The sequence below is a fragment of the Zootoca vivipara genome, chromosome 6, assembly GCF_965207765.1.
Source record: "Zootoca vivipara chromosome 6, rZooViv2.hap1.1, whole genome shotgun sequence".
In the NCBI taxonomy this organism is placed as follows: Eukaryota; Metazoa; Chordata; class Lepidosauria; order Squamata; family Lacertidae; genus Zootoca; species Zootoca vivipara.
Genome location: NC_142589.1, coordinates 47,608,353 through 47,852,942, shown reverse-complemented (window position 1 = coordinate 47,852,942; position 244,590 = coordinate 47,608,353). Strand labels below are relative to the sequence as shown.

At 44.1% G+C, this 244,590-nt stretch overlaps 3 protein-coding genes across 3 annotated transcripts; all 3 read right to left on the bottom strand.

Annotated features, from left to right (window-relative positions):
• Positions 1-2,945: 2,945 nt before the first annotated feature.
• Positions 2,946-155,745, bottom strand: NECAB2 (N-terminal EF-hand calcium binding protein 2). The gene is made up of 13 exons (XM_035119359.3): positions 155,390-155,745; positions 141,211-141,235; positions 107,990-108,098; positions 88,226-88,251; positions 82,864-82,961; positions 42,225-42,361; positions 24,508-24,626; positions 23,969-24,048; positions 17,030-17,086; positions 10,960-11,072; positions 10,376-10,453; positions 7,190-7,281; positions 2,946-6,358 (listed from the first exon to the last, which is right to left on the bottom strand). The coding sequence occupies exons 1-13, from the start codon at positions 155,612-155,614 to the stop codon at positions 6,330-6,332; spliced, it is 1,188 nt and encodes a 395-aa protein (XP_034975250.2). The 5' UTR covers positions 155,615-155,745; the 3' UTR covers positions 2,946-6,329.
• A 34,508-nt stretch (positions 155,746-190,253) lies between these two features.
• On the bottom strand, positions 190,254-206,300 carry OSGIN1 (oxidative stress induced growth inhibitor 1). Its single transcript, XM_035120217.3, has 6 exons — positions 206,194-206,300; positions 201,679-201,790; positions 195,978-196,114; positions 194,743-194,934; positions 193,606-193,697; positions 190,254-192,414 (listed from the first exon to the last, which is right to left on the bottom strand). Exons 2-6 carry the CDS (start codon positions 201,734-201,736, stop codon positions 191,415-191,417), a joined length of 1,479 nt encoding a protein of 492 aa, XP_034976108.1. The 5' UTR covers positions 201,737-201,790; positions 206,194-206,300; the 3' UTR covers positions 190,254-191,414.
• Positions 206,301-241,093: 34,793 nt separating this feature from the next.
• CDC50B (cell division cycle 50 P4-ATPase accessory subunit B) lies at positions 241,094-243,743 on the bottom strand. Its single transcript, XM_060275948.2, has one exon. The coding sequence runs from the start codon at positions 243,159-243,161 to the stop codon at positions 242,079-242,081; it is 1,083 nt and encodes a 360-aa protein (XP_060131931.1). The 5' UTR covers positions 243,162-243,743; the 3' UTR covers positions 241,094-242,078.
• Positions 243,744-244,590: the final 847 nt, after the last annotated feature.

Here is a 244,590-nt window from a genome sequence, read left to right as displayed (position 1 = left end):
TTTTGCATGCTTGGAACGCAACCTATGGCACAACAATGAAAGTCTATCCACTTTTGGCTCTCATGTGGTCCCTGGAAAGTTGTCCAGGACGGATTTGACCCTCAGGTCAAAGATGTTTTATCATAGAATCATAGCAGGAATCTTAACACTTGGTCTCCCATCCAAATTGAAACCATACTGGACCATGCATAGCTTTGCAAATGTGCTAGCAGTTTTATTGCTGCTCATCCTTGTATCATAACCAATGTACAGTGGTATCCCTACTTACGAATTTAATGCGTTCCAAACGCACATTCGTAAGTCGAAAATAATTGTAAGTCGAATCCCATAGGAATGCATTGGGAGAAAAAACTCGTAAGTAGAAAAAAAATCCTATCTAAACCGCATCCAAGATGGCGGGCGGAGCTCCGTCCGTAAGTAGAAACATTCGTAAGTAGAGTTATTTGTAAGTAGAGGTACCACTGTAATAGGTTGTGGTTTGTTCTGGGTTGCAGTGTGTGTGTGTGGTGCCCACAGGTTTGTAAATGTGCCCCAAAAGCTTGTGTCCTTGGTATGCTTTTAATATACCGTGTTTCTCATATTATAAGTCATGTCTTATATTAAATTTTTCCTGAAAAAAACACAGCATGCCTTATTTTCAAGGGATGTCTTATTTTTTAATTAAGTACCGGTACCGGTACCTGTACAGTCCACAGACCTGCTCCCACCGGGTCTTCGTGCGCGGCAGGCAGAGGCTGCAGCCGGGTCCTGGGGCTGCGCGCGCGGCAGGCAAAGGCTGCAGCCGGGTCCTGGGGCTGCGCGCTCAGAAGGCAGAAGCTGCAGCCAGGTCCTGGGGCTGCGCGCGCGGCAGGCAAAGGCTGCAGCTGGGTCCTGGGGCTGCGCGCGCGGCAGGCAGAGGCTGCAGCCGGGTCCTGGGGCTGTGCGCACTGCGCGCTGAGGCTGCAGCCGGGTCCCGGGTGTCCGCGCGCAAAGGCTGCAGCCGGGTCCTGGGGCTGCACGCTGAGGCTACAGCCAGGTCCCGGGTGTCCGCGCGCGGAGCGCAAAGGCTACAGCCGGGTCATGGAGCTGCACGCGCTGCGCGCTGAGGCTGCAGCCAGGTCTCGGGGGTTAACGCGGCAGCAGCAACCCTTCTTTGCCTCAGACCTTCTTCCACCACCCGGTACGGCTTATTTTCGAGGTATGCCTTATATTTTTCCACCTCAGGAAAATCCTGCCATGCCTTATTTTGTAGGGATGCCTTAAAATATGAGAAACACGGTACAGTAATACCATAGTGTGTGTGTGTGTGCGTGCACACACACAAAAACACTTCTGCAAAAATCTTGTATCTAATTAGGTTTCCTGCCATTTGAATTGGGAAAGAAATTTATCTATTAGGATAGAATCCAAAAGTTGTGTGGATGTGTGAAACGGGGATTGTATTTGTTTATTTTTCAGTAACTGTCAGGAGCATTGTTTTCACTTGATGTGCATGCTTAAAATATATTGCCAATGTATGGGTGCTAGAATGCCAGGCTGTTGAGCTGCGCCATTTTATACACTGCTGCAAGAGACCCCAGAATGTGTTTAGGAGTCCTTCGTTGCTGAGCCAAGGAAGATGACATGGGTGGGGTCAGTGCAGTATAGCGGCAGCTGTGGGAGCTGGTTTTGTACCTGATCCTTCGAGTGGCTCCACCGCCTTAGTTGGTCCAGGCTCTGTCACCCTGCCCCAAACCTGGTACCAGAAGTTTTGAAGTAAAAAATTGGCCATTTTGTGTAAACCTGTATAGAAGAGGCTCTCCTGCCCCTTTTAGGCTTTGGTGTCTTGTCTTGCCAAACACTGGTCAACGAAGGCCTGAAATTGAGGAGGAGGATGAATCCCAAACATTGCGCCATTGGAGCAAAGGCTGGCTTTGCATCTCAAATGTGAATCTAAAAAATCACCCCCGAAGCTTGGGGCACTTAATATATTTCCCTCTCACTATGCTACACACTTTCAGATGGGTAGGGCATTAAAAGTCACCATGGTTTCCTTCTCCATGTACGTGGCTGGGTTGCTTGGAGGGCAGCAGGGTCCAGGGCCAGCCAAGGCATATTGGAGCCCAAAGTTGTTGTTCCTTCTGCAGTACAGACCCCATCCATACAGAATTCCTCTCCCTTGTTGGCTCATTTGCTTCCCCCCCTGCAAACCATGGCAACTGTTGCCATGCTATACGTATATACTGAAAAACATTAGAAGAGACTAACTGGATTGGATAGAGGACAATATTGGCTAGCAAACTGTTCCCACAATGGCTTACCATTGGAATCTCCTTTCTTGTAACTTGAATCAATTGTTTTGGGTCCTACCCTCTGGAGCAGGAGAACAAGCTTGCTCCATCTTTTATGTGACAGCCTTTTCGATATTTGTTCCTCATAAGGATCCGTTGCCCTCCTCTTGTCAATATCCTCCTTAGATTATGGTTGCCCAGAGCTGGACACAGTATTCCAGGTGTGGTCTAACCAAGGCAGAATAGAGCGAGACTATTACTTCCCTTGATCTGGACACTATACTTTTGTTGATGCAGCCTAGAATAGCATTAGCTTTGTTGTTTTTTTGCTGCTGCATCACACTGTTGACTCATGTTAAGCTTGTGGTCTATGAAGACTTCTAGATGCTTTCCAACATATTGCTGGCAACTCAGCTGTTCCCATTTTATATTTGTGCAGCTGGTTCTTCCTACCTCACCATAGTGGGGAAGACTGACCTGCCCAGGTGCGGACTGTTGATGAAAACTGCAGAGGTTCCCCCTTTTCCATCTTAGGGTTCTTTATCTCTAAGCTGGTCTTGGATTAGTTGGCCTTTCAAACAGAGGACTGCCCTCTGTTGAGTAGGATAGATGGGCTCCCCGGTCTGAATTGACGTATGGTCTTAAGGGCAGGTGAAAACAGAGGAAAGTGGCAACAATGAGAGTTCTACTCAGAATGCAATTTTGTATCTCTTAAATTTTTATTTAGTTATCTGCACTTAAGTCATATACAATAGCGCATAATAGATATGTATATAATATTAAAATTGCTTATATGTTGGCTAATACTGACATCCTGCAGTGTGCTACACTTTAGAGCTATATAATAATCTTATTTCTAAAACGGTACATGTAAACTATCAAAGGTTATAGTCAAAAGTGAAGATAAGTAAGCTTGCTTCCTGAAGATTTTATTATTATTTAAATTTTGCCTGCTTCAATCCCGCTTAGAAATGGTTCTTTAAAAAAGAAAAAGTAGTGTGTTTAAGTTAGTGAAGTAACTCGGTGCTGCTACTTACAGCTAAAAATAAAAGTAAATCTAAGTACATTGAGGCTTTTTTATTATTCATGCACTGGCATAAGTGAAGGCAACAGAGGGAAAACCAAAAGGATGGGGATAGGGAAAAATCTGAAATGAAAGGGAACTTTATGGGTGTTTCCATACTATGCATTTCAATCATTTCCTTGCACCCTGGATATGATAGCTTGTCTAGGGTGGGCCTTATGCCAAGAACATCTGGCAGAAAAAACTATGGTTCCCAAAATTCTGTGGAAAGCCACGATGGCTATTAGTGCTATAAAACAGGTGCTACTTATGCTATATAGAGACCAGCCTTCCCCAATCTGGTACCCTCCAGGTGTTCTGAACTACAGCTCCATCAGCCCAGCTGGATCTTCTGAGAAAATGCCAGAACATTTTCCCTTTGCCATCCAGAAACCCTGTCGGTAAGGACATTTGTGTGCAAGGCAGTTTTTTCTGAGGTTGTTATTTCTCTTATCAAAGAATCTGTAGGTTTCAGTTTCTCTTGTTTGTCTCTTCTCTTTTCCAGAAGTGCTATTGCTCTCATATTTGAACTATTTTAGTGTTTGGGTTAGTGATACAGTGGTGCCTCGCTAGACGAATGCCCTGTTAGACGAATTTTCCGTTATACGAATAGGTTTTGCGATCAGAGGTTGCCTCGCAAGACGACGAGGTTTTCTATGGCCACCACTTCGTCTTGCGAAGCGTGGCCATAAAAACCTCCGCTCACAAAACCTAGCGAAAGGGGCATTTGTCTAGCGAAAGGGAAACCAGCTGTAGCAAAGGAAGATCAGCTGAGACGCACCTTCTTCCTGGGCTGCAGCTGGTTCCCTTTTGTGTTCCGCTGGTCTCTGCCGGTGAGGGGCAACCGGCAGAGACCAGCAGAACACAAAGGGCTGTAGTGTGGAAACAAGGGGGGTAGAAGTGGAGGAACGGATCTGTTCCCCCCACTTCTCCCCCCTGCCGCCACACCACGGACACCCGAGAGCATAGGGCGGGGCTTTGGAGAAGCGCTGCGCCTCTCTGAAGCCCTGTCCGATGTCAGCTTTGTGCCAGGCTGTGGCGGGAGAAGCAGAGGAACTGCTTCTCACGACGACGCCCGGCACAAAGCCGGCTTCCCTCGGCAGCCTCCGCTACTCCCCACCTCCGTCTTGCCCGACAGAGCCGGCATTTGTCGGAGCTGCGGGGGGCTTTTCACCGCCTGCTTTCCCCTTGGCTTGGGGAACGCAGGCGGCAAAACACCCCGCTTTCTCTCTCTTGCCTAGGTGGCGGCGCTGAAGGGGCCGACCTGGACCGGCCAGAGGGCGAGCACCGCACGCTTTCTCTTCTCGCCTCGCACGCTGCGCTCGTCCTCGGGCCGACCCGGGATTGGCTGTATTAGCGCCGCCACTGCCGAGGCGAGGAGGAGAAAGTGTGTGGCACTCACCCTTGGGCTGGCCCAGATCGGCCCCCTCAGTGCCGTGTGCTTCCTGCCACTGCTCCGCGTGCTGCTGTGTCGTGGGGGTGTGTGCTTCCCAATTCTTAGCTGAGAAACGGGAAGCACCCCCCCAATGATACAGCAGTGGCGGAGCAGCTGGAAGTCCCAGAGCCAGCTGGCAGTACCCAGAGAATAAGTTTCAATGCATTCCTATGGGAAACCGGGACTCACTAGACGAATTTTTCGTAGGTCGAATTGAGTCCTGGAACAAATTAAATTCATCTAGCGAGGCACCACTAAGTATTTGTGTGGAGAACTGAAGCTCAGTGGTAGAGTGTTTGGCATGCAGAAGGAACCCCATTCCTTCTACATAATTCTGGGGAATAATCTTGCCTAAAACCACAGAAAGCTGCTGCCAGCCAGTGTAAGCAATGCCGAGCTAGGTTGATTCAGCATTGACTCAGTCTGAGGCAGCTTCCCATGGTAAAAAACCCAAACCTCTCAATTTTTCATGGAAGAAAAGGTACAGTGGTACCTCTACTTACGAACGGAGCTCTGTCCGCCATCTTGGATGCGATTTAGATAGGGTTGCTTCTTCGACTTACAATTTTTTTTCTCCCAATACATTCCTATGGGATTTGACTTACAATTTTTTCCGGCTTACGAATGTGCATTCGGAACGCATTAAATTCGTAAGTAGAGGTACCACTGTATTTCAATTCTTTGTGCAAAGGCCAGACAAATGTGATTGTCACTCGTTTGCTGCCTATGTGTTAGTGGGGAACAATCTGGTGTGTTGGATCTGTGGTACTGGGAGGCAGAGAGAATCCCTTTGCAGAAATGCATTCTGCACCAGTTTCTACCAACAAGATGACTACTGTAAATGTTAAATGGCCATTTTTCTCACCTCTGGTTGATTTCTGCCTCCCCACATGTCAAGTGCAGAACTAGCAGCAAGGAGCCTGTGGGGCAATTCCTTCAGGAGTTGCTGAACTCTCCCCACACCCCCTTCCCCCCCCCATTTGGCTTCAATATTGAAAATATGCCTGGCATGAGGGGGAAACTACCAGGCGGTCAGGGTCACAGAAAGTAAACAGAGGGAAGCGGTGGGCATCCTCTTCCCTTTTGGCAATCCCCCCCCCCAAAAAAATACTCTCTGCTTTTCTAGAGGGGCTTCCTTCTGTTCAATTTACTGGATGGAGCATTAGTTTGAAAACACAGCCCATGCATGAGTGGCATACAGCATGCCCACCCAGGAGAAACTTTCAATTTATCAACATACTTTAACAGCAGTTTTATACTACTGATAGCAGTAACTTGCAGAGTGGTGGTGGCTGCAACAAATGGCAGAGAGCTTTGATCTCAGAAGAGGAAATGTGTGCCTGGCAGGGTCAGAAGTTAGGCTTTTGGTTTTGGCTTGTTTTGTTTTTCCTTCACTTCAGATAGCAAGCAAGTAAATAACAGTTCCAGTTAGAAATGTTCTTGGGAGGGCGTGGGGGGGAGGGGGAGAAAGACAACACCTGTTAACAAAGTCGTTAGAAAAGACAGGAGTTTTGTTCTCTGCAAAACAGCGGAAACTTCCAAGAGTGCCTGGTGAAGAGGGAACAATGCCAGCCTTCCCTGATCAGTCTTGGTTGAGGGTGCACCAAGCAGCTGCAAAGGGGGAAAAAAGGTTTTGTTTTGTCTTGTCACAAATATAAAAGAAAAGGACCCAACCCTAACCTCTACTTGTGTTAATGGGATTTTCTTTTTTATGTCCTTCCTTATCTGACTTCCGGCGCTTCGCAGGGGCAACACAGCTTGTCCCTCCTTTTCAACATTGCAATGTGCCACCAGCCAAGCACTACAATCTGGTGCTACATTGCAGTGTTGAAAACCTGAGCAAGTGGTTGGCTTGGGGTGGCGATTGTGGCAGTTAATGCAAGGCAATAACTCTGCTCAGGTCTTCATCTGCTGTGTTGTATCAGCACACGTGGCAAGCTGCTCAGTGGTAGAGCCTTTGCTTTGCATACAAAAGGTCCCAGGTTCAAAGTCAATGTAGACAATTCTGAGCTTGGGGAAATCTTTCTAGGTTCTTTCTAGGCCACTTTCGAGGTTTCCTACACCAGAGGGGTGGAGGAAGACTGGAGAGAGAGGCTTGCTAGCTCTGTTCTTGCCTCCGTTTCGGAGAGAAGAGACCTGGAGGTTGACCATCTGCAGTGGGGAGCTTGCTGTCCTCATGTAGGTTCCCCATGTGATGTGCAACCCTGGGTCCCCATGTGAATAGAGCAGGCTTCCCTCTCATGGGGGAGAAGCAGATCGAGTGTGCTCATTCCTTCTGCCTCCCTTCATATGTTGACTTAACGTGAAACATAAGAGTAGCTGAATCAGGCTAGCATCACATTCTGCTCTGAGTTACAGAAACAGAACTGCTCACCAGAGAATCTGTTATCTATCTCCCAGTTCATTCTCCTCCCTCCTATATATCACATTCTGGATCTGTACCTGGCACCGACACACTGGAGACTGCTTCCGGTTGGGTGAGCGTATCCACTTTCACATGCTGGAAGCTTTTGCAAGCAGGACTCTGGAGATGCCTGCAGGAGAGAGAGAGAGAAGGTGGCCTTGTTTGTTTTTTAGAGACAATCTCACTTTTACCTGAGCAATGAGCTGATGAAATAAGGGCTGAGCTTGTGAAAGAGGAGCCCTACACCCCACTAACCCACTAGCCCAAGTTGGCTGAGGATTTGGTTTGAGCATAAATGTTTCCCCACAGAGAAGTATTTAATGTGTGTAACTTATACAAGTTACAGAACTGAGTTTCTTGGGGGATAAAAATCAGTGGCTTTAGCACAAAAAATTCCCAACCACTCAGTGGTAATTTATATCTGTCATGTTTGGCTAGCTAGAATGGGAATTTCTTTAATACTTTTGCCAAGGGAAGAACATTTATCCTTTGAAGTGCCTTGGGAGGTTTTGAAACAGGCGTGTTAACACACTTTTCTTGTCTCCACCGCCTTCCTATTTTGCTGTGGGGTGAGCAAGACTCTCCCTCTGGCTTAAGTGCTGTTGTTTTTTTGTGGGTTTTTTTTTGTAGTCCAACAGGAGCTGTGGAAAAAAGCACTATTTGCCACTGTAGTTGATCTGTACAGTGCAGCTCATTAACCAGTGGAGGCAACTCTAGTAGAGGGAAAAGGGGCACTACTGCCTGGCTGCTTACATACTACTACCAGTCCAGGGAGTGTCAATGCCCACCATTTCCCTCTTCTGACAGGAAAGAGGAGAATGGAATAAAACTGGAATTAGTTGGCTCTGCCTGTTTCTGGCTCCATCTACTGTGTCTGGGACTGGTAGGACACAAAACTGGGAGCCTAATGGGCACAGCCATCGCTGCTGCTAACCAGCAATGATGGCAGGTGAAATGCAAAACCCAGCATGCGGCAGCTGCGAAAAAGGGGAATTTTGCATGTTAGGAATCATTAGGAAAGGGACTAGATATCAAACTTGTTAATATCACCATGCACTTATCTAAATTTATCGTGTGACTGCATATGGAACACACTACAATTTAAGTTGTTCTACCTCAAAAAGGATATTGTAGAGCTGGAAAAAGGGTAGAAAGTAAAAGTAACCAAAATGCTCAAGAAGCTGAAGCAACTCTTCTATATGGAGATGTTATAACAACTGGGGCCTTTTAGGTTTTTTTGGGGGGGAAGACAAGTAATGGGGGAGGGAAGATTATGTATGGAGTGAAGTCATATGCAGAGGAGTTTTTCTTCCCTTTCCTAATAGAATCATAGAGTTGGAAGAGACCACAAGGGCCATCCAGTCCAACCCCCTGCCAAGCAGGAAACACCATCAAAGCATTCTTGACATATGCCTGTCAAGCCTCTGCTTAAAGACCTCCAAAGAAGGATGGGTCAATGCCAAATGGGTCATGCAGCTAAACTGAATGTTGGAAGATTCAAGATCCACAGAAGGACAGGGCTTGGTTAAACTATGGAACTTGCTGCAACTACTGTAGATGTTGTGTTTGCCACCAATTTGTGGCTTTTTAAAAGAAGTTTAGACAAATTCATGGAGAATAAAGTTATCAATGGCTACTAACCACAACCCAAAAATTCAGAGAATAACTGTTGTGGGGAATCACAGTTGAGAAGAGTGCTGTGGTACTCCAGGTCTGCTTCCCACAGGCCACTGTGAGAATAGGATGCTGGGCTGGTCCAGCAGACTCTTCTGCACCAAACCTTTGCCTTACAGGTTGGCAAACTAGTCCCTCATGCATGCTTCAGGAAGGCTGCTTGCTGTTGCAGAATTTTATTTTGAAAAAGTTTGTTCTTTTTTATTTTAAAAACAAACAGCAGCATGCAAACATTTTAAACTGTGCAATCCTACACACATCTACTCAGAAGGTAAGTCCCACTGAGATCAAATCGGACTTACACCTACATGAGGTTAAGATTGCAAAAGTGCTGAGGGGATTTAGGCATCAGCCATTCAATCCATCCTTTCCAGGTGTACCACCACTGCTGCAATTTATGTACTTGCAGAGCCAGTTTTTTTTAAAAAAAAATAGGGAGTATGCATCAGAGTTGCAGAAACGCACAAGTCCACAAGGCAGTCAAAGTACCTTTGCTGCTCTCAAAATTCTGTGACTGTACTGTGCCCCAAGAGGGGGCTCCCTTTATAGCTTTGCTCATCTCCTTCCTTCCCCTGACACACACTCTGATCAGCTGCCTTTGGTGCCACAGAGCTTTGCCCGGCTGCTGACCAGTGATGAGCACATTCAGGGCCTTGTGCTCAGGTGGGAGGCTATGATGAACTGCAGGGCACAAGGCCAGGGGGTGAGGGGAGCAGTGGTGCCCATCCCAACAGATGGCCAAGGAGTTTCATGTTCAGAAGGCTCTGCAGGGAACTGAAGAGAGTCATCATGCAGGTGAGACTTTTGGCACAGATCTAAGGCAGATGTGTGTGTGTTTTTAAAAAGTGAAAGCCAAGAGAGCCCGCAGTGGACCCCTGCAGCTCCCCTCCTGCCTTTTGCATTTTGAATGACAGCTGTACTAGATACAAATGCACTAAGCGCTCCTTCAAGCTGTCAAGCTTTGCTTCCCCCATTTTGCTGCTGTTATGCTGGCTGCCTTAAAAACTAAATCATTGTACTGGTTTATGCTGTAGTCTTTTTCCTCACTGATTTTTAAACACATAGAAACAATTTTTAAAGTGCAAAACTGTCCCCAGGGTTTGGGGGAGAGGCCCCTTAGGGACACTGTGTATCACGAGACCCTTTTTGTTTCTGGAATTCAGCCCAAAGGAAGATTTCATTTAATGCAGAAAAGTTCCTTCCCAAATTGGCCCCAGCACCTAAAAACGTTACATCCTCCAAGGATGGATACACACATGTACAAAGTTAAACTTTTGTGAGTAAATACACACACAATCTCCAACTGTGGAGGCAGAGCATGAGCTGTCACAGCCCTCCCCCCCCCATGAATTTGTCTAATCCTCTTTTTAAACCACCCAGTGGCCATGACTGAGTTTCATAGTTGAAATATGTGCAGCAAAAAAAAGTAACAGCTATTGGCTGTTATATGGTGAGCTGCTGCTGCTCATGAATAATTTGCTGCATTGGTCAGTTTCCTTGTAGTTGCATTCCAAATGGCTGCTAAGAGTCCACCTGCTGTCTTGCCTTACCTCTTCCAGTCATCCTCTGACTCCCAGAACTCGTAGACGATGAAAGTGACCCCATCAGGAAGCCTGACTGCAGTTACACTGCAAAAAGAGAGAGAGAGAAATGTGGGCAGCAGTTGAAAAAAGCTTTGTGGTTAAGGGATACAGCATGAATGGCCTTATATTCTTTGCAGCATTTTGGATGGTCCCCATAAAATTATTTCTTGCTGGTGGATATTGGAATTCTTCTTACAATTATTTCCCCTCTTAGTGCTCCCACTTGTCATGAAAACAGAAACTATTCAGCAATTATCTCTGTGGTTGATGAACCACAGCAGTTCTCGTGAACTGTCTGCCTCTTACAAGAATGTGAAATTAAGAAAAGAATGTGACAGCCACTCTTTAATTGGATCTATTTATAAAATTTTATGGGAGCGCATTGGCCCATGATCACAACCAGCATTGGGCTCCACTCACAATCCCATCCCAGTAGGATATCCGTAAGAAATGACATGGAAAAGGAGGTTGTGGGAACCAGAGTCGATCACGCCCCACCCTTTGCCCCATCATATCCAACATTCCTGCAGGAGCACAGAAGTGGTACTTACTGAAAGCAGTCCCGTTCTCCTGCCACAGTCTTCAAGTACTGCTTAAGGGAGCCACAGAACTCCCCCAGATGCTTCTGGGAAACTGTCATCTCAGTTCGTACCAAAAGAAGATACTAGAGTGAGAGGAGAGAAAGAAAACCAAAGTGAAGTGAATCTTCACGTAGTTGAACCTTGACTTTGATAGATAAACTTTGCTTTGGAAAGCTGGTGCAGTAGTGAATAAGGGACTAACAGTGCAATCCTAACCATGCTTACACAGGAGTAAGTCTCACTGAATTCAGTGGTATTTTCTTTCCAGGTAAGTGGGGTTAGGATTGCAGCCTTGGCCACAATTACAAATCAGGTTCATCTCTCTCTCTCCCACCCCCCTGCTCTGAGCTCACTAGAAAGTTTCAAGGAACCGGCTTTCTGTCCGACTTGCCTTTACAGGGTTGTTGTAGTTGTTACAACTAGATAATGTTTGATTGCCTGAAAGTGATATACAAATGCTGCACACCAGCATTCATTTGGTACATAAGGTTGTATTCTAAGTAGAACAGACCCATTTGAATAAATAGTTCTACATTAGTCATATCCATTCATTTCAATGGGTTCACTCTGGGTCTAACTAGCATTGCATACAACCCACAGTGCTCACTTCGTGGTTGCTACAGGAAGTGTTCTGTCTGTTTCTAGCTACCTCTGTCTCCACAGCCAGCTAGCAAGACCCCAGGTAAATAGGGTGGGGGACCTACTCTTCTACGATGCATGCCTGGGACATGGAGAATAATCAAAGCTGACAAACGAGTCCATCTCATGCAGCTATGTGCAGAGTAGTGTCACTGTGACTACATCCTGCAATACAAATGAGTTGCTGGCAAGGAAATAAAAAGGCAGTGATTTCCTTTCTGACCTAGATTCACAATTAGCAATGCTTCCATGCCACTACAGTTCAGTTTCTGCGAAACACATCTCACTGTCTGTTAATTTAACATAAGATACATAATCGTTTACATAACTTACATTCGCTTTAATGTAAAGGGAATGTGAAAATGTCATCAATTATATGAGTTGTTTGCAGGCTTAAAACACAACAATGATGTAAATGAATACTGATTATACTTGCTCAACAGATTTCTTTTCCTGACCACAAAAAAATGTGCAAACTGGAGGGATTTCTGCTTCTTTTTCTATTTTTGTTGGAATTCCTCAACATCCCTATTTGTAGGTTAACATATTTACCATCCCTCAATCCCCAAGTCCACCCTGTCACTCCTTCTGCCCCCTCCCTCTGGAAGAAAGAGCCTGGACCCAAGAAAGTGCCATCTACTATCAAGAAGACTTGACATACTGGGTACCTACCTTGGAAGAAAACCAGTGACATAAATATGAAAGGAAGGAGAGAGAAGATAGATATATTCTAGGTTCTCATTGTCTTGTGTAATTTTATTATGCATATTTGCTTTAAAATTGCTGACTTTATATTTTAATGCATTTTGTAACTTGTTTGTTTTATTGATATGTTATATTGATTTATGTAAAATGCTTATATCTTTCTTTCTCCTCAAGTTATACTCTGTCCTTGTTCAGTTTACCAAGTAAAGTATTATCACTTTCTTTAATCTCTGGACTCTATCTGTGTTACTCAAGTTAATAGCAACAACAACCTTGTGGTGTAGGTTAGCCCAAGAGAGAATGTTTGGTCCAAGCACGCTTCATACCAGTGTGGGGAATTTGAACTCTAGTGGCTCAGGCAATGGTCACACGAATACCATACCAGCTCCGAAATTCCAAATGTTCAAAAACCATGCAATATAAGAAAGAGGATTCCTTCCTCCCCCCTTGATAACAACTGCCTCCAAATATCAAGCAGTGATGAAGTGAAGCAAATGAGAAGTCATTCTTCAAATACCATCATTTTGTATTAGAGAGCTACACCCCACCCCCATTTGCAAAGATGAAGGTAGATGGATTTTGAATCTGCCCTTACGAAGTCAAAATACTCCCCCACCCCGCCATGAGATACCATACGAAGGCACTCTTGTCAAATGCAGGCAAGCTATTTTCAGGCCCTATTTTCATACTCGAGTTGCTTTCTTAATCACAAGTGGCTGGATTTGATTAGAAAAGCAATCACCCCGGTTAACCTTGCTCACAACTGGAACCAAACAGCAAAGCTTTGAAACCACGTCGCTTGTTAATACGGAGGAAATACGGGGCCCTTGATAGGGCTCGCAGGGTGAAGGAGAGTAAAATGTGGCCCAAGACATTTTGCTGTCTGAGGCAAAAGACAAAATGGCACCCATTCCACATACAGAAGCGAAACAGATTGGCAGCTGACTCTTGCAATACGACACACAGATCTGGCCACATGGCTCCCTGTCCACTACCTGCCGCAGGTGGCTGCCTTGCTCTACCTTATGGTGGGCCTGGGGAGATAGAAGGCAATAAAAGGAGGCCTGTTTTCTTTTTGCCCTCCCGCCTTCTTCCCCCACACTGCAAATTCCTCACCAAAGGGAGGATTGGAACTGAGCTACACATCAACTCAGGTTTAGGGAAGAAAAAATGCCTTAATTTAGGAAAAAAAAAAAACCCAAACCCTAAATTTCTATTATCTTTTCCCCTGTTTATTTCTTAGGATTGTTGTTACATTAATATTGAAAATTAATAAAAAATTATAATTAAGAAAGCATACGTTAGACAAATTAATGGAGGGTAAGCCTATCAACAGCCACTAGCCACAGTGGCTATGTTCTACCTCTGCAGTCAGAGGCAGTATGCCTTTGAATACCAGTTGCTGGGAATTTGTAGACTTGGAAGGGATCCCCTAGGGTCATCTAGTCCAACCCCCTGCAGTGCAGGAATCCAGATGGGCAGAGTGTTGCTGTGCTCAGGTCCTGCTTGCAGGTTGTCCAGGGGCACCCAGTTAGTCACTGCGAGAACAGGATGCTGGACTAGATGGGCCATTGGCCGGATCCAGCAGGGCTCTTCTTACATTCTTAGTTTGATCCAAGTGCCAGAAAACTAGAGCAGAGTTAAATCTCCTGCTCAGTGATGCCTAGCATCATTATGAATCTGCTTCTAGCCCATACTCATGCAGATTTTGTTCTAGAGGTGTACGAGTATTAAGATGTCTGCTTGTATATGCAGAGGTGACAGATTTCGAGACTGTCTATACTTTGTGGGAGGGATTTCTGCACATACAGGAAGTTTAGGTTTGCACACGTAAAGTGGGTTAAAGGTCTCAGTTGCTCTAGTGCGCCAAATCCACTTTTGCAAGTAGCAGGCATTTTGCAATTTGGAATGTGATGGTGGAATGGATTCAAAGCGTAGGATGAACAAATGGCTAATAGGCAGACATATAAACACCCTGTAAGCAAATCAGGATGAATGCCTCATGTCATGTAACTGTCCCGCAAACAGAATGAATGCTCAATGAAGACTGGATATAATCTAACCACTGCATAAGGTTTGTGCAAGCAAATCAGGATGCTTGATTAATAGATTGTCTGGAGGGAATCAGGGACAGGGACTTGCTTAAATCTTTGGCACAATACTTTCAACGGCAGCACATTCTCCAGGCAACAGCTCAGTTCACACAACAACAAAAACAGGATCTCAGAGCTAATCTTTTCAAACACATCTGGGACCTGTCACAAGGAATCAGCAGGGAGTCCCTGGCAGGTAGAGGTTGCATTTTCAAGGCATTTTATGCATTCAGCGTGCGATCAAGGCTTAGCCAAGTGTGACAAACATGTCTCTTATTTGTACTGCTCTGCTCTGCAGAGTCAACCAGTAAAGTATTCCCCTTCAGCAGCTTGGAGGAGAGTCAAAGCAAAACATGAATGCCTATAGACTACAGTGGTACCTCTACTTACGAATAACTCTACTTACGAATGTTTCTACTTACGAACGGAGATCCGTCCGCCATCTTGGATGCTGTTTAGAAGGTAGATTTTTTCTACTTACGAATTTTTAGATAGGGTTGCTTCAACTTACGAATTTTCCCCCCGAATGCATTCCTATGGGATTCAACTTACAATTTTTTTCGACTTACGAATGTGCATTCGGAACACATTAAATTCGTAAGTAGAGGTACTACTGTACTTTGAAGATCACCTTCCCCCATCTGTGTCTACTCAACTACTTTGATATGCAGAACTGGCACTTTTACAAGTGTCAGTCAATATTTGTTCTGCACAGGAAAGAATCAATTTTTCTTTTTTCTTTTTTTTTTTTTAAAAAAATATTTTTATTAATTTTCCAATTAAAACCAATTATATCACATTCAATATTTCAAATTATACACATATATATATCAATCAAACCGAATGTTATGCCAAATCATCTAAAGAATTTTTTATTTGGGTTCCCATGCTTCAAGAAATTGGGAATTCCTCGCAACTGTCCACTGCCGTCTTTTTTCTAAAGTTCAAATCGTCCTCCAAGTTCATAATAATCCAGATCTTCCCCTTACAGTCACATAGATGTTTTCCACTTTCATCCGTTTGTTTCCCAGCTGCTGAGATAAATATCAAACAAAGTTTCACAGATGTTCTTTCTCCTGTGTGAGTTAATCAGTCCAGCCTCCCCATAAATCTTCTTAATGGAGCTCCCTGTTGCGTCGAAGCAGCTCGAAGCAGCGCCATCTTAAAAAGCTCAAATCACTTTCGTTTTCTCTCATAGCCATGAAGATTTACAATCATTATAGAATTTACAGCTTTTCCAGGCAGGAGACCCAAACATCAAACCATAAACTCTTGGTAAATTAATGGATCTCCTTGCCCTATAGCTGAACTTAGCTTCAGGTCGCTGCTCCAATTTAAAGTGCGTCACAGCTCATAAATCCTCCGAACGCGTCCAGAACTCCTTCCGTCCGACTGGGGGGGGGGCTTTTCTCATCGGCAACTCCACATCTTTAAAAAATATGCTCAGTAACAACAGTTATAAAGTTCAACTCACACAGTCTTTTGCTTCTCTTTCACTCCAAACAAGCCAGGACATCGCGTCCGGGAAGGTACGAGGCAACAATATGAAGAAAAAAAATAAAAACTCACTTCCCTTATCACTCCGTCCCCATCAATCCTTCTTCCAGATGCAGTACAGTCTTTGACTCCTCTCCCTCAGCAGCATAAATTTCTCAGCAGTAAACAGCGCTTCTTCCCCTCCTTCTGAAGTATGTCCATAGATTTAAGCCTAATTATCTTCTTTAACCATGGAAATCCCCGCCATGCAGATTAGCGTCCGGGAGTCCTGGCCCTCGTAAGTGCTCAGCCCAAGCTCCCCCCACTCCAAAAACAGTCGGAGTGGGTCTGGGGGCATCGCGGGCCAGCGGCCCCTCTCCGTAACCCCCGGAGAGGGTAGGGGGTTGCCATTTACTCCCCTAGCAACCGCCAAATTCCTTACGAAGGTCAGAGAGATGGAAAACAGGTCCGCCATTCCTGCAGGCGGAAACCGGAACCCCCTGGGAAAGAATCAATTTTTCAGTGTGGCAGCACCTATCCTGTGGAACTCCCTGCCCATTGACATTGGACCTTTGCTGTCTTGTTTTCAGTGTATGCTAGAAACGTTTTTGTTTAGACAAGATGACATGTATTTTAACATGCAATTTTATTTTTAATGTGTGTGTTTTAACTGCTCATTTCATCTGTTTTTAGTTAGGTGCACTTTTTTTAACCATTGACTTTTATCAGCAATTTTATTGTCTATTTTATTTAACAGCTTAGAGGTTTCTACAATTAAGTGGTATACAAATTCTGTTAAAGAAAACAAGTCTCTCCTCCAGTTTTAAGAAAGTTGGGACCTGCTTCCTTTCTCAAGGGGTTGCAAAAACAGCGAATGGACCTTATGGCTGAGATGGCGTTTCATGTTGATATAAGAGGGGACAGCATGTGCTGGACAACCTAGGATTCCACAGGAGGTGAATGCTCATTAGTCCTTCCTCCTGGCTTGCATAAAGAAGAAATGACCTTTCGAGTCATATTTGCAGCAGATGGAGGTCTAGGGTGAACGTCCCTCCCATTCTGATGATTTGTATATGTAAATGTATTTTATTTCCTGAAGAGAGGCAGAAACTTTTTTGAGTACTCACTGTGCAAGCTGTGTTTTCACTGTCCGACAGTCGCTGATGCAGGTCAAACCAAAGAGTCTGTAGTGGGGAAAACAATTTATAGAAAGGTTAGAAGCTGCAGTAGTCAAAAACCCCACCAGAAACAAGAAAAATCAGCAAAAGTCCCCATTAGCAGCTGTGTGGCATAGGAGTTCACGTGGAACAGAGCTTATTTCATATACACACTAGCTAACCAGAATTCACCAAAAGACATTGCAGTTAAGTATTGTTCTGTATAACACCCATTGCAAGAGCCAGCATGGTAAAAAGGTAAAGGTAAAGGGACCCCTGACCATTAGGTCCAGTCGTGACCGACTCCGGGGTTGCGCGCTCATCTTGCATTATTGGCCGAGGGAGCCAGCGTACAGCTTCCAGGTCATGTGGCCAGCATGACAAAGCCGCTTCTGGCAAACCAGAGCAGCACATGGAAACGCCGTTTACCTTCCCGCTGTAGCGGTTCCTATTTATCTACTTGCATTTTGATGTGCTTTCGAACTGCTAGGTTGGCAGGAGCTGGGATCAAGCAACAGGAGCTCACCCCGTCACAGGGATTAGAACCGCCGACCTTCTGATCAGCAAGCCCTAGGCTCAGTGGTTTAACCACAGCACCACCTGGGATGGGCTAATCTATCTATTTTGTTTTTCTAGGTGCTTAACCTTTCCTCTATTAGATTCAGTTCTCCACATTTCCGAAACAATTTGATTAAAAAAAAACACAAAACAAAAATCCCTATGGCAATTGGTCACGATTGTGCTAATTTTGCTTAATAAACACATTTTTTGTATGCAGTTTTGACTAAAATACAAATTTTCTGTATTTCTCCAATATAATGCATGTACATTATAGTTCTTTTAACCAATATATGCCTTTTCAGAATATTTTCACCCAATTATGTGCATTTTCATACACGAGGTTTGCTTGGAAAACTGCACCACAAAATTCAGAGATCTGAGCTTTGAAGGATAAGTGTGTTTCAGATCACAAGTCAATTTGAAAAGTGTGAATTACAGAGTTTCTCATTAAAAGGCAAACAAAGTCAAATTTCTCCCCCAAGCCCTAGGTAGAACAGATCATATTTCACACACAAAGTATCTAATCAGAATTCACCAATACATTGCGACTGAAGTTTATTTATTTGATACCCATTGCAGCAATCAGTGTCATCTAGGACCGAGGCTCTGTGCTTTTTCCTCCATTCCCCACGCAGTCTGAAAGGGCACAGATCACTCCACCAGTGTAGGACTTTACCACTTCATTTTGCTGTATTTATAGGCTAAGCCTCAGCTGACACGCAGAGAGGGAAAGTTCTGCCTCCTCTTTAATCTCTGCGATTCACACAAACATGCAAATTTCACCACTTAGCGAACATTTCACTCTGATTTGATTCCATGTGTGTATGCCGCTTTCCCGAAAACAAAGCTGAGCTCAAAGCAAGAACAAAGCATTAGAAAACAACATCTGCATCAATTAACAGTATGCTCACCAAAATACGTGGGAACATATCAAACAAAAACCAAACTATGCACCTGTGGCCTTCCAGAGGTTGTTGGATTCCAACTCCCATCAGTCTCAGCCAGCATGGCCAGAGGGCAGGGGCAATAAACAATTTCACAAGTAAAAAAACCTTAGGGCACAATTAAACTGACCAAACTCCAGAAGTTCCACCCAATCTTTTGATGCAACACAAGGCAAGCCTGCTGGAACAGGTCAGTGGCCCAGCCAGTCCACCATACTGCTCCAACCAGATGCTTGAGGGAAACCTGCAAGCTGGAGTTGAGCTCAACAGCACTCTGCCCACCTGCGATTCCTAGCAACTGGTACTCATAGGCATAAAGCCTCTGACATTGGAGACCGAACATAGCCCTTGGGACCAGCAGCCGCTGATAGCATAATCTTCCACGAATTTGTCTAACCCTCTTTTCAAACCATCAAATTGAGGAATGAGTAGTACCATAGTTTAAGGATGTCTATCTGGCTGGGTTTCCCCAGCCACTCTGGGCGGCTCCCAACAGAACATTAAAAACACGATAAAAGATCAAACATTAAAAATTCCCCTAAACAGGGCTGCTTTCAGATGTCTTCTAAAAGTCGGATAGTTGTTTATTCTCTTGACATCTGATGGCAGGGCGTTCCACAGGGTGGGTGCCACCACTGAGGAGGCCCTCTGCCTGGTTCCCTGTAACCTCACTTCTCGCAGGGAGGGAACTGCTAGAAGGCCCTTGGAGCTGGACCTCAGTGTCTGGGCAGAACGATAGGGGTGGATCCAGTGTTATGGCAGAGGGAGAAAAAATTCCCTATCCACCTTCTCCAGCCTACGTATAATTCTATAAACTTCTATCGTGTTGCTTCTTACTTGCCTTTTCTGTAAAGTAAAACATCCCAGATACTACAACCTCTTCTCTCAGAGGAGTTGCTTCATCTCCTTGGTTGTTGCCCTTTTCTGAACCTTTTCCAACTTTACAATATCCTTTTTGGGGAGAGGCAACCAAAATTATACCACAATGCTTAAAACAAACAAACAATCCCATATTCCTGGTTTTTTTTGGGGGGGGGACCCAAAATCTCTGCTTTCTCTCTCATACATGGGCCCCAAATGTGTCATGCTACTGCATAACCTGAGTCCATTTCTTAATTAGTGGCTCCTGTAAGGGTTCGTATTTCTCCTGTGGTGTTGAGATAGATTAAATGCCTTCATTTGCTGTGTGATGTGCATCAGAGGAAGGGAAATTCTCCCTCCTCCCCATGAATTGTTAATGTGAGAAGGAAGAAGGCTGGCATCTTTTCCGATCCAAATTCCCTAAGCTATAGGAAATGCTGCAGGAAGGGTTAGCCATGGACAGGGCCAGTCTCCCTCTGAGCAGGGAGGGCTGCAGATGAGTGGAGGGAGATTGGGGGTGGGGGAACATTGAAATTCAGTTTGGTTTGGATTTTAATGTGATCCATACTTTCTGATACAATATTTCAACTGAAACTCTGTAATCCGCTGAAATTTACATTTCTCCAGATTCTGCACTGTAGCTCAGTTCTGTCTGCTCTGACGGCCAGCAGCTCTCTGGGGTTCCAGGCTGACTACTGCTATGCCTATTGAACAATGTGAACAATTCAAGGAGATCTGAGAACATCTGTCACCAAGTATTGTCTATCTTCACTTTAGCAAGGATCATGTATGCAAAAAAAGAAAAAGAAAAGGAAGCCAGGAAAGATCGAGGAACAAATGGCAAATGCTAACAATTAGACTGGATAATGGGAGACAGAAGGAACTGTGACTGATTACATGTTAAGTTAAGGAAGAATTCAATTTTACTATTTTTCACTGATTTGCTCTATAGGCAACAGGAAGATTTTTGTCCTTAACTTTTTCCTACAATGTAGTTAGATAATTGTTTTGTATTGCTTATTAATTAAATTTATAAACATTTTTTGCAATTTTATTCTTTTCTTTTTTCTTTTTTTAAAAAAACACACTTCCATACAGGACTAGGTGGAGAACCATATTCACCTCTTCTATCACCTCTTCTGAACTGGTAGCTGCAGTTCCACCCTGTCACTACTCACAATGGTGGCACTAAAGTACAGTCACAAAGAGACAAGGTTCTCCTTGCTCTGCCAAGCCCCAGGGTCCTCCTACTTCAGCCCTTAGTCGGTAACTTCTGGCACCTTACAGGAGCAGAACAGTCAGCAAGTGTCTAGGGCTGAAGCTCCCTTAAACCCCTTGTGTGGCTACGTTGGGGTGGCTTTCTGGATAACCAGCTAGGCCAGGGATCTCCAAACTCCCACAAAGTGCAAATATTGCCTGCTTGCTACAGAGAATCCTTTGGAAGAGTCATATACTGGAGACCTCACAGTTATTCTTTTGTGTTGTCATAACAACCCAGGGAGAGGGGCACCTCTATAAAATAATGATCATCTTGGCCACATTTTTAGAAGCTGGTTGTCAAGGTAACTGTGTGTGTGTGTGTGTGTGTGTGTGTGTGTGTGTGAGAGAGAGAGAGAGAGAGAGAGAGAGAGAGAGAGAGAGAGAGAGAGAGAGAGAGAGAGAGAGAATACCAGTCCATATTTGTGAGCTTTAGAATGTGTGTACATTTCTATGAATTATTTTTGGAACAAAATCCAACAAATTCTTGCTCCTGTCGGGAGCAAGAAAATCCAGGTACCAGCATTAGAATACATAAGGTGGACTTAGAACAGCAGGGAAGACCTCTAGCCTGCTGCCTTCATTACACCCAAAAGGTCACGCCCACCTGCCCACCTATACAGGATGTGATGCATGATATCAGGGGTGCAGCAGGAGAGGATGGGGCTCAGCAGAAAAGATGCTTGTGGGCACTGCAAATCAGCTGCTCTGTGGTGTCTATAAAGTCCCTTTCAAAGTGCAGGGCACTTCTGGAGACATCTTCAAAAACCCCAATTAAGAGCACTATTTTGCACAGTGCTTTCATCCAACAATCAACTGATGGGGTAGGTGGGAGATGAATCTCAGCCAAAAGTGAGCTTGCAGGCACTGCTGATCAACAGCAGCTGCAAAGCACTGTTCACAAAACCCAGCCATACTATTACTTCCCTTGATCTAGATGCTATACTCCTATTGATGCAGCCCAGAATTGCATTGGCTTTTCTAGCTGCTGCATCACACTGCTGACTCATGTCAAGTTTGTGGTCTACCAAGACTCCTAGATCCTTTTCACACGTACTGCTCAAAGCTACTTAAAACTGTAAAAGCATACAGAGCACAGAAACCAGAATACAAAACATAAAAATAACATCAAAAAGGTGATTGACAAAAAATGCTCAATCTTGTCCCACCCCACAAAAAGATGAAAACCATTGATTATATTATTAAATAAAATGCTCATCGTGCAATACAAATAGGATGGATCTTACTGTACTCTACTAAAACATTGTATAACCAAATGTCAGGAGTACACTGTCCTTTTTATTCTGAGCAGAATATAGGCCCTTCATTATATCCTTCCACTTTCCATGATCTTCTGCACTCTCTCTCTCTCTCTCTTTCTCATTTTCACAGCTTTTAGTTCTAGCTTGCTGTTTTGTATCACATTTGGGTCTTCCTGTTCACCTCTCACTTTAAGAATTCAAGGGTGATACGCTATGCATTATTTACTCTGAGGTTTCCTCTCTGCTCCATTTCCATTCCATGAGTTCCTACTCAGTACTTAGCTTGTCAACAAGCAGGGCGGTCAAGTGTCCTATTTTTCAGAGATGGGTTGCTAGAGGAGCTTTCTCTTTGAAAGCCAGTCTGGCCCAAACCTGTTTTAAAGAAAAAAAAATCTAAGGAAGTGGGGGGGGGGGATTTCTTGAAGTTCTCCATCAACAGTTAGTCCCTGGGCAGCAGACTGAGAGCATGGGCACAATTCATCCCACTATGGTGAGATAAACTGAATTTCTATATCTTACAGTGACCACTGGTACAACAGGGGTGCAGGTGCAGGGCAGAATTACTAGAAGGGAAGGCAAGCAAGACAACTGTGTGCTTACTCTTCATCCAGTCCATCTTCCAACCTTTATTACCTAGGGTCCAAACCTAAAGTCCTCTCAGTTTTTTGGGTGCTATTGCAGACGTGGCTTGTGTCACTAAAACCTGGTTGGGGAAAGCAGGAGGGACTTGCCTCTCCCAAGTGTGTCTTCCAGGTTTCGTGGTTCCACCTAGGGTGATGACTTTTTTACAACCTCATTTCCCTGTATCATAATTTGATGAGCTTTCATTAAAGATTAGATAAAATCTTTCAAAGAGATTTGATTAAAAAACCCCTCATGCACAAAATGATTTTTATTTATCAGTTTTTTGACCATTTTTGAAGTCACTGTAAGCAGATATAAAATTGAACCCAAGCTTTAGAGTCACATATATATACAACATTATATAGGGTCATCAAACACACAAGGAAGCTTTTTTTAGCTGCAGTAACAGTATAGACGCCGCTAGAGGACGATGTTTTGCTACCTCTCCTGTAGGTTCTTTTCCCAGCATGTCCGGCAGGGTCTGCTGGCTGAGTTTTGAGGTCCCAAAAAGGGGCTTTTACCTTGCGCAGGTGTGACATTTGTATACCCTATGTTGCTAACAACACTCCCCATTGTGGAATGTGGTGTTGTGTCCAAATTTGATACGAAATATATATAGAATTGTTAATACAATTTTATGAAATGGTAAAACGGCATACAAAAAAATTAAAAACGGTTTGTGCATGACCCTTTTTTAATATTTCAATGGAATATACCTCATTTTAGTCATTAATAGGCAAAAGTTCATCCATTTGTCCTACAGGAAATAATTTTTGTGGAAAAAAATGAAAAAGTCATCGCCCTACCACACCAGCTGTGAGTTGAGGTTAGAGAGACTGGCAGATTTGATCTTTAGGGCTTACATCAGCTGTTGGATGAGTTAAGACATGGGTAGGCAAATTAAGGCCTGGGGGCCGGATTGAGCCCAATCACCTTCTAAATCCGGCCTGTGGACAGTCTGGGAATCAGCGTGTTTCTACATGAGTAGTATGTGTGCTTTTATTTAAAATGCACCTCTGGGTTATTTGTGGGGCATAGGAATTCGTTCATTTTCCCCCCCCAATATATAATCTGGACCCCCACAAGGTCTGAGGGACAGTGGACCGGCCCCCTGCTGAAAAAGTTTGCTGACCCCTGAGTTACGACACCTGTACCTGGTGTTGGGAACCTGGTGGATTCTGTTGGCCCACCCCACTGTCTAGCAGCCAGCCTGCCAGAGCTCTTGGAGGTGATATCAGCTGCAGTGTTGGATCAAAAGGCTGATCAATCTGGTGTGCTTTAATGTCAGAGTGCTATTGTTACAAGTGTCTAATGAAACTGATGGAATCACAGTGTTGTTTTCATCATGATGACACTGTCAAAATAGATTATTTTTTTAAAAAATATAAGGTCCTCCTTACCTTGTTTTCCAGCCTCCCAATCAACTCTGCTAACCTGTTGATCTGAGCTTCCAAGCCTTCCTCCTTGGTGTCTGAAGAGGCTGCAGAAAGAAAAGTAGTTATGGGGCAAGAAAAGGACATCGGGCAAGAGATTGCAGACATTCTGGACCAGGCTGCAAAAGAAAACAGTAGCATTTGCCAGGAGGGACAACCACACAAAAAGGTTTCACAGCATTTGGCAGTCTTCCTTAGCTGAATAGCTGACCTCGTATATCTCCCTTGGCATATACAAAATTGCCTTATTCTAAGGTCAGAGCCATGTTTGACAGGTAGGCAGGAGTGTCCAAGGAATAATCAGGAACACATTCTAGGGCCCCTCTGGAGTCTTCCTTCACAGCTGCAGTTTGAATTCAGATTGTGGTTGCAAAGAGTATCCCAAATTATTAATTTTATAGAAAAAAAAAGCACTGCTTATCTCCCATTGATTAATTTCCATTGATGCTCATGCAACCCACCAACCTACTCAAGGCTGGCTTCCCAGCATCTGGAGCAACACTTACCAGTCTGGAAGCTTTTCCTGCGTTCTTTGGTTACCATTCTGTTGTTGGGGGGATAATTAGGCACAGGGTTGTCGTACCAGGTGTCCATGACACCGTGGCCAGATTTACTGTGGAACTGTCTGCAATTGGAGGAGAGAAACGGATTAACACAAAAGAACACATATTTCTCCCCCATTTAGATAATAAATAGCTTTTCATGTTGTGAACTGCCCTGAGATCTATGGGTATAGGGCGGTAAACAAGTTTTAATGATGATGATGTAATGAAATGCAGCACTAGCACAGCAACTGGGCCACCAATACTTTCCATTTCTCATTTGTACCCCTAATCTTAAATTGAGTTCTCCACATTTCCACATCAGTTTGCAAATTTTATTTTTTAAACTCCTCATGAAAATTCACAAACATTTGAGTACAAGTTTCTCTTAATAGACACATTTTTGTAAACAACTTAACCTAATATATACATTTTTTACAAAGCATTTCCCATGACCTAATACATATCTGTATGTTATTTCAGCCAATGCACACTTTCCACCAGTATATCCATTTTGTACATACAGTCGTACCTCGGGTTACGACCACCTCGGTTTGCGAACAGTTCGGGTTACGAACTGCGCAAACCCGGAAGTGTTTTCACTGCGCACGTGCGATCGCGCGATTTGCCCATGCGCAAAGCGCGAAAATCGCGCTTTGCGCATGCGCAAAATGGCGGCGCCCATCGCGCTCGGTTTGCGAACTATTCGGGTTACGAACTGCGATCCGGAACGGATCGCGTTCGTAACCCGAGGTATTACTGTATTACTTGTCTGGAGAACTGTGCTACACCTCACCATTGAGAGAAGATTGCATCCCCATCTATGGAATGCCCTCCTCTTCCAGACTTTGTTACCTTATTCCTTTATTTATTGCATCAATATACCACCTTCCCCCCCCAAGGAGCTCAAAGTGGTGTATGTGTTTCATATTTTATCCTCACAACCACCCTGCGAGGCAGGTTAGGCTAAGAGAAAGTGACTGGCTCAAAGTCTCCCTGTGAGCTTCATGGTTGAGTGGGGATTCAAATCTAACCCAGGCACCCCCAGACTGCGGCCCTCCAGATGTTTTGGCCTACAACTCCAATGATCCCTAGCTAACAGGACCAGTGGTTGGGGAAGATGGGAATTGTAGTCCAAAACATCTGGAGGGCTGAAGTTTGGGGATGCCTGCTCTAACCATTACGCCACACTGGCTGTTGACTGTTTTGGGCCAGGTTAAGACTGATTTGCTCAGGCCATTTAAGTTTTGCAAGTTGATTAGTGTTTCATTTACTGTTATTTTTAGTTACTTTATTAAATTGATGGTGCATTTTATAGTACCGTATATTGTTATTTTAGGTTTAGCTTTTGGGATGGCTTTTTTTGTGCTTTACAACTTTCCCAAGGCATTTGTTTTTGAGAGAGGATGGGTTGTAAATAGTCTGAATAAACAGCCTGCATCAAGAGGTTAGGGCCAGATGATCAAATGCCTACCTGGGTAATTTAGCACAGAGTAGCCAAAATGGTGCCCTCCAACTCCCATCAACACCCAGCTAGCATGCCCAATGGTCAGGGATGATGAGATTCAGATTGAGAGGGTACCATATTGGCTTCTCCCAATTTAACCAATATACATGAAGAACATAGGAAGAGCACTGCTGGATTGGACTAAATTCCCATCTAATCCAGCAGCACCCTGTTCTTACATTGGCCGACTAGATTTCTGTGGGAAGCCTGCAAGCAGGACCCGAGCACAGCATCCCTCTCCACCCTTGTGACTCCTGGCAACTGATATTCAGAGGCACACTGCCCCCCACAGGGGAGACAGAACATAACCATCATGGCTATGATAGGATTTTATCAATAAGGAGGACAAGGATAAGCCTTTCTTGCTTATTCTTGTTAACTTAAGATATTGATGAGAGATGCACTTTTTCACATGGACAGGCCTAGCAGATACTGAATTATGTTTTGTTTCAAGTTTGCAGTAGCTTTGAGGCAATCTGCTAGCAGGTACATAACCTGCCGTTCAGTACTGTTAATTGCCAAGGGAACAATTTCATGTCTACTCTCATCACCGAGATAAGTTGGTACCCTTGACAACTGTGGAAGATTGGAAAGATGTAGGAAAGGTTAAAAAAAAGGTGTCTGAAAAATAAGAAATGGAAGAGTGGGTGGGGGATAGGTAAAAGTATGGTTATAATGGTACTGAGAGGATATTTCGTAACAGTGCAATCACTCCAGCTGATACGCTTGATGCTCAGAAATAACAGTGCTTTGTTTGGTATATAAAAGCAGCATGTTGGGGAGCGGGATGTGGGTCTCTTGTCAGCTACCCCCAGGGTCTCTGCAGGAAAGCCCACTCCTCCAGAAGCAATCACCTGCTCCTATCTTGTTTATTCAGAGTTTCATACAATGCAAGTGGAAAGCAAGCAGTCATTGATTATTTCATCTGGAGGCCCATGAGCAGAGAAATAAATCTTTAGCTGCTCCATCCAAGGACTAATTGCTTCTTGATTGTTTCCTCTTCTGCTGATCTGGCACCTGCTCAGTACAACTCTGCCAATGTATTAAACATATATTTACTTTCAAACAGAAGAAAGCTTGGCATCTAAAGCCAGGCCACATCACACACCCACACCTTTTTTTTTCTTTTCTTTTTTAAAGTTGTCGCTGCAATCATAACCCAACTTAACTTGGGAATAAGCCCAATTGAATTGACTTCTGAGCAGACACTTGATTTATACTTTATTTTATTTATGGGTATTTATAAACCACCAACTCATAAGAAAATATCACAGCTGTATAGAATAAAATCATTATTACAATTGCTCTCTTAGGGCTCTTCCACACTTCCACTTGTCTCACCACTTTCCCCGGGGGGGGGGGGGGAACGACTGGTTTTCCATGGATCGGTGTTTGTTCCAATTCAATGGCAGAGTGGGTTTTCCTGATGGCGCAAACTGAAAACTACTCAGACCTGCGCTTTCTAGGCTTGGGACAAAGTGGAAATGTGAACAAGCCCTTTGTCTCCTAATGCAGGACAATCTCTAGGTGCCTTACAAGCAAATGTAAAAACCTGCAACATTTAAACAACCACCAACATTTGACCTATCAATAAATAAAGCTTAAAACACCAGCTCACAATGGGGTGGAAAAAACATACCAGCAACCCAGAGCTTTATAGTTCAAAAGGTTAAAGGCAGCACCCAGCAAATGGAAATGGATAGGTAACCAATGCATATAGACCAGGCATCCCCAAACTTCGGCCCTCCAGATGTTTTGGACTACAATTCCCACCATCCCTGACCACTGGTCCTCTTAGCTAGGGATCATGGGAGTTGTAGGCCAAAACATCTGGAGGGCCGCAGTTTAGGGATGCCTGATATAGGCTCATAGGTGCCACCCTCCAGAACAGAAGAAAACAAGCTTCCATGTCACAGCTCTACAGATATTTGAAGGATGGCTATCCTATCACCTCTCACTACACACCCAAGTTTCTGAAACATTCCTCATAAGACTTGGTTTCCAGACCGTTTATCCATGCAGTTTCTGCTATAATGTACCAACAGGAATAATAATGTACCAACTGCTATAATGTACCAACAGGCTTCCACACAACCTTCCAGGGGGCCACATCCCAGTGGAGGGCAGGACCTGAAGTAAAAGTGAGTGGTAATTTTTACTTCCTTCTATAGTAGGCTTGGGGTGCAGGTGGCGCTGTGGTCTAAACCACAGAGCCTAGGGCTTGCCGATCGGAAGGTCAGCAGTTCGAATCCCCACAACAGGGTGAGCTCCTGTTGTTCGGTCCCAGCTCCTGCCCACCTAGCAGTTTGAAAGCACGTCAAAATGCAAGTAGATAAGTAGGTACTGCTCCGGCGGGAAGGTAAACGGTGTTTCCGTGCATTGCTCTGGTTCGCCAGAAGCGGCTTTGTCATGCTGGCCACATGACGTGGAAGCTGTCTGCGGACAAACGCCGGCTCCCTCGGCCTATAGAGTGAGATGAGCGCGCAACCCTAGACTCGTCTGTGACTGGACCTAATGGTCAGGGGTAACTTTACCTTTTATAGTAGGCTTGATTCTATACACCCCCACCTCCACCCTTCTCTATCCTCCACCCAGGTAAGCAGGAAGCCTTTTCAGAGTTTCAAGGACAGATTTCAGCGAGGTCAAAACACCACAGGAGAGTGCAGAGCAGGCATTGAGGTCCCTGGCCTGAGGCTCCACACCCCTGCATTATAATACATTAGGTCGGGGGGGGGGGGCTAAGGCTGCCATAAAATAGAAGTAATTGATGTGAATGCTAAACCTTCCTTTGTTCACTTAACCCGAGAGCAGCAGCTGGAGGTCAGGTGTCTATAGAATCCACTGTCCAGCCTCCATCTAGGCCATGTGCTAGAGTGAAGCAGTTTTAGGCTACTTCTCTGAATCCTTCAGCAAGGGCAATGCTATTCAGAATGAAATACAACATAGAGGCCACAAGCACAGATGTGAGTGTCTAGAAAGAATCAACACAGGTCCCAAAATGCACCATACCAGGCTGCTTTGCATCTACATTTAACATCAAACCCAATTCAAAATGAGCACTTACATCAGGTATAGCCAACGTAGTGCCCTCCAAACTCATCCTTCTTCACCACTGTCCATGCTGGTCAGGACTCATGGGAACTGGTTCCAACAGCATCATGTTGGTGACCCCTAACCTGGATCCATATGCATAGCTCCTATTTATTCCACTGGCCTGGCAAACCAATCTGATGGGTGTAAAGGACTTTTTTCTTTAGGGAAAGGGCCACAACATTTTGGAAAAGGGGGACACCTATGCCAAGTCTGCGTAGTGTAGTTTGGCTATTACATGGCTTCATCATGATCCAGCACAGCAGTCGCTCAAGCATGTACCATGGGGTTGCTTTTCTTGTTACCTGTCTCATTCACTCCCACATCTCCTCTAGATCACCTTTTAATTCAACATTCATCATGATTTGCTTGCACAAAACTTATGTGAAGGTCAAACTACACCCAGTCTTTACTGAGGAGTTGCTCTGATTAGTTTGCAGGAAAGTTGTATGACAATCTTCCATTCATCCTGAATTACTTGAGCAGTGTTTTTACACCTCCCTATTAATCATTCATTTGTCCTATGGTTTTCAGTGCATTTACCTGTCACTTTTTTAACCGCAAAAAGTCAGTGTTGTTTTTTTTAAAGAAAAGCACATTTGTTGTACCCACAAGCAGCAGAAAACTTTTGTTGTTGTTTAGTCGTTTAGTCGTTTCCGACTCTTCATGACCCCATGGACCAGAGCACGCCAGGCACTCCTGTCTTCCACTGCCTCCTGCAGTTTGGTCAGACTCATGTTGGTGGCTTCGAGAACACTGTCCAACCATCTCGTCCTCTGTTGTCCCCTTCTCCTTGTGCCCTCAATCTTTCCCAACATCAGGGTCTTTTCCAGGGAGTCTCCTCTTCTCATGAGGTGGCCAAAGTATTGGAGCCTCAGCTTCAGGACCTGTCCTTCCAGTGAGCACTCAGGGCTGATTTCCTTCAGAATGGATAGGTTTGATCTTCTTGCAGTCCATGGGACTCTCAAGAGTCTCCTCCAACACCATAATTCAAAAGCATCAATTCTTCGGCGATCAGCCTTCTTTATGGTCCAGCTCTCACTTCTGGGAAAACCATAGCTTTAACTATACGGACCTTTGTAGGCAACTTGATGTCTCTGCTTTTTAAGATGCTGTCTAGGTTTGTCATCGCTTTTCTCCCAAGAAGCAGGCATCTTTTAATTTTGTGACTGCTGTCACCATCTGCAGTGATCATGGAACCCAAGAAAGTAAAATCTCTCACTGCCTCCATTTCTTCCCCTTCTATTTGCCAGGAGGTGATGGGACCAGTGGCCATGATCTTGGTTTTTTTGATGTTGAGCTTCAGACCATATTTTGCGCTCTCCTCTTTCACCCTCATTAAAAGGTTCTTTAATTCCTCCTCACTTTCTGCCATCAAGGTTGTGTCATATCTGAGATTGTTGATATTTCTTCTGGCAATCTTAATTGCTTGGGATTCATCCAGTCCAGCCTTTCGCATATAAGTTCTGCATATAAGTTAAATAAGCAGGGAGACAATATACAGCCTTGTCGTACTCCTTTCCCAATTTTGAACCAATCAGTTATTCCATGTCCAGTTCTAACTGTAGCTTCTTGTCCCACATAGAGATTTCTCAGGAGACAGATGAGATGATCAGGCACACAGGAGTGCAGAGCACTTTAATCCACTTTAATTGGGCAAGCCTAAAATTTCCTTCTTACACTTGAACCCCCCCCCCCAAATGCTGACAGTCTGGAGGTAACCGCAGATTGTCCTCATCACCAAATACTGGAGCCTTGGGCAGTGCACTGCCTCTTCCTGAGGTCTGTGTCTTGCCCCAGAACACTGCCAAATACACACAGGCAGAAGAACATAGCTTTTTTGGATATTGCTTGTCCAAGCTTTGTAGGCAGACACCCTGCCCCATTTTTTTTGGGGGGGGGGGAGGTTAGACTTGATAATAGCACACTTGCTAAAAATGAAACTTCGGCACCAAAGTGATGGCCATACTCAGAGAGGAGAGTGTTGATGCATCATATCCACCTGCAATGCAGGGAGATCCATTCTGCTCTGTTAAGTAATTCTCATGAATATACATTGGCTGCTGAGGCTGCTGAATATACCAGAGACTGATGCAAAATAAATCAAAAGCAGCAGAAGCAGAGTGAGAACAGAAAAGGAGGAGAAGCTCCAGAAACACTCCTGACTCCAGCATCTTCAAGCTGGCGACTGAAATACATGAACATGAGCACGGCTTTTTGCTACTCAGAGCTAAGAGCTTAGTGCAGGCATCCCCAAACTTTGGCCCTCCAGATGTTTTGGACTACAATTCCCATCATCCCTGACCACTGGTCCTGTTAGCTAGGGATCATGGGAGTTGTAGGCCAAAACATCTGGAGGGCCGCAGTGGCCAGGATGGCTGTAACTACCTCCAGGGTCAGAGGCAGTAGGCATCTGAATATGAATAGCTGGGGAACAATGAGAAGACAGAGGCCTTTCATTCATCACCATCCCAGGGGCATCTGATTGGCGATTGTGAAAAAAGGGTGCTAGACTGTATTGGCCATTGGTCTGATCCAGCAGGGTTCTTCACAGGTTCTTTCTTACATTCATATCTGCCATTTCAAAAATTATCCTGATGGAACACACCCCACCCATAACAGGTACTTCTGTTTAAGTTTTCTGGTTATTAAAAAAAGTGGTGTCATCATAGCAGAACTTGGTGTTCCAACCCTGATGATAGCGGTGAAGCTAGAGTGGGAAAGTATTCTTGTTTCCTGTAGATCCTCCCCCAATCTGATCTTCAAGGCCAATCTAGTCTAGGGTTTTACAACTGAAATACAACTGCTGGAGATAGTAAATTTAACCAGAGAAGCAGCAGAGGTGAGCTGGTGCTTAACCCTTTTGCCATCGGCATTTCTCCCCCTGATTAATCCTCCTCTGCCCTCAGTGTCCACAGGAATCATTTCCCTCTGTGGCTGGGAAAGGAGAGGGAAATATATTTTAATGCTGCAATCCTCTACCCTCCAACCAGGGAGTAAACCTCATTGAACTTAATAGCGCTATGTAGATATGTAAGACACACCTGTAAGACATATTTTCAGAGCCAGGAAATCAGATCCACACCATGTATTCAAAGCACTCTGATACCACCTTAACAGTCATCTCTCTCTCTCCCCCCTCAAATCCTGGGAACTGTAGCTCAGCACCTTAAACTACTGAGACATAAATTTTTGAACTTGTGTGGCGATACCCCGATGCCTCCCCGAGAAATAAAAACACTAGACACATTGCATAAGGTTAATGGGCATAGAAGGCCACAACTTTATTGATTACGGATGTAGAGGGGTATTGGCCTAGGCATTGGATCTAACCGACTATATCCGACTCCAGCCCGCTCTGCTGGCAGTCTGTGAAAGGTTAACCACCGTTGGATGAGTCCTGCGATGCACATCAACTAGGAGCTCATCCTGGGGCCACCGCTAGGGGCGTGCCCTCTGGCCCTCACCTACCACGGCTTCGGACTTGGCAACGCCCCCGGACTCCTTAAGGGAGTACCTTTCCGCATTTTGGGGGAGGTGATGGCCGCAACCTCCCCCCCACACCTGTACCTTCACGAGATAATCCAATGCCTACCGCCAAAACCCAAGTTGTGACGAGTAGCTACGAGGTAGGCGAAAACCACAAGGCCTGAGCCAATTTGCCAAGTGGGAAAAACTCCTACCAGGCCCCAATAGGCGACCAACCGTAGTCCATAGCACTGTCACGAAGAAACCCTGCCTACGTGGGGGAGGTGGGTGGGAGAAACGCAGTTGTTGAATCCAGAAGAAGCAAGGCAGAGTCCCTGCCGCGCTCTTGTTCAAATAGGCGAGCCACGCCCCCCAGAGCGACCTAATTGGCTGTTCTAGGGGCGTGCCCGGCAGGGAGATGACCAATGGGCTGGGGGGGGGAATGCTAACCATTCCCCCCCCACGTGAAGGCCTCGTGGCGCCCACAACATCTCCTCCCCCCGAGGTGGGGAAGAGACTTTGTGTGGCGATACCCCGATGCCTCCCCGAGAAATAAAAACACTAGACACATTGCATAAGGTTAGTGGGCATAGAAGGCCACAACTTTATTGATTACGGATGTAGAGGGGTATTGGCCTAGGCATTGGATCTAACCGACTATATCCGACTCCAGCCCGCTCTGCTGGCAGTCTGTGAAAGGTTAACCACCGTTGGATGAGTCCTGCGATGCACATCAACTAGGAGCTCATCCTGGGGCCACCGCTAGGGGCGTGCCCTCTGGCCCTCACCTACCACGGCTTCGGACTTGGCAACGCCCCCGGACTCCTTAAGGGAGTACCTTTCCGCATTTTGGGGGAGGTGATGGCCGCAACCTCCCCCCCACACCTGTACCTTCACGAGATAATCCAATGCCTACCGCCAATCGAGCCCAAAGGGCTCGCCGCCAATACCCCCACAACCGCAACCAATACCTAATAGCAAAAGGAATGTCAGCAAGCCAAACACCATTTCCCTCATTTGAGAGGTGTATGCCATCAACACGGTACAGGGACGCCTTGCAAAAGGAATGTCAGCAAGCCAAACACCATTTCCCTCATTTGCGAGGTGAATGCCATCAACACGGTACAGGAACGCCTTGCAGTCATATGACTCCAGCCTGCTGCGCTGGCAGTCTGTGAAGGATTAACCACCGTTTTGTGAGTCCTTCAACTAGGACTCACCCTGGGGCCTCTCAGAATCCTATGGCTGGGCACAAGATAGTTTGTCCATTCAAAGCTGAAACCTTTCTGGTCACTTTGTCCATTTGAAGCTGAAACCTTTCTGGCCACTGCCAGAACCAAGAATTTCCTTCATTTATCAATAGCAGCAGGGGTGTGAAAGTCGCACAAAATGCGTCTCTTCAGCAGTGAAGACCAAAGATAGTTCAAGATTTGGAAAGGCAGTCCCCAGCTGACAAAGTCTTTAAAATCTTCGGTGCAAATCAACGCCTTTACAGTAAGCCAAATCATTTCCACCGGGCTGCACCTCAAGAAAACAGGGGGATTTTGTGAGGCGGCCCTGGCGGCCTTGGCCTACACAGCTGGCAGGAGTCTGTCCCAGCACTTCCATCTCCTTGTAAAGCAGGAAACTTTGACCCGTGGAGGTAGCCCCAAATTGGGACCCAGTCTCCAATCAAGGGCGCGCGCCTGGGCATGGTACTGTGATCAACCATCCAGATATTCACTGTATTATCTCCTGAGAACAAAGCAAAAGAATGTAAGTGATTTGCCGAACTCAGTTGCTTAGTCACATTGTGCAGCGGAGGTAACCCTTGTAAGCTTGGACTTCCATTGACCCAAATCTTTTATTCTCTCCAATGAGAGGCCCATGTGTACCACTGCTGTAGCAGACCGAATTCGGAAGGAATGTGCAGTACCACACAGGGACTCTTCCCTCTCCTGTCCATTTTTGATTGACGAATGTGAAGCAATAGTTATGTATCGGATAGAATTAGGTCGGATAACCAAGTGCCCTTGACAGACTGGTCGGGGGCAGGGAGCTCGCACACCCATCCTGATGGATGATGAAGGGGCCAGGCGTGGGTGTCCTTAACTGAAGGAATCGCCTGGTGTCCTTTACCGATTCTTATTCAATTTTTAAGCTATGAGAGGAATAGCGGCTGTCAGGCTAGTAAAAGACTTAACCACACATCCAGGTAACACAGTCAGGCAAGGTATTAAAGCACCTGATCTGTGGCGGGAGGGCTGACTGTGCCTGATATCCCCAGATTTGCCCCATAGGCCATAAAATCTGAAAGCCAAAGGCTTTGAACCGAAAGTCAATGAAATCAGCCATAAGAGTGGACAGAGCCAATATGTCGCTTCTCCCACAGCCCATCGAGGCTAGGCATCGCGATGCCGTTAGTAATTCCAGAAATAAATGTGCTGGTAAGTCGAGGAGAAACTTAAGGTGAAGCTGCACAATTGCGCAGAGTGGGAGTGACATCATCTTGGACCGCTTTGCAAGGGTACCGATGACAGCTCGATTATCCATCCCAAAGAAACATGGCGATCTCTGAAGTCCTCCATCCAGGGTGAACTGGAACTATAATGAAAGAAACTTCCAAAGGTTAAATAGCATGCAATAGTAACCAGGCAAGCCAAAAGGCCATAAAGTCCGACACCAATGATTTTGGACCTAAGTCCATCACATCCGCCCAGGCCCTCTTATAAGATGCCACTACTCCCTCAGCCCGTTGAGGTATGTCAACGCAATGCCATTAGTAACCCCGGGGAAAAATTCTGAGAAGTTGATGAGAAACTTAAGGCAAAGCTGCACGAATGCACAGAGCGGAGCGACATCCTCTTGGAATTCGACGCCTGCTCTGCAAGGACACCTACGACAGCTCGACTATCAATCCAAAGACAAACACAGAGTTCTCTGAAGTCCTTCCACCAAGGTGAAGAGCCACTACAATGAGAAGAAACTTGGAAAGGTTAAATTGTATGTAACCGCCAACTTCATGCACCACTGGTGTCCATGAAGGAGCCCTGACTGAATCTGATAATGTGGAAAGAATTACCAATTGTCCTGCCAGAGAGATATCCCCTTGTAAAGATCCAAGAAGTTCAGTCAGGAGTACACCCATATGAAGAGGAATGAAGTCCAGCGGTTTACCCAGCCAGAAGCGCCCCGAATGGCCGGCCTGGCTTGCGAAGTTCAAGAGCCCCCAGAGACTGAAACCACCATATGCGTGCTAGGGGAAGTGAAGAACTCTGGAAGAGGGGAGTTTTGGATCTCGAAAGATCCAACAGCATAAACCCTCATATTGTGCTAATATATGCTGGGATTCCCAACCAAAAGTGAATGAGCTCTGAACTGGAATCCTGGCCTCAAAGACCTCTAATTTTATATTTAAGTAAGGCTGTTAGTGGTACACAAACCATGCCATCCTTAGCCCAAGGCTAAGCAGCCCAGCAAAATCATTCTCAAAATAACCTACAGGGCCCAGGACAAAGCGATAGAAAGCACGGATTGTAATATATGCTTTGTTGTTGTTTTAATTATTATTATTATTAATATGTATTATTGCAATAGAAACATTAATCCAATTATATTCGATACTAACAAAAGATATTTGAGATTGTAAATATCTGCCCGGTGCTTATTGTTATTATTATTAAATATTAATTATTATTATTGGTGTACTTATTTCTTATTTAAAGCACTGTTTCATACTGCCATCAATGAGATTTGCAATGGGCAGAATGTACGCAGGCAATTAACGGGGAGGGAGTGGGTTAATCAGCAACCAAGCATAGAAACAGCCTGACATGTCCCTGTGGTTCTAATCGAATAAATAAGATTGCAAACCAATATTGCTCTTGCCAAAAAAAAAAAAAAAAAACAGTCACCAAACAATATGCCCCCAAGTATTGATAATATCTATGCTGATGACCAGCCAATGCCCCAATATTGTCTGCATCGCCTAGCAAGCAGGACCCCACAGGAAGTGGGGTTTATTCTCAATAATGTGACTCAATATTATGCACACTGACTGGATTGACAATACTTATTTATTTATTTATTTTAATTAAGAATGCTGAAGTTTGTTTGGCGTGGGCTTGGACACACCTGGACTAGACACCATTTAAAGCAGTCTACTGTGCATCCCGGACTCTCACAGGGGACAAATCTGAATTCAATAACCAAAATTTTTAAGGATGTGGAATCTTTTAAAGGTGTGGGAAAAGTAGGAATATGGTAGGGTGCCCCTAATTCCATCAGAAAATTGTTGAAGGTTATGGCGTTATGCAACCTCCAAGCTACATCTGCTTCATAGAATCTGAGTTTTTGTTGTTGTTGCCCAGAGTGGCTGGGGGAACCCGGCCAGATGGGCGGGGTATAAATAATAAATTATTATTATTATTGTTGTTGTTGTTGTTGTTTTTTGTTTTTGTTTGTTTGTTTGTTTGTTTTCCTCCCCTGGTGGTCATCTAGTCCAGCCCCCCGTATTGCAAGAGTATGCAGCTTCCAATATGGGAATTGAACCTGCAAACTTGGCGTTAACAACACTACTATCCTACCAACCTAGAAACAGTACCTCAGAGTTTGACTTGACCTTAGAGTTCGAGGGACCCTAGAGGTCATCCAGCCCATCCCCCTGTAATGCAAGAATATGCAGCCTTCCCCATATGGGGACGGAACCTGCGACCCTGGTTTTGTTTTGTGTGTTGTTGTTTTTTGTGTGTGTGTGTGTGTGTGTGTGTGTTTTGTTTCTTTTTCTCTCTTTTTTTTTTCTTTTTTATATCACTACTATCCTGCCAACCCAGAAACAATAACTCCACCTCAGGATGAGAACCAGAATCATACTCTATCGGCAAGGCGACAGCAGGAGCCCCCATTAGCTAAAATGGTGCCAATGAACTGATTGGCGGCCCCTGGGGATGCCCTATTTATTTATTTATTATATTATTACTTTCCAAAAAGGACACTATAAATCAAACCACCCTAAAGTACATTTATGCTGGGACAGTGAGTTGAATAGACTGTAGCCTTGGAAGGGTCTGTGGGTCATCCAGTCCAACCCCCTGCAATGCATGAATATGCAGCTGTCCCACATGGGGATCAGTGTGCAACCTTGCCGTTTTAAGGCACCGTGCTCCAATCAACAGAGCTATTACAAAGGGAATCTAGTACAGTATAGCGTATACTGGCCAGAAGCAGGCTTCTTCTTCTTTTAGTGTGATGCCCACAGAGATGTAGGAAATAGAAGCAAGCAAACCGCAGCATAAAAGGAAAAGCCACTACCAGTTAAATTAACTCAAAATGTAAAAGATCCTAAGCAGTCGTAATACTGGGATTTCCTTATGATGAAATTTACCCTAAAAGAAGTAAGGATACTGGGCTAAATGTGTGGTAGCATGACGAGAGGTACTGATTTTATTATTATTATTAATTTATTTACTTATTTATTATTACTGGGCTAAATGTGTGGTAACATGAAGAGAGGTCCTGATTTTATTATCATTCATTATTATTTAATTATTATTTTATTGTATTTTTATTCTGAAAGAGAATTTTGTATGCAGATGTAATAATAGCTAGCAGATGCCAAATTCAAATAATCAATCCACAGCTTAAAGAGGCTAAGGCAGCAAGTACTGTTTCTTAAACAATTGAGAATACAATACTGAAATAAAACGGGGGGGGGGGAGGACTTGCAACAGGAAGCATGTAACAAAATGTTAAAAGAACAGGTAAGCGTTTTATAGTAGCAAGCAACGTCCCACTTAAAGCCGGGCCAGATAATTCAGAGCAGCTATACTGTGTAACAAAACTGCTATGGGCCTGATAAAACTTCCCCGCAGCTAAACTATGTAACAACTGCTGCTATTGGCAAAGTAAACTGCAGAGCAGCAAACATATCAAAAGGCCAGGCGAACTGGTCAGCTAGGCGATCAGGAAACAATGTAAGCAGGCTGACTGGAAACTGCTGGGCAATTAAGCAGTACTTAAGCAGTAATTACTGGATCCGACCCAAGACTGCACGGCGATCAGGGAAACAAAGAAACTGGGATTAAGGTGATTTTGCTGATAGGTAGAAACTGCCAAGCCCTTAAGCAGCAGTTCAGCCGACTCTCTCATTTTTTATTTTATTTTCTACGTGACTTATTGGGAACCTTTGCGAAGCAAAAATCAACAAAGGGGACCCAGCAATCCTTCCCTGTCCCAGGGAATAGTCCGACACTGAGGGCAAAATTGGGAAAAAGGCTGGTAATATGGAAACATAACTATAGCAACTGCAGTAATTAAGGCCAATGGCTCAGTGAATGGAAGCAATCAAGGGGCAATTTACCCCGCAATATCTATATCAGCAGCTCACAGTTAAGGGTTTTAAAAGCAGACTCACTGTAGTTTGCGACCAGAAAAGGCAAGGAATTTTAACTTTTTGTAAACTTTGTGGCCACGTGTTCTATTAAAATGGCGATGCACACGTGCTTCATGGTCGTCTTGGCAACCCTCAGCAACTCGGCAAAGGGAAAAACATTCAGCAGTTCCCTCTAAGCCTTAAACACTGCAAATGTTAGCAAGCACAGGGAAAATAGCAACAGCGATTAGAACTAGCTATAAAAGGGGTCTAGGAGCAGCGAAAGGGTGGGGTGGGGTGGACGATTTAACCACGATAGCAACAAAGTAACCCTCGGCAACACTCCCAAAGCTACTGAAGCACGAAGCTGCTAATTAAACAAAAGGCAACTAAATAGGTTGTGCTGCTCTGGCTTCTTTTGCAAAATTAAAGCAGAGGTGAATTATGCACGTGTAGCAGCAACCCGATACAAACCAAACACGCACACATTAGTCAAGGGGATGTAGAGGGGTTCGCTTTTTGTCTTTTTTTTTTTTTAAAAGGTAGCTCGCAAGGAGGGGTTTTTCCCAGCGGCAGAGAGAAATACAAAGGGCTAAATGAAAACACAAGACAGAGATGCAAATTTCCAGGCTGTCCCCACACACACACACCCCGCAAGCATACGATACCCTACAGCAGCTGCTCCTTGCTCTCACAAGATCCGTCAGGATGCCGAAGGAAAAAGGCATCAGCGACGATCCAGATCCGATGAGGGGAAACGCAGTTGTTGAATCCAGAAGAAGCAAGGCAGAGTCCCTGCCGCGCTCTTGTTCAAATAGGCGAGCCACGCCCCCCAGAGCGACCTAATTGGCTGTGCTAGGGGCGTGCCCGGCAGGGAGATGACCAATGGGCTGGGGGGGGGAATGCTAACCATTCCCCCCCCACGTGAAGGCCTCGTGGCGCCCACAACATCTCCTCCCCCCGAGGTGGGGAAGAGACTTTGTGTAAGTTCCCTAGCACCCTGTGGAAGTTGACCTGATACCACATCAACCAAGTCTGTGTTGTGTTTTTGAAGGTGGTTCCTCTATGCATCCTTGGAAATTGGTTTAGAATTTATGTAATATTTACAAAATTTATCCGTATTTTTTTCTTTTCATTCACTCACACTCTGATTTTTAAATAGAATGTAGGGTATTCATGTATTGGAATTAACAGAGAGATGGTGAGCATTCAGGCTTGCTTTCTGCATTTCCAAATCTTCAGGATCATTTTCAATATGTTGCATCCCATCTGCAGACTTTTATTTGCTTCTTTTTCAATAAATGAAATGCACTGTGGATTAGACTGTTGTAATTAAGAACGCTCTACTCATTTCCAGGGTTTGCCACTTGAGTCATTAATTTGTTGTTGTTGTTGTTGTTGTTGTTGTTGTTGTTGTTGAGTCATTTAGTCGTGTCCGACTCTTCGTAACCCCATGGACCAGAGCACACCAGGCACTCCTGTCTAATATAGGATAGTAAGTGCCTGAGCAGGTAACCCTCATAATACAGTTTCAAAAAGGGAATACCCCACACTCCTTCCATTGTTTTTTTTAAATATACAGTACAGTATCTGAGAATCTTAGCAGTACATGGGCATTTTTCTTTTAAAATGAAAGTTTCCATTTAAAACGTTGGACAGGAATTTCAGTGGGGAGAACAGCACAAGGTAGATGAACTTCAGTAAAACCATCATTTCTATCAAGGAGATCCTATCAAATGAAGCTCTAATACTTTAGCCACCTCATGAGAAAAGAAGACTCCCTGGAAAAGACCCTGATGTTGGGAAAGATGGAGGGCACAAGGAGAAGGGGACGACAGAGGACAAGATGGTTGGACAGTATTCTCGAAGCTACCAACATTAGTCTGACCAAACTGCGGGAGGCAGTGGAAGACAGGAGTGCCTGGCGTGCTCTGGTCCATGGGGTCATAAAGCGTCGGACACGACTAAACGACTGAACAACAAATCAAATGAAGACAGAGTCAAGCAATTCCAGTGTGCTACATTTGTGCAAACATGGAAAAGACTCGTTTGGATTTTTTGGTCACTTGGACTCCTCAATATCTAAAGGCAACGTGTACTAGGGAGGCACCCACAGATTAGAGACTTTCAGTTGTTCTCATTGGTCTATCTTGTGCCATAACCAATCGGAATTCTTTGGGGAAAGCCACATGCTTTAAATCTATGGTGTGTATGCAACCTATGTCAATTCACATGTCAGGCTGGTTCACACAGAGCCACTAATTTGCATGCTCATATGCATACATGCAAAAACAACAACTAGAATTTATAGAGAAATACAATACAGAGGGAGAGTTCAATACGGGGCTGCTGTTTAGAAGATCTGGATGAAATCTTCTCCCACAAGGTCCCAACGAATGGAAAGAACTTCCTTGACAAGCTGCCTGCTGGAACTTTGTAGCTTGCTATTTATTTTCTTTAATTTAGAACACCGGGTGGTGGGTGCAGAGGTCTCTTGATATGAGCTTCAGATTTCCCCCATTTCCATGGCAACCATTTTTGGGTTCTGGTCAACAAGCTCTGTAGAGCTGTGTGACATTTTAACTCCTTGTGGCCGAATCCAGGCTGTGTTTCATGGTAACCCTTTTATTTTGGTGCTTTCCCTGCTGCTTCTAGCTTTTTGCAAAGATTCAAGTGGGCGGGGGAGAATAGAAACCACGGGATTTTCCTGTTCCTGCCCTAATTTGCAACTTCCCCCATTTTCTGAAACTTCTGTTGACAAGACAGCACAACTCTGGGAGGGAAATGCTCTGGCTTCTCCAGTGCCATCCCTCCTCCAATAGGAACAATCCCTAACAAGGAGTGGAAGAGTGAAGGCAGCAGGGTTCAAAGGACCCACCAATCATGCCTTTTCCAAGGTTCCCTTTAAAATATTTCCCAGAATCAAGTGGCTGAGGATCTGAGAGCTTCCATATTAATTTCCCACAAAACCCACAATATCCCATCAGCTTAGGGCAGTGTGGGAGCTTAAAATGGCAGCCTTTGGCTGCTTAGCGCTGGTTAGAGTGCTACTGTCTGCTGTTGCCATTGCCATCAGATGGCCTCAGTCCTGGAACTGGCCCCGGGGGTTAAGGTATTACGTTGCTAGAGACAGCATGAAGAATGTTTGTCTTAAGAGGGCACCAAAAACAATCATCTTGTGAAGATTCCAGAGCACAGCAGTAGACAGAAAACAGTCAGGCTGCTGAACAGGTTGAATTCAATATAGGAAAAAATGAAAGACCTGACCTTATCTGACTGGTTTGCTCATCAATAGCATCAACAGCACTTTCCACCGAGCTGAGTAAAGACTGAATCTGATTGGCTGTCTCCTTCAGCAGGAAACGGGTCACAAACTGGTCCACATTGGTTCCTCTTTCATACACCTGTGGGGGAGGAAGAAGATAGAACTTGCTGGAAAACTCCCAAGCTGCCTGAATGAACATCATCACCCAAAGAACATTTCCTCCATGAACTGTGGTTTTCTTTTAAGAAAGGTAAATGTGGAAATCTGAAGCCTTAGAAGGGGAAAAAATTATGTACAACTCCTATCACAGTGAAAAATAGTTCTGTCCCACATTGATATGTGTTGTATTCTGTCCAAACAATCATGTGATATTACTATGTGAAGATGAACCATCTTTATGTAACTCCCCCAGCTTTGAGGATACGTGTGTGTCCATGTGGGATGCTTTTGCTGTTTATAAAGGTAAAGGTAAAGGGACCCCTGACCATTAGGTCCAGTCGTGACCGACTCGGGTTATGGCTCTCATCTCGCATTATTGGCTGAGGAAGCCGGCATACAGCTTCCAGGTCATGTGGCCAGCATGACAAAGCCGCTTCTGGCAAACCAGAGCAGCGCACGGAAACACCGTTTGCTGTTTATACCTCCATCATATGTAGTTCTCACTTTACTACATCAAGACGACAGTCACTCTGCAATGACCTTTCCCATCTGGTATATTCCAGAAGATTTGGCTACAGCTCCCATCATTCCTGACCATTGGCAATGCTGCCTGGGGCTAATGGGAGTTGCAACCCCAAAACAGTAGGGGGCACCAGGTTGGGGAAAACTGCTCTAGAGATGGTAGTAGTGGGTCCGGCTGCCCTGCTCTGAATAAAGAGCAGCCCCTCACCTCCCTGGGAAGAAGCAGAGTTGGTAACAATGTCCAGGCCAGGAGGAAAGGGCAGCTTCTGGCACACAGTTCCTTTGAGGACAAAGCAGTGGAGAGACTTGCGATGTTTTTGTCATATCTGGCTCTTTACAAATGGACAAGTAAAGCAGATGAGGGAGGCCAGCAGAAACAGTGGCAGTTTGCATCCGTAAGTCCCCACTGAAACAAATGCACATGCCTCCAGCTCTCCAAGACTGCATCTTGCCAGGCAGCTCCAACGTTCATCCTTGCTTTGGCTTCAATAATAAGTAATCTCAGGCTGTGACTCTATATGCCAGGGGTGGGGAGACCTCTGGCCTAGGGTCCAAATGCAGCCCTGCAGGTTCCTGCCCAAAGCCAATCCTGCTGCTCCCCCCCCACAAGTGCCTTTGCCTAGCTGGGATGTGTTCTTGATGCCTCTCGCTTGTTGGGATGGAAGGAGGTGTGTGTCTCTATATACAGGTCTGATTCACACTGCACAAAGGAAAAATTTGTTGCTCCACCCAATTCTGCCTCTAGCCCCACCTACCACTGGCATGTGGCCAGAGAATTCTGAAAAAAGGTTCCCCCACCACTGCTATATACACTTGCCTAGTAGTAAGTGCTCCAGTGAACTCAATGGAACTTACTTCTGAATAGAGGGCACTGTGGAGCCTCCTTGCACCCCATGTGTTTCCCACTGCAGTGCTGTTTCTGTCCCTCCTCGGGTCAAAATCTAAAGCCACTTCAGCTCCCTCCCAGACAAGTGGGCTTAGCATTGCCCAGCACTTAGGGGCCATTAGCACTCAGTGGCCAAGCCCAGAGCAAAAGGGCCATTGGAATGGCAGAACAACGTGATGGGCCAGAGGAGGAGGTAGGCAGGTAATACAGTACAGTGGTACCTTGGTTTACAAACAGTCCTGTTTACGAACGCCTGTTTACGAACGCCAAGGACCCGGAAGTGTTTACATCCGGTTTCTGTGGCGTCGGATGCACAGACGTTATCCACACAGCGTGTGCGTGCGCAGAAGCGATCTATCAGCGCTTTGTGCATGTGCAGAAGCGTGCCTTCGGGGAGTGAATGCCTCCGTTTACGAACGCCTCTGTGGAACGGATCGCGTTTGTAAACCGAGGTTCCACTGTGTGTCATTTTGTTTAGCTATAAGCTGCAACAAAACAAAAAAAGCAGAAAGAACATTCAGATTTGAGCCACAAATGCAGCTCTGGTTGCCAACACAAATAAAGAAAAATGCAAAGTAACACTACTGAACAGCAAGAAGCATGCAAGGTGTGACAACGTTCCTCTCTCAAGAAAACTCAACAAATAGTTTCCAAAGGAATCTTTATAAAGTGGACACTGAGCGACATCATAGACAATATCCTCTGTAAGTTTCACAAAATACACAAAGACACTGTTTCAAGGTTAATTCCTTAGAACTTGAACTGCTTACTCATCCCTATTACCGTATATTCTGTTTCATCTTACTGGGATGCAGAGGAATTCAATTTTGTTTGTACTTCGACACACATTTCTTGAATCAATACGCAAACTAAAAGATGGTTGTCCTTCAAAATTTGCACTCCTTCAGATTTTGCAATGCTGTTCTCCAACTGATGCATACAAGTGTGCAAATGTTATGGGGGCAATGTGCATAACAATGCCTTAGTTCATAAACGTAACATACAAAAAATGCTTCGTGTCAGTTAAAATGTCTTGCAAAACTGTATATTAGTCAAAACTGCATACTAGAAGAAATTTGCACTAAAATGCTCATGAAGCTTCATGAAAAAAATTAAAAAGAGGGGGAAAAAATCACAGATTGATTTGGAAATGTGGATAACTGAATTTAAGGTTGAAAAACTGAGAAGCAGAGAAAACAAACTTGTCAGACCCATCTATCCTTAATCCACTACATGGCAGTTAATTGGCCCTTTCTACAAGGCAATGCCAGATTCCAGCAGGCATCTCGAGACCCCCTTCTTCTCTGGCCTCTAGGGCAGGAACCAGGTGTGCATGATCTGTGTAGCACTGAGCCTGAAAAGAAAGCCCAGCTCTTCTTCTTTTCCTGCCAAGAGATCTGTCTCCTTGCTTTCCCCGAGGAGCCGTTTCTCTGACGGATTTTTCCGTGTGCATAACTGATTATATTTACATGCTGCCCATTCTGCTTGGTGAAGCCAAGATCATCAAAGGGGGGAGACTCTTGACAAGTTCTCAAGACTTGGCTACCCACAGCAACATTGTTTGATCGATCAGTGTTGTGTCAGGCTTCTGCTTCCCTTTGAGTTTTCACTCTCTGTCAGGAAGTCACTGTCAACCTTCCGGTTCTTTGCTTCTTTGTGGTTTGCTACTTGATGTACGTGCAGTAAGAAAAGTTTCTGCACAGGTGCAAAGTAATAATACTTTTTGCCGAGATGTTAATCTTACTCGGCTACAAGTGATCGCCAAAGAAGAAGACAACGACCCATAGCAGAAAAGGGAAGGGTCTAAGGTTGCATAAAGCTGCAACTCTATTGAAACCAAGCAGTTTAGGTCTGGTGAGTGTTTGATCTGGGCAAATTAAGATGGCCAGCCACCATGGATGGCAGCCAAGGTTGGCTACAGTTCAAAAGTGACACCTCTGCCCACTGCCCATTGCTAAAATGCCACCTGGAATGTGCCAGCTGTGATATTTTTTAAAGCAAGTTGGAATCCATTTATTGAATACTGCTGAGTGGATTTGTTACATGCCCAGAGTTGGCTTTATTTATTTAATCTCATAATGAATCACATTATTTGAATTATTATAATATCTATAGTGGCCTCGTTTGTAAAATGTCATTATTTGATCACAGGGCGATTCCCAATTTTCATCATACTTGATTAGACCCACTGATTTCAATTAATCTCCTATAAATATAACTAATGCTGAGCATTACTCATAATATCTGCTCGCTTAGAGGCCGAGTCAAACATATAAACAGATCCACAAAGTAATATACATAGATAAGTTAAACTTCGTAGTTACCAAACTAGGGAAAGTGGAAACCAGGAAACAGGAGACAGGGATTAAGTCACTAAAATTGTGCTTTACATCCGTCAGTGGAAGTATCAATTGTGGCAATTAATACGTCATGGATGCTTTAGCTGAGATTCCTGCCTTGCAGGGGTTTGGGCTAAATGACCCCCAGATCCCTTCCAACTCTACAATTCTATGATTCTAAAATATACTGTAATATCCTTTTTGTTGTATTTGATTTGTTATGTGTTTGGAATGTATCAAATAATACTGAGGAGGAAAGATGATGATGATGATAAAACCAAATTCTAATTTGGGGAAATTTTGTTTTAAAATAATGTCATGCAATGAAAAAAACTTTTGAGCACATAAACATACAAGGATTGGTTTGATTTTTGATTTTTTTTAAAGCAGCAGGTAGCTTAGTGGAACTAGAAATTGCATCTGAATCAGGAGGAGACTTGAAAGCAAGTGTGTGTGGACTGTGGTAAAGGTATTGTGATGGCCAGAGGGAGGCAGCTGGATTTGCTTGCTGTGTGGATTGCTGAGAAGCGCTATCCAACTCCTGTTTATACGTATTTTTATGCAACCTCAATTACGGATTTTTTTTGGGGGGGGGAATTGGATTTTGTTAGCATTTTAATAAGCAACTACCTAATTCATACTTGCTGAACCAATCCAGGAACCAAAACATAGCTATCCTTCAAAATTCACATCCTGCGGATTTTGTAATACAGTTGCATGACCAAAAATTATGTACAAAAATGCAGAAAATATTTAGGAGGAAGTGTGCATCAAAATGCATACATTAAAAAATACAAAAATGCTTTATGTTGGAGGGAAATGCTTGTAAAAATATTTATGTAAACAAAACTGCATATAAAAAGTGTATATTGGGAGATATTAAAAGAAAACTCATGAATACTCAATTAAAATTGTGTTATCTGCAGAGCTCCAGGGCAAGCTGCCTGACCTGTTGCCAAGTCAACCGGAAGTCTTTTGGGAGATACTGCATGGCACTAAAACACTGGTGAATTTTCGTGATTTAGTTTATTATTATCATTTTTTCAGATTGCTACAGAACTGACTTTAAGACTGAAAAATCTAGACACCGAGAGAAACCAAAACTAACAGTCCTTTCCTGCTGTCTGCCTCACATGCAAACATTTGGTCCAGCTATTGTTACAAAATGAACAGAATGTTTGCAATGCACCTTCAGCTTTGATGCAGAGAGGGAGTTTGGATGAGGGAGATAAACTCTAAGAGATTCAACGAGCAGGGTTTTAGTCCGAATTAAATATTAACATCCTGCTCAGTGGATGGCTGGAGTGCGATATAGACACATTGTCCTCCCTGCCAGCTGCAGCAAATAGTTCATTATTAGCAGATATTTTTTACAACACCCCCCCCCCCCTAGGGCTTTTCAGCAAACTCCCCATTCCAGATTTAGGACAACATATGTGATGAATCTGAGCAGTTCTTCTGAAGTGGAAAATGTAGAGACCATGTTTATTGCAAATTAGCAATGCTTTCCCCTTTATGCATTGAGATACAGAAGCTGCCTTGCCTTCACACAGTGGAACAAATCCCATTGAGTCACTGTGTTTCATCCACCCACTGTCGCCCAGCCTGGTGTACATCATATTACAATATTTCACATCATTAAATGTCCATATATTTGATCAGGGCTTGGCTGGGGCTCAACCCACAGGTGACTGCAGCAAACCAATCAAAGCCGAGTGGATCAGAACCAGAGTGGGTTGGATAGCTACCGACTGACCAGGGAAACAAGACCCACCAATTGATTTTGAAGCAAAAGTGCCATAGGAAAGAATCACCTGCCTGAACCTGGGTATAAAGACCCTCTTTTAGCTCACCACAGTTCTCTAGCCTTGAAGAACAGACCCCACTCCTCTGCTTTTCCCTCCATACTCCTTTCCCTTGTGAGTCGTCTTGTTGTTTTTTGTATGCCCAATGACAGAACCCTCCGCTCCACTACAGTTTTTTTTTTTAATGACGTGAACAGCTTTGGGAAACAATGAAAAGCAAAATATATATAGCAAACTAATAAATGAATGACTGAGTAAGTAAGTGAAGAAGACCCTTGACTGCATTCCCTACTCAGCCATGCAAGAGATGAAGGGCCATCGTTCAGTGACGGAGCACAGGCTTTGCACACAAAATATCCCAGGATTAATCTGCAGTAAAGTCTGGGAAAGTAGCTCACCTAAAATCCACTGCCACTCAGGGCTCGCCCACACGACCGTTTGCCCTGTGATTTCTAGGCACAGATTTGAGAGGTTTCTCTTTTGTCCCACTGCTTTCTCTGGGAAAACTTGCTGCTTACTGCTGTATCACAAACAATGTTAATCTACAGAAAACTCAGTCAAGATTTGTTCCAATTCAGCAGTAAACTGTGGGTTTTTGCCAAGGAAAGTGGTTGGACAAAACAAAAACCTATCAAATCTGTGCCTGGAAATCATGGGACAAACAGAAGTGTTGATGAGACCTCAGTGTAGACAATATACTGTGATAATATCTGCCCTCACCCCTCCCCTCAGGTGGGCGAGGTTTGTGACACCGTGCGGGGCTTACCTGGCCGGTGCCACCCACCTGTGCGAGTTGGCCTATGACCTGCCACCCGGCCAGGTAGGACAAAGGACGCCTAGCTGGAGGGGGTGGAGTAAGGCCGAAGAAAGGAGGCAGAGCACAGTGGAGAAGCCTCTTTGTTCTTTCTTCCTTCTGGAGTCACCTACCCACCCTCCCTCACTTAACATTTTCTTTCCAAAAAATTCCTTCCTAGGTCAGCGATCATCAGGTTAACAGTGTTTTCTTTACAGCATAATATTCTGCGTTGCAGGTAAGCGGGCGCTGCTGCGGTCATAAGATGGTTGCTGTATTCAGAACCGGGAAGGAATTTCCCTGCATTGGCAGGTTTCGCCTTCCCCGCAGCAATTCGTCACAACTTTGGTGGTTTTAGGCCTTGGCAAGGTTTCCCTTTGTCTATCTTCAAGTTGGGAAGGATGCAAACAGGCTCCCTTCCATGCGGTGGCATTGTGGGGGCCCATTTAAAAGGGCTAAAATTGGGAGTCCCTAGGTCAAACTCCCGGATGGGGTTAGTGGAAGGGTATGCTGTGTAATTTTGCGCTTTACAGTCCCCTCTCACTGGCCTCATCAGCCTGCAAATCCTCAGCCAGACGGGCTGAGAGGGTTACCTGCCAAGGCCTGGGCCAAGTTTCCCACTTCTGGAATTCAATAAAGTTGTGGCCAATTTTAATCCATACTCTTGACTCTTTATTGGGGAAGCGGGTAGGCACCACAGACAGGATTTAGCGCGTGTGTACGCAATACTGTCTCTCCTTCTCCTCCTTCTTTTTCAAGCCTATTTTGTAAAAGTGTGTATATTTTCCAATACAACCCACCATAATGGCCTCTCTCCTAGGGGGTAGCATAGGAGGTAACTATTTTTTGTGGTGGCCACCATTTTGAATTTTCCCAGAACGTGCCTCAGACAGGAGAACAGGACTTTCTGGGTACAAAATGGCTGTGATTCAATTCCCTCACACCAAAACAAACAAACAAATAATGTGGATTGTGAACTAGTCTCTGTCAGTTTGGTAGAGCCCTAGATTCTGGTTTGTTTGTTTGTTTGTTTAAACCGAGAAGCTGAACGTCCCAACCATTTCACCTTGATCTGTACATGAAGGATGGTTCCACATGCTTTTAGTCTCCTGTCTCTTCCAGAATTCTTGTCCCTTAGAAGTGAATCAACCCCACAGCATCCTACACTTTCATACAAATACAGTATCAAACTGCGAATGTGCCACTACATAGATAATTGAATTTGCTCTTGCTGCACAAATGCAACTGGATTTTTATATATGTCATCTATGTCAGAATAAATTGAAAGGAAAAGCGTTCCTTAGATCTCCAAGATTCACTTAGACAGGAAAGGCTTTTCTGATGTGTTCTGGATGCCTCCTTGCAGAAGACTTGCACACTCATACAAGAAAGATGAAATAAGCAAAAGAAAATGGAGGTGACTGAAGACCTACAGATTCTCCAGCAATTAAATGGAAGCTTTTTGAATTCACACTCTGTTGTTATTAATTTGATGTCCCTCTGGATTCATCTGTGGTTTTGAATTAATCTTAGCCCGTATAACTAAGCAAACAAAAAACCCTGCCCTTCTGCTATTCTGCTACAGCTAAAGCATTTACTGTATATAACATGTTTTATTTGTCAACTTAGTTACGGTATAAAGGCTAATATCAATTCAAAGGCCCAGCAGCCCTCAGTGATCCAGAGACATCAATTCAGAGGAGCAGGTAATAAGCCACAGAGTGTGAATTGAAAAATTAATTATTATTGTAATATATTTATTTATACCCTACCTTTTTCCCTAACAGGGACTCAAGGTGGCTTACAGATACAAATGAGAACAGCTAAAGAATAAACAAAAACCGCAATTATTAAAATACAATTAAACATTGATAGAATTAAAACTACATATAGACACAGAAACCATACAAATAATTACAATAAAAACAGCACCAGCCCTTTAATTAAAAAGCAGTCAATTCCCCAAAGCCTGTTGGAACAAGAAAGTCATTACAAGTTGGTGGAACTACAACGGGGACGGAGCCTGTCTAATTTCCCTAGGGAGGGAGTTCTAAAGTCTGGGAGCAGCCACTGAAAAGACCCTCTTCTCAGTTCTGCTATAATTTTTGCTTTCCTGTTTAAGAACCTGTGGGCTAGCACTCACCTCCAACTGCCTTGAATTATTCCACTTTTCTTGCAGGAGTCTGTAGTTCTCCTGCAAGGGTATATTGCCAGCAAACCCTTAAAGAAACCCCTCCAAACCCCTCCAGAAACCACAACTGGTAGAAAATGTTATATTTGTTCAAATATAGCAACATATAGGATCTGAAAACAACCAAATAAATGTATTTAGCTGAAAGGACAGGGAAGTTCCCCAAGATGGAAGGGACAGGGTCCCTCCCCACACCGGGATGGATTTCCAGGCTCCACCTGTGAGCCCACAGCAAAGAATTGGAAGACATTCTTGCTCCCTGCTATGAGAAACTTGGCTTTGTGAACCTGCTGTGGTATTGCTGGGTTGGCATTGACCCTGGTGTTCTTGCCAAGCATAAAGGAACCCAATGTCAAGGCAACATAGTGGAATGAAGAATGCTCTTAACCCAAAATTGACTCAGGTACTTACCCCACCAGATCCTAACTCCTCTTTCCTGCCGGGATTGAAAGCCAATCAAAACAATCAAAAATGCCACTCCAAGAACAGGACTCCTAGAAATATGGAGTAGGCAAAATAAAGAGCTCCAAGGCCAATCAGGGACTCTCCCCAAAATTCCTACTCAGCTTCCAAACAGCCAACTAGCAATGCCCATAGTGAGCAGAGAAAGAAGGAGGGCACTGCAAAGAACAGGGAGAAGTATTTGGGGCGGGGCCAATTTATAAATCCTGGTCTTCCCTCCACCCTGATTGGCCTGTTGGCCCACCTGACCCTTCCCCAACTCCTCCCCCATTTTGAGTCACCTTCCCAGGGGAGTTGGGGTGTGGCAAATTTGCCCCCATTTGAGGATGCCAGTGGTATTGTTGTCAGTTCCTTTTGCAGAACTAGGAACAGCCTTTCTTGTCCCTGTAAATCTAGGAGATCTAAGGAGTGCTGTTCCTTTCCATTTAATTTAACGAATGTAGTGTGGTGCTGGAGGAGGAATCCAGTGCTGTCCAGATATTTTGGACTTCAGGTCCCATCATCCTTGACCACTGGTCGCATCGGCTGGGACTGATGGGAGTTAAGAGTTCAACAAAATATAATAATATTAAAACTACTACTAATCATGATGATGGTGGTGATGATAATAATCTGAGGCCAAAAGTTCCCCACACCTGACCTGAGCTCCTTGGAGAAAAATAAGATGTGTTCTTGTTTTTTTATTTTTTTTAAATTGCATTGATTATAATTCTGCGGCTTTCTCATGTGTAGCTAATATGATTAAAGATTAACACCCTCAACCCAGCTTCCAAAAACAGGGGGGGGGGAGGCAATTTATTTTGACTGCAGGGTCCGGGGAGCTGTCAGCAGGAAAGGGCAGGGGCTTCACACTAGTCACAGGGAACATTTATTTAAAAGTTTGACTGGGGTGGGGTGGGGGGTGAGCAGGGAGAAAGTGCAAAGATGGAGGAGAGACTTATGTTTTTATCCTTAGCTATTTTTAATAACTAAACTAAGAGATAATAACAGGACAGAGATATCACTCATTATAATTTATTTGAACACATGCACAGGCAATTTGAATAATCAAAGCTTCATACATGCAAATTGCTCTGGGTTTATGTCAGAAAAGATTAACGGAGGTCTGTTGCCATGCCAACCTGTGGAGGCTCACAGATCTCAGAAGAGGCAAGGCTGCACTTCCACCTTTCTTTTTAAAACAAAGCCAAAGAAGAAAGGGAGGGAAAGAAAGGCAAAGAGACGACTGGAAGCTTGCTGAGGAGCAAATTCCAGATACAAAATAATTCAGGCAATTAATTGCACATTCTTTTAGCACTTTTATATCTTGTTGCCGGGGGGGGGGGGGAACTAACCCAACTTTTTCTCTGTGGTGTTAGGTTGTATGTGGTGGCCTCTTTGGGTGAATGATGCCATCTTGGGAAGTCCATTTTGTACAATGTACGAATCAGGGCTTAAATGTAGTGGCACTGTAACATTTTTTGTATGTAGTTTTTCCCAATGTACACAAACTTTGCAAGCAACCTTCCCTAATTTGATTCACTTTTGTATTTTATTTTCACCAATGTAAGCATTTATATGCACGTTCTCCTCAAATACATGTGTTTTTGTACATGGGGGAAGGTAGCCGAGGAACTACTGTTGCCTCAAGTTCTTCCATGCTTCCTGCCTTTGTAAACTCTAGCTTGACTTATGTTTGGTTGCTGTAGCTTGGAATAAAGTTGTTCATCCTAACCACCAAGTGAGTCCAAGTACAGAGTCTGAGATAGGGAGTCACCGGACATCCATCCCTAGCTCCATCCCTAGTCTCAGTTGAGCATTCCTTGAATGCATGAAAACTATCTTCCTTCAAAATACATTTAGGGCAACACCTGACAACTTAGAAAATGGTTGGAGATTTTGTGACCCTCCAGATGTTGCTGGACTCCAGTTCCTATCATCCCCAGCTATTGTGGGGAATGGTCAAGAATGATGGGTAGTCTAGTAACATCTGGGAAGCCACAGGTTTCCCATCATTGACTTTTTTTAAATAAATCATTTTTATTAAATTTTCCAAATTAACAATTCAATCAAATCACATAATAATCCAAATTATACATATACATATCCAAATATTCTGCCAAATTATATTATATTTTTTTGGGGACTCCCCATGCTTCAAGGTTTGGAGGGCTCTGAAATCTACTCAACTTGGAGGGCTCTGAAATCTACTCAATTTCACTGCGTTTCATAAATTCACCAATGTTCCTCTATTTCCTTCTGTTTCCCATCATTGCCTTAGGGCATTTCAAATGTGATGCCCTGTGACAATCAAAGCAACTGAGTCTGAAATTATATTTTCCCCTGCTGCAGCAGCATGAAATGTTATTCTGATAGTTGCCTTTGGATACTTTTCTAAATTTCAAATATTTGCAATTAATAATAATCATAAATGATTAATTATGTATGCTGGGAACTAACTTGGATATCTGAAGACAGATATCTGCATCAAAAAGTTTTAAGCTTCTCATTGCAGTGACCAAACTTCCAACTTTCAGCTCTGCATAACAATATGCATTTCACAATCCTGATTGCCTTGGTCTTTGTTTTGAATTATATTTACTGACTGAAGCAGGAATCTCGCAATGTAGCTAGGAGAGGATAAACAAATCAACCCTTTTCCCTTTCTAGGAGCAAGTTACAATATGCTGCTGTCAAAGTCAATGAGATGCTTTATGCAAAGAAAGATATTTGTGAGAGAATGTTGCCCTAAATGTATTTTGAAGGAAGATAGTTTTCATGCATTCAAGGAATGCTCAACTGAGACTAGGGATGGAGCTAGAGATAAATCGCAAAGCTTAGTTTACCTACATGATTTTTTTCTAATTCCTGTTTGCTCCTTGATCTTGGCAAGAAGCAAAAATTTCCCTTGAGTTCCACTAAAAACCTAACCAATTCTTGCATATTATATGCATCATTATACATATTATGATATACAAATATTCCATGCATATACACTCCAGGTTTCCTAAAGTAACCAGCATATAAACAGATACATAAAGGGACCCCTGACCATTAGGTCCAGTCGTGACAGACTCTGGGGTTGCTGTGCTCATCTCGTGTTATTGGCCGAGGGGGCCGGCGTACAGCTTCCAGGTCATGTGGCCAGCATGACAAAGCCACTTCTGGTGACCCAGAGCAGCACACAGAAACGCCATTTACCTTCCTGCTGGAGTGGTACCTATTTATCTACTTGCACTTTGACGTGCTTTCAAACTGGTTGGCAGGAGCTGGGATCGAGGACGCAGGTGGCGCTGTGGGTTAAACCACTAAGCCTAGGGCTTGCCGATCAGAAGGTCGGCGATTCAAATCCTTGCGACGGAGTGAGCTCCCATTGCTCGGTCCCAGCTCCTGCCAACAGATACATACAACAATGCATATAACACACACTCTCTCTTTCTCTCTGTATCTATATCTATATTTCTAATATTGTTTTTAAAAAGTGTGTGTGTGTGTGTGTTTATCATTACACTGCATAAATATCTAACCGCATGGGACTTGAATCATAGAATTAAAGAATTGTAATGTTGAAAGGGACTCAGAGGGTCATGTGGTCCAACTGCCAGCAATGCAGGACTCTCAGCTAAAGCACACATTTGTCCCTACTGAAATTTATTTTGTTAGTTTTGGCCCAGTTCTCTAATCTCTTAAGTCAGCATGAATCTTGATTCTGTAATAATAATAATAATAAATAATAATAATAATTTATTTACATACCTTACCCATCTGGTTGGGTTTCCCCAGCCACTCTGGGTGGCTTCCAACAAAAGATTGAAAAGGTAAAGGGACCCCTGACTGTTAGGTCCAGTTGCGGATGACTCTGGGGTTGCGGCGCTCATCTCGCTTTACTGGTCGAGGGAGCCGGTGTACAGCTTCCGGGTCATGTGGCCAGCATGACTAAGCTGCTTCTGGCGAACCAGAGCAGAGCACGGAAACACCGTTTACCTTCCTGCTGGAGCGGTACTTATTTATCTACTTGCACTTTGACGTGCTTTCAAACTGCTAGGTTGGCAGGAGCTGGGACCGAGCAAAGGGAGCTCACCTTTCCACGGGGATTCGAACTGCCGACGTTCTGATCGGCAATCCCTAGGCTCTGTGGTTTAGACCACAGTGCCACCCGCGTCCCAACAAAAGATTAAAAATGCATTAAAACATCACTCATTAAAAACTTTCCTAAACATTAGCCACCCCTCTTATATGCATTATACTTAGAATATACTAGGGTACTTGCATATAATTTGATGGGCCTTTAAAAAAAAACACAAAACCTGACAATGCCAAGTGGCTCAGACATAAGTAGACTATCGATGCAGGAAGCGGTCTAATGTGAACAAAGAGCCACTAAAATAGCTATCTAAATCTGCTTAAAATACATTACTCTTCCATCTCTAATTAAGCCAAGAGAAATATTTCCAAGCAAGTGAACTGGTGCAGTAGATAGTGAGTGGGATTTGTAATAAGAGGAACCTGCATTCAGATCTTGCTGCTGTGCAATCAAAGGCAGAGTGAGATGACAGTAGAGTGGGACAGGGAAAGGGGGTGTCTGCAGAGAGAAAAACCAGGGTGGAGTTCTCCATCCCCTATCAGTCCTGGCCAATATGGCAAATGGTCTGAGATGATGAGAGTTGTAGACCAGCAACACGGAAGGTCACAGTTTCTCTATCCTTGTAATAGAGTCGCCTCCAAATGTTTAACTGTGGTATCTAAAAGAATATAAGGTTGGGATGAGGCCCACTTCAGTGGGAAAGTCATTCCATGATTGTGGCGCCACCATTGAAAAAAAGATTTAAATGTCATTTCAGGGTATTCCAGGGCAACGTTAAAGATGAAAAATAAATAAATGATGAATTCTTCCCTCTGTTCCCAAGGTTTACGGTCTTGACTCATTACAAATTACCACAAAGTAGTAGATGTTAAGCAGGTATTAACATACAGACAGACGTGAACTGAAATAGTGCAAGGGAACAGAGAAATGCTCACGTTAGCCCTCAATCAAATTTTAGGCATATTTATAAATTGACAGCACATCCACATCCCAGGAACTAATCTTCTTCATTAGAATGCACAAGATAAATGTTTGGAAACAAGGCCAATCTGCTAGTAAAAAACATTTGAATAAAATTCATGATTCTCTAAAATCATATCACTGTGGGAATGATAATCAGGTGCAACTTGAGATAATGAATCCTTTGCATGAATCAGCAAGCAAGAGAATACCAATATCCCTCTACTGCACAGAGGGATATCTTGAAATATACTTCAAGATCTTTTTTTTCCTCATAGAGGCTGGGTTATCTTTGGGAATGAAAGAAAAATAATATTGATCTCCACCTGATTTTTCTGTTAAATTTTTCACATTTTATTTATGGGAGCTGACCATCATGGGAAAGAATAACAAAATGTTATGCGCATCCTGCTTTCACAGTGGCCAACCAGAGTGCAACAACGCCCTCCCCACTTGTGTGATTTTCAGCAGCTAGCATTCAGAGGCATACTGCCCAAAGAGTTGAGGAAGAACATACTATTGTGGCTAACAGCCATTGATAGCTTTGTCCTCCACAAACATCTCCAATTCCATTTTTAAGCTATTCAAGTTGGTGGCTTTCTCAACATCTCATGGGATCGAGTTCCACAGTGCAACTAAGCCAGGGGTCAGCAACTTTTTTCAGCCATGGGCCGGCCCACAGTCCCTCATACCATGTGGTGGGCTGGACTATATTTTGGGGGGGGGATGAATGAATTCCTATGCCCCACAAATAACCCAGAGATGCATTTTAAATAAAAGGACACATTCTACTCATGTAAAAACACGCTGATTCCCGGACTGTCCGCAGGACGGCTTGAGAAGGCGATTGGGCAGCATCCGGCCCCCGGGCCTTAGGTTGCCTACCCCTGAACTAAGCACTGTGTGAAGAAGCCCTTTTTTAGTGCTGATTTCTTGCATTATGATTTCTTGCATTATACCCACCTTTTCCACAACACACATCATTTTATACATTTGTATCATCCTGACTGTTTCCTGACTGGGGAATCACCTTCCTCATTCTTGGTCTGAACCCACTCTCTCACAATTGTATGTTACCTGGGTTCTTCTTTTGCATTAGCAGCACCAAGATTTATAGAGCTAAATGGACACAGAGGAGGAGGAAGCTGGCAGGCAATGTCACCCCTTGGTCTCGTAAGGCAGGCAGAGCTAGAGCAAGGCTGACTGGAGTGAGTAGGGTTAGAGCCCCATTTACCTAAATGGACCAACTTCCGCTGGAGGACATGACAACATTGACATCATGAGAAGATGCCATGACAAAACATCCTTCTGCAGAGTTTCAAGGTAGTGTAAGCTGATGGGAAGCTGTAGTATACACAGAATGACTATAAACAGCAAGAACACAACACATGCACCCCAGAGAGCTACTACCAATTATTGACATTGAGATAGGACTACTGGGCAAATGAAGATGATTGAATTTCTGGAACTGGCCGAGCTGACCGGGAGACTACATGATTAGGTAGGGAGAAGAGTCGGTGGAAAAAGACTGGAAGAAGTTTAAAGTATATATAAAAAAGAATTGCAATATTGGTAGTGTTTAATTTAGATTTGGAAGTATTTAGAGGTTGTAGAAGAAAGATATGTTAATGTATTTTAAGATTTAGGTACAAGTATTAATTAAGAAATGAAATAAATGTTAAGAATGTTAAGAAGATATAAGATGATTGGAATTATGATATATAAATTACTAAAGATGATTTACAAGGAAACACAGTGAGGGGGGACACGAGGAAGTCACAAATGTTAAGATATAAGAATTATGAATTTCTTTATTCTTTTCCATTTTTTTGCATTCTGCATTTTTGTGTTTTATTTCCTTTTTTGTGTATTTTGCATTCCCCCCCCCCATTCTTATAAAATGAATAAATATTATTTGAAAAAAAGAGATAGGACTACTGGTCTGACTCTAGAGACAGATTTTTAATCACAATCTTTAAGCTTTGTTACTGCTTTGTTGTTTCATTGTGTTTTGTATTTCTGCTAAGGCGCCTCATGTGTCCTGATGGATGGGAAGGCAAGATATAATGAATTCAAGGAGAATAAACAGTAGGCTAAGTATTAAGTTTTTAAGCAGTTTCAGTTCCTGGGTCACAAAGACTGCCCTTCATCTCTAGTGTTTGAAGTGCTCTGTCCATAGTGCTGAACCTCCACTCAGTGTGAACCTCCAACAGACCTTTTTGTACATATACCGGTACCAGGCTTGCATGAAGCCCTCCAGCAAATTCAGTGTGGGTGGCAATGAGAAGGGAATGTGGGGGGGGGGGGAGAGAAGATGCTGGAGGGGAGAGAGAAAGGAGTGACAGAAATTGAGAGAGAAAGTGAAAGGGTGTAGCAGAATCAAGGAGAAAAAGGTGGCCCCATCCATTTTTTGCTCCAGTTGTGTCTATTAATAAATAAATTAATAATAATAATAATAATGATGATGATGATGTATACCACCCTATACCCACACATCTCAGGACAGTTCACAATTACAATATAAAAACACAAAATAAATAACAACAACAACAACAACAATAAAAACTGAAGTGGTGTCCAAACACATTGTCCCTGAGGGAAGTCTGCCCTCAGCAAAAAAGAAATTGCTAACTCCTCCCTTATATGATAACAGACTGACAAGGAAGCGAGAGGGCAGATGAATGAAAGAATTTCACAGGTTCTCATCTCTTGCCCCTTCAATTTTGTTGCCAAGGAATGTCTGTGGCGAAATTGCCAAGGGAAACATATGGGAGAATTATCATTTATCATCCTGGGAACCTGTGACACATGAGAGAATTTACATCGTCATCAGAGCTGGAAGGAGAGAACTGGCAATCATTCTGCAGAGTAGCACCTGGGGTGTTCATGCCAGACTCACTGTATTTCAGATAATATATTTTTATAACAAGGAACCAAGCCATTTAAAGGTACAGAACATTGGATACTTGGTAAAAAAAAAAAAGAGTTCATTTTTTTAAAAAATATTGAAATGAAATACTGAAATGAAATGAGATAAAATACATTTATGTAAGTCTGGATTAAATTATGTAAAAGCTAAATTACTAAAAGCATAAGACAGACTTAAAATTCTGGAACTCCTTGGCAGATCACAATATTCTCTCCTCAGAAGGTTTCCCCTCTCATTCACACAGAAAATGTGCTGTTTTCAGAACTCTCCACTGCACCAACACTCCTCTGAACCCATGTGAAAAATATACTGGCTCAGGAGCTGATGTCATTTCTATCCCTCCCAATGGGAATAATGGTAAGGAAACGTATTTTAAAAAAATAAAAAGTGGGGGAGGGTGGAGGCTGCAAGTTCACCTCTCTGCTTTCACTTCTCCCTTGCTGGCATAAACATGGCATGGCACCAAAGAAGGATGTTTATCCCCCCTGGGTCTCCCGGCCTTCCGCTCCCCTTCTGAATATTGCTTCCAAAGAGCAAATGTATATGAAAAGAGCCATACTTTCCATGAAATGGACACATACAAATATGCAACAGAATTGATATTATAACCATATATCATTTTTGTTACCTTCCTCAAAATATTTCATACCCACTTTCTAGAGTTAGGTTTTTTTTTATAAATCTCACCGTAAGTCTACTTTCCATCTTGTTCTGTTTTACAGTGTTCCCAATGAATCATAAATCTTGTTTTTAAATCTTGTTTCACACAAAGCTTTTGCTTCCCCACCTGTCTTTCCTAGTTATATAAATATTGGTGAGTTTCCACAAATTCCTGTTCCTCAATTCCTGTTCTCTCTCAAATGTCTTTATTTGCTCCTTTATTCAGGCTTGTTATGTATTGCTTATACATTATAGATAATGTAGCACATTTCTTAGGACTGTTGGTATTTTTAAGTCTGGACAGTACAAAAAAGTAAGTTCTATCTGCCCTCTTATATCCACACATACAAAATTGCCCATCTGTTCCTGGATATGTACTATGCACTGTGCAATCCTGTAGTGAGCATCCCTTGTGTGCTGAAGAGGTGTCTTAGAAAGTATCAGATCTCTTCTTCCAACAGCAGAGAGTTCTGTCATTGAATTTCTCTTCCCAACTTCCACAGCAACTTCTACAGCTTTTGTTCTACCAATCCTGGAGTTCTGACATCAGTAGAGCCAATAGGTCGGTTGGGAGGCATGAGGTCAAGAGACAGGCTTCAATACAAATGATTAAATGCTTCCTCAATTCCCCTGCATGCCTCCAAACCAGGAGTAAGCTACTGGAAATACATGGTGTGGGCGAACTGCCTTTGGTTTTCCATCCATCCCAGCCTTCCTCAATCTTTGAGGTGTTAAATACCATCTCTCCATTTCTGGGTCTGTTAGTTATATACAGTCAGTGGTGATATTAAATCTACCCTTTTAATAATCCAAATAAATAAATGTATATTCAAGCGTTGAATGCTGTTGTACTTTGCTTTGCAATGCTCTTTGGTCTGCATGATTGCACCCAACCCATCCTCTTTTAAAAAGTAATAATAATGAGAAGGCAAATAACATCTTTGCAGAGCAGCAGCAAGATCAATCTCTGGCAAAAGGAAATGGGCAAATGAACAAAACATATGGTGGGGGTGCGAGGAGGAGAGATTCATTAAGAGCTCACTTCTAACAAAAAAGCCAGCTTGCAGGGAAAGGCAAGCAGGGATAAATTTGAAGTTAACAAGGGTGTTCACACATTGCATACAACTACTGTAGAATATTCGGCTAGTTGAGCTGTACACTTGTACAGCTATCCATATGTAATTTTCAATTAGTGTACAATCTGTTCTGCTTTGTGCATAATAGTTGAGCTGTGCAAATCAAGAAATCCACACTCTTTCGCACAAACGCTTGTGCATGTGTAGAAACAGCTTCTATCTGTTTAGGCTTGTTCAGTGTAACGTGTGAACAAGTAAAAACTGAGACCTTGGAATTCAGGATGTCTAACTCGTTCAATAAAATTAGCAGAATGGGGATAGGCAACTGAGCTCAATGTGCCCCCAAGGCCCCCAACATTCAAAGGATTCCAAGTCCAACCCCAACTCATGCACTTCACCAACTTTCCTAATACTGTATAATGACGTTCTCTAGCGTATGCTGGAATCAGCAGTCCGATTGGAGAGACACTGGCACATAGGCATTTGTATGTAGAGGTGGCTGCATTGCATCCAGACATTTTATCCCTTTTACAAGAGCGCAGGGAGGATCGTAAAGCTGATTTATTGAAGATGCAGGGAGGAGGAAGGCTCTTTGACCTAATTAGTGAGAAATAAACTGAGCTCACGTTCTGCAGGGTAGGAAGAACAAACAAAATGAAGTGTTCAGATGTTAAGGTTACACAAATTTGCCCTCTTTGCATAACATATTCTAGTAACAGGGCAGACTGAAGAGGGTTTTTTTTTTAAATAGAAAACAAAGGGTTATACAGAGCTCTGTAAGCATGCCTATCACATACCATATTAAGGCATGGGAGCATTTAGGACACAAGAAGAGCCCTGCTGGTTCAGACCAATGGTTCAGATCCAAAGGCCCAAGACATTTTGGTGCCTGAGCAAAAGGACACTGATGGTTTCCTACGCTTCCATGTACAGAAGCCAACCAGGTTGGCAGCTATTGGCATCCAACACATCTGGGATAGTTTAGGGGATGCCAAGCAAGCTATATGGCACACACAGCTTTGTTATCAAACTCCTTGCTTGTGCTCCTTACCCTTGTGCATCTGCTGCCCAAGGTAGCTGCCTCACTGTCTAATGGTAGAGCAGCCCTGTTGGCAACTGTCTAATAGCAGCACTGGTCCTGTCAGCAACTGCCTTCCCCATTGTGGTCTCCCATTGCTCAAGCTAAGCAGGTCTAGGTCAGGTCAGTGCTTGGATGGTTGACCACCTAGGAACCTCATGCACACCACCTGGCATTCCATGGTGGAAGATGGCAGGGGATATAACTGGAATGCAATAAATAAAATAAATTCAGACGCTTCTGGCAAGCACAAGAGCAAGGCACAGAGATTGCAGTTATCACTTGTTGTTCTGACTTTCAGAGGCATAGTGCCATTGACAGAGCTGTTTTCTGTGGATTTATCTAATCTACTTTCTCTTGGACCCCAATTCCCATTAACCCTGCTGAGCGGATTTTGGAAGTTGTAGTCCAGCAAAATCTGGGAGTTGCGAGTTCTCCATCCATGCTTTGGAAGGTTCAATGTGCTTCACATCACAAACACACATGTACCCGTATATTCCGGCATATAAGACGAATGGGCGTATAAGACGACCCCCAACTTTTCCAGTTAAAATATAGAGTTTGGGATATACTCGCCGTATAAGAAATACGACCCGGTGTATAAGATGACCCCTGACTTTTGAGAAGATTTCCCTGGTGTGAGGGACAGGGGATATCGCGAAGTCCCTCCCCTCCTGAGTTCCAGCCCATCCCCGAGCGCAGGGGAAAGCAGGGAGAGTTCCGACTCAAGTAGGGAAGCAGGAAGTGGTGTCCGAGGCTCAGGCAAGGTAGCGGAGCCATCGTCCCAGGTGGGACAGGAAGGGGGAAGCAAGGGGGGCAGACCGATCCCCCCAACTCCGGAATTGCGCAGGAGGCATCGGGGGAAGAGGCTGGGTCTCCCCAAGTTGTTATGTTGGAGAAAGACGCGCCAAACGCCATTCGGAGGTTCTGACTCAAGCGGTTAAGATGTTCCTCTGTAAATAGCACTGCCTTTAGCACTGTAAATACGCAGCACCAAATAAAAGATAAAATGCAGAGCTGTGTGGAGTCGTTACTCTGAAGTAGCCCTTCAGACCCCTGTGACACCTGGGTTAAAAAGTAGTCTTATACGCAGGAATATACAATACTTTTGCTTGACTGAATCAGTTGTTGGCATTCAGCTGTCTCGAGAGACAATGGAGTGCACCTCTGGGGGTGAAGTCAAACCTCTGTGTTAGCAGCACCAAAATGACCTCCCCAGGGACAGTCTACTAGACTGTGTGTATGGAGGTCCAAATACATGCATATGCCAGAAGGCTGAAAGATGGTACCTTGTCACCTTGCAAACCCATAGCTTAAGTATGGAGGAGGACCAAGAATTCCCTGGCTCACACAGTCACTTCACTTCTCACATGGATGAACCTTAAAAGGTGCCCTCTAAAGAAATACTGCCTTAGAAAAAGAAAAGGCAATTTAGTTTTACAATATGTGTGTATGCATATATGCTGGGAATAAACATGTAGCTGTCCCCCAAAGAACTCATTATGTTTAACTGCTTCCAAAAGACGTAGCCTAGAGTTAAAAAATGTGCTTCCTCCTCAGTTGGATTTGGATCATATACTTACATTTCAGCTGGGTTTGACTATAATTTCCATGCCTAATTGTGCAGATTAACAGCACATTAATGGGGAGGGTGGTAAAAAGTGTTGATCATAAAGGAAATCTATTATGTTAAGAAATCCTTCATTTTACAAAGAATTATGCTATTGATTTCCTTTCTTATCTGCATTTTAGAAAGTCCACCAAAATAAAACAAAATGCCCTAATAAGGAAGTGAATTTAAATCAGAAGTTGCATACAAACTCAGGCTTTGTGTGCCTCTTGGAGAAACAGTTCTTAAAACTGCAATTAAGATGGGCAATATGAAATTGAAATTCTTTGGCAGACTCGGCTTTTGAAAGCTGCTATTGATGGAGGCACAGTAGGGAATGAAACAGAAAAGCAAGTCCCCTCCAGCGAAGGGTGGCAAAGAAAGTGTTTTCTGGCATCTTTCAAGAGAAATATCAAGCATATATTTTGTTCTAAGCAGATATGCTCTTTGGTTTTGAAACACCGGTTGTTGTTGTTTTCTAGAATGACTTCAAAATCTGCCCTTCTTCCATTCTGATTTCTTTAACTATGTAAATACAAACACACCTCCACAATTTTCTGTAGCTGGGTTGGGGAACTTTGTCCCACCAAAAGATGATGTTGGACACTGACTCCCATCAGCCCCAGTAAGCATGGTCAATGGCAACCACAGTGGGAAAGCCAGCAGTTGACACAGCCAGTGCTGCTATTAGACAGTTGCCAGCAGAGCTGCCCCTACCATTAGACAGTGAGGCAACTACCTCAGGCAGCAGATGCTGAAGTGTGGGAAGCACAGGCAAGGAGTTTGATGACAGAGCAAGAGTGATGGGGACTGGAGTCCAACAACAGCTTCAGGGGGTCACAGCGGCACCATTCCCTGTCCTATAGCTTTAATTTCCATCCTACATTTTAATATTTTCCCTCTTCTGCCTTACTAAATTCAATTCATTTGCAAGGAAGAGGTGGGATGAGGTTTGGAAGTTGAGAACAATAAAAAGGCAACACAGTGTGGCAAACTGTGCAGGTACCATTCCTGGAATTTTAGATAATCTCCCTCTTAAATTAGGAAAAAAGGAAGGAAGTTTTGATTTTTATCCAAAAGACAAAACCAACCACATTACAGAAATGGCAACTACATGTTTCCCTGTCTGCTTTCTCATTTAAAAAAATGTCACTCCAATTTTTGAGCAATTGCCTGTATTATATGAATCAGCCCCAATGATTTATATACTAATATACATGGTGAATCATATTCAGATATGTGTGTTTTAATAATAATCTGTCTGAATATCTGTTGCCTTATATCGTTAACTTGTTTTGCAAAGAGCAGGCCATTAAGATGACAATGATCAAAAAGTGTTTCAGCCCTCAGCCTTATTAACAGATTTGTCAGCCTGTCCTAGGGAGATTTAATGAGGTTTGCTCTGATTAATTCTGCCCTGAATAGTTATTTCCTGTTCAGTGTCTTAAAAACAAGATAAAATATTTATGCCAGAGGCAGTGTATAATAACTGTTGGTCAGTTAAGCCATTTTTAAATAGGAAATCAAGGAGGAATATATTTACATCATCTTTATAACTGATCCCAGATTTAAGATTGGAGAAAAGCTAAAGAAAGCATCACCATATCTTGTTAGTTATCCTGTTCAGGTTATTTGCCTCAGAAAACAAAACTTTGCAAGAATAAAGCTGACCAATTTCTTCCTTCCTTCCAACACTTTTATGCACACCAAATCTCTTATCTCCTTTCTTATATTTACGCGATCCTCATCTTAACATTTCCCTCACTTGCCTTTAGTGTGATAATAACCATGTAGCTGCCACAATTCACCATTTATAATATTATCATTTGAGACTGTTTAGTATAGAGAAAAAGCGTGCAAGAAGTAACATGATAGAAGTTTATAAAATTACACATGGCAAGCCGAAAGAGGGTAGAGAAGCCATTTCTATTCCCCACTAGAACATTCAGTGAAGCTGAATGTTGCAACATTCAAGACAGATAAAAGAAAGCTATTCACACAGCATATAGTTCAGCTATGGAACTCACTCCCACTGGAGGCAGGGGTAGCCACCAACTTTAAAAGAGGATTAGACAATTTCAGGGAGGATAAATCTATCAAAAGCTGCTAGCCACAATGACTTTGTTCTACTCCACAGATGGAGGCAGAGTACTGCTGAATGCCAGCTGCTGGGAATCATAGGGAGGGGAAGGGCTGTTGCCCTCAAGTCCTTATTGTGGGCTTCCCATAGGCATGTGGTTGGTCACCTGAAGAACAGGATGCTGGACTAGATGGGCCATTGGCCTGAGACAGCAAAGCTGGCGTACGTATACCCCTAAACATTTTGTGAATCTTTGTACTTTTGTCCATTTACTGTACAATGGTACCTCGACTTATGAACGACTCAACAACTGAATTTTTCGACTTATGAGTGGGGCAAATTACGCTTACGAATTTCTCGACATCCGAACGGAAACCGCTGCGGTTTTAGATAGGGTTTTTTCGACTTACGAATTTTTAGATGGGGTTGCTTCGACTTACGAATTTTTTCATTTCTAATGCATTCCTATGGGAAATCGCATTTCCAATGGCACTTTTCGACTTACGAATTTTTCGACCTACTGTATTTATTTTCCCCGATTTGAACTATAAAATGGTGATTTTCTTGAGTCAAAATGAGAGCACCCCTGTTATAAGAATTTTAAGGTCTTATATATATATAATAGATGTTCATAAATGTACAAGCAAACACATGCAAATATGTAAACCACGTCTGAAACCCACAGAAAAGTCCTAAAACCATTTTCTCTCCCCCAAAATGACCTCAAATATTTCTCTGCAAGGTCAAAAGAAATGGGAAATCTCCCCATTGTCTTTTTCACAAATCCTGCCTTAAGGGCACATTTAATATATGAGCCTGTGACCTGGATTCAGGAATTGAGTACTTATCGTAACAAAAGTGTGGCCAGGATGCCCAGGTAATCCAATCAGGTAACCTGGCAGACAGGAAGAAACAACACACCCAGATTTTCACCCCTTCTCTGATGTTTTAAGGGGGTGGTCTTGGGCCACACCCCTTCTGTGATGTATATATGATGTTTCTGGGGGTGGTCTTGGACTCCAGGGCGGGCAATTTAAAATGTCTATATAAGGGCTTGTGCGCATGGCTCAGGGTCCTCCTCCTCTCTCTTGCATGTGTGGGAGCACCCTGTTGTAACAGCTTTAATAAAGATCAGGCTTACTAGCGGCTTTGCTTCTCAATATTCTCTGGTTGGCCTCTGTTATTTTCTCCTACCGATGGAGAACCTACAAAAGGACTCTATATGGGCTCTTGGGTACCCCATAAGGGAAAAGGAGCAGTTTTTTCTCGTAACACCCCTAAACATTTTTTTATATATAGGAAAAAACACTATTTAGGTTGTTATAAGGGCACCAGATTGGGAAAGTTTGCTCCAGCACTCAGTGTTTGAACAGATGCACTCTGCAGCCTTTCCCAAAACCATGTAAAAACACTTAGTGTCTTTCCATCTTGCTAAAGTAATAAAGAATCCAGCACACTTGCTTCTCTCTTTGGACTTTTTCAAGCCCCCCCCCTTGTCTTTGCATGGGGAAATGGAAGAGACTTAACAGCCCTCCATTAAAACCTAGGGGTCTGGAGGTGCTAATGTGACCTCAGGATGCAGCTCTTAAAGGCTTTAGCTTGCATTTGCTAAGTCTTCTAGAAGTCCACATGCTGGGCAATTAAAAGTGTTTTCTGCCAAGAGTTTAAAGCTCCAGCACAGGGGAGGAAAAATACCCTGGAGACTTTTAATGAGCATTGGATTCAAAAGACAGCCCGGACCTGAAGTCAAGGAGACATTTATTTCTCTTCTTTTTGTCCCTCTAAATTCTTAAGCTCAGCATCATTTTAGGTTACATTCTGCTGAGGCACATTCAGAGGCTAACTATAAAGGTGCCAGTTGAGGGCCTGCTTGTGTTCCTAGGTCTCAGGATTTGAGCAGAAGCTTTTGGGTTTCTTTGCTCTTCTCCTGGGATGTCCATTGGGAATTCAAAATGAGGAGCATGGTTGGGGGAGAAATTTGATTCCCTGTGAATAGGATTCGGCCTTAGCCTAGCTCTCCCCCTGACTTATTGGCAGTTGCTTTTTTACATTTAATCTTCTCCTCGTCCACAGTCTAAAGTGGTACAGTCTGGTAACAGGTTCTCCCTCTCACCCCCGGGAAGCACAAGCGGAGAATGGGGCACAGTTACTACGTGCAGAAGAATCAAGCTTTCCTTTGAGTCCTTTGTTTCAGGCAGAGCACAGGTGGGAGTTTGCATGCTGGAAGGGGGGAAAAGCTCCCTACATGCAGACTTAAAAGCAACCCAGGGAGAAAGCTAAGCAGAACTGTACTCCCTGGCACAATAGTACAGATTGAAATGAAATGAAGTTCATGATGGTCCCAGACCAGATTCACATGTCGTACTAAATGAACATAAAACAAAATCGAATTAAGTTTGAATTTACAATCGAATATAACAATAAACAATACGAATATGACAGCCATTAGAAATGTGGTTTAGGTCTTAGTCTCTAAAATATTATCTAGGGTTTGCATCTGAGAACTGGATACGGAATAACTGATTGGTTCAAAATTGGGAAAGGAGTACGACAAGGCTGTATATTGCCTCCCTGCTTATTTAACTTATATGCAGAATTCATCATGCGAAAGGCTGGACTGGATGAATCCCAAGACAGAATAAAGATTGCTGGAAGAAATATCAACAACCTCAGATATGCTGATATGCTGATGACACAACCTTGATGGCAGAAAGTGAGGAGGAATTAAAGAACCTTTTAATGAGGGTGAAAAAGGAGAGCGCAAAATATTGTCTAAAGCTCAACATCAAAAAAACTTAAGATCATGGCCACTGGTCCCATCACCTCCTGGCAAATAGAAGGGGAAGAAATGGAGGCTGCGAGAGATTTTACTTTCTTGGGTTCCATGATCACTGCAGATGGTGAGAGCAGTCACGAAATTAAAAAGCCCCGAGTGCTCACTGGAAGGACAGATCCTGAAGCTGAGGCTCCAATACTTTGGCCACCTCATGAGAAGAGAAGAATCCTTGGAAAAGACCCTGATGTTGGGAAAGATGGAGGGCACAAGGAGAAGGGGACGTCAGAGGACAAGGTGGTTGGACAGTGTTCTCGGAGCTACGAACATGAGTCTGACCAAACTGCGGGAGGCAGTGGAAGACAGGAGTGCCTGGCGTGCTCTGGTCCATGGGGTCACGAAGAGTCGGACACGACTAAATGACTAAACAAAGCATGATCTCTGGATCCCTATCCTCTTTCTCTAGCACAGATTTTTTAAAAATAAATAAAAGAGATAGCATTCAGTCATTCAGTTCCTCACTTTCCTTATGAAGTGGTGCAGTAAAGGAAAATAATTATTTTATTCTGTTGCAGGGCATGGTGGCGGGAGCTGTAAAAAGGTGACACATTTACTTTTATATGTGTGCATGCAATTTTAGAAATACTTATTATAATTTAAATAGTTTATGATGCATCTCACCATATTGGGGAAGGCTGTACGGTAAGTAGGTGTCCTGTCTGTTTGCTCAGTGCACAGCTACAGTAGTTGGCTAATCTCAGAACTCTTGCAGGTCCTGCCTGGACTTAGATTGGACACCCCTTCAGATAGAGGACTATTCTCTGTAAAGTTGGACACAAATGAGCCAAACAAATGCTTAAAATCCCCCTGCTCCACTGGCGTGTGGAAGTGAATCCATTTCTCATTAAATGGGAAATTTCAAGACCTCCTCTTGCTTCCATTATTAAGAAAACCCTGCAGTTGGAGAACATTAGAGGAATTGAATTCTAAAATGCCCACAGGCCACTTTTGCTTACTCACAATCTAGTTATCAAGATTGCCTACAAAATCAACTTCTGTCATATCAAAAACAAGGCGAGTGCAGATGAATTAAATTCCCAATCCCTTACTGGCCTTTCCAATGAGGATGGCTGAGCCCAAAGTATTCTGGAGTACTTAAAAAAAAATTGAATTGGAAGGGGGAAGATTCCATTAAAACTCCCCCTTGTCTTTCCCACCAATTCTGCTACCTAAGGCAGCTGGCACATTGCTCTTATTTTTATCGGTCAGATATCAATGCAGCACCCATAAAAACCCAGTTGCAAAAAGGGGTTTTTTGTCTTTACTATAGTCAAGTTAGGGTCTTAATTTGTGTGTGTGTCAAAAAGAAAAATATTGTAGCATTTCAGCTTGGCCCAAGATACTTCGGGAGTTGCTAAAGCTATTCCAACAAGTGGACATGGGGAAACAGAATTTGCATAGTAGGTAATCAGCATCAAGCTGATGAGTAAACAATCAAATAGTTGATAAAGGAGACGTATTAACATATGAAAGAGGCTTTGTCTTTGTGCAAAAAGGTTTACACAAAAGAAAATCTAAGACACCTGGATCTAAAGAAAAGGAACTGCTACATACATTTATTAGATAAAGAAGTCCTTTTTTGCCAGAAATCTTTCTTTAGAGCAGTCTGGGAAGCTGATTATTTTGTGTGTGAGAGACAGGTTTCATTCTTTATAAAGATATTTCAATGATTATTTTTAAACGGAAGAGAAAGTTCACAATTTTAAAAAGAATGACTCATTCCTGAGTGTCAAATGCTGTTTGTGCAAGATCTCCAGACACACCCAGGACTGAAGATGTTTTGTATTTGAAATGAAGATGGATGGCTAAACTTGACCAGACTAAATCTAGAAGATGGCTCTCCACCCCCAAAATCAGTGTAGCACTGTATTGGTATCAAGTTTAATAGAAAATACCAAGTACTTGATTGTGCATTCCAGCTCAGACAGTCTTCATTCATTACTTGCATTGTAAGGCTGGATTCTTAATGAACTCAACAAGAACCTACATCCCTGACTTGCCCCAAATCACACCCCTGGAGCCTTAAAAAAAATAGCAAAGGAGGCCATCACAAAAGGTAATAGAGAAGGGGTCAGCAACCTTTTTCAGCTGTGGGCTGGTCCACCGTCCCTCATACCATGTGGTGGGCCAGACTATATTTTGGAGGGAAAAAAAATATGAACGAATTCCTATGCCCCACAAATAACCCAGAGATGCATTTAAAATAAAAGCACACATTCTACTAATGTAAAAAACACGCTGATTCCTGGACCATCCGTGGGCCGGATTGAAAAGGCAATTGGGCCGCATCCAGCCCCCGGGCCTTAGGTTGCCTACCCCTGTAATAGAGACAGGCCCCTTCTGTAATTCAAGTACAGTACTGTCTTGATAGGGGTGTGTGGTGGAGATTTTAAAAAGTGGAAGTAGAAAGGTTCCTTGTTCAGGCACTTAAATTTGATCTTTGGAAATTCCTAAACAAAATGACTTGATCCACCTCTTGGATCAGATCAGAAATCAGGAACCCACTGGATTTCGCCCTTCAAATGTTGCAGCCCATTTCTCAGCAGTTTAAACATGTCAAAATATGCATTGAACACTCACACTGAAAAGCATAATTTGAGAAAAATGTGTTTGTATGTATTCAAATGAAGGCAGGATGGATCATTCTGGTTCCAGTCATGTCAGTTTCTCAGGTATTCGTAGGTTCCTTCTTTCTGCATTAATCTGTGATTTGAAAACAAACTAAACTGTACAAAAATCCATTTTAAGTATTTAGTTATATAAATAAAAATGGTTTTCAATACATATTTAATAATGCTTTTAAATACGCATTTTACCTTAATGCATGTCTTTCTAAATATATTTTATTGAAAATATGAATGTTGGTACATTTTGTGAGCCAAGAACTGTACAGCAGAATTCAGAGAAGTGTGAAATCTGAAGGGTAATTATTTTCTGAACATCTCATTAGCTCAGGAGATGTGAAAAAGTGAGTTCACAATCAGAATTCACAGAAATCAAATTCCTTAGACATTTCTAATTTAATTAAGTGTTGAGATATATATTTTGAGGTTTTTTTTAATAGGAGTAGTATGGAAATGGGTTTAAAAAGGTAAAAAAATGGCAAAAAGGTATTTAAAAGAGGAAAAAATATTGGTTCTAGAAATTGAATGTAGTTGTTGTTTAGTTGTTTAGTCGTTTAGTCGTGTCCGACTCTTCTCCCCTTGAAGAAAGAGAAATATAGCCCAAACAGCCTCTAAAACCTGGCCAAGGCACTGATCAGAGCTGACTCTGCGTTTCCCAAGCTGCTTCAGTAGTTCTAGTGTTGTGAGAGAGGGAGAAAACCTGTTCTTTATCCACTTTCTTCATGGGACTACAACTCCCATCATCTCCTACCATTGGCCATGTTAGCTGGGCTAATGGGAGCTGTAGGAAACAACGTCTGGAGAACATAAGGTTGGGGAAGGTTTATTGAAGCTTGTACTCATTTGTGCTTAGTTCATGCTGGAGCTACAGGTAGTTCCCAGCTGCCCTTCAGAGCTCTTCAGCTGTCCTGGCCTTAAATCAAAAGACAAATGAAGCAGGACACAGGAGAACCATGACCCAATGAACTGTTGCTGTCTAAGGGACCACCACATTCTGGAACTGGCACTGCCTCTGGAGCAGCCCTTCCCCCATTGGTCCCAGCATGCTGAGCAGCTGAGTCCACGCACTGGCGGAGGAAGAGGAGTGCAGGGGGAGCGCACTGCCCATACCTGCCAAGTTCGGGACGTAAAGATCCGGGATCGGCTTCTGCCCAGCGGCCATTTTTCTGGTGCCGCTTCGCCCTTCTATGGGCACCAGAAAATGGTGGCGCCAGCGCCGGAAGTCGCTTCCGCGCATGACCAAAAACACGTAAAAGTGACTTCCGGCGCCAGCGCCGCCATTTTCTGATGCCCATAGAAGGGCAAATCGCCACCGGAAGTCGTGTCACGCAACTTCCGGTCATGCGCAGAAGCGACTTCTGGCGCCGGCGCCGCCATTTTCTGGTGCCCATAGAAGGGCAAAGCGGCACCAGAAAAATGGCCGCTGGGCAGAAGCCGATTTAAGGGACAATACCGGGATTTTTCACTAAACGGGAGACCGCCGGGAAACGGTAAGAAAAAAGGGGTTTTCCCGGCGGAAACGGGATACTTGGCAGCTATGGCACTGCCCCCCCACAGCACGATCCTGGTGGGGTGCCATCATGGCTGCCCCCCCAGCCCGTGCTGGGCACCCCCTCCCACAGGCAGTGTGCCACACCCCCAGGCTGCGTGCCATGCCCCTGTGGGCGGTGTGCCATGCCCCTGGGCCATGTGCCAACCCTGCCCCATCTGCTCTCTGTCCCCCATGAAGCTCCGCCACTGAGTCCATGCCCCTAGTCCTGGCATAGGCAACCTTGGCTCTCCAGATGTTTTGGAACTACAACTCCCATGATCCCCAATCAGCACAGGCACTAGATTTCTGTGGTCTGGTCTTTATACCGCAGAAATTATACTGCAGAAATTAGTTAAAAGATGGCACTTCACCTTGGAAAGCAAAGGTATCAATATGGAAAAAAGGAAAGCGGTTTGTCAACTGAAGGAGGGGAGGAAACGTTGCTGTATGGATTCATGCTGACCAAGATATTTATTGCCCACTCACCAGCTCACGGATGCCAACTGCGCAGTAAGGCAATGCCACAGAGGCATCCTCCTTTTCATCCAGACACCCTGCACAGTTTGGTTTTGCTCAGCCACTTCCTTTCAACAACACACACACAGAAACTAGAGTGTTTCACTGGACTGATTCATTTCCTCCTCCACAGACCTCATCTAAATCTTGAAAACTGCAGACAGCCCGTGACTCTTTCTCCCTCCCTAGAGTCAGCTTCCCCTTCTTCAGGGGATAAGGATGTTGAGGGCTCTGGTGTCTCTGAAGGCAGCTCAGGTCACCTGCTGCAATGACAAAGGATCCCACAGAGGCCATTGCCCAGCCAAAAGCACAGCTTGCCATAATCAAGGGAAAAGAAATAACTACTCAAGAGTATGCAGGTCCACCTGCATAATTACACCACATAGTTACATCCAAAGGCAAGGAATTGCTGTTCAGACTGAACCACCAAAAGAAGAGGACCAGTAGGTTCGCACAGGGCAGGCATAGGCAACCTTGGCTCTCCAGATGTTTTGGAACTACAACTCCCATGATCCCTAGCTAACAGGGCCAGTGGTCAGGGATCATGGGAGTTGTAGTTCCAAAACATCTGGAGAGCCAAGGTTGCCTATGCCTGACACAGGGTATTCCACACAAACAACTGCTTTCAAACAGAACTGTCTGCCATGTCACCACATTTTCGTACTGGGACAGTAGGCTGAAGTTTTCATTGACACAGGTGCACCTGTGAATTTGATGACTGAGTGTGCATATGATGCACTCCCTCAGAATCCACCACTACAGAACACAGCAGTCAAGATATATGCCTGTGGAAGTCCAGAACCATCAAGAAATGTTTCAAAGAATTGGAAAGCTAAAAAGAAAGCAAACACACTGATGACACTGTTCAGCCAGTGTGCCTAACACATGGGTGCATTCTCTTACACATCACCAGAAAGCCAGCTGAGGAAGAGTTAAAACATCTGTAAGAGTTTGGCTTTCTTGAGCAAGTAGAAGGGCCTACCCCTTGGGTTTCTCCAGTAGTAGCGTCCCCCAAACCCATGCACTTATATGCTTGGGATCTACTGTAACTGCAAAATGATAAAAGAAATTAAATAAGAACTTTGAGCGATTTCTTCCCCTGCCCCTGGATTTAAAAGAGACTGCATTGAATGCATTATATGATGTGCATGATTGGTCATCTGCCACACAAGTTGAGCATCAGCTCCAATGGGTGTATGAACAGGGGCGCAGAAGACAACATTGCCAAATGCTTGCTTTCATTCCAGAACTGTAGAAATATAAGAAGTGGCATTTGGGCAGGTCAGGTCTGTTAAGGTAACTGAAGTATCTGCAACCTGTCCTACTTGTTCAAAGTGAATATTTATGAATGTTTCTGGCAGGTTACCCAAAGCTCTTTGCTCCTGAAATATATATGAGCAAGGTGCAAACGGCCACAATCTATTTGGTCCGCAGAACTTGGATCCAGCTCTTAAAAGAAGCAAGGGGAATACAGCATTGTTACCAGCATTCAAATGCAAAATCTAGTTTGATCTGACATACTCTCTACTCTACTGCCTATAGCTCAGTTTGGGTTCTACAGAGCCTTGAGACACCTTCCCCAACTCCCCAAATCCTTTGATTACTTTCCATGCTCTGCTTGAAAAAGCTGCTAAAGGTTTATCCCATTGCCTAAAACATATTTTTTTCCATTCAAAAACATATTTCTCCCCTACTGTCCCACTATCACAGACCTCCTCTCTTCTCCTGAAGATGTCTTTAGTTGGAACCTAGCCCACCCAATATCTTGGCTCTGGAAAAGCCTTTGCTCCAGTTATGTGTTCTTTCTCTCTTGCATTTGCATGGCCCCTATTTACAAATGGGCAAGAGCAATTGGGTTGCCACCATGCATTGCACTGTGCTGCTCATCAGGCTTGGGGACTGGGGTCTCTGCATAGCAGGGATTCCGCTGAGTGAAGTTGCTGACGTTCATCATAGTTCACCCAGTTTGAAATATAGCTGGTGTTGGGGAACCAGGAGCCCTTCAGCTGTCGTTGGACTACAACTCCTGTCAGCATTCTGACAATAAAAATGTGGGGTGAACAACCAGAGATCAGAGTATCCCCCCCCAAAAAAAAACTCAAAGAAACTATGTTTACACTTCAGGATTTAGTAAGGCAAGAAGTTACAAAGAATTTTTTTTAAGAAAAAAGATAATTTCAGTTTGAGATGTTACCCATAAGAACAAAAGATGATCTGGGGAAGTGGAAACTATTGGCCACATACTCCTGCGATGCAGCTATTACAAGGAGGTGTGAGGCGAGCTCATCCACACAATACTGGTTGAGCTTCCTGGATGCTCAGACAATTTCTATATAGAGTGGCTTCTTTCAGATGCTAACTCTAATGTGACAGCAAAGGTAGCCAAGTTCTGTGCTAGAGCCATAAAAATCCGAGCCGACCTAGTAAGTAGTGCTCAAAAATTTCAGGACAAAGCCAAAGATGATCCATTGCTACCATTTGTTGTACCCTCCCAAGTAGTGATATCTTCTTTTATCTAATAATTTTTATAATGGTTGAAATGGTTTATATTTATTGCTTATATTTTAGATTGCATTTTGGATTGTTTTATGTATATATGTGTATGCTGGTCGAGAACCGTAACAATAAACTAAACTAAACTAAAGATGAAACATGAAGGTACAGCTGTTTTAGCCAAAACCTTTCAATTTGCATTCCATTGTTCAGCTTTTCAGTCCCTTCATGGTCTTATTTCCTTCCTGACATTGTTCAACTAAGCTCCTTAACACTTTCCAGTGCTTCTTTACGATGTTCTCTTCACAACTCTTCACCTTTTCAGATTTGTGACTTCACGCTAACTTTGACTCCTCGACTTTCTTCACTAACTTATTTCCCCACGTTCCAAGTTACATACAATATTTTCCTTCCTCCTCCTAACCTTTCAGCCAATCAGGAGGAGAATAAACCTCTGGTTGCATCACTCTTTCTCCTTAATTGGCTGAATCTTTGACCCTCCTGTGTACAACTTCCCGAGCAAAGCATCCTCTCATACATCTTACCTTCCTGTGAACCTCTAGCCTTCCTGTGCAGGAGAGCCTTTAAAGCATAAGGCAAGTATTTGACAGCCCATGTTTCATGCACAAATTCTGTTCCTTCACATGGTGTTTATGGGTCAGAATGAGACACGGTCTATTTAAAGGAAATACTTGTAGGAGAACAGGCTTAGTAAAAATCATTTCTGAAATGTGAGTGACAACTATGAATTATCCTCATCCACTACCCAGATAAGGGTGGGTATTGTATGTCAAACTAACTATAGTTTTGGACAGAAAGAACATCAGTTGCAATGGGTGATGGCTGTGAGCTCTGAAGACACCTTGGGATGTGTATACCTCTCTCTGGTTGATATGGTGGGCATCAGTGGTTTTGCTATGAGTGCTTATCCTCCACTTATGTCATACTTGTGAATGTATCATGCACAACAAAGTGCTGTAACACTCCAATCACCTCTCCTCCAACAGTCTCTGCAACTCTCTGTTCAGGGAAGTGGAGACTACAAAATAATAATATTGTGGTGGGTGGTAGGGCTGGTGTCCATTGGGGCAAAAAGAGAGACTAACTGTAGGTGAAGCTAGTGCCAATGACCAATAGAGCACCCCCCCGTGGGCTAGTTGTAACTAAGAAGGCAGGCAGGTTGGGGCTGGTTAAGGACAGACTGAGCTTGGTGGCAGGGCCGGTGCGTCCATTAAGGTGAACTAGGCAGTTGCCTAGGGTGCCAAAATGGAGGGGGCGCTGGCATGACGGGGAGCACTGCTGGCTTCACAGGACTTGCTCTGCTGCGCGGGCACTGTGCCCCGACGCCACCTACCCGCGTCCAGGGCGGATGGCAGCAGCGGCGCCGGTGCAGGCAAGGCGTGTCCGGAGCACCAAGGGCAGCAGAGTGTGGAGGACATAGCGGGAGGGGCGCTGGGAAGGGAAGGGGGTGAAGGCTGGGCCAGGCCCGCAGGGAGGAAGCAGACACCCGGGGGGGGGGCGCCAGAAGGTGATCTCGCCTAGGGTGCAAAAAACCCTAGCACCGGCCCTGCTTGGTGGCACAGTGCCCCATTTGACTTAAAGGACAAGCCTCCAATAATTATTATTTGCTTCTGTAAACTTCTACAGTAGATGTTATGGTAGATGCATAGTAGATACCAGTCCAGCACTCTAACCACTACACCACACAGTAGATACCGGTGTAGTGTTCAAAGTGCTGGACTCGGATCTAGGAAACCAGGGTTTGAATCCCCACTCAGCCATGAAGCTCACTGGGTGACCTTGGGCAAGTCGCTGCCACTCAGCCAGGGTTGTTGTGTGGATTAAATGAGGAGGAGGGAGAACCATGGATGCCACCTTGAGCTCCTTGGAGATAAAGGTGGAATAAAAATGCAACTAACAAATAAAATAAATCAATAGATGGCTGACTTGGGACAGGAGCTGGGGGACTGAAAACACCACCAGGATCAAACAGAGCAACACATGTGAAAGAAATCTGAGGACACAAATTCGGCATGGGTTTTGCAAGTGCAATCAACAAGTCCTGCAATTTTTTTAAAAAAATTGCAATTTTCCTTCTGGGGATATCTTGTTATCTATACATTTACTATACTTAACAGCAATGATAGTTAAATGTAGAAGATTCACAGCCCTTTTGCCACAATGCTGTATTCTCCAAGGGAACGCAGCATATAAAAACCTGCTCTCTGCAGGAATGGGTGTGAAAATGAGTTATTATGGAGCTTGCTCAGCAGATCTGAAGGAAAATATATCTATATAAGGGAGAGAAAAGTAATCAGCCAAGGTGAATACAACTTGAAAGGTTATTGTATTCCCCATTCTCCCAGAGTTGAGTCTCATCTTTCTGGGGAAAGTGCAATACAAGGTGGTTACATGTCCTGCTTTGCAGGGGACAGACGCTTCTCTGAAGGGCTGGCCAGCAAGGCTATGCACTGGATTTGGCCAAGGCTCAAATCCTAAGACAAATCGGGTATATTCAGAGGGATCCAGGCATTGCTCGAGTTGGCTCAGTCTAATGAAAAACAGATTGACATTCTCATCTGCTGTTGTTTGTGAGCGCCCAAACCAATTCTGCAAGGAAATGAAAAATGAGAGTATACAAACACATTGAAACAAGTGCTTGTGATAAAATCAAGTTTACCAGCCTAGCAGTTTTCCTTTTGAAGTCCATGGGCAGATGGTGAGAATTTTCAGAGGCATAATGAGGGCATTATAAAGTTAGCCACCCCACAGTTATCTGGTGGAATTTCAAGAGCAGAAATTCTTAGCTAAATCGAGAATAACAGAACACACCAGCCAACAGAAGAAACTTTCAACTCAACACAAGCTTATCAAGCAGGTCAATCATCATGAGGATAGTTTGGGCTTACAGAATTGTGAAATCTCTGCAGATCTTAGGCGCCATTTTCAAAAAGTGCTTCAGCATAGCATTTAAATAGCTGACATATGTTGTCCAGTCACAGGATCGCAAAGCCAAAGGAACGCAAAGCCTCTTGGCTCAGTTTGGTCTTGGCAAATCTAGCTATTTTGGCTCCCTCCCCAAAACCCCATAATTCTGTAATTTGACAAGTGTGTACCAAAGTCACCCTACTCCTACCTCTTACAGAAGCTGCCTGACCTCTGTGCCAAGGTCATATTACCTCACCCTGCGGGTGTGTGTGTGTGTGTGTGTGTGTCATAGAAGCTGGTTTGCAGACAATACACTATGCATGCTACTGTACTCATTCAAACTTCAAGTCCTCAAATATTCCCACATTGTCGTCTTCCATCAGTATCCCAAGGTGAGACTGCTTTGTCTGCAGCCTGATCCTCTGTCAGCTGCCTCATTTGCTGGCGGCCTGTCACATTCCACCTTCCCCAGAGGTTGGTGTGTGAAGGCCCCTGTCCACTGCTCAGCCCTCCTTGGCAAACTTCTCACCTTCCATAAGAACTGTGAGCTTGATTGGGCAGAAATAGTCTCTCTTCCAAATAAACACTGACAATTTCCACTGATATCTGTTTTCTTCAGAATTCTTCAACCTCCTTACTAAGTGCTATGCAGCACTAATGCTCTTCACTAATGCTAAAGCTATACTGCTTTAGGCGAAGTCCACTGGCTCCACAGCTCTCTTCAATTATTCAGTGGTCCACCATCTCAGCCACTGTCATAAATATAATAGGAAGCCATCGAAAGTCACCAGGTAGCTCTCTCCCTTGTTTTCAGGCCATCTTATGGCAAATCTGCTTTTGACAATCCATTAGTCCCCCAGACTTACAGGAGCTGCCCTTTCCCAAGACGTCTTGCTTTGCCGTTTTTTTTAAAGAGTTTCTTACTGAAGATGTGAGACATCAGCAGGAAAGCTTCTTTCCAGTCATGAAAGCAATTAAGAGAACTGCATGGGTTACATTAAGACCAAGTATTTCTTATTCAATTGAGCCTCAAAAAAACAAAAACAAAACCAGAAATGCCCTATTTTTTAGATCTTCCTCCTACAAATAAGAAAAGACTTGCAAAGTGAGCTTAAGCCCAATAAATTGTAGTTTGACTACAAAGTTAACTCTGATCTCTCCCAAGGCTGCTTTCAGCCACACACAACACAGGAAGGAAACAGCCGCAAAGTTTTAATGCAAACATTGTCATTAGTTGTTTCCCAAAGTACACGCAAGTTATTATAGCAGGATATATATTCTGGGACATTGTTTTGATCTAGGAATTGGGAGTAGTATAATACTAAGGGGTGTGAAATCCATTCTTTTATCATCATCTGTATATGATCAAAATCCTGACTCTGGTTTCCCCTAGCCCCACCTCCTCCCTCCTGATCTCCTTTTCCTTTTGTGTTGCATCTTTGATTGTAAGCCTGAGGGCAGGGACTGTCTTATCACTGGAAGCCACTCTGGGAACTTTTCATGGCTGAAGAACATAGCAAAAATATAAATAAATAAATAAATAAATAAATAAATAAATAAATAATCATGAAGCCCAAGTTACTTTTCTCCCCAAAGAAGTAAGTAAATAGGTCCCCAGATTTTGGGAAGAATGATTCTGAGGAAACACATGGTGCATGGTGGGAAGAGTTCAGCAGCCAGCCACCTGCCACTCCTTTGCTCTGAGCATCAGCCTCCCACAGCTGCTTTTCAATAATACAAAACCTGCCACTGGATACTTCATGAATTTCCCACATAACGTCTAGTTCAGTCCTTAGAATTTTGAACATGACTTACATTTTCCTCCTGCAGGAGTGAAGAATTATAGCTGAGAGAACATCAGTTTTCAAGGAGGGAACCAAAGTGATAAGCCATGAGCTTATTGACTCAAAAATATTTCTGTTTAACATTACTTGTCATTTATATTGTTTAACAAAATTTCTATTATCACTTGGTAAGGAAACCTCTCAGCTGTTCACAAAAAAAATAACATGTAACTTAAAAATTATGTTGATGAAACAGTTAAAACAAGTATTTAAAAACATTCAAGAGATAATTAAAATAAACTGTAGCTAAAAAACAATGGCCCTCCAGGCCTCTTTACCTGGCCCTCGAGACTCTCCTCAGGTCACCCCCCCTCTACACATGCCATGTCACCAGCCCTACTTTGCACCCTTTGCCTGGTTGGAATATGTCCTTGAACCCTCACAATGAAGAAAGAGGGTACTGTTTGGCATTGCTACCCAGGTCTGTGTTGCAGCTATGCCTCAAGGGGCTACAGACAGGTTGCAATACAATTATCAAATATTCTAGGCAGAGAGAGAGAGAGAGAGATGATTTCTGACCATTTACTCAGTATAAACGGAAACATCATCTGATGCTGTTCACCAGCTCATCCTTTGAAACACCATTTCTAGCCTTGCACTGGAAAAATGCACAGATGGCAACACAGAAGTACCATATACTGAACAATCATGACTTGGCTTCCACCACTTTCAGGCAGATTTTATTTAAACGGCACAATTTATGAGTAAATACAACAGCTGGGACAATTTTAAGCCATCAGTGGTCCGGGCCCAAGATGAAATAGAACTTCATACATGGAAGAAAACTGATTATTATTATTTTAACAATTTTCTGAACTTTCTGCTTCACCTACCACTTGGATGCGACAGCAGCAGATCTCCCTAAATCAGAAAGTAATTACAGTCCCACACTTTGTTTAGCTTGTATACTTTAGTGCCTAATTACCAGAGATAGTTTACAAGCTTCCCCCACAGAAAATAATTGCCACATGTCTCCTTAAAAGAAACAAACTACCAGCGTTCTTTTCAAGACACAAAGTATAAACACCAATTAAAATGGCTTATACAAGCACTTCACAAGTAAAACAGGCCTATAGCAAAAATGTTAATAAGACACATCCAATATGCCACATTTAGAACCTTGCACCTGCATTTGCTTTAAAAGTTTCTTTTTAAAAAAAGTATGTGGGGGATTACAACAAATAGTGTCTGGAGAGGATTTTCCTTCTAATAGATTAGTTTAGCCTATTTGGTTGGCAATTCAGGAAGCAGGGCTAGAAACACATCTGCACTCAAGGGCATATCAGAGTTTTCCTTTGAAATGAAAAGCAATTTATTTCTTCAAGAATAGGAGAGACCAGAAGGGGGAAAACATATTACACAAACTTTAATGAAAGTCACTCTACACAGAAAGCCTGTTTCTGAGGAATAAGTAGCCAAAGGAACTTAAAGCAGAACATATTCTTGGCCTTCATTTCCATCTCTCTCTGTCTCATAAGGAACTTGTTCTACCTCCACCGACAGAGGCAGCAAGCCTCTGAAACTCAGTTGCAAGGAGTCACAAGTAGGGAGACTGCTCTTGAGCTCAGATCTTGCTCAAAGGCTATCCAGGAAATCTGGTTGGCCCTGCAGGGACAGGGACAAGCTGGAGAAGGCAGCACTATTAGGCTTCTGCCATGTCCATTGGATGGTGGGAGGACATCTGAATGGTGCATGAGGCTTCATAAAATATTGACAAACTAAGCTTGAAAACAGCAGTTGCTGGGGTTTTCATCCTGCAATCTGAGGAGGATACACCTTGCTTAAGGGGCTCATCTTTGCCTTGAGGTATATTGCCAGCTGCAAACAGTCTGTCTGCATGCCACCTTATTCTCACACGGGCTTAAAGTTACCCATGCCATTCATCATGTTGGCTTCTGACTTGTTTCAGTAAAGAGTCCATTGTAGACATGGAGTTCATTTGCTTATACATTCTTAGGTTGCAATCCTAAGAAATTGAAGGCCATTTCCCCACCTTATCCAATGCCCTGCCAGATTCTTTCACTCATTTGTCTTTTTTCATTTAAAAAACCTATTTCCCTCTAGCATCTGGGCTTGTATAACCCAGCCCCCAGTTTTCATGTGCACTGGGGGACCAGAAAAGCATCAGTTCTCCACATTTCCTTCAGCAGGATCTACCCCCAAATAAAGAAGTCACACACTCCAAGAATCCAGCTTTGACCCACCCAGAACTTTAGCAGCTATAGATGCATTGTATATATATGACATAATGAACACTCACCCGTTTGGTGTAATCCATGGCCTTCAGAATGGAGAGGTTGAGGGTCTCCAGGGAAGCCAAAACATCTTCATAATCTCCCATGTGGTCGGTAAAATAATCTGGACCCCAAGGATATTGCAGGATTAAAGGAGAAGGGAGGGAAAAATAAAGGATAACATTTTAATCATACTTGCTTGCCTCAAGGTAACTGTCCAAATTGATAACTTGCTGTTTCAAAGTGTCCAAATTGATAACTTGCTGTTTCAAAGTGTACCGGCCAGGAAATATTCCAACTTCTAAAAACAGTGCACTCCATTGTGTTTAGTAGGTGAAAGGGGTTCAAATCATAGAGCTGGGCAGTGGCGACAGGCTTGTAGGAAATGCAATGCTAGTCCCAACAGGTGGTTGTCCAGCCTCTGCTTGAAGACCTATTCAAAGGGTTGTTGATAGTTGAAGGCAAGTTCTTACTGTTCTGCTACATTTATTTTTGAGGGATAATTTGCATGACCTTTTCTGTACACCAAGATAGTAGTTGAAGAGATTTGTTTTGTGGCTGGGCCAGAACACCATTAAGCTGAAATGTGCAGAAGAAAGAGGGAGACCGCAACCATTTGTCACCCCCCTAACACATTTGATCAGGATTGTTAGCAGATCTTGCCTGGATCATATCCTGCCTGTGCTACCTCTCTTTTGACAGCCCCAGATTAGTCCATGTGGACCTGACTCAAGGTCAGGCATCCCCAAACTGCGGCCCTCCAGATGTTTTGGCCTACAACTCCCATGATCCCCAGCTAACAGGACCAGTGGTCAGGGATGATGGGAATTGTAGTCCAAAACATCTGGAGGGCCGAAGTTGGGGGATGCCTTTTCAAGGTGATCTAGGGCTGCCTTGACCTAGTCCAGGCAAATCCCAGATCAGCCTGAGTCATGCTGATTTCGTTCAGGACCTGAAATTTGTCTGGACCAAATGCACAGCCCTCAAAAATATCTGTAAGTGAAATAATCCAATAAAACAATCCTATTAGTTGTAGTACAAAACAACTGGATGGCACTAGGTTTAGGAAGGCAGATCTTGATGTCATGGACTGGCTGGATGCAAAGGAGATGTGTGAGGCACCAGTTGGGGAACCCCCAAGGAGAAGAGAAAGGAGGTGTGGTGGAAGCTGAAGTGGTAACAGGGTTTAGTGAGCAGGGAGAGTCTGTGGCAGAGGCAGTTCAGAGTCAGAGCCAGAAGCAGAGGCTGGTGAGGAAGGGAGCCAAGAGGCTGATATGAGTTAGGCTGGTGAAGAAACCAGGATGTCTTCTCCTCCTGTTGTGACCAGTTCCCCACCACTCTGATCTCCTAGGACCAGAAGAGGTATGAAGAGGGAGGAGCAGAGACAAACATGGCAATGGAGTCTCAGATTGCTTAGGGAGTACACAGGGGAGGAGGAGACTTAGGCAACTGTGGGGATCTACCAGGGTGTGTTGCTGTGCTCACTAGGCCTGGCCTCCTGAGCTAACCTTGTTTCCTTGAATAAAGAGTTAATTTCACTGACACAGTGTGATTTATTGCTGACCTGCCTCTGATTCCCACTCCTGACACTTATCTATGAACCTCCACCCGCAGATCTAGATCTAAGTAAGTTTTCCGTCTTTATTTTTTTATAAAGTGCAGAAATTGGTGCTAACATAATCTCTATTAGAAAAGAAGAAGCAATTCATATTGAATTGACATTTCTTACAGAACTCTCCTATAAATAACCTCAAAAGACAGTCCATTAATTAGCCTCCCTTGGCTTAATTAAAATGCCATATATCTTTCTGAACAGCATGCAGGATGAAGGGAGCGATAGCAACTGCTGGAAGAGCAGTGAGGAGTCCTCCTTCTACTGTGATCCACAGCGGCTTGAGCCTGATTTTTTTTAAAAACCCAGCCACCTAATTTCCAGCAGCTGCAGATATTTCCTCACCATACAAGGGAGTGAAAAATAAATAAACAAATTGCTTTGGAGAGTTGGCTTTTAGAAATGGAAGGAATGGCTTTTAGAAATGAGGAATGGAAGAAGTAAAACCTTTTCTGGAGATGATAAAGCAAAACTTGTGACACAGTCCATAAAACCTGAGAAGAAGAAAAATACGACCGCGATTTTGGCAAGGGCAGGCACTGAAAAGCTGCACATGCAAAACATGATTAAATTGTAATTTTGATTAAAAAGCCTTTGCAAACACAAGAGAGAGATTTCACCTGGACCAACGGGAGATTTTAGGCACTTGCAAATAAGTGCTGAGGGTAAGCCTAACACAAGCCCAATGGCTGCTTGCTGGACACTAGAAGGTTGGCTTATTTATGCCCTGGTCTTTCAACTGAGAGATTCTCAAGATGACTTTGAAGAGGTTGTAATAGTTAGGGGGCCACCAAAGTGGGCACAGTGTTGCCCTTGAAGTCTCCCCCCAGCAACAATAAAGCCTCTCAGCACCCATCCCATTCAGGGGCCTCTTAGAGCTGAAGGAGGAAGTTGGAAGAGTGATGCTGAGAGAACATGCACAGAAGTGGGCATTCTAGACAGGGATGGGAAAATCCGTGAATTCTCTCTCATTCATTCATTCATTCATTCTCTCTCTCTTTCTCTCTCTCTCTCTCGTTTCCTCATTTCTCCAGTCTTAAGTTCAGTTCTCCACATTTCCATGTCAGCTTATCTTTTTATTTAAAAAAATCCTTATGAAAATGAATCAGCATGTTAGTGTGGATTTCACCAATCTACACATTTATATCTCTGCATAGTATATGATTTTTTGCACACATTACTCAGAGAGATAAGTGCATTGCAAAATTCGGGAGGATTGCAAACGGTGTCTGCGTTTCAGTTTGTGCATTGTTTCAGAGAGTGCAAATTAGGCAGCTTCATCTTTAAATGAGAACTGAATCTAATTCCTCTTCCATCCCTAGCTGGAAAACAACAGCTGAACAGGGGTTACGCATGTTGACATATTGGTAAGAGGAGTTTAATCCTGAGTGGGCTATGTGATCCCTAGGTCGCTGTAGGTGCAATTACAATCAAGTGCAGGTAAGCATTTGCCAGATGTTTCTGTTGTGCCTTTGGGCCAAGAGTTTATTTTTAGCAAAGTACATAAACATCTGAAGATAAAGTATGTATCCACTACCTTTCTCAACTTGATCTCAATCTTGATGTCCTAGTTAAGAGAATTGTCTAGCAACATTAATTTCCCCACTTCTGTTTCCTACCTCAGTGTAACAGTCTGAGAAGCACAATCTAATCTACTTGTGACTTGGGGGGTTGGGGCTGGACAAGCACTCTGTTTGTTGACCAAAAGCTTCCATGTGTCACAAAGACAGGCAGGCCAGCCTCAACCCTGCAATTTGAGTCTTACATGACCCCCATTCATACAATCAACCAACTTGTGAAAGGGATCTGTGAATGGAAATGACCAATGGGGTGCCCAAAGGGTTCATCAACCTGGCCCAACAAGTTCTGCTATTATATATTCTCTATGTGTTGTGCATAGAGCCCGCTCAAACCCTGGGGGAATGGCATTCCAGTCACATATACTTTTTATGAGTGTGGAACTCACCTGAACCCATTCCCCCTCTTTTCTCAGATCTTGCTGAAGAGCAAGAGGTTAAATCCCTGGCATTTCAAGGTAGAACTGGGAAGAACCTCTGTCAGAAATCATGGAGAGCCACTGCTGGTCAATGTAGACCAGGGGCAGGGAACCTTCAGCCTGTAGGCCAATCTCAGACCACAGAGGGGGTCAAAATTGGCCTGCAATGCTATTTCTCAAAAAAAACCATGCCCACCTGCCAATCAACTGATGTCACTTTGATGAGGGTCAAAGACATTCTTCATTGGCTGAGTGTCAGCAGGATTTAATCCCTGCTCATCAGCTAATGAGCAGGGGTTCAATTCTACAAAGTCATAAGGTCAGAGAGGGCTCTTATTCTTGCATTCATGCCAGGATCCAGAGAAATTCCTTCTCAAGAACAGGATAACACAATCTGGAGCAAACTATGTGAACATACAGAACTTCTGCCGTAGGCTGGGAACAGGAACACTCAGCTAAAGCACAGCACAGGGCTGTTTGAAAGCCATTTTGAAAACAGCTCTGTGTTGCTCTTTAAAGCTCTCTTTTGGAGATTTAAAGAGCAGTGCAGGGCTGCTTGCAGCAATCATGGCTTCAGAGCACAGCAGCTCCTGATGTCATAGTGATGTCACATTTGGCCTGCGAGGGGCCAGGAGATAATAGTCGGGTCTGCCTGCTAGGAAAGATCCCCCATGCCAGATTTAGGCAATACAGTGCAACCTTGGAAGCTGAACGTAATCCATTCTGGAAGGACATTTGACTTCCGAAACGTTCAAATTCTGAGGTGCAGCTTCTGATTGGCTAGCAGCTAGGCTTTTTGCATATTGGAAGCCACGTTGGACGTTCAGCTTCCAAGGAACGTTAAAAAACCAAAACACTTACTTCTGGGTTTTCACCGTTTGGGAATTGAAACGTTCAGAAACAGAGCCAAGGCACCACTGTACTGAGCTAGGTGAAGCACTGGTCTGCCTTCCTTATATGGATAAGGCAATTATATATATTTTTTATTTCTGTCTGGATGATATCTCAGACACTACAACTAGAGTTGCCTGGATAGGTAGCTCCATGGTAGAGCATCTGCTTTGCATGTAGAAAGCCCCAGGTTTAATCCCTGGCATTGTCTCGTTAGTGTGGACAATAGTGAGCTAGGTGGACGGATGGTTTGATTCAGGATAAGGCAGCTTCCTGTGTTCATTTAGGGCTGAAGTGCTGCTGCTGTGCATGTGGGGACACTCTCCTATAGCAACCCACTTTCTTTTCACTTACCATCAACTAACAAGGATAAAATGTGTGGCCTTGACTTTGCTGGAGGTACTTGGACAGGGTTTGATCAGCACTGCTGTTAGAAAATGTGCTCTGCATGCAAAGGATCCCAGGCTGGGGACAATTCAGAGCAACATGGTCTGATTCCATGTAAGGCTGCTTCCTGTGACTGATTTTAAATAAGAAGGTCTCTTTTTAGGCATGGGGTGTAACTCAGCGGTAGAGGACACACTTTGCAAGTACGAGGTTCCAAATTCAATGACTGGCCTCTCCAGGTAAGGCTGGGAAGGACGACTGCCTGAAACGTTGGAGATGCTGCCATGATATCAGTGAAATACTGAGTCAGATGGGTCACTGGTCTGGCTCACTTTCCAATTCTTATTCTTATTAAATATGTACACCACCCTATACTGTAGATCTCAGGGCCGTTGACTACATACCTAAAAATGTTCCTACTGAACACAGGCATACCAATGCTGTTATAACCAACAAAGCTGATCAGGGAATTTGCTGAGCTGCCAAAAGATAAGATACTCACCACATAGTTCCTTCGTATCCACGTTGCTTTGAAATAAAGAAAAGAAAGACAGGAAAGAATAAGAATACACAAAATTAGAAGGAGGGAAAGCGGGAGCTGCAAGAAACTGAGAAAAAGTGGAGCCAGAACAAGATCACTACCAATGTTCAAAGATGTTATATATTGCTGTTCTCAATGAAACGTACATTTCAAAAGCCACACGCCGGGACTTTCACATCAAGCATTCCTGATCCAATTGTAATTAAATACACTGAATTGCACTTTGCACATATTGTATTTTGCTTTTGTTGTTGTTAACAAATGAATGCAATGAAAGGTAATTAGTGTACAGTAAAATCTCATTTATGCAGATCATGGCAGGGACAAATAGTACTTTCAGGGTTATGTTTTAGCTGTGCATTCCTTGCCTTAACACAAATTAAATTCTGCGGACAGAATCACACAACTTGATCATATCTACATAGTTTCTCTCATTTTGCATAATATTGCTATTTTGCTAAATTTATTGGTATATTAGCTAATCACAATGTGGGCTAAATATAAGGAAGAACTTTTTGATACTAGGAGCTTTTCAACAATGGAATGGACTATCTTGGAAGGTGGCAGGCTCTCATTCGAGTTTTTTAAATGGAGGTAGGCTGGTCATAATTCAGGTTTTTTTTAGTTGTGATTCCTGCATTGCAGGTAGTTGGACTGACAATTCTATGTTTTTAAGAATTGTCTGAAATGTCTTATCCAGCTGCCTCCTTGACTCCTGAAATTTCAGCAAGCATTGTCCACATCCTTTCAAGTCTCTTTTTGCAGCCAGTGGGTGAAAACACACACTCTGGAATGCAGAGGCAGCAATTACCTTTAAATGCCTCTTAAAAGCATATATATCTACCCAAGCTTTCCTGGACTCTGCCTCTTAATTTTTAATTCTGTTTTGAACACTGCTGATTTTATCTGTGGAACACATGTTTTCTGTTTTTCTTACATTTTTGGAAATTTTATTGCTTCTTATCTGTACTTTTTAATGTAAACCACAGAGATCTTTTTATTATTATATTGAACTGTATGTTTTTTTAATGAATAAACTTTTTCTAAAAAAGAAAAGAAAGCTGAGATTCTTAGGAAGCTGGTTTGTGGTGTTTTTGTGTTTTTTTTGTGTTTTTTTTTTTTGCTGAATTTCATCTTTGTTTTTCCTGCGCCACTGCAGAATTTTGTCATATATGCACCTCTGGGTTATGGGTGCTGCTGAAACAACATTTGAGCTTTGCTCTTATGCTGGTTCTACCCTGAGCCCTGCATGGAGCTGTCCAAGGTCCTATTAAAATCTTGCCTTTGTACTGTACTGCTGTAATCATCTCTCAAAACAGCAAGCAATGAGTCACAATACAGCAGGGGTTCCCAACAAAATTTTCTCGAGGACCCCTCATCGAGCCGCTATTGTGACAAGAACCCCCATTAATTCCTAATCCTAAAATTAAAAAGTGAGAGCCAAATTAAGAGCCTTTTTATATTTTATATTTATACATTTTTTACAGTTACAACAGAGTACTCCATCAGTATACAGTTAGTTTTAATTTTCAGTTCTTAATGAGATGAGTTAAATCTGTCCTTTAGGCCATTATTTCTGAAATATTAGGTTCCAAACTTGAAACTTTCACTCTGAAATCCGACTGCATGTCGAGCCGATTCCTATATTTGTTTTTCATGAAACACATGGAAGAAAATGCTTGCTCACACCGTTATGTGGTTGCAAATGGAAGGATCTTTTTCATTGCCTTATCTCCAAGTTTCTTGTAGTCCTTGCATAGTCCAACGCTTTGTTTACAAACACTACTGTTTTGCAAAGAGGCAGCGCGCGCCAGGGAGGAGGGAGGGGAATGGAGAAGACAGGGTACCTGCGCAGTAGTGCACAAATGAAGCCGACGTGCGCAAAGCATCTTGGGGAGGTGAGCGTTAGTAGAATGCACGCGCTGCCTCTTTGCAAAACAGTAGTGTTTGTAAAGCGCCACCTAACGGCATACAGCAGAACTACTGCCTCTATCTAATTCTAGTTTTGCGCTAGACTCTGCTCATGCAGGAAGCGGCCAAAACAAAAAATCTGTTATCATACGAAATATATTTAATATATTTTTTATTCTAATAGCATCTTGCGGACCCCTCTGGCATAGCTCGCGGACCCCTGGGGGTCCCCGGACCACCTGTTGGGAACCACTGCAATACAGAAATGCCTCTCTTGCTGCACCGCTCTAGAGTTCCTTAGTTCATTCAGTCATCCTTCATCATCAATATCTTAAGGTAGCTTATAGCAACTAAACAATAAATACAACAAAACCACATAAGCATTGATGGGAATATTGAAGCCAAACTATTACACTACAACCACAGCAGTGCATCTGATGTTGAGCAACATCAAACACTCCCTAACACTTAAGGAAAAGAGATGCATCTTAAGGCTCCATTGAAAGCTCAGAAGTTTTGACTCCAATCAAAATTCCTGGGGTGCCACCACTAAGAAGACCTCACACTGCACCCCCATGGGTTTCATCTGTAAACCAGGGTCCCTCAGCAAACATTAAGGCTGTGAGTGGCAAGCTCCGGAGGGGCATGCCTTCAGGTTTCTGGTTCTAAAGTCATAACTACATGATTAACAAACACTCAAGGAGCTATAGTTTCTGGAATGGACAAATTATCCCAGAAAGGTTGTATGTCAGCTGTTTCTTCTAAACAGCATTGGTCAGAGGCTGAAAGAGGGTCTCCTTAGCTCCACTATACCTCTGTCTGACATGTGCAATGTATATCCTCTTGTCTTTAATCTGCACTTCCTCTTGCACCTCTGTCATATGCTCATATATGCAGAACAAACATTCTATGGATGTGCTAACCAGTCTATCCATCCTTCTATGGATGTGCTAACCAGAGCCTTACAGCTTTATTGCAAATGCTGCCACTGCCTTGTAAGGCAATAATAAAAAAAACCTTCTGTCCTAGAATTTTTTATTTTACTGGTTTTATTAATATGCTAGAGAACTGTTTGATTAACTCAGACTCATTCTTGATTTGACTGATGGGTCAAATTTTAAGTGGATTATGGAGAAAGAATGATAAAAAAAGCCTTTCATTGCTGGAATTCTTAAGGTTGCTTCATAAATTCAGATATAGCTTATGGTGCATTCTTTCATACTGCTGGCATGGGGTCAATTCCTAGATGCTTCCCCATGTCAAAAATCCCCAGCAAATGAAAACCTTGCTCATCAGGGAAAGAGGTAGCCTAAATTCCTTCTCTCATGTATTTTTTTCATAAAGCACAGATTTTTTTTAATGTGATGTCTCTCAAACTATGCATTTTAAAATTAATTTTGTTACATGTTTTTGAGACAAGAACCGTGTTAGAACATTCAGGGAAGTGAGGAAGCTGGCAGATAACCAAGTTCTGATTTTCACATCAGTCTGGAGGTGCTGATAATGTCAACTCATTCACAAAAATCAAATTTCTCAAGTATCTCTAAAGCTAAAGGATTATAGAAAAAGCCTTAACTTTGACTTGAATGTGCCCAGCCCAACACACTCAAAAGCATTGTGTTTAGGTTATTTTATTTTATTTTAAATAACACCCTTCACCCAAATATTTGTTTTGCTGCAAATTAGGCTCAACATCTTTGGCTTCAAAAGAAGTACTATAGGGCCTGATTTAGCAGTAGGTTTACAACAGGGAGACGGAATTTCTGGTCTTTGGACCACAGGCTGTTTTACTCAAACCACACCCATGTTTCCTGAGCCCTAGGTCACATATGATGTCAGATGTGAGAAATTTCAAGTTTTCTCTTGAAACTCAAGCTGGGCTGCAAATGAAAAACAGTCAAGCTGCATTTGTAAAAGAAGAAAGAAAGAATTGAATGTGTACATAGAGAACACTCCTAATTAGTTTACAGTATGTCACCTGATATCATGGTGATGTCAGGTGATTGACAGGTGGGTAGCTTGCCCACTTGCCATAGTGGCCAACATGGGGTGGGCGAGTTCAGGATTCAGCATGCTTGCCAGATCCTGTTCACCACTCCTAGTTTCCAAGATGCAAGTTACAAAGTTTAAAACAATGCAATTTTTTTAATCGACCAAGCCAGTATAAAAGTGGATAATAACCTTCCCAATTTTCTGTTTTCCTCTTAAACGCATGCCAGCATTCCCCAAGTACTCTGCGGGTAGATTTGCCCAACCTGGTGGCCTCCAGATTAGACTCCAACTCCCATCAGCCCCAGCCAGCATGTGCAATGGCCAGAGGTGATGGGAGCTGGAGTCTAGTAACATCTGGTGGACCACAAGTTCTTTGCCCTTGATTTAGATGGTCCACTACATCCAGGGAACAGAAGGTTCATTGAAATTGCAGTCCCTGTCTAGATATTTAGTTGGCCTGTGCATGTCCTGTTTCAAACTGAATTCAAGGTATATTTTTCTCAGAATGAGGCCAACAAACTGCTTCCCTTGGCACTGGATTTTGGATTAGCACATGTTCCTTATCAGCTAGTTGAGGAGCAAGGCTATTCCCACTTTTAAAATATAGTTTCTTCTCATTTTTAAAATATAGTTTCATCCTGATAAGGCTGCCAGGATAGTGTGTGATTGACAGCACTCTCTTGCTGAATCAATTCCAAGCCATATGTCTCATTTCCCACACACCCCTCACACACATACACAAAATTTGGCTTAAAACAGGGGTGGCTAACCTGTAGCCTTTCAGTTATAGTTCTCAAGAGCCACAACCAGCATGACTATGATCAGGAATGATGGAAGTTGCAGCACAGCAACACCTGGCAGGCCAAAAGGTCAACCATCCATGGTGTAGAAGTCATGTCTTTGAGATCTAGCTAATATTTAATAATCTCTCCTGAGCCTGTTCTGGTTCCCAAAGCCTAATTTTTTTTTGCAGGGCTACTGAGAGTTAATTTCCATGAACATATGTTACTCTCAAACTGATGCCATTGAAATGCTAAACATGCGAATGCAAAAATTCCTAAATAAAATCTAGCCTACTTTAGCTGAGAACAGTTCAGAGCACACCAGGGGCAAGTAATTGCTTAATCAGAATCCTAACCAAATTTATAAGGAGGAAGACAGTGTAGGCAGAAAACAGAACACTACTTTCTGAAGAGCAGGAGTAATTGAATGTAGATGCAAGTTAATGAGTTGGACTTTTGGTTGCAGAATTTCACCTGCAGTGAAGCAATGGACTTTTGTACTTGGTTTTTTATGATGGATGGAACCACTAATTTCTGTATGTATATTGATCATATGTGCAATAATGCCCCAGAAACACCTGGCTCAGGTATCAAAGGCCAGGGTAAAGAAGTATGTCTTTAACATTTGCTGAGAGCTGTATAGTAAGCCCTACACATCTCTGTGGGGAGAGAATTCCATGATAAGGGCTGCCACAGAGAATGTCTCCTTCTGGGCCACCACACCCTGAGTTTCTGAGGGTGGTGGAATAACCAAGAGGGCCCACACCACTAATCTTAACACCCAGGAGGGTCTGTGGAGAAGGAGGCAGTCTTTAAGATATTTGGGGCAAACTGGCAGCCATTTTCTGAGGAATACTAGGTTCTGTTTGAACCAGTGTCTATAGACTTGGGCTTTGAGCTCTCCCGAGCTCACAGAAAGACTGAGGAACCTCATATGAACAGGGACTTTAAAACTACACTAGAGCAAATACTGCACAATGAAGCACTCCTATCGAAGAAAGCTTCTTGGTTCAGAGATAGGTCTGCTGGGAGATTAATTCCCTGTGTGCAGTCATAGGCTTGTCATATGACTGTGTGTGTTTTCATTCCACAGAGTGGAAGTGATGTAGACAAGATGTTTGTCTTACTGTGTTCCTAAGTGGAACTGTTGTTCCTTTGTTCTTTCTCTTTGCTGTGTGAAGCTAGAGAGAGGGGGAGCCATGCTACAGTGCTCCGTGTGTTTATGTGTAAATAAACTAGCTTAGCCAAGATGCTGTGCTACTGAGTTCTGTTACGCTACTGCACAACCTCTGCTGATCCCTAAAGTGTGCTGGTGTCTTCTGGCACCAGTCGCTGTGATGTTCGGGCTGGAGAATGCTTATGAAGCTCCCGAACGATCACCCAGGAGGGGGAGAACATGCCAGCCGGGCATGTATCTCTGCCAGGGTCCTACTCATAAGTAGGCCTTTTCCTGACAAGGTCTGCACCCTTAAAAAAAAAGGAACATTAAACATTAAAGCTTAATATATAAGTGTATATTAGGTGTATTAAGCGTATATTAGGCTAGCACTCAGCATGACTAAAAATTCACTTTCAATTTAATCAGCATTCCTATTAGCATACCTAATTAAAGCATTTACTGAAATCATAACCGTGATTTAATGGAGAGAATTATAAAAACCTTTAGAAAAACACATTGTTAAAAACAACTGTTATATAATTCTGGAGTTCTGTAACTTCTCAGCAAGGAAAAATATATCCCGCAAGGTCACTGACTGAACCTTGATGTTTCTTCTGAAGATACATACTCTCAGGAGTGTACTTCATCTATTAAATTGTGAAATTAAAGTTCCTGTTTCTCAAAGATATCCTCCCCTGCCCCACACATTCTACTGTCAAAGTTCAAAAAATTTGGTGTCTATGGCCCCATTCACACAATACATTTTAAAGCATTATGATGCCACTTTAAACAGTCACGATACTTCCCCACAAAGAAGCACGGGAAGTGTAGTGTGTTAAGAGTGCTGAGATTCCAAACACCACCAGTCCCACCTAGCAATGGCCACAATGGTCAAGAAGTCTTAAGACAGGAGTCACATTCAGCAAAAGTTTCCCAGCATTTCAAGACTTAAGTCCTCCAAAAATATATTTTCCTAGGCCTTTTCATTCATAAAATTGAGCTGTGCTGTATTTTTGTTTTGCTGGTTTTAAAGTAGTTCTGGAGTATTTGACTCTCATTTTATGTTATTGGTTTATACTGATTTGATTTACCCCTCTCCAATAGCATTTTATATTAGTATTTGAAAACTGCTAACATTGATGGGTAATAAAGGAAGAAGCAAACCAACCAACCAACCAACAGATGATAGATTAGATAGATGATAGATAGATAGATAGATAGATATAGATAGATAGATAGATAGCAGCAGCAGCCTAGGGAACAGAATGACAGTTAAAAACAAAACAAAACAACAAAGATTTTACAAGAGGAAAGCACATCAAAGGCTCTTCTTTAATGTGTGTGAATCTCACATGGATTATGTTCCCACAGGGCTGTTCAAAATGCCAATCATCACCAGATCAGCATTAGCTGAAACTAATAAGCTTTCACTGCACCCCCCCCCCAAAAAAAACAGCAGGTTCACTGCAGCAGCTGCTGCTGTTGCAGGAGGATGGTTGCACTGTGCAAAAGAGCCCCTCCACCACTGTTGCTTTCCGTAAAGGATGTCAGAGAATTCCAGCAAAAACAGAAACGGGATGGAAATTAATCTCATGAATATGATTGATACTGTTATTGTTGCTTACAGTTTGCAAATGATGTGTAATGGATTATACCCCCAAACACACACACACACACACACACACACACACACAGTTTTTCTTTTGTATTGAAATGAATGGGGTGGAATAACTTAATGACAACGTGAGTACATAACTTACTTTATTTGCGTAATTAAATGCATAAGTTATGTAATTTCACCACAGTGCACAGTGAGATGAATAATTGGGCCAAAGACAAGGCTTGCCACAACACACACACCCCTCTTTATTGTTAACCTACTATACAGTATACAGTATTTTGGGAAGTGCTTTGACTGCTTGACTGCCAACTTGTTATCTATGAATTCAGCCGCCTCTTGAGAAATTGTCATTCCTGAGGGGAAGGTGGTGGGCACTGTCCACCATTTTGAATTAAGATGGAGAACTGACACATTCCTTTGGTGTGATGTCACCCTTTGTTTGGCACAGCTTTGCTTGTCTCTTGAGATATTGTCACCAAACTTAGTACAAGGGTTCCTGAGGTGGGGCAACAGAGTTTGTCACCAGGCACCATTTTGAATCAAGATGGCAGACTGAAATGCCATTTTGGTGTGACTTTGGATATTTTCTGAAATAGGTTTGGCCTCCTCTTGAGATGTTGTCCCCAAACTTGGCATGAGGGTTCACAAGGAGGGAGTGGTGGTCTTCATCAATGTTTGGATGACACACGCCAATTTTTATTAAAGATGGCAGACTAAAATGTGAAAAATAAAACTATGTCCCCTATTATGCCTTGATACACATGGAAAGCCATGCTTAAGCTCACTAAATAAAGTACTCCAAATTCCTCAGCAAGGCATTATCTTTATTTGGACCAATCAAATAGTAACAGACGAGTAAGCAAGCTTTTGAGTTGCTCCAATCTCTTAATCAGAAGTTGATTGGAGGATTTGAAAGCTAGCACGCTATTTTGGTTGGCCTTCATTGCCTGGCTGAGAATTTTTGAATTCCCCTTATGGGCAAACCCAGCTACCTGTGATTTTTGTGTGCATTCAATCGCAGTCAGAAATGTATGTTTAAAAAAATGTATCAACCTCCAAAACAATGAAAATTGTGTATAAAATAGTTTATGAGTAGCAAGAGAAAGCTACATATAAAATAGATGTATCTGTAGGCAAAAGTGGTAACCAATATTGTGAAACAGTTGCAACATTTGTGCTAGACACCTTAAATTGTCCTGGATTGCATCCAGTTTTGTACTTCCTGAGAACACAAATGGAGAATTTCTCACAGATGGCAGCTGCAGAGCCCCCCTTAGAGGCTCTTGGTTGATTTTTCAAAACTATGCTAATATTGTTCATCTGGTATAGCTCTTCTACAAGAACATAATCAATGGTGCTCTGCCACAAAGAGTTTGTTGCTCACATTGTTTCAAAATATAAAAAGGCAAATACGTATAAAGGGATATTTCAAAATAATAATAATAATATCATGTTCCTGCATGTTCCTGCTGTAGCAACATTTTTTTTACAAAACTTTAGCCACAGCTTTTGTCTACATATAGGTAGTTTTTTCTTTGATATTCATAGGCACGATTTTCGCGCTTTTTGGGGTCCCTGTGGTTTTTGTTTGTTCCTCTTCCTTCTTCGGGGGACCTACTCCTTTGGCTTTTTTGGGGGGGGGGAATGTAACCTATTACCATGTCACATAAAAGAACTGTGTCAGGTGTGTGTTTGCTGTCTGCTCTGTTTGTAATTTATCATTTACCTTTTTGTAAGAAAGCTCTTTTAGCAACAGAGCCACAGCTGTTAAGCAGCCTAGCAGAGGAGCTTAGTTCTTGAAAGTCATTCTAGTTTGATCTAACAGATGAGCCCTGGCAAAGGACCCAAAGCCAATTTGTTCATCCACTATGGTGATTTTTCTTCCCATTCGTGATGTGGTGGGGAGAGCCAAGCCTCTCCCCTATCTCCCACCTGCTGGGCTTATAAAGTGGCAGTTCTGCTATCACACACCACCTCCATAGGTTCCCTCTGTTATCTACTCTTGCACCAACTTTCGTTTGCTCAGGCTGTCCATGGCACACAGCACAGCATTATATCTGCTCCTTTCCTTCTCCTAAGTGTAATGCATATTGAAGTTTTATAATCTCAGTTAATAGTTGCTCGAGGGTTTCCTTAAATAGTTTCTGTGCCCTCAGGGCCATCTCAAAGCCCAAACTCTATCATTCAATACCAAGAGTAATTGCATTTTCTTCATTTGAAATGCACAACATTTCACATTATTAAACATACACGACTGGTGGGGGGGGGAGGGAGGGAAGCCTTGACCTGGGGTGGGTGGGTGGGGAGTAGCAAACCACAGATCCCAGGGCCAAAAATGGCTCTCCATGGCTCTCTTTCTGGCTCTCAGGACTCTCACCAAGCTGTTCCTCAGCCTGGCCTCACCCCTCACTGTTTTCCCCTTTGCACACACACCCTTGTATGTTTTTGCCTGGCTGGAATGTGCCCTAATAATGCTTGCTGGTTGAAGGATGTGTATTAGCATGTGTAGAAGCTAGTCTACCACTCAAAGGTAACATTTACATTTGTTGTGCCACCTGCTGGTTAAACCAAGCACTGGCAGGGTCTATAAAAGGTGCCACACACCTGACCAAGTTCTGAGGACTCAAAATATTGTAAAACAAAATTTATGTCCTCCTTCCTCGACTGAAAGCCTTCTAAGCAGTCTAAAAAGGCAAACTAAAAGATTCATTAAAAATACCAGTAAAAACAAACACCAAAAACAAATGAACATAAATTTTAAATGCCAATAAAATAAGCAATTTAAAAACATTTATACCTTACAAAATTACATGCCGAAATAGCAGTCCTGAGTAGGCTTGCTGAAACAAAAAATAGCTTTCAGCAGGTGTGGAAAATAATGCAGTGGAGGTACCTGCCTAATATCAATACACAGAGAGTTCCTAAGAGTTGGTACCTCCACCAAAATGAGCGATCAATTCTGTGCAGGTACAGAATCGCTATTATTAGGTGGCAGTTGTAAAGTACCACTTCAGTTGCCACTTCAACTGAAGCAGTTGAATGGGCACATATGGGCCAGTAAAGTTGTGCCAAACTGCTGAAGGCTTTATGTAGTACATTAGTACCTTGGTTCTTGAACGGCTTGGCTCCTGAACAAATCGGCTCCTGAATACTGCAGACCCGGAAGTAAGTGTTCCGGTGTGCCGAACGTCCGACGTGGCTTCCGCTTGAGTGCAGGAAGCTCCAGCAGCCAACTGGAAGCCATGCTTTGGTTTTTGAACCATTTTGGGAGTCGAACAGATTCCCGGAACAGATTAAGTTTGAGAACCAAGGTACCACTGTAATAGTACCACCTTGAATCTGGCCCAGTAACAAATTAGCAGCCAGGACAGATCTCTGAGCAGGGGTACAATATGCTGACAAGATCTCACTCCTGTCAGCACTTGTACTGCAGGATTCTGCACTAACTAACTGCAGTTTCTGAATCAAATGCAGGGAAAGTCCCACATATTATTTACATATTATGTAAATAATAAACCTCTGCAGTAATTCATTCTTGAAGTTACCAATGTCTGGTCTATTGCTGTCAACCTACCCCAATTGATGAATGGCTGCTGCTGATAAAAGGTGCTCCTGGCCACCAAGGCCACTTGGGTCTCCAGTGAAAAAGTTAGATCCAGAAGCACCTCAGGTAGGGAACCAGCTCCTTCAGGGATAATGCCACCTCATTCAGGGAAAACAATTGGCCAGCTTCTCAGAAATAGAAGCCACTTAGCCACACGATTCCTTGAAGTCATACTGTTTATTAAGTTTATCATCCAGATAGTTTGTGTAAGAACTGTTGGGACTTAGCCTATGTGTAGCTTCCCAGAGAAGCAATTAATGAGTTGGCCGAAGGCCAAGAAGACTGAGCAGAGGGAGTTTATCTGCCTAGTGATATGGGAGCCGTGGATACAACTCTGCTATTGGATAAGGTCACCCATATAGGCATGATGACTCATGACTTTCCGTTGGTTGGTGTGTGGTTAGTTCTTGGAGTTAGTTGGCGTTTGTTCAGAGAGAGAGTTAAGATCCGTGTCTGTATCTTGTATATAGTAACTTGTGAGTCTGCTGTAAATAATAAACCTCTGTAGTAAACAAGTTACTAGTGAGCAGCGTCTTGCTCCTGCTTCATCCTGCCAGCTTGCAACCGAATGCTTCCAGAAAGTCTGCGTATGCTCTGCAATATTCAACAGGAACAGCACTGACAAGTATTAGAGGTTAGCTGACCTTCATAGCATTCTCTGTGTGGAGAATTTCAGCCTGTTTTAGATCTACCCGAGTGTAATGAAGGCAAATGGCATCTCTCAGCTTAGGTTGGAAGTATAGATTTTCTTTTTGGTGCATCAGGAGTTCATTCCTTTGCAAGCCAATAAAAAAAATATTTAACTGCATTCAGCTTGTACGCCAACTTTTCGCTCCTTGCAGGATATATTTTTCCCAGGAGATCAATTCCACTTACAATCAAGCTGAAGGTCAAACTACACTGTGCCTTTGGAGGGTTCTGAAATGAGAAAATGGACCCAAACAGTCCAGAACTTGGGATTAACTCATTGTGGCCTTCAAGAATTTCAGATGATATTTTACAGATAATGATGGGAAGATTCCTTTGACAGCTGGAGTCATGGAATAAAGTATTGTGCTAAAGTCTCCATTTAACTGTCAGGCTGGCTAGGCAATCTTAAAGCAACCAGTGTCCTGTATTAGGGGATAATATAATAATAATAATAATAATAATAATAATAATAATAATAATAATAATTTATTACTTATACCCCACCCATCTGGCCGGCCTCCCCAGCCCTACTGGGAGGCTCCCATCAGAATATTAAAAACACGATAAAACATCCAACATTAAAAACTTCCCTAAATATGTTGTAGTTCAGTAGTAGAGCATCATGCAGGAAGTCCCAGGTTCATTCGTTATTATTTCTAGATAGGCATGGGAGAGACCCCTGCCTGAAACCCAGGAAAGCTGCTGCCAGTCAGTGTAGACAATACTGAGCTAGATGAACCAATGATCCGACTAAGTATAAGGCAGCTCCTTATGTTCTTCCAGCTTAGGTTCCCAGGAGAGGGCAGATTGATGGTGGGGCACTCAATAATAGGACAGCAGTGACATGCTGGAGAGCAGGAGCAGAGCAAGGCAAGACCAGCCAAATCCGGTAGACAGTGTTAGCTCCCAGCCAGGGTGGCAGGGCAAGGAGGCAGCTTTTCAGCACCTTGGGGAGCATACATTGACCTGACACCGGGTGCAGGCTTGCCAATGGGCAATGCTGGTTGGGACTGATAGGAATTGTTGTCTAAAACAACTGGAGGGCACCAGGTTGGAAAGGGGACTGCTTTAAACTAATGGTGCAATGAACAGTGCAATCATATACATATTTACTCAGAAGTAAGCCCCGCCGTATTCAATGGGGCTTACTCCCTTGTAAGTGAGGATTGTAGTCTTATAGACCAAATTACAGTAGATACTTCCAATGTAATTTTCATATTAATCATTCCAGAATAAATTACCCTTTTCTATGAGAATCACTGTTTGATATACAGAAGTTTGAAATGAGTTAATTTGATGCCCAATGAGGGTAATTGGTTTAGCTGATGAAAAACAGTTAGCTCAATGATTTTTTTTCCCAAGTATAGCATAAGATGCAGGAAGTGATAATTAGCTAAGCAAATTGATTATTAAAGGATTGAGGATCAGAAAGATTTGTAGTTAACTTGTTAAATCGACTTTGACCCAAGCTTTGCTTAATAAGGGTGGGGAAAATTTATTCATAGCAGCATCAAATAAAGAATGAATGTCTGAAATAATTAAAGCAGTGGTAATCAATGTGGGGCCTTCCAGGTGTAGCAAGAATCCAACTCTCATCAGCCCCAGCCATCATGACCAATGCTGGATGGAAAATATAAAAGTGTTATAAATTTTATTTTAGTAATTTTCTTTAAAATATTTCTAAACTGCTTTTCAATTACATAAAAAGAAATGCAACACTAGTTCACACCACAAGGCACAACAATATCCACAAAAAGCTTTGATAAAATCAGTAAAATCCTCAGAATGGCCTAGGACAGGCATCCCCAAACTTCGGCCCTCCAGATGTTTTGGACTACAATCCCCATCTTCCCCGACCACTGGTCCTGTTAGCTAGGGATCATGGGAGTTGTAGGCCAAAACATCTGGAGGGCCGCAGTTTTGGGGTGCCTGGCCTAGGACATCAGGAACCCACCTTCGTAATAATAAGGGTCACAGCAAGCCAAGGTAAAAAGGTAATTTTTCAGCAGCTAAGGGAAGACCCTTGTGGTATGAACACCCTTGTGTTCATTCAATGGGGAGAGCACTCAGCATGGTAGGTATCACAACAAGAAGGCCCTGTCCACACACACACACTCCCCCGATTGGACTTCTGTAGGTCATGGTATAGACAGGAGGGTCCCACCTGCAGACAGCTGTGACCTGGGAGAAAGTGGTCCCTCAGACAACCTGGTCCTGAATTATCTAAGACTTTATACATCAAAAGTCAACAACTTAAAAGTTGGCTCAGTAACTAATTGGCAGCCAGGGCAGCTCCTTCAGCACAGACATCATTTACAGGACAGAAGACAGCCTACCGAGCAATCCATCAACATTTTAGTGTGAATTTCTCCTAGTAAGCACATTTCTGTATGGAACTTTCCATAATATACACATTTTTTGCAAATGTGTTTTATTTTCACTAATATGTTTCCTTGGCTGGAGAACTGCATTGCAAATTTCTGAGAAGAATGAATGTGAAAGGAAGGCTGTGTTTCAATTGCTTCAGAAGTGCAAATTAGCTAGTTTCAGCTTTAAAGAGGAACGGAATCAGATTTCTTCCCCATCCCTGGGCAGCCCCACGGCATGTTGCAGTAATGGAGTCTTGAAGTTACCAGTTAATGGGACTTGGTGGCTAGGCTACCCATGTCCATGCTTGAATGAATATGATGGAGGCTGCTGAGCTTGTTCTCCAAGCTGTCTGCCAGAATATCTCTTTGTTACAGCCATCATGCCTCACCTATTAATTGGCGGCCAGAGGAGAACGAGGCTCTCAAAGGATTTGGCCCTTGGTCCCTAGCTGCAGGTCTCTAATGTGCTTATTTTAAATACTTTATACACTGCTTAATAATTTCTAAACAGTGTATAGTTGGGACACAAAAGGGATATAGCATTCAATCAATTAAAATCAACCATAAATTTGTGGTGGCGGCGGGGGGGGGGGCAGACTTCTCTTTAAATACCTGCTGACATTATTTTTTTAAAAGTCTTCACTATGCACTGGAAGCTCAACTGAGGGAGGGTGTGTGTGTGTGTGTGTGTCCTACAACACTGAACACACAGCTGCAGTTTGATACAAGCCATGTGTCTGAGTCATGGAGGGCCACTAAGACAGAGTGAGTCCCCTGTGGACCACATGGATAGGGCAGAGTTATAAGGTATCATGCAGTCCTCAAGCTATCATGGACTCAAGTTGTTAAGGGCCTTGTAAATTAATACCTGGCCTCTTAGAAGAACTAGGGCTTCTCCGATTAAGAATTTATATTTCATTTCTGTAGCATCACACACATTCTCATTCTTTTTTTATGTAGACCAAAAAAAAAAAAGCTAGCGCAAGGCAGGCAACACAGCTGCCCCAATTTTCTTTAAACTGATGTCTCTATTCCAAGTTGCTTCCAATTTTGTTTCTCCCGCTCTGCATTTGGAAAAAAAGGGGGGATGGTCAATATTATCTGGGTTCACCTCTGGCTAACATGCGATTCGGAAACATGTCAGATGGCTTCCTACAAATTCGATCGCTTAATAGCTTGGAGCTTCATTTGTCCGGGGCATGTGTGCACGACTCGTGTACATCAGCAGGTTTCATTTAGGATGCTGAGTAGCAATTTCTTTCCTCTCCTTCTTCCTGCAGGGGGGAGCATGTTCCACAGAACCTGAGACTCTGAAAGTGTTCCTTGAACAGCTTTATTTTTAGGTTGACGATAGCTATGGATGAATCAAGGCGGCAGAGATATCAGAATGATAAATATACCGGATGATGATACGCCGGAGGACGTTGCTACAGGCAACAAGGTGGGGAAATGTAGAACAAAGTGAAGAAATAAATAAGGGAAAATGGATCTCTACCCTTGATACTCCCCTCCCTCATATTTTGAAAGTAAACGTATTTTCATGGGTTATAAAAACGGCTAGCTGTGTTTCAGTTCTTGTATTTTTTCAGGATGCATGAAGTATGAAAAGGGGGGGGGGAGAGGCAGGGTGGTGGGGAGTACTGCATGGTACAAACACACTAGCACCAGGTTTGCTCCACTGCTGCATTTGCACCATGCACCCTTCCCTTCCGCCTCCCACTCTCTCCCAGTAAGAAACAGTGACCCACCTGCTGCACCTCAGCCAGTGAGGGTGCTTATGCATATGAGAATCTGACTGTCTTCATTAGATTGGTAGGTTCCCATTTTTTTCACTTCTGGGCTAGGTGGTTTGAGTAACCCTAACACAATATAGTCTTGGATTTGCTAGCTGAGAATTCCAGCTGTTACCTGATGTGTTTAGAGGGCACTGCCTCCTGGGCATTGGCAAGTGAAGTCCAACAAAGCAGGGCTATGCTTGAAGCAGATCGGATGACAAAAATGCCCTTTTAACGTACTTTTGTGTTACACCCAGGGTGGTGTGTGCATGTGTGTAAAAAAAAGGGGGGGAAGCAACTCCTAAAACCAACAAAATAGAAAGGTGCTGATTTTGCAAGCCTCAGTGGGGCAGAAAAGTCATTTTTGAAACAGCTTCAGATAGATGAAGCTGGTCATTGAGGAGATATCATGTTGTTTTTTCTAAGGACTGATCTTGTTAGATTGTCAAGGAGCAATTTTGTCTGGGCCACTGGTTGCTTTCAAAGTGTCACTCACAGCTTTTTATAGTGCTTCCCATATTTATTCCCCAAGAGTGGGTAGGTGACCTAGGGCTGTCTCCAGCTCTTACTCAGCAATTTGGGTGAATTGTAGTGAATTGTGGTGGTAATGGTTTTCCCTCCAAACTTGGAGCTCTCTGTATATTTGGATCTCTTCAGTTTAACCTCTAAGACCAAGTTACTGTATTTTGTAGTATACTTTACTTTATAGTATATTTTATGTATATCACGTGTTTTAATTGTCCTGTGCCTTGAGGCAATAGAATACTGTATACTGAACTGTGTGGACAAGGAGTTTTCTTCACTGTCAAATCTGGAAAGGCTGACAACTGGGAAAGGAGAAGACTCTGAAGCTTTGCTGAGCTACTCTGCTGATCCAACTGGTAGAGGTGCAATATCAAAATGCAATCACCATTGTACCATTTTTCTAGTTTCCCTAACTGAGCACTATCATTGAGGTAGAAGGCACAAATTATGCTTTGAACTGAGGGTTCACTGTTTCATTTTTTAAAAAGAGTCCCAATGATAGAATTACAAGTTCAAAAGGCAGATAGTAGCCTGCTTCTTCCATGCTTAATGCATGGCAGCACTTGAAACTGTTAAATCCTATGAGGCTGCTAGTTCAGAGAATTCAGTCAGCTATCTATTCATCACAACCATCTTACATATTATTGAAATTTTAGGCATTCCTTAAGAACAGATAAGGGACCCAGGTGGCGCTGTGGGTTAAACCACTGAGCCTAGGGCTTGCTGATCAGAAGGTTGGCGGTTCGAATCCCTGTGATGGGGTGAGCTCCCGTTGCTCAGTCCCAGCTCCTGCCAACCTAGCAGTTTGAAAGCACATCAAAGTGCAAGTAGATAAATAGGAACCGCTACAGTGGGAAGGTAAACGGCGTTTCCGTGTGCTGCTCTGGTTCGCCAGAAGTGGCTTTGTCATGCTGGCCACATGACCTGGAAGCTATACGCCGGCTCCCTCGGCCAATAATGCGAGATGAGTGCGCAACCCCAGAGTCGGACACGACTGGACCTAATGGTCAGGGGTCCCTTTACCTTTACCTTAAGAACAGATAAGAGATGTACTATCTATACCTATACCTATACCTATCTATATATATTCATATACATGCACATACATACAGCTCTATTTTTAGGATTCTCTAATGCCATTGTTCTGCCTTTGTTTTATTGAACTTGCCTGTCCCATCTCCAAAGCTTTGCTCCAGTGAGCAAAGCAGAGCAAATTCCCAAGGATTAGCAGCTTTGTTTACCCCAAATGGCATAGGATTTCTCCTCAGGTCTCAGTGGGTCTGGCCAAATACACTATTTTGCTCCTTGAGGAAATATATGCACCCTGGTTTGCAAGGTGATTCAATGCCTCTTTGCTTTTGACAGAAGGAACTTAGCAAGATGCCAACGACAACAATCATGACATGTACCTGAAAGCTTCATATATGTAGTGGTTAGAGTGTGAGACTAGGACCTGGGGCACCATGATTCAAATCCCCACTCACAAATTTTTGACTGGATGACCAATCAGGAGGGGGGGGGGAGAGAAGCATATATGCCATGTTCAGCTCCTTGAAGAACAGGGCAGGATGTAAATGCCAAAAATGAAATGAAATATAGACAATGCTCTCCAGCTCAGCACTCGTATAGAAAGAGAGTCAAAATAACAAAAAAAAAATGCCCCCTAGTTATCCTCAGGTTCTGGTGCAATGTCCCTTGGCATTACCCCTTTCCCTGTTCTTCTTACACTAGATTCAAAACCCAATTCTTCTAATTCAGGCACTCAGCTAGCATAAGCTTCCGTTTGGCTCTTTTTCACATCCTCCTCCAAGCAGTTGAACTCCAGAGGGATGTAAAATCCAGGCAGCCTTTATTGATATTCAAGGCAGAATAGAGGGTTTCGTTTATCTAGGGCAGAGTCACGCATATCACCACGACATTTACTCGTAGAAGGTAAAGGTGTGTGTGTGTGCTTGTAAGGAAGATGCAGAATTTTCGTTTTTAAAGCAGTTAAAAAACAACAACAACCTGGTCATGAAAGCCGTTTCTGTCAGCAACACAAGAGAATCTACCGTAACACCATATTACTTTCACAAAACAGTATGTACCGAGCGCAAACTCCCACATTGCAAAAATGGAGGGGTGCTTTGAACGCCGCCACAGCAACTCCGTACCCGGGCAGGAATAATTGGCTTTTCCAATAAAACAGAACTTCAGCAAGTATTCTTGCAGCTGACATTACTGATCAGAACAACAGAAATCTCTCTTGCTTCTGACAAAGCTTTTATAAAAGAAAAGGCGAATGTGTGGGAGAACTGCATGCTAAAGAGATGTCAGGACTCCTTCAGCTTCTTATTTTGGTGTACACCTCAAAAAGTTACTATTACAGCACAATCAGGAAGCAGCAACAGATATTTATGGCTTTTAGTGGGGGACTGGTGCAGCTGTAAAACTATCACTGCCCATCCATATGTCTGCATACTTTCCATCTGCTCCACCTGTATAATTGTAAAGGAAAAGATATTGCAAAAGCATCCATTTCCAGGACACTACACTAAATGTCTTCAGTACTGTCTCATCATGAGGAGTCTGAGCCTGTGACATCCTACTGCTTGTGAAACAGGGGCTCAGGAAACAATACAATATTCTAACAACTGCAAACTTCCTTTGATCGGGAGTTTTATTTCCATGAAATCTGTATACAGTGGTACCACGGGTTACGTACCTGATTCGTTCCGGGTTGCGGTTCGTAACCCGAAAAAGCGCGAAAGCACACTTCTGTGCATGTGCGAACTGTGGAGAACGCTTCTACGCAGACTGCATGCGCGCCAAAAAATACTTCCGGGTTTGTGGAGTACGCAACCCGAAAGTACGTATGTAACATGAAGCAGACGTAACCTGAGGTATGACTGTATATATTAAATTTGGATGCTACATACCATAATACACATGGGGAGTCCAGCAAGATATTCTTGCCATTGTGTGCCTCTGCCAACCAGGTGCCTCCAGATGTTTGGATTATAGCTCCCTTCAGCCCAGTGGTTGGTGAATTGGCCTCCACGGTCACTTATAGACTCACTGTTAAGACTGTGTCCATGAAAGACAATCCTTCTCAGCTACCAGTGACCACCAAAGAAGAAGAATAAGAATAGTGATTTCTCAATCCACTAATTTTGCACACAGAATTTCAGGTAGTTGCTCTCCTATTGTTCACATGGCCAATTAGCCCACGAAGAAAACCAACGTGAACAAGAGGAATCTTTAAGAGGGCTTAAAGAATTGTGTGTGTGTGTGTGTGTGTGTGAAAGAGAGACTTACTTGGTGTTGTCTGAATCAATGGTGTGGAAAAGTTTTTCAAGTTCTTCCTCATTAAGAGTTCCATCGGAGAAGAAGGCCTGGAATTCCTCCAAGGACAATTTCCCATCATCTGCAAGCAAACAGAAGGTATCACAAGCAAGTTAAACAAACAAACACACACACACACACACACACACACACACACACACACACACACACACCCTAAGGAGGAAAACACATCCAATAAGACCATAAGAAGGAGCCTACTGGATCAGGCCAATGACCTAACGCAGGGGTTCCCAAACTAAGGCCCAGGGCTGGATGCGGCCCAATCACCTTCTAAATCCGGCCCACGGACGGCCCGGGATTCAGCATTTTTTTACATGAGTAGAATGTGTTCTTTTATTTAAAATGCATTCTGGGTTATTTGTGGGGTCTGCCTGGTGTTTTTACATGAGTAGAATGTGTCCTTTTATTTAAAATGCATCTCTGGGTTATTTAGAATTTATTCATAGGAATTCATTCATTATTATTATTATTTTCAAAATATAGTCCGGCCCCCCATAAGGCCTGAGGGACAGTGGACCAGCCCCCTGCTGAAAAACATTTGCTGAACCCTGACCTAACTGGTCAAGTATCCTGTAAGTAGGCCCAAAGCACAAAAGCCCCCTCCCTTCCTGTGGTTTCCAGCAACTGGTATTCCGAAGGATCTTGCCTCCAACCATGGAGGCAGAGCATTGCCTCCACAGTCCATGGAGCATAGCCTCCACTGCTGCTAGTAGCCACTGACATTAAGTTATCTCATCGTCTTTCAAAGTCATTCAAGCTGGTAGCCATCACTGCCTCCTGATCTAACGATCTATCCATGACAACTGAGTGATCATAATCTCCTCCACCCTCCAGACCACTCCGGAAACCCATCTGGATGAAACACTAAATTAAGGGTGCAATTTTCCTAATTTGTGGGCCCCTGTAAAACTCAGCATGGATAATGCATGTCTAGGACACCCATTATAGCACTCAACAATCCACTCAACATCTTCTAAAACAAAATGAAATGCTTGCCAATTGCAATAATTCACACATTCAGCTGTGAGTCATCAAAAGACAAGATGCTGAGCAATGAGATTCTACAGATAACTGGAAATAAATAATAATAATAATAATAATAATAATAATAATAATAATAATAATATTTATTATTTATACCCCGCCCATCTGGCCAGGTTCTCCCAGCCACTCTGGGCGGCTTCCAACAAAATATTAAAATACAGAAATCCATCAAACATTAAAAGCTTCCCTAAACATGGCTGCCTTCAGATGCCTTCTAAAGGTCTGGTAATTGACCTCTGGTGGGAGGGCGTTCCACAGGGTGGGTGCCACTACCAAGAAAGCCCTCTGCCTGGTTCCCTGTAACTTGGCTTCTCGTAGCAAGGGAACCGCCAGAAGGCCCTCGGCACTGGATCTCAGTGTCCGGGCAGAATGGTGGGGGTGAAGGTGCTCCTTCAGGTATACTGGACCGAGGCCGTTTAGGGCTTTAAAGGTCAGCACCAACACTTTGAATTGTGCTCGGAAACGTACTGGGAGCCAATGTAGGTCTTTCAGGACCGGTGTTATGTGGTCTCGGCAGCCGCTCCCAGTCACCAGTCTAGCTGCCGCATTCTGGGTTAGTTGTAGTTTCTGGGTCTCCTTCAAAGGTAGCCCCACATAGAGCGCATTGCAGTAGTCCAAGCGAGAGATAACTAGAGCATGCACCACTCTGGCGAGACAGTCCACGGACAGGTAGGGTCTCAGCCTGCGTACCAGATGGAGCTGATAAACAGCTGCCCTGGACACAGAATTGACCTGTGCCTCCATGGACAGCTGTGAGTCCAAAATGACTCCCAGGCTGCGCACCTGGTCCTTCAGGGGCACAGTTACCCCATTCAGAACCAGGGAGTCCTCCACACCTGCTCGCCTCCTGTCCCCCACAAACAGTACTTCTGTCTTGTCAGGATTCAATCTCAATTTGTTAGCTGCCATCCATCCTCCAACCGCCTCCAGGCACTCACATAGGACATTTACCTCCTTCACTAGTTCTGATTTAAAAGAGAGGTAGAGCTGGGTATCATCCGCATACTGATGAACACCCAGCCCAAACCCCCTGATGATCTCTCCCAGTGGCTGCATATAGATGTTAAAAAGCATGGGGGAGAGGACAGACATCACATGTAATTTGATTTAATTTAAAAGTATTTCTAAACTGCTTAATGTTTTAAAAATCTTTAAGCAGTGTACACTATAAAAATGTCATTCATTAAAGCAAAAATGCAACCTAAAATAACAAATCAATAAAAGATCCTTTACTTTTACCCTTTTTACCTTATGGAAAACAGGGACAGTCATTAGAAGATGTCAGAAGCAAACAATGGCTGCTGCTACATATATGACACAGGGAAATGGTAGTTTTGTGCAGGTAAGATTGGATTTTCATTGAGAAATCAGCATGAAAACAAAGCATTAAATTCTCTTCTACCTCACCACAGTCCTAATCCATTCAACATGCATTTCTTTATCAATGCATTAAAGATTCCCTCCTTCCCATGCAAGTAATGGGTCTTTTAGTTTTTAAAGAAAACATCATCAATAGCTATTCTGAAAACACCAGTACAGAAATATCACCAACACTTAACACTGATCATTTAAAAGCAAGTCAGGAAATGGATGGAGAAAACCCTAAAAGCCGTTTCCCGTCTTCATCAGTTCAAGATAATTCGAAAGAAACAGAACCGATCCAACCAATGCCTGTGTTTTTAAAAGTGCATTGTGAAGGCAGGCATGTGAGTGTGTGTGTGCATGTGTGTGTCTGTTCTAGTGTTGAAGCAATGATTCTTCAACATCAACTTCGTTAGACTGGTCATGTTGTGCGGATGCCCAATTATCATCTTTCAAAGCAACTACTCTACTTAAAAATGGAAAGTGTAATGCTGGTGGTCAACAAAAGAGATTTAAACACTGTCTTACAGTAAGGCAATTTTTTAAAAAATGTAGTACCGTATAAACACCAACAATCGGGAAACACTTGCCTGCGAGCACTCCAATTGGAGAACAGCCTTTACTAAAGGTGTCATGGGCTTTGAAGATACTCGAATTCAGGACACAAGGGAGAAACGTCCTATGAGGAAGGCATGCTTGGCAAATCCACACTGTGATCAACTCCCGCCCGGAAACCAATGTCCCCACTGTGGAAGGAGATGTGGATCCAGAATTGTCTCCACAGTCACTTATGGCAGGCATATCCATAGTCCGTTTCAGGGGCCTAATCCGGCCCGCTGGTTGATTTAATCCGATCGCCATGGCAGCATATGTCCCAGTATTAAATCCTAAAAAAAGCTCAACAACCTTGGTCGGCCCTCACGCATGTTCACTTCATCAAATCCAGCCCTCTTTGAAAGAGGTTTGGGCACCCCTGACTTACCCCCTGACTAAAACTGTGTTTATGGAAGACAATCTTATTCGGCTACGAGTGATCACCAAAGATTCATAGATTGCCTAGAAATATTTATTCTTGTCAATGTATGAGAAACATCATTTATTTAATCAGATCAAAGGCATGTTTTTCACTCAGAAAATATTACCTTGTTTCATGCATGTTACTGACTTTGGAGAAAAACATTTAATAAACGTATAGACAGTTCCTTCAGAGACCTAAGCCCGCTCACCCTTTTCTTTTGTGTGGCGGCCTTGTGGGATGGAGGAGGCTTCACTGGGCCCCCAATGAGGGAATTCAAAGTGGCTGGGCCCTTCCTGATAGGCGGAGAGGGCATAAGCCCCTTCCGCCTATCAGGGACCGGATCCTGGCCTGCACCCTGCTTTGGCAAATGGGGATGCAGGCTGGGACTTGGGCTGTGCTGGGGGGTGGGGCCAATGGAGCCAGCGGTGGGCTTCCCTCAGTTCCGCCCCTCGCCCATTTAAGCAGCCAGCACCTGAGGCTCAGCCGGTTTGTTCCTGTGCTGAGTTTTCCTTGCCCAGCCACCTAACCAAGTTTCCATCTTCCACCTGAATGCTGCCTTTAACACAGTCAGCCAAAATGACTTGATAGGATTGCAGAGTGTCTCCTCAGACTGATCATTTGATGAGCAGACATGGGGTGATAATGTCCTCTCCTCAACTAATCTTCATACATCACTGTGTGTGTGTGTCCCCGGAATGTGGGTGCATTTTGAGACTGTGTGTCTCTTTTTGAACTTCCACTGTAGCTATGAAGTCCCTCAACATTTGGGCAAGTGTGAACCTGTCTCTAAGGCACTAAAAAAGAAAAGTGAGGCTAGCCTCCCCTACAATAACAACAACAACAACAACAACAATAATAAAACATCACTGAGAACAATAAAATAAAAAATTCCTTCAGTAGCACCTTAAAGACCAACTAAGTTTTTATTTTGGTATGAGCTTTCGTGTGCATGAAGAAGTGTGCATGCACACGAAAGCTCATACCAAAATAAAAACTTAGTTGGTCTTTAAGGTGCTACTGAAGGAATTTTTTTATTTTACTTCGACCCAGACCAACACGGCTACCTACATGTAACCATCACTGAGAACATTCTCTCCAAACTAAGACCAGCCCAATGTTAACTAACAACAATAACTACCTAAGCTGATCTCAATTCCTTAAAAGTTTTACCCAGAAGGTTAAATCTTATCATAAAGCATCCTTCACAGCCGACAATGAAGTTTGTACTGCATGCTAAGACTGACATTACATAAAGCTCATTTAAAACCTGTTCGTTCAAGCTATATATCTATAATAGATTTTTTAAAACGTGCACACATCACAGCATTAAGCCAGGTATTGACACAATGGAGAACCAGGACTAAGACCCGAGCAGTTTGGGAAGATAAGACCAGCCAATATCATAGAAACTTGGAAATTGCGATTAAGAGACTTAAAAAAAAAACCCTTTCCCCTCCCCAAACGACTGGCTGAACAGATGTAATACCCTGCTCATCCAGCGAGTACAAGTTAAGATAAGTGATGCTGAATATGGAAGTCTTTGTAAGCTAGCAGCCTTATCAGGAAGGGCACAGAAATGTACTCTGGAAGTAGAGTCACATGGCTGGGCTATGGGTAGGATAAGGCAGGTAATTCTGCTCAAGATATAATTTGATGTCCAAGGGTGCTCAGATGTGCTAAGGCCTGATGGCTGGATCCTATTAGGCATGCATTGATTTAAGAATCAAAGTGCACTTTAAAATGAGAAGTGTCAACCTGCTTGGATGGTGTGTAGCAGGGGTAGCCAAAAAGGTGCCCTCTGAATGTTGCTGGACTCTCACTCTCTTCATCCCGGACCATAGGCTATCCTAACTAGGACTCAGGTAGAGCTAGAAACACCCCCCCATTGCCTTCTCTCTTCTCTCAGTCAAGAGGGGGAGATGGATATGCAATGTCTCCTTCCCCCTCCCAACCGTGTGTTTAATCAGAATCTTTAAAAACCCTAATGAAGCAATAACCTCACTCAAAAATTGATTCAGGGCCAGAATCAGGGTGGGTGGTCCCCAGGCAAGCCTGGATTAGGGTTGGGGAGGCTATGCACAACCCTCATTGAGAATGATGCTCACTGAGAAGTTCACAACTACCTGGCTCATAACATACCTGGCACAAACAACCATACTGCACGATGAAGTGAGTGTCATCTCCCTAAAAGAAGCTGAAATTTCACAGCTGAACTTGTGGGGGGAGACACACCAAGTGATTTCCTGATATTTTGGAAAACAGCATTGAGTGCTGAGCCCAATCCAAGCGACAGAGGGTGATGCCTGAGCTGACAAAGCACACTCATTTGGCCCTTGCACTCAACCACTGAAGTACCTCTTGTGTCCTGGGCGAGAAGAGATCAGAAAACCGAGGCACGAACAAGTTCATCTCTATAAAGTGATTATCTTTCTCTGCTCAACACTAAACACACACATAGCTCCCCATGATCTCTCTCCAGTAGACTTCAAGATCTTGCTTACGACAAAGCCTAACTAAGCACTTCAACGGGAAATTAGAATTCTCTGCCATGGAGTGTGTTCTCACTCCCAACTCTTGAATGAAGTGAGCAGTCCAATTAAACTTTTACAGAGTTATTCACAGGGGGGGAAACTGTGTTGGGAGTCAGCTACATTAATTGTCATTGGATGTACGCTTGCCCAATTATTAGAAGTAGCTGCAAAGTGCTATCTGTAACACTTGTAAAATGAATTCCCTAGATTGGAAACATCATCAGCAAATTATCTTTAGGTCTAGTTAGTGCTTTTCAAAACCAGTCTCCTTCTCAAAAACAGCCACTCCTGCTGCACTGAGTTCAGTGGACGGCTCTCTGGGTTGCAGCTCATGTTAGTCCTATGCAGAGTACAACCACTGAAATTAAGGCACAAGCCTAACTTGGGTCTCTTAATTTGAATAGGTCTACTCTAGGTAGGGGTTGCCAGCAAGGTGGGGTGGAGGAATGGCTACCACCAGAAAGACATAGGAAGTTGCCTTATCAAACCACTGGCACATCTAGCTCAGTTATTGTCTACACTAACTCCAGCCCTACCTGGAGATGCTGGGGATTGAACCTGGGACCTTCTCCATGCAAAGTGAGTGTTCTATCACAGAGCTACAGCCCTTCAAATTTGCAGGTTAAAGGTAAAGGTAAAGGGACCCCTGACCATTAGGTCCAGTCGTGACCAACTCTGGGGTTGCGGCGCTCAGCTTGCGTTATTGGCCAAGGGAGCCGGCGTACAGCTTCAGGGCCGTCTTAAGCACCCCTGGCGCCGTGGAGCGACGGATCCCTCCGGTGCCCCCCGCCCCGTTTCCCAGCGTGGTGGGCAGGTGGGCGGGCGCAGCGCACAGCGCAGCTGCCACAAGTGCTGCTGCACGACGGGCAGGCAGGCACAGCACGGTTGCCGTGGGCGCAGCTACGCGGCGGACCGGTGGACCGGCCGGCCAGCGGGCGGCCGCAGCTCGTGGCGCCCTCCTGGCGGGCCGGCACCGTGGTGCCCTGCGACACCCAGCCTGGCCATAGGGCCGGCCCTGTACAGCTTCCAGGTCATGTGGCCAGCATGACAAAGCCGCTTCTGGCAGCACACGGAAACGCTGTTTACCTTCCCCTGTAGTGATACCTATTTATCTACTTGCACCTTGACGTGCTTTTGAAATGCTAGGTTGGCAGGTTAGTTACCTCTAAAATGACCTGGCTTTCAGGCCATTGTCTAAAACAAAATTGTGGCCACAATCAGCCCACCATTATCCGTCACTGAAGGGGATCTCCCCTAGTGCTCCCACAGGAATCTTAGGGGGCCCACCACTGTAAGAGGGGTCCCATGGAGCAGCACTTTGTGAAAGGCCCCCTCAACCCTAAAGCCAGCAGTACTCCATATAACACTCACAGTATGTGCAAAATTTCTATACTAATCTCCTCAAAGTACTGAGCCTTTTATGTGCAGAGAATCTTTTCATGGTGTAGCATTCAACTAGGCATCTCTCTCTGCCCCACAATCCCTACCGCCACTTGCAATCTGAAGCAGGACAGTTTCACCAGCTTTTCTACTGTTTGTGCAAATGGCCTCTTTGATAGCACAGATCTTTGAATGTGAGCACCCCTCTCTCCTGGAAACCAGGCCACTGGCAGTAAGGAACTGCACCACACTTAAGAGTCTGGTTGGGAGTCCTACTTCTACAGATAATTTGGGTCAAGATGAAATATGGTTTTTCTCATCCCTCCTACCCTTCACTTTGGATGCAGACAGACACTCATGAAGACATCAGAAGGCTGCAAAACTTGTAGAGAGCAAGAAAATTATGCAGGTGGGCACACAGACACCTTTCCTATCTCTCCCTCTCTCGCCCTCCACAACACACACATTATAATTCAATCTCTCTATGTCAGAATTCATGTACTTGGTGCCCTCTTTGGACTACAACTTGCATCATCCCCAAGCATCACAAGTGGGGTTGATGGAACTTGTAGTCCCAAATATCTTAAGGGCACCAGGTTGGTGAAGGCTAATGTATAGTATAGTGTACTGTAAGAGCATATTAAACCACATCACCCAGAGACACCATTTCAAAGAAGCCTTGTGAATTTTTAATGCTGGTGCGCCTTCATTTTTTGCTGAATGCACACTTTTCTTCCACACAATCTTTACTGTGTGTGTGTATGTGTGAAGATGTATGCATGCCTTTTATCTGCTTGCTGCAATTATTAAACTGGAGCAATGGCCTGAGCCTGTGCCAGAACAACGGACTATCAAAAAGGATAGTGACTGAAAAGTATGTACTAGAGCTAAACACCCACACACCCACACACCTCAGCGGATTCCAGTTTGACACAAATCCTTTTGAACAGGCACAGCTGGGTTATCATGATGCAAATGTAACAGGTAGGGCAGCTCCCTGAGAACTTAAGAACATAGGAGAAGCGGTGCTGGATTAGTCCAAAGGCCCTTCTAGTCTAGCACCCTATTTTCACAGTGGCCAACCAGATGCCTGTGGGAAATTAGCAAGCAGGACCTGAGCACCACTGCACTCTGCACACTTGTAATTTCTGACAGCTGGCATTCAGAGCCTCTGACAGTGGAGGGAGAACATGGCCACACCATGGTTAGTAGCCATTGATAGCCCTATCCTCCATGAATATGACCATGGCTGTCTCTTGCAGGAGTGAATTCTATAGTTCATGTACTGTGAAAAGAAAACCAATAAAAGAAAACAGATGCTGGGAGTTAGTGGGGCACCCTATAAACAGGGAGGGAGGTGAAGAATACAGCCCACAACAACTACTACCATTTGGACCAAATAAAACTTGGGAAAAATTGATCTGACAGAGGTCATGTCTCCCTTATCCTCCAGAATGAAGTCTGGTCAATCGCTTCCTTTCAGTGATCAAAGGGAGATTCACCTTAATACCAGGTAAGAAACACAGCTTGAATTAATGACAATGAAGACGCCCGTTAGAATTCTAAGGTGTGAAATAAAAAGGAAATGAGTAAAACTCTCACACATGCTTCTAGAGGGACTTAACACAACTTTTTAATAAAATATGAGTTTAGCGGCAATTTTACAGCAATGACGAAAAGTTGGAATTCTACCCTGCACATGTGATGCTTCACTGAAGGTTATTCACTTTAGAGAACAGAACCCCTGGTGAGAGCAACACGTTTTATTGAAACACTAACCATGTTAGTCATTAAGATAGCACGCTTTACGGTCCAAGATCCAGTTTCTTTTCCAAAAAAGAACTCCATTAACAACAGATGTCATATCTTTGAAAATTCACTCAAGAATGAAGCTGCCTAATTGATGAACAAAAATATTTTTAAGCACTCTGTAAACAATAAAGAAGGGGCGCGGGTGGCACTGTGGGTTAAACCACAGAGCCTAGGGCTTGCCAATCAGAAGGTTGGCGGTTCGAATCCCCGTGACGGGGTGAGCTCCTGTTGCTTGGTCCCTGCTCCTGCCCACCTAGCAGTTTGAAAGCATGTCAAAGTGCAAGTAGATAAATAGGTACTGCTTTGGCAGGAAGGTAAACGACATTTCTGTGCACTGCTCTGGTTCGCCAGAAGCGCATAGTCATGCTGGCCACGGACAAACGCTGGCTCCCTCGGCCAATAAAGCAACCCCAGAGTCATCTGCGACTGGACCTAATGGTCAGGGGTCCCTTTACCTTTTAAACAATAAAGGGCTCTGCTTCTTGCAAAACAACACAGCTGTAAGACGAGTGCTGCAGGCATCTGCAGTTGTTCAAAAATCCTGATGAAACTTTCTAGCTATAGGTGGGCTGAACATTTGCTGGAAAACATTTCTCGTGCAAAAGAAGAATAGTGAGTGAAAGGGATGAGAAGAATTTTCCCAACCCCTTTAAAATGTATACTCTGAATCAGCACCACTCACCCCAAGTCCACAAAACAAGAGAAAGCACCACTGACAAGGGAAAAGAAGACCAAGGAACTCCATGTGCGCCAGGAGGTATTATAGCACAGCCTTTGCCAATCTGGCACTAGTTGAGGCTGATGGAATTTGTAGTCCAAAAAATCTGGGGCGCACCAGGTTGGCAAGGTCCACTATAGTGGTTCATGTGCTTAGTTGAAACAGCTCTCAAAAATGCCTCCTAAAAGGATTATTCTAGAGCACACTAAGCCTTAAATAAACCTTTCTTCAAGCACCTGGAGTTCCTTCTCTCTCCTTTCCCTCGCTGGTTTTGCTCTATAAACAATTGACATTATAATATAACCAATCAGATTCTACTATGAGACAATATCCATGAGGGCACACAAAATCACTCTGCATTAGCTTCATTTCCATCAGTGACATCATCATGTAAATTAGAATGAGGCAGGGCAGGTTTCCTAGAGGCTGAGAGAACATGCTCTCTCCTTAAAGCCAGCTGCTGGTGAGGGGCACAGCCAGCCAGGAGGCATGGAGGGAGACTTATCTCTGATAGCAGAGGGTCTTTGATCATGATCTCAATGCAAAGGCAAGCTCATGTGAAGTGAGTTCCGTTTGACTCAAAGGAGTGTGCTTCCAATTGCACATGAATATCACACAGTGCACTTAATGTCTTCATTTTCCTAGAAACAAGTGATATCGCCGTGTAGCCCGCAAGATTTGCTTACATGATGGGACCAGAGACCACCTTATCTTCCTCCAATTTTGGATGGAGATAGAGGCTCCCGAGACAGCGCTGTCACCACTCAGGGATTGTGGGTGCCCATTTGGCCACTTGCCTCCCAGACAGGACAAGGTGCACGTCACAGCCAAGCACCAGTTGTGCTGCCAATGTGTGCTTCTCTCTGCTTGCTGCCTCACCCTTGGTGCACCGACCCCTACTATGCTGAGGCAGCTGGCGCACTGCACTCTCAGAGGTGCAAGGAGATGCAGGTGCCCAGCAGCATCCTGAGGAATTTAGTGGTACCTGCTGGAGCTTGACATGGCTGAGGGCAAGAGGACTGCTGGGCTGGCTAGAGGATCCTCAGGAGACCTTCCAACTCTGCTGTTCTATGAGTCTATGACCAGCGTGGTGTAGTGGTTAAGAGCAGTGGACTCGTAATCTGGTGAACCGGGTTCGCTTCCCCACTCCTCCACATGCACCTTGGGCTAGTCACACTTCTCTGAAGTCTCTCAGCCTCACTCACCTCATAGAGTGTTTGTTGTGGGGGAGGAAGGGAAAGGAGATTGTTAGCAGCTTTGAGACTCCTTGAGGGGAGCGAAAGGCGGGATATCAAGTCCAAACTCCCCTCCTCCTCCTCTACTTCTACTTCTTCTTCTAGTGAAAGATGTGTGTCATGTAACTTGACCCCAAAAGATGTGTGTCCTGATTTTCCTCTGTGACATACTGGAGCGTATGCACTCTCGGCCTTGCTGATGTGGTCCAAAGTACGTTTGGCACCAGCTTGGCTGCAGGAGTTGCTGGAAGGAGGCGTACAAGGTGCCATACAACTGTCTTAGGGACTACAATCCAGATTTGTGTTGGGTTTACTCCTTAGTCGTTTCATCTCCCGAAAATGTCCCGCAAGGTGGTGAAGTATACGATTCGTAAGCAGAAAGTCTCAGGTTCAACACAACATCTCCAGCTGAAAGGATCAGGTAGCAGGATGGTGGGGAAAGACTCCTATCTAAGAGCCACTGCTAGTCAGAGTCAACAGATATCTGCCTGTATCAGAGATGGGGATCATGTGGTCCTCCAGATGTTGCTAGACTAGAGCTTCTGCCAGCCCTGACTATTTACCATGCTGTCTTGAGGCTGATGGGAGCTAGAGTCCAGCCCTAAAGAACTGGAGAGCCACAGGTTCTCAACCCCAGGCTCACATATTACAGGAAACAAACACTAGACTGCTCCAATTCCACAGAGGCCATAGGCTGCAAGAACAGATAATTTATGCTACGCACCACTATCTTCAAATCTTAATAAACTATTGATTATTTACTAACAAATCATCTAAACTGGTATAACGTGGCTTCCCATTTCCCCTTTGGTCTAGGGGCTAAAGTTGATTTGGCAGGTATCATTGGGGGCCATCTCAGGAAAGGATGTAAATAATTCTGGAGTTAAAACCCCTCTGGCTCCAGATTTCTGCTCAAAGACATTATCACACTCTCAATAAATACCACTGAAAACAAATGATGAAAAATGCACAATACATAAAAAGCAGAGAAAAATCCACAACATCTGCATTTAGTGTCTAGGGACTTTGTTCAAGTTATTATATCTGACTCTCTGTCTTTCTTCCTGGCTTTTAATAGAGAATACCTTTCAAAATGGAAGGAAACTGTGTCAATTAGGCAGCAATTTACCCTGTGACAAATGATGTAGCCAGCCACTAATGAGGAACTCACAGACGGACTTTGCTGTTCAAAAAACACCCCTTTCTTTTCTTCCCTTTCCCCAAATGACCTATTAAATGCCAGGTTCCTCATCTGAACATGATAAATAGATTTTAAAAGCCAAGTGTCCCCTTTCAGTGTTAAAGCCACACAAATAGCAGATCATTGCACCCACCCCACAATCTGGTAAGCTTCCTTCTGCCATGATGTCAATTAAACCACTTTTGCATTTGTTATTCCATATCTCATGGATTTCACATTTTCTAGTAGAAAAACTTGCTCCACTGCCCAGTTCTTGGTAAAATGTACTTTGGGCCAAAACTGAGAGTTTTGATGGTACAAAATTATGTTCCATCAGCTCTATTATGCTTATCTACATGGCACATTTTCTTTTTCTTTTAAGTTTTTAGACCACATTGTCTGCCTTAGAAGAAATGGGAGTAGATGCAATGCACAATGGTTCAATAAAATCTCATAAAAAATAACAGAACAGTGTTAAAACAGTCATAGTCAAAGCCACATTGGGTAGCCAAGTATCAATAAATCCATCAGCCAACTAGTTAAAATGTTCTCCTTTATTTTCTTAGAATAGGAATGGGCAACCTTTGCTATTAGACTACAATTTCCATCGTCCCTGACTGTTAGCCATGCTGGGTAAAACAGGTTGTCAAGGCGGGAGTCGGGAGCAAATCAGCAATACTCACAAGTTGTCTGGGAAGTTAATTCTTTATTCAAAGAAACAAAACAGTCAGTCTATGACACGGTAGTCCTATAGCTTCTAAATGGCTACCAGTTCCCCTTCATTTACAATGCAGTCATTTAAATCTAGCTATCCAAACTCTGTTATAATCTTAGTGAGCGATTTTAATGCCCACATTGGCAATAGTAATGCAGTAATGTTTGAATTAAAGGAGGAGGATTGTGTGCCCCCCCCCTGGAAAAATCCACAGGTGCTCATATTGATCTTTCTGGCCGTTTAGACCTTTGAATGATGAAACATTATTTGAACTGACTTTTGAAACTTTAAATAGCACACATCCTAGATCTTTGCTATACTAAATCACGTTCAAGAATCCTCTTTGCAGCGCTGAGGCTGAATCTACACATACATTAAAAAACACTGTAAAATCCTTAAAATTAAAAAAAACCCAAACCCCCAAACGTTTAAAATATGGAATTTGCCATTAGCTCACCAGCACCATCTAGTGTCACATTTGTATAATGCACTTAAAACACACTTAAAACATATATAGCTGAGTCCCGAGACTACAAAACCCACTATGCAGTGAGTAAAATATGAATACACAAAAGCTTTTAGAATTTCAACATGAAGCCAGCAAATGCTAGTATTAGAAGTGTTGTAGAAATTGGAGTTCTTGGTGAAGTCTAGAAATAAACAGTAAATTGCAAGAAGTCGGGCCAGGAGGAAGATGAATTTCAAGTAAATCTTCAAAAGGTTTTATTTATGTAATGAAGAATTCAATTAGGAATCAATTCCAATATAATAGGCAAACATACTTGGTACACTCTGACCATTAAAACATTGCTGACGAAGAATTGTCGAAACAGGGCCTTGTCCTGGGATTGTTTCACTGGGATTTTTTCACTGGAATTTATTTTTATTTGCCTATTATATTGGAATTGATTCCTATTTGAATTCTTCATTACATAAATAAAACCTTTTGAAGATTTACTTGAAATTCATCTTCCTCCTGGCCCGAGTTCTTGCAATATTAGAAGTATGGCAGTGAAAAGGGATCTGCCAAAACCTGAAAATGCAGATTGATGTCCCATCAAAATCTTTTCTTCTGAGAGAGGAAAACTGAATTCAAAACAAAATTGCTCTGGAAGTGGCACATCACTAGTTTAATGCTGCTGTTTATGGCTATGTGCTCAACTCTGTCCCTCCCCACTAGCTTTTTACTCAGTTAAATATTTTACCCCCAATGTTATTGTTAGTTATCATGTACTTATATTTCAGTACATTTATAGCCCATTTTTCTATATGGAAGCCAGCACACAAATTACTCCTAACAAGCTGTAAAACAAAATTTACTGACCTCCTGGTAAACAGCTGTATTCTCTTGGAAATGGGGGGGGGGAGTCTATCAGTAGTAAGACCAGAGCTGGCAGTGGGAAGAACTAGAAGCAAAAGTGGGAGAGGAATCCTTCCGCGCCCCCCCCCTGCCACTAGGGATGGGGAAGAAATTTTATTCAGTTCTAATTCCTACTTTCCAAAATTTCATGTGGACCAAAACGCAAGTACCGTTCAAAGTGAATTTTGCACTTCTCTTAATTTTGCAGTGAAGCTCTCCAGCCAAGTAGTCTGTACTAAAATGCATATACTGGGGAAGATAGAATATCCAAGGGTATTATATTAGGGGAACTTGCTTTGCACAAACATGTATACTGAGTACAAAAATATATACATAAGTAGAATCTAATATACATATAAAGTTCTAATTAAAGTTTACAAAATGGATGTAGCTCAGAGCTTTTTTTCTTAATAAAAAAATGGACCAATGTTTTTGTTATAGCATATCTATGAAAGATATATCACACTGTCCCCAGGCAATTATGTGTAATCTGAAAAGATCAGAATATCAAACTGGGGGGGGGGGGACGGGACCAGATGTATACTTATTCCTGGAGAAGTGCCTAGCTGTGGGTAGTTGCAACATGTTCCCTGGCAGATGAGAGATTAAAGATGCTATAAAACGTAGCAGCACTTTAGATCTGAGCATTAAAAAACAAATGCTCTGGAAGATAGAAATGAAATTTTTTGTCAAGCAGAATAGCCATGGAAACACAGCGGTCCCCAAAATTTCACACCAGCATGCATGGGGGGAACCTACAGTCACATCTGCAAGGAAAATAGAGTTGTTATCTAGTCTGGGCTGGAATCCATTTTGTTACTATGGATGCTTCTGATGCCATTAGCCAAACTACAACTCAAGCAAGAATCCTTAGGAACTCTTCCCACGCAATACTTTCTTGTGCTGATGTGACTTCTTGGTAGAAAGTTGTGTATGCCACACTCAGAGTCAACTCCTTCCATTTTGAAATCCAAGGCATAACATTTAAACTAATTGGCAAAATCCACCGGAAAGGAAGACTGCATTTCAAGTGAGCATTATGAATTTCTGAGGTTCACATTCAGAGCTGAGAAACTATGGCCTTTGATGACACCTGTAGTATGAAATGGGCCAGCAACCCAAAACATCCTGGGAGCTTTCCAGCTGCAATTCTACTAGACCCTTTCAGATTACTCAGTCATTTAATCATTTGTGATTCTCTCTAGGGCAGTTCTTGTACAACAGTAGCAGAGAAGTAGATGAGTTCAAAGAGGCCATTTTAAATCAACCAATCAAAAACTGGACTACAGGAAGTAGCCTTATGCCGAGTCAGATTGTTTCATCTAGCTCAGAAGTGGGCCTGGCATTAGGCATGGCAAACATGTGGCCCTTCAGGGAAGGTTGGACTCCAACTCCCATCATCCTGAGCTTGAGTCTAAAAATTCTTGAGGGTCACAGGTCTCCCATCTCTGGTCTACACTGACTCACAGTGCTCTCCAGGACTTTTGACAGGGATCTTCCCCAGCCCTATCTGGAGATGCCAGGGACAGAACTTGGGACCAAATCATGTACTACCAAGAATCACAGTACCTTTCTTTTTTTAGCCAGCCACAAAGAAATAATGTGCCTGTATTGTCTTGTCTTGCCGTTTTTGTTTTTTAACCACATAAGCAGTGACCAACATCTATGTGGTGAGTTACTCATATGCATAATTATATTGCCTGGAATATATGTATTAATTGATTTGCACAAACAATGGGAAAATAGGCTTCAATACACCCCCATTTGGAAATTCTACCTATAATGAGTAATTAAGAATACTGAACTTGTACAAATACTGTAATTAGAAATCTGCATGCAAGACTGGAAGGGGGGGCGCTTATGTGGGGTGACTCTACTACTTTCTCAATGACTCATAGCTAAGCAAAGAACATGCCCTTTGGATTCTCACTTGCATGAAGCAATTACCAGATGTTGCCTTCCACGTCAAGGAAACAAGCGGCAAGAAGCAAAGCTGAAATTGGGCTGCCATGTGGTTCTAAGGTGCATTCATACCCCTGGCACTTCATTTGTATCCAAATTCAGTTGAGATGTGTCACAAGTGGTACAGGTCCTCTGTGGGACTTTAGCTATGGCAGTAAAGGGGGGGCACTATTTTGGGTCAACCATGCTTGAGAGCTGGCATGTTGGTCAATTGGCCAGTCAAATATGGTCTACCAGGTTCTTATTATTGGACTACAGAGAAATATTCCAAGAAGTCAAAAGCAACCTTATCCACCTTTTTGTTGCATCATAGGGATTATACAAGAGCAAGGGAAGGAGGTGTCCTTGTTCTCCAGCCCTTCCAGGAATAAGCATCATACACTCCTCATTTAGGAACACCACTCCCGGGCCTGAAACTAAGGTTGGACGAATCTTTTCAGTTTTTCTCAGTTCCTCATTTTTTGCAATTTTGAGTTCAATTTTGCACCAGTTTGCATTTTTCCTTTAAAAAAAGCCTCATGAAAATACATATACATTTTCATAGAGTTGTCACACAGGTGATCCCAACCAACCAGGGGCTACCTAGTGAACTGGATCACTGCACCACAGATTTCTATCCATGATAACAGAACTGAGGGTAAATGACACAGAGAGATGGTGAACCTTTTCACAAGCCCTACAAAAAAGGGCTTCAGGTTGACCATGCTGAAAACATTCCCGAAATACAGCTGCTACTTCTGATGGAGACCTTAGTGTTATTTTTATTTTCATGGGCTATTTTAGTGTTCGATCTTATTGTTTCCAGTCCCAAGCACTCTAAAAGTCAAACGATTAATAATCTCTGAAGGGCAAGCAACCTGTTTTTCTTGATTGGCCCTTGTTGCACCGGTTTAGAGAAGAACTCTATATTCTTGTATTATTTCCATCCTTGGAGCCACCAACTTTATTTCATGGGCTGGTAATAACATTCCTGTGATCTTAAATGAGAAAGCAGCTCCATAAATGTTTTATGTTGCCCTTTGCACACCGCAGTAGCCCAACGACAGCAAGGTCAGTTAGGCGATATCCAATTAAGCATGTCAGATGTGTGCAGCGGTCCTTTCCCCCCCCCCACCTGAGAAAGAGATTTCTTTAATAAGTCCTCTTTCTCTGATTGAATGGTTTTTCAAGGCCTCTGAGGAGGAGTGGGGATATGGGGGCCTCTTCCTCCTGGCCTCTGCAAATCATACCAAGGCCATTAAATTCCCCAGCCACAACAATGTCTCATTCATTTCCCTCGCACCTGATCTCTCTAATGAGAATTTGCAAAGAAATTGCACACTCTCGGCCCACAGTGAAGAAGAGCTGGCTGCTTCTGGTTAGCACTGAAGATCACACCTTAATTGGTATACTTCAAAGCAAGCCAGGAGTGTTTGAAAAACACGGCCTTCTGGATCAAAATAGCTGGGTTTCAATGCAGCTCCTGCCCCTTCTGTTTTTCCATCTAGTTCCACCATGGAGCCTCAGACATTGAATTGCCATCGTCTCTTCTTCCGTGAGGTTTCAAATGCCAGCCATAGGAAGGATCCATCAGATTTCCCCCTCCCTCTCTTTTTAATGGGGCATTTACAGGAGACAATTATGGTACGTTGAAATCCCAAGCATTAATATGACCAGGCCTGAGCAGTATTCAAATTATGTGGTTCATTTGAATTCTCTCCTAGAGGATGTTCATTAGTTTTAATATTTGTTGCAAAATTAGTGTATTTAGCCTACAGAGGGTTGGTATGCAACAGAAAGGCTCAAAATTGGGTTCAGAAAATCAAAGTCCAACCAACCAACCAAAATGGAAAAGTAGGTTATGTTCCCAGATATACTGGATCCCAATGCATCCTGATGTCATGAACTGGCAGGACACCGAGGAAGGGAAAGAGAATCCCAACGAGGGGTGTAGTCAAAACTGGTACACGAGCTGAAGATGGCGGAAGGAGAGGTTGGGGACTTAGGAGGTAGGTACTCACGGGACATCAGAGGATGTCAAAGGAGCAGCTGACAGCTCACAGGAGCCAGGGGAAGGGAACACATCACCAGAAGCAGAGGCACCCACATCTCTGCTGACACTGCAGGCTCTGAAGCATCGGGAACAGTGCACTCTAGAAAACTGAGGCAGGCAAGGGAACACAGCCCAGCTCACTAGTTGACCAGGTGGAGATCATGAAGCTCGTTAGGTCTGGGAGGAGGTTTGTGGTCACTCAGCTGGATGAGGCTCAGGGCAGGGGAGGATCACATGCCTTGTCAAGTGGAGAGACATAGCTGCTCAGCTGGAGCAAATCAAAATGCATCAATCAAGATTGGAAGGGATATCTGCTTAACTTTCTACATTGCCATGGCTTGGCTTCTTCAAGAGCTCCCCTAGATCTGGGATTCCCAACCTTGGGTCTCCAGCTGTTTTTTGGACTACAACTCCCATCTTCCCTAGCTAGCAGGACCAGTGGTCAGGGATGATGGGAGCTGTAGTCCAAAAACAGCTGGAGACCCAGGGTTGGGAAACACTGCCCTAGATTGTGATTTCAGGACTGACCCAGGCTTTCTGATCCCAGATCTTCTGCAGAGGCGGGAACCTGGCCTTACTGTTTGACTTCAGACTTCGCACATGGTATAGGACCGGGACCAGTATTTGACCTTTTGGACTGTCTGACTACGGTGCCCTTGGGACTGTGTGCACCAGTGGGACTTACTTCCAGGTATGTCGGGGTTCATGACATCTGATCATGTCATCAGGGGCACAATGGAGGCCAGATCCAACCTGCACCTCAAAGAACTTCCAACTTATTTATTCATTTGTTAAAAATATTCATAACTCGCCCATCACCATAAGATCCCAATGCAGAAGAAGACATCTTTCTCACTCTCACATAGTGGAGGCTGATCCATTAGGAAGAATGGGGCACTATTTGTCATGAGTCCCATAGAGATGTCCCAAAGATGGTGGTCAGATGAGGAGAAGAAATGAGCAGAGCTAGGAGAGTTGGAGGAGACTGATCCAGGGGAAGGTCCTAGTACATTATCTGTATCTGAACTGTGGCTCCCACAGTTGTGTGTTACACTCAAGCATGTCACACTCAAGCATGTTTTTGTGCCCCATTGAGTCTACTTATTCCTAGGTAAGGATCTCTAGGATTACAGTATAAAGGACATAACAGACAAAGGGTCATGCAGGGTGAGGGAAAGGGGTGTGACAGATTGTGAGACATAGTGCCTGGACACTGTTGAGAAGGGAAGTCCAGCATAGCCTGGCAATGCCACTCTATGGCTTGCTGCTCCTTTGAACTAGTAAAATGCATCCCTAACTTTTTAAATAGAAAGTGCATGAACACTGGCAGCGTAATCAGTGAGAAAAGCATCAAATCACATACAGCAAGATCACAGCCCCAGGAGGCATTAAGCTTTCATCTAGATATCCGTTACTACAAAAGAGGACTCTAGCAATTTCTCTTCCTTCAGGGACTGAGATGCCTACAATCATGAGGGAGTAAATGCAAAAGGTTGACAACAACTATCCTTAGGGAAGAAAGAAGCACGAAGCAACACTTTGAAATGGTCTTTCCACCCGTCTCATTCAGAAGTCTTTTTTTTTTATTGCGCATGAAGGAAAAGTGAAGGGGTGTCACAGCTGCTGCAACTGAATTAAGCTGATGCCTAAAGTGGAACTGTGAAACTAGATGCATGAACATTTCAAATGGATTTCTAAAATGTGAAGATCGGATCTGAGGCTGAAATTTTATCCTAACACTGGCACTGGAACCTTGCAATCTAAATGTGATTTCAAAATCCAAAATGTGACTGCTGTGAGCTGTGAAATAAACAGGGTATAGATTGGGTAGAGGGGAGGGCAGGGAGCCCATCAGGAGCCGCTGCTAGAGACAGTGGCAGGCAGATCCAAGTCACCCTAGGCCAATCTCTATCTCAGGCATTCCCAAACTGCGGCCCTCCAGATGTTTTGGCCTACAACTCCCATGATCCCTAGCTAACAGGACCAGTGGTCGGGGAAGATGGGAATTGTAGTCCAATCACTTCCAATCACCTCTCCACTTTCCTCCAGGGAAACCCCACTCTCTGCTGCTGAATCAAAACAAACTGAAGTCAGGTTTTCAGTTGATTGCCATTTGTTCCAATTCAGTGGTAAAGAGTGTATTTTCCAGGCAAAGGTTGCAGGGCAAATGCAAAAACTGCTTGGACTTATGCCTAGGAAGCATGGGACAAGTGGAAAACCATTCGGACTCATACTGTCTAGGCATGAGGCAAGTGTAGACGAGCCCTAGGGAAGAGGAAGCTGACACGGGTAATGCAATCCACCCTCCACCCTGGCAGGTTGTAAAAAAGCAGGTAGGTGGGAGTTGGCTGAAGACAGACTGAGGTTGGCGGGCCAATGCCTCATCACCACTACCAGCCCCCTCTGCAAATATATTTTAAACTACTTTTGGGGGGTTTCATTTTATGAGACAACTATCAAATGCTGATGCCTGATGCTCTCAGATACTGATCTATGTATATCCACAGCTACACTTCTGATACTCTCAGAAATTGTGCCTGGCTGTCAAAAATAGATGCTGAAGATAAGCTGTCAGCTGAATAATCATGGTACGTTCACTCAGTTCAGATGATGTTTGCCATCAAATTCTGTGGCGGTAAATCTGGGCGTCTGGTTAACTCGTTTCAGCTCCAGCAGGAGGTTAGATAATTGTAAGGAATCATAGACTTCTGGGATGTAGAGAGTTACAACATAGGAAAAGAAGAATGCAAGAAGAACCCTGCTGGACCAGGGCAAAGCTCTCTCTATCCACAGTGGCCGACCAGATGTTTATGGGAAGCTCATAAGCAGGACCTGTAAGCTGCCTATTTGATTCCCAGCAACTGGTATTCAGAGGATCACTGCCTTTGACACTGATGGTAGGCATTGCTGGTGGCTAGAAAGTCCAACCTAAACCCAGTCTTGAAAGACAAGATTCTCCACAAGCCTGCTCCTCGCTCCCCTTCTCCAAACTAGACAAAACCATTTTGCTTGTTTTGTGCCCCCAAGCAGAGGTTCTGTGCAAACAGGGTTGACTTAACAGTCCATGGAATGCTTTGCTTTACTTTCAAGGGGCTCAGATGTGTTTGTGCAGCAAAGCATGTTGGTATTTTCTTTCTGATCCTTATGAAACTCTGTAAAGATTTGAATGCATGCCAGAATCTGCTCCTTAAATATCAGCGGAGACCACCTCTGCCATTTTCATAGTGACTAAAAGGCAAGGAGTTGGAAGCGGATATGTTGCCTTGGCTAACAACTTGATGTCCTTTTCTCCCTTCATCATAAAAAAGTTATCCAGATTTCATGGTATAGATGAAGGATGAATCACCAGTGTTACTCTACTTGCGTGGGCAATTCTCAAGTTGTCCCCCCCCCCCCACTAAAGCAGGAATAATTGTGAAAAAAAATATTTCTTAACTGTTGATTTGCTTAGACACAGTAAGATGTAGAAAACCTTGAGAAGAAATAAAACTTGAAATGCCAAGCACCCACACTTCCGTTTGCCCTGCTGCTTTCCCAAGGGGAAAGTTATGGTTTAGTGCTGAATCAGAACAAATTGCAACTGAATCTTCTGTGGATTGCTGTTTGTTCCAATTCTGAGCAAAAGAGCAGGTTTTCTAGGGGAAAGTGGCAGGATAAAGGCAAAACCTCTCAGACCCATGCTTTCTAAGAAGAGTGGACGAGCCCGTAGTAGGGAGTAGTTATGGGTGTATTTTTAAAATTCAGATTCCAGCTAGGAATGCTTCTGAATTTCCCCTCATCCACAATTTCTCCCTGAATCTTGCTTCCAAACAACAATGTATAAGGAATTGTCTCTTGTTTCTTGTGATATTTCTGAATTTTGTACAGAGTGTTGCCATCAACGAGACCAGTGTGGTAAAATCAATTGCAGATACTGTTGGAGGGATCTGTAGTAGCTATTCTGCTTCTAACTAAAATGGGTATATATGAGACCAAGATGCAAAAGCTGGGTTACAGACATGATTGGCTAAGGTTCCTGTTTATATGGCTCTTCTGCTTCAAGGATGGCTAGGTGAGCTTGCGATCTGGCCCACAATCTTGCCCATGGATCCATATTCCAGCTTTCATTCTGAAATGTTAAGACCTTGCAAATGGGCACATATTTTAAAATGTTGCTGCTGCCAGGAAAAGTCTACTTAATGACAGATCTAATGAAAAATTAATATCCTTAAATTCTAATCATGCTATATTCTGAACGTACGTCTATAAAATTAGATATGTAATTAGACACTGGTGCCTGCTGGTTTATTTTTAAACTTGGATCATCTGAGGGTGGTTTTCTTTTCTGGTGATCAAGTGGAATGATAGACAGCAGATGAGAGCAGTAAGTAGGAAAATATAAGAAAAGGGGGAAAGTGGCTGGGACAAGGATATGCAAGAGGCAGAAGCACACAACAGCCCTTATATAGTAATATAGTAGTAGCAAAACAATTTGACTATGGTTAGTACCATAGTGTAATGTGATGCGTGCAACTTATACTGTATTATGTTGCTTCTGTTGAGAAGGCAGAAGGAAGGTGCTTGCAAAGGAGCAACCTGCATGATTGGATCATCTGATCAACAGATGTTGAGTGGAAAATTCAATCACGTCAGGTGCTGCTTCATGGGACCCGTGTTGCATGGCAAGGAGGAGAGGCTGGATAGAAATTTTAATATCCGAAGGCATCCACCAACTCCACCTTTCCCCAAGAGGACACAGCCAGCCTGGTAGGACCCTTTACACTTCTCTGAGGCCTTTCCCTCCTCCTCCTCTTCCTCCCTCCCACCTGACATATGCCTCTCCTTCCTGGGTGGGATTAGGAGCTAGTACAAAAGAACATGAGAAGAGCCTTTTGAATCAGACCAATGACCCATGTAATTCAGCATCCTGTTCTCACAGTGGCCAACCAAATGCCCGTGGGACCTCAGCACAATAGCACTCTCCCCTCTTGTGGTTCCCAGCAACTGATATTCAGAATCTTTTCTGCCGCCAGCTGTGGAGGCAGAGCATAGCCACAGTGGCGTAGGAAGTGGGGTGCGGTGGGTGCGGACCGACCCGGGTGTCATCACTGAGGGGGGTGACAGAATGGCAAAAATATGTGGTTTTGAAAAAAATAACTCCCTCACCCACCGCCACTGCAGGAGCACCTCCCCTTGAGTTATTTCCAGAAACCAGAAGCATTGCTGCTTTCAACTTTTCAGGCATAGCACAGCCTTTATGGCTAGTGGCCTTCGACAGCCCTCTCCTCCATGAATCTGCCTAATCCAGAGGCATAGCTAGGTGAGGCGGGGGGCACTGGGTGTCACGCCGCAGGGCCTGCAGCATGCCTGAGCCACGCGTCTCTCCTGAGAGGGAGGTGGTGGGCAGACTGCCTGCAAGCTCCGTGCTGCTTTTTTGAGCTTTCCAAGTCATGTGACCAGCATGACTAAACCGCTACTGATGCATGGAGTACCATGATGGAAGCCAAAGTGCACAGAAATGCCATTTACCTTCCAGTCGGAGCTGGTGTGTTTTTGAACTGCTAGGTTGGCAGAAGCTGGGACAGAGAAATGGGAGCTCACCCCATCATGCGGATTCGAACCACCGATCTTCCAATCAGCAAGCCCAAGAGGCTCAGTGGTATAGACCACAGTGCCACCCGCTCCCTTGCATAATGGCATTATGATACAGGCAGTTTTATTTTCCATTCCTAGTGATCCCTAGCTGCTGCACACTGGTACATAATGAGCCAGCCAAAGGCATTATGTTGACAAAGGAGCTGGTTTGGCAAGCTTCCTCTAATACATTCTCCTCTCACCGATACATGATCCCAAGTTTGGAAGGGGAACCAGGGTTTCATGCAGACTGACCTATCCCCCAAATTCATAACACTATGTTTGCAAGGAGGGGGGAGAGGCTATGACACACATTTTATTATCTCTTTCAAGTCTCATGATTCACAGACAGGATCATCAACGCATTTAAGTGTTCTCTTGAGAGACGGGCTACATCTTTTCGGATCCTTGGAAGTTGCCCATCTCAAAAACCTTCTCTTACAGTCCCCATCGCACTATGAATGGAACTAAAGATAAATAAATCATTATTACCCAGTTTAACTATGTGCATTTTTAATATTTTAATGTCAGAAGCAGAATTTGATTTGGGGGCATCTGTCTAATCCCTCGCAGGAAATGAGTTTATGAATTATAAACGCCACTATCATTCTATTACCTATTCAGCTGGCAGCCCATGGCAAAGGAGGCCAGATTGGCCTTGCATGACCAACTCTGATCCAGATGTTTCACTTCCAAAGGAAAAAATGATCAAGTGCTCTCTCTGTTTTGGAATATATTTTGAAGTCTCGTTCTTCTGACAGTGCACACTGGAATCATGAGGGAGGGCACCAGAGCAGTAGGTCACTGTGGTCACAATATCATTATCTTGTTTACAACAAGATCAGCAACCCTAAGAAGTTGTGGGGCTTAACTAAACCCAGGAGCTGCCTTGAGGCTGAACTTTTATACCAGTCTCTATCTGCATTGAATTTGAAATTGTCTTATGTACGTAATTGCTTTATTTTCTATTGCTTTATTGTTCAACCACTTTGAGATATTTTAGAGAAAGTGATTCATAAATGGAAATTAATTAACGCTCATTTAGCTCTGTGGGTTTTATTCCTTTGTCACTTATGCATGTGTTTTCTGATAACTCTATGTGGCCCCATTTCCACCTTAATCATCAATATTTTCAAAAATATTGCGCAAATAAAATGTATATTTTTGAATGTATTCATGTTCTCTCTCTCTCTCTCTCTCTCTCTCTCTCTCTCTCTCTCTCTCTCTCTCTCTCTCTGTATTTTGGGATGAGATTTGCATTGCAGCATTCAATGCATTGCAGTCTTCCAACATTGAACATAGTGGTGCTTTCCAAAGGAGATATGTATTGGACTGGGATGTAGCCTTCAAATAACATGCTATACTAGGAAATGTGATGTTTTAATAATATGGGAGTGGGGAACACGACCCAGCCAATGGGCTACATCCTGAGCTCCTCCATCCCCCGATGGGGCTTCAACCACCTGACATCACCATGAGCCCTATTGCATTATAGGTTAGGGTGGAGCTGCAAATCATATCCAATGACACCAGCTGGACTAGCATTTAGGCCAGGCATCCCCAAACTCAGCCCTCCAGCTGTTTTGGGACTACAACTCCCATCATCCCTAGCTAACAGGAACAGTGGTCAGGGATGATGGGAATTGTAGTCCCAAAAGAGCTGGAGAGCCGAGTTTGGGGATGGCTGATTTAGGCTGTCCTGTTTACTGTAAATGGGCTTGAAGCCCTGTCCGTATTTGAGACACTAAAACAGCTGACTAGTGGGGAAGTACAGTTTGGTTCCAGTTTTGCTCTGTGGATTTAGACTTAGCCAAGACAGGTGGGTAGAGAGCAAAGTGCGGCATTCAACTATGTCACTCATAGCAGACCCATTGAAATGAGTGAACATGGCTACAATAGATCCATTAATTTCAGTGGGCCTCCTCTGAGGGCTCATTCACCCTTCCTCTTGGCCTGCTACTTTCCCTTGGGAAAACTGCTCTTTAGTGCTCAATCAGAGCAAATGGCAATTCAGGATTTCTCTGGATTGACGTTTCCTCCTAGTTAGCACTAAAGAGTGGATTTTCCCTGGGAAAGGAGGGGGTAAATGGAAGATTGCTCAGACCTGTTCCAAGAAAGCATATGTCAAGCGGAAAACCACTAGGATCTATGCTTTCTAGGCACGGGACAAGCAGAAGTATGGACAGGCCCATTATTTTTCAGAGTAATCCCTTGCCACAATGGGGGTACCTATCTCTTGTCCCCAAGAATGCCAGTACATAATGATACAGCAAGGTTTTTGTTGTTGCTACAGCTGTAAAAGAAAGGAGGAGGTAATAAATAAATGTTGGCTAAATTGTATGTAAAGGTGAGACCACCTTTGGAAAACCCTACCCCCCCTTAAAAAAAAGCTTAGTTCAATCTTTAGGGTGCTTTGCCCCACTCCTGAAACTTGCACAATTAAGCTGGGCTGAGTACTTCATTGCAGTGTTCGGTTAAATGCAAGCTCAGTTAGTTTATTAAAGCTGAGATACAGAGATTATTTCATTTTGGGGGAAACGGTAAAGAATGGTAAAGACTGTCACTCAGTCTATTCATGGCAGATGCCATCACAAGAGGGGGTGACAGCTGGCCAGAGACAAGAAAGAATGCATTGGAGATGGTGGCATAGACAGAACCGATCTTCCAAGCAAAGAGCAAATGACAGATTGTGCAAGTCCAGAGATGAAAAGCAGGTGAGCGGATTTAATTCTCCCTCCTTAACATAACACAGCAGGAGTCAAAGTGGACACAGAATTCCATTTAGAATATAAAAGACTTTGCAAAAAAAAACACCTACCGCATAAAACCTGAGCTCTTTGGAGTTGGCTAAAGATGGGGAAGCAATTCAGTTCAGTCTGCATTTAAAGAATAACCTATTTGGCACTTTCAAAACAATACTTGAACTGAAACACAGGCATTCTTAATTTGCACCACTCAGATTTTTGCAATGCAATCACCCAGTCAAGTAATGAGTACAAAAATGCATGCAGTAAAGTAAATTGTGCATAAAAATGCATGTATTTGTGAAAATAACATACCAAATGCTTTATATTAGAAAAAAATTGCTTGCAAAAATAGCATACCAGTAGTAATGAAAGCTGCATACAAAAAAAAAGTGTATGTATTTAGATAAATTTGCAGAAGAATGCAGACAAATTTTAATGATGGCTATAAATACATAAATAAATAGGTCACCAGCAGATGCAGAAATGTGGAGAACTGAATTTAAGATTGGAAAAATGAGAAACTGAAATTTCTGGATAGATTATTCCATCTCTACCCAGAGCAGTGTCAGCAAAAGGAAGAGATGTGCACCCTGTTAATCACTGAGCAAGTAGGTAGTCTATCACTCGAACAGTGGAATGCATAAACAAACCTTCATATTGATAAAGAAGGTATGAAGTTTGAATATCACCCTCTTCTCCCACTCTGTGGTTCTCTGCCACTCTGTGTGGGCTTCTAAATATGAGCCTAAGAAACAAAGCATGTACACACAACCACAAAAAGAAAATGGAGAGGTGTGTCCCAGTCAGTTTGTGCTATGCATGCGAATTACAAGGTGTTTTATACGCCCCAGCAGAATTGATGGGGCCCCACACAGAGAGCATTTCTGGATATGTTCCTGCTTGTGTTTTACAGATAATAGCCCTATTCCCACATGGGAAACCACTTCTGAAAACAAGCAGTGTTTGACTTTCTAAGCCAGGAAATGGACTTTCTAGGCCAGGAAATGTGAGTTTTGATAACACTCAGTCACATCTTCCCATCTCTCTCCCTCCCCATCACCATCCCTCTCTTCATATTTTCTAGTGCGCAGCTCAGTTGGAAACAAAAATTTCCTAGCACCTCACTGACATACATCTACAGATTCCACAACAGGATTGAAAGTGCCAACACCTTGTCTCCCTAATATTATGACAATTCAGCTTTTCACAACAGATGTTCCGGCTGGTTAGCAATCAGCTAGAAGCTGAGGAAATATTAACAGGCTTTTTGCTTTGTTGTGTGAAATGCTCATTATCCAAACTGTCTGGCTGTGTGTCCCCATCACTGATGTTTAATAGGCAGAAATGCACACTGGGCTTAAGCAATTTGCCCAAAATGAAATGGCATCAGTAGGACAACAGAGTTCAGTTCCATGACTACTCTGCTACCAACCCACTCAATGGACCACCCTTAATGGTCAACTCAACAAATCCAATATATCCTCTCTACTACGACTCTTAAGTAATCCATGCAAGAGACATTCAGGGATGGATGCACTAAATCCATATATGCAAGCTTGACTTTGCAAACCCATTTTAATTCAAAGTGCCTAGCAGCTGCATACAGAGTCTATTAAGTAATGGCTCGCTGCATAGAACTTGCTTTTCCCTCACTCCAATTTTAACTTTATTTCACCCCCACAAGTCTGACGAGCACAACACGCAAAGGCTTTTAAGAGGCTGGCTGTGTTTTAACACTTTGCTTGTTAACATGCAGCCATAATTTGTCAGCTTGAATTATATTTTACAGGTCACTAGTTGCAACTGCATGGAAAAGACAAAGCATCAATGCATGTCAACAACACCATTGGATTAGAGCTGTGCCCTTCAAAGGTCAGGATAAGTATGTTGCAGAATAGAAAGCTAAGGGTTCCTTTAGAAAGCAATAACTCTCAGGGACTCCTCAGTGGGAAAACTGTGTGGCTCCTGCTTGCACAGCATTCTTCTTAACCCTCGGTAACTCAGAACACAGCAACTGTTCCATCATCACCTTACACAAAGACTGTCTCCATCTTTGAGGACTGTGATATACTAGTCGTTTGTGCACATGTATAAGTGGCAGACACCAATGGTTGTAGCGCAAAGAACCTGTCCACTCCAGTTGATCAACTGCCAAACCATTTGCAATTTCTTTCAAAGATTCCAGGTCAAGGATTTGTGAAAATGAATAGACAGGGCCGTCTTAAGCGCCCTTGGCGCCATGGAGCGACAGATCCCTCCAGCGCCCCCCACCCCATTTCCCAGCGCGGCGGGTGGGTGCCGCGTGCAGCGTGGCTGCCACAGGCGCTGCTGCGCGGCGGGCGGGCAGGCAGGCACAGCACGGTTGCCGTGGGCGCAGCTGTGCATCGAACCGGCGGACCGGCCGGCCAGCAGGCGGGCGCAGCTCGTGGCGCCCTCCTGGCTGGCTGGTGCCATGGTGTCCTGCGCCACCAGGGGTCTACCTAGAGCCGGCCCTGTGAATAGAGGGTGTCTGCTAGCTACAAGAATACCCACCCGCTTAGACGGCAGTTGGAGAATTACAATCTGAGCTTAGACTGCAGTGAGTGGTCACCCACCTGACAACCAACCGATTTCACAACGACATCAGGTGATGAGCCTCTTTGAAGCTGTGCTCCCAGGGTCCCTTCACAGAGGCTTGTTCCAGGATCATAAAGAAATTTGCATTGAAAGCCTGCTAAAATGGACCGGGTGTTCAGAAAGGGGTTTGCACTGAAATCCTTTCCTGCTCCTGGGACAAGGCAAGCTGGCACTGCCCATCAGTTGATCAGGCTCAGCTGATGGGCAGTGAGAGTGCACCTTGCTCCAGGAAATGAAAGACTGGAAGTTCACTACATCAATACCTGTCCTGAGGTGTAGTGATCCAGGGTCATGGGACCCATTACTATTTCTGCAGCAGGGTTTCTGTCTCCAGCATCTAGAGCTGCCCAATCAGCATGAAATGAGAGCTATTTAGCCACTGAGAAGTCTGCTCATCCTTTGTGCTGATTAGACGCAGTCAGAGTGAAAGGAAGTATGTCAGTCACCAAGGATTGGCTCCTAGGATCACTCTGGGAAAACCACGCAAGAAGAACACCAAGGAAGTGTTGCTCTGTATGCTCCAAAGCTAAGCATTTAGGAACACTGAACATACAAGGTACTTCAGTGTCAAGAGAATGGTGTGTGAGTTCTATTATGTACAGTGGAACTTCAAGAAAGCACAACTTCTTCAAATCAACAGAAGACGATCTTGGAATACTGCAAATCATTTGTCCAGGTACATGCACAGAATATAGTAGAAAGGCTGAAAGGCAACACATGGTGATCTGCATTGATTGTTGCAATGCATCCTAAATTAATATTGTATAATTATAAGATTATTGTATAAGCTTCGAAGGGGGCAGGCCTGTGAGCAGGTATGGCTGTGACTATCATGAAGGGACCCTGTACTTCTGAATTTGCTACTACACTACTGCTCACACCTGATGCCATATATCGTGTCAGGTCTGGGGCAGGTGGATGTGGTTTGTCAGGAACAGCCTGATGGGCCAAATGAGATCTATAGCAGCCCAACAGTTGACCCACAGGCTGGAGATTCTCCAGTCTTGGCCTAGAGGGGAGATGCTGTCTTCAAAGCATATTGGTTGTGCACCAGTAACCTACACAGCAAGCCCAGTTGTGTCAGACACCTAATGAATAGGCACTACAGTGGAACCTCGGTTTATGAACACCTCGGTTTATGAATTTTCGGTTTATGAACGCCGTGGACCCATCTGGAACGGATTAATTCACTTTCCATTACTTTTAATGGGAAAGTTCGCTTCAGTTTATGAACGCTTCAGTTTATGAACAGACTTCCGGAACCAATTACACCCATGTTTCAGTTTATGAACGCTTCAGTTTAAGTACTTTGCGGACCCATCTGGAACGGATTAATCCACTTTCCATTACTTTCAATGGAAAAGTTCGCTTCAGTTTATGAACGGTTACTCCGCGGACCGTCTGGAACGGATTAATCCACTTTCCATTACTTTCAATGGGAAAGTTCGCTTCAGTTTATGAATGCCTCAGTTTATGAACAGACTTCCGGAACCAATTGTGTTCATAAACCGAGGTACCACTGTATTGTAGCCTTCGTGGGGGAAATGCAAGTTTTCAAGTGGGCAGAGCTTTTCAGAGTTCGGCTTCCAATTTAGCACACACAAAAGACAGAACCTTCTGCCCCCATAAAAAGAACATCTACATGCAGCTGAAGACATTTTGTGGAAGAAAATATACAACTCTCCAATTATATAACCATAAAACACACAGCTGCGATTTATTTTTAAATGTGAGGGAGTGAGGGAAAGTTTCCTTCTTACTTGCATTTATATAAGGCAGCCTTCACCAGCCTGGCAAGCATAGCTGTCAAGTTCTCCCTTTTTAAAATGGAAATTCCCTTATGCTGAATAGGCTTCCTCACGAGAAAAGGGAAAGCCTGACAGTTATGCTGGCAAGCTGCATATATTTTGGACTACAACTCCCATCAGCCCCAGCCGGCTGGCTGGGGCTGATGGGAGTTGTAGTCCAAAACATCTGAAGTTCACCAAGTTGTGGGATGCTGATGTAATGACTCCTTTTATCATCTGTACCTCTGAAAACTCTCCCTTGAACCATCAGTAGCAAGCTGGGCTGCTACATAGCAACTCAAGGGCTGATTCAGCAGCTTGGTACATGCAGGCATCCTCCTTCACCCATCTCCTCTAATCTCTGCCTCTCTTCCACTGTCATTTTTGTGGGATGGGTTTTAATGGATAGGAGAGGATATATTAATTGCAATTTATCCCTCCAGGTGCCCGTGTGGATGGGTGGGTTGAATAGTGTTTCAAAATTAGGAGATGGATTTTCAAGTAGTACAGAATCACCTATCCTGTATGCTCCTTCCATTCTTTTCAAGGAACTTCAACTGCTACCTTCAAGCCTGGTTCCCCATGGAAGCTGCCTTGTACAGAGTTAGCCTATTGAATCTAGCTCAGTACTGTCTGTACCTGGAGACTTTTCTCAGCCCCCTTCCCTCCTTGGTGGCTTTCCAAAGGCTAAATGCCAACAGTTGGTGGCGAAAGAGGCAACAAGTGGGTGGGGCCATTAATGTAAATGTTTACCTTTCTCCAGTAGGCTAGTTTCTGCGTACGCTCATACACTCCCTCTACCCTCCATCCAATCAAGAGACATTGAATCAGAGTTCAAGGACCCAATCCAGCCGCAGTATGAAGGTGGACCAGGGAGGGGTATGGCCTGGAGAGAGGGGCGTGGCTTGGGAGGGTCCCGAGGACTAGATAGGTAAGGCTTGGAGGGCTGCATTTGGCACCATGGTCCTGGTCTTCCACACCTCTGGTCAGCAGTGATTATGTACTGAACAGTGGTAACTCCTAAAAGAGGCCAGGATGACAGAGAGCTGGGGTGGTACCCAATGAAGTCATTCCATGAGTAGAACGACTTCTGCTTGTGCAAAGGAACTTTCCATCCCATCTGCCACATGCACTCCAAAACCTGCTTCAGAGAGTTGGGGGAACTTCCAAGGCAGATTTTAGGGGTTCTAGTGGGGGAATGGAGAAGTTCTGTTGCACGATTGGAAGTTGTTCCATGATTTCGTTGGATATAACGAAATGTTTTAATGGAACGTTTTCTTCCTCAAGGTCAATCATTCTGAGTTCCAACTGTCATAGCACTGCCTTTGTATGTTTTTTAACAAGGACCCAGAATAATTAGGCCCAAGTTTTTCAAAGAAGAGAATTGTGGCTGTGATAGTAGCTGACTATCACTGATGCAAAGTTTGGGTTTTAGCTGTAGCTGCAAAGGACATTTCAGTCTTTCTCCCATCAGGACATAGCTGCCAAGTCCTGGTTAGAAAAATACAGGATCAGCAGCGCCGGCACCAGAAGTCGCTTCTATGCATGTCCAGACATGGGCAGAGTGGCACCGGAAGAAATCCGGGAAAATTATGGGATATTTCACCATTCGGGATGACAGCGGGCTTTAAAAACGGGGGTTTCCTGGGGAAAACAGGAGACTTGGCAGCTATTGTATAAGGAGCATCAGCTGACATGCAGCAGCATAGCTGTGTAATGGGAACTTCATTTGCATCCTTTCCCTGGGAGGTAACACAGAGCAGGTAACTCCTATGAAATCCAGTGGACTCATATGGGAAGAAGATTTATACATTTGCACAGCTGGGTGGAACATAGATGTGCAAATGTATAAATGCCACATAGATGTGAATTGCATTAGCAAAACTTTTCCACCAAGCCTGCCATAGGGGAAGGTCCTTAGCACAGTGAGAGAACACATGTTTTTCACACAGAAGGCTCCAGGTTCAACCCCTGGAATCCCCTGTAAATGACATATGGCATTTAATTTTACAAGCAAATGAATACAAGCACACACCCACACTCATAAATAAGACAACTTACCATTTTTGTCAGCTCGTCTGAAGATCTAGAATCAAAGAAAGGCACAGTTTTACTATTTTGTAATAGCTTGGCTGTTACAAATCAAACACAAATATATATCTTTCTGCCATTGTCCTGGCATCCTTTTTTTTTTTACCTACCACTTTGAGAACATTGTTCATTATTCCAAATAGGGGTGAATGGAGAACATTCTGAGCCTCGGGAGCTTCCCTGCCTTTTTACACTTTCGCTTAGAGACAGAACACACAGAGACAGAGGTATAGGTCTTGTTCCGTGGTTACTTTAAATTTTTGCAGGGAGCGGGGGAATGTTACAGGGCAATCCAGATAGGTATGAAGCTCGCAGCAATATCCCAATAAAAATTATTTGTCTCTCTCTCTCTCTCTCTGCCCCCTGCCAGCTGCTATTTGTCAGCAACTGGACCTAGGTATATTTCCCCTGGTTCACACAGTAAAAGGCAGGCATTGGGCATGGTGTTCACAGCCTCCTCCCCTATAAGGTGTGCTGCTGCACCTACATGTGAGTAAATTTATTTGCGTGAAAACATCCCAGCTTGAGGCTCTAAGTGGCATATTTGTCCTTCAATGTGCCTTTGTGGCTCTTTTAGCAGGTGCACTGCAGACATTCCAGAGCATTGCAGAAGCAAATGAGGGGCAATGAGTGATCAGGGAGAACTCAAAAGTTGTAGCAAATATAAGCTAATTGCACCGGAGGGGTTCTGTCACATACATTGCATCCCCAAATTTGTTGGAAAACACATTCACAGAGCAAGAGTGCAAGCAAGGGGAAAGTAGCCTTACATAATAAGAATACAGGTCTGAGCCCAGGGGAGACAGAACCTTAAGGCAGGAAGCAAGGGCAGTATTGCAAACGAAATACAGTGGAATGATATTTGATATTCTGGCATAAAAAGAGGTTGTCAGCAAGCAGATTTCCATGATCTTGCACTGCTTGTATAATTAATGTACAGTAGTAAAGAAAGAGACGTCGGCTCACTCTGCGTGGGAAGGAGATAAATTTAGATCAAAGCAAAAGCAGCAGAGAGAAGAGGGGGGAATACATAACAACAGAAGACATCTTGCTGCAAATCAGGGAGGAGAAAGAAGGGAGGCGAGTGCAGCAAAACCTGGAGGAAAGGTTTGAAAAGTGGTTGGTGCAATTTGACAAATAAAGCTTGGATTACCCAACAGCATACCTGTACAGTGACTGTGTTTCCCAACCACCTCCCCTCAACAAAGGTTCTGTGTCCTTGGCATCTATGCAGCAGGCAGACATTCAACAGGAAAAAACTCAACATGAGATGTGCCACTTGGTACATTTCAGGGAATGGCCAGACACAGGGGAAGGAGCAGTCATCATGGCGATGCAGTGCTGACTCCAGGTTTTTTTTGGGGGGTGCAGGGCTTGAGCAATGTGCTCTCAGTGGACTCCCTCCTTGAATGTGCTTGGCATTTCCTCCTCACCCCTCTTGCCACTGCTCACTCATCTGACTCACTGGGCCTTGGCTCACTGGTAGAGCATCCGTTTTGCAAGCAGAAGGTCCCAGGTTCAATCCCTGGCATCTCTTGGTAGGGCTGGGAAAGACCCCCTGCCTGAAATCTGGGAGAGCTGCTGTCTGTCAGTGTAGACAATACTGAGCTTCACACGCTGAGTCACTTTGCCTGGCTGCAATATGTTCCTGAACTCTGACAATACCTCTTGCTTCCCTGGGTGAAGAGGAGTTTGTGTGTAGAAACTGGTGTGCCATACATAGGTAAAAGCTGGGGTCAGCAACCTTTTCCAGCTGTGGGCCAGTCCACTGTCCCTCAGACCATGTGGTGGGCTGGACTATATTTTGAAAAAATATATGAACGAATTCCTATGCCCTACAAATACCCCAGAGATGCATTTTAAATAAAAGGACAGATTCTACTCATGTAAAAACACGTTGATTCCCGGACCATCTGCGGGCCGGATTGAGAAGGCGATGGGGCTGGATCCGGCCCCCGGGCCTTAGGTTGCCTACCCCTGGGTAAAAGGAATGCAGCCCCACGGTGAAAAAGTTTCTGCAGCTCTGCCATAATTAGTTTTAATGACTCTTACGTCCCACTGTCCCTGGGAAAATTTTGCACAGCCCAATATAAAGCCATCAAGACACCATGAGGGGCTTGGGTGGTTACAAAAATTGCTTATGGCAAGTCACATGCTTCTATAGCACAGCAGTGGAATTCTTTCTCTCCTGAACTCATTCTCTTCCAAAGAAGAAACTTGGTTAAACATACAGTATACAAAACAAAGCTACTGTTATTTCCAGGAAGCGAACAAAAGGGTGTTGTAAAAAAAAGGAGAAAAGAAAAGTTTTTATTCAGCCACAGAACAACATTCTCTATTTCTAGGTCATAACTCAAAGCATTCAAAGGTAACAATGGTTCAGTAATAAAAATGGTTGTAGGAATGGATTGAACTGGAAAATGTTTGACTCAAAAAATATTCCTTGAGCAATACTATCACAGGCACGGATAAGCCAATTTGATTTGATTTCAGTCTCTTAACAAAGAAATAGACTCCAATTGATGCTCGAATCCGGGTGAAGTCGGTTTCAAAAGGAAACTGATAAAACGCCACATTTCAGCAGATTCACCATTGAAAGTCCATTGCTGAAAGGCTAAGCTTTACAAATCATTGCTGAATTATAGAGTTTTGTGTTGAGATATAATTTAATTTCACATCCGAAAGGCTAGTTGACTGCATGGAAGATGGATTGAAATGAAAGAGTTTCATTGAAGGAAATACTGTGCTCACGGTTACAGCAGCCTTCTCCATCTGTGTGCCCTCCCACTGTTTGGGACTGCAACTCCCATCAGCTGCTGGCTGGGGCTGATGGGAGTTGTAGTGCAAAACAGCTGGAGATCACCAGGTTGGTGAAGACTGTCATACAAGGTCCTAGTCCTCCACTGTGTGCATCTTTATTTTTATCTCTCTCCCAACAGGAGCCCAACACTAATAAACACAATACAAATAAAATTATACAATACTTCACCATGCCATTAACAAGCTAAAGCGCATACAGTTTTGAAATGGCAGTCTAAGATTTGAATGGTACTTTAACACCGTACTACCAAAAAGGTTATGAAATAATGCAAACATATCCTTCAATTAGCTGGCCATCCTTGCATTTTGACCCTAAATACTGGACAGTCACTGTAATGACAGTGGCTCAATGTAGGAACTAATGGATTGTACAAGTGTTCATACAGGGAAGCAGTTTGGAGTAACACCAAGGAAGGAAAAGAATCCAGAACTGGAGGAATTTCAAATGAACACTGACATCCATTGAACGGACACTGGGATCTGAAATGCGGTTCTCCTGCACCCATATATGGGGGAGGGTTTTGACCGTGTAGTGTTTAGCCTACATGAAAACCAATAAAGGAAAATTAAACTACCATCACCCAAATATTGACATGGGATCACATCCAGCTAAGTTTGTAGACCCACAGAAGTCAATGGACCTAAGTTAGCGATGTTCATAATTTTCAGTGAGTCTACCCTAAACATTAGCAACCCATAGTTGCAAATTTCCTTTAGTTCTTGCTTCTGTCTACATAATTTGCAATGTTTGCAGCAGTGAACTGTTGTTTTTTTAACCATGCTTTTTATTGGACCATTACTACAACACATACACACCACACTTAAAAACAGGGCCGGCTCTAGGGGTAGGCTGGGTAGTGCGGGGCGCCCGGGCGCCGGAGCGATCTCCGCACCACGGCGCCCGGGCGCCCGACATGCTTGAGACGACCCTGCTTAAAAAAACTACAAATACAAACAAACTAAAAAGAAAATCCAAACAAACCAAAAAGAACATACACAATAAATGATAAGCATATAACCATAGGTCCTTGAATTTCTGCGCTCAGACCTGTTATCTAATTATCTATATCCGATTGTTATTATATTCTAATAGACTTCCTTCCTCCCTATTGTGGGCCTGATTTCATACTTAATAAACTGTTTCTTTCTCATTTCGTGTTCCTGCCTTTCCTCCTTGTATTGTATTTATACACTGAATTTTATTTTGCAAAAATCACTCAAAGCAAGTCCTCAGCAGTGAACTGTTTTAGCCAGTGATCCTATGGGGCTTTTGTGGAAACCATGGAGAATGTCCTCACACCACAGCAGTGAGGGAGTTCTTTTTCTTGGCATGTCATGTTCATGGCAGCATAAAGAGCATTGCTGCTGTATCAGGCTAGACCGAGTCTAGCATCTTGTTCTCACACTGGCCAACCAGATGCCCTAATGGGAAACCCACAAGCAGGACCTGAGCACAAGAACATTCTCCCCTCCAGTGGTTTCCAGCAACTGGCATCCAAAGTCATTGCTGCATCCGACTGTGGCTATAGGAGAAACCGGGTCATGTAGTGTGTAGGGTGGCCTGTGCACATCTAATCCATGCAGGCATGTTGTAGATGTGCATCAGAGTATCTGCACACGCACGCACACGCACACACACACACACACACACACACACACAGAGTCAAACTAAAGCAAATTGGGACTCCAAAATCCAGGGAGGGCATTTGGATGAGGAGAATTTCGAATGTACCCCTTTATAATAAAATGGAGCTTTTGGCCAATAGCACCCAAAATGTATATGTGTGGGAGAGAACAGCAGCAAATTCAACTGCAAAGCTGAGCAAATATGCAGCTTTTCTGAAAGTTCTGGGAGAGGAGGAAATCCTGATTTAGACCAGAGCTGCAGTTAGCTAAATCTAAGTTTCTACCAGTGTTGTCAGGTGTCAACACCTCCCAAGCAAAAAGCACGTCGGTGTTGATCGGACTAATTTTGCTGTTCAGAGAGGGAATGAGGCATGCTAGAGGGGCTGCTTCTGGAAACCAGACAAATAAGCAGCATTTCATCAGGATGGGCTCAACAATTCTCCTCCAGTCACCATTCCTGCAATGGAAGGTTAGGCAGCCACAGACCTGCAGGTCATGTGTGGCCCTCAGACTCTCCCCAGGGTATGCCTACCTCAAGTACTTTTGCCTGGCTAGAATGTGCTTGAATGGAATAAGCGAGTGGATGTGTAGAAACCTCTGTAGCTAGAATGTACAGAATGTAGCTAGAATGTTGCCTCACTCACTTCTTGCCTCCGGCCAGCCTACCAATGTCATTCTATCCACAAGAGAATGTGGCCCTCAGGCTGAAGTCCTTTCCCTCCCCCTTCTGCAGAGGGAAACATGGAGCTTCCTCAGCTCTGCTCAGCAGAGTCAAGCAAAGTAACTTCACCAAGGTCAGAAAGCAAAAGAAATGAGTGACTGATGTGGTGCTCAGTTCCATGCAGGCAAACTCACTGGATTTCACTGGCAGGGCCAGGGCTAGGACAGGAATGGAGTGCCCTCCAGATCTCCCATCATCTCTGGCCACTGACTAAGGTGGCTGAGGCTGATGGGAGTTGGAGTCTATCCAACAGCATCTGAAAGGCCATGGCTTCTGTGGGCTACGACAACAGTGAGAAGATACAAACCTTGATGATATTGCAGCCTATAAATTCTCTCTCTCTCTCTCTCATATTTTTCCCCTCCAATGGGGCAAATAGCAGTTTGGGGTGTGTGTGATTTCAATGGGGGAAAGCACCATGGAGGAAAGGGTTAAATTCCCACCCATCCCCTCAGTGTTACGGTGCAGATCTGAATAAGTTAGGTGGGTGCTTCTATTAACATTTAAAATAAATGTGAGAGATTATATGCACCGATCTTCCATGTTATGTGCTTCTTTTGGTCCTTTCTTAACCTTTTAATCATTCCAGGATCAAAGCAGCATAACCACCACCTATGGAAAATATAGCTTCTTTTGCAAAAGATTACATCAATGAATTCAAATTAACAGTGATATGGCTGGATGCCAAGGACACTGACCTGAAACTGGCCTTTTAATTGCACTGTACGGGATACTTATTAGAACTGCATCCTTCAGTGTGATTATCTGCTTGACAGTCTCTGAAACTGAGCCCCTTTAAATAGATATGGAGGGAGTTTATCAATAACCCCATTTTGTGCTTGCAGTCCAGTCCATCGCCAACACATCTGCGCCATATTACGTCTCCCAAAAGCAGAGCATACTGTTTTGTTTTTCATGAACCCCCCCCCCACCTGCAAGACCTAGAATCAATAATAAGCTACTCTTAAAGGCTGGCTAGAGCATGTGGAATCTTGGCAATAATGGAATAGCTTATCAAGAGTGGGAAATAATAGAAATCCCAGACAAATTGGGAGGTAATTTGAAGGGAAATCATAATTAGCTTCTACAGGAGTTAAGGCGGAAGCAACAAGCCAAAAGGGGGAAATTAGGCCAGAACGGCAAATCGATAGAACGTTACACAACAAATGCTTTATTAATGAGGGCTCGCAGGAAGCACAAAGGGCAGGCCAAGGCAGCTATCAACTTTAGCATCACAACTCATTTTGGAGGTTGATCAACATGAGAGAAGTCAGATCACACCCATGAGCTCTGTTTTCAGATTGCGGACTACAAGCTCATAATTGAAATTGGTTATCGTTCAGTAATCAGGAGGCCAAAACACAAGGAACAGGGAATCCATAGTATCAAAGTTACATATCAAGACTAGAAGAACCAAGAGTCTGCATGTGGCTCAGTTAAAAGTACTGTACTGTATAGCAAACACCACACAGCAAACACTGTATTCTCCACTCTGTTTTATATGACCGTCAGTGGTACAATCAGGAAAGACTTTGGGGCAGATGTCAGCAAAATGGGCAGGAAAGAACCCCAAACACAGAATGGCTAACTTGACACATTTGGAACTAAGCAAAATGATATCCATTACCATCTAAACAGGGGTACCTCGTAAGTACATTAAGTCCAGAGCCAAAAATTACCTAACTGCACCACTGACAACAGTTCTCTTTTTGAAGGTTTCTACAATTTATTTCCAGTTTAGTCTGCATCTAGACTAGGGATAGGATATCTCCACATCAGTTTGAGGGTGTTTTTTTTTAAGTCATCACAAAATTTCATCAGCATTTTACTGCTAATATCTCCTAATACAGTGGTACCTATACTTACAAATAACTCTACTTACGAATTTTTCTACTTACAAATGGAGCTCCATCCGCCATCTTGGATGCGGTTTAGATAGGATTTTTTCTACTTACGAATTTTTAGATAGGGTTGCTTCGACTTACGAATTTTTTCTCCCAATGCATTCCTATGGGATTCGACTTGCAAATTTTTTCGACTTACAAATGTGTGTTCGGAACCCATTAAATTCGTAAGTAGAGGTACCACTGTATACATGTTTGCATGCAGTTTTGCCTAAGATACAAATTCTTGTAAGACAATTTCCCCAAATATAATGCATTTGTGGGTGTTATTTTTACTAATATGTGCATTGATACCCTAATATAAGCCCTTTTTGCCAGCACTTTGGCAGATAAACAGCTTTGAAAAATTCAGAGAAGTGTGAATGTCAAAGGATGATTGTGTTTTGGGTCATTTGTTGGATTGTATTCAGCTACGTGTTACTCAGGGGACGCGGGGGGCACTGTGGTCTAAACCACTGAACCACTAAACCGCTGATCAGAAGGTTGGCGGTTCGAATCCCTGCGACGGGGTGAGCTCCCATTGTTCGGTCCCAGCTCCTGCCAACCTAGCAGTTCGAAAGCATGTCTAAGTGCAAGTAGATAAATAGGTACCGCTCCGTCGGGAAGGTAAACGGCGTTTCCGTGCACTGCTCTGGTTTGCCAGAAACGGCTTAGTCATGCTGGCCACATGACCTGGAAGCTGTCTGTTTACTGGCTCCCTTGGCCAGTAAAGCGAAATGAGCACCGCAACCCCAGAGTCGTCTGCGACTGGACCTAATGGTCAGGGGTCCCTTTACCTTTTAAGTCTTACTCAGAGTAGACCCGCTAAATTTTGTTTTTTAAAAAACCCTATGTTAACCATATCCACTTACTTCAGTGGATTTACTCTGAGTAGGACTAACACTGAATACCATCCATTGTTTCAAAATCTGCAAATCCATTAAATTGAAACCGGAAACCAGAACTTAATTTTCTTTTGCACCTACTTGGAACTACGGTATTGGCTTCTTCAGCAAGTGGTGGCTAGGATGCTTCCTATGCATTTCCTACATCAGTGCAAGTGAAAATTGTCAAAAATGTATGGTAATGGTGAAATGAGATGCATCATAAATTGTGCAAAAGCTACATTTGCATTTTGAAGGAAGACTCTTTGAGAGGGCCGTCTCTAGCCCCGGGCTGGGTGGCGCCAGGCGCCAGGGTGCCTGGCCACCAGGGGCACAGAAGGGGCGCCAAATGGCTGGTTTCTGGTAGCAGCTGCTGCCAGCACCCCCACCCCCCACGACGGCAGTAGTGCGCGGCCATTGAGCTTCCTCCATGAAACAGAATCAGCGAGACTCCTGCCTAGAATGGCACCATGCGCCCGCTGCCACTCTAGGCAGGAGTCTCGTTCATTCTGCTTCATGGAGGAAGCTCAATGGCCGCATGCCACCGCTGCGGCCGCTGGAGGGAGGCGCCAAGGAGGGGCGGTCCAGGGCGGGAGGCCGAGCAGCCCCCTCTGTGGGAGGTGGGCTCTGCACCCAAGCCAGCCCCCTGCAAGGTGGTGCGTGCCGTCCAGGCTCTGCCATCCTCCATCGCCGCCCCTCAACCACGCACTACTGCCATTGGGGGGGACGGAGCATTCTTGCACCACGGCGCTGGATACCCTTAAGACATTACTGCTCTTTGAGCTAGAACAGCCATGGGTGTTATGGACTGGCTAGATGCAGATGAGAGGTGGGAGGCAGCAGCTGGAGAACCTTCAAGGGAACCTCCCAAGGGAGGAAGGTTCAGAGCCAGGGGATTGGTGATGGGATGAGTGGTCAAAGAGAGAAGAGGGAGCAGACTGGGAGGAGGAGGAGGAGGTGTCAGAACAGGGCTTAGTGAGAAGGAAGAGGGCAGTCCAAAATCAGAGGCTGCTGAAGAAGCCGGGGAGTCTCCCCTTCCTGCTGTGAATAGCTGCACCCCTCCCTGGTCTCCCAGAGCATGGAGAGCAATGAAGAGGGTGGAGAAAACAGAGACAAGGCAAAGGAACCACAGGTTGCTGGGGAAGGACCCAGGAGAGGAGCCTTAGAGAGCAGTGGGAAGGCAGGGACCTTCATTTGGACAAGACCCACTGGGGAGAGTTGCTGTGAGCACAAGGCCTGCACTGCTTTGGTTTCTTTGAATAAAGAGTGAACTTCGCTGACACCAGGTGTTTTATTGCTGGCCTGCTCCTGGCAGTCACCAACCTGGTGCCCCCCAGATGTTTTGGACTAATCAGCCTTGGCCAGCAAGGCCATGCTGGCTGGGGCTGATGGGATATGTAGTCCAATGCATCAAGAGGGCACTAGGTTGGCAAAGGCAGGGCTAGAGCTTCCCTTGAAATTCAAATTCAAGAGATGTGCTTTTTGTTGGGGAGTGATCAGGGAGAGATAGAATTAAAGTCCTTATTCCCACACCCAGAAGAGGCTGATCAGGCTTCCCCCAAGCTGTTGTTTACATCATTTTTTTTAAAAAATGTCCCCTTTAATTGCATGATGCAGCCATGCAAGTGACATCACAGCTAGATTGGTCCTCAATCTTAAAAAGAATCAGTTCTTGTTTGTTTTCTCTGTCACATTAACAGCATTCCCAAGGGGTATTCCGGACCAAACAGATAACCACAGGAGTACTTGAGAGAAGGGTTGAAAATCAGCAGGGTTGTATGTAGAAATTTGGATTCATTTGTTGTTGTGTTTTATAATCCTGGAAGAGAAATTAATACATGGTGGTGGTTGTTTTAAAGAAGTTTTATTGTGACCAATTTTGGATTCGCCTGCCTCTCCAAGAGGCTTTGATTTGGAGCTGTTATTAAGTCATTTTGCGCTACCAGTTTTTCATTCCAAGTAGCATGGAAGAAGATATAAATGCATTCACTAATTAGGCTTGCCTTAATGTAGTATAGATGAATCAGTTGTTGAGAGAGGGGTTGCTTGATGGACAACAGTGTTAAATGAGCCAGCATGATTCACTCACCAATAATATTCCCCCCTTTAAAAATGGGGGGGGGTATTGCTATTAAAGTGTCAAGTATATTAACAAATTTTAGGAGAGTTAAATTTACACTCGGTACATTAACTATCAATTCCAGCTGGCACTATTAATTTCTCATTTTCATAATATGATTCTGTAAAGCTCTTTAAAAGGGAAAGAGATGTTATATATTTCTTTTTCCCTGAGGTTTTTATGCATACCAGTGCTTTCTCCTCCATCTAAGTCAAATTTCCCAATTCCCAAGATGTACTATTTTTAAAATGATAATAATAACATTGGATATAAGGATATACTAGGGATTGTGGAGAGGAGAGAGAAGTTGCAAGGAGGCACGTGCAGAGCAATAACTTAGAGACACTGTGTGAACTCTCCTGGTTAATTTGTTCCAGTGCATCTCTGCATTGGGTCCGATGATTGGATCATTCAATCTTCCCAATGCAGAAAGCCACAAAAATTACTTGCCTTCACGGAAGGTTGATTGGAAGGCGATCTGGTGAGCCTTGCCTTTGATTACTCAGTTTGTTTTCTTACAGTGCACTAGTGGTTCTCTCCAACCTCACTAGGTCACACTCTGGCATACAGTTTGGGAATGACCAAATCTAACCCCTCAATCTGTCTTTGAGCCTAACTCAGAACTAGGGATGGGTGAATCATTTCAGTTTTTCTTCAGTTTCTCATGTATTAAGTTCCATTCTCCACATTTTCCATAACAGTTTATGTCGTTTTTAAATACCCTTTATACAAATTCACCAGTATCTTTGTATAAATTTCTCCATATACACAACATCTACATATTTTTGCAAAGCAACTTTCCTCACGATTCATTTTTGTATGCCATTCTTACTAATATATGCCTTTTATGCTCAATTTACCCTAGTATCTGCATTTTTGTACACATTAGCTGGCTGGAGAACTGCATCGCAAAATCCAGACAAGCACAAATTCTGAAGTACGGCTGAGTTCACATATTGTTTCAAAAGGTACCAATTGGGTAGGTTTGTTGTTAAATGTGATCTGAATCACTTTTCCCCCTCCATCCCTATTCAGAACTTAGATTATGGGTACATCTGGTTACATTAAGCATTAACGAAAGCCGAGAAAACTCTTTGCAGATTTTCATTTGGCATCTTTCAGGTAGCCTTGATTTTAAAAGTTGCAAGGATTCACTAGCTTAAAACAGCACTTAGGTAAAAATAGAACTAGCGCGGAGTAGGGGGGGTGGAAACCCAGCCTGCTAAAAATTTTGCAGCAAACCCCTGCTTCTTGTTTTCATCAGTCTATTGTCCTGGAGAGTGTTTGTGTTGTGTGTATGTGAGAGGGGTGGGTGTGACAAATACCATTAATTTGTAACCAATTTGATACATAATGGTAGTTAGCCATATATATGGGGAGCACCTGGGAAGTTAGGCATTCATGATCATCCCCAGAATTTAATGTTATTTTCTCATGTCATGAGTTTGAGGTTCAATCCCCCTTTGAGACAGGGGAATTCAGGGAGGAGAGAGCAAATTTTGTTTCAGAAGTCTCAAAGATGATTGAACTTTTTAGCTGATGGGAAGAGAAAACAGCACCAACCAGCATTTCTAACTGCCATTATCAGCACATATCTGCCTTGCATATTGCTAAGATTAAATAATAGAAAACATCAATTCTTGTCTTTTTCCAAATGGGACTGCCCATTTGGTAAAATGAGTCTTCAAACCCCTTCACTGAGGTGACACACATAAGCTGCATATAGCTGCATATATATAGATAGGTTTCAACAAAACATCACATCTTGTAATGTATACCCACCAAATGCCCTTCTCAATTGTAGGCACACTGCCGAGATCCCCACTTATGGAAAGGCTCAAAGGAAGCTGCCTTATACTGAGTCAGACCTCAATCTATCTAGCTCAGTGATGTCTGCACTGACTGGAAGTGGCAATCCACAGTTTCTGGCAGCATTCTTTCCCAGACCTATCTGGAGGTGCCAGGATTGAACCTGGGAACTTTTGCACGCAAGGCAGATGCTCTGCCACTAAGCTATAACCCTCCCTGTTGCATACCACTGCTTTGCCGTACTAAGATAACAGACTCTATACACAGACTTCTGCATCCATTTGCCACAGAAGTCATGGCAAGCATTGAAAATAGGGAGGTGTATGTTTCTCTTCTCCAGGTCAGGGGAATAACAATCACAACCAATCTCATCCTTCCAAACGCCTATTCTCCCTGCAATGTCTGCTCATCCAACAGAATTCATGGCACTTCTGAATTCAGTAAAATTTGCTAGCCCTGCGATGAGGGAAAATCTGAGGCCAGCCAACCTTGCAGGGCTGTTGTAAGAGTTATTGAGATAATGTACAGGTGAAACTCGGAAAATTAGAATATCGTCGAAAAGTGCATTTATTTCAGTAACGCAACTTAAAAGGTGAAACCAATATATGAGATAGACTCATGACTTGCAAAGCAAGATACGGTATGTCAATCCTTTATTTGTTGTCATTGCAATTATTTGTTGTTAGGCAGGTCAATTATAAATGGAATGTAATTAATGAAATGTAATAGCGATGTTTATTTTTGTATTGTTGTAACTGTTTGTTTTATTACCCTGGAATTTGTATATATATAAAAAAAGTTGCATGACTGAAATAAATGCACTTTTCAACGATATTCTAATTTTCCTAGTTTCACCTGTAGGTGAAAGTGCTACAAAGTGCAACGGAGACCCCACAGTGTGACATAAAACACAACGTGTTAGGATGACATTTTTCACTGCCCTCATCTTCCATAACTGGAATCTCTGAAAGCTCCCCAGCTTAATTACTTTGTATTGTGTTTGTATGTGTGAAATTCAGAGAGCAGTTGCCAAAATCTAAAGCAACTCCAATGCCAGCCTGACCCTCTTTGAGGGGTGTGTGTGTGACGGCTTCCTGTGCCCATTAACTGAAGCGGACTGCACTGCCTTTCCCCTGGGCTGCTTTTAACGGGAATTTATTCTCTTGGGAAAGATATGCCAGGAGAACAACCAAGCCCGGGTCTCTTCCTGGGACCATGCAAGAGTTGACTGTCCTGCCCTTCCAGGGAGAGATCCCACGGCACAGCCCTGCCTAAATGAGGGCAGCCTCCCCGCCTTGAAAGCGCTTCCTCTGAGGTTGCTAACTCCCCCCCCCCCTCTTGACAGAGATTCTCTGCTTTTAGCAGCTGCCTGGAAGGCAAAAACACTTATTAGGAAAGGCTCCCACTCCACGGAGAAGATGAAAGCGATGGTTTCCTTTGCAAAATCCCAGCCTGGAGCCCTCCTGGGGAGGGGAAAAGTTGGCTACCCTTCAGTGGCGCAGGGAAAGCGGTCAGCACTACGGTAGCTCAAGGGCTTCGGTCTACCCTACCTGGAAGCCTTTGCTCTAAGAACCACCGAATAAAACCCCTTCTTGACTTAAATCCTGATGCGCGCACCCCCCCCCACAATTCAGTTTTCCTCAAGAGTCAGACCCAAAACTGCCTTCCCTCCCCCATATAGTTTGGAGTGGGGAGGGATATACCCATTTTAAACCCAATGAGACAAAACAAAAAAACTCCCACCTGCTAGGGAATTCCGCGGGGGGGGGGATCGAATCAGCGTGGGGGGGATTACTCCCTCTTTGGCCAGCAGAGAAGTCACAGCCCTCCTTTGCTGTTTGCCCCCCGCCAAAAAAACGAGGGGGGAATGAAAAGAAAGGATTTGGGCTTTTGCAAAGGTAGACTGCGCCCGCACCTGGAGGTTCTACTAGCGCCTCGCGCAAGAGCAGCGAAGGGGACGCCACTCGCCAGGTCACTTGCGAGTCTCCAACCTCTCGTGCTGCAAGGCGCCTGGCCACATAAAGAAGACCAGGTCGCCTTTCAGTAGAAATCGATTTCTTTTTTCGCTGGCAGGCGGAGAGGGGGAGAAAAGGTCCAGGTTTGTTGGGCAGTTTCGGGCGAGGGCGAGGGCGCCTCTTCCCCTGCTTGCTTGCTTGCTTGCTTGCTTGCTTGCTTGCTTGCTTGCCTGCCTGCCTGCCTGCCTGCCTGCCTGCCTGCCTGCCTGGTCTCCCGCCCCCCGCCCGCCCGGGTCTGGGCTGCAGCTCTCGGCTCAGAGAAGGGAACTCACATCCAGGATCACGGAAGCGCCTTTCCGCTGCTCGGGGAAGCAGCCGTCCTGCCCGGCGGCCGCCTGGCCTTCCTGCAGGAGCTCCCGGTCGGGCAGGATGCTCTTGTCGCTCATCTTGGTGACTATCCAGCGGAGCAGTCCGTCCAGCCCCCCGATCTGCGGCTGCTGTTTGCGGAGGAGCTTGTGGACGCTCTCCCGGCAGTAGCGCGCTGCCTGCTCACACATCTTTTACAGGAGCCTTCATGCTGGAGCCGGGGGTATTCCCTCCCACACAGGCTACATCACCCCGCCGACGGCGGCTCCCGGGCGAGGAGCGGGCAGGCGAAACCCCACCCCCGCCTGCTACACTCCCCGGAGGAGGGACGAGGGAAGGGGGTCGCTAGATCGCACCCCCCCCACACACACACACCTAAGGATGGGGGCTGCCTGCAAGGGATGCATCGGGGAAGGAGAGCGGGTGGCTGGGAGGAGGACGCTTCAAGCGCATTTCTCCCAGGTCAATTTATCTTCCAGATGTTGTTATTATACAGATATACATATACATATATTCTGGAAGTTACAGAATACATAGCCAGGGGGCTTGTGATCCTGTTAGGTCATCTTCCCCAACCTGGTGCCCTCCAGCTGTTTTGGACGGCAACTCTCATCAGCCCACCCAGCAAGGATTATGGGAGTTGTAGTCCAAAACATCTGGAGTAGCATCAGGTTGGGGGCGGGCACACACACACTGCACTAAATATTCTCCCTTTTTCTTTCAGTAGAAGCTCAAGATGTGGCAAATGGTGCCAGCTGCTAAAGATATAGGCTTTGAACTGAAGAACAGGCACATTCTGAGACTAGGAATTTGTTTCCAGTTCCCATAACTGAGCTCACTAGTCCTTTCACACAAACGTCCAGTCCTTTCTTCATTTCAGCAGCCTAACTTAAGTGAAACAAGTCCTTCTGTTGGTGCCGTTGTTAAACTGGCAATCACAAACTTTTGCCAAACTACTGCAGACCACCCAGAGATCTACTAGTACAGGAGGGGATAATGTGGTACCCTCCAATTGTTGCTGGATTATGATTCCCATCAGCCCCAACCCAGGAACTGTGATCCTAAGAGCAAGTAGCTTTGTACATAGGAAAACACTTCCATTCATCATGGATAACTTAGATGAAGATCAACAGAGCCCTACAAACCATGACCCATCTCTCAGTGCCCATTGTATATGTGGTCACCAGCAGGCTTGCAACTCAGGGAGACCTTATTGAATTAGCATTTAGGCCAGGCACCCCCAAACAGCCCTCCAGATGTTTTGGGACTACAGCTCCCATAATCCTTAGCTAACAGGACCAGTGGTCAGGGATGATGGGAATTGTAGTCCCAAAACATCTGGAGGGCCGAGTTTGGGGATGCCTGATTTAGGCTGTTTTGATTACTGCAAATGGGCAATCAATGAGGAGCCAGGGATCTCGTTCTTAATGTCCCTTGGTGGCTGGGCATCTCTCTCAAGCCTTTAGAATGCAAGACTCATCAGTCTTTGAGGCACTGACACAGTCTGGCTAGTGTGGGGGGGTGTAGTTTGGAGCCAGGTTTGCTGTGAGGATAAACATGAAGAAGGACTATGTGCACTGCCTTCAGCTCCTTTGAGAAAAGATACGGTATAAATGTACATCATGAAGAAGTTGGTGGTGATAATGATGCAAGCAGTTGACGACCATTTACATATACTGCCCTATTGAAATCACCCATTGAAACCCAAGGCTACCATAGGTAAAGATTCTTGTCTAATATCTTTTGAGCAGAGCAAAAATCTGGAGTGTTGACAACTCCCCATGTCTGGTAAAGAAGGCCACTTTTCATCTCCCTTTGGAATAATATTTTCCTCCCCTTTCCAACCCTCAGCTGGATGCTTTAACTAATTAAAGGCTTCCAACAGGCAGAAGCATCCATTCCCTTTGGAGCCAAATGTCAGAGAGACTTGCTCATATTTGCTAATGACTGACAAACTGTGGAGAGTTCCAAGTGCTTAGCATCCAAAGGGCGTAATAACACTGCACACACATCACACATGAAGACCCATTGGTCCAACTACCTTGATAAGGTATACTGTGACAGCTCTCCGGAGCTTAGGACCAATCTAGATGAGATGGTTAGCAGTCATGCTCACTATTCACCTGTCTCTCCCAGGGTTGGTGCCATCCATACTAAACTGTTTGGACCTGTCTGTAGCAGGTACCCATAGGGCCAGGTATAGGAGCATAGGAAGAAGCCTTATACTCATCAAGTTAGTTCCCATTGGAATATAGATTTATTTACTTCATTGAGTATCCCTAATTGGGAGGGGCTGCTGATTTTGTTTTATCCAGAAGAACCTCTGTTTTTCATCATTCCATTTTTCCATGTAATAGTTTGTGAACCCCTGTCATCCATTTCTGTTGCTCCATTTGCTATTCCAGGTTTCTCCCAAAATGTGTGCAGAATGTACTTTCAATGCACAGCCTTCCAAGCTGCAAGACAGCTTTACAAGATTTCCTAGAAGTCTGGATTTACTTTAAATAGAAGGTTGCAATCAGAATTTAATAGATTATTCAAATGATGTAGAGTGTTTCCAATATTTCATGCAGCAAGTGTCAACAAAATCAATCCTTTAAATGGAACTTTTGCAGTTTGTCTTAAAAAAAAAGTGCTATAAATGCATGCATTATGATTTTAATAGCTATAAACATTTCCCCCATTTCCTCGTGAAAATGGACATATTTATTGTCAAGTAGATTGCCTTCTCTGTTTCACATGCACAGCCACATTTCTCTCTATATAATTTGGACTGATATGTCATCATGCTGTGATGACAGTCTGAGCCACAAGGGGGCACAAAAACTACATGTGCTGGGACTTCAAAACTGGCCCTTTCAAGAATCCACCTCAGGAGGTGGAAAATGGGAGTGGGAGGCACTGTCATAACCTCTCCCATTTTCTCCCTGATACTAAGGGAGGCTTTTTCTGGTAGGTGTGTGTCTTTTGCACATGCACACACAGAGAATTGGGGGGAAGGGAAGATAGATAATAGAGTTTTAGTTGGAAGGGATCCTAAATGTCAACTAGCCCAACCCCCTGCAATGCAGGAATCTCAGCTAAAGCATCCATGACAGATGACCACCCAACCTCTGCTTAAAAACATCCAAGGATTCAATGAATTTGAATCCATTGGTTCAGGACAGGTCCTACCCTCCTGAGCAGTAGAAAACATGTGTGTTCCATCTTCTGTGAGAAGGCCCTTCAGATATTTGAAGATGGCTCTCATATCTCCTCACAGTTAAAGGAATGAAGGAAACTGCCTTATATGTTGGGAGGCAGTCCTATTTCTGAATACCAGTTGCTGGAAACTGCAGGAGGGGACTCTTACGCTTGGATCCTGTTGGAAGGTTTTCCACAGGCATCCGGTCAATGAGAACAGGATGCTGGACTGGATTAGCCTGATCCAGCAGGCTCATCTTATGCTTTAATACCAAGCCAGACCATTGGTCCATCTAGGGCAGTATTATTGACACTGACTGGCAGTGGCTCTCCTGCATTTCAGGCAGGTGTTCTCCCCAACCATACTTGAAGATGCTGGGCCTTGAACCTAGGTCTTCTGTGTGCTAGGCACATGCTCTGCTGCTGAGATAATCTCTTACTCTGTAGATGAAGCAAGATTCTAGTACTTGCGTTTCTGAATAAAGAGCTGGTTTAAATAGGAACACAGGAAGAGGCCTTCTACTGAGTCAGACCATTGAGCCACTTACCTCGGTTTTGTCCACAGTGTCTGGCAACAGTTTTCCAGGGCTTCAGACAGGGGTCTTTTCCAGTCCTAACTGGCAATTCCAGTGATTGAATCTGGAACCTTCTATATGCAAAGCCAATGTTCTGCCACTGAGCTTCACCCTATCAAGAATATTTCTTGCCCAGGTGCAATTACTCTTGTGCTGATTTGATTAACTAGCAAAGCCAGGTGCTGTTAACCAGGTTCTTTGTGCGTCAGCTTGTTAGTGGGTTGGCTGGCTGCCAGATTTTACAGTTTGTCATATAGACACTATTAGTGCAACCTGACTGGGTGTTACGCCAAACCCTCTGATGTGCTGTTGAATCTGGTTGGGGGTTCCAAGAACGTCTTTTACTCCTCCTTTGCAACTCTGCCTCTTTTGTATGTAGCTTTTCTTGTTTTAATCTCTTGGCCAACAGTTTGAGTAACTGAGAAGTTTGCCTTATTGTAAATAAACCTTTATATATGTGTTTCAATTACTCTGAGTTGTCCATGCTAGATTCAGTTGCCTGTAATTGTCTTCTACCACAAATTGTTAGTTTTCTTATCTCCCGGGGTGGAGAGGGCTCTCTCTCTCCTTGACACAGTCCTGCTCAGCCTCAGAGTTTCCTGAGGGAAGTGGCCTCTGAGGCAAAGAATGATTCCATTAATGACAGTGCAGGATGGAAGGAAACACTGAAAAGTAATTAACTCAAGTATTGAGTCATTACATAAGAAAATACAGATGGGGTGAGCAGTGCCATTTCTAGGGTACAACAAACTTGGAAGACCACACCAGGTCTCAGGCTTAGGGTGGTCCCACACAGGTCTGGCATTGGTCAGTTCATTGCCTGAGGAGACTGCTACCTCCACTGCCGCCTCCCCCAGTCCTCATCCTCCTCTCTTAATCCCACCCCTCTGACCCCAGTTTAAAATAGTTTTGCTGCCACTAATGCCGCAAGAGCACCAGAGCCATGAGGAAGCAGGTCCTTCCTCAGAATGTGGCACTCTGAGCAAAGGTGGTTTAGGAGAGTGCCTGCGCTGCTGTGGCTTTGCCACAGCAGCCAGAAATCTTCTTTTAAAGATTCAGTATTAGCTCAGTCCAACTTCAGAAGACAAGGCTGCCCTCCATCAGCTCCTTATGTGAGAACTGTGAGAGGTTGATGATGAAACAGTAGCCTTGAATGTAACGTCTGCCAAAGTGCAGGGAGTATTATAATTCAGACAACCTGCTTAAACTCATGCAAATGAATGGCTAGGCTAGCTGCAATCAGTCCAGCTTTCTGACTTGTTCTTGGTCACTAAGTCCCAGGTGCTTCCCACTGTCAGTGATAAAGAGGAAGAGGACATAAGAGTGGAGGGATGTGGGATTTTGCAGTAGGAGGGATCAGGAAGATGGCAGGTTCTCAATGGATGGAATCCTTACAGCTGGTATAGTCACAGGGTCCTCTCCTTTAGAAAGGCAGGCAGATAGCTGTGCCCACTGAGGAGGTTGTTTAGTTTAAATACGAGGTCTTTTCAGAGAAGTCAGCCATATCTTACCTCACCCTTCACCAACCTGGTGCCCTCCACATGTTTGGGACAACAACACTCAGCAGTGTCAGCCAACATGGTGAACACATGTATGTTCCACAATATATGTTCCACAACAGATCCATAATACAAGACTAGGGATGCAGGTGGCACTGTGGTCTAAACCACGGAGCCTCTTGGGCTTGCCGATCAGAAGGTTGACACTTTGAATCTGCCCAACAGGATGAGGTCCCATTGCTCTGTCCCAGCTTCTGCCAGCCTAGCAGTTTGAAAGCATACTAGTTAAAGTAGATTAATACTTATCACTGCAGTGGGAAGGTAAATTGTGTTTCTGTGCTCTCTGGTTTCCACCATTGTGTTCCGTTGCTCCAGAAGCAGTTTAGTCATGCTGGCCACATGACCTGGAAAGCTGTCTGTGGACAAATGTTGACTCGTTCGGCCTGAAAGCAAAATGAGCGCCACAACCCCATAGTCACCTTTGACTGGACTTAACCATCCAGGGGTTCTTTACTTTTTTGCCTTTATAGAAGACTTGGAACAGAATTGCAGCACCAGCAAAATAAAATTCAGGGACCAGCAAAGTCATATTGATTCTCCTGCTGGTATGATCCGAAGAACCAGCCATGTTAAGGCAAACTTTGCTGGACTTGTGGTTTTCAGAGGGCAATGCTTCTTGGTGGAATGTAGTAAGATCAAATGACCTGAGGAAACAATAGGATCCCACCTGTACTCAGATAATTCCTGCAGGGCCGGCTCTAGGTAGACCCCCAGTGGCGCAGAGTACCACGGCGCCGGCCCGTCAGGAGGCCGCCGGTTCGACGCGCAGCTGCGCCCACGGCAACCGCGCTGTGCCTGCCCGCCCGCCATGCAGCAGCAGCGCCTGTGGCAGCCATGCTGCGCGCAGCGCCCACCTGCCCACCGCGCTGGGAAACGGGGGGCGGAGGGATCCGTCGCTCCACGGTTCCAGGGGCGCTTAAGACGGCCCTGATATTCCTGTCCAGGACAGGACCTCAGTAAGAGCAACTTGTCATGGGTGAGGCTGTTAGGGAACATGTTGAGCGTGTGTATGTTGCGAGACTGTGATAAAGAGCTTATTCCTGCCATCGGGGAATGCTGGTTTAATTATCTGGATTACTGTCATGCTGCTTATTTAAAAATGGAAGCTTGAAAATGGATACACATTGTTACCGATGTCCTTGTTAGTATTATGCCAGGTCTTCGCTTACCAGAAAAGGCAGCTGATTGGAGCAGAATGGTCTTTGCAGGCTTTGACTCACTGAAGCTGTTGATACAGTGCCGGTGCTGACCTTTCACTGAGCTTCATCCCCAGTGGGCATATTCTACAGTACTTGCAGTGCTCCATTCTGGCAAGAACAAAGCAAACCGCGATAGCTATAGAGACAGATTGTATTCACAAAGAGAAGTCTGGAGGGACGTGAATGCAAGACCCAATATGAAAGGTTCTTCTGACGCTTTGGGTAACCCACAGGAAGCAAGATAAAAATGGAGTTGTCATGGAATGGTCAGGAGCCTCCTTTGGGAATCTCCCCCCAATTAAGCATGGTTGCGGGGATTTGTTCCTAGCAAATTCTGATGGAAACTGGGCTAAAGTGAAGACCTGAAAATAGTTGTGCTTTGCATTTGTATGAATTTTGTTTTCAGCTCAAAAACTATACAAAAATGCATTTCAGATATCATGTGAAATTTAGAAAGGTGAATTTTGTGAGAAAATGCATCCAAAAATGCATATTTAAATGTGCTTTTTTAAAAATGTGGGTTTGTCCCTGATGTAAAGATTTTGTTGAATTTTGGTGCTGGCGATGGAAGGGAAATTGCAAAGTGAAAGATGCATCTGCCAGATCAGAAGGAGCCCAAACCTTCTCCCATTAAATAGAGAGCCAGTGTGTGGGGTAGTGGTTAGATTGAGGAGACCAAATTCCTAACTCCTATTTCTCAATTTCCTGCCCTTCTTTGAAGAAAAGCAAGGATAATAACCTAGTTCAATAATAATAAATGGAAATGATGAAAGGAAGCTGGAATTGAATAAGGGCTTAAAGTGTCCATTACACTACTGTTTTGCAACACATTTTACCTGAACATGTGGAATGAGAAAGTAGGGAATGAAACTATATACATTAAATTAGCTTTATTGTACTAACTTCCAATCTGTGTTAGATTAGCATATATGTATGTGTGTTTGTGAGTTTTAATTTATTTTATATAGGAGCAATCATACAGTGTCAGGTGTTTCACAGTTCAAGCTGTAGGAGCAGGCAGAGGCCTATCTCCAATCTTAGTGCTGTATGGCTATTGTGTTAAGATCAGAGATAAGCCTTTGCCTACTTTCTCATAGTAAAAGGCAGCAGCAAAGAGTTTTCTCCAATCTAATTGTTTGTTGTTGTTTAGTCGTGTCCGACTCTTCGTGACCCCATGGACCATAGCACGCCAGGCACTCCTGTCTTCCACTGCCTCCCGCAGTTTGGTCAAACTCATGTTCGTAGCTTCGAGAACACTGTCCAACCATCTCGTCCTCTGTCGTCCCCTTCTCCTAGTGCCCTCAATCTTTCCCAACATCAGGGTCTTTTCCAAGGATTCTTCTCTTCTCATGAGGTGGCCAAAGTATTGGAGCCTCAGCTTCACGATCTGTCCTTCCAGGGAGCACTCAGGGCTGATTTCCTTAAGAACGGATAACTTTGATCTTCTTGCAGTCCATTGGACCCTCAAGAGTCTCCTCCAGCACCATAATTCAAAAACATCAATTCTTTGGCGATCATCCTTCTTTATGGTCCAGCTCTCACTTCCATACATCACTACTGGGAAAACCATAGCTTTAACTATATGGACCTTTGTAGGCAAGGTGATGTCCCTGCTTTTTAAGATGCTGTCTAGATTTGTCATTGCTTTTCTCCCAAGAAGCAGGAGTCTTTTAATTTCGTGACTGCTGTCACCATCTGCAGTGATCAAGGAGCCCAAGAAAGTAAAATTTCTCACTGCCTCCATTTCTTCCCCTTCTATTTGCCAGGAGGTGATGGGACCAGTGGCCATGATCTTGGTTTTTTTATGTTGAGCTTCAGACCATATTTTGCGCTCTCCTCTTTCACCCTCATTAAAAGGTTCTTTAATTCCTCCTCACTTTCTGCCATCAAGGTTGTGTCATCTGCATATCTGAGGTTGTTGATATTTCTTCTGGCAATCTTAATTCCGAGACCGGAATTAAGATCTAATTGTTATAGTCCTATAACATTAGGATAAAAGATGAGCTTCTGTTCTTGCCTTGTATGATCAGCAACAGGCGTGGGGAACCTTTTTTGCTCTGTTGGCCAGATCCTTATCCATCCCTACCCTTGCAAGCCAGCTCTGACAGGAGCATGGGACAATCCAACTGTCAATTGCCTGACACTCTCTGTGACACTCTCTGTGTTGTTTTGGTCCAAAAAACCAAAGCGCTGGACCAACAGGTACAAAATAACCCCTCTGCAGCACCACAAATCCAACTCAATGGTGTAACGTTGGAAAATGTTGATCACTTCTCCTACCAAGGCAGTTATCTTTCCACAAGGGCCAACATTGATGCCAAAATCCAGCATAACCTGAGCTCTGCATGTGCAGCTTTCTCCCAATTTAAGTGCAGAGTATTTGAGGACCGGGACATGCGCAGGGAAACCAAAATGCTTGTTTACATTGTACTACCAACCTTACTGTATGCTTGTGAAACATGGACCACTTACAAACGCCATCTCCAACTTCTCGAAAGATTCCATCAATGGTGTCTCCGAAAAATCTTACACATCAATTGGGAAGACAGGCAAACTAATATCAGTATACTGGATGAAACAAAGATCACCAGTGTTGAAGCAATGATTCTTCAACATCAACTTTGGTCATGTTGGACTGGTCATGTTGTGCAGATGCCTGATGATCGTCTTCCAAAGCAACTACTCAATTCCGAACTTTAAAATGGAAAGCGTAATGCTGGTGCTCAACAAAAGAGGTTTAAAGACTGCCTCATCTCAAGGCAAATCTTAAAAATGTAGTATAAACACCAACAACTGGGAAACACTGGCCTGCGAGCGCTCCAGTTGGAGAACAGCCTTTACCAAAGGTGTCATGGACTTTGAAGACACTTGATCTCAGGACACAAGGGAGAAACGTGCTAAGAGGAAGGCATGCTTGATCAACTCCCGCCCAGGAACAAATGTCCCCACTGTGGAAGGACATGTGGGTCCAGAATTGGCTCCACAGTCACTTACGGACTCATTGTTAAAACCGTTTTTATGGAAGACAATCTTACTCGGCTACGAGTGATCGCCAAAGAAAGAAAGAAGAAGACTCTCTGTGACATCAGACGATTGGCAGGCTATGTTGTCCCACCCACTTGTCAAAGCCCCTTGTGCAACACTTCCCAATCACCTGACAGACACTCAGTTGTCAGGTTCTTGGAAACCATACCACAAGGGGGGAGGGTCTTCGCCAGCCACCTGCCCAGCACTTCCCAAAAGTCAAAGAATGGCTTTGCAAAGCTATTTTATTCAGGGATCAGCTGTGTGATTTGAGGGGATTCAATCGCACAGCCTCTTTGTGTTCACTAAACCCTGTCACCTCTTCTGCTGCTGACACCTCCTCCTCCCGCCAGGCTTCTCCCTCTGACCACTCATTGTTGTCCCACCACCAATCCCCTGGCTCAGATTCTTCTTCCCCTGGGGGTTCGCTGGCTGGTGCCTCCCACCATTCCTCTGCATCTAGCCAGCCCATGACAATGAAAAACCATCTTCATGCTTTCTGACCCGTAGGGAAGATATGTATGGATTATGGCTTTGAAAATGGGATTCATGCCAGGGCACACTAAACACAATACAAAGGATGCCCATGATTGGTTTCTCCGGTGTCTTTTTCTTTTGCAAAAAGCAACCATGGAGGAATGAATGATAGGGATCTGGGCTGCAGCATTTTCTCATATATCTATTCCAAATTGCAAATCCCGCCCCTTGCCTGAGCTGCTTTTAGTCACAAAGGAGAAAGCATACCAGGAAAATGTGAGTGCTTGTGCATGGTAGCTTTCCACACAGAAAAAGCACACAACAAAAAGGCATTGAGAGATCCAGTAAAAGCATTTTTGTATTGCATTTAGTTTGAAATTTAGTATAACTGGGAACCAATTCTTTTTTATTTAAGAATATTTATATCCCCACTATCCAACAAAATAATATATACTTTAACAGTCCTGCACATTAAAGAATATCTATAATAGCATATAATAAAGTTAACAAATGGCATCAGATCAACTATATGCAGTTTATTACTTGAGGTAGAATTTGGCCATCTTATAGCCACAAAAATTCCCTGGGAAGAGGACCTTCAGGTAATAAGCTCTAATGAAAAATGGAACACACTTTGACCCAATTAAGGGAATCCTCCTTGAAATTATTGCAAAGGTGATATATTTTCCCCCATTCTAATATTCCACATGATACCGGGGCAACATCAACCAGTTGGAGGGGAGGTAAGAAGATTGGATCATTTATACGTATGTAGTGCTTTTGCAAATCTGTTTATCCACTTTGGGTTTTGGTATTTAAGGAACTGGGTTTAATCTACAAAACAATTTTCTCCTCAACTTGCTTTACTTGGAATAAAGGACATGTCTACTACAGCAAGTGATCATAAAGAAATTTTAACATTCCTCTTCATGACAGCACACATAGAAATAGCCATGCGATGCCTCACTACCTTGGCCTTGAACACTGAAGCATGGTACTGCAGAGCTAGGAAGGAGATAGGGAGGAGGTGGGAAGGTTGGTGCAGTGCAAAAACAGATCCTTGACAGCAACCATATCTTCCCAGAAGCTAACAAAATACAGAGTCAGACAATGGGCCTTTAAAAAACACAGCTGGCTGCTCCAGGGAGTTATGGCCAACTTCAGTATATACCGTGTTTCTCCAAAAATAAGACACCGTCTTATATTTATTTTTCCTCAAAAAAACGCACGGTGGCTTATTTTCAGGGGATGTCTTATTCTTTTTATTAAGTATGGTACAGTTTAACCTACAAGGTTTAACCTACAAGGTTTAACCTACAAGGTTAAACTGCCTATCACTATGTCTTATTTTCGGGATATGGCTTATTTTGGGGGTATGGCTTATTTTCGGAGAAACACAGTAGGACTTCATTTCTCTGCTGCTGCAACATCCTTCTATAGTTGAAATAGAGAGGAACAGACTCAGCCAGCAGGATCTGCAGGGAGCTATCCATGGTAAAGGGACCCCTGACCATTAGGTCCAGTCGTGACCGACTCTGGGGTTGTGGCGCTGATCTCGCATTATTGGCCGAGGGAGCCAGCGTACAGCTTCCAGGTCATGTGGCCAGCATGACAAAGCCACTTCTGGCGAACCAGAGCAGCGCATGGAAACGCCATTTACCTTCCCGCCGGAGTGGGACCTATTTATCTACTTGCACTTTGATATGTTTTCAAACTGCTAGGTTGGCAGGAGCTGGAACTGAGCAACGGGAGCTCACCCCATTGCGGGGATTCGAACCGCCGACCTTCTGAATGGCAAGCCCTAGGCTCTGTGGTTTAACCCACAGCACCACCCATGTCCCTTGCGGGTCCATGGTATCTGTCCTACAAAATCTGTGCTTAGAGAGACTGGCTTCATCTGATCTGACTCAGCTGTGCCTGACTGGCCCTGACCCTGCCGATCTTCATTGGTCCAGAAGATGCTTGTGGACCTCAAAGTCCCAGTGGCACAGCACTGAGGGCATGGAGCTCCATAATACTGGGTCCACCATAAAGAGAACCCTGCAGGGAGCCCTTGCAGTTTCTTTTAAAAGCAGCTACTCTTTATACTGAGGGACCCAGGTGGCGCTGTGGTTAAACCACAGAGTCTAGGGCTTGCTGATCAGAAGGTCGGCAGTTCGAATCCCTGGGACGGGGTGAGCACCCGTTGCTTGGTCCCAGCTCCTGCCAACCTAGCAGTTCGAAAGCACGTCAAAATGCAAGTAGATAAATAGGAACCGCTACAGCGGGAAGGTAAACGGCGTTTCCATGTGCTGCTCTGGTTTGCCAGAAGCGGCTTTGTCATGCTGGCCACATGACCTGGAAGCTATACGCCGGCTCCCTCGGCCAATAATGCGAGATGAGCGCGCAACCCCAGAGTCGGTCACGACTGGACCTAATGGTCAGGGGTCCCTTTACCTTTACCTTTTTACTCTTTATACTGTTAATGCTGAAGAAGCATTCATGTGGTATGGTAAGGAGAGCTACTCCTACAGTCAGCCAAAATGTAAATGGAATTTGAGGACTTCTGCACTAAGGTATGTTGCCTTCCATGTGGTTGTGGGTTCCTCCAAATGTAATGTAGGAAATGAAGCCCTGGTCAAGGCATAAAATCCCTCCAATGTGCAATCTTTCTCTCTGCAGAAAGAATTCAGAAACAGCAGAGTTGCAGATGTGAAAAGTCCAATTAGAATCCTCAGTTAATCCTGGGATTTCTGCTTCACTATATTCAATTACAAAACCCTGCTGCTTTTTAGAATTAACCAGAGCTCCAAATAGAGTCAACTTCTAATCTATATCAAAAGGAAGCTTTCCTTTTATTTATTAAGTGGCACCAAGGATGGCATTTTTAAATCCTCTTGCTACTTCTGCAATTGATTTAGATGAACATATTCCATCCTTGAGACTGTGCTAGAAGGGCTTCTTAAAAACATTTCTGTTAAGTCACAATAGTCTAAAGGTTCTCATGGAAGAAACACAGCAGTTATCGATATAGCATCCCAGTACAGCGTGGGAATTTAAATCTAGACAAGCACAAGGCTTTGGGATCTCAAATAATGCCTGCCCCCGCCCAGTACAATTCCTACAAGAAAAATCATTATGGTATTTGTCTAAATAGAAGTGTGCATCTATGTGGGAGAGAAATGCAGAAGGAAACAAGGGAAGATTTGAGGTTTTCCTTTTCCATCATGTCCCGATACAGGAACCATCATCACCTTAGAAGCTCTTTCATAAAATTGTGAAGCACCAAACTAAAGTAAGTTCCACTTTTTGGGGCACATATTCAAATATTAATGACATCCCACAGGAAGGGATGCAGCTCAGTGGTTGAGCATCTGCTCTACAGGCAGAAGGTCCCAAATCCAATCCCTAACATCTCTGAGTAGAACTGGGAATGTCCCTTGCCTGAAGCCCTGGAGAGCCACTTCCAGTCCCAGTCAGTATAGACAATACCAAACTGGATGGACCAGTGGTCTGACTTCGTAGAGAGGCAGCCACCTATGTTTCTAGTATGGGAAAGGGCTGTAGCTCTTCGGGTTTTGGGGGTTTGTTTTTTTTATAAAATTTTTTAAAAACTCATTTTCACTTTTAACATTTATCATCGTACACAAATCTTACAAGTAGGATTCTCGTAATCCCCAAACTTCCCTCCTCCCCTCCGTGGTTTCACTGGCAGAGGAAGAGGAGTGCGGGGGCAGCACACCGCCCCCGGTAGCGCGATCCCGGTCGGGTGCCATCGTCGATGCCCCCCTGCCCGCGCTGGGCACCACGCTCCAGCAGGCGGTGCACCATGCCCCCAGGACGCACGCCATGCCCCCAAGATGCATGCCACGCCCCCACCTGCCCTGCCTCCGCCTGCTCTCCACCACTGCATGGTTTCCCCAGATATTCTTTTCAAAATGCATCTTATCATTTTCTCCATATTTTCTTAAATCTCATTTTTATCGTTATTCTCGCTTCATTGCAAACGTTTTTAAAATCCTGCCAGTGTTTCCAATTGTTTACAATGTTCTTTAAGGTAACTTATAAAGTTCCCCCCATTCTTTATTAAATTTATTGTCCTCTTGATCTCTGATTTTCCCAGTCATTTTCGCCAATTCAGCAAAATAGTCCATCATCTTTATCAGCCTTTCTTCTTTTGTAGGTAAATTGTCCTCCTTCCATTTTGGGGCAAGTAGCATCCGCGCAGCTGTTGTAGCATACATAGATAGTCTCTTTAGATCCTTAGTTATTTCTGGGCCTAGAATTCCTAATAAAAAAGCTTCAGGTTTTTTTTTTTTTACAAAAGTTATTTTAACATTTTTTCAACTCATTATGAATCATTTCCCAATATGCTTTTGTTTATTTACACGTCCACCACATGTGGTGGTGAAATGTACCTTCCTTCTCTTTACACTTCCAACATGTATCTGTGGCAGGGCTCTAGTTCTTTGGATCTTGGTTCTTCAACTGGATCTCTTAGGCTGCGAACCCTACACACACTGTAGATCAGGCATCTCCAAACTTCAACGCTCCAGATGTTTTGGACTACAATTCCCATCTTCCCCGACGACTGGTCCTGTTAGGTAGGGATCATGGGAGTTGTAGGCCAAAACATCTGGAGGGCCGCAGTTTGGAGATGCCTGCTGCAGATTAACACAGTGGGGCTTATTTCTAAACAAACATGCACAGGGTTTCACTATTAGCCTCATGTTCTCAATGTTTTGAAATATATATTTTTGCAATATTACTTGTAAGGGACGCAGGTGGCACTGTGGGTTAAACCACAGAGCCTAGGGCTTGCCGATCAGAAGGTTGGCAGTTCGAATCCCTGTGACGGGGTGAGCTCCCGTTGCTTGGTCCCAGCTCCTGCCAACCTAGCAGTTCGAAAGCACATCAAAATGCAAGTAGATAAATAGGTACCGCTACAGCGGGAAGGTAAACGGCGTTTCCGTGCGCTGCTCTGGTTTGCCAGAAGTGGCTTTGTCATGCTGGCCACATGACCTGGAAGCTGTACGCCGGCTCCCTCGGCCAATAATGCGAGATGAGCGCGCAACCCCAGAGTCGGTCACGACTGGACCTAATGGTCAGGGGTCCCTTTACCTTTTAATATTACTTGTATTTTGTAGCTTGGTTGTTTTAAGTAGTGGGATAAAGGAAGATCCTAGGTCTCCAAAGAGAACATACTCACAAAGGATAAGGAAATATACTTTACACAGGAAAGTTTTATTTGAAGTTGCCAAAAGCAGCCTTCCTTTCAACTACTGTTTCAATTGACTTGTTGAGTTTGAAACTCTGCATAAGCAATGCTGACATCTCGTGGAGATTCAAAATACTGCAAACTTAGCAGGTAAGTCTTTGGATATGTAACATTTATTTATTTCCTAAAATGTATATAGCTCTTGATCGTAAAAATAAAACAGAATGGCTCGAAGGGGCTTCCCAAAGGACTTAAAACAGTAATATTATCTGTTTTAAAAAAAACAGTTTAAAAGAGGGATTAAAAACATTCAGGAATTATTAAAATCAACAATAAGCTAAAAACAGTTTAAAATACATGTCAACATTCTACATATCTGGGTAGGCTTTTCTAAACATTTTTTTTTATCAGGCATAAAAAGAGTATAGTGGAGGCACATGTCTGATGTCAACAGGCATGGAATTCCCAAGTGTGGGTGTGTGTAATAATAATAATAATAATAATAATAATAATAATAATAATAAATAAATAAATAAATAAATAAATAATTTATACCCCACCCATCTGGCTGAGTTTCCTCAGCCATAATCATTATGGGTTGGATCCAGGCTAACTTACAGTACAATCTTCTACAGAATTTAGGGAGGATTGCCAAATCTCATCAACATGGGAAATATTAACAAACATCTGAACACAGGGGAAAAAACCCATAGGTGCATGCATATAAACTGTCAAACAAAATCAGTGCAGACACTAATTCTCCTAGGAAAAAGAAGACATCCTCCAGGACCAAAAGTGACCAGAAAGTAGGCTCAGCTCATGTGAACACCTGCTAAGATTCACCTTTGGCCACTTTCTGATGCTGCATAAAATATTCAGAAAGAGCCCTAGCCCCTACACTGTTGAACCTGCTTCCTTTGGATGGCTCCTCCTCCTATTTCCAGCATCTAGCAATTTTAATTCGGCAGCCGTCATAGCTTAGTCTGATGACAGACTGGCAGGACAAACATGGACGTTCACATTTTAGTTTTATAATAACACCTCCATCTTTGTCAAGGATGTCATTGGTACATCACCTAGGACAGTGGTTTTCAACCAGTGTGCCGTGGTACCCTGGGGTGCCTTAAATGATGGCCAGGGGTGTCATGGGCAACACTGGCATCTGTTCTTCTTCCCTTCCCTCCCTCCTCTGATGCCCTCTTGCATCTCTGCCTCCCAAAGGCTTGCACAGCTGTTTATTGCAGCAGCCCTGACTACAAGCTCCCCAGGAGAATGGCGCCTCAGAGACCATGGACAGCAGCAGCAGCTGCCCAGAAGACTCCCAATGAGAGGGGAGAGGAGAGGAGGCTGAGGGAACACTCTTCAAGGGAGTGTGTTCTAAAAAGGGGGAGAGGCTGCCAGCTCTGCAGGCAAGGGGTGAGCTAACTGGGCTCCTGAGCCCCACAGGGGTGCTGCAGAAAGGATGTAGTTGGTCAAGGGAGCCATGGACTCAAAAAGGGTGAAAACCTCTGACCAGGGCCGGATTTAGGTTTGATGAGGCCCTAAGCTACTGAAGGTAATGGGGCCCTTCATATGTTCAACTGTCCTTTGGCAACAACAAATTGACACTGTTTTAGACTTCCGGAACAGGTCAAGTTTGAGAACCAAGGTACAACTGTATATAGAAATGAGCAAGCCAGTGATATTTTAGGGAGCAGGCTAGCAGGTGGGGCCCATTACTTACATCATAGGAGCCTACACAACACAAAACACTGTTGCTGTATGTAGGTTTTATTTTATTTGTTTTTTATCTTATATTTTGGAAATGTACAGTTTCCAAAATACTTTTTTTTCCTTTACATTTAGGGCCCCAAGAGAGTAGGGCCCTAAACTATACAGTAGCTTGTTTAGCTTATACGTAACTCCGGCACTGCCTCTGACCCAGGGAAATGAAAGGAAAGTTTAGGAGAGGAGAGGAATAATCAACAACCAGGAGAGGGCACTGTGCTCCTAAACTGGAGGCTTCACCTAACGGCAGATAGAGCTGAAATTCTCAGTTCTGAACCACGTGTAAAAATCTAAACAAATTTGGTGGTGAGAATGGTTTTTAGGGGGGATGCGTTTTCCTTTTTTGAGTATGTTGGATCTAGACATTTTAATAAAGTTATAAAATTGTTGAGCTTAGCAAGCTTGTGCTTAAATCTAAAGATAACTTTTAAAATGCATTTATTTTTCCTTAACATTATAATAAATGAGTAAAAATAGAGGAATAAGAAAGATCAGCAATGGATCAAAGCAATTTGTAGTGCAGCATTATACAGTGGAAGTAAATACCATCAGAACACAACTAAAAGGGGGAAGGCGGTTTGGGGAGGGAGGGAGGGTGGACGAAAAGTGCGGGGCTCACCTCCAGGGGAGCAATACAAACATGCAAACAATTGCAAGTATAGATCCCAAATGCCTGAGTGTTTATTCTCTTGGTGCCGTCTGCTGAAGGTAGCTTTTTCATATGTTGCAAGGGGAGAGAAGTGTCCTGGCTCTCCCCATCATAGCTGTCAACTTCCAGATTGGAAAATAAAGGATCAGCAGTGGCGCGGCACCGGAAGTCGCTTCTGCGCATGTCCAGACATGCGCAGAAGCGACTTCTGGTGCTGGGCTGCCTGTGTCCGCATGTCTGGGCACCATAAATCACTTCTGCGCATGCCCGGGCATGCGCAGAGATGATTTTCAGCAGGCAGGAGCTGCTTCCTTATGAATCCGGGGAATTACGGGATATTTTGCCGTTCGGGATAACAGTGGGAAACGGATTTAAATACAGGGGTTTCCTGCAAAAAATGGGAGACTTGACAGCTATGCTCCCCATCCGATGAGGAACTGGAGCTCATAATTCTGGTTTTGCCAAAGGGTTTTATTTTCAGATAATACCAATGCATACGGGAAATCACAGCTTGCAAGGATCAGAAGTTACACAAGAGATCAAAGGCATGGCTAGGCAGGAGCTGAGATGCTGAACCAACAAGCAACATGGCACCTGAAATTTCCTTTTGAAGGATGGGTCAGGTACAGTGTTTATGGGACAAACAGCCGGGGTTTCAAGACTGAGGAAGCAAACAGGCACACATTCTAGTTGGAATAGCCAGGTGAAGTTTGTGTGCTGGGGTCTCTGTGTTCCAGCCAGGAGAACTGGAGTGGGTGGCAGCTTGGCATCAGATTTATTCCCAGCTGCCTCAGAAAAACCTCTTCACCAGTTTTTAGCAAGTGCTCTTTCCAGGTGTTTTTAAAGTTTCAGAAAAGCTTTGCCCTTTTCTGAGATATCTTTGAAACAGTTGGCTCATTTCTTAGTTGAGGAGAATATTAGAAGCTGCTGAGGTTTGTATCTATGAGCAGGGAAATTTGAAACAGCAAAACTACTGATGACATTCTTTTGAGGAATCCTTAAATACACTGTGCATGGCAGATAGTAATAAGCTGTTATTGCTACCAACTACCGGTACCTATTCTCCGCTAAAAGCAAGTGTATGTAAATCAGCCTGCTGTAAACTTTTTCCATAGCTGAGTTATGATTAAGCCAGTTTTGAAGATTCAAAACCAGCTTTCAAAGTGCCTTAAATTTAGTTCAACAATTAATCTCTCGTTTCAGTGCATAAAGATAGTGACTTGCTGAGTTGGTGGGTTACTTTGCAAAACATCTGCATGTGTCTACAAAAAGGCCTGCCTGGATTTGCTGAAATCAACATGCACATGTAATGAAATTCTGCCCTAATAACTTGGATGGCGAAAATATAACAGAAGATGCTATGGGCACAAATATACTGTTTTATTGTTTTTTTTGGGGGGGGGTGTATGTATTTTTGCTTAAGGAGATTAATGGGTGTGGTAAGCAACCACTCAGGTTAAAGATAATTACAGCTTGGTTTGTAGACACATGGCTTAACATGCATTAGGCAATTAAAATAACCCCAAAGTAAATCCATTTAAGCAAAAGAAATGAGACCTGTATACGTTGTCCTCCCCTCCTGATATTCTGATAAACGTTCTCAATAGACAGTACAGTTTACTGAAAGGCCTCAGGAAGGATTCAGGTTGCCAAGCAGGGCAAAAGGGATGTGCAGGGTGGGTGGAGTTCAAGGTTTTCAGTTTTAGGAACATAGGAACAGTAGTGTTGTGCAAAATTCAGAGGTGTGGGCTCTCTTCATGATAGTCACTGCCATACCTTCTCCTAAGATGAGATAATAATCTTATAACAATACAATATTAAGAATTAGATTTCCATGTGCTCCCTTCAGCTAGATCTTCTATTTTCTGTGCATGTACATGGACAAATCATTTGTTTTTGTTGCCGTTTAGTCATGTCCGACTCTTCGTGACCCCATGGACCAGAGCACGCCAGGCCCTCCTGTCTTCCACTGCCTCCTGCAGTTTGGTCAGACTCATGTTCGTAGCTTCGAGAACACTGTCCAATCATTTAGAGTGCTTCAATTTATTCTTCCAAAGGAGAAGAAGACAAGTTGTGTTTCCCAAGAAGTTTCATTTTACATAACAGAACTTGCACACCATTCTCTCGAAACTGTTCTTATGTTCTTAGCTTTGTGTTGCTGACACCTGAACACAATATCTTAAAACTGTGTGGTGTTTGAGCCAGTGAGGTTTTTTTTTGTAAGGCACACCCTCACAAATGCTGTAATGTTAATTACATGCTTGTACACTCAACACTTCAGGGTGTGGGCCCAGTAACTAAACTGTACAGCTGTAATTAATATCTTGAAATGACTGCTAGACGGAAGTAACTAGAGCTCTCCACAAAGAGACACAGTGTGGAATTGCCCTAAGGAAAGGGAATCGGTTGAAACAGCAACAGCATGTTGACAAACTTCCTGAAGATGTTATCACGATTTAGGTAGGTAGAAATTCCTCAACTCCTGGAGGACTAAAATGTAGGGGTGATGGGGAAATTTGTTGTATATGAATTATAATGCAAACTGGCCTGATCCAGGTCTCTCCGACTACCATGTGGATAAGAAAATAGCTACCCATAGAAATTTGACTCAAAATGCATTTAAAAATGAGGGTTTAGATAAATAAAGTTTAGGGGTGCATTTCTGATAAAATGGGTTGTTTACAACTGCATTCTACCGAGAGAAGACCCATTGCTATTAATGGAACCAAGTTAGTAATGATCGTCAATTTAAATGGGTCTACCCTGAGTAGGGCCAATGTTGGCTATAGCCCAATATGTCCAGAAATATATTAGGGGTATATCTGTATATGTGTATATTTTTTAAAATAAATCCATTTATGAGTCACTTTGATCTTCATTTCAAAGTTTCTGAACTGCTCTGATTAAAGCAAAGCTCTTTGTTTTTACATTCACTATACAGTAATGGGCTGTATAGAAACACTTATTCCCCTTGGGGCCAAAGTGGATGAAATTTACAGGCACTAGAGCCTCTCCATATTGGATTAAACTTGCCAAATTGCAGACAAATAGATCCAGGGTTTTTTGTGTGGAGGAAGTAAAAGGAATTATCTTTCCTCCATAATCCCTTATGAGGTGGGGGAGCAGATGTTTGTTTATTGCTTTCTTACCTTAAAATAATTAAGAGTTGACTGGGTTTTGTGTATTCCTGCTTGTACATTTAAGTGATCACTTGTCTGTATCCTCTTATAGGCCACAGGCATCTGAGGGGGGCCTTACCTGGTTTTGGTTTTCTTGTTTAAAAGGAGCAACACATGTTATTTTAAAAGAAAACGAAATGAAGCTTCTAACTTTCTTTCTCTTTTTTTAATCATATTCTGCTGTGCAATAATAATAATAATAATAATAATAATAATAATAATAATAATAATAATAATAATAATAATAAACAATCCAGAGCGCTTTGGTGCTCTGCAGGCAACATTTTGGACAGCCTCACTTCTGCCAAACACCACAGATCTAGAGAAACAGAGAAATACTGTATATGAAAACATACAGAGATTCTGTACAGAAAAGTGGAGTGACTGAGAACACTGCAACTTTCTCAAGGTCCTTGTCTTGGAGTTTATTGACATCATGTTTTGACAGGGAAGGGAGATCCCTGAATCACCCTGATTTGCCCTTTTAAACCCTCCGCAAGGCCAATGTGCCAAGTCCTTTTTTGTAACATTAAGGTCACAAGGAAGGAGCTTCTGACGAAACATTTGGAAGAACTTTCTGCTAGTAATAGGTGTTTGACAGTGGCACAGACTCCCTTGGAAGGTGGTGGACTCTCCTTCCTTGGAGGTTTTTAAGCACAGGATGGATGGCCATCTGTCAGGGATTCTTTAGCTGTGATTCCTGCATTGCAGGGAGTTGGACTAGATTTCTTTCAGGGTCCCTTCGAACGCTGCAATTCTGTGTTTCTATGTGGCCTTGGGTAATGCGTGAGTCAGGTTTGTCTTCATCCTGCTGTTACTGGAGGACTCGGCACTTTAGCCCGGTCAGGTCATTTGGTATTGAGCTGCAGAGCTGGAAAGTTGACTTTCTAAAATGAGTAATGATGAAAAATGGACAAAAATCTTTGCAGCAAAAACAAAGTGCAGTCACCTGGTCAAGTTAAACATTAAAGCTCCTTTTATAGCCCAACAAAAGCTTCTTTTGCAGCCAAGTTAATATTGCCTCTAAAAATTGAGAATCTGCTTCTCCATCATGAGTTGCAGCCACAGCTAATCCTTTCCTCTGCCATAAATATGGCTAATTCTCTTTTAATGCCATTTGAGCTGGTTGCCAGGGGAGGAAACAATGAATTCCAGAAGGTAATAGCTTCCCAATCAAATATGTTATTTGCATGGAGGGAGATCACACAATAACCAGGGACAGAGACTGCTCCTTTGGCCACACCCCCAGGGTCACATGCCTGGGCTAACCCCACCTCTAACAGCCATCTGCTGTATATGCAGATGTCAGGGGCAGGGCTAGCTTGGCCCACAAAATGCTGGGGGGAAGACCCAACGATGTCATGCAATTAAAGTACTTTATTTTGATTGGCAGTAGATTCAGGACTGACAATAGCTCTCTTCAGCAACTCAGCCTGGGGAGCCCCATATTTCTCATTGCATGCCTGCTGTGCCCTCCATGCCTGTCCTTTGTGTGTTTAGTGCAAAGGTGTGAAGGGGGCTTGCAAAGGCATTTGCCTGAATGCACTTAAAATCCCTCTTTAGATGTTTGCACCAAATATGCAAAGATCAAGAGTGGAAGGGCTGTGCTGGAAAATCTCAAGGACATGCTCACCTCGTCCCTCTTCAAACTTGAACACCTGAAGAATGTCATTTGATGTCCCCAAGTTCTAGTTTCATGGAAGAAGGAAGAAAAGTGCTCTGTACACCAGGAGTAGGGAGCCCCAGCCCCAAGGGCCAAATGTGCCCACCCCCAGGCCTCTCTATCTGGACCTTGGAGCTCCCCCAAGTCATATCCCTTTTTTGGCCCTGCATCGCACCCCAGGTGTCTTGTCTGACTGGGATGTGTTGTTGAAGTCTGACAATACCTCTTGCTTCTCTGGATGGAGATAAGAGAGGAGTCTGTTAGCGCATGTAGAAACTAGCTTACTGTACAAAGAGGGCAATCACATATTGATTCACTCATTTTTGCCCCCAGCCCTGTCCACTATTGGCATATGGCCCTCAGAAAGTTGTCTTGTGGAAAAACCAGCTATCAGGCTGAAAAAAGTTCCCTGGCCCTGCTTTTTACCATGCACAGTTTACTGAATCTCTTACAATTGAAGTCTCCGGAGTTGTTGCGAGAAGGCACACAGATTGTAAATGTAGTTAGTTCACAACTGAAATCCGCTACCTTGATAAAGGAACAATTAATTAAGCGCAAAATGTCTCTTTGGAAAAAGGTTGACATTCTCCTCGTATTCTGTGCTACTCCTGCTGGCTTCTTACACCCCTCCACCCCCCTCCCTTTACCATTTTAATGTTAAAATAAATAGCCCATGTGATACTGTAAAAAATGAGCCAGTTGATAAGTTAGGCAACACTCGGCTTTGCACAAACTGCAGTATAAATAATGACCAAACAGTGGACTGAAATTGGCAACTCCCTAAAATGGAAAGGAATTGATAAGGAGCTGCTAAAGGCAGGTCTCATATGTCTTATTGATGAAGTGCAATTAGATAGCACATTACTACAATGAAAACAAACCATTAATGTTTTTATTCAGACTTCTTCCTGTGGAAGCAGCCTCATTTAAAAGGTCAAAAAACTCTTCTCAGGTGGGGGGGGGAGGGTTGCTTGGATTAATGGCTATCTTCCTCCCAAAAAATAGCTCAACATCTACTCTCACATGATATGCTGGCTGGATTTTGTTATAAGTAAGATCATTTTTTTTAAAAAAAAATCAACAACAACACACCAAACATTTATTTAATATTAAACAAATAATAACAATGCATTTCCCACAAAATCAAGCGTTACATTACAGCTTTGACTACTGCCATAATACCTCAGAATGATCACTCCAGTCCTCAGTCTTTAAGAGCAATAGCTATTATGTTCACAGAAATCCAAAGCTTTGGGATAAGGGATTTAAAGAGAAAAAGCCAAATGGGCAGGTGAAGTATAACAATGTGGGAAATGGACATGTGCCGGCAAAAAAGGAACACAAGCACACCTAAACAGCAGATAAATTTAGCAGATAAATGAAGATGATTGAGTTTATGGAACTGGCTGAGATGACCGGAAGAGTCCGCAACCGGGGGGAAGAAGCGACAGAAGAAGATTGGAAAGAATTTAAGCTGTATTTTAAAAAATATGTAAAAGTTATATATTAAGATTAGAAGCAGGCTGGAATTAAACTGTGGAAACGATGAGCATGTTAACGATAAGAGGTAAAATAAGATAAAAATTGAGGAGATTAAATTGATATAGAATTTGCTAAAAAGATATAGGCCAATGAACCACAGTGGATGGGAGCCCGAGGGGGTCCCTTTACAAAATGTGAGAGGATCTTAGATATAAGTAATTTTTGGTTATGTGTTTATGTGTTTATTTTCTTTTATTGTCTTTATTGTAATGCTTTTCTTTATTGTCTGTGTTTTTTATGTAAAATATAATAAAAATATATTATAAAAAAACAAAAGCAAAAAAAGAAGATAAATTTAGAAACCTGCAAAATAGTTACTAAAGGCAAAGACCCATTTATGCAGCTGGGAAAGCCTGTTGGAACAAAAACATCTTCAACTGTTTCTGGAAAGTGCCTATAGCAGGTGCCTGTTGCATCCCAACAGGAATGCTCTTCGACGGAACAGGAGACCCCCCAGTGGTTCTGCAAGCTGGCATTTTTCATTTCCCACAATGTCCCCAGCATAGCATAATTCTGGGTCCAAGGAGTGGCCTTGCCTATCATTGGCTCCGGCACCATCTACTATAGGTCTCTCTTTCTTCCATCCTATCACAGTCCCAGCCTACACCATTTAAGGTGTCTGCTTGCAGCTCCTCTTTACTTCCCATCCACAAAACCAGGTGAGCCAGCAGCTTATTGATATGGGAGCTGGGCAGACAACACTTCACAGAGGGAATTTTTGACCTGGGCCTGATTGGGATCATGCATCTAGTTCATCTTCTTTTTTTAAACATCTGAAAAAACATGAGTGATGATAGCGTTGGTCACCATACTGCTGTCAGCATCAAGAGTTGTCCATCTCCATGCACTGATCTGAAAGCTGTGTCTGCAGCACCAAACTTTCCTGTCTCCTTAGTCTCATGCTGCTTTAGCACAAACAGAAAGTGCAAAGTCACGGTCACATTTATTGCCATGCTGAAGCTCCAGTTGACTGGCAATCCCATTTCAGCAAGTTTGCTGTAATAAATAACTCCCCAAACAGGGAAGTCACAAAAGCTGTAGCCAAGAAGTTGACTATATATATATATATATATATATATATATATATATATATATGCTCCAACTTCATGCCAGAAGACATATGATTTAAGATGGAACAAGGACAGCTTTGTGGTGATGAGTCACCTCAAATTTCACATCATATGAAAAAAATGCAAAAGATAAGGAGTTAAGACAAGGGGGGAGGACCTTCCTTAGCTTGAGGACCTCCTTCTGAGGGCCACATGTCAGGGGCGGGAGGGGCCAGAGCCCATAGTGAACAATTAATGTAACATTTACTTTTATATAGTAAGCTGGCTACCACACACACAGCCCACACACCCTGCATCCAGGCAAGCAAGAGGCATGATCAGAGTTTATTCCAGCCTGGCAAAATCACCAAGGAGGGTGCAAAGCAAGGCCAGTGAGGGATGTGGTCTGAGGAGAGGATAGGGTGTGGGAAGAGTCCCTGAGGACCAGATAGAGAGGTGTAAAGAGGTCGCATTTAGCATCTGGGCCTGAGGTTCCTCACCCCTGAGTTAAAAGACAAAATATTAAAGGGGGGGGTCTGCCTTAGAAGCAAGTCTGAGCTTAAAAAAAATGCCCATTGTTGTGGTTTAATTATGATTGTCTAGAAACAGAACACACTATTCTAGAAACAGAACACACAGAAGATGAAGTTTGAAATAGCTTGATTGCCACTGATTCCTTGCGGAAGGTTCAATGCCATACAGATTGAGATGCATATTGTCCCAACTTCATCTCTTTCTCTCCCTGTTTCTCATGATACTTGGGTCTACTGAGCTATCCCCAATTTCAACTTTTGCACCACTGGCTATTTTGTCTAAACGCACTTTATTAGGGGAAGTGACTCAGTAGCAGAGCAGCTGCTTCACATGCAGAAGGTCCCGTGTTCAAGCCAGGGCATCTGCAGGTGGGGCTGGGAATGTCCCCTGCCTGAAAACCCAGAGAGCTGCTGCCAGTCAGTGTAGACAGTACAGAGCTAGACCCAACCTTGGCCTGACTCGGCTTCCTAAGTTTCTATGTTGTTGTGTTGTGTCGTAAGCTAACAATAATTTGATAAAAGGTTCCAATGCAAAAAATAAGAAGGAAATATAGATGTCACAGTAACAACATATTGGTAGCTATAGAACCATGTGCAATACCCCCTATTCTGGGCATGGTCATAAATCACTGCTCCATGTGGGAATGTACAAACAGCTAAAATCAGAGAACTGGGGTCATGATATGGCAGCTACAATGGCAGTTTCTTAAGCAAAGCATTAGATTAAGCCATAGGGAAGGCTTACAAGATGAAATACCACCTACTAGCTTAGGCAACCTGGTCATGGTTACTGTTACTGGATTCTTGGGGTGGTGGTGCTATCCGTTTTATAGCTAGTGACAACCTTTCATAGCCTTGTTACGAGCATGCTCCCCTGCAGTCACTTCTGCCTGCAACCTCATGGAAGCTAATTTTAGAGTGGTGATGGAGAAAACACCCCTCCCTCTGCTGCTTTTCCACTGAAAATTGCCCCTTCCCAAATCTGCTTTTGAGAGAGAGAGAGAGAGAGAGAGAGAGAGAGAGAGAGAGAGAGAGAGAGAGAGAGAGAGAGAGTCCAAAATCCACAGCTGGGCGATGCCTTTATTGGGGCCAGCCAACATGTCAAAACAAAAGTGTGGAAAGCTATTGAGTTCTCCAGAACTCTTTTTTAAACAGGATATTGTAGAGCTGGAAAAGGTTCAGACAAGGGCAACCAACATTATCAAGGGATTGGAGCAACTCCCCTGTGGTGAAAGATTGCAGCATTTGAGAATTTAGAGTAAAGGTGAGCAAGAGGTCACGTAACAGAAGTTCATAAAATTATGCATGGCATTGGGAAAGTGGGTAGAGAAATATTTTAGTGTTTTAAAACTCATGGGCAGTCTATGAAGCTGAATGCTGGACAATTCAGGACAGATAAAAGGAAGTACTTCTCCATGAGTACTATGGAACTTGCCCTCACAAGAGGCAGTAATGGCCACCAACTTGGATGGTTTTAAAAGAGGATTGGACAAATTCATGGAGGATAAGGCTATCGATGGCTGCTAGCCATGATAGCTATGCTCTGCCTCCATGGTTGGAGGCCATAGTGCTTCTGAATACCAGTTGCTGGGAACCACAGGAGGGTAGAGTGCTCTTGTGCTTGGATCTCCTATTTGCCATCTGGTTGACCACTGTGAGAACATGATGCTGGACTAGACAGGCTATTGGTCTGATTCAGAAGGTTCTTGCATTTTTATCTGGCAAGATGTTACAAGAGGGTTGGGGGGATTAGGAAAACAAAACAGTACAGCAGATTGTGGGATAACCAGCCTGGTATAACCAACGTGCTTAAGTCTAATTGATGCATGAAGGGTTAATACTATAGAGTAAGCTGTCCTGCCAGGTTTAGCTATGCCTACTTCCCCTCACCATGAGAGGAACTAGGTAATCAAGCATTTGTTCTCCTAGTCTAGCTGAGAAGCTCAGGTTCTAAGCTGGTTGCCAATCTTGAGTTCCTATACCACTAATTTAGGAACTTTTACCACTTTGTAACTAAGCCAAGTTTTACTGCCTGTGCAACTATTCCGGAGCATGTGAATCTGACCTATGGAGAGTTTGTAAGTACAGTGGTACCTCGGTTTATGAACACAATTGGTTCCGGAAGTCTGTTCATAAACTGAAGCGTTCATAAACTGAAGCAAACTTTCCCATTGAAAATAATGGAAAGTGGATTAATCCGTTCCAGACGGGTCCGCGGAGTACTCAACCTGAAGCGTACTTAACCCAAAGCATGGGTGTAATTGGTTCCGGAAGTCTGTTAATGTAAAGTGAATTAATCTGTTCCAGATGGGTCTGCGGCATTTGTAGACCGAAAATTCATAAACCGAGGTGTTCATAAACCGAGGTTCCACTGTAAACCTTCCCCCCCCCTTTCTTTTTTTTAACTTAAAAAAGTCTTTTTCTAGGCTAGGAGAAGAGACAAATTTTGGAACTCACTTTAAAGGACATATTTTAAAGTGAGTATTTCCATGCTTTACTTTGCTGCATGTTTTGTGATTTTAAATATCTACTGGGGTTGTCTCACCAAAGAGTGCATGCCTCTTGGCATCCAGGGAATTCTGCTTTCTATACCAACACAAATTTGGCTGATGTAGCCATGAAATAGCCTTCCTTGAGATGTCAAGGAGATAAAGAATAAGACAACTTTTAGAAGACATCTGAAGGCAGCCCTATATCAGAAGGATTTTTACTATAATCCTATAGCTATATCAGGAGGATTTTTTATTTTGTTTTTAGATATGCTGTAAGCCGCCCAAAGTAGCTGGGGAAACCCAGCCAGATGGGCAGGGTGTAGATCAGGGGTCAGCAAACTTTTTCAGCAGGGAGCCGATCCACTGTCCCTCAGACCTTATGGGGGGCTGGACTATATTTTGAAGAAAAAAATATGAACGAATTCCTATGCCCTACAAATATCCCAGAGATGCATTTTAAATAAAAGGACACATTCTACTCATGTAAAAACACCAGGCAGGCCCCACAAATAACCCAGAGATGCATTTACATTCTACTCATGTAAAAACATGCTGATTCCTGGACCATCCGCGGGCCGGATATAGAAGGTGATTGGGCTGCATCCGGCCCCCGGGCCTTAGTTTAGGCACCCCTGGTGTAGATATTATTACTATTATTATGTCAGTTTACTATTATTAGTCTCAGTTCCAAGGAGAAGATTGCAGGTTGAATATGGAAAAGAAAGAAAGAAAGAAAGAAAGAAAGAAAGAAAGAAAGAAAGAAAGAAAGAAAGAAAGAAAGAAAGAAAGAAAGAAAGAAAGAAAGAAAGACAACACCCACTAGCGCCAGCCACATTCTGTTTCACATGTTTGCGTACAACGTGTAAAGCCTTATGTTGGATTAACCTCAACAGTGTAGCACATGTCTTTTTCAGCGCCTGGGTGTGTAGAACTCCTCTGTGCCTTGACAGACATACCCAGAGATGGCATCTTCCAAAGCATGTATAGACTCATTTCTTTCCTTTGACCATAAAATGCATAATCTGTTCCCGTAATCTAGACTGGCTTCTACACAAAAAGATTATATAACCGATGGCCCGCAATGCAACAGAAATGAAACCCCAAACCAGCTCTCACATTCTCCCATGTAAACTCCCTATATTACACAACTTAACCCCCGGAAGACACTGCTCCTGCCTTCCCATGATGAAAAGCTTCTTGCTTTGTCCTTTGCCAACAAAGTGATAATTGCCTGTGAACAGCCCAGCCTGGGAGAAAACCCATTTTAATCTGCTTTTCTTACTTCTTGTTTGCCAAATGTCTCCAATTCCCAGACTACTTATCAAATAGAGTGGGGGGGGGGATCTTGCCTCAAGACGGGCCTGATCACAAGGTGGCCTAAAGCTACATTTTAGGCATCAAAAATCAGAGTACAGGGAAAGCCTTTCTTGGGCCTAAATGTCATTGGTTCCACTGGCGGGTTGTGTTTAGCTGGGTTAAGATCGCAAGATGAGCCCTGCTAGATCAGGCGAATGGTCCACCTCACAGTGGCCAGCCACATGCCCATTATGGGAAGCCTGCAAGCAGAAGCAGAATGCAACAGCCCTCCCCTGACTTGTGATTCCAGACAACTGACATTCAGAGGTAGACTGCCTCTGACAGTGGAGGTAGAAGATAGCCATCATGGCTAGTAGCCACCACAATGACTCAAGTGGGGATACAACTCCTGGTCAATTTTGCATAAGTCAGTTTCTTCCAATTTTCAAATTAATCTGTCACTTCTATTCTAAGATCAGCATACATAAAAACGTATTTCAAAATGTCAATGGGCAGAGTCAGCCTTACTTCACGCTTCCTCTGTTGCAAATATAGGGCAGTATGCAATGCTAGCTCTGCTCAGAGTGGACCCATTGAAGTTACTAAACAAGACCAACTTAGGCCCACCAATTTCAATGGGTCAGCTTTGAGTAGGACTAGCATTGGCTACCACCCAAAGTTTCTACGAAATATTAGTTGCCAACCAGAGGGTTTTTATTGTTTGCACTAGGGAATAACAATAGGGATGTCATCTGTAGTTGGCGTCAGAATTGAGGCTTGGAAAAATACTGAAGCAAGAGTCAGGGGTTGAACAAAGAAGACACAATTGTTGTCATGGCCCAGCCTGAACAGAAAGCCACACTAAAAGATCATTATATTTTTTACAAAAGCAGAACAGATATTATGTGGCACTACCAGTTTTTCTTTTCTCTTCTCTTCTCTTCTCTTCTCTTCTCTTCTCTTCTCTTCTCTTCTCTTCTCCTTTCTTTCACTTCTGAGCTAAACTAGCACGTATGTTTGCAGAATGGCAAAGCTGTCTCTTGTCACTCTCCCAGTTGTCGCATTTGCACAGGGCCCTTTGGTGCCACAACTAGGATTTCCTTGGGAGTGTCAGGGCAGGACGATCCTCCCTGGGGAATATCAAAGCCTGCAGATGAATGACAGATAGTTGAAAGCATGTTCCACTCTCTCTGGCTCGATCCCTTTTGTCATTCTGACCTCTTCCCTTTTTAGCTCCATCCAACTATGCAGCAGTAAAGTTCATATTTCTCCCCTGCTGCCAAGATTGTGTCATAACCATTCCTGACTCCATTGCTGGCTTCAGATCAGTGCTTCTGCTAGACCTACTCCAGAATACCTCTTCCCTGAGCCCCTTGTCATATTTCTACCATGCCAAGTGACACCCTGTGATGTGGTCTCTGCAGTCCATACCCCTTCCCCACCCCCTGAATTCCCGGTCCCTCTCACGCCCTTCCCATCCGGTCTTTTCTTGGAACCATCATAACAACTCTTCCTTTGAACAATGTTACGGTGCAAAACCCTTCCAGAGTATCAAGTGCAGGTTTTAGATGGGAAATGTTGGCATCAGCACTTGCGCCGTGGAATAAAATGAACACATACCTAAAATGGTACATGCACCACAGTGATCCTCTAATGGCAGCCCATGTCAAAAGTCTAGATTTTGGCGAATTTCCTTAAAAATTGCTCAAAAACTGCCCTAGTGTGTGGGGATGGCGGAGCTGGTAACTTTTAAAGGCAAGTTCTGAAGTTTCCTTGTATTTTGGTTGCCTGTGATGGGTATTGCGATCCAGATTGTTGTCCCTGTTTCTGAAGAGTTACCAGCTATTGGCTGACTATAATCTATGCTGACACTGGCTCCCTGTGTTTCTCAGTAAATCAGACGTTTTCCTGTAAATGATGCCGATCCATCGACCATATGACTTGGCAGCTTGTTCAGCAGTGAGTGCACACACGCTACAATCCATGCCGGGACTGAAAAGCTCTTTTGTTGCCTTTTGCTTTGTTGTGTTCCTTCCCTTGGGGGAAACGAAGCCACTTATCTGGCCTCCCATAACCTTCCTGAAAAACACATCTGCTGTTAGGGAGCAGGGAAACCTATGGCCCTCTAGATGTTGAGAGACGGCAACTCCCATAAATCTTGCTCCTTGGCCATGCTGACAGGGGCTGAGGGGAGCTGTCCTTTGAAAGTCACTCTCCTCCAAATTTTGTGCTGCAGTTCTCCAAACAGAAAATGTGTTACACAACTGTGGATACGTGAATGAGTGCATAAGAATGCATACCTCAGTGAAACTCATGCACAAAAAAGCATTATATTTGGGGAAAATAGCTTTGCAAAAATGTGTCTGTTGTGTGGTCTTTGCCTGCCTGCCACTCTTTCCCCTGGAATCTTCATTTGGGAGACTTGCCCAGAAAATTATCTTGCAGTGCGGCCTCGTCTCCTCACTTGGCTAAAGGAGGCCCTGAAACAGAAGTTCAGTTACTGCAAATGGCATCTCCATCCTAGTTGAACTAAATAATAATAATAATAATAAATAATTTTTTTAATTTATACCCCGCCCTTCCCGGCCAGAACTGGGCTCAGGGCGGCTAACGCAAATAAAATTACAATAAAACGTAAAAGAAAAAGAAAAAACAGTTAATTAAAATATGGGTTAAAATACAATTTAAAATGCAAACTCATTTTAGTAGTAGCCCATAAATCAAAACCATAAGCAGAGGCAAACAAAAGGTTCAGACTGAGTCCAAACCAAAGGCCAGGCGAAACAGTTCCATTCTGCAGGCGCTGCAGAAAGATGTCAAATCCTGCAGGGCCCTGGTCTCTTGTGACACAGCGTTCCACCAAGTCGGGACCAGTACTGAAAAGGCCCTGGCCCTAGTTGAGACCAATCAAACCACCTTGCGGCTCGGGACCTCCAAAGTGTTGTTATTTGTGGACCTTAAGGTCCTCCGTGGAGCATACCAGGAGAGGCGGTCCCGTAGGTACGAGGGTCCTAGGCCGCATAGTGCTTTAAAGGTCAAAACCAGCACCTTAAACCCGACCCTGTACTCCACCGGGAGCCAGTGCAGCTGGTAAAGAAATGGATGAATGTGGTACAGTGGCAAGGACCCCATAAGGAGCCTCGCCGCGGCATTCTGCACCCACTGGAGTTTCTGGGTCAGCTTCAAGGGAATTTTCTGTATGAAGAGGGGGTGACGCTCAGCTTCAAGGGCTTGAATGGCAGAGGGGGAATCAGCAAGCGTCATCTCCAAAAATACCCCATATCCCCACCCCACTCATTTAGACACACCAGTTTACAGTCCTTGCTGATGCAGGAATTTGAGAGTTGGCCAAAGCATCTATTTTTAGCAAGGGCCTACAGCCCAGTTATTTATTCTTATTTCTTTTTTAGGCACAGGCAGTTGGAAAGCCAATGTGGTGCAACGATGGAAATTTACAGTTCATGAACTTCACTGTGGCTCCTGGAATGGAGATAGGCTAGTATAAAGAGAAAAGGGTTTTGCCTAGTTTCAGAACAAATCAGGGGTATGGTTTTAGACTTAGCTTGAGGTCAGGGTGGCCAAGTGTCCTGTTTTACAGAGGATGGCCCTCTGTTTGAAGGAGTTGAATTGGGATTCAAGATGATCTTAACAGATTCGAGAACTGGGCAAAAACGAATGAGTTTCAATAGGGACACATGTAAGATTCTACACTTAGGCAGGAAGAACCAGCTGCACAAATATAAGATGGGGGACATCTTGCTTATCTTAGTAGACCATAAGCTTAGCCTGAGTCAACAGTGTGATGCAGCTGCAGCAAAAAAGCTAATGTTATGCTCTAGGCTGCGGCAACAGAAGTCTAGTATCCCAATCAAGGGAAGTCATAGTCCCACTCTAACCCCACCTGGAGTACTGCGTCCCAAAAAATAGTTCCATAGTTTTGTGGAGTGCCTGACCCTTGCAGGACTCTGAGGGGCTAAATGTGTCAACTTTCACTTTCAGAAATCCTGGGAGTTGGGTGGGGGCCAGGAGACGGTGCTTGGAGCGGATCAGGCATAGAAGCAGAGGTCAGCAGAAAGCCCTGCAGCAAGAAATTCTACCTGCCAGCAACCATCTTGCTTCCCAAGCCTGTGGGTGCAGCTGTGGAGCCATTATACAAGCTGCGCTGTGTGAAGTGGCTTGCTGAGATTAGGGATGGATGAGTCTGCCAATGTCCAGCCAGTGTCATTTTTGCACGCTCCAGCCTAGGGCACTGTTTGGAATGAACTAGTATGGTTTAACCATTTTCGCTCAATTGGTTCAGTGATCTCTAAACTACACCTGAAAGTAGTTCCTGCCCTGGCTCCTGCCTTGGATGAAAGATTCTTGCTCTCAGCTTGGGAAAACCCCAAATCCTTTGCTAGGATACATGGCTAAGGAAATACACTGTCCCAACACGCCCCTCCCACTCTGCTTTCAAAGAAAAAGGGGACACCAGTTCTCACCCCAAATGAGAAGTCTGCTTGCAAGCAAGTGCTACTTCAGGCAGTGAGGTGATCTGTTCATGCTGGTGATGACGGGACCTATATCCAACCTTCTGACTCTACCTCTGACTCCAACCCAGCTGCCACTGCCAATGGCCAGCTGCTTTTGGGGGGCTATCCTTGCTCTCAGGAAGTGGAGGAGCAGAATCTGACTTGACCAACTCCCCCCACCTCCATCCTGGCCAGGTCATCTGGTGAAGACAGGATGGAAGCTTCCTCCTAATCTGCTAATTTGGCATGATACAAATATTTAATTCCTCAAGCGTTTGTAGCTGGAACTGAACTCAGTAAACCGACACCCTAATGTGCATGCAAAAAAGTACACAAGTTAAAGCATGCACAGTAAAGTCAGACAGAAAACACAGCCAGGCCAAATCTCTCTCCTCCTCCTCTCTGTGTTAAACAATGGCAACTGTGTCAGAGATCCAACCACCAGTCCATTTGACCTCCAGCCTGGCAAATTCTGCTCCGATTTTCTGTTTCACTTCCCTCTTCCATAAGGGTGAAGGAGATTCACGAGGCCCAGAGCTTGCATGGGTTGGTTGACTTCCAGCTCACTATAGCTTCTCTTCCTCCACTCAAATGTGTAAACTCAGAAGTTAACACAAGTTCAGGAGTGTTATTTAAGGATAAACCTGTCCAAGGTTGGCTGTGCTAAAAGAGCAATTCAGGAACTTGGGAACAAATAGTTTGCTCTGCAGATCTTGCCTGATAAAAAGAGATGTGAGCCCTAGATACTTATTTAAGCCACCCAAGTGCATCAGAACAGAAATTACAGCTGGCTCTCCCTGGTTGAAAATGTTGCTAACTGGGTACTCTGTGTCCCAGCTAGGCACTGACCTTGGCGATGAATAATCCACATACATCCCCATTAAACAGAACACATTTGGGGCAATAACTTTGCTTGAGGGTGGAGAGACTACACATTTGTAAAATGCCAAAATATTTTTATTTAAAAACAGTATACAAAAAATACTCCACACATACATAAAATATTTTTTAATCTTTTTGAAAAACCTTTTGCTTAAAAACCAGCAAAATTTAAGTTTATAAAATTCCAGCATGTAGACCTAAAGTTAACAAGGGGGTATTGAAGGATTTCCTGAGATTTCAGCTGTTGCATTCATGAGCTAGGCTACTCAAAATCCACACCTCTAAAGGAGATCAGTGGGTAGCAGGTACAGAAGCCTTTGCCAACTACCATAGTGCTCTACTGGTATTTTGGACTACAGCTCCCATCAGCCCCAGAAAGCATGGCTGTGCCGCTTTGGCTGATGGGAGTTAAAGTCCAAAACATCTGGAGAGAACCAGGTTGGAGAAGGCTGGGCTACAACACAATATTCAACATCAGGATGCCCTAAGAATACCCACAAAAGCAGGTTATGGCCTTAGAGCCTTTAGAAACTTGACATGCACACGGTGGCAGGGGAGAAGGGTTTGCCAATTATCCCAACCTTAGCTGCAGAACCTTCTTACGCTCCTGAAAATGTACTCTAGAGGATCCCCCCCCCCAATGTTTGTGGGACTTTGGGGAAATAAGGGGCTACTGCCAAATACTGCCAAGAAAAACCCGCTTGGCACCATTAGTGTATCAAGAAATAAAATAAAGTTTACAGCTTTGTGCAACTTTGGATCCAAGTCACGCACTCTTTTCGAGCGATGCTTTCTATTTCACAGCCGTTCAGAATGGTATTTTTTATGGGACAGTGAAGATTAGAGAAATCTGCATAATAAATGTGAACACTGATCTACATTCGAACAAGACCCTGTTGCCAATTTCACTCTGAGTATTCAGAAACCAGCAGTTGCCCCAGAACCTTTCCACTTCTTGTATGCCAAAGCCTGCATAGAGCTGCCTCTCCAACTGGTAAAGCAGGGAGAAAAGGTTGGGCATGTGGCAGCTTGAGAAGCGAACGTCCCGCAAGCACGTTGTCTTCACTGTCTTGAATCTGCGACCTGGCCTTTCAGAGCAGACCTACCGAATGCTACAGTGGAGAGACTTCATATTTGGAAGACTTGCTTGTGTTCAGTTCCCCTCACCTCAAAGGCTGACGTGGGTCTTTCTCTAAGGGGAATGTCCGCAAGTGTTATGGGGGGTTGGGGTTGGCCTTCTTCAGCAGAGAGCTGGCCACCGCCAAAGCACCGCCTTGCACAAACCGCACAAAATTGTCCCCAGCTAATGGTCCCATGGCATAGAGTCCCTTCTCATGGACAGACTCGTAGGTAAAGGGATCAACATCAATGGGGTTCCTCTTGGAGCTGACCGGCTGCTCACAGTCCACCGCCAAGTCCACACCATTGTTGGGCAGGTAGGTTAGGTTAGGGTTGGAGCCGATGAGGACAAACGCCATGGAGATGTTGTGTATTTTCTGGTGGCCGCTCTTATCGCAAAAGATGCATTTCCTGTCCTCTGTGAAGGTGACTATGTGGTGCTCAGGAAGGCTGACATAGCATTCATATGGCCCCGGGTAAGGGATGGCCTGCTCTTTCATCATCTGGTGGACTTTGTGGTACTCGGGATACATTGTCTTAGGGAGCTGGTTGAAGATGAGGGCTGGGTCATTGACCCTCCTGCGGAAGGCGTGGATCACTGGGATGTTGCAATGGTGAGCAAAGAGAATGGCGTCTGCCGCAGTGAGCCCAGCGCCAACAATCAGGATCGGGTCAGACATCATGCCAATCTCCTTGTTCTTTACAGCTTCTTCAAGGGCGGAGAGCGTGTGGTGGACAAATGGAAGGTGCTCCCCTTTCACCCCTAAGCGGGATGGGCTGTCGTATGTCCCTGTGGCCAAAACCACATTTTCCGCATACACAGAGAAGGGCTGTGTACCACTGACCGTCGTGAGAAACCCATCAACCTGGAAGAGGCTCCCACTGTCCACCTGGGTGTTGGTTTGTGCTTCCCATGTGGAGCTAGAGTCTCTTGGATCTTGACTGTTGTAGCAGGAGTCTACATCCACACTCAGTTTCTTTATAGACGTCACAAGGGTTCCACAGCGAAAGTTTTTCTTTAACCCTTTCTTTGCCACATAGTACTGATAATACTGGACTATGTCTCCTGCAGTTGCCCTGTTATTTCTGAAGCCCCTGTAACAAGAATATGACTATCAGTACAGACAGATGATCAAGGAACACATTTCCTATGACAACCTATTCAGGCTAATCTTCACCACCTTGCATTGCTCACCAAGGTGTCATTGAAGAAAATTCAAGGTACACATTTTAACTTTTAAAGCAGCCTACCTTCCACATTGGATCATCAATTATCACTGGACTATAACCCCCACCATCCCTGATTACTGACCATGCTGGATGGGGATTATAGTCCAACAATGTCTTGAGCCTCAAGGGTGGAGCACGCTGGTCTATGACGCTTAGCCAGCAACCAGGGCTGATGGGGCAACATTTGGGTACCAAGGCTGAAGTACACTGATGTAGGCAGCATTGAACTAGGGGGACCTATGCTCTGACTTTGTATAAGTCAGCTGCCTATGCTTCTACAGTACTTCAAAATACAGCCAGCTTCAGTGGAATTCATAGCTGCAATGTGTCCAATTCATAATAACTATAGCCCACAGAAAAGAACACCCAGTTATCGGATTCTGTGGATTGTATTCAAGGTTACAGTAGTTCCTTTTGCATCTTTGTTCTACTTATCTTTTGTGTTTGGGCTTGTACACTCAACTGACTGCTTGTTGACTCAGTCTGCACCTGCAGAACTGAGGTGGAACATCCCATTTTCAGTTAATCAGTTTTACCCAGAGGGCTTTGGGTGGATTACAAGCAAAACACTAGGCAGAGGCCAAGCCACCTTTCCTCCCCATACCAGCCGAATAGTGCCTCCTGTAAGACATCCCAAATAAGGCATTTGAAAAAATTCCTTCTCCGTGACTAGACTGCAACAAGAAGGACTTTTTAATATACATTTATTTGCTTTTGTGCAGTCAAGAGGGTTATTTGATCATGGATGTTCACAATAGGACAGGTACCGGTAACACGATGCCTTGGATCTACTGGGCCTACTAAATACAGAGCCACTGCGAGGCAATGGTTAGAGTGTGGGACTAGCATCTGGAAGATCAGAGTTCGAATCCCCACTCAGCCATGAAGCTCACTAGGTCAGCCTGGGCCAGTCTCTCAGCTTAGCCTACTTCACAGGGCTGTCATAAAATGGGTGAGGGAGAACTATGAGCTCCTTGGAGAAAAGGTGAGATATAAATGCAAGAAATAATAAGGAAAGCTTCTCATTTGATTATTTTCATCCAAAAGCAAGCGTACCTTTTCTTCTTACTCAACCAGTCTTTGAACTGCAGGTCAGGAAGCCCCATCCAGTCTCCCTGGCTCAGTGTGAACATGGATCCCTCGATAGACTAAAAAAAGAAAGAAGATAGCACATCAATCAATTAATTATGGTTGGAGGTGGATGAAAACTGCACTGCAGTGTAGCAAGTCCCATGGGGTCTCTGGCCACCCTTTTAATTCCTTTGCCTATTCTAAAAATAAATGTGGGTGTTGAAAGAGATGAAGTGGAATGTTCAATCTTCCTTTGGCTTGTCATAAATATGCAGAGCCACAGAGTAGCCTTCATCAACGGAGTGTCCACCAGATGTTTGGACTTCAACTACCATCAATCCTAACCCACATGGCTGTGTTGGGCTGGGTTGATGGGAATTGTGGTCCAAAACATCTAGAAAGCTGCCACAGGGACTACATTGGCTTATTTCTAGCAAATCCAGCACATGCTTTCTACCATTATTTCTTCCTGCTGGAGTTCACTGATAGAGCAGGAATACATATAAACAGCTCAGAACTTGTTCAGATAAATTGCAGTTCAAGCACATCCCATAACTCCATAGTTAGAAGTTAGTTGACATATTTCAACCCTGAACTGGAAAAAGTCTAGCCATCTTGAAGATTGCAATAGGCCAGGGGTGGTGAACCTCAAACTCAGGGGCCAAATACACCCCCTCAGGCTCTTGGGATTCTTCCCAAGCCAGGCCTTGTCACCAAGCCTGCTTCGCTCCCCTCCCCCCCCCCCGAAAGCTTTTGCCTAGGTGGAACAGGTCCTGAAAGTGTGGTGATGTCACTTGCCTGCTGGGGATAGAGAACTGTGGGTACAGCTCTCTGACTTTGTGTGGCTGAAAATTACCCTATCATTCAAAGGTAAGACCCATGCTCACTGCCCTGCCCACTTTTCCCTGTGGTCCCACACCCTATAGACGTGGTCTCTGGAAGGTTCTCTACAAGGTAATGTGGCCCTTGGGTTGTAAAAGATTCTCAACTCCTGTGATGGGTCATCCCTCATGGATGAAAATATCAGCTTGGGTTGAGCCTTAAGGTACCAACCACTTCTTAGATGAGCCAACAAACTGTTGCCAGTGTTTTAAAGGATCCAGTATACAGAATTGCACTTACATGCCAGGCTCCTCCAGGAAGGTTTTTGCCAAGAACCAGATGAGGAATGGCTCTGTCAGGTTGATGTGACCAAGCAAGGACCGAATCTGCAGTCCCACCGAAATCAGTATCTGGACGCATCAGGGCATCAAAAAGGAGAGCAACTGGGCTGGAGGATCGCCCTTCCAGACCTTCAGATAGGTACTCAATATCCTGGAGGGAAAGAGAGAACTCTTGATGAACACCAATATCTTCTAATCAGCACAAACTCTGGATTCAGAAGGCTTAGTTGTGGTAGTCATCTGGAGAGCCAGTGTGGCATAGTGGTTGGAGTGTCAGACTAGGACCTGGGAGACCAGGGTTCAAATCCCCACTCAGCATGAAGCTCACTGAGTGACCTTGGGCCAATCATTGCCTTTCAGCCTGAGTACCTCACAGGGTTATTGCAGGGGTTAAATGATGAGGGGGAGAACCATGTGTACCACCTGGAGCTCCTTGGAGAAAAAAGTGGGCTATGAATGAATGAATGAATGAATGAATGAATGAATGAATGCTAGGTGAATGTACAATCCCTTTCCTGTTTATTCTAAGTGGCACTCCTTATACCCTGGTTGCACTATTTAATGCAAGGATAAGGAACGGAGGTTCTTATCTCCTTCACACATAAACACCTCATGGGCCAAGTCTGACAGGTGGGCCACCCCATCCACCTGTCCATCACTTGACAGCACAGTGGCATGAGACAAGCCCTTTTTGTCATGTGGGTGATCAGACAATTGTCAGGGCTTGCATAAGCACCAAGCACCTCGGCAAGCCCCAGCAATTAGCCAATGGCTGATTCTTGCAAAGGACTATCTCACAAAGTACTGATGTTATCAATAAGCCGATTGGTGGTGCCTACAACCCTTGCTTTGGCCCAACTGTGTCTTTAGTCATCTCACGCCTGACATAGGGGAGGTGGGTGCCTCATTGGTGCTTACTGGGCAATTGCTTTAATATACGGCTGTCCCTAACAGGGCCAAGATCATGCTTGACTTGCTCTAGAGCAGGCATGTCAAACCTGCGGCCCTCCAGATGTTTTGGCCTACAACTCCCATGATCCCTAGCTAGCAGGACCAGTGGTTGGGGAAGATGGGAATTGTAGTCCAAAACATCTGGAGGGCCGCAGGTTTGACATGCCTGCTCTAGAGAATCATTTTATAGCCCAAATTCCCTCTGCTGAAGGATGAACCAAGGATGCTGGGAGCTGTACCAACCTGGTCTAAGATGGAAACCTCAGGTGTCTCTTCCAGTTTCCTTTGCAGAATGGGATTCGGATGAACAGGGCTCCTTCGGACATAGGGAATGTTACCAGACAGTAGGTAGGATAAGCAGATCCCCGAAGGGCCATTTCCTGAAAGAGAAATTAGATGGCTCCATAAGGCACAGTGTTTTATCCAGAGATGGAGGCTCAGGTCGCAGGACTTGGGAAGGTTCTTCTGCTCATCAAACAGGCCCAAGACATTCTGCTGCTGGAGGAAAAGCATCAAATGTTCTCCCACTAAGTCACAGGGTTCTATACGTTGATCACACATAGTTTGCCACCTGCCAGCCCCTGTTATCCAGTATGGTTTGGCAGGTGGCATAGTGCCGCAACACCAGCATTCCTGCAGAAGGGTTGCTGTTGCTTACCGGAAGAAGAAGGGGTGAGACGGCATGGAGGTGCAAGAAGCAGTCTACCTGGTGGGAAATTGCAATGGCAGCTCCGCCCTGCTTGCTGGTTATCTACTGTTTGACAACTGTGCTTTTTGTCCAACAGATTAAGTCTCATATGTTCCTAATTGGAGTGTACTTCATGGCTTATGTAGATTTTCATAAATCTACATAAGCCATGAAGTACACTCCAATTAAAGTTTACATCCCAACAATTCTCACACTCTGGATTCTGCTGTCAAATGTTCGCTACTGCAAAATCTTTGAAAGGCTAAGGCTGGTGCTGAAAACCAAATATAATTTCTGCTGTTTTTTTAAAATGTGTTTTTAGTCGCCAGCATTTTAAAATTGGTTTGCTGCTTGTGATGTTTTCAAGCTTCGTTTTTGCAATCGTTCAATGCTGCCTTCATACTGCACATTGTCAGGTTTTGCCATTTTTATCCTGCTTTTAATTTTTTCCTCCACGGCGCCTAAGGAGTGACAGCTGTTGGGCACCTAATGAATTTAGAACAAAAGTAACAACATCTTCAGCCAGCCTTGGAAACCAATAACTATTTCAGGCAGAGTTTCCACGGGGTTCAGTCTCCCAGCCTCCTTCTGAGTTGGATTAATATTTTACAGGGCCTTTGTCTAACCATCTGCCACTTTTTGAAGCTCAGTTCCTCACTAGAATGTGTCCAAACCAACAGCTGCATAATGCAAGAAAGCTGGTTAGGGTGACACAGCAACCTATCAGAGCATTAGTATCCCTATGCCACTTGGCACAGTCACCACACTGTAAAAAGCCAGCTGGGAGGAGAGATTTCTCATGGAGCTATATTTAAAGTGCTCCCTCTCCCCTCCTTGCTTAGCATCAACCAAAGAAGGTCTCAGGCAGGGAAACTTAATATTTGCAGGGACACCATCCACCCCCATGCTATCCAAAGCCTGTGGGGTGCTCAAATGCCCAGCTGAAACTTCTGAGCCCACACTGGTACTTCTTTGGCTGCAAAGAACATTTATGGCCAATGTGGTCCAGTAAAGTTGCTCGCCCAAATCCACTGCATTTACTGTAAGTGCCTGCGTCTCATCTGAAGTTGAGCCTGCATAGTACAGGTTATGTAAGGCTCCGCTTTGCAAGACAAAAACAAACAAACCTCTGAACAGCCAGCAGCCAGATGCTCACAGATAAGGGCTAGCAAGCTTTTTAAACTGCTGAAAGGGGAGAGGGAGGGAAGAAAATGAGGGGAGGTAAGCAGGCAATTAGGCTGCAGTCAAGAACCAGTGGGCAGAAATACTTGAATTAAAGTTCCCTCTCTGCCTTCTGTGCAGGGGAAAGAATATTTAGAACCTGGCTCAGGGCAGCCAGTGTGGTGCCCTTCATATGTTAGGGACTACAACTTCCATAATCCATGGTTATTGGCCATTTTGACTGAGGATGATGGCAGCTGTAGCCCAAAACATCTGGAGGACACCACCTTGGCTACTCCTAAGCTTGCTCATACAATTAAGATGGGAAGGGTGGTGAAGTATTTGAACAACAGAGGTGGAATAAGGGAAGCTTAGACCAAGTCAGACCACCCACCCCCTGTCTTAGTAATTGTAGGACTAATGAGCAGCAAACAGTTTTCCTATGTAACACTTTCTTAATATAAAATCCACCTAATTTCTCTGTCGCTACTGAGGAACCTTTGTCTTTCATTGTTGTTGTTTAGTCGTTTAGTCGTGTCCGACTCTTCGTGACCCCATGGACCATAGCACGCCAGGCACTCCTGTCTTGCACTGCCTCCCGCAGTTTGGTCAAACTCATGTTCGTAGCTTCGAGAACACTGTCCAACCATCTCGTCCTCTGTCGTCCCCTTCTCCTAGTGCCCTCCATCTTTCCCAACATCAGGGTCTTTTCCAAGGATTCTTCTCTTCTCATGAGGTGGCCAAAGTATTGGAGCCTCAGCTTCACAATCTGTCCTTCCAGGGAGCACTCAGGGCTGATTTCCTTAAGAATGGATAGGTTTGATCTTCTAGCAGTCCATGGGACTCTCAAGAGTCTCCTCCAGCACCATAATTCAAAAGCATCAATTCTTCGACGATCAGCCTTCTTTATGGTCCAGCTCTCACTTCCATACATCACTACTGGGAAAACCATAGCTTTAACTATACGGACCTTTGTCGGCAAAGTGATGTCTCTGCTTTTTAAGATGCTGTCTAGGTTTGTCATTGCTTTTCTCCCAAGAAGCAGGCGTCTTTTAATTTCGTGACTGCTGTCACCATCTGCAGTGATCAAGGAGCCCAAGAAAGTAAAATCTCTCACTGCCTCCATTTCTTCCCCTTCTATTTGCCAGGAGGTGATGGGACCAGTGGCCATGATCTTGGTTTTTTTGATGTTGAGCTTCAGACCATATTTTGCGCTCTCCTCTTTCACCCTCATTAAAAGGTTCTTTAATTCCTCCTCGCTTTCTGCCATCAAGGTTGTGTCATCTGCATATCTGAGGTTGTTGATATTTCTTCCGGCAATCTTAATTCCGGCTTGGGATTCATCTAGTCCAGCCTTTCGCATGATGAATTCTGCATATAAGTTAAATAAGCAGGGAGACAATATACAACCTTGTCGTACTCCTTTCCCAATTTTGAACCAATCAGTTGTTCCATATCCAGTTCTAACTGTAGCTTCTTGTCCCACATAGAGATTTCTCAGGAGACAGATGAGGTGATCAGGCACTCCCATTTCTTTAAGAACTTGCCATAGTTTGCTGTGGTCGACACAGTCGAAGGCTTTTGCATAGTCAATGAAGCAGAAGTAGACGTTTTTCTGGAACTCTCTAGCTTTCTCCATAATCCAGCGCATGTTTGCTATTTGGTCTCTGGTTCCTCTGCCCTTTCGAAATCCAGCTTGCACTTCTGGGAGTTCTCGGTCCACATACTGCCTAAGCCTGCCTTGTAGAATTTTAAGCATAACCTTGCTAGCGTGTGAAATGAGCGCAATTGTGCGGTAGTTGGAGCATTCTTTGGCACTGCCCTTCTTTGGAATTGGGATGTAGACCGATCTTCTCCAATCCTCTGGCCATTGCTGAGTTTTCCAAACTTGCTGGCATATTGGGTGTAGCACCTTAACAGCATCATCTTTTAAAATTTTAAATAGTTCAGCTGGAATATCATCACTTCCACTGGCCTTGTTATTAGCAGTGCTTTCTAAGGCCCATTTGACTTCACTCTCCAAGATGTCTGGCTCAAGGTCAGCAACCACACTACCTGGGGTGTACGAGACCTCCATGTCTTTCTGGTATAATTCCTCTGTGTATTCCTGCCACCTCTTCTTGATGTCTTCTGCTTCTGTTAGGTCCTTACCACTTTTGTCCTTGATTATGGTAATCTTTGTACGAAATGTTCCTTTCATATCTCCAATTTTCTTGAACAGATCTCTGGTTTTCCCCATTCTATTGTTTTCCTCTATTTCTTTGCATTGCTCATTTAAGAAGACCCTCTTGTCTCTCCTTGCTGTTTTTTGGAAATCTGCATTCAGTTTCCTGTATCTTTCCCTATCTCCCTTGCATTTTGCTTGCCTCCTCTCCTCCGCTATTTGTAAGGCCTCGTTGGATAGCCATTTTGCTTTCTTGCATTTCCTTTTCCTTGGGATGGTTTTCGTTGCTGCCTCCTGTATAATGTTACGAGCCTCCATCCATAGTTCTTCAGGCACTCTGTCCACCAAATCTAAATCCTTAAACCTGTTCCTCACTTCCACTGTGTATTCATAAGGGATTTGATTCAGATTGTATCTTACTGGCCCAGTGCTTTTTCCTACTTTCTTCAGTTTAAGCTGGAATTTTGCTATAAGAAGCTGATGATCTGAGTTACAGTCAGCTCCAGGTCTTGTTTTTGCTGACTGTATAGAGCTTCTCCATCTTTGGCTGCAGAGAATATAATCAATCTGATTTCGATGCTGCCCATTTGGTGATATCCATGTGTAGAGTCGTCTCTTGTGTTGTTGGAAGAGAGTGTTTGTGATGACCAGCTTGTTCTCTTGACAGAACTCTATTAGCCTTTGCCCTGCTTCATTTTGAACTCCAAGGCCAAACTTGCCAGTTGTTCCTTTTATCTCTTGATTCCCTACTTTAGCATTCCAATCCCCTGTAATGAGAAGAACATCCTTCTTTGGTGTCATTTCTAGAAGTTGTTGTAGGTCTTCATAGAATTGGTCAATTTCACTTTCTTCAGCACCGGTAGTTGGTGCATAAACTTGGATTACTGTGATGTTAAAAGGTCTGCCTTGGATTCGTATCGAGATCATTCTGTCATTTTTGAGATTGCATCCCATTACAGCTTTTGCCACTCTTTTGTTGACTATGAGGGCCACTCCATTTCTGCTACAGGATTCTTGCCCACAGTAGTAGATATGATAGTCACCCGAACTGAATTCGCCCATTCCCTTCCATTTTAGTTCACTGATGCCCAGGATGTCGATATTTATTCTTGTCATCTCATTTTTGACCACATCCAGCTTACCTCCACTCATGGTTCTTACATTCCAGGTTCCTATGCAATATTTTTCTTTACAGCATCGGACTTTCCTTTCGCTTCCAGGCATATCCGCAACTGAGCATCCTTTCGGCTTTGGCCCAGTCGCTTCATCAGCTCTGAATCTACTTGTACTTGTCCTCCGCTCTTCCTCAGTAGCATGTTGGACGCCTTCCGACCTGAGGGGCTCATCTTCCAGCGTCATAACTTTTATATGCCTGTTGTCTTTGTCCATGGAGTTTTCTTGGCAGGGATACTGGAGTGGCTTGCCAGTTCCTTCTCCAGGTGGATCACGTTTAGTCAAAACTCTCCACTATGACCTGTCCATCTTGGGTGGCCCTGCATGGCATAGCTCATAGCTTCTCCGAGTTATTCAAGCCCCTTCGCCACGACAAGGCATTGATCCATGAAGGGGTTGTCTTTCATAGGGATGGACAAAGCTGTCCAATTCTGGCTGTTTTCCAGTCTTAAATTCGGTTGCCATATTTCCACACCAGCATATATATTTTTAGGTCCTCACAAAATACTTGGCAGCATGTTAGTGTGCATTTCTCCTAATATGCATACTTTTGCACATAATTTTCCTCTTTATTGCAATCAGTTTTACCAATTATAATACAATTTTCATTGAAGTGAAAAGGGAGGGGGGGATACCAGGACACTTCTTGCTTTAATTATAGCTCTTGGAACAGCAGCTTGAGGCTGCTGAGCACATGGTGGCCTGGCGAGATAACTAGCCCTGGCCAATGGAGATTACTCCCCATAGTGTATATTTACCTATGATCACTACAGGAAGAGGCTTGGCACTGCTCTGCTCCAGATGTGCGTGCAACATGGTTGGGTGCTCGCTCACTCTCCGCCAGCAAAGTTCGGGGACCTCCAAGTCAGTCTGTAACAATAAAGCCAAGCAAATATTTGTTACCACCAGAACATTGTCCTCTCCCACCACCCTGATAACAGCGGAAAACTACTTATGTGCATGTTCAAAAAGAAGTACCATCAGCAACCAAGTTTTTAAAATGGGAGAATTCTGCATGCTACGTCCACTCCACTTTTTGAATTTGCATCTTGGGTGCAAAGCTCTGTCTTTCTCCCCACTCCGAAAGGTGAGTTTCAAGTGCTTTTTAGGAAGCCTGTGACAACCCCAGCTTTCTGCAACCTGCAGTTCCTCATTGCCAGAGGAAGAACTTCTTAAGAACCGCTGAGAATCCTGAGCAATCCCAAACTCCCTCATGCAATTCTATTTGCATGGGAAATTATGAGAGCTTATATGATGCTCAATATCACTTCTATGAGGAACTACCACCATCACCACCAGCAGCCAAGAAGCAGGTCATTCTTCCAACTACAAGCAATGTTTAAGTCAACCCAAAGGTAGTAATGCAACCAAATTCAAGCTATAGGTTCTCCTGGTTTTCTTCTCTTTGCTTTTTCAGAGTTGTTGAAAACCAAGAATCTTCAAATCTTCAAGAATGGAGAGGGGAGTGGATGAGCTGGGGGGGGGGAATTCTTGAAATAACTCTGCTTTTTCGAGGTTCTTAGTCACCAGAGCACATCCCATTGAATCAGGCACTTCTGCTGAGCTCATTGAGTGGAGAAAGAACTTTGACAACTTTCCCATAACATTTCCCCATAAGTTTGGCAAGTAGCCCTGGGCTTGGCATGTAGCTTCCTCAAACTCATTGCATTACTGGAACCTGGAGACAGAATGTGGTGTCCTTCAGGTATACCAGACTGAAAAATACAGCTCCTGCTTTAGAATTGTATGAAGCCAAGTTCTAAACAAGGTGTGCGACACAAGCCCTGTTGAGGCATTATGCCCTTCACAAGATGAGGGGAAGTTTTTTTGGGGGGGGGGTGAGCTACTGAAAGTCTGCAGGTGAAAGCATGCCATGCTCAAGTAGGCTTCCCACACTCACAAACTAGAACCCTGATTATCCAGGTTCTAGATCACACTGGAATACCAGTTGGTGGAAACAACAGCAGAGGAAAGTGCTCTTGTGCTGGAGTCCCACAGGCATCTGTTTGGCCACTGTGAGACCAGGATGCTGAACTAGATGGGCCGTTGGCCAGATCCAGCAGGCTCTTCTTATGAAGCATACATTTTTCTTTATTTTTCTTTAACAAGATGTATATATTGCTTAATTGAGGGGGGGGGGAAACCTTGAAGTAAAATGCTCTGTATTATTTTATAAACTAATTAAAAATATTCATAAGAGAATGCTGATAAAATCAAGCAACATTAAAAACAGGTAGACATAACAGAAAGATTTCCGAATGTAGATAAAATCGGCAGTCATGAATACATAATTTCAAAATCATGTCTGGATAGACTTGCCTAAACAAAAAAAAGTTTCTAGTGGGCGATGAAAGCAGTATAATGAAAGCGACTGCCTGGCATCAATAGGCAGCGCATGCCAGAGCAAAGATACTGTCATGCTAAAAATTCATTGCGAGGGCAGAATGCGCATTAAGACACATTTGGAGAAGTAGAAGTACTGCAGATCAAAGCAGTCAAGTGGGCACATATGGAAATCCCCACAGACCCTCTTGGGGACCTCTTGGTAGTTCCACCTAATTCAGACGTTCAGGGTGGGTTTGGCAGCCTGGAGAGGGCTTTCTCTTCAGCAGCCTTTAAGTTGTGGAAATACCTCCCCACAGATATGTTGGGCATCTTCACTATACAGTCTTCATCATATGATGAAGACCCACCACTTTGCCCTGGCCTTTGGACCCTGAGAAATTATATTTTTAGGACCTGCCCTATTCTTGTGACTGTACTGTAATTCATTTTAAACTGATTCAGCAAGGTTCATCTTAGGTCAAGGCCAAGGAATGTATCTCTCTAGGTGCTGTTGGACCCCAATGGACATCAGCCTGGCCAACATAGCCAGTGGTCAAGGGTTAGGGGTGTTGTAGTCCACAGCAACATCTAGAGGGCCACCAGTTCCCATGCTAACTGGGTACTCTGTGTCCCATGCTTCAGGTTCTTAATCAACCACATGCATCCCACAAGGACAGCTGCCTATGCAAGATTACGCTTGCAATACGGGGTTGCAGCAATCTGCCATGTTGCCCCTTCACTCTTATCTCTATGGCTTAGCTTCTAACTGCTTGTCACCTTGTAATCAGAAGCACACACTAACAAATTTGACAACAATTCAATCCTGTGTCAACAACAGTTGCTCTGGGAGAAGGAGTGTATATCACTTCAAGAAGGTCTCTTATCTAGGCCAACCTTAACCCCAAACAGCCTTATCCCTCCTGGACCTTTAGCTCCTGAATATTCATTTCTCATCGCTCGAGGCATGCAGGTTGCCAAGCAGACAATGCAGTGCCTTATTGCCACTTTGCAAGGTCACAAGGTTCCCAAGAGTCAATTGCTTGGCCATGATGGTTTCAAGGCAAAAGAGGTTAAGTAAGGGGATTAGAGGGGAGCATTGAGGAGCATTTGGAATAGCAGAGTTCCTCAGTGAAGGACTGCACTCATATCTCAGTAGTACAGCAGCACCTTTTGCATGCAAAAGGTCCCAGGTTCAATCCCTGGCACTGGTGGAGGAAGAGGAGTGCGGGGGGGAGCACACCGCCCCCGGCAGCGCGATCCCGGCAGGGTGCCATCGCAGCTGCCCCCCCCCCCCCGCCTGCTCTCCACTCCCCAGTGCCAGAGCATGAAGCTCCACCACTGATCCCTGGTATCTCATGGTAGGGCTAGGGAAAAACCCCTGCCTGAAACTCTGGAGAACCACTACAAATCAATGGTCTGACTCACTATAAGGCAGCTGCCTATGTTCCATATAGAGTGAGCAAGGGGTGGACAGTTACAGTCCCCACTGGGTATTCTGGTGAAGGACAGTGGGCTCAAGCTAGGGATGGAGCCAATGTCTGCAGTGCCAGAGCTCAGCCCTGGGGAAAGACCATAGCTCAGTGACAGAACATTTGTTTTGGATGCAGACAGTCCCATGCTCAAAGTCTGGCATCTTGAGGTAGGGCTGGGAATGTCCCCAGTCTGAAACCCCACCAATCAGTACAGGCAATGCAGAACTAAATGGACCCTGTTTTCTGGGTCCTTGTGGCTTTACCTAGCTGCACTGGCAGAGCTCTAGACAGCACTGGGCAACTGGGTTTAGACACCCTTTTAATTTCCCACAGTGACCCCAGAGAGACACTAGATTGAGTGCATTGTGAGAAATGAAGAACTGCCATATTCAACTTCAAGAAATTTGTTTCCTGAGGCATCAGTTCTTGACGGAAGAAAGATAAGCTAAGCAAGAGGTGAGCTGCAAATCTTAAGCAGATCATTTGAAAGGTAACAAAATAAGGCCTTGAACAGAACAAAGAATTCTATCTTTTGTCCAGCTGTAGCATACAGCACTCTGCAAACATATTAAGAGGGCCAAGTCTTGTCATACATTAAGAATACAGTCTGAATGTAAAATGCATGTGTAATATTGCCTTTTCTGTCTTCATTTTATGGCACGCCATAGTTGCCAGCAGAGAGAAAGTGTGCTAAATACATAAACCTGAGTTTATCATTCAGGATGACTTCAGAGTTGTGAAATTGGCCTTTGATCCCTTGAAATTGCTCTCTGGTATCTTTCCACTTCTTTGTAACTGATCTGCAGATTCCACATTCACACTGCCAGCACCAGTATCCCACCGTGGTGATAACATTACATAACCATACTCAGCAGAGAGACCTCCCTCTGGCCAAACCATGCCAGGTTCACCCATGTTTGGCCACTGGAGTCAGGGAGATGCTTCCAAGTTGAAGAAACTGTATCTTAGAAATCCTACACCAAAGGTAAGTGATAGCATTTCTGCTAGAGGATCTACCAGTGATTTCATTAGGACCCAAATAGCCTTTTACAAAAGCATCCCCCCCCCTTGCACACAGCTATTTTGAAGCAAGAGAGTTAAAAAGTTCTGCCAGCCATACCAGTCTGACAGGTGCGTCCCAAGAATGCAAAGTCACATGCCGCCAGACACTCCTTTGATTCCGGTCACTTCAATTTTGAATATACAGTGGAGAGACTGCCCCCTTGGCATTTTCCCACGGTCCCACACCACCTTCTGCTTTCTAAAAGGCAGAAACATCTCTGCTCCCATTTGTCAAGAGGAGTGCTTCCCTTCTGCTCGGCTGATTCATACCCCCCCCCAAATTCCCTAGCATTAATGAGGGTTAATTCTTGGTTATCTGATGCCTTTCTCTTTTTAAAATGCACTTATTTCTTACAATGCAGACTGACAGTCAACTAAGCAAAGCTTTTTGGCATCCTTCCAGTGTCATCTTACCTTGGAAAAAGTCTGCTGGATCTCAAGAAAGGCCTATCAGTCACAGGTGCCCCTTTAGCCAGAAAAGAATGAACCAGCCGGCTGTTTCGAGAAACTGCTTCTCTCCCGCCCTCCCTTCTCCAGCTGCAGTTTAAATATATTACAGGCAAGTCTCCCGTCCAAAGGAGGCGGGGCTCAGGGCCTTATGGGCAGGGCTAGGAAACTCTCTCATAAGCATGAGTCAGCAGCAGCAGCAGCAGCAGCCGCCGAGTCATTTATGCACTTTTATGAATGGAGCTACACAGTAACTGTTGCTGCGTGGGGGGACGGGACTGGGGGGACGGACGGACACAGCCTAGAATGAAAAAGAACTGGATAAAAAGTAGCCTTGACACTCCCCTGGTGCCAAAGGCATAGAAGACCATTTTGTAGATTTTGTTATTTAGAGCCAAAGGGACAGTAACAGTGCAGTGCTGGGATTACCCCCCCCCCCCAAAAAAAAACACTGTACAGCTAAGATGGTCCCTGCCATCTTCAGCATGACAAAAAGGATGGATGTGGCCAGGCTGATTTTTACTATGGTTCGCCAGAAGCGGCTTAGTCATGCTGGCCACATGACCCGGAAGCTGTCTGCGGACAAACGCCGGCTCCCTCGGCCTATAGAGCGAGATGAGCGCTGCAGCCCCAGTTGTTCGCGACTGGACCTAACGGTCAGTGGTCCCTTTACCTTTTCATTTTCTTCCAGGCCAGGGTGACCCTAGGTCTACTCAGAAGTATGTTCCTCTGAGCACAGTTGGATTTCAGTCTCAGGTACCTGAGCATAGGATGGCTGGCACACTGACCTGAGAGCAAGTCCCACTGAACTCACTGGAACTTATTTAAATCACTTTCAAACAAATGACAGTCAAGAGAGGTTAGGGTGGATTCTCCCCCCCCCCTTTTTTAAGGAAGTTGCTCCAGAAGTAGAAATACGGTAAAACTGCAATTTCTTCTTCTTCTTCTTCTTCTTCTTCTTCTTCTTCTTCTTCTTCTTCTTCTTCTTCTTCTTCTTCTTCTTCTTCTTCTTCTTCTTTCTTCTTCTTCCTGGTCTTTAAAAGCCTGGGCAAATAAAAACCCTAGCCTGATACCTAACACTTAACAAACTGCACACCAGCACCCAGTCATTGGAGTCAGGGCAGCACAACAGGAGAGGCTGTTTTCCTAGCTGAAACCCATCTAACACCTGGAGGGTGGGGCACAGAGGGCACTCCAGAAACCATGATCATAACAACACATGTAATATTCTTAACATTCTTATTTCAGGTGCCAGATGGCATGCACCAGTGATGCCAGGGGTGTTTTTCAGCCCAAAGGCCACTCTCCCTCATGAGCAACCTTCCGGGGGGGGGGGGATTTGTGTGCCAGTGGGGGGGCTGAGCCAGAGGAAAAATGTGGGTGGAGCAAAATATGTGACTCCTCCTTTTGTATTGTCAGCTACATTTCAGCCACACAAATGTTAGACTTTTTTACACATACGAACACCTCTCCCTCCATAAAAGTTCTTTACGGCAACATATAATTTAGCCCTGTATCTGTTATGCCCAGGACCCTTTTTAAAAATGTTACTATTGTGACCCACTTGCCCATTTCCTCATCATCATCATTGCCACTAATTTCATAATCTCTAATTGCTCCCATATTTTCCTAATTAGTTCAACTTCTCTTTTTCATTCTGTTTTTAGTTTTAGCATATCATACCCTTGCAATGGTTCCTATACTGCAAATAAAGTTTGTATATGAGATCATCTAACAATCTCTTGTCGGTGCACATAGTTCAATAAGCATAACTGTTGGGCTACTTCTACATGTCTCTGAAAGTTGGCTGGATTTTGGTTCACACCTTGTTTTGGAAAGTGCAAGTCTGTAGGTTTGTCCTTAAATGCAAAGTGAAGTCATTTTCACCCTCTGTACTCCCACTAAATCTTCCCTTCTCTGGGCTAAACTTACTCAGCTAAACTTACTCCATAAGACTTGTAAATTCCTGTTCTCAACTGTCTCCATAGGACTTGTAAATTACAAGGCAGATAGAATTCTGGACTATGACCTGGGAGACCAGGGTTCAAATCCTCACTCAGCCATGGAGCCCACTAGGTGACCTTGGGCCAGCTGCTATAGCTCAGCTTCACCTACCCCACAGGGTTGTTGTAAACATAAATTGGAGAGGGGGAGAAGGTGAGAAAAGGTGAGATATAAATGTCAGCATCATCACATTATTTTCTTTTAATATGGTGTGTATTTTTGTGTTTTTTATTGTCAATCACTGTGTGATCTTTGGATGAAGGACAGTATAAAAAGTAATAAATAATAATAACATTCTATGCATCACAAAAACTTAGCAGCCTCCTTTCCCCTCTCACTTTCAAAAATTGCAAAATAGATGCAATCAGTTGACTTGCTGAAATCTCAAATGCCTTTATGCCTAGGCAATGGCTTGTCCAGAGAACTTCCCTCCATTGTGAACACTGCCCACATTCTTCCTGTTGCACTGTGTGAGTTGCAGTGAACGGGTGAGATCAGCGACAAGAATTTCATCACATCATGGCCAAGAACTTTCACCTGGTCCCATGCTGTTTGTATAGTGGAGGAAATACCATTTATGCTATGAGGTAGTTGCAGCATACCTAGAGAAGAGGATGTTGGGCTGCTTCCCCATGCCCAGCCCCACATGCTTCTAAGAATCTGATGCCTGTAATGCTGGTAAGTTATGCACTCATTACAAAATACAGAGTGAGGACGCTGGTTGCCACAGTGACATTCCACAGCACACCCTGCCTTGGCCCGTTCAGTCCTGCTAATGAGAAGTTTGCTAAACAGTTGCTGTAAGAATACATGGAGTGCCACCTGCAGTCATTGCTTCTTTCGCTGGCTGGGCTGGGCCCCTCCACCCCACACAGAGGGCCTGCCCTGTGAGGAAAAGCAGCAGGATCACCTTCTCTAGGGCCAATGAGATCAACTGGGCCACACACAGACACCAGGGTGAGCACCAGACTTGGGCAGGTCTAGGCATGGCACTGCTTGCAGCCACTCACCAGCACCACCCAACCTGCACAAGGTTCACTCTACATGCCTACTCTGTTACTTCTGCTTTGGCAGCAGTACCACTCCCCACTGCCCCCACCCAATACTCCCACAATGGAGATGTGGTGGCATTTTGCCTCCCATTCATGGTACCATCTTAAGATACCCCAGCCCACTGATCTATGGAATCCCATCCAGACTTTAGATCTACAAACTCAGTAAATTAGAAAGTCAGTGCAGTGTAGTGGTTAGAGTGTTGGATTAGAACCTGGGAGAGCAGGGTTCAAATCCCCACTCTGCCATGAAGCTCACAGGATGACCTTGGGCCAGTCACAGTCTCTCAACCTAGCCTACCTCGCAGGGTTGTTGTGAGGATAAAAATGGGAAGAACAATTTATGCCATACTCAACTCCATGTAGGAAAGTTAGGTTAAAGATGTGATTGATTGATGATAGATAGATAGATAGATAGATAGATAGATAGATAGATAGATTTATTTACTGGAAAACATCCAGGGGCTCAGTTTGCCCCAGGATGTGAGTGGAAGTTGCGCGCCAGAGGTAAGTGCCATTAGCGAAAGTGCGCCTCAGGATAAGAACGGTTTCAACTTAAGAACGGACCTGCGGAATGAATTAAGTTCGTAACCAGAGGTACCCCTGTACTGTATCTGATGTCTATGGTCTATAGAGCAAATACACGTAAATTACTAATAATAGTATTGGAATTTCACTGACGTCAAATTACTATACAGAAGGGTGGCTGTTTACTGGAAGAGCTAATGCAAATAACCAGATTTTGGCCTCAGGCTCTTATACTTCCTTTAGTGTCTCAGGATGGAAGTATTACTTATTTCATTCTTGTCCCTCCCTTCCTCCAAGGAGCTGAGGAGGGTGTACATTGGAGGTTGGGAACCTATGGCCTGTTGAATGATTGTGTAAAAGTGTCATTATTGTTTCACTGTACCTTTAAGAGTCAGGAAAGATTTAATGACTGGGGCTCTGCAGCTGTGGAGCAGCTCTACAGGTGTTGCTGTGAAGCTGATGATGCAGGGTATATCAGGGGTGTTGTGTGTTGCCTCTGTGCTGGGCGTTTTCCCAGTGTGCTCTTGGTGGGTGGTTTGGTTGTGCGGGTATTTTGTGCAAGCTTAATTTAATTTTTGTTATTTTTACTTTCTCCATTAAACCAAGCATTTGTTTAAGTCTTGGTCTCTATGTGTAAGTTTCTCAACCAGTTTCTGCTGATTTTGCTTTTAACCCTAACATGGCCTATGGGCCTTCTTTGGCACAGCATGGCTTTTCCCACAAGGCAGTTTTCCCTAGACAACACTCACTTGCCCCACACCTGTCGCCACCTGTTACGTCAGGTGAAGGGCAGCAGTAGATGCGGCTTCCAGTGCAAAATTGGGAGCCTTAAAATGCACTCCTGGTTGTGCATTGGCAAGTGAAGTTTGCTGGGATCAGCTGTGCTACTGAGTCACCCACAGGGAACTCCATAGCACAGTAACTCCCATCAGAAAGCAGAACCTGGAAGCCACTGCCTATCAGCTGACTGGTGCTGACTTGAGATTAGCTGTGCTAGAGAGTTACCCATGGAGAACTCTGCAGCTGGCTGATCTTTGAAGGGTCTTGCGAAAAGCCAAGCTGGATGCTTTGAAAGCCCCTTGTTCATTGCAAAGAGCCCTGCTTGGGGCTGTGAAGCAGTGATCATCAGCTGAGAAGCAGCACTCTAAAACACCACACAGGCTTCTTTGTTGTTTATTTAAGTATAAAAGTATTTATGTGCCACTATTCATTTTGAGAGTCCCATGGACTGCAAGAAGATCAAACCTATCCATTCTGAAGGAAATCAGCCCTGAGTGCTCACTGGAAGGACAGATCGTGAAGCTGAGGCTCCAATACTTTGGCCACCTCATGAGAAGAGAAGACTCCCTGGAAAAGACCCTAATGTTGGGAAAGATTGAGGGCACTAGGAGAAGGGGACGACAGAGGACGAGGTGGTTGGACAGTGTTCTCATAGCTATGAACATGAGTTTGACCAAACTGCGGGAGGCAGTGGAAGACAGGAGTGCCTGGCGTGCTATGGTCCATGGGGTCATGAAGAGTCAGACACGACTAAACGACTAAACAACAACAATTCATTTTTTAAAAAAAATCTGGTAGAAAACAATTCTATATAAAACCTTACATTAAAAAGCATGTTAAAATCAGAAACCAGCTAATTATAGTCTTACTTGCCTGCATAAGCCTGATGGAACAGAAACATTTCCAGCAGACGTTTAAAAGTTGGCACAGAAGGTGCCTGCTGAATCTCTATTGGCAGAGTGTTCTTGGGGACTGGGCCACTGAAACTAAAGACTCGGTTCCTTGTTGTTGTTGTAAGAAATGAGCCTCAGCAACACAGGGAAGGCCTTTGCAAGTCCTGCATGGTGCTTTGAAGTCCTCCTCCCCCATCACCTTGAATGTGCATCACCTTGCATTTGGGCATCTCTGCCTTGTTTCCCAGCTGACCTGCACAATGCTTTCCAAGAGAGCAGTATATTGAAATCTTTTGGTCCATTAATCAGCTCCCTGCTGTCCAGAGATTCACTCGAGAAGCTTGGAATCAGCAAGCAACCTTACTTGAAACTCATTGGCTGCAGGAGCCATTGTGGCCCAGTATTGACTTCCCAGCCAGGAAGAATAACACTGCAGACCAAGACCAGTGCAGAGAATGATAATCCTTATGCAATTCCATGTCTGCTAGACACCTAGCAGCTGCATTTGGGATGCAGGGCAGGGGGACACAACCTCTTTAACCATAAGCTTAATGACTTCATGTTTAGAGGTGATTTGAGATTGGGTGGCATGGAGAATCCAACCATGTTTCTTTTTCTGTTTTTAGGCAGAACTTTGCCCTGTGACTGTCTTGCCCAGAGGGCTATCTGATATCAACATGGGGACTGCGCTTTCCCAATCACACAAGGCAAGGTGCCCTGGGGCGTTGAGTTCACCTAAAGGTGGCTTTTCTGAAAAACCTCCTACTTGTTTGATTGCATATTGTCCGAGAATGTGCTCTCTGCAGCCCTGTCAGTTAGGTAAGTTGGGGAGGTTACAAATTGTAGAAGGGGGGCCATGAGAGAAGCATGATCCTGATTACTCAGAAGTAAGTCCCACTTGCTCCCAGTTCAGTGTACATTGGAAGAATGAAGCTTCAGTTCGGTGGTGGTGAAATCGCTGGCTCACTGGACCTTCCAGTTTGAATTGTGAGGCTATTTCAAGCTGGCAGCACCCACTAGTCACTCACCTGGCTTCAGGTGTGGGACATAGGCAAAGGTTATCCTAATGGGAGGAAAAAATCAATGGGAGAGCACACTATTTGCATGAAGAAACTCCAAGGTTCTGTTCCTGGCATCTCACTGTGGGACTGTGAAAGACCTCTGTCTGAGATCCTGCCAATCCATAATACTGAGATAGATTGATCCATGATCTGACTCAATATGGCAACTTCCTGTGTACAAGGATTAATCTGTCATAAGACAAAAATAAGCTCATTTTCAAACCAGGGCTTAGTGAAAATGGCATGCCCAAATTAACCCTATTTGTAGGCAAAGAAATTGAGGCATATCACCAAATATTCTCAGGAATGTCCTTCTCCCATAGTATCCCTGAGAAAACACTCCAGAAATATCTTTCCTCAGCCTGTTTTTATTGCAAACAGCGCTGTTTCTAGTCCACTACAGTTCAGTTTCCATGAAAAACTACTGTGCACGGTGGTGGACTAGAGTGTTGGATTAAAATCTTTGAGGCCAGTGTTCAAATCCCTACTCAGTAATGGAGCTCACTGGGTGACCTTGGGCCAGTCACTCACTCTCAGCCAAACCTACCCTACAAGGTTGTTTTGAAGATAAACTGGGGAGGAGGAAAGTTAGCTGCACCATCTTGGGCTCCTTGGAGGAAAGGTGGGATAGAAATATAATGAATAAATACAAAATATATAATTTCTCTCAGAGGCTTGTCAGCCAAGCTCTTAAGTTTAACAGAAAATGTTGTCTAGCTTTCTCTCATGATCTCCTGGAACTGGGTGAAGGATCACCCAAATTGCTGCTGTTTTCTCCTGGCACCTTGCCTGGCTTTGCATGTGGGACTTTGCTACTGATGCCTTATAGGGAGGGCAAAGTATCCCATCAGCTCACTGTCCCAACCAAACTTAAATACAAATATTGACTTTGGAGATTGCAGACACTTGGCTGCTTCTGGGGGAATGGAGAAATAAACTGGAAGAGCCATTCAAGCTGAATTGCCCAATATATTTCTCCTTTTAGCATACAGTAAGGGTCCCCAAACTAAGGCCTAAATCCTTAGCCCCTGGACGGTCCGGGAATCAGCATGTTTTTACATGAGTAGAATGTGTTCTTTTATTTAAAATGCACCTCTGGGTTATTTGTGGGGCATAGGAATTCGTTCATTTCCCCCCCAAAAAATATAGTCTGGCCCCCCACAAGGTCTGAGGGACAGTGGACCGGCCCCCTGCTGAAAAAGTTTGCTGACCCCTGGTACAGGATCTACACATTGTAGGAAAGTGGATACAATCAGGTTAAGTGATTCAAATGACGTCAGTAATAACAGTGACTAGAGATGCTTTTTCACAGCCAAGGCTGTCAATGTCGAAAGAAAGTATTTATTCACATTGTGCATAGGTAAACTATGGAATTCATCTTCACAGGAGGCTGCAATTTCCACCAACATAGATAGCTTCAAAAGAGGTTTAGACAAATTCATGGAGGAGAGGGCTCTCAATGGCTGCAAGCTATGATCTAACTCCACTGTCAGCTGCAGTCTGCCTCTGAATGCCTGCTGTTGGGAATCACAAGTGGGGAGAATGCTGTAGCGCTCAGTTCAAGATTATGGGCTTCCCACAGGCTGTCCACCATGAGAACAGGATGCTGGGCTAGATGCACGTTAGAATGACCCAACAGGCTTATCTTAAGGTCTTAAGGCTGGTTCACCAGTGCAACCCAATCTGAGGACAGCATGCTGGCCTCAGTTACACACATACTTGTTACTACTGTAATACTTTCAATGTAGGGCGGCCCTTAAAGGCAGTTCAGAAGCCTCAGCTAATGCACACAAAAAATCTAGTCACTAGAATGCTTGTGGGGACTGAATAATAATAATAATAATAATAATAATAATAATAATAATAATAATAATAATAATATCTATACCCTGCCCATCTGGCTGGGTTTCCCCAGCCACTCTAGGCGGCTTCCAACAAAATATGAAAAATACATTAAAACATCAGTCATTAAAAACCTCCCTAGTTTGATTTTTAAAAAAATTAAAAAAACAATTAAAAGGAATTGTTTGCCCAAGCATTTACTGGAACTCCCTCTTACCTGCTCAGTGGCTCCCTGTATGCTGTTTTATTGTATTTTTAATGGAATTTTAATGTATTTGATTTTATGTTGTACACTGCCTTGATACCTGGGAGAAAGGCAGTATGTATATATTTAAAAATAAAATAAAATAATGGTTGTTTCCAATGTTAGTCATGGAGTCGACTCATTGAATTTAATGGCTATGAGTCACTTAGGTCCATTAATTTAACTGGATGCTATCCATCAAAGTAATTCTGTTACTGTCTTGTACCAATGGAACCTCCCCTCCCCCTCCCTTCCCCACACCCTATCCCCAAATTTGTTCTGCAAAAGGGGTTGGTGGGGGGACCCAGAACAGATTTAGGGATGGGGAGGGGAAAACAAGGAAAAGTTCCACTTTGTAGTCAAAAGTCCTTGCACTAATGGAACTCTTTCATTGGATGCTGCTCAGTGAGTCTACTCTGGGTAAAACAGTGCTGGATGCAATTCTAAACAGATATAATCAGAGATCCCTGGCACATTCTACTGCATTTTCCACTTCATCTATCCAATATTTTATTGTTTGCAGATGTGCACCATTTTTGGTTACAGTGCTTTTAGCTGCCTCCGTTCAAAGCAGAGACAAAGAAGCTCATCATTTGCCGTTGAAAAGGGGCAACACCCTTTCCTCCAGATAATTTGAAAAGCTGTTTAACCCTCCAGCCCTTCTTTTGAGGAGGGAGAGAAAACAAAACAAAAACTTCCTGGATTTTGTTAGGAACATGTTGTTTTATGGACTTAAAACGTGTTCAATCACACCTTCAGAGCAACACGTTTTGGGCAGCAGCAAGTTCGCACCACTCTTCAGAATTGCATCACTCAGTTGGCTTGGTCTCCTGACTAATTAAAATATAGATGGTGGTTAATCCTCAAGTTAGCTAGCAAGAAACACACCTTGGGGCCTGAATCGGTGTTGGAAATGCCACGAGCGAATTAGTGCAGCCATCCTGAACCTGATGCCCTCCAGACATCTTGGACTACAAACTCCCAGGACAGAGCCAGCCACAGAGGCTTGGAGGCGTAGATTTGGTGCCTGGGCCTGAGCTCTCTCTCCCCATGTTTTTAAGCAATTCCAAATCAGAAATCAAAGCCTGTCTGTGATAAGTGCTAATCTCGGCATGCTTTTTTTGTTTTGTTTATTTTGCAGGACTGCAATGATATGTTTCTCATAAGGCCCACTGAATAAGAGTTTGGTAAAACACCTTTGGCCTACTAAGCATCTATAGTGTTCATCTCATTCTGCCTGCTGGCAGGGTCGACCCTGCTTGGTACCTACCTGGTCCATCTGTATGGTAGGGCATGCCCTGCTTCTCAGTTTGTCAACCAAGAGTGGCATGCCTTTCCTGGCACCAGTACCTTGTTTGTTGTTCAGAGAGGGGCAGGGAAAATCCAACTTACACTTTGAAATCCAACCGCCTAATCAAAGGTCAATCCTGGAATGCCTTTGGAAAGATGTGTTCTTTTCCTTATCGCAAGCTGCTTGTTTATAAATACAAGAGCTCAAGGTAGCGCAGTCCTGAGAACTACAAGCTATCCTAGCACACTTGCCCTTACAGGGAGTTGAATTAGCTTTGATGCCCTCCTCCTTATTGTTTTAATAAAGGCAGGTGGCACTCATAGCAGTAAATCAGATGAACATCACAGGGCCACCTTCCTTCCTAACAAGGAGACGTGCTGAAGTTAATTTACCAACATTGCCGAAAGAGCTGGCACATGAATTATGCAACAGCTTGATAAGAGCTATTGATTAACTGTAGAAGGTAGAGTCAGGTGCTTCTTATTGATGCTATTTTTTGCTAGTGACATGAGATGATTTCATGGCTTGGCATGCTTTTGCGGTAAGGAATGAACTCTTGGTCCTTTGCCTTTCTTTCAATAGCCAGTCAGTGGAATGGAACGTTTGGTTGGAACAGCCTTCGGGAATGTTCAATTAGAACATTTGCCAACCTGGGGCCCTCCAAATGTTTGGGACTACCATTCCTATCAGCCCCAGTCAACATGACTGCTTGGAGCTATAGCACAAAAACATCTGGAGATGGTACCAAGTTTCTGAAGGCTGAATGTGGGTGCATCAGATACAAATAAATATATTACACTCCACCCCACCCCCCTTTTAAGAACAAGAGAGTCTGCTGGATCAGGCTAAAGATCTGCCTAGCCCGGCGCTCTGTTCTCACAGTGGCCAACATTACTCTCTCCATTTAGCATTCCCAGGATCTCTGCCTCTGCCAGTGGAACTAGAACATAGCCGCAGTGGATAGTAGCAATTGATAGCCTTATTCTCCATGGTTTTGCTTAATCCTCTTTCTTTCTTTCTTTCTTTTTCTTTTTAGCAAACTTTATTGTTTAAAAAGAAATTTACATGGATATAACATAAATATATAGTATAGTTTCCAATTCAACAAAAAAATATATGCAAAGAATATATAATCAAACACAAAATTCTTTGTTCGCAATGTGAACAGTTTATAACTAACATATCTCTTCCTATTTTGTCTTAGATACTTCCAGACCTCCTTATTAACCAATATCAAATTCTTTCTGTACCACGGGTTGATGTTATAGATTTTCTGCTTTCTTTTCCTGATTTTTCTATTCTCCTCATCTTTGTCTTTCTCAGACGTTACTCTATTTCTGCTAATAAAGAATTGTTTGGATAGTATATTTTTAGATATTTTTTATAGACGCTCCATTCTTTCTATATATTTTTGTGGTGATGATCCCCTTATTGAGTCAGTTAGTTTTGCCAGCTGTAAATATTCAAGCATGGTTTTGCTTAATCCTCTTTCAAAGCCATTCATGTTGGTGGCTGTCACTACCTCTTGTGGCAGCAAATCGCACAGTTTAATTATGTGCTGTGCCTAGTTTTACTTTTGAGTTCTGTTTGCTTTCTTTCTTGCTTGCTACATTTCAATGCCACCCACTGACTGAGTGCCCCTTTTTCAGTGAAACCCCATTCTTTAGTGCTAAATTGGAGCAAATGTTAATCTGGAGAAAACTTGGTTCCACCCGTCCTACACGAGGAAAACTGTGGTAGGAATGGTGGATACAAAACAGAATCAGAAAAACATTAACATCTTATAAACCAGCCATAGACAAATAGCACAAAATGATGACAGTTTAAAGGTCAGTATAAAAACAAGCAGTGTAAAACCAGAAAAGGGAAAATAAATTGCTGTAATAATTTAAAAAACCATTTAAAAATCCATTTTAGTTATAATAAACTGGCACCTAACAGATGACGTTTGTATATCCTGTGCTATTCATTAATCAACATCTTCAGGCATATTTACGGATTTTTTAAAAGTTATAATTGCTTCCCTTATCTTCTCTTTGACTCTCTAATCTACTAATAAACTTACATATAATCACCACCATTTATATTTCCTGCATTCTGCTAAGACAAACTTACAAATCGTACAGTCATGATCCAAGAGTTCCTGATTTCACATATCTAAATTATCTTTGTTGACACAAAAATATAATCTTTCCTTGAATATGATCTGTAGATCTGCAAATAGCATGTATCATCCATTGCAGCCAGATAGGGCTGAATCATTTAATCACTCCTGACACAGTGACTCAGCAGAATGTTGTGACTGAATAAGCTACTTCTCTGCACTTGTTGCTTTCTAAACTACGGTAGGTGGTTTAGGAAGTGGTGTGCTCAGAGCAAGATGCTAAAACTAGGGGGTTAAAAGAGAGGAAGCAGAGAGAATGACAGCAAGGTTATTCCCATCTTTCTTCTAGTGATGCAGCAGTAAATTTTGAAGTGTGGAATCTCATCACCAGAGCTGCCAGAGCCAAGGCCCCAAGGGGAATCCAAAAACACACACAGCTATAGGAGTAAGTGCCACTAAATTCAGTCGTGCTTATTTCTGACTGCATGCGTTCAGCTTGTCAAAAACACATGGAGCTTCAATAAAACATGTTTAGTCAGCTAAAATGCAGTCTTTAGATTTGAATTACACATGCCCAGAGGTGTTAGCCTATAAACTGCTAGCATGAAGTGGCAACCTCATCAAATAAAAGGAAAGACGTACCCAGCTTCTGTTTCATTATTTATTTTCTTCATGTTCTGACTTTCTCTATGCTGAATTGTCACAAACAATAGTAAAGCATGAAAACCTTGTTATCCCCTTAATCACTTGCCAGGGCAAAGAATTACCATAAGACTCAACTAGATAGGTAAAGGAAAAGTGTTTTATATGCATTGTATATGTGATATAACATTGTGACACTAGATGGCACTGTGGATTCCCGTCTTTCCCTACCAGATTTCCTTGTATAAGTTTACAATGCGTTTCACTGAACCGCTTATTTGATCCAGTCCTAGTGCTCAGTCTAAGAGTTGACAATCATCAGATTTGCTATGAAAAAAATCCTGGAACTGTGTCCTCCTCACCCCAATTCCTGATCCACTGTCCTGTCCCATCCTTGGACACACTCATTGCTTATAGAAGAGATGCTGTGCTCTTACCCCTAAATGAGGTTTCCGTATCATGCAGAAGATAGCACGTGAAAGGGATCTGCATCCTTCCATTTCTGAGCATGCATCACGGCCCCTTTGCCTTCTCTGATTTGCTTTGCCTGAAGCTTCTTGCATTTTTCAGAGATGGTGGAGTCATGCCAGCCATGATCTTATCAGCAACCCTCATCCTGAGATATGACTTATGACTGTTGCAAGGTCACTTTGAGAAACACGAACATGGATACAATCTCCTTGACTGCTATTAACCTTAGCTAGTCTGGGCATCATGGAACAGAGGTTTCCTTGCCTCCATGCATAAACTAGCTCAACAGCCCCAAACTGTGAATAGCCCTCAATTTAAACCCTTAATACTGAAGTCTTCTTGACTGTGTACCAAAGGAGACTGACACACTTGCTGCTTTTTAAAATTCTTTCTGTTCGTAAGAAGTGCCCTGCTGGATCAGACCAAAGGCCCATCTCATTCAGCATCCTATTCTCACAGAGGCCAACCAGATACAACACCACTCTCTCTACTTGCCATTTGCAGCAACTGGAATTCAGATGCAACCTGCTCCCAACAATGAAGGCAGAATATAGCCATTGTGGTTGCTGCCATTGATAGCCTGAATTTTTAAGTGGCTGCCGCTACTTCCTATGGAAGCAAATCCCAGAGTTTAACTAAGAAGTCCTTTCCGTTGTCTGTCCTGAATTTTCCAACATTCAGCTTCATTGGATAATTCTGCAATATTTCAGTGTATCTGAAGAAGTGTGCATGCACACGAAAGCTCATACCAAAATAAAAAAACTTAGTTGGTCTTTAAGGTGCTGCTGGAAGGTATTTTTTTATTTTGTTTCTGCAATATTAGGAGAGAAGGGAGAATGTCTACTTGTGTCTCTCTTTCTCTCCCTGTTCAAATCCTCCACCCCTAACTCTTTTTTCCTGCGGTGCATTTGGCTGGATCCCTGGTTCCCTGTCTCAAACAAAGAGCTAGAATAATAATAATAATAATAATAACAATAATAATAATAAATTTTATTAATATCCTGCTCTTCCCAGCCAGAACCGGGCTTAGGGTGGCTAACATCAATATATATATAAAAATTCCTTCCGTAGCACCTTAAAGACCAACTAAGTTTTTATTTTGGTATGAGCTTTCATGTGCATGCACACTTCTTCAGAACACTTATTCATGCACACGAAAGCTCATACCAAAATAAAAACTTAGTTGATCTTTAAGGTGCTACTGAAGGAATTTTTTTATTTTGTTTCGACTCAGACTAACACGGCTACCTACCTGTAACTATCAAAATATATAGTACATTAAGACATACAATTCAGCAATAAAATACAGCTTAAAATCAGATTAAAATCAAAATAAGATCAGATGGCTACCCGCAAATTATAACAGCATAACCATAGGGGTTTACTCATTTACTCATATCCATCCTTTGTTTACTTGAATGCCCATTCCCCAATCCCAAAACAGTTGTAAAGTACGCTGCCCAGGGCAGGGTACTGCATTTTTAATAATCGTGTTTAAGAATCATGTTCATTGACTAGGTTGTGCTATTTAGGAACATAGGAATCTGCCTTGCCCCTAACTCAGGCTATTGGTCCATGTGGCTCAGAGATGTCTGCACTGACTGACAGCAGCTCTTCAAATGGTCAGAGACACAGATGTCTTTTGCAGCCCAATCTGGAGATGATGGGAATTGGGTCTGGGGTATTTCCCATGCTACACAAAGGCTGTACCACAGAGTTCCAGCCCTTCCTTTGAAAAGTAGATATTTCTATATCTATATATGAATGCAAACATTACACACAATTTTGCTTTGTTGAGTCTTGATTCCAAAATGGCACCATTCACCCTAAATCCAGTAGGACAGAACCTGATCTTCCTGGTCCCACCCTCCTCAGGACATTGGATGGGGTGAGGGTGGGGAGGACTTCCTACCTGTCAACCCCCAGAAGTTACACTGAGGTCAGGTGACCAAAGAAAAACAAAGTCTTTTGTGGGTGCAGTCTGAGCCATGCCTACAGAGGAACACTCTTTGCATTACGTGCTTCAAGTCAAGCTGAGCTTTCGAGTTCACTGTAGGTGTAGATTCCAGTGGGCTTCTTGTTCAACACTTACAGTAAGCCTGCTGTGATCGTCTACATTATGAAGTTTCCAGGGGGGAATGTCATTGTGTGACCAATTGCTGCAGGCTGTGGGGCACTGTTGCAGTTCCCCAAGGTTTCCTGCCAGCTAAGATCCCAATTTATTGTCCCTCTTCCCAAATGCAAAAGTGTGCCTCTTCTATTAAGACTTTTATCCAATGCTCTCAAGGTAATGCAATGGCATTCCTTTCCTGGGGAGTGCACACTTACGCAGTTAGGAGTAATCTCTAGGTCTTCAGCCTGTAGCAACACATCAGAAGTGATGGTGATCTTTATGACCATTCACATAAGTAGCATGTCAGAGGAGAGAATGCGGATCCAGCTTGTCCCTGCTGGAAGGGTTGCGTTTGAACATATAGCCTGCTGGGACAGTGTTGCAGAGGAGGGAGAGCTGAAGCAGGTAGTCATTAACAATGATCTGTGAGGTTGGGGGTCTGCAATCACTTCAACCAGCTTTTGGAGTGGAAGAGTTAGAAGCATTGATAAACTAGTAACTGTGACAAGAGTACTCCTGCTCCATGTGGGCAAAATATGAACATACAGTATTTCACATTCCCCACTTCCCTGACAGTTAGGAAGTTCCACTTCTGCTTTATAAGGTTAATTTTCTTCTGAGGACTTATCCACACTTAGCTTTCCTTGGAGCCTTCCAAGCATGATCCACACTTTAAAGCTCCCCTCTTTTTTGCTCATGAGCTTTCCTCATGAAAGCCCACACTCTTTAAAGCTGAATTGGAGCAAATGGAAACCCAAAGGGAACTTGAATTACTGTTTGCTCCGATTCAGTTTTAAAGAGAGTTTTCACAGGGAAAACTCTGGAGCAAAAGAAAAGGGCATTCAGAGTCAGACATGGAGCTTTAAATCACACAGTAAGTGTGGGTAAGCTCTAAGAGAAAGGGGAACTAAGAAATTGGAGATTTGTGATGTTTATATATACACACAGACTGAGCAGGTGGTAATCAAGTGGACACGTGAACTAGCAGTACTAGTTCCAAAACAGCAACAGTCCTCTGAAATAAACAATATGCCGTTGCCACTCCCCAAGAGTGGCAAGAATCTTGTAAGAATCAGGCACAATGTCCTCCTAAACAAAGTTAAAACTTCCTCTTTTCTTCTCTCTTGATGCATATGTGGTGCCACTCAGAGAAGGTCACATCATATTCCAGCAGGTAGATATTATGCTACCTTCCCTCCTAACTGGAGTTGACTACACATTAATTAGCATTTGTTATATGTATTATGTCACTCTGGAAAGCACTATCTAGACTGATAGTGCCATACATTTGTATCCACCCTGTGGAATGCCCTCCCACTAGAGGTCAAAGAGAACAACAATTACCAGACCTTTAGAACAGTGTTTCTCAACCTTTTTTGGGCCACGGCACACTTGTTCCGTGGAAAAAATCACAAGGCACACCACCATTAAAAAAGTTAAAAAAATTAACTCTGTGCCGCCCTATATTATAATTATGACTGTAAGAAACACTTGCCAAATATTGCTTTCTGGCGGGTGAGCGGTGTGTATTGGCGGCCGCCAGGCTCGTTTGCACTGAGCTTTGGGAAAGAGGAGGAGAAATATTGCTTTCCGGCGGGTCAGTGTTGTTTATTGGCAGCCGCCAGGCACGTGACAATGCAAATCGCCCTTCTCGTCGCCGCACGTCGCGGCACACCAGCCAGCGTCTCGCGGCACACTAGTGTGCCGCGGAACAGCGGTTGAGAAACGCTGCTTTAGAAGGCATCTCAAGGCAGCCCTGTTTAGGGAAGCTTTTAATGTCTGATGGATTTCTGTATTTTAATGTTTGATGGATTTCTGTATTTTAGAATTTCTGTTTTGTTGGAAGCCGCCCAGAGTGGCTGGGGGAACCCGGCCAGATGGGCGGGGTATAAATAATAAATTATTATTATTATCCAAATAAAAATCATATGTAACTGTGTACAGCTGCAACTGGATTCAATGGGGGATGGACATACTACGGTAGGTTTATTTCCATTTGTTTGCCCCAAGTCCATTCTGCATGGAAAAAAAAAATCTGCATGGAAATTTGTGTGTAAATACATATTTAATTCTTAATTGTACTCATTTGTTGTCCCCATATAAAGGTAAAGGTAAAGGGCCCCCTGACCATCAGGTCCAGTCGCAGACGACTCTGGGGTTGCGGCGCTCATCTCGCTCTATAGGCCAAGGGAGCCAGCGTTTGTCCGCAGACAGTCATGTGGCCAGCATGACAAAGCTGCTTCTGGCGAACCAGAGCAGCGCACGGAAACGCCGTTGTCCCAATATATATTTTTCTAAACATTGTTTTGCAGGTGGAAGGTTCAAGGTTCAATCCCCAGCATCTCCAGATGAGGCTGGGAAAGAATCCTGTCTGAAACTCAAGAAAGCCACCGCCAGTCATTGTAGGCAACACTTGCTAGGTGGCTCAGTGGTATCATTTAGAATAAGACAGCTCCCTACGTTCTTATATTTTCTCTCAAAATACGAATTTCTATGCATAGTCCAACAAACTTATGGTGTGAGTTCTGCTCACACAACAGAACCTCTCCTCCAATTGCAACTGCCCCCCCAAAAAAGCTACTCGGGGATGGGTGTGTCTGTCTATCTATCTATCTATCTATCTATCTATCTATCTATCTATCTATCATCTATCTATCTCTCTCTCTCTCTCTCTCTCTCTATCTATCTATCTATCTATCATCTAGATCAGGCATCCCCAAACTGCAGCCCTCCAGATGTTTTGGCCTACAACTCCCATGATCCCTAGCTAACAGGGCCAGTGGTTGGGTTGGGGAAGATGGGAAATGTAGTCCGAAACATCTGGAGGGCCAAAGTTTGGGGATGCCTGATCTATATCATCTATCTATCTATCTAATGACTGTGTCAGAAAATTCAGGACGTTCAAAAGCCAGTGTATAGCTAACCCTGCATTCACCTCTCCTCTTTAACATCACTCTGTCTTAGTGCAATGAGGGATAGGCCAAAACGTGGTTCTTCAAAGTTGTACTGCTCTGAGGCATAAGCACAGCTCCCCTCCACCCACATCAAGATGGATTTCATTTAGATACTGGAACAAAAACAAAGTCAGAACATTGTATAAATAAGTCATGGGTGGGATAATGCCAAATGACAGGCGGTTTTGTTCTTACAAGCAAGCAATGGCAAGCCGCTCCTATACACAATGTCATGACTACGATGATGGAAATTATGTAAGGTGTTTAATAATTCCTTAGAAATGCAAGAAGTTGATCCCATCACAAAGTGGCTTGTCAGGGACAGCTTCACCTGAAGCCATTAATTTGGCAGTGCACCCTTGCTGGATACAGGCAGAAACAGCAAGAATGCTGGAGAGAGCGTATGGGGATCTTTGATCATTCCCATTGTGTAGGATCTGCTGGAATCAGTACCCAGAAACCCTGGGGCAGTATCTGCCCCCCTCCCTGTGGCCTGGCAGGGTCCTGTACTGGTGTGGCTCTGCTCTGCTCCTACCCCACCCGCATGGAAAAAGCCTGGGCCAGCACTGTGAGCAGCAAGGGTGCCATCTGGCTCCAGGTGCCATTTTGATTTCCCAGAATGCAGATTGGCCTTGAGCATAGCTGCCAAGTACCCTGTTTTCCCCAGGAAACCCCCGTATTTTCTTACCGTTTCCTGCAGGTGTCTCGAATGGCAAAATACCCCGTATTCCCCTCGGATTACGGAGCTCCTGCTGGTGGCCATGTTTTTCTGGTGCCGCGCCGGCACTGAAAGTCGCTTCTACGCACTTCCGGACATGCGTAGAAGCGACTTACGATGCCGCTGTGCCCATTTCCAAAATGTCCGCAGTGCCAGAAGTTGCTTCTATGCACTTCAGGACATGCGTAGAAGCAACTTCTGGCACTGCGAACATTTTGGAAATGTCGCTTCTACGCATGTCCAGAAGTGCATAGAAGTGACTTCTGGTGCCGCGGTGCTGCTGGTCCCAGATTTTTCAATCCGGAACTTGGCACGTATGGCCTTGAGGCATTGTGGGAAATTAAAATGAGCCCCTGCGAGTGGTGCTATTTTGGAGCATTGTGGGAAATGGGAAATGGCAACTACCTGGAGGTGCTTGGAGTGCCACTAGCTCAAAGGCTGATTTAGGGCTTTTGAATTAAGCTATTTATTTTGGGATCTAAATTTGAGTAGGTGTTTTCCCTTCACCTACTCAAGGGTGAAGTTGATTGAACAAACAAATGAAGTTAAAACAACATCCATGGAATGCTCTTGCAAGCCAACTATCAGATTAATATTTCATGCAGCATCAGAGACTATCATACATGGATGGCTGCTTCTATTGCGGGTCAGCTGTCGGAAACAACTAAACTAAACATTAAAAGAGATAAAATAGGTGAGGATAAGAGGCAAGCATCTCCCCATGGGAAAATAATAGTTGCAACAGTACATTTTGATCAAATCACCTCTTCCTACAGATTACAATGATATCCTGGTTAACCAAATAATCCTGCAATTATTAAAATTTTCTCTCGACAGAATCTCAACATGTGAAAACATTCCACTACATATATGGTCTCTGTATTCTGTTTAACCAAGTTTTAACACTGGACCTATTTCAAATGTAAATTTACAATTTATGATTCAGTACGTGTTGTCACGATCAAAAGTACAGTAGAAGGATGGCTGGCCAGTTCTCTCTCAGTATTAAGAGCACCATCTTTATTCAGTGCTGGCTCTACTACTGGTATTAGGCAGAGTGAAGCATCTGCCTCCAGCGGCAGATGTTGGGTAGTGGCAATGAAACATTGGAGGGCAGAGCTGTGTGTGCCACATGGCTGGCCCAGCTCCCCCTAAGAAACTGCCAGTTTGGGTCTATATCTAAGTCCCAAATCACCAGTTCCCAATGGGCCAGAGCCCTCTGGCCTGTCCCAGTTGCCACCTTCCATCCTGCCAGGCTTCTCCTCTGGATCAGACTCTGCCACATCTGCAAACTTTCCTGGTCCTCCCCCTCCCCATTGGGCTGCTGCCTCCAAGTCATCTCCATGGGGCCATGGCAGTGATCCTAATTAGGCTTGTGGGCTAGAGGTTCCCCACTAGTGCGGCATTTGACTTCCTTTTCAGTTTGGGATGCACAGGAAGCTGTGGCATGATGGGAGGGATGTGCGATGTGAACAAAAACACACAGGCATAACCCTCAACCACTTTGTATTCACAAGATAAGCTGAGCCTCACACCCATGGAAATCACAAAGAAATTCGAAAGCACTGTGCAAATGTGCCAGGAAGAGAAAAGAAAGCTTTCATGAAATCTGAGGACAGCACAGCATGACCTCAGAACCAGCTCTGTGAGGCCTCATCTAGATTAAATGTACTGAACAGGCACATAATGGCAGGTGTGCTTTTTGACTGCATTCCTGGCCCAATGCCAGACAAACCTGTTTTCCTCAACAAATGCTGAATTAGGTCCAAATTCTCTTTCTCCTCCCTCTAAAAACAGTTTTTAAAAAAACTTGCACAATTTCAGCTTTTGCATTTTTTTAAAAAAAAAATAGGTTACTACTGGACATAAAATGACCTTTGCGATCTCCATTAGCTGAGGCTACTCATGCCTTTGACACCTAGAGCTTAGGTCTCACCAAGATGGAAAACTTTGGGATGGGGGCTGCACCATCTGAAACTGCAGGTGAGGGCTTGTGGCAGTGGATGCTACTTCATGAATCCCCTGCACATAGGAAATGAGCAATGTCAGGGAGAAGGCAGAAAAGGGCAACCACAATTATCGGCAGGTTAGAGCAGCTGCCCTAGGATGGAAGGCTCTTTTGCTTAGGGAGGGAAAGTCAAGGAAGGTGGTGGTGGAGACTCGGAGGTGTGTAAACTTTTGCATGGTGTAGAGAAAGTGGAGAGAGGTTTCCTAGCCTATAATATTAGAACCTGGGAGATCATCCAATGAAGCTGGATTTTGGAAGATTCAGGACAGACAAAAGGAAAGACTTCTTCGCGCAGCTCACAGTTGCTACCACCAGGGGCAGCAATGGCCATCAACTTGGATGACCTTAAAGTGGAATTCGGCAAATCTGTGGTGGAGAGCTATCAATGGCTGTTAGTCATGATGCCTACATATTTCCTCCAGTATCAGAGGTGGAATGCCTTTGAATACGAGTTGCTGCAGGACACAAGAGCTGCTTTTACCCAGATCCTTTAGAAAAAGCAAAATGTGTGCGTGTCTCTTTCTTCTCTTTCTGTCTCTTGAGGGGGAGAGAGATTGACTTTCCCAACCTTTGCTTTTACACGCATGTGCATCACAGACAAGACAAGCTGGAACCGCAATAAAATGCTGTAGTGTGGAGCTGCAACGCACGCCAACTAGGCAAAAGCACTCAAAGAGACAGTGGAGCAAGGCCAGTGGGGTGGGGTGAGGCTTGGGGAGAGAAGATGGCTAAGAGAGAGTCTTGAGGGTAGGGGCAGCCTTTCCTGTTTTGCCACCTGAGGCGAAACAGGAAGGTGCTGCCCTGCACTTGAACCATATACGCCCCTTGCCAGCCCCACCAAAGCCTGGGGGGGGGAGAGAGACAGCTGCAGCTTCCAGGCCACTTGAGAGCCCCGTGATATTGTGTAGAGGCCTCTGCATGGGGCTCTTGCCAGATTTTGCAGGGCTCTCGTGAAATCTTGCTGGAACCCAGAAGCTGCAGTAGTCACTTCTCCTTGCAACTGCATTTTAAACCACCAATGTGTGTATAGCCAAACTGTCAAGAAATTTCTCCTAATGTTCAGCCCAAATCTACCCCCTTGCATCTGGAGGCCATTAGATCTCTGTGACTAGTTGAAGAGTGTGCTAGGGCTCCATCCAGGCTTCTTATCACCAGGCTAAATGTACCCATGATGTTTAAAAATAGTAGCCTTATTGTAATTATTCTTTACATAACACAATCAACGTAAATGGAGCTTTTTAAAGCTCTGTAAGCAAATAGGACAGGCATCTGCTGAAAACAGTTTGCAATCTAAATTTTGATGCTTGGGGAGATGATGGAGGGGAGAGGGGGAGAAATGAGTGTCACAATAGATAACAGAAAATGCCATTCCCAGGGTGCGGATGGGGGCTCAGATTGTGATGTGGATTAAATGATTAAATCAAGGGTTTGCAGAAAAGGAGGGATCTGAAGAAAGAGAAGCAAAACTTCTAGAGTGAAATCTCCCAAAACGGAGATAAATTTGTGTATCAGCTTTTGAATGTAAGCTGAGGCAAAGACAAACTCTCCCAAAAATATAATTCTGCAAAGTGCAATGTACATTGGTAGAGCTGTATAAACAAGTCAAAGTCCTTTGGAAAATGTTTACACTTGAGCATGAAAGCAAACATACCGACAATGATATTCAATTTTGTAGCTCTATAAGGTCTAGGTCAGGCATCCACAAACTACGGCCCTCCAGATGTTTTGGCCTACAACTCCCATGATCCCTAGCTAACAGGACCAGTGGTCGGGGAAGATAGGAATTGTAGTCCAAAACATCTGGGGGACCGAAGTTTGGGGGTGTCTGGTCTAGGTGAAATGCAGCCAATGAACTGCAAATAATACAACTTTTCCATCTTTACATATAATCTTCTGGAGAAGCACATTAGCCCTGATCCACAAGGGAGATACATGCACAAAGGAAATTTCTGGTGCGTAGCTGATGCAGATACTTACCATGTATCTTAATGGCTCGTCTGAGCCTCACTGAATAAGCTGGATGGTACTTTTAATTGCATATGAGATATGCATCTAGCAGCTCCACATACAAGTGTGCTAACCCAAATAGGATGTTGCCTGAGTTGTCCAAGGTGGCAATTGGGACTCTGTTCTTCATTGATCCCGTTCCTACCTGCATGGCAATTTCCTGTGCTGGGAAACACTTGTTGTGCCCTATGGCAGTTATGTGATAGCGCTCCACAGGGATTTATTTTGTTCTCTCTGCTGTTCTGCATTGCATCAGGGATCGGGAACCTCAGGCCTGTGGGCCAAATATGGCCCCCTAGACCTCTCTATAAGCCCTTGGGATTCTGCCCAGGCCACACTCTCCCAGACCTCGGACCTCCCTGGCCCTGCTCAGTGCCTTCCTTGCTTGCCTGGATAAAGGAAGAAGAATGGTGTGCATTGGGCACAGCCACCACCAGCACATGATCCCCAGGAAAGACTGTGCCCCTTGGTCTGAAGCAGGTTAACCAGCCTGATCAACAGAAAAATTTGGGTGAGGGAGGTGGCCTGTTGAGAGTCCCAAGAGTCAAACAGACAGGCTTGGGTGGCCATATTCGGTCCCTGGGCATGAGGTTCCCCACCCCTGCACTAATGGATTGGATGAGGCCATTAAACTGAGGTTAAATTTAGAAAAGTCAGAGGCACTGCTGGTGGGTGGTTCAGACAGGCTAGTGGTACAGATGGTGGTAGGTGGTGGTCAGCATCTTCTGGACAGGGATTGTACTCCCATTTAAACTGGATTGGTTTTAAGGCTTGGTAGTGCTGTGTCAGATTGTGAGAGTAACCTTGGTGCAAATCCCCACTTCTCCATGACACTCGATAGGGGCCTCAACAGCATTCTCGACAAATCTACCTAATGAGACCCGGGCAAGATAAAGAGATGGGAAAAGAGGGCACCATGTTGTCTGCTCCTTGAAGGAAAGGTGGGGTCAAAAGGTGAGAAACAAATAAACCTTGGAAGAGGTCCATGGCTTCTACCCTTGGGGAACATTTATCCTCCAGGGCCAGCTAGTCAATTTTTAACAGAGCCAGGAATAGGGAGGGCTTTAAGGTGAATGTGACAGACCCACCACATCACTCCATCTAAGTTTGTTTAGAATCAAAGAACCATAGAAATGTGGAGTTGGAAGGTACCCTAATCCAATCCCCTGCAATGCAGGACTTTTTGCTCTGCAGAGATATGCCAAGAAAGAGAGAGGAAACAAACACCCTTATTGGAAATAAGATCATGAAAAACTGACCTACACAGCTGCAGTCATTGAAGAAAGGCAGCTTTGGCAAATGCACCATCTTCCTCAGGGCCACAGAAGCAGGTGATACAGCAAGCCAGGCAAAGAACTTCAGAAGCACCACCCAAGTTCCCAGCTAGTGAGGCTATTCAGGGGAAAGTGGGAATACTTGCTTAGATCAGAGCATCACAGGGTGGGGAGCCCCAAGCTCCTATATAAGCTCCCAGAATGAGTTGCTCCCACCTAAGGATGGATGACGTTGATTTTGGTTTCTCACATTTTCTCCGGTATGAAGTTCAGCTTTCCATAATTCTGCATCAGTTTGTGAAGATTCTTTTTTAAAAAAGCTCTCCATGAAAATTCATCAGCATTTTAGTTTTTCTTCAAATCTATGCATCTTTTGTTCGCAATTACAATAGGCACTCTTTTTTTTTTTTGCAAAGCCAATGTATCACAATATAATGTGTCACTGCTTGTTATTTTCACTAATGTATATATTTGTATGTGCATTTCACGCTGGTAGACACACTCCCGTACATAACACTTGGCTGGTTGGTGTGACTTCCGAAACATGGTTGTGTATTGTTTCAGAAGGCTTCCAAAACATGGGTTCACGTGTTGTTTCAGAAAGTGATAATTTGGTAGGTTTGCCTTTAAATATGAACTGAATTGGGTTTCTCCTCCACCCCTACTTTCATTCTGCCTCTGCTTGGCTGACCTGAGGGCATTGGCAACAACTCTGCCTCAAGTGAAGCAGGAACATTTAGCTTTTTCATAATAATAATAAAAAAGGTTTCCTAATCTTGTTATGTCACTGAGTGCTCCACCCTTTTGTACTGTGCCATGATTTGGATTTCAAGGAACTTGGCTTTGCCATGAAAGGAGGCAAGCAAGTTATGTAAGACATCAGAGTCTGGTTTCTTGGTTCGGGATCACGGAGCAATGTTTGCTCCCATGACAACCATGTAACCAGACACCTAGCAGCAGGGAGCTGGACAAAAGCTTCTTCAGAAATCTTTGGGGTGCGGCTGAAAGATGGAGCTCTGAGGTCAGCTGAGTACATTGATGCACTCAGTTTTGGGTTTTGCTTTCCTAGCAGCAGCACTGATGCTTGCTATAAATCCAGAGCATGATAAAGCCTGTATACAGAGAAGAACCTTTTCTGTCTCAAAATAAGGAAGAGGGGTAGAGGTAAAGAATTCACCACAACCATGCAAAAACTGAGGCAGTAGCATGTCTGGGCCCATGCAAGGACTTTCTTTCAATCAGGAAACTGGTCCACCTAGCTCAGTATTGTCATCACTGACTGGCAGTCGGGATTTCAGACTGGAGTTTCTCCCAGGCTAGGGTTGCCAGGCGTCCCCGGTTCCCGGGGACAGTCCCCAGAATTGCAAATCTGTCCCCGGACAAATTCTGACCCCAGACTGTCCCCAGATTTCATTAAATGGGGACGCCAACAGGAACAGCCGGAATCAACTCAATTGTTTGGTAGGGAGGAGAAGTGGGGAGAAGGCGCTGTGATTGGAAAGCACAGGCACACACCTGAAGACAAGGGGCTAATGAAAGGGCAGGCAGACAAGGGCAGGCAGAAGTCCATTCAGACAAGGAGGAAGAAAAAGGAAGCAAAACTGGCAGTCCTTCACTGCCGCCCAGTGGTAAAATAAAATACAGCACAATTTCAAAGAGTTGCTTGCAAACAATAATGGAAGTTAATGGGGTTGGGTGGGCTCATTGGAATGAATGGGCATTACTAACTCAGAGCCGTCATTTTCAATGGGCTTCCTTTGATTTCAGGCTAGTTTCCCTGTGCACCTCATCCACACTGAAGCGATCCTCAAGCTGACCAAAGCTACTTCAGCGTAGAGGGCTTTGTGCCACTTTACAGGAGGTTGGACTGGCCCCCTTGGTGATTGCTAGGCCAATATCTGTGTTCTCTTGTGCCCATTGTTTGTTTTGATTTTTCACTATCTAACTGATCCACCATTTCCTTTCCTCTACAGCAGGTCAGTGTCTGTCACAGGCAGCCACCCCAGCTAAGGAAGGCACATGTCAGAAAGTTAACTCTTTATCGACAAGTGAAGCACCAATAACAGCTTCCATAGTGCTCTGAATACAAACATGCTTGCATGCTTCTAGCCTCTAGCCAGCAGTCCACAGGTCTAGGCCCTGCAGAGCAGTTGCAGCAACATTGGGGCCCTGGCCCTCTTCCAGCTTAGATACCCTCCCCTGACTGGTCGCACCCATGAAAGTCACTGCTGTTCTTCTCTCTTCAAGCTCCTGTTTTGAGGAGACAGCAGGGCAGGAGAAGGTAGGGAGTTGACTGGCCCTTCTCTTGCCTGAATAGCTTCTTCTTCCTCCACCACATCCCTTGTGGCTTCTTCCATCTCAGACTGCCCGGACTCTTCCTCTTCCCTGTGGCACCAAGCCCCATAAATCACTGGGACCCTCTCCTGGGTCACACTTCTGGCCCCCTGACTCCCCCACATACCGTATTTTTCCATGTATAGGACACCTCCATGTATAAGATGTCCCCTACTTTTGGGGACCCCAAATTTAGAAAATGGGCATATGCACTATCTGTGTATAAGATGCCCCCAGATTTTTAACCTCATTTTAAAGTATATATTTTAAAAAATACACAGAAAAGTACGGTACTCTTTGGAGCCCTGCCAGTATCCCACTGGAGCTGTCTGGCCAGTGTCAAGTACAGGGGGCAATGCACTGCCCCCAAACTGAATGAGCCGCTCACATGATGGGTTTTAGCCAGGTAGTTGGGGGACCTGTGGGCCTCCAGACATTACTGGACTCAACTCCCACCAGACCATGAGGATAGCACATGGTCAGGGATGTGGAGGGCTGCATCATGTGGAGGGTTGCATATCATCTGGAGAACTACTGGTGCCCAACTCCTGATCTAAACTAACCTAAAAAGCATCTAAACAAAAAAGAGTAGTATGTAGGGGGAAAGAAGAGGTGAGGCATGCAGGGATGGGGTAAAGTCACAAGAGGGCTCTGCATCCCAACAACTGAGGGTCAAGGCAGACTTCAAAGCTCAGCTCACATTATTCTGTTGCTCCAAGGATGAGCTGGGCTTCCTTTTTCTGAACCAATACAAGAAGTATTGGGAACTTCAGCACCACTTGATGCAAGTGGAGCACTGTGGGCTCAGGTTTTTACTGCTGGCATACAATTCTTCCACCCTGATGGTATGGCAACAGAAAAGAGAGCGGGCAGAGCTCTGAAAGACTACAGACTGCTGCCTGCCATCCCTGGGCCAACCCTGCCATTCAGTGGGGTGAAGAGACCCACTTCAGGTGGCACCACAAGGGAGGGAATGGGTGAAGGCAGGAACTGGTGTCTCTCTGGTGAAACAATGGGTCCAAGACTCGGAGCATTTTAAAAAATAGAAGTCAGTCTCTAGCCCTCCTAGAATGAAAGTTATCTAGCAAAATGTCCTTCTAAGTGATTTCAGTGAAATGAGTCACAGACCCTCCAAGTACCCCTATTTTCCAGGGACAGTCCCAGACTTACAGAAACATTCCCAGTTTCTGATTTAATCCAGGAATGTACTGCTTTTCCTTAGGACGTCCCTATTTTCATTGGAGAAATATTGGAAGGTATAGAGTTATCCAACCCCCCCCCCAAAGCCAAGGAGATAAACAACTATACAACCCTTTGAAGACAGCCCTGTATAGGGAACTGTTTTAATGTTTTATTATATTATATGTTGGAAGTTGTCCAGAGTGGCTGGGGCAACACAGTCAGATAGGCAGGATAGAAATAATGAAATGATGATTATGCAGGAGGAATAGGATGCCCCTATTTTCATCAGATAAATGTTGGAGGTTTTGGAGTCAGCCTGGTGGTTCCTGGATTTCAGAGATTTTTAACCAATGAGTAAAGAGTTGTGATTTATGAGAGAGTTGTTTAGACACCAGATGATAGGAATCCCTGAGGTCCTGGACCTGAGCAGGGTTCTGGTGGCTTGGGAGCCAGTTAAAAAGGGCTCATGGGAGGAGATCTCAGGACCTGGGTCACCCCCTGCAAATGCCCCATGTTTAGTGAAGCATTTGGAAGAAGGAGAAGATTGTTAGTGCAATCAGTCTAATGCTTATTATTGTCAGATCACAGCCTTAGGAAGTGAGGATCATTGTAAATCTCAGGGATATTATGACTTTCAGTTGTCACTCAGGATAGGTCTCGGCCCTTTTGCAGGGTTTTTTCTTCCTGGTATCTGCATCTCCTTCCTGTCTAATTCTCTGCCCCCTGACAGCAACAAATTGCTCTGATCCACCCAACCTGACCTGTAGTGTAGCAATTCATGGCTTTCTGCATTCAACTCATCCAATGCCCCAGTTCCTCCAAATGTGCCATATTTGGCTCTGGCTTTAGCCAAATCCAGTGCATAACAGAAGATAAATAAATCCAATGTTCTCCATTCTTGCAAGATTCTGTTCCAAGGGAACTCATGCAAGGCTTGTGGCTATGTTTTGCCACCTCACATGCTACTATGCTCAGATCTTTTTCTGTAAATGTTCTCTAATCCTGTGGTCAAGCAAGAGTTACCACACTGCAGAAAAAAACAGTGGGGGGGACACACAGAGAGAGAAATATAAAACTTTTCAGATTGCATCACCTAGTCAGTCTTCTTCTCTGTTTAGTGATGTCACTCTCTCTCTCTTTTAATTAAAAATATCTTTATTTAATACCATACATAAAATACAAATCAACATAAATCAACAAAATCAACACAACACAACGCAAATATAAAATTATAGAAAATTAAACAAACTTGTAAAGAAGAAAGAAAAAAGAAAGAAATCACAAACAAACATAAAACAAAGTAAACTTCCCAGCATTCCATATCAGTTCCCTACATACAAATAAATTTAACTATGCTTTCCTCTTATGAAACTAATTCCTTATTTCATGTCTCAATTTCTTCCTATATACATAATAAATCCAATAAACTTGTGCGAACTTAATCGACGCAGATCACCCACCTGGAATTTATACCTTCATTACAAAAATAATATTTCCATTCCTTTTCCCATTTTTGCTTAGGGACTTTTCTAACTATTGCTGTTAATCTCGCTAGGTTCATAAACTCCACCAATTTAATATGCCAATCTTGGATGGCCAGTAACTTGTCTCCTTTCCATTTTTGTGCAAGCAACAGTTTGGCCGCAGCACATGCGTACAATAGGATATTTCTTCTATCCGCCAGAATGTTTTCAGGGATTAGGCTTAATAATAATATCTCAGGTTTCCTTTCGAATGTCCATTTTAACATTTTTTTTAGCCTCTCATAAATTTCTATCCAAAAATTACTGACTCTTTTACAGCTCCACCAGCGCTGTAAGGTTGTGAATGTTGCTTTGGTTGTTGTCCCTCCACTTGCTTTCAGAGAGATTGAGGGAATTCCCATGACCGATATGACTGTAATATGGTTGATATGTAAATAATTGTTTAAAACAACTTACAAACTCAGAAATGTGGTGAGTCCTTCCTTTCCTTAGGCCAGCAAACGCAGTTTTAAGGTAGAGCACTGCAGGGGGTGCCAAAACAATGCTGTAGAATGGAGCAGGCGAGGTGGGGAGCCAAATCTTAGTACTACACAGCCCCCCCCCCCTGAGATCTGAGAGTCCAAAGTCTACCACTGGTACTGATCACCAACTGTAACAATGAAGATTTTATTTGGGTCCTTCCTTGTTATGCTGAGTTAACTTCTTACTTCTTTCCCTCCCTAAATATTCTGATCCTGTTATCTATAAAGCAAAGCCTACTCCCATTTCTTGGAGGAGGGATCCTAGTTGGCTTGAATGGGAATCTGCTTCTCCACTACACAGAGGCGTAGGAAGGGGGGAGCGGTGGGTGCGGTCTACCCCGGGTGTCATGACTGAGGGGGGTGGCAAAATGGCAGACGAGTGGATGGCACACCTCGTGCCCGGCGGCAGCAGCTCTTCTGACCCGGCGGCAGAGAGCAGCCCTCCCCATCCGTGGCGAGGCGCACCTGGCCGCAGCAGCTCCCTTGCCAGATCATGTCTGACTCAGCTGCGGAGAGCAGGAAGAGAGTAAGCAGCAGCTTCTCAGCCCCTCTCCTACCCTGAACTGTGGCACGTAGGAGGGCACCCTCCGTGCCCTGCCCCCCCCCCTCGGGAGTGCAGAGGCATATGCTCCACCGCTGCCACTACACACCAACTTTACATTTGTGCTTTTTCCTGGGGTGTGTGATGGACAGATACGCCTAATCCTTCAAGATTTCGAATCACATACACAGCCGAACTGGAAAGCTCAGTTTATCAGATTATGTTTGCATCACCATCACAAACAACAGCAGAGACTCTAAGACACGGTAGCTGTTCCCACGCTGCTACCATGGCTCTCTTCAGCTGGCTGCTGGTTATCTCCTTGCTATTGTAGGGTTTCTGGAAGAATATCCATCCAAAGCGATTTCCCCCTGGACCACGGCCTCTGCCATTCATTGGAAACTTGCTGCAGATCAATACGTGGAATCCCTTGAAGGGATTTGAAAAGGTAAGGTTGCTTTTTCTCCATGACCACCACCGCCGCCACCGTTGTCTAATAAAAGAGCTGATGGAGAACAAAGGAAGGTTGACTACCATTTGCTGGAGTAAGTGCAATTGGAAGAAAGGGCACAGCAGGAGGGTGTGCCTGCAGCTCACTTTTTTGCATGAGACTAAATATTTACTTTCCACTGGGCACAGGGAAAGTCACTTGGAAGCTATAGCAGGTGGCATTTCACTACCTGCTAAGTTACATATAAATTTGACTCAAGGAAATAACTGAGCATCTGTCTGCAATGAAAGTGTGTATGTGTTTTGTAAGGTTTTTGACAGAAGATGGGTACAGTTTGTGGGGGAATGGCTTCACAAGCCAATTCAGGACCTATTGTTGTTGTTTAGTCGTGTCCAACTCTTCGTGACCCCATGGACCAGAGCACGTCAGGCACTCCTGTCTTCATTTAGGACCTATGCCAGGTCTAAATAGTCCCATTGTGGGCTGAAGGCACAAAAAAGGAAGAGGCTATGTAGGAGCAAGGACATCTCATGATGCTATACCTCATTTTCTTTGACTCTGAGTAATGTTTATCCATGTGACATAGTTCTTCCATTTCAAGCTGTGGTTGTGAAAGTCTCTTATCCTGCCACATGTTGCAAGTATTTCTTTTTTTTAAAAAAAAAAAGCACCACAAAAAGCAGAAAGTGCCTTGGCTGATTTCCATTAGAAGAAAGGGAAATGCCCAGAGTTTTGGTAAAACATACATGCTGCTTACATTCTTTCCACAGGACATATAGAGCAGTTCACTCTACTATCACCTCTATGCAAATGATTAACTTCTGGATACTGCACTTTGCTAAGGCATATATTTATTGCATAACTGAAGAAAAGAGGGGGAGTACTTGAGTGTGAAAAGAGACTTCCTAATCTGCATTTTATTTGTAAGCCAGGTGGGGTGAAGCTTTTGTTTCCTATAAAAATACAAAGGAATGAGAATGTACATAACATTATCTGATGGCTCAGCAATTATCAGGCAAAAGGGATTTTTTTAGGAGCAGGGAGAAAATTCCCAAGTTGCATGAACAACAGTCTTCTGCTCGGTCTGGACTAGGTGACAGCATGGGTTTTTTCCAGTAGAGGGGTGGGCAAAACTTTTTTCTTTCACCCACTCCGTTGTGCAGCTGATCATGACCAAAGATTTTGTTATTTCATAATAACTCAGTTTATTTCATTTTTATTTATGGAAAAGAAAATAATTACTAATTGAACATCCCCTCTTCCTCCCTTTCCCCATCCCAAAGACAAAATTTAGATGTAAACAATAATAGTAAAGTTAATGAAAGCACTGAACTGCATAGAAACTGAAAGCTGCTAGTATTATTATTGAGATTGAGGTTGAATCCTGACAAGACAGAAGTACTGTTTTGGGGAGATAGGAAGTGGTCAGGTGTGGAGGACTCCCTGGTCCTGAATGGGGTAACTGTGCCCCTGAAGGACCAGGTGCGCAACCTGGGAGTCATTTTGGACTGAGAGTCAGGGCCGTCTTAAGCGTATCTGGTGCCCTTGTGCCATGGTGCGAAGATCCCTCCGGCGCCCCCCGCCCCATTTTCCAGCGCAGCTGTCTGGCGGGCGCAGCACGCAGCACGGCTGCTGTGGGCACAGCAGCGTGGCGCCCCCCCCTGGCGGCCCGGCACCCTGGCGCATTGCGCCACCCAGCCTTGCGTTAGAGCCGGCCCTGCTCAGAGCTGTCCATGGAGGTGGAGGTCAATTCTGTGTCCAGGGCAGCTGTTTATCAGCTCCATCTGGTACGCAGGCTAGACCCTATCTGCCCGTGGACTATCTCACCAGAGTGGTGCATGATCTAGTTATCTCTCACTTGGACTACTACAATGCACTCTGTGTAGGGCTATCTTTGAAGGTGACCCAGAAAGTATAACTAATCCAGAATGTGGCAGCTAGACTGGTGACTGGGAGCAGCTGCCGAGACCACATAACTCCAGTCTTGAAAGACCTACATTGGCTCCCAGTACGTTTCCGAGCGTTGTTGGTGCTGACATTTAAAGCCCTAAACAGCCTCAGTCCAGTATACCTGAAGGAGCATCTCCACCCCCATCGTTCTGCCCAGACACTGAGGTCCAGTGCCAAGGGCCTTCTGACGGTTCCCTCGCTGCAAGAAACCAAGTTACAGGGAACCAGGCAGAGGGCCTTTTCGGTAGTGGCACCTGCCCTGTGGAATGCCCTCCCACCAGATGTCAAAGAGAAAAACAATTACCAGACTTTTAGAAGACATCTGAAGGCAGCCCTGTTTAGGGAAGCTTTTAATGTTTAATAGACTATGGTATTTTAATATTCTGTTGGAAGCCGCCCAGAGTGGCTGGGGAAACCCAGCCAGATGGGCAGGGTATAAATAATAAATTAGTAGTAGTAGTAGTAGTAGTGGGAGACTGCTAACACAATCATATATTATGGAATGCAGCAGGTACATTCTGTTCTGGAGATACTTTGTTTGCATGCTGTATGAATGGCCACCTGTCTGCCATGCAGGAATCAAGTTTTTTGCCATCTAGCCAAGTTTTGCCTCAGTTTTTTCAGAGTGCTATGTCCCAAATTATATTATACCATTTTGTGTATTCAAACCCTTTGCTTCTAGCTTCCCCTATTCTTGCTGCCATTAACAAGTAACCAATGAAATGAGTTATCCAAGCAGGGTAGACCTGGATACAAAGGGTTGCAGCCAACTAAGTCCTACTCAGAGGAGACCTAAATCAGCCATGTCTATTAGTTTCAGTGGGTCTACTCTGAGTAGGATTAGTGCACAACAGCACTATCCCCACTTGGGAGAGAAACTAGAATTCAGAGAGAGACTGACTTCAAGACTGGAAGTAGAACAGAGGTGGGGAACCTCAGAACTCTCTGCAGGCCACATGCCTGCCTCCCCCTCCACACTTCATTCAGGCCTTGCGGCACATATTCCTTGAGTGGTTTTGCTTGGCTGGAATGGGTCTCCTCTGCTTTTCTGAATGGAGGGCAATATGGGGGGGTGTATGCACACACACACGCAGAAACTGGCATACTATGCAAAGGTAACATTTACATTCATTTCTTACTTTTGGCTCAGGCTGGCTTGCTAAGAATAACGTGATGTAGCTTTCAAGTGTATGATAACCTTTGTGGCTGTATTGGCAGCTATTGTTACATCTTGACCCTTTGGTTAACGAAGTCTGATGAAGGCATTCAAGCAACATCAGCGTTCAAAACTGTTCTAGGCGTGTTTTGCAACAGGGAATTTCATTACTGCAAGCAGTTTCTGAGCTCTGGGTACAGTACTACGCCTAAGATTTCAGATTAAAACTGCCCCTGCTGGAAGGAAAGGAGGAACTTTTTCTGCCTCCCCACTTCCAGCTACTCTCTGGCTGGAGAAGGAACCCTCATAAGTATATTAGGGGTGGGCAGGGGAAGTAGGGCTTTGTTTTTTTGCAGTCTTCAGATGAGGACTAGACCATGTGAAAAACGAACATAAGATTTTAGCTGCAGTTCATTCCTTTTCAGCTTTGTATTATTGTTATAAAAAGTGTGCCTATTCCAATCCCACCTACTTGAAGTTAAGAAAGAAACAGACCTGGAAATTTTGATCATGAGTCTCCTGTACCATGTCCATTTCAGCCACTTGAGAATGAATTAAAACCATTAACTTCTTTAAAAGACTGAATACATAAGGTCAGGCTCACTGGCTACCTCTTTTGGTCATACTAGCTGGAAAACAGTGGCAAAATTTGTCAACAACCTATGGTTGGTTCCCCACCACTGCTGCTGTTTCTCCTGGGTGCTGGAAGAAAGAAGCCTTTTGTGGATGTCAGCAAATTGGATTTCTTGCATACCTCACACATGTAAAGTTTTCTTTTCACTCTACATGCTGGAGGATGCACAGCTACATCTAAAGCGTTTGAGTTCCCCCTTGGCAGAAGGACACATTTCACATCGTCCATGCCTAGGGCTCTTCAGATGCTATTTCCACTCTTTCTACAAAATGCGCAAGATCAGGAAGGGTCCTTGAGCTTGGATGCTTCATTTCCACCCCCCTCCTATGCATCACACTATATGCTGAAGGTCACACCCAAACTGGGATGTCCCACAATCATTTTATCACTGGATATGCCTTCCACATACAGCCTGGGGAGTGGGGTGGGAACAAGTGAACTCAAGTGTACCTCCAAGCAACGTGATTTCTTATCCATTCATATGTCACTGAAAACCAAGCAATCTTTTAGTCTTCTGTCACTCTAACAACCAAGTCCTCCTCCTGACTACATTTTGCTTAGCTGCAGTGAAATAAGTAGGACTTCCTGCTAGGTGGGTGGGTTTTTTTGAAATGGAATGTCACTAAAATATGTTTCAGTCATTCAGATTTATTCAACCTTCTATGGAATGAGAATTTAAAAATGTGATTAGTTACCAAAAAGCACGATAGAAAAGATATTTCCAGTCAGTTGTCTGCAAGCAAAACAGAACACTAGAAAATCAACATGGGTGGATTTCCTATGCATGCTACTTTATATTCTTTTTTTCTCCCAGTAGCATGTTTACCATCAATCTCAACTGGCATGTCTTCATAAGTGAAAGAGAAGGCTAAAGTAACTGATATCTTAAAACCCAAGGCATCCAAAGATGGTTGAATCTCAACAAAGAATTTAAAATGCATTATTAAGCAAGTGCAGCTGGCTCATAGTCTACACAATAGAGTATGAAGAATACTGTAAACCCCACTAGTGAACACACTTTGTGTATCACTGCATGTTAGACATGTTAGACTGCAAAGTTAGACAGACAGCACATCCACAGAAGACTGCTGTAAAATAAGACACACAAATGTATGATACTACATTCAAGTTATTCCAGTAGGACTCTCAACCTGGGAACAATTCTGGAGAACAAATCAAAGTGCTGAAGTATGTTCTCAGTATTAAAACTTTGGCACAGTACCCCTTTTCAAACGACATGTCTTCTCAGTATTCTGAAAACAGGCCATGTTTCATAAGCACTAAACAAGAGGAGAGTCTCCTGTATCCTTAATTAAACATGGATTTCCTTGGGGGCATCTCTGTTGTGAATAAAGAAAACCATGCAGTGGTTGGCTATCCTTGGCAGAAATACCCTACATGTCTGAATTATAGAGATTGAAGATGGCAGCACACACATTCTCACACACAATTAGAGGCCTCTATTTGATTCTCGACTACTCTGAAGATGAGGCTTCTTTTTTAAAAAAGAAAGGCTACAAACTAGGTTTAATTCTAATACCAGAAAGAATCTGGCCAGCAAACTTTATGCAGCAGTCCTCCCCTAAACCTGTTGACTGTCGGAGTCTGCTCTATTAATCTTCCTCATTTTGCTGACGATATTTCAAATGCACAACTAGCATGACAATGCCAGTGAGGATGCAGGCCGAACCACAGACGAGATAAGCAATGCCCAAGAAAGGATTCTTTCCCCCCATCCAAGAAAGTGTGCTGAAAATGACCTTCTTGCCACCATTGAAAGAGAGGACAGGGTAGTTGTAGGTGACATTGAGCTGGTACTTGCCACGGGGCAACCCCACAGAGAAATTCCCCTGGCGGATGCGGGCGTACAGCTTGCGGAAGGTGGGCAGGGCGGCGATGCGCATCCACACAATAAAGTCTTCATTGACAAAGCCCGTGTTGTTTGGGCCCGTGTTGTTGCCCAAGTCGTAGACTGGGTAGGGCCAGTTGGGAGGTTTGATGGTGTTCTTGAAGGCCAGAGCCAGGCTCCCATTGACCAATTCGGGGTTCCGGAACTTGACGTTGGTGTCGGTCCACCAGGAGATGCCTCTCTTGTCCAGGGGCACAGAGACCATGGAGCCATTGGGAAGCACGTGGTAGAGGGCAAAGGTGTCATTGAAGAGGCTGTTGGCAACGTTCCCGCAGGGGGCGATAGGGAGCTTGTGGTCCTTTTGGTAAGGCTGACACTCTGTGATGGGGTTGGTCAGCGCCCAGGAGTCCCCGCTGAGCTGCGCGTCGTCGCGGGAGATGCTGTAGCGCCGGTTGTTTTGGTAGTAGTTGGAGAGCTGGTAGTAGAGGCAGACGGGCGCAGGGTAATCCACGGACAGCTCAAAACGCAGCACGCAGGTGCAAGGTGCATGGCGGGTGGGGCTGCTGGTGACGTTGGCGCAGCGAGAGCAACTGGAGCCTGGCGCGCCGGTGTAGTCGAGCTCCAGCTCGCGGATCTCCTCCGAGGAGAAGTGGAGCCCCAAGCCCAGGGCCATGAAGGCCGCGCCCAAGCAGAAGAAGAGCGGCAGCACCGTGCCGGCCGACAGCAAAGGCTGCCAGGCCGGCAGTCGCTGCTGCGTGAACGCCGTGTTGTCCGGCTTGTTTTGCGCCGTCGGGCCCACGTCCGCCGGGGCGTGGCTGCCGCTCACGTCGTACGAGCCAGAGGCCATGAGGTAGTCGGGGTGGTCGACCTCAGCAGAAGGGGCAGGCAGGCTCGGCGGGAGCCTGACCTGCTTGTGAGGGGAATAATTGCGCGCCAGTCTCTCTCGCGGCCACCCGGCGAGGGGCTGGCAGGGCGGAACGCACGCTCGGCCCTTCGCCGGCCAGTCAGTCAGTCCTCCTCTTCCGCTAGTCCAGGCAGCAGCAGGTGGCCTCGGTCTGCCTGCGACGACGCCCCGCAGGTGAGCGGGGCCACGCCCCCACGCACGCACAGGTGAGGGGGGGCGCCAGCGCGCGTACACCTAGTTACCACCCAAACGCCTTTTCGCGTGCGCTTGCTAAAGTGCGCGAGACGTCCGTTCAGCCTACCCAAGCCCAGGCAGCGGGGCTTGGTGGACCCCCGATTCCGTTCCCGCGCTTTCCCTTTCTTCTCAAGCTCCGCCCCTGTCGTCGGGCCAAGGAAGAGACGTCGCGCGGGCGCCTTCTTACACACCTGTGGTGATCTGGCCCGCTGGAAGGTGTGGGCGGGGCGGCGGCGGCAGGTACTGCTTGCCCAACCCTGCCAACTTCCACCTTCGTGGCCCCGCCCCGTCGGGACTGAGGTGCTAGCGCTGCTCAGGTAAGAAGGCGCGCTGCGGCGGAGCCAGGGCGCTTTCGGCTGCGCTACTGCACCTCGTTGGGACTCAGGAGGCACGGCGGCCACGCGCGGTCCGACCCCGATTCCCCCCCCCCCCCCGCGAAGAGGAATATTTATATTTATTTTGAAGAATTTCCTCTTAAAGAGAACATATTGATATTTTGAATAAACAAACATTTAATAGCTCACACCTAAGCTAAAAAGCTTGTGCATATACTTTCCATATGTTTATAAACCACCTTTCTTCATCATGAAACCCAAGTTGGCATACATATGCTTTACAGACACTGACCAGATCTGCTTAGGTTTACCTAAATGGTGACTTCGCCTGCCTTCAGACCAGCCAGTAGAGGGACCTGTGGCCTTCTTCATGCAAGGTTGACACCTAAAGAGAAATGCTACCTGTAGCAGACAGGAGACAGTGTTCCCATGTTGCCACCCACAAAGCTTTTGACCATGACTGAATCTGCTTGGTGAATAAGTTGCTACTGAGCATTATTTATTTCTAAAGCATTTCTTTTGCAATATAGGAAGCAGTCTCAAGTGAAACCATTGACCCATCTCGTTCCATATTATCAGTGTCAAGGATGAGCAGACTTCAGACTTATTGGATCTTCTTTGTGTTTTTTCACTAAAACTCAAATTCTGCTAACCAGAGCTATGTGCAAAAGACACAGCAAGAATGAAAGAACAGTACTAGAACTGAATTTAGCTCACAGTGCTTTTACACAAAAGTCTACTCCTGGTTCGTCATGTCAGCAACCTGATTCGGGTGGAGAAAAGTTGTTTTTTGTTGCTATCAT

Excerpts from the sequence above, each read along its gene's own strand:
- CDC50B (XM_060275948.2), bottom strand. The coding sequence starts at position 243,161 with ATGGCCTCTGGCTCGTACGACGTGAGCGGCAGCCACGCCCCGGCGGAC.
- NECAB2 (XM_035119359.3), bottom strand. The coding sequence starts at position 155,614 with ATGTGTGAGCAGGCAGCGCGCTACTGCCGGGAGAGCGTCCACAAGCTC. Across the intron at positions 141,236-155,389 it reads GCGCTTCCGTGATCCTGGAT|ATCTTCAGACGAGCTGACAA; the intron begins GTGAGTTCCCTT and ends CTTTGATTCTAG. Across the intron at positions 82,962-88,225 it reads GGATACGAAGGAACTATGTG|ATTATTTTACCGACCACATG; the intron begins GTGAGTATCTTA and ends CTTGGGGTCCAG.
- OSGIN1 (XM_035120217.3), bottom strand. The coding sequence starts at position 201,736 with ATGTTGCACGCACATCTGGAGCAGAGCAGTGCCAAGCCTCTTCCTGTA. Across the intron at positions 194,935-195,977 it reads AGGTTTCCATCTTAGACCAG|GATATTGAGTACCTATCTGA; the intron begins GTTGGTACAGCT and ends CTTTCCCTCCAG. Across the intron at positions 193,698-194,742 it reads TTCCTGGAGGAGCCTGGCAT|TCTATCGAGGGATCCATGTT; the intron begins GTAAGTGCAATT and ends TTCTTTTTTTAG.